This window comes from Anas acuta, chromosome 2 (genome assembly GCF_963932015.1).
Source record: "Anas acuta chromosome 2, bAnaAcu1.1, whole genome shotgun sequence".
NCBI lineage: Eukaryota > Metazoa > Chordata > Aves > Anseriformes > Anatidae > Anas > Anas acuta.
In genome coordinates, this window is record NC_088980.1 from 120,004,990 (window position 1) to 120,259,071 (window position 254,082).

At 39.5% G+C, this 254,082-nt stretch overlaps 2 protein-coding genes and 3 long non-coding RNA genes across 12 annotated transcripts; 3 read left to right on the forward strand and 2 right to left on the reverse strand.

The window, feature by feature from the left end:
* Positions 1-84,963: 84,963 nt before the first annotated feature.
* CA8 (carbonic anhydrase 8) lies at positions 84,964-132,408 on the reverse strand. 2 transcript variants are annotated; one of them, XM_068671939.1, is made up of 9 exons: positions 131,989-132,405; positions 131,658-131,849; positions 127,572-127,696; positions 106,789-106,884; positions 104,319-104,381; positions 102,902-102,950; positions 99,996-100,108; positions 94,652-94,824; positions 84,964-85,600 (listed from the first exon to the last, which is right to left on the reverse strand). In XM_068671939.1, exons 1-8 carry the CDS (start codon positions 132,068-132,070, stop codon positions 94,690-94,692), a joined length of 855 nt encoding a protein of 284 aa, XP_068528040.1. In that variant the 5' UTR covers positions 132,071-132,405; the 3' UTR covers positions 84,964-85,600; positions 94,652-94,689. The 2 variants fall into 2 exon arrangements, with proteins under 2 accessions (XP_068528040.1, XP_068528041.1); XM_068671940.1 differs by lacking the exon at positions 94,652-94,824 and having other exon boundaries at positions 131,989-132,408.
* A 6,639-nt stretch (positions 132,409-139,047) lies between these two features.
* On the reverse strand, positions 139,048-186,369 carry LOC137851126 (uncharacterized). The gene is made up of 9 exons (XR_011093026.1): positions 184,544-186,369; positions 183,085-183,173; positions 178,253-178,313; positions 177,769-177,807; positions 171,503-175,323; positions 168,641-168,765; positions 144,048-144,303; positions 142,485-142,579; positions 139,048-140,376 (listed from the first exon to the last, which is right to left on the reverse strand). It is a non-coding gene; the product is annotated as an uncharacterized lncRNA (long non-coding RNA).
* On the forward strand, positions 140,608-156,938 carry LOC137851125 (uncharacterized). 7 transcript variants are annotated; one of them, XR_011093023.1, is made up of 6 exons: positions 140,788-141,336; positions 148,457-148,610; positions 151,282-151,495; positions 153,509-153,609; positions 153,705-153,931; positions 155,558-156,938. It is a non-coding gene; the product is annotated as an uncharacterized lncRNA (long non-coding RNA). The 7 variants fall into 7 exon arrangements; XR_011093021.1 differs by having other exon boundaries at positions 140,608-141,336; positions 151,282-153,609; XR_011093022.1 differs by having other exon boundaries at positions 140,782-141,336; positions 153,509-153,931.
* Positions 186,370-196,702: 10,333 nt separating the features above from the next.
* On the forward strand, positions 196,703-239,734 carry RAB2A (RAB2A, member RAS oncogene family). The gene is made up of 8 exons (XM_068671942.1): positions 196,703-196,990; positions 206,185-206,256; positions 209,806-209,873; positions 220,128-220,210; positions 221,552-221,644; positions 224,787-224,898; positions 235,804-235,872; positions 238,097-239,734. Exons 1-8 carry the CDS (start codon positions 196,945-196,947, stop codon positions 238,190-238,192), a joined length of 639 nt encoding a protein of 212 aa, XP_068528043.1. The 5' UTR covers positions 196,703-196,944; the 3' UTR covers positions 238,193-239,734.
* Positions 239,735-245,309: 5,575 nt separating this feature from the next.
* On the forward strand, positions 245,310-247,078 carry LOC137851128 (uncharacterized). The gene is made up of 3 exons (XR_011093027.1): positions 245,310-245,426; positions 245,565-245,724; positions 246,753-247,078. It is a non-coding gene; the product is annotated as an uncharacterized lncRNA (long non-coding RNA).
* The last annotated feature ends 7,004 nt before the right edge of the window (positions 247,079-254,082 follow it).

Genomic DNA, 254,082 nt, shown 5'->3' on the forward strand with positions numbered 1-254,082 from the left:
ACAATTAATCACAAAGCTCTCTTTAACTACCTGGGTTAACTGGAAAAAAAAAATAAATCTATATTTCACAGTTCTTAAAACCAAGTCCTTACTGACTGTGGCTCAGTACACTAGAAAAATCTCAATTTCCCTGATTCCTTGACCTTTCAAAGGTATAGTACAGGCTGGAGTTTCTAAGATTAACTCTGAGTCCCTATCAATATTTGCTTTCCAACGTTACAATTTTCCTTTTATTTTCCTTTTTTTTTTTTTTAATAAAGAGAGAAATAATTTTTAAGACCCTATTTCACTTCAAAAAATCTGCCCAAAACACAGACAATATTTAGTTTCTCTGAACAGTGTATGGCTTCTCTGTATCCGCTGAGACAGAAAGAGAGGTCCCACTTGTGCTGCAGCTTGCTTTCAGCCACCTACAACTGGAAATTTGTTTAAAAGAGATGCAAACACTCTAGTCCAACTGAGTGCTATGCTCTCTAATAGCAGGTGCTAACAAAAGAGGCTCCACTTAAACAGTGCTGTGGATTATACTACCCATCTCTTCATGAACAACTGTTGGAAAATATGCCTGAGACCCTAATAATTGTTCATTAAGCTGTCAGCTACTCCTCCTATATAGCTATCAATTTTTTCTCTCTGCAGAAGAATTGAGAAGGGTAAAAAGGAGGTAATGTTAAAGGTAACAACGACAGGAAAAAGTGAAGCTGTATTATTGCTGAGTAAATAATTCACAAGGAATTATTTATCTAACCTGCTTAACCTCAAATTCTGTTTGTGCAGTGTCTGCAAGCAAATAAAAGTTTTCCCTCAGTCAAGTACATTTGTTGTTCAAAATTAACCAACCACATTTTTGGTTACATTTGTTTAACTGCAGATAAAACATAGAAAGTATTCTGCAATTATTCTTTGTTTAATAACCTCAATTTCATCAATGTTAGCTAGTCATTACTTATTAAATGCATTACATGTCTTTGCTTTTTTCCCTAATACATGTAGTTGGTAGAAATATTTGTGTGTGGAATTTTCACATTTGGTTTGTAATTACATTTGTATCATTGTTTTCTCATTAACAGGAATGTTAATCGAAAAATCAATGCAAAAGAGGTGCAAGCATGCCTGGAGTAAGTCCATTTAAAATGTGAAGGAAAACTTCTGGAGCAATGCTAGTCTACTTCCAACTTTGTCATGGTTTTGTCTGGGACAGAGTTAATTTTCTTCATAGATATGCTTTTCTTCATGTAATGCTGTGTTTTGGATTTTTGAGCAATAAAAGCTGGGGTAAAGAGAGGGGGAATATTTGGAGTGACGGTGTTTGTCTTCCCAAGAAACCACTACACCTGATGATCCCTGACCTCCTGGATGTGGTTGAACCCCTGCCTGCGAATGGGAAACAGCGAACCTACAGGGCAACCAGGTGGTCAGGCCCACTCAGCATGGGTTTATGAAAGGCAGGTCCTTGACGAACCTGATCTCCTCCTATGACAAAGTGACGCGCTTAGTGGATGAGGGAAAGGCTGTGGATGTGGTCTACCTTGACTTTAGTAAGGCTTTTGACACTGCTTCCCACAACATTCTCCTGAAGAAACTGGGTGCTCATGGCTTGGACTGGCATACACTTCGCTAGGTTAAAAACCGGCTGGATAGCCGGGCCCAAAGAGTTGTGGTGATTGGAGTCAAATCCAGTTGGACGCCCATCACTAGTGGCATCCCCCAGGGCTCAGTACTGGGAACAGTCCTCTTTAATATCTTTATTTATGTTCTGGATGAGGGCATCAGATGACACCAAGCTAGGTGCGTGTGTCGATCTGCTCGAGGGTAGGAGGGCTCTGCAGGAGGATCTGGATAGGCTGCACCGATGGGCTGAGGTCAACTGCATGAAGTTCAACAAGGCCAAGTGCCAGGTTCTGCACCTGGGGCACAACAACCCCAAGCAGAGCTACAGGCTGGGAGATGAATGATTGGAAAGCTGCCTGGCGGAGAAGGACCTGGAAGTATTGGTTGATAGTCGGCTGAGTATGAGCCAGCAGTGTGCTCAGGTGGCCAAGAAGGCCAACGGCATCCTGGCTTGTGTAAGAAGCAGTGTGTCCAACAGGGCTAGGGAAGTAAGTGATTGTCCCCCTGTACTCAGCTCTGGTGAGGCCGCACCTCGAGTACTATGTTCAGTTTTGGGCCCCTCGCTACAAGAAGGACATCGAGGTGCTCGAGCGAGTCCAGACAAGGGCGACGAAGCTGGTGAGGGGCCTGGAGAACAAGTCCTACGAGGAGCGGCTGAAGGAGCTGGGCTTGTTCAGCCTGGAGAAGAGGAGGCTCAGGGGCGACCTTATCGCTCTCTACAGATACCTTAAAGGAGGCTGTAGAGAGGTGGGGGTTGGCCTGTTCTCCCACGTGCCTGGTGACAGGACGAGGGGGAATGGGCTAAAGTTGCGCCAGGGGAGTTTTAGGTTAGATGTTAGGAAGAGCTTCTTTACTGAAAGGGTTGTGAGGCACTGGAACAGGCTGCCCAGGGAGGTGGTGGAGTCACCATCCCTGGAAGTCTTCAAAAGACGTTTAGATGTAGAGCTTAGGGATATGGTTTAGTGGGGACTGTTAGTGTTAGGTTAGAGGTTGGACTCGATGATCTTGAGGTCTCTTCCAACCTAGAAATTCTGTGATTCTGTGATTCTGTGATTCTGTAACTGTTGCTTTAGACACATAGCAACAAATGCCAGTCTATGCTATGTTTTTAAGCTTTAATGAAGAAAGAGAAAATAATAGACTTCATCTATCCATGGAGAGATACCAAGGAAGTTGAGAAATCTAAGCATAACAGGAGAGGACTCTGCAGAAAGAATGTGGTAGAACGGCAGCACATTTATGCTAAAAGAAGTTGGCCTTAAGCAACATGTTTTGTTTGGAGCGCAATGTGTTGCACTGTGAAACCAATATGCTAACAGAACCAAGCTACAGACTGGAAACAAAGGCTGCATGCAGTAAAAAAAAAGCTCTACCAACACATGCAGAAAGCAGGAAGATCTTAAGAGAAAATAAAACGGGTGCAAAATCAAGGTATAACATGGCAAAAATGCAAACGTTTGCAAGACAGAGCGATCGCAGACTGCCACAAAGCCTTGTTAAGGTAAGCACTGGCAGGCAGATAAGCTGGTGAGGTGCCAGGTGCAGGGACATAGCCAGATGGACTTAAAAAGAAGGAAGAGCCAAAAACAGGAGAATGATGACCCCACATTGCTTTCTAATTCTGGTTGCTTTGGAACAGGAATGTATCTGCCTACACATGCAAACATGTACACTCAAAATTATTATGATCCTGTTAGGGGACTTGTGTACTACATGCTGTACATTATTTATTAGCAATGATTTGTCTTTCTTTAGTAATTATTAAAAACCCAACATTTGTTACCAGAGGCTATAATTAAGTTTTGTTTTATTTATTTATTTTATTTTATTTTATTTTATTTTATTTTATTTTATTTTATTTTATTTTATTTTATTTTATTAATTTATATTTATTCTTGCTTTACAGTGAAAATGACATATCTTACATAGCATTTTAGTATTTTTGGCAATGGTTGTCATATAATCACTGACGTTTCCTAAATATCTAAAAAGGACCCGCATCCTCCTTAAAAATAATAAAAAAATCATTAATGATTTTTTGTACAATATCAAAAGAGCAAACTGTAAGTCTCTCTTGCAAGACTTTTCCTATAAATCAGGTTGTTGGCATGAAGATACCCACGTGAAGAAAAAAAATATCTTTGAAAGAAAACTTGAAAGAATAGTGAAAATTATTATGATAATGATACTATGATATGTATGATACTAAAAATTGGAGATGCTGATTTTAAATCCCAATGTTAGAAAAGAATTATATGGAAAAAAACATTTTGGGTGACATGGAGTGACCTCGTCTCACACAGACACTGCAGTTTTCCTTTTGGTTAAGGACTAATCATCAAACCATGTTAATTGAAATAGTCAAAATATTGGTAGAGCTGAATATCATACCAGTCCTGTTGATATTTTCCATGGGCTAGCGCAAAACAAAGGCAAGTTGAGCAATCATAAGCATTTATTTTAAAATTTCAGCCAAGACACAGATAATTTTCTGTAGACAATTTTCTGTTAAATAGATCTTTTTTATCTCCTTAGAACTTCATCGCACTTGTCACATTTTAACTGACTGTTTTGCACAGAGCATAAATTGACCTTTCTGCAACATGAGAAGAAAACTGAAGGGAAAGAAAAGCTTATGGAAATTTGATGTAACACACTCAATAAAATGTCTGGACTCGCTGAAAGTTGTAAGTTGTGCTGAAGAATATGTGTAGCATAGACATATACCTATATGCTGTCATCAACTCCCTTCACTGAAGTACTACTGCCTCTGTGTTTTGCCCTCTTTCATCTCTTCCACTCAGGGTTTATGCAATGATTACTCAGCATTACATCTCAACCTGTCCGATGGTTAGTAGGAATATGCATACTGTGTGAGTGCTGTGAAGATTAGATTTACAGAGCTTGGTGAGTCAGCTGGTCCTCAGCTGGAGTCGCTGTTGGTTTAGCATTATTTAGATGTATGCTTAGCAGCTTCTCCTAATGTTTCTCATAATGTATGTTTTAACAGTTTCTCATCTGTTTCTCATAATGTGAACTAATGTGTCTGACTAAACTAATAAGGGAATGTGGAGGATGCCGAACACAATCTGCCAGCCTCCACTCTCCTCCTACACATCACCATCCTTTCATTCAGCTTCCTTTTAAGTGGGGAAGAAAAAAAAAATAATAATAATATTTATGAGATTATTAAAAAAAAAAAAAAAAGAAAGAAAGAAAAAAGCGCAATTAAGGAAATAATCAAAGAAATTAAAACATTAGAAACTAATGAGTGTGGCTGTGTTTTCTCCAACAACTTGACATATGTCTGATACCTGGTTATACATTTACCTACACTCACAAGCCTGTAAAATTGCTACATTTAGTGACATCCATGCACTATGTCTTTCATTTACGATTTGTCTTCTTTGTCTCAAATGCTGAAATCAAATGTCTGTGCTCTGTAGGCAGCACAGCTGGCACCAGAAGACTCTGCATGGCTATAGAGATTTCTTCAACCAGCTCTAATCACACAGCTGGCCCACAGATTGAAAATCCTTTGGTTAATGTTGTTTCTCCCCTGTCTGCCTGTTAAACACCATGCACATCTACTTTCCTACATCAGTGAGTCACTACATGGAATGAAAAGGTTAAACAATGAATTATGACACCTTCCTTTGATTCTGTATTTTCCACTCAGATGTGTATCAGTGGAAATATATTTGGAAATATATTTGGAAATAACACTTAATTATTTTTTTTCTTAAAAATATATGGTATGAAAACAATTTGTACAACACTATGCTTAAGCTTAAGCATTCTGTTTTGAGTTCCTCATGTTGCCTGCTCTTCCAGCTTGTAAGATGGTAAGTGCAATGTGATGGGGGGTGGTTCAGTAGTACAACTTTACTCAGTCTTCTGAGACTTCATTCATTGGCTGACCAACAGCAGATATATGCCATATCAACAGATGGAGTGGGCAAGATTGCTTAAGTGGTTGAACACAGTGAATTTGAAACACTTTGTAGAGTTCACATTCCATTTAAGACCTGAAAAAAAAATATTGGGAAGTCAAAATGAGAGAAAAGTACAAAAGACAGAAATAATTTGGAATGGAATAAAATAAAACTTTTATACTGTAAGGAGGAAAAGGGAAAAGAAGAGAAAAGAAAGAAGGAAATTTCTGACAGGAATAAACATACTGATAGCTATACTCAGATCAGCTAAGCCTATAAAAGTTGACCCATACCCAATATATAATAGAAACATCCCTTTAGCTAAAAAAAAAAAAAAAAAAGTGTCAATGTTTTCCTTTTAGAAATTGAATCACCCCTAGGTTACAATTAAAAGGAAAAAAAGAAAAAAAAAAAAAAAGACTAGTGAACCTGCACCACAGAGAAACCTGCCTTAAGCAGCAGCGCAAGCTGCTGACAAAACTGACTGTTGACACAGAGCTCCTCCAGCAGTGATACTATGGGATTCTGGAAAGGCTCCCACTGACTTCATAAGGCTTGAATCAAGCCCTTCCGAAATTTCCAAAAAGACCAATTGCCTTTCTTACGCAAACTCTACAAAACAGCCAAGTGTACATATGCATAACCCTTCTTGCCATATGACAGCTAACAGCTTATTTATGTGGATAAAAGGCTCTTTTAATGTCACACAGTAGTGTGGGATAGGTTTGTACACAAATACAGACTTTGGCTGCTGTAGCCTCAGGAGCATCAACATCAACTTGCTGAGTACTTGCTCAGGGCCCCATACATCCATGGGCCTGTGATAATGTGAGTGCATTCCTGATGACACAATAACTGTATCCAGAATGATTTAGAGGTACCCGAGCTACAGTCTAAAGCTGCAGTCATCTCTCTGGACGGTAGCAAAGGCAAATTCTGAGAAGAGCTGGAAACAAGGAGTGGGATCATTAGGGACTGAGTTTCCTGACTCTCAAACTGTTGCTCTAAACACCAAAACGAACCCTCTTCCCTAAGTGGATGGAGGATTTAGGACTTTCTATATTCATATTTGCTGTTCACAGTTGGGTAAATAAAAGACCAAGAAGTTTTCGCACATTTACTAGTAAACACCAAATAACTATCAAAGTGTTTTGTTGTTGTTGTTTTATGAGTATTTCTTGGTCTCTATATTGTTTTTTGTCAGCTGTGAGCTTTATTGCTCCAAATCTGCTGATTAATTCTGATCAGATTTATAAGACATATGGTTTCTTCCCTGACAGGATGGTAGTAGCTGTTTGGATAGTTAAAATTAGTCACTCATGCAGTGTTCTGAAATATTTCCTTTGTTCTAAGCAGATAAAAGTGCAGAAATTCAGTGCAAGAGGCTGTGCCTGCAGTAATTTCAGCTGGAAAAAAAGTACATTAAATCTCATCATATTGTAAAATTTCCAGCTCAGTTTTGCAGATTTGAGGATTGGATAAACTTTGGATAAGCTTATCTGAATCAAACCAGAACTCTGAACCTTTTGAAAACTGCCCATCATTAATTCAGGACAGGTTTGTTTTTCAATGACCAAAACGTCAAGCAATGCCAACAGCTGTTTTACCAGGCAAAGGTTTTGATATAAACTAGTACTGTCTTTCAATATTTTTTTCATCTATCAGAGGAGGTGCCAGAGGTATGGTTGTAAGCATATATATTAAAAGCACATCAAATCTGACTACTATATAGTAGTGTGATTGTAGTACGGCAGTCTTATATTGTTACTTCTATTCGTTTGGCCTCTTGTATATCTTATATAGAAATATCCACAAAGGTTTTTAGGACAGTTTTATAGAGAAGACCCCTCATTTTGGTATCTGCCTAACTTTGTGCAAGAACACATGAAATGAGGTAAAATATGTGATTTCCTATGTTTAAGAAAGTATCTGGGAATGAATGTTCCCTATCTAAAGAAAAGTTTTAACATTAAAGATGGTATGCAAGCTACAGTGCCAGACAACTGGAATGTCAGTCACAGTCACCACTACCATCATCGTCACCTATTGCAAATACATTTGAAATTCCTGAAGTGTGAAAGGTAATATGGAAAACTAAACTCTATTCCATTTCTATATGATTAGTATTATCATTAAGGAGAGTTTTTGAAATAACCTGCTAAGGAAATGGTATGAATGTACTATAAGGTTAAAAATTATTTTCTAGCAGATAAAATTTGATGCTGGATTAGAATCTGGCAATACAAACACAGAGAAAGATGATTCTCATCTGTTAAAGTAATCAAGTCATAAATATCTACAAAGCCTTACAGACATAATGGTGTCATCAACACAAACTATAAAAACGAGACCTGAAAAGGAGTGGTAGGGGAAGAAAAAAAAAAAAGAAAAAAGAAAGAAAGAAAAAAAAATCTCTTCTCTTCTCTCTGTCTTTAGGTTCACCTCTACTGTTAGCAGCAAAGTTGCCTTAATTTTTGTAGTACAAGCAATACATAGAAAATGACGTATGCTGGCAAAAGTGAGCCTTTTTTGAATCAACATGCTATAGCCCTCACAGTTCACAAATTCATGCAAGAATTTGTACTTGTATTTCTGCTGTGTCAGTGTCCTTGCCTCAGTGCTTGTGGGGCACAGGTGGAGGTCGCACTGATTATTGGGTGTGAGAGATGAGAAAATACAAGGAAGAGAGTCAAGTCAATTGTTCTTTGGAAGATGGTATGTGCTGAAAAAGATGTTTTTCCATTTTACATAAAGCTAAAAAACAAGTTTTCATTGGGTAGATAAAAAAAAAAAAAAAAAAAAAAAAGCATTTCTGTTTGTTGTTTGTTTTTGTTTGCTTGTTTGTTTCACGTTTAATATTTTGTTGTCATTATTGTTGTTGTTCCAAAAGCACTGAATTTTTTCCCTTGGAAGAGACAAGAATGACTTCCTCACTTTATATAGCTCAGGTTTTATAGCTAAGTAATTATCTGATATTATCATCATCTATAGTAGTAATACACTGCAGGCCCAAGAAATATAATTGTGGCATTATCAAAACAAAATTTTACATTGTTAAAGGAAACATTTTGACTTTTCAAAACAGAATTTCTATTTTCAAATGACTTCTACTGAGACATTTTAAATTTCCACCATCCATCATAATTTGAATTTAAACCAAATTGTGAAATTATGATCATCTGGTGGAAGGAAATTCTTTTTTTTTTTTTTTTTTTCTGTGAAAGGGAAAATCCTCAATCACCACAAGCCATCAAGCAGCTGCTGTTGCTCTGCTTTGCTTATCTTAGTTCAGCAGCTCAAGAAACCATCTGCAGTCCCACTTCTGTCTTACACCAAAGACCAAGATCTGAAAGATCATCATAATGATTAATTTCCTAACCTGATACTTATCATGCCTGTCACTGACCCTCATGTGGTACCCCAGCAATTCACCTTACACTTGAAAGGGCTGTAGTCCTCCAGCAAGAAGCCTGTCAAGGGCTGCAGTAGGTGAGAATTGGTACATATGTTGTTTTGGGTACCCTTGTTGTCAAATAGACCTTGTGTGAGCAATTATGTTTGCAGTCGTGCATAATACAGTTTTCCTTGTAATTGTCAGGTTATTAGCACAGTGTTTTAATTTTGCTTTCTCCCAATTATTTGCATGTTTCTTAATTGAAAGTCATTAGCATATGTAAATACTCTCTTTCCATGGTGTTTTGCAGCATGAGCTCATTGTGTAGAATTAATTTGTTAGCTAAGTAACCCTAAATGTTAAAAGAGAACCAATGTGTACATACAGTGTGTGAATATATATCTAAATATAAAGGCAAATGATATATGATATATTTTCTACATTATTTAAAATGAGTTAAATGAAGCCTGTCTACATCCCAATAGTTTCTAAATATATTCGCTTTATTTCATTATTGATTCTAGGAATTACTTTCAGACATGCAAATAATAATATTTACATTGCTTGCTTTTTGACAGAATTAAGCCTTTCCTATAGTCACATACATTACTGTTTGGCAGCTGAAGAAAATACTTAACAAGTTAACATGAGCCAAAGGTTAACACAGTTACAAGACCCCCTCCCATTTGGAATCAAGTGGAAAGCTACTGTAAAAAATATTAATATTTAGTTGAAATTAGACTTTCTAGAAGAAACTACAATGGAAGGCTTTTGCCAATGCCTCTTAGAGCTGATAGGTTAGTTTTGTATCAAAATAATGGGTGATTCACTTTGACGATTCAAAGTAAAGAAAATACAGCTATAATATCCAGGCTTTTTAGTTACACTTGTTGCTCGTTATTAACACTATATGCAGTAGGCTTTCTGCTTACAGGGCACTTTGCACAGACAGGCTGGCATTTAGTGGTCTGTAGACAAAGTTAGGATTCTGATTGCTCTGCTGGTGCATGATCTTGGCATGTGACACCAGAATGCATCACTGAACTGATGTGCAGTATGGGCATGAAAATATTAACTGAGGTGCATGAGAAATTAATCAGTTGATCTTTGCATAAGGAAGTACTTTTAGCTCTGTAGTCAATGACTGTTCTGTAAATGTAAAAGATTAAGACTGTTACCAGAAAAGCATGGCTCCCAGAGGCCTGTCTATACAAATATTCCAGTAGATCAAGGCAAATTTGACAGCATTCTTACTTAAGTAAAACAGTTTTCCATGAGATTCAACAAAAAGAAAATCCACTCTGTTAGCACTTACCAATTTGCCCTTGTGAAAAATAGTGCTTTCAGAGGGGTCTTTCCTCTAATCCTGCCCTTAGAGATTGCTTAGCTGTTAACAATATCAGTGATTTAGAGGTATTCCCTCTGTAATTTGTATACTGTGATGAAAATTAACAGCTCTTGGTTGAGGTTTTCATCCATCTAAATTTGTTTAGCTAGAATAGAAACTGACCACATCATTTTGTTCTTGTAAAATTGTGGTGATATAATTGTGTGTATAGCTCATCCAGCTCTCCACATACATTTTGAAGAGAGCAAGACAAGCTATTGGGTCTTGCCATACATATCTCTAATGGGCTGGGGAACATTACCCAGTAGTTTAATATATGAAAGTTTTTTTTTCATTGTATGCTTGCTGTAGGAAGTATTCCTATGCCATAACTGTTTAAAGAGCAATGATATTTAAAAGGTCTAGCTCATAAAACTTCTGCATATATTTTGCATTAACCTTTAAAGATTTCCCCCTATCCACCTCAGTTATTCATCCTTGCTATATTTGCCGTACAACCCAGCTGTCTGTCAGATCTACTCATTGCACAAATCCTACTAAAAAATTCTAAGAATAAAATAAAACAATGCAAAACAAAAAAAAAAAAAATATTTTGGGATGATTTCCTAACAAAACTATCCAGCATCTGTAGTATGTGCCAGAAAGTTCACAGCAATTGGTTAGTAATAAGCAGAATATGTATTTTGCCATATTGTGACATTTCAATGTACATGAACCTTCCACTGCTTATCTGTCAACTTTCTTACTGGGCATGAAAAAAAATATATATATATTTATTTGTGTATTTGTTTGTTTGTTTTAAACAGGTAAATTGTATTTTGTACTCTTTATTCTTAAGAAAGAGAATGGAGAATGAATCATTTCTAGCTTGTTATGTTTTGTTTTGTTTTCTTTTGCTGCTTCACCAGGCTACTTTCCATTTTTATTATTAACTTATGCGTTTCCCTCTCATACGCTGAATGATCTTAATTTGGATTGGATCAGGTTTTCAAAGCTTCTTCAAACCTTTCTATTCTTGGCCTTTTCTCCTTTTCCTTTTCTGTAGCACCCCTTTCTAACCTATCCAGAAACAAGATGTGACTACCAGTTCTGTATTTCTTTTCAAATGAGTTACTGTCTTACTTCCCTGGGCCCAATCACGTCATTCACTTGAGCCTCTCTGGCTATATCCCTAGGCTTTAAAACTCAATATCCCAACATTATCTCAAATAGACCACATTAAAATGAGATTTCTTGCCTTGGTTCACCACAATCTAGTCTGCCCTATTTCAAATATGTTTGTGATCTTGTTTCATAAATGAATTTTTGCTTGATACTTCTTTCATGCTTACGTTCAAACCTCATTTCTCCTCTTCAGTATCTCAAAAAATCTCTCTTCTCTCTTTGCCTGGATACAGAGAAGGAGTTTTTGTCCAGAATTTACATTAATCTAGATAAGATTTCACTGATCTCTTTCTCTGGCTTGTACTCTGCATTCTCCATAAGAGAGTTCTTTATGTTTTTGTTTGGTTTGGTTTTTGTTGTTTGGTTGTCGTTCTTGTTGTTTTACCATTCTTAGAGTAAGAAAAGGCTTCTTAAGTCATTCTTATTACAACATGATTTCTCCCACTTCCTTCCACTGGATGTCTGGACCCTGCAATTGTGCCTCTGTCTCATCCACCTTTGTCTCTTCTATTTGACCAGTGAAATCTGCACCATCACTCCTTCACATTCTTGCTGTTTCATTTTGTTGTGTCCTGATAGCATCCTTTCATGTGCATGCCATGTAGCCTCATCCTTCCCTCTTCATACCTGTTTTATAAATGCTCCAAACAGGGACACATGCATTCTTATCCCAGCTTGTAGAATGGTCTGTTTTGCACTTTTCAAAACATTTGAAAGTTTTTGGAATGGCTTGATATACTGTATGTGTTTAGAATCATTTAAGGCATTGCTACAGACAAACAAATAATTATTATCTATTGCTTATTTTGGTAGCATATAAATAGCCTAATACTATTTAATCTGATGGATATAGATACAGATATAGATATAGTAGAAATGTTATAAGATTAGAAGAGAAATAAGGCTATTCATAGATATGATCTAGATAAACAATAAAACAGTAAACAATAAAACAGTAATCACACTGTGACATAGATTTTCTATAGAAAGAAAAACAAAGAGTAATTTTTAGTTGTTACCAACATTGGCTTTCACTTTAACAATGTACTTCAAAATCTATAGAACTACCTTCCTTTCTAAGGGTAGTTTTCTTTTTATTCCTGGATATAGTGGCATTTTGAACACAACTTTTCTTGCATCTGCTAGTCGTTTTTCCCTCGATCATTGCAGAAGTGTGACTCTGATCAAAATGTGGACAATTGTTCCAGGAATGTGTAGTTTGAACAGTTAGTATTATATTCTTCTCTGTAAAAATCCAAAATCTTTCACACAAGCAAGGTTGCATAATCCAAGAAATACATAACCTACTGCTACTTTCACTTTTATGATTTTGGAAACCATTAAATAAAAAGAAAAAAAAAAAAAAAAAAAAAAAAAAAACGGTTGAAATGCAGCCAAGTAGTCAAGAAAAGAGGACTCTGTGTCTTTAAGCCAGGGAGAAAAATAAAACCCAATCATTCCAAATGTATTGCTTTAGTCATCTGGTTTCATTCTATTAATGACCTTTAACATCTGCAAAAATATTGTGAGAAGCTAATTTTGTTTGTACTGAGGTGGTGCAGAACAGTTTCTGGCTGTCATTCTAGGATGTGCTATAAAATAAAATTGTCTTTCTGGGAGTCTGACAAAAACCTACTGTACAGATTCAGTTTATTTACAACAGCCTGAAATGAAAAGAAAACAGAATTTTACAACATGCCAGCATTCAAAAAAAAAAAAAAAATAGTACTTACACATTTATATATATATATATTAGTAATAAGTTTTCAAGATAGCCACCAAGATTAAGGGATCTATTATGTATTTTGTGGTATTCCACAAAAATTTTAACCAGTGAAAAATATTTCTCTGCAAATGTTCTTCTCCAGAATTGTAATAACCCATTATGCTGATTTTAAACAGAGCTCTCCTTAAAAAACAGAGTTAGCTACAGCACAATAGGCCTTTAATTAAACAGAAAGCCTTGCAGAGAAAAAAATGTCTGTCTCCTGTCTCTGTATCATGGTCATAAAAAATATGCAGCCTGGTAGAAGAGGAGTGGTGTGAAGCTGTTCCAGCAGATGGAGAACATTTACCTTCTCTACCTCCTTCCAGACCAGATAAGACTCAGGGAGGAGGCAGAGAAGGGGCTGAGACTCAAGGGAAGTGTTAGCACTTTGTCAAGAACAGAAAACAGCATTTTAGCTGGCCTGAAAGTGAAATGCAACTCACCCCAGAGGAAAGATTCCTTCCATTGGGAAAAAAAAAAAAAAAAAAAAAGTGAGGACTTTGGTTGGTGACTCCATTGTGGAAAGCACTGTAGTAGTCTCCAGAACTACCCCATATCAAGCATTTTATCTGAGTTTTATGATAAAAGCACTTCTATTTGTAACTACTTCTATTTGTAAGAGGAAGGAAGTTCATTCAGAAGGACACATAGATGACTACAGAAGTCTCGTTTCTTACAGCTTAAAAACACCTTAAAGTGACATCATGATCTGTGATTTTCTGGAGAGTTGACTACAGTCTGGGGATATCTATGAAAAATATGTATCCACTTTGGCTCTTGACCAACCCAGTCTCATCCATATTTCCTTAAGTTTTGCAGAAGTAAATTTAGCATTTACTTCTGGATTCAGAGATGGACCAGAATATTAAATACTAATAAAGGAAAACTGGTAGAGTAAATCGCATTGCTTGGTAAGTTGTGACGATTTGGAGTATGATACAACCAGAATTGCACTATGCAAGGCCTCTGTTTATCGTCTGAATTATATTCATCATCTGAATTACTTTTATAATATGAAGGCTTGAACAAGTGATATGATTCTACATGCATAATTTGGGGAGTCATGCCTAGGACTGTGGATATGTTTCCTCTACACATTGCTTTGGTGAAACTTATACTGGAATCCTGAGTAGAGCTGTGGTGTGCATAATTTTTAAAGAATGTTGCAAAACTTGGTGAGGAAAGAAAAAATAATTATAAAATGATTTTATGCCTAGAGAAATTTTCTTGTGGTCAGTTTTTCACAGGTCTGATAAAATAATAATAATAAAAATATTAATATTGTGGTGGCCTAATTATATTATGTTAAATTGTTCTCAGGTGAAGAAAGCACTGAGCATGAAATTCTTAATACAGAAACAAAGGATTAGCAAGAACCAATGGCTGGAATTTCCTGGTAAAGAAATCCATATTGCAAATTTTGTAAAAATCTGCTGTGACTGCAACAACACAAATGGTATATTCTCCATTTTTCGATGTCATCTACTCAGTGTCACAGAACCACGACAATACTGATTTTGGTCTATTCTATATCCTGTACACTTCTTCAGCAAAAACACTCATATATGTATTATCTCCTTATCATTATACTCCACAGATTCATATGGCCTGTATGCTTCTTTGAGGGGAAGATAGGTATTGTATCTTGTTTACTTTGTAAAGCATAAAAGACAGATTCTATACAATACTAGTTGAGGCATCTTATTTTCATCCTTCCTAGATCAAAATGTCACCACTCTTCAGTGTAAAAAATACTTTGACACATTAACACTTTAAATAAAAATGGAAGATAAGCCCCTTGTCTACTAATTAGAGAAGCAGATGCTTTCAATATCCTTGTGTTTGCCTGGCATCGTTTTTCTAGGATATTGAAAATAGCGGCTCCTCTAATTAGTACACAGAGCTGATTATGTAAATTGAATGCATCCCATCTTGTTCAAAACAGGCTATATGGACACATATAATCAACAACTTCAGGGAAAATCATACTGCTCCAAAAGGATAAATGGCTAGCACATAGAAACTAACACATACTCTTACTATCCAAAGAAGCATAAGTCCAAAACGCTGTGTTACATAAAAATGTTTACAAAAATCAGCAGCAGATGAAGACAGAAACATGGAGTTAAACAAAACAACCAGGAATGTTCCTGATACAGTCCAAGAGCTATACTGAAACAATGTATGGTAAACAATGGAGCCTAAGATCAGAAATTAATGGACCAAAATTGGTATATCAGGAGTTAAGTATAATTGGTGGGCAAAATAATGAGAATAGCTTATTCAGTTTTGGGGGAGACTGTTTCAATAACAATGCCTAGGGAACAGGTGAAGTCTACCATCTTTATCTTAGATGTTAAATACCACTATAACGTTTTCAGGCCTCCATCATTCTGTTTTACACAATAAGTCAGTCCATAATGAGTAACAGAGAATAATTCAAATCACATTATCACCTCCCTGGTATTTTCAGGCCTGAAGAACCTTTGCAACTGAGGAATTGAGGCCTCAGGTTTTTTTCTTTTGTTTACTGTTTAGTGTAAGTCTTGTGTAGCCAGCAGCTAAAGGTTGATAACATAAGTAAATCTATAAGTAAAAAGACACAGTAATAACCAGATCTTTAAACAGCCTCATGTTGGCACAGATTTTGCCAGGTAGAAGAGCAGTTAACAAGAACCTATGCTATTCCAATTAGATTTTGGGGAGATAAGACTGAAAAGTTAAACCGTGAACCAGAAGTAGATGCTGTCTTTACCTTATTGGTTATTCTTTTCTACCCTTTTCCATCCCCTTTTCCATACTCTTTTCCATACCCTCTTACCCTTTATTGTATCAAAATCAGCACAAGAAAGCACTGTAAGTACAATATAGACATTTCATCTGCTCCCTGTATGTTTCAAAGCTTGGTCTTTATTCTTTCCATCTTGCCTTAGTATAGTAGATGTTCTTCTTTTCATGAAACTTTTAGGGCTGCCATTTTTATTTTTAGAAATTATTTTCCAGTTTAAGGATCATGCTTTTTATTTTATAGCCTTATAATCCATCTTGAATTGCATTATGTTATCTGAGCAATTAGGAAGAAAATGTTCTATAGCTTCTGCCATTCTGCCAAATATGTACTTGCAATGCACCATTTCTCAGTGGTTATCTCCAGTAGCTTCCGTTCTGAAGATTCCTTCATAGACTTCTTGACAGAGCTCCTAGGACTTCAAAAAACATGTTAATGTGTCAGCGTGTAGGCTGGAGGAGACAGCACAACTCTCCGTTCTTCATGTAACTTTGCTAGTGGTTTTGGCAGCTCAGATCCATCCAGTTTCAGACAATCATACTGAAACAGTATATGATGGGAGAGAAATGGCTACAAAAGAAAACCCACAGAGAAAGGTTGGTGGGGTTCTTTTTTAGTCATTTCCTTTAGTGTGGAAGCAACACACCTACAGTAACCTGTTTAATGCAAAGGTGCTCGTTGCATACCTATCAAAAAACAAAGCTGGTGATTGCATTGAACTTTCTGGATTCTCTAAATGCTAAATGAAGATCATTTTTTACTTAAATTATGCATCAGCTACTTCAGTAATATTAGGTATTCAGCCAAAGATAAATAGATTTTAAAAAGGATGAAAGAAATCATTCTAAATAAAAACAATAATGACAACAACAAAAACAGATGGGACCAAGTATTATACCATCTGAATATTCAGAGAGGAAAATATTTCAAAAATACAGTTTCCTGTTCTCAAAATACTGATAAACCCATTCTCATAGCAATTATTGCAACTTCACTGGCTTAGGCAATTATTCATTACATCTTCAGTAGTTTTTATATTTGTGTTGAATGTGATCATATTTTTAATAAAGAAGTAGGCTGAATGATGGGGCAGAAATCTGAAGTATTATTCCTTTGAGAACTGTCATGTCATCTTTCTAGGCATATCTCCAGAGAGACAGCATGAAACACACAAACATCTATTATCAATCAAAAATGTTTGCCATATGGCCTGTAATGTTCCTGTCCTTAACACTGTCACTTAGTAGTAAGCCAGGATGTGTGGTGTTCAACCAGGCTGCTATATAGCTCTGTAGGCTGAGATGCTTCTCGCCTCATACCAGTTCTCTCCACCTATTGATTCTGGAAAGATACCCCCAAGAAGCAGTAGTCATGTAGCTGCTGGCTGCCAGCCTGGCACAGCATGCACTCCATGAACAGGACTGGTCTTTGTCTCTGGTGTTGGTTGTGGAGAATGTGCCCACCACTCATTCTGTCCAAGGTGACACTGCCACCATGAATCATCCCAAAACGCATGCATTTGTTGTGTCAGAGACACACACAACACGAAGAGGAATTCCTCCAGAGTATCCAGAGGATCTTGTGCCTCAGCTTTTATTTAATTGCATTTTTGGGAAAAATATATATATTTAAAAAAAAAAAAATTGCTCTCAGCAAAAATGGTGAATAGTTGGACTGACCAAAAAAAGCAGGTGAAAGAAGACTAAGATGAAGATGAAGACGAAGACGAAGGGGAAGGGGGAGGGGGAGGAGGAGGGGGAGGGGGAGGGGGAGGGGGAGGGGGAGGGGGAGGGGAAGGGAAAGGGGAAGGGGAAGGGGAAGGAGAAGGAGAAGGAGAAGGAGAAGGAGAAGGAGAAGGAGAAGGAGAAGGAGAAGGAGAAGGAGAAGGAGAAGGAGAAGGAGAAGGAGAAGGAGAAGGAGAAGGAGAAGGAGAAGGAGAAGGAGAAGGAGAAGGAGAAAAAGGGAAAGGGAGAGGAAGAGGAAGAGGAAGAGGAAGAGGAAGAGGAAGAGGAAGAGGAAGAGGAAGAGGAAGAGGAAGAGGAAGAGGAAGAGGAAGAGGAAGAGGAAGAGGAAGAGGAAGAAGAGTCTTCTTGTATGAGAAATAAGTCATAAGGTTTCTCAGAGTTTTGTGAAAAGAAAAACAGAGACATGGATTAGGGTTAAACAAATTCATTTGTGATCTGTGCAAGCAATTAAGCTCCCTTGTTTAGAGATACCTTCTTATTACAGCTGCAGTGTGTAACATAGGTAAAGCCACAGTACCTGCTGTATATGGAATGGGGGAAATGGAACATAGAGAGTCCTTGACTACCACTGCAGAAGATTAAAAGGAGACTTACATCATAATTTCTGTATATACTCTTTATTAATCTAGGCATTACACTTTTCATAGAATCATAGAAACACAAGGTTAGAAAGGACCTACAAGATCATCTAGTCTTACTGTCCTCCTATCACCAATACTACCCACTAAGCTACTAAATCATATCTCGAAGCACCTTGTCCAGGTGCCTCTTGAACACCATGAGGGATGGTGACTCCACCACTTCCCTGGGCAGGCCATTCCAGTGCATGACTACTCTTTGAGAGAAAAAGGTTTTCCTGATACCTAATCTAAATCTCCCCAGGCACCACCCATGGCCATTTCCTTGAATCCTATCATTAGTTATCTGAGAGAAGAGGCCAATCCCCTTGTCATCACAACCTCCCTTCAAGAAGTTGTACAGTGCAATGAAGTCTCCACTGAGCCTCCTCTTCTGCAGACTAAACAACCCCAGTTTCTTCAACCCTCTCATAAGACTTATGTTCCAGACCCCTCTCCAGTTTTGCTGCCCTTCTCTGGACACACTCCAGGGCCTCGATGTCTTTCTTGTAGTGAGAGGCCCAAAACTGAACACAGTACTAGAGGTGCAGCCTCACCAAAGGCATGGCCATGAAAAAATATGCATGGCCATTAAAAAAAATAAAACTAAAAATGAATTCTCCTCGTGATGTATCATCTCCACCGGTAGAGTTGAAAAAATGGTTCCTATGGCTCCTTTTGGACTATATATTTACCACGCAATCATATGATAAAGAATCTAAAACCAGCATCTCCCACACTTTCTCACTTTCTCTTAAGTTAACAGATCAAGCAATTTTGATTTCTTGAGAAAGCATGAAAGGGTGATCAGTGTGGTATGATCTTTTTTTTGGGGGGGTGGGGTTGAGGGAGTTGCACTTTGATGTGCAGACATGCAGTCCACGTTGGCATTTTAGACATGTTAATTATTTTATAAGGAAATGTTTTTCTTTCAATATCATGAAACTAACATTTTCAGGAAGATCCAGTAAGAACTGGAGAGTTCATTCTTTTCCTTTCTGGGCAGTCACCCAATTATTCAGGCCAAAAGAAAAGAGCATACTACAATCAAAAGCAAATCTCTCTGGGAAACCTGATGTTTAGACGTCAGTTGCAAAGGGTTTTCCACCTTCCTCCAGAGCAGCTTATAGAGTACACACATTCAAGATAAAAGGAAAAATAAAATGGGCCATCAACACAATGAAAATATTTTCTTTACTAAAAACAAGCAACCAAAACAAAACAAAGTAATTAAAAAAAAAAAAAAAGACACTTAAAACATGATGGAAAAGTTGAGTTTTATCCCCTTTATCAAATAATAAAGGAAAGTGGTTAGAAGATGAAAAATTTTCCTCTGAAACCTGAGAACAGATGAACTTCCCTGCACAACCTCTTTAATCTCTTGTAACCTTTCATAGGGGAGCCCTTTCTTCCAGTCCCACCTGCACCCCACGGAAGATATTGCCATAAATCCACCTAGCTCCCTGCAAGCCTCGTATAATTTCAGCTACCATTCCTTTAAAGCCCCACAGAAGTGCATGTACAGATGTTATTTGTAGCTATTTGATATCCTGTCACTTAATATGATATGTCATAGGAGCAGGATGCTATAGGTGGTGAACAGTGATGTAAGATGATAATTCTGCCCATCTAGGCTAAGAAATTGTGGCCATTGATACAACGATACATTGATACAATAGCCAAATAACTCACCACCTTAATTTATTTACTATTAGAAGAGAACTAGAAACTCACAAAAGCAAACTTATATCAAACGTTGAGGTTTATCTAGGTATTTGTTGATTCAGTTATCTATAAAGTTATACAAAAGGTATGAAAAAAATAGCTTGATCTGTAATCAATGAAGTCAGAACAGCTGTAATGGCAACTGGAGAGGTACACAAAGTGGATGAGTGAAAGCATGAATGGTATTGGGAAAGAAAAATAATGGGTTTTAATAATTAAAGGGATATGTGAAGAGCAGGACAAGATAGGCAGGGAGATTGTTCATGGCCTATTAATAATATATGCCATACGAATGATTTAGATATAGGTTAATTCAAACCCGTATCTACTTTGCTTATCGGGATGGTCCCTAAAGGTCCAAAAGGTAGGTCCAACGGTGAGGGCCATGAAGCAATCCACAGCAACATTTATATGACGATGAAAAAAAAAAAAAAAAAGGTACTCTGGTAATTGGTGGTACTTTGCTCCAAAAGAAAAGCAGAGGCTGAGCCAAGTAATACTTCGAATCTGAGGATCAAGCTCTTGAGAGGTTAGACCCTGCTGTTTCCTAGGAGCTGAGCTCTCTCCTGCTGGAATAGGATGTAACAATGTGATAATCTTTTCGTACAACTTCTTCGCAGTCTTCTTTTCCATACTTGTTAAAATAAAGTTCCTTCCATCTTTTCCTACACCTTAAGTAGTTAAAAAAAAAAAAAGTAGCTTACTGTAATTTTCACTTTACCATGCGTGTATTGTTTCCAACAGGCAACAGGCAACAGAGTGTTCTACATTGTAACTTTTATAGTCTCTAACTCTTTAATTTTCTATTATATTAATTACAATTATAATGCTTTGATTATGAATATTTATTATATACAGAGTAGTGCTGCTTCATTAGGAAGAGGAATGAATGAGGTTTCTTATAACTATCTACCTAGTTGTTAACACACTTTCATAGAAACTGTACTTAATTTCCAGCTGGGCAAATGAGTCACACGAGGAATTTGAGGGACATATATTGGGCATTTCTTCCTTCTGCAAGTTCCTCAAAGGTAAAGACGCCTTCCCTGTCATCACCATGGTAAGTATACCTCTAAGCGACAGAAATGTAATGGAATTTAAAACCAGGTATACTGGTGTCTTGAGGCAGCTCCTAAAGGCTTTTGAGCATGTATGTTTAGACTTACTGGTAGTTAGGTGTTTAAACATCAGGATGGATTTAGCCCTTAATCATCGAGGTAACGTTTACCTGGAACAATGCACTGTCTTACAAGGATATTAACTCCAAGGAAAGTTTAGAACCAGAATCAAAACCGCACCCTTAATCATACATTTATGTTGTATCTCCTCCAGGTAAGACTCTACAAATAGCAGTGTTAGTCTAGCAACTCTAGTAAGCTGTCCAACAAGATTCTATTTAGGATCTTACATATTTTGATTCTGTGAAATTTGTGTGATACAAAAAAGGTATGACTGGTTCAGAATCAATTCTGAACTGCGGTCAAATGGACCTCTGGAAGAAGGATGTGGAAAGTGCCTTTAAGTAACATGAAGAAAAAAAAAAAAACAAAAAAAACCTGTTTGTGTGCAATTTTATTGTCATAAATTGCAGATGTTTATTTTATGGGTTGCATTGTTGGAAATAATAAGGGTGTTTAGATGTCTTCAAAATTCAAATCCACACTAACTATGGAATTAAAGTAAATACATTTGAATACATAGCCCTGATTTATAAAAATTTTATGCCTGTAAATGAAAGCTACCTCCACATCTTGTAAAGAGCCCCCACAACTATATGCTAGGGGTCCTCAGGAAGACATGGCCATAAATATTGGAACTTTCCAGCACAGCCTTTCTTGCACCATATGGCCTTTCTCAGGGGATTACATCTTGGTTTGTTGATGTTCTTCTATCATTTATGTCACAATGAGTTCAATGGTGTTTTTGCAAATTAGAAATTAGTGTATTTCTTCCTTTAATTCAGGAATATACGTTTCTGTACTTTGGTTCTGTATTGAGTCTATGCTGCAAGGTTTTGCTAGCAGGGGTGCTGCAAAGCTGGCTTCTGTGAGCAGAGCCCAGCAGCCGCCCCATGTCAGATCAGAGCCAGCTCCAGCCCCTCCAAAAGGGACCCAGCACTAGCCAGAGCCAATCCAGTGAGAGATGGTGGTTGGGCCTCTGGGAAAGCAGATTGAAGAAAGGGGGAAACAACTGCTGGGCAACAGCAGCTGGAAGAGAGGAGCAAGAAAATGTGAAAGAAGCAGCCCTGCAGACCCCAAGGTCAGTGCAGCAGGAGGGCAGGAGGTGCTTCAGGCAGGCAGCAGCAGTTCCCCTGCAGCCCCGTGGAGAGGCCCATGGTGAAGCAGGCTGTCCCCCTGCAGCCCATGGGTCCCACATGGAGCAGATCTCCACCCTGCAGCCCGTGGAGGAGCCCACCCAGGAGCAAGTGGATGTGGCCTGGAGGAGACTGCGGCCCATGGAGAGCCCCTGCAGGAGCCAGTGGTCTGGGGGGAGCTGCCGCCCACCCGTGGGGGACCTGTGCTGGAGCAGTTTGCTCCTGGGGGATGGACCCCATGGTACAGAGCCATATGGGATCAGTTCCTGAAGAGCTGCTGCCTGTGGGCAGCCCCCACAGGCTCAGTTCAGGAAGGATGTCATCCCGTGGGAGGGACCCCATGTGGAGCAGGGGCAGGGGGGAACTGTGGGGAAGCAGGGGAGATGAAGCATCAGGGACTGACCATGTGCCCCATTCCCCGTTCCCCTGAGCTGCTTGCAGGGAGGAGGTGGAAGACGGCAAATGGGGGGAAGGTGTTTTGAGTTTGCTTTGAGTTTCTCACGGTTATAGTCTACTTGTGACTTGTGATAGGCAATAAATTACAGTAACCTCCCTATGCTGAGTCTGTTTTTCCCATGACGATAACTGGTGGGAGATCTCCCTGTCCTTATCTCAACCCTTGAGCCCTTTCCATAGTATTTTCTATAGTATTTTCCAGTAGTATTATTTATAGTATTTATATTATAGTATTTCCATAGTATTTTCTTCCCCTTTTCCTTTGAGGAGGGAGAGTGAGAGAGCAGTTGTGGTGGAGTTCAGCTGCATAGCACGGTAAAACCACCACAGGTTCCATTGTCCAATCTGTGATTTACATGGTCTATTTAACCACAAAGTTTTCCAGGTAAAAACTAGATAAAGGTGGACTTCCTGTAAGTTTTAGTTATAATGCAGTTCTTTCCTATGTTCTCTAATTTTTCATATTCTGATAATAGTCTGAATCTAGTGCTAAAGAAATTAATAACTTGCACTGCTACTATGCTGCCTCTGAGGCTATCTTAGGACACTTCAGAATCAATATCAAATCAACCCACACAACTTAATTGTGACGGTGTGCTCCAACCCTCTCAACATCCCCTGTCTTCCCCCGCCACTTCCTGCTTTTGTTCTGTACGTTGATTTGCTCAAACAGTGGCCACTGTCTTGCTCAGACAGATAACAACCATGATATCGGCTCAACCTGGGTGCTGGAGAAACTGACAAGACAAACATCTTGCTCAGCAACTGAGGGCCAGTGGAGCATGCACCAAAAATACAGTATGACTATTAGTCCATCATCTTACCCCATAAATAGTGAGCAGGCCATGAGCCCCTGGAGCTCTTCTGCACAGTCTTGGGATGAACAGCCGGCTCTCCCCTTGAGTCAGGCTTCCTCTCAAGGTCACACCTGCTGCAGAAGTCCCATACTCATCAAAAGATCAGCAGATCCTCAGCAGATCCTCAGTAAGTGATTAATAGCTTGCTAAACTCTGTGAGCTTCACTCAGATTATATCTTACATTGATTGTGCACGTACAATCCTTAAACATAAACCAATGACCAAGTCTGGGACTAGGAGTGGATTTAGCTGCACCTAAGCTCCATCTGAGGAGTTCAGAAAGCAAGGGGGTCCACTCTGAACCTTGGGACTCAGCTGGAGGGTCTCCCTGACACATCTGACTTACTTTGTCCTCTATGCAGTTAATAATCAAGTGTACCTTGCCATCTCAAATCTTGTTAAGTCACAGTCTTACTTACAGTTAAGCTTTGTTAGATCAGTACATTATATCAATGAATATATTATTACTTCTCTCTTTTGAATGAAGTATATAATTTCATCTGTGACATTAACAGAAGTGAAATACTGCATTTCTATGAGTTTGGAAGCTCAGAAGTGAAAAGAGAGGTAGGCACAGAGTTTAGTCCTAATTTAGGTCTTACAAATACATAAAACAGGTTACTTAATCTTTTTTGTGTACCCCAAAAGTAATGTTGAAATTGTTATGTAGAAAATAATCAAGTAACTTGTTGAAGAACCATGTCAGGACATGGAATAAATCCCAGTCTACCCAAGTGCTAGTTCTGTAACTTAAATTAGAGCACATATTTCCCTGTGATATAGGCCAGCAGGGAACACAAATAGAAGAGTATTTTGATGTTCAGAGTTATAGTTTTACTCGGATTTGAATTTCCAGTAAATGTATCAGGTCAAGAGATTTCACATCCAGCACTACATTTGACCTGTCTTTGATGGCGGCCAAAAGTGATGGTTGTAAAAGGACTTGCATGACAGAAATTCACAGTGCTATTCAAATTTCCCATGGACAAATATCTTTTTCACAGTTACAACAGGTGGTGTCAGTAGTTTTGACAGATGCATCAAAGATTTAATGATATGGAAGTTACACCATTGTGGTGTTCTGATGTGCTAGCTAATGAGAAATCTCTGTTGGAGCTTGAAACTAAGTGAGTCTTTAACAGGCAAAGCAACAAACAGAGAGCTTGAAAGAGAGTGAAAGAAACATGTCTGCTCTCTTTTTTTGCTAATAAAAGCTCTGACTCACTAGCAAAACTGTTCTAATAAAACACTGTACAGGGGTGACACATCTCCACAGAAAGCTCTAAGAACTGAATCTCCTTACAGTTAATCTTTTCTCCAGAGTGGTAGCATGGCAACTTTTGGGTAGTCCTTGGATATTCTGTACTAGGGAAAAGCTTTGTCCATACATGTTTAAACACCAGTTTAGATCATCTTCATGGAGCTGGTCTGTTACAAATTGCCTAATGATGTAACCATGAAAATTAAGTTTTCTTAGACATATGAAAATGGAAAAACAAAAGCTTAGGGCACCAAAAATATTAGTGCTTTGTAAAAACATTTATATTTATCTTTATAAGCAAATTGGAACAAAATATTAATTTAGTAATTTTCAAAAATACTTAATTTTTTTTTTTTTTTTGTGAAATTAGCTGCAGGATAGTATTAAATAAATTATATGGATTAATGATCAAGCTAGTAACAAGCTGAGTGTACAATCCTGAATTTCTTGTCTCTCTGTGTGTGTGTGAGTGTGTGTGTATTTGACTTATAAATTTTCTGTTTTGGAATAAAACCTGAAAAAGTAGTTCCCTGAAAAGAAGCTGAAACACTCCATCCCATAAACACAGAAATATGAACTTATTGCCTAAAGCCTCTGGTCTCTGTTCATTTCAAGAATGAACTCTTACATGTAGAAGTTGCAAATACATCTGACTAAAATTATCTAAATAATTTCTCAAAAACTTACACTAATTATCAAACAAAATTTTAAAGACAAAACAAAAGTATCAAAGCTTAATATCCATGATGGCAAAGTTTGTTGTTTGTTTCAGATACTTTTTTCCTTATTTATTAAGTAGAAGTGTTTTATGGAAAAAAAATATACATATATTCTCAACAGTTGGTAAACTTTTTATGCCTTCTTTGTGCCTGTAAAATACTACTACTTACAGTCCTCCATCCAGTCCGTTGGCGCTTACCAGCATACAAGAACTGCACCAAAGCAGAGCTCAGCATATGTGCTGGTGTATTAAACATTGATGCAGTATATCAGGCTGTTTGTAGCTTATTACCTAGCCATTTACAGTCATTAGTAAGGATTTCTAGTGTGGACCTTTTTCCACAGTCATCTTGATCCCATATAACAACTCCTGTAGCAGACCTAACTGACACTGGTACTGCAAGACATGAACTGTCTATGGTGACTGGCAAGTCAAGGGGTGTGATGGACTCACCAAAGTATGTGCTTAGGAGTAGTCTCTGTTGCATACTGGATGGTAGTCCGTTTCATCTACAACATGCTCTGGGTCCTGGGCACTGCAGGATTGTCCTGAAGCATTGGGTAGTGAGCATTTAAAGGCTGAGTAGCCCAAATACAAAAGTACAGATCTCTGAGATGACTATGGCGGAAGTTGACTTGCCAATTTTAAACTAATGTGTCACAGGTCTGTAAGCATTTGCGCACTTACCAAAGGGTGAATTACCACCTAGTTCAAGAAGAGAGTGGATGGCTGGACATTGAGCTGCACGCATATATAGTTCATTGGCTACCAAGAACTTGGTCATAACCTTAATGGCTGTGTTAATTATCCCTCCTGCGCTACCTTGTCTTCTGCAACAAAAAGACCAAGTCATATATCCAGGTCACCTTATACTGTCTGTCATGAAAATAGATTAGATAGATAGATAGATAGATAGATAGATAAAGGCTAAGGACAGCCAAAACCAAATGCTGGACTTAAACAAAAATAAGTAAATAAATAAATAGAAAACCAGAAGAAAAAGCTAACAAACCTTTGGAGATGTTTTGATTAAGAATATCAGAGCATTTTAAAGGTAGAGATTTTAAAGCTTAAGGCTTGATATTGAGGAAAGAAAATACATGTAGTTATAGGAAAGAGCAGAAGTTGAAAGAACATTTCAACCCTGCTAGTTAAAACTGACCACAATTTTAGTGTAAAGTTAAGGTTAAAAAAATAAGCTAAATATTAGAAATCATTGGCACAGAGGCTAACTGACAAATCAATTTCATATAGCAGGCGACTTTGTATTAAAAGCACTTCATACTGAGAATTAGATGATGAAGGAAGGATTCTGCACTGAAGATGTATTTGTCTAGCATTGAATTCTGTATCTTCAGGTGTACTGAGACTTCTTTGCAACTTTGCATCTGAGGCTTGGGCAAGAGTTATCCCTAGCAAGTTAATGTAAATTAAAAAGAAAAAAAAATAAAAGAAAAAAAAAAAATCTGTATTGCGATTATATTTCTGGTCATTTTACATGAATTTGGCTTTCCTGTTTAATTCAATAACAATAAAAATGCAAGATTTCCACTCTCTCACACAAATGTTGTCTTTTTCCCACAGGTCTGCCTGTGTCCTGACCTCAAGTTCCACCTTTGTGAAGAAAACATTGCAAATCTTTATTCTGGCTGGAGTTAACAGAATGTTTTTGCCACGATGACTCAACAGAAACTGCCTTATTCATACATATTTTATGCTTTGGATAGGAAGATAGCTCAAAAAAAGCAGCTCAGCTTCTATAAAAAGAGTTTGAGGACCTAATTTTCCTGGTTTATGTCAATAGAATTTCAGTTGCATGCAACACAAATAACACCATGGTGAATCAGTCTTTTAGATAACTATCTAGATAGAACAGCTAGAAGCTCTACAATTTTCAAATCTTTTTATTATCAGCAGACCTAAGACTGTAAGACAGAAGATTTGTATTGTTTCCAATGTCTTACACACACACACAAATTAAATAAAAAAGAGAGAGGAAAAAAAAATAGTAATAAAAAAGCTGCAAAACACAGATGCACTAGTGCACTGCCTTAAAGTTTTGAATATGTGATATGTTTCACGGTGATGTCTTCCACAGGCTTATATACTCTATAAGCAAAGTAAGCAGCCAGTCAAAACAAATGACTAGCTCTCCAAGTAATGAGAATTATCTGTAAGAGGCAAAGTAGATATTTTTCCTCTTTTTTTTTTTTAGCTGAAGGATAGCCTAAGTTTTTAGGGTAAAAAATAATAGGCTGTCTTTCATTCTAATCAGTAATTCTAAATAGTAATGGAACAGAAGAGGGTAAATAACATGCTGAGCTTTGTAAGTAGAAGTAATGTTCCCCTTTCTTTCAAGACATTAATTCCACTCTTTCATTTAAAAATATTTCATAGTAAAAATACTGATAATTATGCAAGCATTAGGAGTATTACTGTACACTGTAATAAAGAATTAATTAGTAAGGTAGGCATCTCTGCCTGCAGGCAGACACCGATAGGAATATGTGTCTGGCTCCCACCTATACCTTTCTGCAGGCACTAATATGGTAAGAGCTAGATTAAATGTTGAATGTTTTTCTCTTGTTTGTTTGCCTTTATGTGGCTCTCTTAGTTTCTTTATTGCATGGTAGTAAATGGGTGTATAAGTGGGATTTTCTTTTTATTTTTAAATGTTTTTACTTTTTGAGTGTCTTTCAGGCACAAGTGACTGAACAAAGCAAAGACTGAGGAACAGTAAACTAAAGAACACTGAGAATCTAAGGGGAATGAGGTTCTGTTTTCTTTCGAAATGCATAAGGAGCACTGAAATTCTGATATCTATCTCATTCTTGATAAAAATTGCAATAGTCACCAGAAATGGTATGTATATGGTAGAGCGATCATGTGAAGCCAAAAAGTGACAGCCTTCTTCCCTGGAGTGAATCAAGGATAACAACTAGAAATTATAACAAGTTTTTGATGCCAGTTGTGGAATTTCCAGACATCACCTGGAAAGAAAACCTGACACAGAAAAGCAGGCAAGAGGACAGAGGAAGGCAAGCATAGTCTAAACCCTTGTTAAACTGAATTGGCTTGTAGAGGGTTGCACTCTATCCATCAGCCAAACACTCAATTGTGAATTTGAATGAGGCAAAATTCTGTAGCCAAACATTTCACTGAAATGCCAAAACCAGCACTTCGCTGAAATGTATATGAAGAGATTTTTGTTTTTCTAGTTGCATTCCATCATTACAGTCCAGCTGTTCTGATGTATACAGTGTGTATTGCCACAGAGAAGTGGTTATAAGGTAACATTTTTGAGGCGGTCAGAAGAATGGTACCTCTATGAAATTTCAAATGTGAAATTTAAGATATAGCAATTTTTAGCTAGCCTGGAAATGACAAGAAGTAGAAATACTTTCATCAATCAGGTTTAAAAGCATGTAAAAATTATTTATGATATGCTTACCAACAGATAAATTACCCAGTGGTGAAATGCAGAATTTGTTTAACAGGTAAACCTTGCCTTAGCATCAGAGTCAAAATACATTTAGGACTGCATCTGGACCTTGAATTGGTTCAATCATGGAAAAAAAAAAATGGTTTTGGAAAAGCAATCAATTATCTGTTCTGTGACAGATAAAATATTGCCACAATATTCAAAATGATCTTGCATTAAGAAGCTTTTAATTGTAACACAGTGAAATAATTGCCATTAAACACAAGAGTTTATGTCACTATCTAAGCAATTCTACCAAAACTTGTAAAAACACATGCATTTGGGAAACACAGGGTCAAAAAAAACCTCTCTGTCTGAATTCTCATTACAGCCCATTGCTCCCCCTTACTGCTATTAGCCTTTCATAATGTAAAACATTTCTTCATTTCCAACAGATAATACTTTCAGTCGAAAGGTAATTTTTGAAGTCTATTACTTGCATTCTTAGTGAAGAGTACAATGTAGCATTTTGTTCTAATATGCCATTGAAATTGTTTGAGTAGACACACCATGGAATCAAATACGAAATGTCAAAATGGTTTCCATTAACTATGCACATTTGCACTGCTTCAGTTAATGGGCATGTTTTTGTTCTTCTCCTTCATCTTTGCATCTATAAGATGAAATGATTCAGTTAATGTAACTGAAAAGTACATTGAAAAGGTAGAGCAAATTACAAAAGCATCAAACCACAATTCCACCCACGTACTTTATTTTATAATGAAGTTTAATAATGACTAAAATTGTCTTTAGATTTAAACATCAGTCATTTCTGCAATTGTGGTTAATGTGAAAATCTCACCCACAGTAATGTTTTAGGAAAACACGGTAGAAATTGTACATTATATTTTATTCTGAGATGTCATAATGAAATCTTAACTAGATATCATTGAAATATATAGTATGTTAAAAGTAATTTGCCACTACAGGCAGGACTGAAACAGGGACTATGTCCCCGTCAGCATGATAACAGGTAGGGAAAGTTCTTTTTATATTATAAAACCTCTATTGTGCTTCACTACCATTATGGTGAGAGAGTCTTTGATATTAGGTATCATATAAAATACTGTTATAATATCTAAATGACTTGTTTTGTACTGATAGTGCCATAAAACACAGAGTGTTTTATGAGAGTGAACATCAATGAGAATATTATTTTCTCTGAAGGACACAAAATGGATTCATCTTCATTTTGAACACAGAAGTCTCTTAAAGTAATAAGATATTTTTGAATGGTTGCCTTTCCTCCCCATGCCTTGCAAGGCTGTGATGTGCACCAAAGCATCTGCCATGAGTTGGCCATGCTGAGGAGCAAAATCCTTGCAGCAAGGAAGGTCACCAGGCTGCCTCAACTCCCAAGATGTGAGCAGAAGCAGAAATTGGCTTCATGATTCCATATGCTCCGGCTGCAAAGAGCAGAATGGGGAGGAGAATCACAGAATTTCTAGGTTGGAAGAGACCTCAAGATCATCGAGTCCAACCTCTGACCTATCAAATGTCCTCAAAGCTGTGTGCCTGGTTTAGAGGGGACTCAACATTGTCCTGCTCTGCCTGAATGAATTTTTTGATGTTGAAATTCAATTTAGGTTAAAGTTGGATTAACTGCCATGGAAACTGTAGTTAAGCCATTCTTAAAAGAAAAAGGGAAAAAAAAAAAAAAAAAAAAAAAAGTCGTATATTCTGCATATTGAGGTTCCCTTAGTGCCTGAACGAATGAACTCTCCCCATAATTAAGGAAGCCCCACCGCTTCTTGGGGCTCACCTGCACTGCCAGGTCCCGCGGCTCTCACTTCTTGGTTTTCTCTCCGGGGCGACATTTTGAGGATGCTGCTGGCAGTGGTCAGCAGATGGCAGTACCATTTCATCCTCCACTTTCCCCCCACAGGTGCCGCAGATTAAAAAATTGGGTTGAGTTTTCCCATGGTGGAGCGTGTGCCAGAGGGCTTGAGAAGAGCATTCTGGTGTGGCCTGCTGTCCTCCTACCAGGAAAGTCTCAAAAGTGATGTTATGTGGCCTAGCTTGCAATACATAACTCAGGACTTTCAACAGCAGATGCCTTTTACACACAGGGAAGGCTCTTTCTTTAGAAAAGGAAAAAAATATATATATTTTTTTAAAGTTTGTATTTTTCTAGATATAAATTCAGATACAGTTAGTCTCATAGCTAAGCTAGAGAATAGTCATTTTTTTCCAAGGCTGAGCAATTGCAGCTTCCACTGAATTTGATGGGCAATGTGCTGCTAAATATCAGAAAGAGACTAAATAATTTATTCGAGCTTGATTTATTTACAGTATATATTACTCCTGCAGAACATAACTTTCTGTAGACCCCTGTACACCTGAATTGTGGATGACCTAAGGAACCACACACTTGATTATCTTGCCAGCCGTCTGTTCAAACTCAGTCTCAAAGCTCTTCAGGTCCAAGCTTCTTATAATGAGCTTTTTCTCTTTTCCAGTAGTCTGTATGGTTAACTTCCTCAATAAATTACAATGTACATGGTTTAGATATCCATAAACACCAGGTGAGTCACACAGTGTCTGGGATGATGCTGAAGTATCCTCTGGGGCCACTTGGCAGCACAAAATATGTGCTCTCCTCTGCTAGACATGGGGCCACAACCTGCAGTTAGTTTGTAACCCCTTCCTTTCTGCTGCTGCTTCAGTGCAGTTGCAGAAGTCTGCAAGCAGAAATAATACCGAGGTTCTTTCTGTATGTGCCAAATTCACATCAGCTTTGAAATCCTCTGTTCATTCACTCACATGTCAGATTTAATGTCTAGGCTGTAAAAGCAAAGTAAAAAGACAAGCAATCAGATGGCTTGTAATCCTCTGTATACGATTACCACAATGCCATCACTATGCAGATACAAGATCACCTGCTGTCAGTGATACTGTGCCATAGCATGGTACTGTCAATACTGACATGGATGCTTCTATTTTGCAGGTTTGCGTCTACACACAATGATCAAAAAATGGCAAGGCCATAATTCCCCACAAAACATACAACACATGCTTCCTAAACATGATGGGCATAAGCTGCAAAGGTGGATAGACATTACCTAAACCACCTACAATACTTTAGCATGAGAATCCTGTTCTCACAGGCAATCCATTAAAATATCATTTTTCCCGCTGCACAGTGGAATGCGATGTGGCAGAAAGCTCCATGCTCTCTAGTTATCTGGATTTGTTCACCAAGTTGGCCTAGTTCTGATAACAGCTATACCTGCAAGTTTTTTTGTGTGCCCACAGGTACAGCAAATAGGACGCTACTAGTTACTGTTTTCACTGTATCCTGGAAAAATATGTTGCCACTGCAATCTATGGGTCACAGCTATTATACTCAGGTCATTGATTTTGTATACTACTCTAATGACTAAAAACACCCTATTCAGAGCTCAACACCACATGATGAAAACTGGCCTGGGTTGCTATCAGCTCCTCCTGCTCCCCAGGGAGTTCAGGTCTGTTAGGAGAGTATCAATCCATAAAATGAAAGGAAGCAATTTGCTTTTCTAAGAAGTTCAAAGGTCAGGATGAAAAGATCAAATGCAAAACCTGGCATCACCCCCTTGTCACTGGATGCAAACTACTGCTAGGTAGTGAGAGAAGAAACAGGGAATGAAGATAGGCCTCTTTTGGGGGGGTTGATAAATCAGGTGCCAGTTACGTAACTACAGGGCAGTCAGATTCAAATATGCCATAGTGTCTTCTACATTAAATAAAAAAATAAAAAAAAATAAAAAAAAAAAAAAAAAAGGTCTCCTTTCTCACAGATATGTTTTGAGCAAAACCTAATGTATCAGATGTTACTAATAAGAGAGGCTCTGCCACTTGCCCATATCTAACTCAGTATCACAGCATAGCAGATACCAACTCATTAAATTGAGGGTAGCATTGATTGCCATTAATGCCCTTGGGTTGAACCATCTATTATTTACTTATTGAGCAGATCTATACAGAACAAGAAACTTGTCTTTGCCCCAAGGAGTTTGGTGTATGTTCTGATGGAAAAGCAAGTAGTAGATCTAGGTATTATTAAAACCTATTCCCTGCTACAACATGAAACGATTAAGAAGAGCTGCATTCAGGTTATAGGTAAGGATGGCTTACTTTTTCAATGTAGTGATGCTAGGAATGAGGCAGAGCTTTTTTGTTGTATTTGTTTGTTTGGGGAGGGGAGGGTTGTTTGTTTTTCCTGGTATTATTGTTGGAATTTTGCCTTCCTGTCTTCAAAATGGAATAAGATAAAGAGAGACACAAGAGTAATGGGATTTCCTTCTTTAATGATGGACAACAGCTGAATCTGAGACAGAGTTAAGCTGGTGCAAGCTTTCATTGAAATTGATTGATTTGTTTTAATGGATGAATAATAGTACTGCCAAATAGTGTAGAAAATAAGTATTTTAAGAGGGATATGAGAAAGGAAAAGGTAATATTTTCATGCATAAGGCTGAGAAGGAACCCCTTTATTAGTGATCATCATTATTAAAAACTCACACACACAAAAAAGAGGGAAGAATAGAAATGTGTAGATAGAGCTAAGTGTGAAGATGGAGACTAAGAAGCAGATTGACTGGTGGCTCAAGGACACAGCTGTAGAAAAGATATTTACACTTTCTGGAAAAATTGAATGGAAGCCAATGGGAAGACTTGAAGAGGAGAGGAGCTTTATGATGGAGGATGGATGAATCTGAAGAGAAAAAATAATAAAAGAAAAAAAAAAAAAAGATCTTGTCTTTTATTAAATCTATTTGGTTAAGTAAGATTTTTGTGCCTCTAGGTGTTGTGCTATCAGACAGTCTGTGGAACCTCTGCAACCCACAGTCTTACAGAAAACCCACAGAGCATTTTTATTTTATTTATTGAAGCTTTTCACTAACGTAAAATTTTGCAGTGGTTTGTAAATGTAAATACAGCTCAATGTAAGTAGCAAGGATCTCTTCTGTATCTAAGAGAAGTACTTTGCAAAGGTGAGTATGAAGTTCTCATCTAGCACACCATGAATGCAAGCACAATCCTCCCTTTGGAGCCCAGAGGGCCTTTCCACTTGTGGGTGCTTCTTAGGCTTCAAAGGCTGAACATGGAAATCAGTTACAGCACAGAATGGGATCTATTTTAAAGATATGTCAATCAATCCCATTTGCTATTTGGAGTCAGTACGTGGATTTTCACGTTAATTCTTGGCTGTTAAAGTTGGTGCCAGGGTGAAGGTATTTGTTTTTCTAACAAAACATTCTATAAGCATGAAAAAGAACTTCAAAAGTGGAACAAAACTCCTGTTGTCAGAACGAAATCATAACTTCACTGAGAACATAGCTGAGGATGACAGACATCTGCTACTACAAGGTACCTTTGTTACTCCTCTATATCAAATGCAAATCAAATTTGAAGAGTTGAAAGCCTTCAGACCATTCATTAAGCTATTTTTAAATGGAAATTAGATGACATCTGAACTAGTAATGGGTATATTCTGGGTTTTTCTCTGTTCCATTGACTAAAAATGAAAAAAAGTCAAAAAAAAAAAAAAAAAAACCAACAAAAAAAAACACCTACAGTTGAGGCATATGACTCTTCATTTTAATTTAGGTGGATAGGTGACATACCGAACACCTGTTGTCATCCAACATGCTAAGCAAACAAACACCTTTTTCTACAGGGTTATGGTGCTGGGTATTGTCAAAATAAGAATAGTGAAAAACATGGCAGTATGTGTAATGTGCCAAATGAATGTTAAAGATTAATCAGCCAGGAAATGGTGCTCCAGCCTTTTTCATGAAACCAAATTTCATTGCCAAAATATACCATTTGGAAGAACTGTAAATCTAGAGGATACTGATACTTTGTTTTTCTTTTTTTTTTTTTATTTTTTTCCCATGCCTGGACTCTGAAACATGTATAATGCTCGCTACAGTGTGCCTTTGCCTCTCATGTTTGTGGAGTAATTCATCTATTAGACTAGTTTTCTTAGTGATTGACAAGATTTTTTTTTTTTCTTAAGACACTTAATATTGCCACTAATTATATGGTAGAGAAAGGTTCTTTTCAGGTGAGAAATACCACTGGACATCTCGTTGTCAAATGGCTGCAGCTGCATTCATATCCATTCCTGTGCAGTCTTAGTAGATGCTTAATGACAGAGAACAGAACAGATCTGCACAGAACACCTCTAAATCAACTTTTAAAGACCACAGAAGATATGTATACATATACACAGAGCAGTACAGATAACTCAGTTTGTAAGCCTCTGTTTAGAGATTTATGTATTATTTTTATACTGTAAATGGCTATTGAAATAGTCAAGTTCCTTAGCCATCCAACTGACTGAATATAATCAAAAAGTGCAGAATAGAGAAAGCCTTGAAGTAAGGGACAGGGGGAAGGGACACACAAAATAAATAAATAAAAAATCGCCTATGTAGTGTGTGTAGTCAGAAAGAAACACAAATGGGCATCCTTCTTACAACACAGATTTTGTGAAATGGTGGAAACACTCCTATCATTTATGATTTCCTGGAGAATGGACACCTATTTATAAATGAATGGCTCTGTAATAACTTGGTGACACCTTCATAAATCTCACCAATGTAGAACAATGTGTGACACATCTGATGAGAAATGTGTTTACTCCTTTTGGATTAAAAATAGAAAAATACAATAGAACAAGTTCATTGGCAGGTTCAGGTGGCCACTTAGTATATAATAGAATCAGGAAATGAAAGTGCCCTGTGGCACAGAGAAAAATACCACTAGCACCCCTATCTAGAAGACACGAGTAAGTATGTTACTGCGGGTTGTGTGGTGGTTCGTTGTTTGTTTTTTGTTCTTTTTTCATTTTCAGCATTTAAATACCAGAAACTGTACCTCTTTACAATCAACTAAATATTTATTCAATTCTTCAGCTTGTTATTTCTTCATTAACAAGGTTTTTCCTGCTGCGCAGTGGAATATGTGAGTAACTTTGCAAATGTCAGAAGCACTCAATTTGGATCAACTGGGGGAAGTGATAACAAGACTTATAATCAAGTGGAAGTACAATAGTGGCACATTTCAAGCTGCGAAATAATAGATCAATTCAGAAGAGTTTCTCACGGGATAATACTTCCATTTGTTCTTATTCTAAGATTTGTTTTTACTCGCTATCTCAATGGGATGTTGTATTTTTATTTCAGCATTCTATTTGTAGGCAGTAATGTAAATTATATTAGACCACTAAATGTTGTTTTATAAAAGAAATGTTGTATATTTAATAAAGTTAAACCCAGTCTAATGAAAGGAAGGCTTAAAAAGCCTTGCAATAGGTTCTGAGGGTCTCACACTTCTTACATTCCCGTGTTCTAGTGGCATGGAGTTTTAACAGCCTAGTGAAAAGTATTGAGCATCCTGTTTGAAAGGAGCAATACTGATTTTTATCCTGACAGCAAAGAAGGATCACACAACCAAGCTAAAAAGGGCTTTTATGAAAATTGGGCTTTTAAATTTGAAATGACACAATTTTTACATTACATATTTGAGAACTATAAAAGTGTTGCAATTGCATAATTTAGTAAGAAAATCTAGAATAGTTTCCTTTTGTCTGCTGAATCTCTGAATTTATATTGTCTGTGGCAACAATAAAATGTCATTAGATTAATTTCAATGATAGTACTTACTGTTCTCTCTAGATCTTTTACAGTGCAATGACAGGTTAATATTAAAGTCTGGTTCCATTATTTTTCAAGGAGATTAACTGTAGAATATTGTCTCAAAATTACAACTCAGAGGTCTTTCTCCATTTCCTGTGTGTTAATCAGTTTGTGGCTTCTGAGTCATTCTTTCATTTCCAAACTGAAATGAATTAGATGTGTTCTATTGTTCTTTCTCAATGGTAAAAAATGTATATCAAATTTATTAAACATGATGGTCTTTATCCAGCAGGGCATTTCATAGGACTCTGTAGGTTTCAGTGTGATTATTCATGTGATTGGGGGCCATAAGATTGGGTCTCTCTTTGGCTGCTGTTTATTTTATCCTGTTTGAACAATGAGATGATCTAATATAATTTCTAGTTGAAAACCTTTCATGTTAGTTAACTCAACCCCTTCAGCTGTATCCCATGTGGATGACCAGCCTCCCTGAGAACCATCAAAGGGATGGGAACATGTTCCTTTGGGCATCAGTTTGGCACAGCAGGATCAGCTTCAGATTCTGAATACCCCTTTGAGAGGGAAGCTTTCCTTTCTCCCAGTTTGATGGGTAATTTAGACACCTAAGTGACTGATGAGGAGGGGAAAAAAAAATCTCATTATATCACTAGATGTATACCCTCAGCTAATGTAAATTGACATTGCTTCCTTGAAAGCATTGATGGTGTGTTAATTTAAACTACTGAAGATCTGGTCTTATAAGTTTCACTGTGCAACTGCATCTCCACCTAGCTGGGCTTTTGAGTCTTCATTTCCTTTTTAGAGTAACAAATACTTGTGGATGTCCTGTCACACAGGGATATCAAGACATAGGAAAATTGATTTACTTGTCTGGAACTGTGCCACCTAGGACAAAATATCTGTCTATCAACATCTTGACAGAGAAGTCGTAGACATCTAACTATGTTTAAATCTCTTCCCCATGCCATGCTGGAATTGGAGCATTCCTAAAACAAATAGAGAGAGAAACTAGCACACTCTAGTCTCAGTACCCTGCTCCCTGAAATCATTCTTTCACTGTCAGGACTCCCTATCCTAATCTACACTGAGCTTCCCCTAGCTCTTCCCATGCCAGGGAAATCACTGAGACCAGTGATTTAGTAGGATTTGAAAAGGATCATGCATATATACAGACAGTAAGAATACTTTAAACTTAGTTAAACAAGATTTGTTTTAACTTAGAAAGGGATATAAACATCACAGTTTTTGAGATCAGCAAATTTGTATCTGTTGGTGTTGGGAAGAGGTGTTTTCCTGTGGACAGGGTCACTGTGTTGCTGCCATGTGGGGAGCTCTCTGCCTTCTGCTGGTTCTGGTACCTGCTGAAGACAATACCAGCAGCTCAGTGAGGACTTCATTCAGATTTTGCCTAAAAGGAGGACAGCTATATGGCAAACAGCACATCACATTAGATTTGGGCAGTAATCAGTGTTTTTTGGAAGAGGAAAGATTCCTGAGACCAAATCTCTGTGCCCATTCTGCACAGCTAAAGTGTTTCACCGTACTAAAATTTCAAGGAAAATTGCACCTATCATTTTCTGACCTGAAAGTACTTCCTTCTGATTGTTTTCTTGAATACACCTACAGATTATTTTGTTAACATTAACCTTGATATATGATCTGCTACATGGATAGGGGATGGAGGTAATATTTCATGCTCTGAACATTTATCTTCTGGATGCTTGGGATACAAAATATCTAGCAACCACATAAAACGTGGCTAGAGAAAGAAAGGATAAATTACAGTTGTTAATTTAATTTAAAGGGGAAAAAATATCTACCCCCAATACATAAAAATTCATGTTCACTGCCCCTCCATCAAGTTCATTACTAGTCTCCTACAGAGATAAGCCAATTTTTTCCAAGACTGTAGTCTGAAGGACAAAAAAACATGGATTTTTTACTAGGCTGCCTCAGGAATGTTAAAGGTGTTAAGAACTGAGGCTCCTTTAGAGCAACATGAAATGAAAGCAGTAAAGGCAGCAAATGAACACTCACTGCATCATGGAGCTGAATAAATTTTGAAATCATTCTGTCCTGATCTCTTCCTCTTGAAACTTTGGACTAGAGTCTTCAAGGATAGGAAGCCAATTTCTTGTTAAGAACTGTGAATTATAAGCAGACTAAAACCAGACTTTGTGGTTTCTGCTCTGGGCTATCATATTGTTTTATTGTTTAGTACCTGTTATTAAAAAAAAAAGAAAGAAAAAGAAAGAAAGAAAAAAAAGATACAAATAATACTATTCAAACTATACCTGTTGAAACAGAGTATATATTCTTGCTGCACAAGAGACTACAAATGGAAGTATAGTCTACAAATATTAAAAATCCCCAGACAATATTATTCTCACCATTTTAGTATAATAGAAACTGAATTATTTTTAAGATAAGTGGCCTGGATGTACAGCCTTGCTTTTATCATTTTTCCTGAATGGTGCAATGGCATGGTCACACTCTACTAAATATAGGCCTTATATGAAGGGGAAAACCAATCTTTCTGTTTTCACTGATCTGCAATAGCCCATCCACCATCAAGCTCTCTATTTCCTTTGAATGTGATGACATTATTATGCGGAAATCTAGCACTACTCTGGACTGGCTAAACCATAAAATGTGAATGTTTTTAAAATTGCCTTAGAATACGTTTATTTTCAATTTGTATAAAAATGTTACAGTAAAAGTGTGGGAAGGGTATATATATATAAAAAAATTCTAACAATCAATGCCAATATAAACTTTGTGGTTTATATTACACACAGAGAAAATGCGTTTGAAAAAACAGGCTTTCTAAACAAGCCCTGGGTAGTTATGAAATGTCAGAAGTAAGGTTGTCATTGTGAGGTTATGTGCACATTTTTCTATTATTGTCTTTACACAATTATAAAATAATTCCTCACATACCATCTACCTCATTCAGTTTCCAAAATGGTCTTAATGATCATCTAATCCACATTCTGTTTTTTCCTTATTGTTCAGCCTGCAACCTCAGGCCATACTTGTTGCTAAAATGTAGACTTAAAGACAGAAAAAAAAATGAATTATTCTTTTCACTCATCGCTTTCACAACTGAGTGATACATAAATATTAATTATTTTCTTTTTCACAACATCTTTGTGAGATGAAGAGTGACATGAATATTATTTTATAGCCAGAGAACCTGAACACATACATGAAAACAAATATTTCCAACAATTAGCAGGCAGAATTTGAGACACGGGAAGATCAGACTTCTCAGAGCATTTAACATCATATAAGAGTTTATACAATTTATTGACTTTCACTGAAATTACAAGTTCCCGGTATTTTTGTAAATTGGATCTCATGGTACTGCAGTAAAAATTAGTGGTGAGCTGTGAAAACTCCAATTTGTTGTGACTTTCTGTCATTTTCTGACTATATGTCCTCTAACTTGGGAGCCTAAACCTGTCCGTAAGATCTGGATTTAAGTCTATCTTTGAGAAAAGGGGTTGAGCATGCAAACAGGGTATGGAAACAGGGTATGGTATGGAAAGTTTGAAACCATGCTGTCATCTAACAACCATAAGTTGGTTGCAGTTATGACACTGATGCCATGCAGTTCAGAGGCAGGCAGAGGTTTGTGGACATCTGCCCACCTAAAGCACAAACATACCAGTCAAGCAACTGTGGGTAAGTGTTCTCCAGGATGTATTCAAAGGATTTTGTCTTATTTGATTCAGTTCTTGCAGTTCCCTGGGTCACTCCACACAACTGCATCTGGTGAAAATGAGTTGTTCTACTGGATCCACCTTTGTATACAGCTTTGTTACCTTCCTAAACTGTTTCTGAACTTGTACTGAAAATGGTAGAGAGATAAAAAGGGCATCACAGTATGTAATAGAGGTCACAATACTTCAACATAAGGTTTTTGTTGTTGTTGTTGTTGTTGTTTTAAGTTTGCACAGCAATCCTTTATTTTCTGGTTTCCTCATTTCTGAATGTTGAATATAAATGTTACCAGAAGAGGTGACACCAAAGGTAAGCCTAGCCTCATTGGGCAGTGTGTGTAGAGAGCAGTTCAACCGCCAGTAATCACTAACTTACTCCTTATTCCAGAGGTCACAGCCTGTCATGTATATTGGCCACCAGTGGATCTGGCCTTCATGAATTTCTCTGATCCCTTTCTAAACTCATTTGGAAAAGTATACCTCTTGTGTAGGAAAAGTATACCTTTTGTGTCTTTCAGTCTACTCTGACAATATCACTTGGTGACATTACTTCTTATACTGCAAGAAGAGTCACTTTCTATTGACCTTTTCCACTCTACAGATTCTCTCATATTCTTTGTCAACTTTTTTTTTTCAAAATTCATATTTATTTATTTATTTACCTATTTTACTTCGCTCTGTAGATGTATGAGAGACAACCCATGTCTCTACTTGTTTTTGTTGTCTTTGTCTGAGTCCTTCGTAATTCTATTATATCTTTTTCTTTCATAATTACAAGGTCATAACAATAAGTTACATTTCTTAAATTTAGAATAATGAAATTTGAAATATTAATAGATGATTAAAATGTACTGGGACATGATTATGCATTCTGTAAGGCTCCTAATTATTTTCCTAATTATTCTTCAGATTCTGGTTGTATTTACAGACACTGCTGAACAGTTTGTAGTGGCTTCAAGATCTCTTCCTGAATGGTGGTTACTAACCTGAAGCCCATCATATGTTAATATGCATAAGTTATTTCTTTTCCTAGGCTTTACATTCCACTTTAAAACATTTAATTTCATCTACCTTTTTATCATCTACTTATAAGTTTGAGTTCCTTGACACCTTCTCACAATCGGCTTTAGATTATTGCAAATAACTATATCATTTTCAGATGTTCTCTCCTTATCATTTGATACCCATTTATGAATATGTTTAATGGCACATTTTTCATATGTAGAATATATTTGAGTTCCTTTCTTTCTGAAAATGAACTACCCACTCCTACCATCTGTTTCTTATCTGTAAATCAGTTCTTAAAGCACCATGGGACATTCTCTTGTATCCCATGACAGCTTAGTGTCTTTCAGAGAGTTTCCAATGAGACCTTCTCAAAAGTTTTTTTTTTTGTTTGTTTTTTTGTTTTTTGTTTTTTTGAAAATGTATGTGTGCTACATCACCTGAACCATATGCTCAGTGGTTTCTCTAAAGATTCCTAAATGATATGTGAGCCATGACTTTCCTATGTAAAGGCCACATTGGGTCTTCCCTAGCATACCATATTTTGCTGTATTATTACTCTGTATTTACAGAGCATAATATTCCTAAAAATTTGCTCTTATATAAATATAATTTTTGGTTTGCAGTTGCATGAGTTAATCTATAAAATATTATAAAATATTGGTGTCATTATTGCCACTTTCCATTCTTCAGGTGACACAACTCATTTAAAAGACATTATTGTTCACAGTTAAGAGTTCAGCAGTTACTTGTTTTGTTGCTTTAGAATTCCTGAGGGAAATATTACTGTGGGCTTATCCTCTGGAAATGAATAGCTCTGGGGTAGGAAGATCTCAAGACTCTCCTGGAATGAATATAAAGAATTAATTTTGACTTTTTTTTTTTTTTTCCCTGTAGCATCACCTTAGTGAATGCTCCTTTTAAAACTTGATTGACTATTGGATCCACAGATTTTCTTGAAAGATTTTTATTCCCATTGGAATTTCTGTCTTGTGACAATAAATGACACCACTGGAGAAAAACTTCAGTTTTTAGCAGAAAACTGTTAGCAGCAACACAGTTCTTGCAGGCCAGCTATGGAGCCTTGTGCCACACAGTTTGCCATTGCATTCTCGTACTTACCAGCAGCAGAATGCTAGCAAGATTCAGCATACATATGCTCACACAGCAGTGTGCATACTGGGCAAAAATTGCTTTTCCCATTCCTGTCTTCTTTGATTTTGACATTTAATTCTCTTGCCATCTCATTTGAACAATTTTGGTTGTCATTTTCCAATAATTTCAACCTGAAGCTAACAATTAGCATTTAAAATATCAAACCAGACCTGTTAGAAAATTTAGAAGTCACTGAAAATAGGGTCTTTATATGGAAACTGTGAAACTGGCATGGAAAGAAAAAATGTTACTAGGTCTGACTAAAATCTCTGTCATTAAAGAAACCCATCTCTAATTATGCTATTTCAGGAAGACTGGTAGAGGCACTGGATCTGTAGGACCACAGGATGTCAGTGGTGTCATGGGGTAGAGAGGCAGCCATCCCAAGCAGTTTTCAACCTTAAACTGAATCTAAGTTATTTCATCCGAATAAAAACATGTCAAAATTAAATATCTTTCTACCATCACTCCCCAGTCTTTTCCTGAAATAGTTACTCTATTACTAAGGGCTCATACAACTTCCTTTGAGGAACTCAGAGGAATAGGATACTAGATATATCCACATCTACTTCTTTCTTTCTCCCTGAACTTTAACTGGAAATCATTCCCAATTACTTATTCATTCCTAGCATTATGCTGTGTGCGATGAACCTTCAGCAGAGACCTCTGTGTAAGGATTGGTGCTTTCAGAGTCCTAACTTTCAGGGAGGTCTTCTGCAAAACCATGAAACTAATCTGAACCTTACACTTAGTTCAGGTTTCATTCTCTGACCTTGTATTGCAGATCCTATGAATAGAACATTGTCCTCTCTGTGCAGTCTCAATAACTGGACATTTTCTGGGTCCATGGATTTGTACAATGAGATATCTACTCCAATCTGTGTGCATAATGCTCCAATGCCTTCCAGGAATGGCTGCAATATTGACGCCTTTCAATGTAGATCACATCATTCATAGAGCAGAGTTCAATAAAATGATACTGTAGTTAACAAGTTTTATAATACGAAGTTACTTTAAAACATGGAACTAATCAGGAGGAAGCCTGCTTATGCATGTCACAGTTACATTGAATTGTCAATAAATAAACGAAGATTTGCTTCATCTATTGTCATGTATATCAAGTAAGTCATTAATCTAAACTAATGAAGCTTAAGATATATGACAGGCAGTTTTTAAGGAGCTCTTTCTTAATGATATGTTTGCTTTTCATTATAACACCAAGAGCCCATTATCTAGAAAGCAGCACATTATAGCCAAAAAGCCTTGAATTCACTGCTTCTCTCTTTGTTCCTAGCTCACAATAAGTAGTGCTTACACTTACATTTTCATAGTGTTCTCCTGGATGAAAAGTGTTACTCAGAAATGGATAAAAATATCCAGATAAGCATTGCAACAGGAAAATAATGTGTCTGTTGCTTGATCTTTAGTCAACTGGTTAGCTAGTTAGGTACAGATTTTTGATCAGACCTGGAAGATAAAAATCAAGGCTAGATTCAAACAGATTCAAATGTATATCCATTTCAAATTTATATGAGTATTGATTCTACAAAGCTTTATGTGATTACTTACTGTTGACATAAGCATACTTTCTCTATGAGGCAGCACAAAATAAACCCATTAAAATATTTTAGAGTCAGCAAACGCAATCATATGTTTTCCTACAAATTTCCAAGAAGAATATTACTGGCTTATCAGTATGAATTTCTGAACTTGATATTACAGAATATAAAAACAAAATGGCAATCTGCTTTTTCATTTCATTCTGAAAGTGGTCAGAAGTAATACAGGAAGACCAACTATTAACAGATCTGCTTCATCTCCTGTTGTACTAGGTGCTCTCCATGAGCCTTGAGTGCCATTTTGGATGCCCAGGAGAGGTAGCTGTGAAACCAGTGGGAAGAGAGACCTGTACTTGCACATCATCTGGAGACCTGATCACATATTTTAGAGCATCTCAGATGGCATTAGACCCCTCAGCTTTGTCTCCTGAATCAAGCATAGGATGCTTTCAACTTCCTTGTGTTTCAATGAAGATGTTTCCAAAGGTTGATGTCACAAGTTGATTTGAAGAGAGCAAAAAATATAGATGCCATGTTTCTCTTGGTAGTCTGCATCAGAAATTAATTACCTCACTATTAAAAATTATTGTCTTGTTTCTAAGTTCATTTCAACTCTTTCAACTCCTAGCCATTATATTTTGCAGTGCTTTGCAAGAATAAAGACCATGACACTCTTTCTGTCCCCCTGAAAGTACTAAAATACTTGAGTATCTAGTACTCAAACAGGGATAAATTAATGACATTTTCCACAAAAGAAAATTGTCAAGTGTTGGAGAATGAAATATAACTTTACATTGATGTTACAACTTCCATTGATCCAGGTTGCACAAAGGTGGTGTGTTGGTGTGACCATTTGGGGAATATATACATGTCAGTGTATATATCCAGTGTATATATCCCATTTTGAGTTCATTCCTAGCCGTAACTTTTCATTCTGAATTTGAGTCTTGATTTTACAGTAAAAACGTGACAACTTCTGGAGTCACTGTTACTGCTGAGCTCTGAAATAGCAATGCTTAGACGCTTAGTTGATGGTTGTTGACTTTGAAGAGGCCTGTACTCAGATGATAACAGAAAACTGAAATGTGAAATTCTTTGATGGAACCAGGTCATTAAAGGAATAAAAAAAAAAAAAAAAAAAAAAAAAAGGCCTTAAAGGAATTCTTTCCATGTCAGTGGAAACCAGTTAATTGTCATATGTAAACTGATCAGACCAAAAAGAGCTAGGGGTTAATTGGCCCATATAACTCAGATCAAAACTAAGTCTTAAGTGGGTGTCAAAATTTTGCATTTGTGAATGTGTTTAGGAGTTTGATGTTTTTCTGTATATATAACAATGTAGTGATGTCTATGTTGCTATTCTTGCATGGTCAAAGCCAGGAAGGAAATAAGTTATATATTCATAGTCAAATTGCAGTACCCAAAGTAAAGTTTCAAACAGACCTGCACTTTTTTTTATATTTTTTTCTTTCTTTTTTTTTTTTTTTTTTTTAATCAGAAGAGTTTTCTGATGAAACATGCAGTTTTTGTAAATGAATATGTTCCACAGGGAAATTTCAATTAGATTTTATGTCTTCCAATCCCAATGAGAATTGTTGCAGATTGCTTTGCCTAGATTGAAATATTTCATTAAATTGAGGAACCCAAAACTTTTTTTTTTTTTTTAATTGGCCTTTAAGATTCCTTGGAACATTGCTTATCAGAGTTCTCTGAAACACTCTTCTTCCTAAGGACTGATATCTCCTAAATAACTAATTTTTCCATGTATCCAGCTGCCAGAGATGGGCAATATCCCTGTGACATAATGTTGAGCACATCATGCAAAATCCAGTCCCTATAGAAAACTTGGGGATTTCTGGCAAGCTTGAAATTTTGACCATCGATGACTTTTATGGGCTTAGGCCACTATGTGGCAAAGACTAAAGTATGTGGTTAACACCAGGTGTGGATGCATTTCATTAGATCCTGCTGCATATAGGTAACACTGATGCGGCAGAATGGGTCTGTATGTTGGGGCTTTAGTGCTTTGAGAAATAGCACTCTTTTAGCAACCTATTTCAGTCTAGCGTAAATATGATGGCAATCAAACACTGAGAATATCATAGTTTTTCAGGCCTGAAGCATGAATTTGAAAGAAGCTATCTTACACACTGAATATATGTTATTATATGAATTAGATGAAATCCAAGGATCATTGTTCAGTACTTATTTTTCAAGAAATATCACTTTCCAGGTACTATGTCCACATAGTCAGTCACCATTGTCAGTAAACGTTCTGTTATAAAATCTCCCTGCCCTTCAAACTGTCCTCTAAAATACTTCATGATATTCTTTATCTATTTTTGACCATAGAGAATTCTTTGCACTGGATCCTTAACTCCTGTGAACAAAAATAAAATTATATTTATCAGAATTCTTTCACTAAGCAGAGCATCCAGTCTTCAGAACTGATGTAGGACTAATTCAAAGTAACTGAGATTTTCTTTTAGTATAAGCCATCTGAACACCACATCCTAGCATAAAATGTTTCTGTGAATCACTATGGCCAATCTGTCTGAGGTTTGTTCTCATTCGTAAGTACTTTGCCACTGATGTAATGTATGCAGTCATCAAATTCCTTTATATGTAAAATATAGATCTTGGTCATTGTTACATCGAGTATGAATGGATACCTAATAGATATTACAGAGAGTATTCTTTGGAAAGAAAATGTTTTTTCAGAGCTCTGCTATAACTTTGCAATATGAGATTTTTTTTACTTTTCTTTATTCTCTGGGATTACAAAAGAATCTGTTCTGTTTACTACATAGCCATTTACATTCTGGCTTTGGATTTTCAAGAAGACGAAAAGTCTGTTTCCATTAGCACTAAAACCAAAGAGAGGCTTTCACCCTAGAAATGTCAGGCACCATTACTTTCTATAGAGTCTGAAAGCACTGCATCTGTTGATGTCAGACATGGGCAATATGTCTATCCGTAGAAGAGCAATGAGGCCTGTGAAAAGAATTTGTAAAAAGCCAGGCAAAATGGTTTTCATAGATGGCAAGTATTTTTCTGGTAAGAAAAATACCAAATTTCCCTTTCGTAAGGAAGAAATTACATGACTAAAAGAATCCATTTGAGCTGAGTTCTTTATTTTGGGAGAAGTAAAAATGAATGATTTGTATGGTTGAGGTGATGTGATTTCCAAAGTTTGGAACACGCTTCGGAGGCAATAGATGAACACAATATTGGTTATGTGATATTCCATTTCAAGCAGCTCTTCAAAAGACCAATATTGGCTTGAACTAAATATTTTTGTTGTTGTTGTTGTATACTCCAAAATCCATTTTTGCAGAAAGATATTAAGCTTAAGAGATAGGTCTTAAGTTAAAAGTTTATTAGAAAGTACTAAATGAATAAAATACCAGAATTGGTACAGTAAATTTTATACTGTGTAAAAAATTCTTATTCACATAACATACTTTCCATAGCTTGGATAGAAGCTCTACAAAAACATTCTATATGCATTATCAACCTGTATTCAACCAAAAATCTGTACATACATCCTTTTGTTATATTTCATCTGGCCTGGATACTCAGGTAGATCTGTTACATAGTTCATTTTTTCACTCGGTAGCCAGATGCTTTTACATGCCCAAGTTTTTACAGTTTCTGTGTCCATAAAATAAAGCAATTTGGATAAATAAGATTAAAAAAAAAAAAAAAAAAAAAAAAAAAAGTGGTCCAGTGACATATACTTTCAGGTCTATCCTGCTATTTAAACATAGTTTTTAAACATAGTCGATATCAACATAACATTTTCTTCTCTGTGGACTGAAAACATAAAAAAGCTGCAGATGCACATGGGAAGGCTGTGATTTTTCACAGCTATTAATTGTTATTATAAGTTCCTTTTATTCAGCAAGCTAAACTAGCAGTGATTTTAGATATATACCCATATCTGTTGCAAGTACATCTGATGACTGTAATTGCCATCATGACCATGAGTCATATCAAAAAAGCATTTTTTCAAAGCAGTGAAATTCATTCTCTTCAGCTGAATTATAGATACTTCATTTTAAATATAGGCTTTGCTTGGAAAATTCTTGTAACACAGCTCTGACCACCCACTCAACGGATATTATTAGTTTTCAGTTTAAAATAAACATAGTGAAGTGGAATTCAGAAATTAGCAAAATGAAAGGGTAATACTGAAGGACAAAGATGCCAATGAGAGTTCAAACAAAGACTTAACCTCATCTTTTTTTTGCAGTCATTCAAGATAGTATGATATGAGACACAAGGCCACAGCCTTGTTGATTAGATTCCTGAGATGAAGAACTAAAATGCCATTTTCGAGGGTGGGAAGGGCTGTCTGGATTGTGCGAGGAACATTCATCAATTATCCCATAGGCCCTTAACATCTCTCTCTATGCTCTATTGACGAGACAGAATCAGAATATGTAACTTGGACCCACTACCTGTATAGTAAAAGTTCCATTTACTTCACAAGGCCCAAGGTCTGCGTTTCACTTGCAGTGTCTTAAACCACCAGTAAAAGCTCTTCAGGACCTTGGGTAAACATTGCTTAGAGTTATGGAACCTCTCAGTAGGGTCATTTAAAAAAAAAAAAAAAAAAGTCAAAAATTCACAAGTGCACTCTGTGTTGAATCTATTATGGTAATTGAAATGTCATCATAGTGTTGTCAGTGTGCATCTGTGTCTAATTGAAAATACATTTCATTGCAGTTTTCACCATAAACAGCATGTGAAAAGCCTTTCTTGGAGGGATGGGGGATGGGTTCTTCAGCTCTTGGTACTTTCTTTTTCTTTCTCTCTCCCTCTCTCCCTCTTTTTTTTTTTTTTTTTTTTTTTTTTTTTGGTGTGAGCACCAGAAATGAGAAAGCAGAATTAAATGAATAAAATTAGCCACATACTTATGAATTTCAAGAAAATTTTGGTCCATTTAAATTGATTTTCCTGTCACTAATACTAGCATTGATCTGAGCAGGAAAAATTTATTAACAATTTTCCATTGTAGATCATTTTAAAAAGAGTTATGTACTTTAGTCCTGAATACCACATGCAATAATTCATAGCAGAGCAATCCATATGCTACACATCTCTGTTAATCTGTCAAGTGAAAATGTTAAACCAGGAGCAGATGAGAATAATAGATTTATTGTGACAACATATTTTGGATTCCTTCTTTGCCTTTCTCACCTAAAACTTCTACTTGTTTGATATTATCCTTAGGTAAATACTTATTCATGACTTTATGTCCTTCCTAGGGAGAATTCATTTTCTCTCAACAAGAGTCAGCAGAGACTGCCCAAATCACCAGTTCAATATTCATTACAGGTCATCTTTTAAGTAACCTAATATTTATAGCTGGCTCTAAAGAAACAGAAATTAAATGAGTGGATGTTAAATATAAATATAAGTCTGCAGGGGAATAAATTGAAAAATACCATGAATATAGCTTTAAATGTTTGTTTTGAATTAGTTACAGAAAGCTGATGCACAACAATAAGAAATTTTTGGCTCACTCAGTCAAAATTACTTAACTTTTCAATTTGAATAAAATAATTACTCTTTAATCAATGGAATCATAAATATTAATGGTTTGGCATCAGTGGCTGTATCCAGAGCCAGAAGGGCACACATACAGGTGAGTATCAGTTCCCCAATCTTCTAACATGGGACCAAATCAGAGCATGTCATGAGCACTCACAGTGTGTGTGCCTTTGTCTCCATCTTTGCTGACTTAGCTGAACTAAGAATCACAGAATCACAGAATTTCTAGGTTGGAAGAGACCTCAAGATCATCGAGTCCAGCCTTTAACCTAACACTAACAGTCCCCACTAAACCATATCCCTAAGCTCTACATCTAAACGCCTTTTAAAGACTTCCAGGGATGGTGACTCCACCACCTCCCTGGGCAGCCTGTTCCAATGTCTAACAACCCTTTCGGTAAAGTAGTTCTTCCTGACATCTAACCTAAAACTCCCCTGGCGCAACTTAAGCCCATTCCCCCTCATCCTGTCACCAGGCATGTGGGAGAACAGGCCAACCCCCACCTCACTACAGCCTCCTTTAAGGTATCTGTAAGGACAGGTATCTCTAAGGTATCTATAAGGACACAGCCTAGGTTCACACATCTGCCCAGGAGCAGCGAACAATACTGGTATCCCCCACTTGGCACAATGTGAATTTCTGAATTTCAGACATGATCATAAGACATAGACAGTGTAATCAGATTTTATTTTATGCAGTCTATTTCTGGTTACAATACATTGGGGAAAACAAAACAAAACAAAACAAAAAACAAACAAATGCCATTATTTTATCATCAGACATCTTCATGTTCTCATGTAAAGTTCATCTTGCTAAAGCTGATGTGAAACAAAAAACTCCTTGCAGCAGTTAGTCAGGAAGACTTCTCTTGACTATCAGAAATCAGTGCAGTCCTGTGCTCCTTCTGTCATGTTGCCAATGCCTGGCTCATTCATTTCTGTTAAAAAAAAAAAAAAAAAAAAAAAAAGAGTAATAATAATAAAAAAAATCATTATTTTTGCTTATTATTTTCAGGATATAAGAACATCCTAACTGAAGAGACAGACAGGGTCATCAGTCTTGGTCTTAATCAATTGCACTTAACTAAACAAAGAAATGCATCAGAAACTTGTTGACCGTTTTGATTAATAACTCAGCTTTTTACTAAACCACCCACTTACCATGTGCTAATATGCCTGTTTAAGACCACTTGCAATTTCTGACTTTTAGACATACATACCTTAACTCTTCCACCCATCCAGAGGGTGAAACTACATTTTTGTAATGACCACTTGGTTCAGACAGTTATGACTGTGGGCTTTATTAAAGCAGAATAATGGTCTCATCCCCTTGTCTCCTGAGATAACTTTCCCCTCTGGTTTAATGGTGGAAGGCAATGAAGGAATAGTGTAGATGTAAAGTGTGCATCAGATCATCATGGGAGCTACCAAACAGCCAGATCATCAAACCCTTCACAGAAAGAAATAGAATTACTGATATGATGAAGTATCAGAAGATGCTTTGTCTGGGAGAATAAAAATGAGCTTTTACAGGTTAAGAAGAAAGGTAGCTGATGAAAATACACACAAGAGAGTATTCATGAGCCTGTTGAGGAGTATAAATAAACAACAAACAAACAAACAAATAATAATAATACTATATATATAAAAAGATTCATAAATAAATTTCAAACGATTCTATGGAGGCCAAAATATGTAATTATACTGGAATATTGCTGTATTTCCATCCCATCATCTATTTCCTTGACATTTTTTTCAGATAGGTAAAAGATATTTTCTAACTCAGCACCAAACACATACTTAAAATTGACTGTTATTAGAGAGCGACATTTCTGGATAAAACATAACAACTGAATACTAGATTCCACACTTAAGCACTCAGAAAACAAAAAATTTTAAAATAAAGACTGCTAGTTAGGTAAAGGTCCTAATGCCTACAAATTACAATTAACCACTTAAGTACATATTTGATTTAAAAGGAATATTTTTATATGTATGTATATATATATATGTATGTACATATACGTATTTATGACACATATGTCATACATATGTATATCATACATATGTATATCATATGATATACATATGTATGACACACATGCACAGTATAACCAAAATATCTGTTTTGCTATCCAAACAAAATTTCAGATTGCTGGTGAGTTTGGTGTATAGATCAACCATATTTTTATGAATACTACAACTTGGATATTTTCACAGATACTGCAGAAATATGAATCTTTGATGAGAATGTTATAATTTGTACTACTTTATTTATGACTTTTATGTCTTTTATGACATGCAGCTTTAAGGACTATAATGGTATGAAGCACAAGGTGCAAAATGGTTCAAAACTATTCTGGTGCAGCCAGGATTTTTACTTAGCATAAAAAATGTAATAGGGTCTACCAGGCAGTTTGTTTTTGTTTGTTTGGTTGGTTGGTTGTTGTTGTTTTTTCTCCATAAGTTCTTTGGAAATTGTTATTGAGGAGATTAAAACATAATGTGTAATGGTTGTTAAAGTTACTGAAGAAAAAAGTTGGTGTCTCCATACCTCTGCAGAAAAGAGTATATAAACAACAACTGTAGAGTCAATACAGGTGAACTGCACACACACTTAAGCTTTGTTTATGGTAAAGACTCAGAATTGCCAAGGTAGCTAGCCTATTCCAAAAAGTCAGACCTATCCTTGTTTCAACTCTCTCTGACATTCATAGCAAAAACGCAATTCAGCAGTTCTTCTGCATGAGGGATTCATGGAAGGTCTGCTACTTTGGTAACTTAGCTATGGGATATATCCTCCAAGGGGGCTGCAAAGCAGTAGCTCTGGAAAAAGCAGTGAGCATTTCTGGAGGAGCCTACAGAAACATGAGGACAGTGTCACCGGTAGACAATTACTGATTATACAGATATCTAAACCAATGTTAAACCACACAGAAAATGGCACGCGAAAGATTTCAGACTGTCTAATCCAGTTCAGAAGCAACACTGAAAACTTAAGAGGAGATGAAATTGAAACTTAAAGAGCGGATGAATAAGACATTGCTAACTGATATTTAGATTCTTAATTCAATGTGAAGCAGCAGTAAAGAAAGATGATGAGTTGCCATCTTGTTCTGAAAAGTGTTAGGTGTTTACAAAACATTAATTAGCCCACACTCTGAGAAGCTGTTTTTGGTGACAGTCTTCAGAGAAATAAGTAGATGAATTGAGAGAAAGGGGATACTAAAACCATAGCTCAGTTTCTTCTGCCTAAGTAGAACGGCAGGAGTCTTCAGAAGAAAATGTGGCATTAGGGAGGTATTTTTCCCACTAGATGTTACTACAAAATAAAACTTGATGAGCTGCTTCACTAAACTAGGGGACTACTATTTAAGTGAAAAGTGAGCATGTAAGAATATATAAACTTACTGTGTAACCTTACAGGTCTGGTGAATTAACAAATCATCTGTTGTGACACCAGTAATTTTTAGTATTGCTATTAATTAAGATAAAAGTGGAACTATATTTTGACATCTATTCACTTAAAGTATAGTTATTAATTAGTTTGTGCTTGGGAATGTTATGTTTTGTTTTTTAGTTTCTTGGGAAGAAATTTTATTCAAACTTTTATACTTACTTTTTGCAATAAGCTTTCCTGACAAAAAAAATCAACAAAGTGCACAAGTGTCTCCTTATTTTCTTTTTCACATTGACTGTCACATATATAAGAAGACAATAAATAGGTAAATAAATAGTCTTGTTACACACCTGAGCACAAATCGGTGACTGTGAAAGAATGACACATTGTCTAGAAATGATCTTGGTGGAAGTAACAAATCTGAAATCTTCTGTAAAGATTGTACAAATGACGGAGAGAAGCTTCAGTAAGTAAAAAACTTACCTCCTGCATTCAGATTGGATCTGTTTTTCCTTCTGAAGAGGTCAACAAACATCCACTGCTTTCAGAGCCTGAGGGAAACTATTTCCTCTAATGAAGAAGTAGAACTTCTTTCCTCAAATGTGTGTACAAGCAGGCATCCAAATGTTTCAATAAGCCAAAGATTTGAGAAAACAGCTTCCTGGCACCCAAGTTCCACACAGCCAAACTGTAGACAGTGATGCTCATCCTCACATGTCACTGCTATGAAGGCAGACTCATAAATAAGGCTTTTAGTTGGTGCAGTGTAGCAGGCCAAAAATACCAGGCTGATATTCCTGATTCCAGCTTTTTTGCCTTATTTGTCACCTGACAAGTAGCAAAAACATCAAATTCAGGTCAGTGGACGCAGCCTACACTGCATCTCTTAGGTGTGGTGAGCGCTCTGGGCTCCTGCAGGGATCACCTGCAAGCACTCATGTTGTCCATCAAGGGTACAGAAGCAGTGCCATCAGCTGCACAGACCCCTTGGCCATACAGGAGCATGTACCAGTCCCTCAGGGAGTCACAAACAGCGGAATCAGTAGGTTGCTGCCCAAAATGAAAGAGCAAGGTTGTCAGTAGAAGATAAACAGGTTGACAGATCTGACTAACACATCACCAATCTTCCTTCTAATTTGGTACATTTCAATAACAGATTTCCTTTATATTTGCCTTTTTCTTTATCACAAAAAGAAATGCAGTTATATTTGTGTGCTCAGAAGAATGAGACCACCTAAGAGATCCCCTCCACCTCCTGCTTGGAGGAAGAGATCTGAATCAGCTCACAGGATCTGGGGCTGTAAAATCAGATAAATGACAGAAGGCTTGATAAACATCTCTTAGCAAAGGCTGCAGTATACCTGGTCCTGTGGAGAAGGTGGACAGATGAACTCTAGGGGTTATTTTCAACACGGTTTTCTAAGATTTTGGGAAAGCTAGTGATAATATCCATTTCTTGGTAACAATGGATATCTGGTCTTTATAACGGCAGCGAACAGTGAAGATATTATCACCAGTGATTGATATTCCAACTGAAAATCCAATCTGTAGTCAGCCTATATCTCCCTAACTCTTCTTAGTAAAGATTTTTATTTAATTTTAGCTATGCTTTATTTAAAAAAAAAACACAATTCACTCATGGTTAAGTAGCTCACATTCTAGGTTTGTAAATAGATTGTCTGGTAAATGGAGAAGAGATGCTGGCAGCAAGCACCCACTTTCAATATTTTGATTAGTTCTGCTTGGTTTGTATCATCAGCTGATTGAATGTAAGATTGTGCATGTTAAATAGAGTAATGTATTTATGGTGACTTGGCAATTATTTAACCACTGCATTGTACCCCAAACTCCATCTTTCCTAGATGAATAAAAAAAATCCATCATTATCCATCCAAAGTGAGAAAGGATTATTAGGACGTACATGTACATATTAACTCATAGAAAGAGGTAATAATGCACTTTTAGTATGCTTTACACTGAATTTGAAAATGACATCCTGCTGTGGAAAGAACTCCATATAGACAGCTTGTGCTGGTGTTCAGGAGGTGTCATTGTTCAAAATCTTTCATAGTCTGATGGATCTGTAGACATGCTGCGTCTCTGAGAATCAGGCCCAAATTACTGTGATATCAGTGGAGGAAAAGAAGATGCAAAGGGTGCAAAGCCACCCAGTAATTTACAAAATGCTGGCTGGGGGGTGTTCAAGCGGTGGTCAGACTAATTCCTCAAGATTACATGGGGAAGGGAGGTCTTGTATGTCACCAAAACCAGAACATGACTTTTAGTAATACTTTGTGATGAAATAGTGCACACACACATACACACACACACACACACACACAAAATAAAGGTAACCTAGATAATTATGTGATTCTGTGATTTTTATGATGTGTCTATCTCTGAAGTATCTTTACAATTTTTCTGAACTTATTCACGTGTAAGTCCTCAGCTTGAGCCTTATAGGCATGCCAGTCCTATGAAAACAGATGCACAGGGACAGTGACACTGTGTTACTTGAGGCACCTAATTTGTTCCTGGGCTGCAGTGCTCATCTCTGAGTTCTCTGCTTGCTAAGTGAAGAGGGGAAGAAAACTTCTCCAAAAACAGATAAGGTATAAGGGGACACAGTCATCTTAAATTTGATGAAAATAGTAAAGTAGTGTGTTTGGTCCAATCTGTCTCTTGATTTTCTTCATGTTTGCTTGCATTCTCAGGCCATAATTAAAGCATTAGTTGAAGTAACTTGGGGCTTCATAAAGCAAATGGTCCTAATGCAGAAACTTTTCCGTGAGCTGTGTTGACTGCTACTCAAAAGAACTGAACACTGAAAGGGCTATTCATTCACCATGTACTGTTAGACGTATCAGGTCCATCTTTCATTTGCCTATTGAGTGTATTAGGATTTCATAAAAACTGGGAGTTTATTAAATTAATTTGATTAGAATTGGCAATAAAGTGTTAAATAAAACTTTCTTCACCCCCCTTTCTAACCAGTAAGTCAAAAAAAATAAAATAAAAATAGAAATATCAGCAATACAAATATGTATCTGTAATTTTAATAATAATCTTTTAAAATACCATTCTTCAAAAAATCTTTGAAGCAGCTGCAGCAGATATTGCTACCCAGTAACTTTGTGTAGGTGGACTCCCAAACTATACACAGGCCTGTTGAGGACAGCAGACAGTATCTGTGCTTTGCAACTCTTCTTGTGTGTATTGGTCTGCAGGACTGGGGCTGCATCTCACATCTTGGAGAAATGCAACTGTTCCTGGAAAAAAAAAATGTATTTTTCCACTTTATCACTATTGCTTTAAAACTTCAGAATCTGGCAGCAATATCAAATATATATATACATTTCACTTTTTGTCAGAGTTCGTTTTAATGCTTTTCTGGTAATGTGGCAGCTATTTGCAAGAAACAGCTCAGTGCAGTTGGAAACATTTAATTTCCAGAAAGTAGAAGTTTGGGGCTCCTGTCGAGTCCTAAAGACTGAAGTTAATATATAGGCCCCAACCTTGCTTTCATGTATGTCATTGGCAAAATTCCCATTGACTTCAAGTAAAGCAGGATTGGCCCTATTTCAAAGAAAACGTATTATTAAGTTTAACATTTTAAACCCACAAACATAAGGAGTAGACTTAACATTATCGAGATTGAGCATTTTATTTTCAAATACATTTGACAGTGTGTTCAAACAAAGAAATGTGGCTTATCTTTTAAACTTTCATATTGCTGGGTTGAGCAAAATGGAAGCTGCTTTCAATTAAATAATGCAATGAAATGTATTGGGACAGAATTGCATTTGGCAGGAGAAAATACTGTATTTATCTCATTGTAATCCATTCATTGGTTTATGACTCCAGAGTCCTCAAGCAAATATCATAAATCCACATGATGTCTTTGCATGTTCTAGCAGATTTCTCATTTAGGATTCAGAGTTAGCTGAAAGATGTGTTAAAACTCATGTAACTGGGCAGCTTCCTGTCAACCACCCTTTCTGAGAAGCCTCAGAAGTGGCAGTGATTACAGTGAGGTTTTGGATGAAGTTGCACACTAGAAATTGGCTCCAGATATGTCCACTGCAGAGGAGAATACCATCTGAAGGAAGTATAACTGAAATCTCCTGCAGCAAACCAGCCAAAATGCCTTGGGTGTTTCTGACATCACAGCTGTAAAAGAATGTCAGTTTTAGGGGCAGATGGGTAAAACTCCTAAACTAAAAGTATTGCCAGGATGTAAGGCTACCCTAACCAGTGATGGATGCCACTGTTTACCTGGATGGAGTTTCTCATGCATTGCCCTATTTTACTCAATTGGGGTTTGCCTGCCTTTTAGTTGCACAAGTGACAATACCTTGTTGTAGATACTCTGCTAATGAAAGTGCAAAAGAGATGTGCTCCAGGTGCTCCTGAGTACAGTGAGTTGTATTCTGGTTTGGGTGTGGGTACAGGGAGCAGGAAGAGGAGGGGACTGAAGGCTTCCTCAGCCCTGCTCAAAGGCTGCAATGGAGATTGTGCCGCTCTGGGTGCAGGAATCTGTCTCAGGCAGTTAATAGAGGATACCTCCTACCTCCACTTGTGTGATGAGACCTCTGTGAACTGGGTTCTGGGAGGACAGATGGTCAGGTTTGAACACAAAAAATAATAATAATAATATTCGAACAGTGTTCTTCCTCCATGCCTTAGATGTTGATTGGACCTTGCTTGCTCAGTTAAGTATAAATATGTATATGTTCTATGATGTGTTTGATTTCTTTTTGTATTATTCAAATAGAGGACATAGAGAAGATTCAAAGGCAGTCAAGAGTAGGGTTGTTATATCCTAACTTCTCAGAGCTAAGGGATTTTCTGGAATGTCTCATGAGAAGCTTCTGATACCAGCTTTGAACTGCATGAGCTAAGGTAGGGCCAGTTCTCTCTAATGTTTTTATAAATTACCTGGATGCAGGACTTGGATGCATACTAAGTAACTATGTTTGCAAACCACACTAAATTAGGAGCCACTCCTGATTCCCTCAAGAGCGGAAGGTCTTGCAGAGAAATCTTGACAAACTGGAGGGCTGCTTCATGAAGTTTAGCAAGAGCAAGTGCCGGATTCTACACCTGAGATGGGGCAACGCCAGCTATATGTACAGAAAGGGGGACAAGAGGCTGGAGAGCAGCCCCCCAGAAAAGGACCAGGGGGTTCTGGTCAATACCAAGTTTAACATGAGCCAGCAGTATGCCCTGGCAGCCAAAGGGGCCAACCATACCTTGGGGTGCATCAGGCACAGCACTGCTAGCCTGTCGAGGGAAGGGATTGTCCCACTCTGCTCTCTGGTGGAGCCTCACCTTGAGTACTGTGTGCAGTTTGGGGCACCACAGCATATGAAAGGACATAAAACTGTTGGAGAATGTCTAAAGGAGAGCTACAAAGATGGTGAAGGGTCTAGAGGGGAAGATGTATGAGGAGCAGCTGAGGTCCCTTGGTTTGTTCAGCCCAGAGCAGAGCAGGCTGAGGGGAGGCCTCACGGCAGCCCGCAGCTCCCTCACGAGGGGAGCTGAGGGGCAGGCACTGAGCTCTGCTCTCTGGGGACAGCGACAGGACCTGAGGGAATGGCATGGAGCTGGGACAGGGGAGGGTCAGGCTGGGGGTTAGGGAAAGGGTCTGCACCCAGAGGGTGGTCGGGCACTGGGACAGGCTCCCCAGGGCAGTGGTCACAGCATCAAGCCTACTGGAGTTCAAGAAGAATTTGGACAACGTTCTCAGACACATGATCTGATTTTTGGGTGAAGCCAGGAGCTGGACTCTGTGATTAATGTCCCTTCCAACTTGGGATATTCTGTGTTTCCCAGGTATATGCAGGGACTTGAGCTGCCAAGGCCTCCAGATTCCCTCTGTCTGCTCTTGCAGAGGCAGGGGGTGAAACATGACTTCCCACTTTCAGGGAAAGTGATGAAGGTGCCTGGTGTGTTACAGGTCTGCTAGGGCTCCAACAGTCATGGAGAAAACATAAAAAGCTGACCATGAGAAAACAAAAAGTACTCAGATAAAGTACTCAGATAGGATTTTATTTGCCATTTGAAAGAAGTAACAAAAATACTTTTATCATTGTCTGCTTAGTAAACAAATTTACTGCAACATTCAACCTTCCTAACACTTGCATACTGAGTTAAAAGTAACAGGATTAGGCCACTAATGATATTACCAGTAACTGGAAAAATGCATGCTTGTTTACAAAAATGAACCTTAGTATGCTGTCAGTTGAAAGAACCTGACTGTATTTACAATATGGAAGATGAATCTTTTCATCCACTGCTTTTTACTACAGCAATTACAGATGCTGTGAGCACTGTAATTGGGGGAAAATGATTCTGATAATTTTTATACTGACAAACCCATTCAAATAAATGATAACCGCAATTTCCCCTATATCCAGAATAACTCCTCTGCAGACTTCAACATAGACCAATGAGTATTTCATTAATCTGTCTAATTTCATGTTTATCATAATACAGAGAGAACATGTACTGAGTAAACAGGTTGTTTCAGAAAGTTAATAACTCCTTCTAGATGAGACTTTGTGACTAAACAAACACTGAGACATAAACATGAGCTAACTAGTCACAGTCAGCTCTAGGAAGCAAGCACAACCACACAACTCAGTTTAGGCACAGAAGATAAAATGACTCAAAAGAGTCATTTTCATTTCAGTATGCTAAGACAAATAATTCATTTAAAAATACATTTTTAAAGATTTGATCCTGTTCCACTGAAGGGAGTGGTTTGCCACTGAACAAGACACCGAATTGTCAGAGCCAGTCCGTTGATGAAGTCTGAAAACAGAATTAATGCAGAATGCGTATTTCAGAATATTTCACTGTATTATACACTTTAGAATGTATATTTTGAAATATACTTGTGGCTTCCTAGAAATATTCAGTTTCTGTAATAAGGAGAAAAAAAGCTGTGAGAAAATCTGTTCCTTTTTTTTTTCTGTAAAAAATGTATACTTTCTTGTTGATACAGGATGTAACCATTAAGTAGTCTTTGACATTTCTCTTTGAGAAGATTACAGATCTTTCTCTAAAACACCAATTTTAAATGCTGTCTTGTTATCTACAGTTGATGCTCTTACCATTCCTTTTTATAGCAACCATTTTTCAAATGCCTTTTGAGTCAGTCCTTCAGTCTAGTAACCATTGTCTCTTTAAACACTTTTTATTCTGCCCCATGACTAAACTGCTGACTATCCCAGATCTAAAAGATGAATTACTGCAACAAAAAATATTCAGCCATCAAAATGGCTGCTGTCTTTGCAAGAGACTGCATTATATACTGGAAGTGGCCTAGCATAGATATTCCCAGTATTAATGATGTATTAACAAAATCGGAAACGCATTTACCATTTAATGTGTTAATGAGTCAAGAGCTAGTGGGATAAGCATATCAGAAAAAAACAGTGCATAACTTCCTTGTCTCTCTCTGTGTATTATCTTTTTTTCATGAATTGTTGTTTACACTGAAATTTCCTGTGTCTCTACAGAAGTTATGCTACCTCTGCTGGTAAATCTGGCTGTTTGGATCTGTTTATATGTTGATCCAGCAAAAAATGTGCTTGGTACATCCTCTGCTGGCAACATTTGGAAACATCAGTTTGGTTTGTAGAGAACTGATTCTTTGTTTTCTACCTTGGTGTATCAGAACTGCCTCTCTACCATTTAGGTACCTCTGACTTTGCTGGAGGGGGTCCCAGGAACCAGACAAGAGGGACAGGGTCGCCCCCACCATTTGGCTGCTGGGGCAGGGGACGCCAACCCGGGGCTGTTTGCTATATGGCTTCAGAACAGCTGATGGCACTGTCACACCACGGCTCTGAGGCTTGCATGTTGCTGGGCTGTCCAGCTGTCTGAAATTGAGGAGTGCAACTCTCATCGTTTTTATGGAAAGAAGTAAAGTTGCGTAGGTCTCTCTGCTGGTTCCTTTTACATTTTTCTCTTGGGGAAACTGTTGTAGTGCTCTGTGAAGAGCTGTTACTCATGGAGGTGAAGTAGGCAAAACCCCACTCCAGAGTGGGAGTTAATGTAGACAAGAACATACTCCTGACTCTCCATATTTAATGCAAACAGGGCAATGTAAAAATTATTGAAGTCGTTTTCTACTAGAATGTACAAGTTTGATTTAGCAGAAAGTGACAGCCCGGCTGTTTAGAAAACAGCAAGGTGAGATCCCTTCACCTCTCCCTGCTTTTCTGTGCACACCAGCCCAGTAGTGCTAGCAGCAGGGCTGGGAGCTGGAGAAGGACAATGTCAGTTACAGATTAATTATGTGTATGAGGAATGAAGAAAGAGCTATGAAATCAGTGTGAAATTCTATTAATTTAAAATTGGCTAGAGCGTGATCATCTGAAGAGCATGTTGAAATTGTTCTTTTTCTAATCAGAAGGTTTCCTATTCTACCCAAAAAATAGTTTGCTTTTTTTTTTTTTTTTTTTTCCTTCTTCATTCTCTAACTTTGGGAGATAGACAGGTAATGTACAAAATGTTCCACTGTATTACATTTCACTCTAATAGCAGAGGGAGATTAGTTACTACTTAATCAGATGCTGTCTTCCCAAGGCACATTGATGAGGCCATGAAATTAAGCTGTGCAAATTTCTCAGTCCCAGAGCCTTGATTGTGCTGGGGATGAATTTGTCCTCCAGGGTGAGCTACATGATGAAAGCAGAGAGGCAAGGAAAGAAGAGCATCAGGGATCAATGGGAGGTTGGCTGAACCACCAGAGGTGCCCAATGCCTGGGGCTGGGGCTTCCCTGATGCCCCTGACTGCCCAGTTCCTGGCTGGGCAGTGGGATGGGATGTGCTTCCAGGTCCTGCCCTGCTATCCCAGGGAGCCACCAGTCTTCATGATGCAACTGTCATACTATGTCCACATCCAAGAGGACCCAAGAGGGATTGGGGGGATGACAGGAGGAGACAGTGAGCACATTTAGTCCAGAGGAAAGGCTTTCTAAGAAGACAGGGAAGGCTCACACATGAATCTCTCTAAAGCAATTTGGACCAATATCCATCAGTCACCCTTACTTCAGTGCTGGTATAGGAACAGAGAGTGCAGTTCACCATCCCCATAACTTTATAGCAACAACAGGTAGAAGAAGCTCATGCATGGCTAGGGTAAACCTCTTCTGGGAACAAATGCTCCAGACAAGCCTGCTTGAAGGTATTCCCATTGGATTCTCCCAGGCAGGGAGAATGAATCGTTATTTTGCCTACCCTTTTACGACCTTCCTCAGTGATTCAGGAAGGATCAAACTTTTTCATTAAGTCCTTCCAGCTCAAGAGCTGAGTGCCATGGATTCAACAGTGAGATTTCAGACCTCCACGAGGCCTGTTAGGTCTACTGGGGTGGCTCTACCTTTTTCTCCCAAAACAGAGGTGATCTTACTGCAAGTACCATGAAGTCCATCCATTTCCAGCCATACGAACAATCCCTCTTTCAAAGGACTGACTACAAGGTTAGGCAGAACTGATGTAATTTCATAGTAACTTGCTGTGAACAATCAATATGTACAGTCTGCAACCCTAACGTTACATTAGTATTTGAACATTTAAGTATTTGGACAAATATTTATTCAAATTGCCTTATTAGGAAAGGCAATGTATGAGACATAGCTTCCTGGGTACTAGAATGGCTTACTATGGCTCTGGCAAGAGGAGAATATGTGCAAGTATAACATAAACCTGATAAGCAGAAAATAAATAGCTTCCAGGCCATCTCCTATTGCTCATAGAAGGTTTGCCTGAGGTGTTATGTAAGAAACAGGTCCCAAGCAGGAGTAGACTCAGAAGGTGACAGTCAGTTTTGGAGAAAAGTGCTATGCTTTGGCCAAATCCAATCCACATACCATCAGATCAAGGGCTTTAAAAGTGGATAGAATGGGATAAACATTTATCCCAAGAAGTGCATGAACACTTACATGACTTTCATACATAATTAAACTCTGATTTGATCGCTTTGTTAAAAAAAATAAAAAAATAAAAAATAAAAATACATTTCTGACACCTGGCACACCCACAGAAAGAAAACTGTGTCCCTATCTAAAGCAGTCAGCAGCCTTTTTTGACTCTTCACCTAACATCCATCACCTGATTTCACAGACAGGGAAGATTTTAAAAAGATCATAAAGTTCAGAGTTCAGCGTAACTTGTGTTTTTCTCTGGTAAGGCCTGAGAGGATTTTCCACATCTTGCTTCATTTTCCAGTCTCTCATGTGGGCAGTGCTCTCTTACACTGCATCTCATAGAATCATCGAGACTGGAAAAGACCTTCAATATAATCAAATACAAACATCAAATAACCTACCAAGTCTCATCACTAAAGCATGTCTCTTAGTGCCACATCCACACATCTCTTAAACCCCTCCAGGAATGCGGACTCTACCCCTTCCCTGGGCAGCCCTTTCCAATGCTTGGCCACCTTCTACATGAATAAATTCTTCCTGATGTCCAATCAAAACCTCCTCTGGTGCAACTTGAGACCATACCCCGGCACAACTTCAGATCTCCACACTGGGCCTGACTGAGACTTGAGCATGTACATGCTGAGCCTGCTAACTCCCTGCAAGAGTGGTCTACATCCTATGGCCAAATGCAGATCTCAGCTGGGAGGCAGCAGGCAATGGAGTAACCCAGTGTGGTAATCACTGGCCACAGCTGTCTCCTCTCCACAACTGATGCCTTACCTTGAGCTACAAACACCAGCCAAATGCAGGATGCCTGCCTCTCCCTGATAAGACTAGTGCTTGTCTAAACTCCTCTTTCTATTCTGCTGGTGGCTATTTGGCTGCTGGCATCAAGGGCTACTGAGACAAGCCAAGCAGTGAGCTCTCTCTCTGCCTGGTCTCTGCTGGCAGAAGGAAACCAGTATGTTGGGCTAAATAACCTCCAAAAAAGAGGGAGCTCAGGGAGTGATGGGACTCAGGCTGAGGAGTCCTGTGTCTAACCTAAGAGGTTTCCTAGGGCCCAGAGTGAAAGAGTGACTCAAGGTGCAAATCCCAGACACTTGCAGCCTAAATGATGTGTTGATCAAACATAATATTGCTGGATGCTTCACTTATTTTATATCTCAGGTCCTTGGTATTAGAGAATGATGGGAGGTTGTTGAACACAATGTGGATCACTGAAGGAAACTCTACTGACCAGGTGGTTCGCGACTCAGGTGAAATTACCCAAAGGATTCTTTCTGGTCTTAACATCAGGAAGGGTATTACTTTGCTAAAACTGAGGCTATTCTTAGACAAGATGGTAAGCCAGTTTTAAGATGCTTATTACAAGATCAAAAGCCCCATGGCCATATGACACAAAACACTAAAACAACTTCAGTCTGTCAGTTCAAATTTGTTCCAAATATTTTGAATTCTTAGTACAACTTCAATCTGTCTTGACAGATCAGTTTTTAGCTCGTCCTGCCCACTCTAATTTTGTGCTGAGTACACATCATCTGTTTATCCATAGTTGGGATAAAGTCTGGCATATATCCATACCCAGTTCTCTGGCTAATTCATCAGAAATATGCCCATGTCTCACTCAGATCAGATTGGTAGCATGGCATGTGTAGTGGGTTTACGTGGCAAGGTTTGGTAGCAGGGGGCCATAGGGGTGGTTTCTGTGAGAAAGATCTAGAAGCCGCCCCATGTTTGGGAAGGGCCCCGTTGTTTTCCAGATCTGAGCCAATAAGCGATGTTGTTTTGCGCCTCTGTGAGAGCATATTTAAGACAGGGAAAAAAAACGCTGCGCCACACAGCAGCCGGGAGAGTCAAGGGAGTGAGAAACAGCCTTGCAGGTGCCAAGGTCAGTGTAGAAGGAGGGGGAGAGGTGCTCCAGGCGCCGGAGCAGAAGTCCCCTGCGGCCTGTGGTGAGGACCATGGTGAAGCAGGATGTCCCCCTGCAGCCCATGGAGTACCACGGTGCAGCAGGTTTCCACGCTGCAGCCCGTGGAGGAGACCACGGTGGAGCAGGTGGCCCTGCACCGACGGAGGCTGCCGCCTGTGGAAGACCCCTGCCGGAGCAGATTCCGGGCCGGACCTGTAGCCCGTGGAGAGGAGACCACGCAGGAGCAGGTGATCTGGCAGGAGCTGCTGCCCGTAGGGGAGCCAGGTTGGAGCAGTTTTCTCCTGAGGGATGGACCCCGTGGTACGGACCCATATCTGGAGCAGTTCTGGAGGAGCTGCTGCCTGTGGGAAGCCCACGCCGGATCAGTTCATCAAGGACTGCATCCCGTGGGTGGGACCCCACAGCACAGGGGACGAGAGTGACCGAGAAGGAGCGGCAGAGAAGAAGTGCTATAGACTGACCATAACCCCCATTTCCCCGTTCCCCTGCGCCGCTCGGGGGGAGGAGGTGGAAGAGGGTGGATGGGGGGGAGGTGCTTTTGGTTTCTTTCCTTTGTTTCTCACTTCTCTAGCTTGTTAGTAATGAGCAATAAATCTTACTATCTGTCTTCTTATGCTGAGTCTGGTTTGCCCGTTACACTAATTATTGCGTGATTTTCTCGTCCTTATCTCAATCCTTGAGCCCCTTTCACATATTTTCTCCCCATTCCTCTTTGAGGAGGGGGAGTGAGAGAGCGGCTGTGGTGGAGCTCGGCTGCCCACTCGAGCAGAACCACGACAGCATGATCCAGGAGAAGAGAGATCTTATGCTGTTCAAGGTGAGCTTGCATGCACCCTGTTTTCAGAAACGGTATATGACAGGAAAAAAAAAATCAAGGAAGAAAACACAAAGTATGGAATTCTTAAGAAAGCTGATGAGGAAAAAATAATTATATTGGATTTAAAAGGAAAAAAGAAAAAAAAAAAGCAAAAAAAAAAAGCATGTGAAACAGAAGATATGAAAACCATGCAAAAACTGCATGTAATGCACATATGGTTACACATACTACTACAAGTAAAGCATTTGAGAATACAGATTAAACATAATTCAAGACTAGGCAGAAGGTCAATGAAATCTTCTGCAACTGATGAAGGAATTACTGGATGAAGTTCTGTGGTCTGTGCTATGAAGACCAGGCTAAGTAGACAGAGTTAACCTTTGTGCTTTAATGTTGGTTGACTTGTTGGTTGTAAGTAATTGAAAATCACTTTGGTAAAGTAGTCTGGATTTTGCATATTTTTACTATAGCTCTGAATGTAAGGCTGTACAACTGGAACCAAATGGGATGAATGTATCAGTAAATGGGATGACTCTATATGGCGGAGAAGAAGAAATATCGTTAAAATCTAATGAAAGACAATTTAAGAGATCAAGAACATGAAAAAAAAAAAAAAGCCACATGATCATATTAATAGCAACTGAAGAACTCTTGAGAGCAGGTTTAGACTTGACAGATTTCTAACTCCTTTCCTTCCTTTTCCAAATGTCCTCCACTTACAGGTGTGACTGCTCCATTTTTAGGTGACATGGGTCTGCAACGGGATGTAGATGTAGATGTCCATCACAGCTAAACTGTCATCTGGAATTCTTTGGTGCAATGGAGACCATATTCTGATGGACTCATGCTTTCCAAGCTACAGCAGAGCAAGGTATCTGAACAAATGCAGTTTCCTCTCCCTCAGACAACACTTGGTGCCTGCTCATCAAGAAGTGGACAGGGAACTTGGCTGATTCTAATGTGTAAATTCATCATAACACTTTTTTTTTTTTTTTCTTGAAATACTTTATTTTCAGTTACTTGATGTATTCTAAATATATATATATATATATATTCTGCTGCAACACTCTTGAATTATGTTACCTGTGAAGTCAGTGGGAAAATAATGATTTTATCAGCAACTTTCAAGAACAAGTCAGGTATGTAGTATCCATCTTGGAATGAACTTTGAACATTTAGAAACACGACTTCTTCTCAGGTATAAACATAGACCAGTTCTGGTGAAACATCTTTACAGTTGAGCTGCTTGCTTTTTTTCTAAAAGGTGCTAGGTATAACTATAAAAATTATTTTTTTTTTTGTAAAACTTCTAGAAGAAGGACAATCTTTGTTTGTTTGCTTGTTTGTTTGTTTTGTTTTTCATGAGCTGTAGGCTGACTTTGAATGTTTCTTTTCCAAAACAAAAATCAAAAGTTATAGAATTGCCTCTCCTAAAAAAATACATATTGCTTATGCTCATGAAAAGAACACATATGAAAGTCAAAGAGGTCTATAAAACATCCGGAACCTGACAGTGCATGCACATTTCCAAATTCATCTCTACATCTCGGGTACTTTTTTTGGCTGCTTGCTTACAAATGCCATATAAACATCAATATTACCTTTCCCCACTTTGAACAGAGGAGGGGGATACATTTTCTTGTGTTACCTACAAGTGATGTAAGCAAACATTATGGAGTCTGACTTCCCAAGCTCTGTCATTAGTAGCAAGAATTTTACATTCCATTTCATATTTTAATGACTGAATGCTTTCTTACACAAAACAAATAGAGAGAAGGAAAAGCAAGGTTTCCATCCCACCCTGTGCCAAAGCTCTTAAGCTGACTTTTGTGAAACCAAGTTTAGGCACACTGTACGCTTTTCTCTCAAGGCAACTAATTCGCTGAAAACAATTCAAGGATTTTTGCAAATGAAGGGGAGGTGTTACAGAGCAAAAGTGCAATGAAACACAGAGTTTAGCATTCACATAAATGACAACAGGATTCTCCTCTAATTCAAAAAAGAAGCAACAACAGCAACCTGTCAGTTGCACCTCCACTTCTTAAAAAAAAAAAAAAAAAAAAAAAAAGATAAATATCCTCAGTGCTCTACCCCTCAGCTTCATGTAGGCTACAAAGACAGAACTTGACACTGACTTAAGGACAGTGGAAGAAAATTTCTGCACCTGATAACCACAAGACATCAAAAGGATCTTCCTTCTCTGCATTTACCAAATAAAGTCAGTGTGAAATGAGCTTTAGAGAGCTTGTTAGCCTTTTAGTGATTAAAAACACAGTTAATTGTGATGGAACACTAACCACAATTACAGTAATCAACTCTAAAATGAGAATGAATGCTTAATATTAGATTCAATTTTGTTAATGAGAAATGGGTTTAGGAACTGTTACTTGATTAACTAACCAAGAGCTGTAAAGAAACAAGGAAAGCCTGAACACAATGCAGAGCTCAAATCCTTCTGAGAAATGATAAATATTATAATATCAGGTAGCACACAAAAAGCAGCTGTGCTCTGCAGTTGCCCACTACTAAATGCATTTGGAAAAAGAAACTACACCAGCAAGGGAAGGTATCAGAGGAGGAGGAGCAAGAGGAGGTTGTATCTTGGAGCATGGGCATAAAACCAACATGAACAAGTGGCAACAGGCTGTGGAGGGAGGAGAGAGAGCTCAAATGTAAGCATTATAGGACACTGCAAATGACCCCTCAACATCCCACTGTGCAGAGGCAAGGGTCCTGAAAGTTGCGAGGTGTTTTTTCCATCCACATCTTGGAACCTCAACACAGTAAGTACCTAGGAAGGGGCAGAAGATCCTTGCGCCCTGGGGAAATCCTGTGAGAAATGTGTTTATATGTACTGGGTTTACATAACAAGGTTTTGGTAGCAGAGGGGCATTCACTGGGGACCAGCTTTTTGCGCCAGGAACATGATTCCACAGAGCTGTCAACCATTTTTTTAGCTAGGGGTACAGTAGGAGCTGGGAGGGGACTGACCCAAGACAGCTGACCCGAACTGGCCAAAGGGTTATTCCATACCCTCCGACTTCATGCTAAACAATATATAGGTGTGGCTAGCTGGGATGGGGGGGAGAGAGAAGAGATCTCAGAAAAGCAAATTTAAATGTCATTAATGTCAAGAAAAGTCATTCTGATTCCTATATTCTTTACCTGTCGTGACTAGACAGACGAAAATCAATGACAGTAAATATGACTTTAAGGTCATTTTCTTTTTTCTTTTTTTATGTTTATTTATCTTATTTTAACAGGCTCTGCACTAATTTTCCTCACAGAATGACTAACAGAAATATGACCCTTACGCACCCTTTGTAGTTAATTCATTAGGTCAACTCTAACCACTAAGCCCCTTGTCAGGTTATTTCTCTTAGCAATAAGGAGCAATTGACCTTAAAACATTGAAGCCAGGTAGATGAGCCTATTCCACAAGGTCTCTTGGCTCCACCTTTGTTAAGTGAAATCTGCCAGGTGCGGATCATTTGACCTTTGCTATATAGGAAGCATGAGGAGTTATAGGAGGAATGGTTTCTTCAGGGGAGTTTGAGGCTCAGGTTACCTAGGGTGCTTTTCTATTGTCATGGTGGAATGGACTCAGTGTTCCCCAGCAGGCTGCTTTTTCTTCATGTTTTCTATCGTCTCTGTGAAATAGTTTTAGAGATTCTATGAGCTAGTTATGTTGGTGGTGCCTTCTCAGTACAGTAAAACCCTGGTGGTGCTACTTCAATGGGAAGTAGTTTGGCAGTGACTCAAGTTCAGCAGCTGGCAGGTAAGTGTTCTACAGTTGTTTCATGTTGGGGGGATTGAGTACTTCCTTCACTTTTTCTGTTTTCAGTGAAGTTACATGGATTCTAAGCTTCCTTCCCAGCCATAAATAATAATAATATAACATCAGAAGCTCAAGTGCGTGCAGGTAAGGCTGACATTAAAGAATTTTTTTAAGTATTAGTTTGATCAACAGTCTGTATGAAAAAGGTGCCTTATTGTGAGTTCAGACCTCACATTGTGGTAAGAAGAAAGATTTGGGTAGATACTGGTGGTGTTATCATTACTTTTGGGAAGTGTCAGTTGTGAGAATGTGCTGTTCATAAAAGAAATGCTGTTTCCACAATACACAAGTCAAAAGCCTTTCAACTACCAGAAGTTACAGTTTCAAGGAGATAACTTGAAAGAAACAAATTATTGTTGGCCATATATCCCTGACCCCTCCATAGATTGGCACACTGAAGAAGTGTGAAAGGGGTCATTGTTAATGGTTTCTGAGGTAGGGTCAAGGGAAGATATGTTTCCCACTTGTTCATTCTCCCTTGCTCTCCTCCAGGCGAGTTATGGTAGCTTTGCAAAGCTTCAACTATCCTTGGGATGTTCAGAGGAGCACGTTCCTCTCAGTATAACTCCAGAATGCGCTTCAGGTTTTCTTTAAGGTTAAACAAATCCTTAAGAGTGTCATCCAGAGATGTGTTGAGAGGCAGGATGGCTACGTGTGGCTGTGTCACAGTAGGAGAATCAGTCCTGGTTGCCAATCCCTGAGTTTCTTTTCTGTTACATGAACAGCCAGAGAGACTCTGTCTTTCTTCTCTGAGTTCAGTGCTGCCTAGTCTTATGTCTTCAGTACTCAGTAGCGTACCCCAGACTTATGTATTTTGAGAGGGATTGCACTCCCCTTACGGCATATAGGAATCCCATTTTTCTGTCTCAAGGGTGAATGGTGTAAGTACTTGGAAATCATTGCAGGTTGTCTGTGTTGTCAATTGCCACATAAATTAAGGCCATGCAAGTACCTTCTACTTTCCTCTTCCCTTTCATTTGTTGTCTGGCTACTACTGAATATTATGTATTTGGTGAAATGCCTTAAAACAATATTACTTTTTAATTAACAACTTTTTTTTCTCTCTAGGTCTGCCAGCAGCTGACCAAGTAGAAAGGTGTGCTTTTCTCTTCCATTCTTCTATAGAGTTAGAGGCAATGCCAATTGAATCCATGACTGAGGCTCTGCAATGATGCAAGTCTATCCTACTACTTCAAATTCAGTGATGCAACCTGAGTTTACGCTAATTAACTTCCAGGGATTGAACCAGTTTAAAGCTTTTGGATTATGACAATTCTTGGAAAACATTCCCACAGGTTTATTTTCTTCTTTTACATTTGTTTGCTATCTCCATCTCATTCAAAGCAGTCAGGACTGGTTTGCTTCTCTCTTCTCTGGAAAAGTTCTCTACTAGGAATCATTGTTAGAATCAGAATCCTGATCTAAAAGTATAATGAAAAGTGTTGCACTCCAAGTTGGGAACTGGAGAGGAAAATGTTCCTGTATACATAAGAATTGTACTCAAGCAGCTGATTACACCTCTTCTTACACCTTAACAGATGCTTACACCTTTTAAGGGAGAACTTTAAACCTGAGAAGCAACAGGCAGTTTTCTACGTTTCCCTTGGGGATAATGTACACTTCTGTATTTTGCTTCTATACAAACAGTTCAATCTTTTAAAGTCCCATTGTCAGTCATACAACCAGACAACCTTGCATGGCATTTCATGTTCCCCTCAAGACAGATCAAGCCCTGAATGCAAGATCAGACAAGTAAATAATGCCAACATGTAAAACTAATTTTACAAATTGTAAATTTGTAAATACATTACTTTGGGGCTTCTTTTTTTTTTTTTGGGGGGGGGGACAGTTTGTGAGGCTTAACTGTACTGCAGAATGTCTTCTGCTGTGAACTGAAATTATACCTCTATGCCACAATGTCCTTTTTCTTTTTTTTTTTTGGTGGTGCTGGGGGAGGAGGTGTAAAGTTCTTTGTGGACACCTGAAGGAGGTAAAGGAAAAGTTCCTTCTCTGTTGTTGTCTTTGTTTTCTTTTCCATACTGTCTTAAAATGAAGGTCCCATTTCCTGGCCTTTGGCAGATTGTAAGCATGCCAGAACACTTCACATTATGTAGATCATAGTTGTCTGAAATGTTATCATACCTACAGTCTGCTGCAGGCTGAAAAGTAGCCTATGCCTCAGGTACTGTTTTATGCCTTTGCTTTTGTTACTATGTCCTGGTAAGTCTTCCAAAGGGAAATGAAATGATCCTACCCGGAAGAAACACCGTCCAGAAGATACTTGAGTTTCTTCTGGACACCTTGAGTTGTTAGGGCCTGAGTTCTCACTGAATTCTCACCTAAAGAAAGAGGCTTTAATCTATCCTGTCTTGTTTACTCCCAAAGGAGCGTGAAAGAGATGCCTGTCCTTGTATCTGAAGAGGAGGTGAAGGAACAGCTAGTGCAAGGAACACGAAAATACATTGCGCCGGACTAATAGGTGGTAAGCTCTGAGCTGGGAGACTGCAACAGAATAACAGGATCATCTAGGTGGGAAGAGACCTCTAAGATCATCAAGTCCAACCTCTGACCTAACACTAACAAGTCCTCCACTAAACCATATTACTGAGCTCTGCATCTAAACGTCTTTTAAAGACCTCCAGGGATGGTGACTCAACCACTTCCCTGGGCAGCCTATTCCAATGCCTAACATCCCTTTCAGTAAAGAAGTTCTTCATAATATCCAAGCTAAACTTCCTGTGAAATGTGTTCATCTGATTTGTGTCCATATGGAACAATGCTAGGGCTGCATGATGTGATGAAATGTGACCTTCTGTCTTACATACCCTTGTAGTTATACAAGTCTAAGAAAAACAGAGTGGTTAATGTATATAGTTCTTGTATCTTTCAAAGGAATTGTCCAGCAATTTGTGTCAATAGGGAACAAGAGAACAAAGGGGTTTCAGAATAACTGCTAACTACTAAGACTATTGTATGGGACACTATGCAAGTCTCTGATATGTGGCCAAGAGATTAAGGAGAAGGGGAAAAAGCAGAAGGATGACTAAAAGACAAAGCTTGCGTGGGATGCTGCGCAGGTCTCTGACATCCAGCCAAGATGGACAAAGGAGAAGGACAAGGAAAAAGCCTCAGATGAAAACTATGAGCCTTCAGCACAAGAGATTCCCAGAAAGACCATCAGAGACTGATACGCATGTGCCAGCGGGAGGGTTTGGATTCCAGGAACTAATTATAATAACACTGCCTTTTCTAGAAGTAGTAATGAATATGTATTAGCCTAGGAGCATAAAAACTAGCCATCTGATGTTACTTGTGTGCGTCTTGGAGGAGCAGAGACTCCTGGCACACCCAGTGCTGTTTGCTTAACTCTATTCATTTGATAATTGTAAACTATAATTGAAATCCTATTTGGGACTCAGTCATTTATTAAACTCCTCTGGCACAACTTCAGCCCATTTTCCCTCATCCTATCACTAAGCACCTGGGAGAGTAGAACAACGCCCACCTCGCTACAGCCTCCTTTAAGGTACCTGTAGAGTGTGATAAGGTCGCCCCTGAGCCTTCTCTTCTCCAGGCTGAACAATCCCAGCTCCCTCAGCCACTTCTTGTAAGACTTGTTCTCCAGACCCCTCACCAGCTTCATTTCCCTTCTCTGGACTTGCTTGAGCACCTCCATGTCCTCCTTGTAGCGAGGGGCCCAAAGCTGAACACAGTACTCGAGGTGCGGCCTCACCAGAGCCCAGTAAAGGGGGACAATCACTTCCCTAGCCCTGCTGGCCACACTGTTTCTTATGCAAGCCAGGATGCCATTGGCCTTCTTGGCCACCTGAGCACACTGCTGGCTCATTTTCTGCCCACTATCAACCAATACTCCCAGGTCCTTTTCTGCCAGGCAGCTATAAAACCACTCAACTATCTTCAGACTTCCTGAGCTAGAGGAACACTTTGGCTGCAGCCTAAAAGCCACGTGTACAGAAGTTCCCCAAGCCAGCCAATCTTCTTGTCACGACCTGCCAGAAAACAGCTGCCCTGGTTTCACCTAGGATAGAGTTAATTTTCCTCCTAGGAGCTGGTAGGATGCTATGTTGTGGATTAGGATGAAAAGAGTGCTGATAACACTCTGATGTTTTAATTGTTGCAGACCACTATTTACACTAAGCCAAGGACTTTTCAGCTTCTCGCTCTGTCCTGCCAGCGGGCAGGCTGGGGGTGCAGCAGAAACTGGGAGGGGACAGACCCAAGACAGCTGACCTAAACTGGCCAAAGGGTTATTCCATACCCTCCAACATCATGCTAAATAGATAGGGGTGGCTAGCTGGGATGTGGGGCAGGGGGGTCTACTCGGGGAAAGGCTGGACATCATTCAGCGGGTGGTGAGCAATTGCATTGTGCATCACTTATTCCGTACGCATTAGTAGTAGCAGTACTATTATTGCTATTTTTATTATTTTTTTCCTGTCTTAATAAACTGTCTCTGTCTTGACCCACAGGCTTCATTTTTCTATTTCTCTCCCCCATCCCAGAAAGGGAGGGGGGAGGGTGAGCGAACGGCTATGTGGTGCTTAGCTGCTGGCCAGGCAATGTAGTCATGTAACCAAATTAAAGCCAAACTTTCTCATCACTAAGCATATCCCTTAGTGCCACGTCCACACATCTCTTAAACCCCTCCAGGAATGGGGACTCCACCCCTTCCCTGGGCAGCCCTTTCCAATGCTTGGCCATCTTCTACATGAATAAATTCTTCCTGATGTCCAATCAAAACCTCCTCTGGTGCAAATTGAGACCATACCCCGGCACAACTTCAGATCTCCACACTGGGCCTGACTGAGACTTGAGCATGTACATGCTGAGCCTGCTAACTCCCTGCAAGAGTGGTCTACATCCTATGGCCAAATGCAGATCTCAGCTGGGAGGCAGCAGGCAATGGAGTAACCCAGTGTGGTAATCACTGGCCACAGCTGTCTCCTCTCCACAACTGATGCCTTACCTTGAGCTACAAACACCAGCCAAATGCAGGATGCCTGCCTTTCCCTGATAAGACTAGTGCTTGTCTAAACTCCTCTTTCTATTCTGCTGGTGGCTATTTGGCTGTTGGCATCAAGGGCTACTGAGACGAGCCAAGCAGTGAGCTCTCTCTCTGCCTGGTCTCTGCTGGCAGAAGGAAACCAGTGTGTTGGGCTAAATAACCTCCAAAAAAGAGGGAGCTCAGGGAGTGATGGGACTCAGGTTGAGGAGTCCTGTGTCTAACCTAAGAGGTTTCCTAGGGCCCAGAGTGAAAGAGTGACTCAAGGTGCAAATCCCAGACACTTGCAGCCTAAATGATGTGTTGATCAAACATAGTATTGCTGGATGCTTCACTTATTTTATATCTCAGGTCCTTGCTATTAGAGAATGATGGGAGGTTGTTGAACACAATGTGGATCACTGAAGGAAACTCTACTGACCAGGTGGTTTGCGACTCAGGTGAAATTACCCAAAGGATTCTTTCTGGTCTTAACATCAGGAAGGGTATTACTTTGCTAAAACTGAAGTTATACTTAGACAAGATGGTAAGCCAGTTTTAAGATGCTTATTACAAGATCAAAAGCCCCATGGCCATATGACACAAAACACTAAAACAACTTCAGTCTGTCAGTTCAAATTTGTTCCAAATATTTTGAATTCTTAGTACAACTTCAATCTGTCTTGACAGATCAGTTTTTAGCTCGTCCTGCCCACTCTAATTTTGTGCTGAGTACACATCATCTGTTTATCCATAGTTGGGATAAAGTCTGGCATATATCCATACCCAGTTCTCTGGCTAATTCATCAGAAATATGCCCATGTCTCACTCAGATCAGATTGGTAGCATGGCATGATCCAGGAGAAGAGAGATCTTATGCTGTTCAAGGTGAGCTTGCATGCACCCTGTTTTCAGAAACGGTATATGACAGGAAAAAAAAAATCAAGGAAGAAAACACAAAGTATGGAATTCTTAAGAAAGCTGATGAGGAAAAAATAATTATATTGGATTTAAAAGGAAAAAAGAAAAAAAAAAAGCAAAAAAAAAAAGCATGTGAAACAGAAGATATGAAAACCATGCAAAAACTGCATGTAATGCACATATGGTTACACATACTACTACAAGTAAAGCATTTGAGAATACAGATTAAACATAATTCAAGACTAGGCAGAAGGTCAATGAAATCTTCTGCAACTGATGAAGGAATTACTGGATGAAGTTCTGTGGTCTGTGCTATGAAGACCAGGCTAAGTAGACAGAGTTAACCTTTGTGCTTTAATGTTGGTTGACTTGTTGGTTGTAAGTAATTGAAAATCACTTTGGTAAAGTAGTCTGGATTTTGCATATTTTTACTATAGCTCTGAATGTAAGGCTGTACAACTGGAACCAAATGGGATGAATGTATCAGTAAATGGGATGACTCTATATGGCGGAGAAGAAGAAATATCGTTAAAATCTAATGAAAGACAATTTAAGAGATCAAGAACATGAAAAAAAAAAAAAAGCCACATGATCATATTAATAGCAACTGAAGAACTCTTGAGAGCAGGTTTAGACTTGACAGATTTCTAACTCCTTTCCTTCCTTTTCCAAATGTCCTCCACTTACAGGTGTGACTGCTCCATTTTTAGGTGACATGGGTCTGCAACGGGATGTAGATGTAGATGTCCATCACAGCTAAACTGTCATCTGGAATTCTTTGGTGCAATGGAGACCATATTCTGATGGACTCATGCTTTCCAAGCTACAGCAGAGCAAGGTATCTGAACAAATGCAGTTTCCTCTCCCTCAGACAACACTTGGTGCCTGCTCATCAAGAAGTGGACAGGGAACTTGGCTGATTCTAATGTGTAAATTCATCATAACACTTTTTTTTTTTTTTTCTTGAAATACTTTATTTTCAGTTACTTGATGTATTCTAAATATATATATATATATATATTCTGCTGCAACACTCTTGAATTATGTTACCTGTGAAGTCAGTGGGAAAATAATGATTTTATCAGCAACTTTCAAGAACAAGTCAGGTATGTAGTATCCATCTTGGAATGAACTTTGAACATTTAGAAACACGACTTCTTCTCAGGTATAAACATAGACCAGTTCTGGTGAAACATCTTTACAGTTGAGCTGCTTGCTTTTTTTCTAAAAGGTGCTAGGTATAACTATAAAAATTATTTTTTTTTTTGTAAAACTTCTAGAAGAAGGACAATCTTTGTTTGTTTGCTTGTTTGTTTGTTTTGTTTTTCATGAGCTGTAGGCTGACTTTGAATGTTTCTTTTCCAAAACAAAAATCAAAAGTTATAGAATTGCCTCTCCTAAAAAAATACATATTGCTTATGCTCATGAAAAGAACACATATGAAAGTCAAAGAGGTCTATAAAACATCCGGAACCTGACAGTGCATGCACATTTCCAAATTCATCTCTACATCTCGGGTACTTTTTTTGGCTGCTTGCTTACAAATGCCATATAAACATCAATATTACCTTTCCCCACTTTGAACAGAGGAGGGGGATACATTTTCTTGTGTTACCTACAAGTGATGTAAGCAAACATTATGGAGTCTGACTTCCCAAGCTCTGTCATTAGTAGCAAGAATTTTACATTCCATTTCATATTTTAATGACTGAATGCTTTCTTACACAAAACAAATAGAGAGAAGGAAAAGCAAGGTTTCCATCCCACCCTGTGCCAAAGCTCTTAAGCTGACTTTTGTGAAACCAAGTTTAGGCACACTGTACGCTTTTCTCTCAAGGCAACTAATTCGCTGAAAACAATTCAAGGATTTTTGCAAATGAAGGGGAGGTGTTACAGAGCAAAAGTGCAATGAAACACAGAGTTTAGCATTCACATAAATGACAACAGGATTCTCCTCTAATTCAAAAAAGAAGCAACAACAGCAACCTGTCAGTTGCACCTCCACTTCTTAAAAAAAAAAAAAAAAAAAAAAAAAAGATAAATATCCTCAGTGCTCTACCCCTCAGCTTCATGTAGGCTACAAAGACAGAACTTGACACTGACTTAAGGACAGTGGAAGAAAATTTCTGCACCTGATAACCACAAGACATCAAAAGGATCTTCCTTCTCTGCATTTACCAAATAAAGTCAGTGTGAAATGAGCTTTAGAGTGCTTGTTAGCTTTTTAGTGATTAAAAGCACAGTTAATTGTGATGGAACACTAACCACAATTACAGTAATCAACTCTAAAATGAGAATGAATGCTTAATATTAGATTCAATTTTGTTAATGAGAAATGGGTTTAGGAACTGTTACTTGATTAACTAACCAAGAGCTGTAAAGAAACAAGGAAAACCTGAACACAATACAGAGCTCAAATCCTTCTGAGAAATGATAAATATTATAATATCAGGTAGCACACAAAAAGCAGCTGTGCTCTGCAGTCGCCCACTACTAAATGCATTTGGAAAAGAAACTACACCAGCAAGGGAAGGTACCAGAGGAGGAGCAAGAGGAGGTTGTATCTTGGAGCATGGGCATAAAACCAACATGAACAAGTGGCAACAGACTGTGGAGGGAGGAGACAGAGCTCAAATGTAAGCATTATAGGACACTGCAAATGACCCTTCAACATCCCACTGTGCAGAGGCAAGGGTCCTGAAAGTTGCAAGGCGTTTTTTCCATCCACATCTTGGAACCTCAATACAGTAAGCACCCAGGAAGGGGCAGAAGATCCTTGCGCCCTGGGGAAATCCTGTGAGAAACATCTTTATATGTACTGGGTTTACATACATGTAACAAGGTTTTGGTAGCAGGGGGTTGTATGAGCACCCTTTGTGAGCAGAGGCCAGCAGCTGCTCCATGTCAGATCAGAGTCAGCTCCAGCCCCTCCAAAAGGAACACACTGCTGGCCAGAGCCGAGCTAGTGAGAAATGCTGGTTGGTCCTCTGGGAGAGCAGACTGAAGAAAAGAAAAAAAAAATACTGCTGCTTAGCAAAAGCTGGGAGAGAGGTGTGAGAAATGAGAGAGAAGCAGCCCTGCAGCCCCCCAGGTCAATGCAGCAGGAGGGCAGGAGGTGCTCCAGGCAGGCAGCAGCAGTTCCCCTGCAGCCTGTGGAGAGGCCCCTGGTGAAGCAGGCTGTTCCCCTGCAGCCCATGGGTCCCACATGGAGCAGATCTCCACGCTGCAGCCCATGGAGGAGCCCCCAGTGGAGCAGGTGGAGGTGGCCTGGAGGAGGCTGCGGCCCATGGAGAGCCCCCGCAGGAGCAGGCCCTGGGCTGGAGCTGCAGCCAATGTGTAGATGTGTAGACTGGGGTTTCCTGATGTTCAGGAGAGGGACTCCCCAAAATATGTGTAGGTCACCTTGAAGTAATAAATGGTTACGTTATTTTTAGTATTACTAAGCCCCTGGGGATTCTGCCGGAGGAGGGGGGGGGGGGGGGGGGGGGGGCTGGGAGGGGTGAGCTTGCCCCTTTCCCATGCTGGGTGTCATGCTTTCCACCACGGACCCTCATGTTAACACTGAGGTGGCACCCACCTTCACATCACTGCCACAGCCAGACTTAACGCTGTCTCTGCTACAGGTTGCTGCTGCTCCTGGAGCCAAGCAACCTGCTTAACTGGAATTTGTGCCAACTCAGGTACATTAATTTTTATTTGATTTCCAGAGTTTATTTGTGAATTTTATCCTAGTAGATGTGATCTCAACAAATGGCTTAATCTACAGTTTCCTTTCAAATAGAAACGAGCCTCACTATTTATTTATTTATTTATTTATTTATTTATTTATTTATTTATTTTCTTGTAGAGTATCTCTTTGCCTACGGATCTCTCCTTGAATAAGGGGCATAGGTAAAGGGGAAAAAAAATGCCTGTCTGATACTAAGAGAGATATCCACAGATGCTGAATTATTTTCTTTGTCTGCCTTTTATGGTGGGAACCAAACTCTGCCTGAAGCTCTATAGTATGCAGACATCTAGTGGCTGTATAACATAGTGCAATTAAACATATTTACTGGACACCTGTAAAAATTTGCAGTCACATCATCCGAAGGCCAGATACCATGACTTCTGTTGAAAACAAGTTATTTGGATCTACAAGTCCATTTGCCGTTCATTATGACCCTAATCACAGGTATTTTGACATGCTCTGGCCTTGTGTTTTTCTAGGATTTTGTACTAGGAGTGGTCAATACATACAACGCCAAGAAATCAGAAAGGTTCAAAATGCTGTGGCACATCTGCTAAATTGCAGCCTACAATTTCACACTGAGAATCATGCACTTGATAATCATTACCAGCTTCCCTGCCAAGAGCACAAAGCTCTCAGGGTTTTTGTGTTTGTTTTTGATTTCTCTTGAGTAAACACCTCCTTATCTTTGTGAATTACTGCATGTTTCTAAGCCATGAATAAATCTTTCTGCTACTTTTGGTTTGCATTTTTTCTTTTTACTCAGTCACACATATATGATAACACAACTAAAGAGATCAAGTGTTTTTCTAATTATGACTCAAGATAATGCCATTCAATTCCAGCTGACCTGTAGTGCATAAAAATAAATAAATAAATAAATAAAAAATAAATAAAAAATATAAAAAAAAAAAAAAGGAAAAGGTATCTTCACAATATGAAGTAAAACAAAACAAAAATGTTTTCCAGAATTGCTTTATACCTGCTATTTAAAATACCTCTGACATGGTGTATCATATGCAGTTGTATGTTTCACTGCTTTATCGTAGCTTTCATCTGTTTCAAGCTCACCACTGTCAGATGTTTACATAGGGGGCACTTCAGAAAGCACTGTTTGTAGTGTATATTTATATTAAAGCCTAAGGGATGCAAGGAGTTTATGTCTATATAAGATCAAGATGTTTTCATCTCCATCTCAGACACTAACATTGTCTTAAATAATGTGCAGAAGAGTTGCTTACGTGCTTGAAACTCCAGCCTTCTCCAGTGCTTCACTTTTCAGAATAATGGAGCATGTGTATGTCTTTCTTGTCTTCCTGGGAGAACAAAAAGAAAACCACAGGGAATGTGGTGAACAGTTGGGGTTTGTGACAAGGATTGTGCTGTGTGCTGCCCAAGGAGGAGCAGCCACTTCCCTGGGGCTGGTGTGAGAGGGACAGAACAGCAGGCTCAGGGAGCAAGGCTTCCTAGATGTGTTTTCTAACCACTGTTTTGGGGGCTGGCTGTGACTTATCAGAATAGGCCATTTTCAACCCAGAATGGGCCACTTCCAACACAGTCAAGTTGAAATGGAATTAGAGAAGGAATATTTCCGGCCACATCTCTGCTAGAGGAAAGGACACTTACAGAAATTTCTCTATGCTGTCTTTGCTCTCTTCTGTCTTTGCACTTTCTTTTCTTCTTTGTTGTTCAAGGCTTAAATAACTCATTGTGTACTTTATTGGGCAAATTCTTTTCAAGTTTACCTAATATTTCCCATTCTCAGAACCCATCTTCTGTTGTTTGCCTGATATTTGGGGAGGAGAAGGGTCTCTTTGAATCAAGATGGGGTCAGGCTCTGGGGAAGACAAGCAGAAATGAAAAGCTGATATTGCCTCTGTACACAGTATGGCAAGAACATTGGTGAGAAGGATGTGAAGATACTGGACAGAAGGGACACAAAAATGACCCAGCACGGAAAAACAAACCTTGCAGTTGAAGTCATCAGCTCAGTGAATTTATCAGGGAGAAAGCTGGAGGTAACCTAACTACTGAGTCAATGCTGAGCATTTAACTTTGCAGATAAAGTCATAATATGTTCTTCTGGACAAGGACCGCTTGTTACAGGGCAATATGAAGAGTGTCTCTCTAAACTAGCTGACTGCCCTGCTTCTTATGCCTGGTACTGCATGGATAGCAGCTCTGTGATCAGAGAAATGTCCCTCAGGTGATACAGGGGAGAAGGCATTTTCAAAGTGCGTGTAAAGATAAGTTCATTAATACATATGAAGCATTCAAACAAATGCTATAAGAAAGGATGCCCCATGAGAAAATGAATGATTATTTCTTTAGAGCAAGTCTTGAACACCATCCAGTACAAAGGACCTGGGACTGAATAATGAATATTGGGGAAAATAGAAGGAAACAGGACTTAGATATTAGGCAAAGGGAAGAATAAGCAAATCATACAAACACCAACTGAATATGTACAGTGACAGTGAATTGATGTCAGGTGCACAGTCCTCATACTAGAATTTCTTAGCTTTAAGTAGCAATTTTAAACTTCTTTTTAAACTGTTCTTGGTTTAAAAACAGTATTTCTATGTATAGCATTCTAAGGATACAAATACACACAGTGATGTGTGCTTATGATGACAGATGGTTATGGTTTCATAAATAAAGGTGTATATAAACACTTCCAAACACATTCTGCGTGGTCCAATCTCAGGAGATGTGGTGAATGGTTCTCCAGCCACCTCGCATTTCAGCAGACAGTGCTGGTGTATGAAGGAAGAACACATTGCAAAGCTAGTTCAAAATTATTTTTACATGCCCAGGACCACAGCCCAGAGTGCAAAGCATTCTGAAAATGAGTCTGAACACAGGTGGAGATCTTTATGCCTCCGAGTTTTCCTTGGGAGCTCCAGAAAACTACAGAGAAACCCCAAGAGCACATCACCTGCAGAAGGAAATCAGCCACAGCAGACATCCTGCCATCTCCCAAAAGTTGGGTTTCTTCTTATTCCCTGTGCTATCCTAAAATTGACATGAAGGCTGCAAAGCCAGCCTTTGCCTCATGAGGCATATAGCTGCTTGTATAATGTCATAAATTTCAAGATCTACAGGTGTGTAACTGCTACCTGTAAATTTCTTCTGGCCTCAACACATACTGGAAACCTCTAATTCACATTTGTAATAAGTCCTTAAAATTATATGGTGCATCATAGACATATATAATTATCTTTAAAAATACTTCCAATGCAGATAGCAATCTAATTCAGAAGAACTTTTGTGGCTACAGGCTTGAAGAGGAAATTATTAACCTTACACTACCCTTATAACACCTTTATCAATTCTTATGATTTCTTAAAAACATTAATACAAAGGCAGGCATGTGGAACTCTAATTGAAGAGTAGCAGAGCCTTGCCACACTCAATAAAACCTCTCATGGGTGCAGTGTAACCGGAGTAATACACAGAGAGCCCTTTCTGCAAATTCCTCCCTGTGGATTCCTACTGAAACCAGAAAGACTAATTTAACTTTTCCCAGCACACCACAAACGTGGGTTGACCAATATGTAATTAGAATGGGTGTGTTTGGGGAGTGAATTTGTTGTTATAATTAGATCTGGGTCTAAAGACAAAACACAGTACTAAGTATTTTTACTAGTGTTTTGTTTTGTTTTTTTTTCAAAGCCAAGCCTTCAAAAAAAATTTCACAAATGTTGAGACAAGTTTTCTAACCTCAGTTTCTCTGCAGTAGGATTTATACAGCTCAGACTTCACTGTCCAAGGCAATGCAGGAAAGAACTGCAAACACAGGAAGAGAGCACAGGAAAAGGAAGCAATGGACGTCAATTTTTCAGTGGAGACATTACATCATTTGCTTTGCAATGTATCTGTATTTCAAAGCCAGAATAATATCAACCAGCTCCAAGATAAGGAACGTGTTTATTCAGAGAATAAACTACTTCAGATTTCATCATAATGTCAATATTTGCTGTATTAATATTACAGTTCCCCTCAGTTAATACCCAGTAGTTATTAATATGTTTTGTACAAAGGGAGAAGATCTTACGAATGAGCTGTTCACAGAACCTGTGAATTGCCAGGTTCAGAGTCTGGTTCACTCCACTTTTGGACGGTTCTTTCATTACTGCATGCAAGGAGATAGCAAGAGGTCTTCAGCTAGCAGAAACCCGTTGACTTCCACCTCCTAGGTTTTTTATTTATTTTAATTTTATTTTATTTTAGAGCGAAACCTGACAACTGCAATAAATTACTGGGCTACTGTCAAAAACCGCAGACAATCCAGCCAAGCTATTGCAGAGCAGACACTTTGTACAGCAGACCTTATGCAGACTTCTCCCTGTGCTGTGACAAGATATAGACCCAGAGGAAGCCAGGTTCTGCTGTTGGGGTTGAGTTACAGCTGCAGCTGCTTGAGGAGTCATTGCTGAAGGAAGAGGAGCAGCAGCCAGTGAGTGAAGCTGCTCCTTTGACATTCTGAAGTGCTGGGACATTGCAGATGGAAAACCTATTTTTGGCCAGTACTGAAATCTCGATCCCCTTGACTAGAGAATGTGCTTCTATTTCATTAAATTTGGGCAGAAGGTAGAGGAACGTTCTTAAGCAAAACCATAAGAAATATGATTTTCCATAGGCCCAAGAAGCAATTTGCCAATTACAACTCTGCTAAGCTTCTTAAGCAGATGACTTCATGATGGGCTGCTTGCTGCATATTTTATATGCATTTATTGCAATACTTACTACAAGGGCAGCTGTGTCTCTCCAAAGGTTGCAAATGTTTCTCCAGTACACACAGTCACGAGAACACGAAGTAGTGAGCAGTATCCACTCCAGTTCAAGTGCAGTGTGTGAGTTTGTTGTACTTTTTTTCTGTTGACCCTAACATACACACAAATGACTGAGAATTTATAATTCATTATTCAGCAGCAGCCCTCCCTATCGCCCTTGAAGAGGTGGATTAAGCACGCCTTGTGACACTGCATTTGCCACTGCATAGTGATGACTTTGTGATTGATGACTCACCAATCTGCTCCGAGGGAGTAAACTCTGCTTTGTGAACCTCTGTTTGCATCCCCATTGTGCCCTGCCTGCAGCTTGCCATCTGTGCTCAGGCGTTCTTCCACTCACATAAGCCTGCCCTCATCGTGCTAGCAAAATGGACCACGCTGATAGCCATGGTGATCAAAGCTACCTTCCACCACTTTCTTACCTCTGTCCTTCGGCTACCTGTTTTGCAGGAATCAGAAGCTATGAGCTTGATTAACCAGCTTAGGCTGAGTTTACCTCCTGGGCTCTGTCAGAGCTCCGTCTGTACCATGTGTGGCCCAGCGTGGTGACCCCCATGCTGTGCAGCAAGCTCAAGACATGCAGAGCAGGTCCCCAGACCACCATCCTCAGCAATGTGCAGAAACAAATGGAACTGTCATAACTCATGGGAGAACAAAGGCTTATAATTTTCTGCCCAAATTGAACATTTCTTTGTAAAATTCCATGACTCACCAAACAGAAAATAATCCAGACGATTCTGTTTTGTTACATCGGTTATTTTCCTTATTTTAAATTTGTTCTTTATTTGAATAATGTTCCTAGTATTGCAAATGTCATTCAGCTTTATTCAGATAAACCATGTTAAGTGCATAGGTTTGGCAGAGAAGTGTTCATTTCTGCCCAAAAATTAATTCAGAATGTGTATAACACTCTCTGTGAACAACCAATGTTTTTTTTAACTTTACAGAATGCACCTCCCCTCTACAGAAAAGATGGTTACTGACAGCACAAGAAATGCTACAAAATAAAATTAAATGTAACATTCAAAACAATAATGAGCACTTCTACATATATTAACATTCATACCAAGCTTAAATTTAGTTCTATTTGGATCACAGACCACTATTGAATGCTATGGCAAAGAAACTATATAAGCAATGAGAATTACCATTTTAAAATAGTTAACAGTGTGAATTGGAAGATTTAATGTGGTTTCTTCTTTTAATGTACTGCCCCATTCCCAGAATTTCACTGGACCGTGTGGACAGACCAACTGTCACAGCTGTCTATCAAGGCTGAATTAGATGAAGACAAACAATACAGGCTTTGTGGTTCAACTCAAGCAGCAGCCTCAAAAGTTTCCATTTCTCATCCAAGGGCACTGTGGGAGCATTGTCTTCCCCCTCTCTGAAAAGAGAATGGAACAATTATGTTACTGAAATTCCTCCACAGTGGGTCTGAAAGACTGTTTATGTCCAGCCAGGGAGACACGGAAAACTAAAAGCAGGGGTTTCATGACAGCAGGTGGGGGCAGTTTCAGAGTATATACTTCATGGACATAATGGTCCTGATTCTTCTCTTTCAGGGTAAAGCCAGTGGTGGAAGATTTAATAGCAATGGAGGAAATGGCAATAAAAATGCAAAGTGAAATGCTGCAGTAAACTTGAAACAAAGCTTTACAATTGGCTTTCTGAATCAATCAGGTAATTGATTCTAACGTGGAGAGCACAGCTGTAAAGTAGAAAGGAAAACAAACTATCACCCAGAATTTGTTACCATCTATGGGAACCTACCAAGTAAAGTGCTGAGTACACAGCCCTCATGGGAGTCAGATGGGCTCAAGAGATAGAAAGCAAAGGCCCAATTTAACCCTCCTAATAGCAGTAATATTCTGACTTATTATCAGTAGAGATAAATTAAGACTTGGTTTCATGCAAACACATATTCATGTGCTGCAGCATAACCTTAGGAAATCAGCTACTCAGGTAGCCCCCGTTCAGAATTGGTAGCTATGAGAGTGACAAATCATTTCATTCTGTTGTACTAACAATCTCATTTTTCCTGAGGTTATTTTAGGGCTCAGTACACATGAAATCCACAAATGTTTGGATACAATCACCTGGGGCTACAACTGCTTGCAGGAACATTCAATACTTCTCTAGCGAGTTCCCACTCCTTTCCTTAAGGAGAAAGGGAGTGTAGAGGCCGTTAGTCTCCTACGGTACTGTCAAGGATTCGGTGCCTACACACAGGAGAAACTGTGCAATGATGTCTGTACGCTCCCTAGTTACACAACGCACCCCAAAATCATGCAGTTTGGCAACAGGATCATTTGATGGTCAACCTGAAGAACTTTCTGATGGCTGCTTTCTAAGGGAGTCTGTAAGCCCTTCTCAGAGCAGCTGGTTTTAGACATAGTTATGTACCTCATGCAGTAGCACAGAGGATTCCCACTTCTTCCTGAGGCTTGGTATAAAAGTACAACACAGGAAAAAAATATGTATACTACTATAGCAAGTTATTTGCAGTCTCTGGAAAAACTCTTGGCATGTTTTCCAGTGGGCTACTGATATGATGGTGCAGGGACCAACCCCCTTCCTGAAAAGAAAGGTTTCTCTTGTGGGGACAGAAGATGCTGGATCAAGGCATTAGACTGAAAAACCCAAGTAAGCTCGTAAGTTCAATGAGCTCAGAAGAAACCAAAAACTTTTCAGCTTCCGTATAGGCAAACTAATGCTTTGACAAAGTGATGTTTTCTCAATCTCAATTAGTGCTAAACTAATTAACAAAACTGTTTTATACACTGCACTGAGTAGTATATCTCTTCTTTCTTGGAGAATCCCTAGTGTGATGTAAGGGTGATTGAGTATCTAATTACTCCTTAATTGAATGCACACTTCGTACATTTTTCACTAGTTCAAGCTTAATGCTTTTGGTCCAAAAATCAAAGTCAGTGAAATTAAGTTGAACTGGGATTTGGGCAGCTATTGTATTAATGGATTACTTTTGGAAAGGAGCCTAATTATGAGCCAGCTTGAAGATTTCAGTTGTGGTTGTACAGAAATACTTTGTATTGTCTGACAAAAGACTAATTGTATATATTGGTGGTGGTGTTATTCATGTTTACCCATTATTCGCATTTAAGACTAATTTTTCTACCATGCTAAATTAATAGCACTGTTCCACAATACTTATAGTCAAGTAACATACTGTTCAGGCTAATATTTTATGCATATATTAAGGTACTTGTTTCTCTTACTCTTCTGAAGAGTTTTTCGTAATGTAATAATTAAGCTAAAATTGTACCAATGTACTTGTATATTATAATCAAAAAAATGCCTAGATGACCTGCTTGTTTATATTTATATTTCTGTCTCTTAAATCTCCTTTGCTTGGGTTGAGTCCTACATATAGGGTCCCACTGCTTCTGGAGGAGTCCTTTACAGGTCAGATAACCATCTTCAAAGAAAAGCTTTTTTAAGGATCAGTGCCATCAAGTGTAAATTTCTGAGAAATTAAATAGGATGGCCACAATCCTTTCCATCGGATACGGAGGAAGCAAGACACCCCACTACAGCCGCCTTAGGCTTATAGTTAATCACTATGCAAGATCAAAACCATCTTTCTGCTACTTAAAATTAGTCAATCTCCTTTCTAGAGAACTTTTCTACCTCTTTTGTCTTAGCATATTCCTTACCATTACTGTTGCACACAGTGTCTGTCTTTATTATTATTATTTTCTTGTAGAAGCATCTTGCCTCCTCAATACCAAGTTAAACTAAAAAGTTTGTTGAGTTAAAAAAGATTCAGAGTGTCCCACTACCTTATGAATCCTCATTTATTGCAACTCTTTGTAATTCTTTCCATGAAAAGGTCACAGTTTATAGAATGCACCATCTAGTTCTGTGGGCATTTAACAGTATCAAGCTAACTAAAGTTTACCTTTGTTTCTCTTGAGCTCTGAGCCTGCATAAAAAGGTATTAAAATTACAAAAAGTTCTGCTTTGTAGGATTGCTGTCACAAAATCTGGTCTTAGTCATAAAATACAGCTAACAACAATCACTTCTGGTATTCTCTTCCTTGATTGAGAATTATCAGTTGCAGAAATATTGTCAGTAACCCAAATAACTGGATCACTTTTCTTTGATATTTATTTTCAAAACATTGCTGTCTGCTTTGCAAGAGTTTGTATGCATACTCATTGTATTGTTTTCATCCATATGAAAGAATTAGAATCACAATTTCCAATAAGCATAAAGATCTGTCAATCCCTGGATTCTCGGTTCCAATGGAGTAATAATTTTCTTGCTAAAACTCCCTGTGTTATTTCATTGAGGCAAAACAGAACATGCTGCCATTTCCTAACATGCTGTACAACCATGTAGAAGAAGGAATACATCTTGTGGGCTTTCTTCTCTGTTTCTGTAGCCAGATGCATGTACTTATATGTCCTTCTAATACCCTTAACATTTGAGAGCTGTTACATTACTAAATATTACACATACTAATCTAGAGTCTCTATACTTTAAAAATCAGGTGTAGTTCAATTAGAGATGATTAAGCTTCAGACCATTTTGCCTCAATGCTGATCTGCGGCATTTTCCCCATAAGTGAATAAAACATGTCACAGTTCCACCTAGCTTTCATGCTGAAATTGCCAACAAACATGCTGTGAGAAAAATTTTTTATGACAGGTTCTCCTCGGTAAGTTTTCAGTTTCCAAGCAGTAGTGTACAAACCATACATGAGTTATGGTAAGCAGCTGGGAATTGTACTCTTTCTTTTTTTTTTCATAAAAAGGCTGATGAAGGCAGTGCATTGGGGAACGTGTGGTGTTGAGTGTGTAGTGTTGATAGAGAGGCACAGGCCAAGAAATTTGTGAGCTTTTGTCAACATGAAGTATCTTATCTGAAGCACATAGCAGGGGGTTGATTCCTAGGCTACCCTATGATTTTGTTTAGCTTTAGATGGACCTTACAGGGTTAATCTGCATACCCCTTTTCCTTCTGTTGCAATGAAGTAGTGGGAAGCAACCTGAAAAGATTGCTTTCAGCCATTCCTGAAGCTCTCTGTCCCCTAAACTCTCCAAAGTTTTTGGCAGTATGCTTCCAGTAGCTCTTCAATTATGGTGTGTGGCTCACAAGCCAAAGGTATTTGGCTCTCTGTCCTATAGTCACTCAAACGTAAGCACACTCTCAAGTACTCTGAAGTGGCAGCAGTGTGCTGGGCACCATACGTAAGCTCTCAAAAACAGAAGAACAGTAGTTGGTTGTGTGGATAGCGTGATGCTGTGTGTCTCAAAGATTGAAACTTAACAATTAAACAGTTCTCTTTCAAGAGAAAAACTTGAGCTCATGGAGACAAATAATGACTGATGAAAAATCACTTGATGAAAAGCAGCATAATTATTCACATTTCATCGTATCCAGGAAATCATTGTATTTCTAAAGAGCTAGTGTTGATAACCTCTGTTTTTTGTTTTTGTTTTATTTTTAATACCAGGAAAGAGAGAAGAATGGCCATAGTAGCATAATGATGCATGGCTGCTGAAAGCTCACTCCAGATCTGGATCAACACAACAGGAAACCATAAAACTCCTCGGTGTTGGAACTTTCTCAGAGTAACTTGTTTGTGAACTTTAGGAACCACAAAAGCTATTAGTAACTGAGAGCAATGACATAGTCATTGGTAATGTGAACCCCTTCCAAATGTGAAGTTCACTGAGATCTACTTAGGCAAAGAAATACAGACTATAGCATCATGCCACTCAACCCTGTTTCTCAAAGGCAAGGCACTGCTTCACAGCTCACTCTGTAAATACTCTAAATATCCTTTCATATACTGTATTCTACTGCTACCATACAATGCAAAATGCCACAAAGAGGGGAATGTACCACTACCTATTTAGTGATAGCTCATTCCAACCAGCACTGCTGATCCCTTGTTCAGTTTCATGTGGAAAGGGCAGCATAGTTTTGCTGCCACAAGAACAGCTCAGTAGCTTCAAAAGTGAGCAGTTTGTGCTATGCACTCACAAAATGCACGAGATACGGTCACCATGTTGTCCTCCCTCCTTAGCTTACACTGTGAACCTAATGCTGTGCCAATTTCTGCTTGTTTGGCTGTACCTCACAACATCATCCAGACAGTCTCTGTGGTATGAGGCATGCAGTCACTTTTATTCCCTCATGAAATCATGCAATCCCAGCAGTAACAAGCATGCAGCCACTGTTCCTCCCACCCTAAATTACCCCTTCCTGTTCTACAGGCCTAGCACAAACTTGGTGTTTTAATGACAACCTTTATGTCTTTTTCCTCTTCTATTCCTCCTCTCTTTCCTTTCAGAAAAGGATATAGGGGTCCTGCTAGACAAGAAGTTGAACATGAGCCAACAATGCACCCATGCAACAGCCTCCTGGGCTGCACTAGAAAGTACATTGGCAGCAGGTCAAGGGAGATGATCCTTCATGACTACTCCTCGTTGGTGAGATGTCTGGAGTGCTGGATTTAGTTCTGGGTTCCCCAGTTCAAGAGAAACATGGACATACTGGAAAGAGTCCAGCAACAGACCACAAAAAATAATTAAAAGAAATACAGAAAATCTCATGTAAGCTTCTCTTACTCTAAGGGCACTCAAACAAAGAAATAGCTTGCCCAAAGGTGTTGTGGAGTCTTCAGCTTTAGAATTATTCAAAACCCAATTGGATATTACCCTGAACAACCCATTATAGTTGACCCTGCTTTGAGCCAGCAATTGGACTAACACATATCCAGAGGCCCCTTCCAAACACAACTATTCTGTGATTCTACTGTTCTTAAATCTAAAATTAAATTCATTTCTTTTTACCTTCTATATCTGAAAGCAAATCTGCACTGAGCTTTCCATCCAAACTCCTTGTCACCTGACTAGCTCTATCACTATTCTATTGGATATGACTAAAATAGGTTATAAACAAGGGAAAAAAAAGTTTTATTTCTATGGAAACGTGAAAACTTCAGCAATTGCAGAAAAGAAAGGATGTAAAGGTTGTTCTGTAAACAATATATTTCAAAAAAATCCAATGAACAGATCTAAGAGGTTCGCTAACCGCAGGCTATAGGATAGAGATGCATTTTTAGTGGAAAAGCAGAGCCAAAAGAGGTCAACTAAACAGCAAAAACTTATCCTAAAACCTAACAGGTTAAAAAGAGCAGTGGAGTTACAAAGTTCTACCTGCTGTGTCCTCCTTAATATCTCTATTTCATCTTAGGCAAACTTTGCTCCAGAATTGCAGGCAGCTATTTTGAGATCTGTTCTCTCTTACGATAAAGGAACAATTAAAAAAATAATAATATTTTCTTTACCTGAGATTACACAATATATGTTTGTATCATCTGTACCTTCAATTCAACAAGCTACTGCAAATTGCATCAAAGATCAACATATGCCATTTGATCATAAGCCACAAAAGGCTCAATTCTGTCAAGGTTTCAATCAAGGCTGAAAAGCAGATGCTCAAAAGATTTATGAGCGTGGCATGCAGAAAGCCTGCATTCTGATTCAGTCAAAAGTAATTAGACCTTTTACACAACCTCTCCCTATGCTTGTGTATACACCACTTATAAAGGAACATTTGTCTCCTTTTCTTGACAGAGTGATGTGGCCAAAGGAAAATAATGTTTCTCAAGGTTCTTTGAGTGCTTGCATTACACTGGCTTGAAATGAAAGAGAAAATATTGAAAGCTCTACAGACAGGAGTTCCAGCAGTCTTGGCAGAGGGGCATCATGTCAGAAAAGAAGTGTTTGTAACTGTAATACTCAAGACATACCAGACCTTTAAAATAAAAGGCAGTCTCCTTTTTGAAAGCAAGCAATACTTTCTCTTGTAAGTAATCATTATGTAGATCCAACTCTGCAAACTATTACTTCCCCGTCCGCTACTGGGTCTTCATAACCCGTGTTAGAAGCCCCAGCTGAAAGACCATTACTCATTCCTAGGAAGGAGGGGAGTTATCTTTTCTGAGGATGTCTGAGGTACGTGTGGGGAGCTACTGTTCCTCAACACCTTCCACCTGGAAAGAACAGTCTGAGAAAAACCACAACAAAATAGGTAAGACTGTTTATTTTCTTTTCCGAGGAGAAAGTGCAGAAGAGAGGCGATCAAGAGATTTTTCTGTGGGCTACACAATGCTCAGAGTCACAGTTCTTTCTCAGTGTTTAAGAGTCTATAATTAACACAACCCAACAGTGAACACTGGCATTTCACATTAAAAATTCCATCATTTGGGAATCAAAACTGCAGATTATTTTGTGAAGCATAGCCTAGATAAATCTTGTTATTTATATCAATTCATCAAAAGTATCGACAAATGTAATAAAATTTCAAACATGAAAGCAAAAGGAAAATTTTCACATTTCAGTTCCAGCATTGTAAAGGGAAGCTCTTTGATGCTTAAAATTCAAAGTCAGAGTGTCAAGTAATTTCACTGTTAGAGACCTGAATTACCTGCACTGGCCTGAGGGCATTATTCATTCTCTGGGAAAAATTGTACTTTAATATTGCTATGATTTTCCCACGTAATTTTAATGCAGAAGCCTGGATGAATTTGAATCATCTATTTCAAGATTAAAGTGACGACATTCTGTGACTGCAGAGAACTATGTAATTGAGAATTGGGCTTCAGGATGTGCCCAAATTTAAATATGGGAATGAGAAAGCAATATTAATAAAAGGACTAGTATTTTGCTTTCTTTACTTAACTTCTGGGATGCTAATATTAAATAGAGTTATAAAATACAAATAAACACATTAAAATATTTAGATGCATATGTTATATTGAATGCTTACACTATATCAAAAGAACATTAAATTGTTGGCCACTGTCCCAGACCACTTAATACTTTGTCAAGTGCAGAGGGAAAGATAATCTTCCCACTAGTTTTTAACAGATCCGTTTTTGGAAGCACTTAATTATTTATCTCTTTTAGGTGCTATCTACTGCCTGATCATTTGTTAACTTTATATGAAGTTGGGTATGGGATCCAGAGCATATTCTGAAGTTTAACCCCACAACAGAGCCTGAAGTGAAACAGGCAGTTTCATCACTGACCTAGATAGTGCATGAGTTTAATGTACAAATAAATGTCTGTACCCTACAGTGTATATCAAAAACCTTTCAGCAGCATGCTTCCAGGTGAAACTCTGGAAGAATTGCTTCTATTATAAGCATATGGCTTTGAAGAAATGTGCAGATAGAAAAAATGATGCCTTTATATAATAGATTCTACCAGTAAAACAGAGTACCCTATGTTTTTTATTTTTTTTAAGTTTATTTTAGAGTAGGAGATGAACATTTCTATTATGCTAAAAAGTAGCAGGACTTACTAAAGAAAGTAAGTGAACAGATTCATTCTTTTTAAAAATATTTTCCAGGTTAGCTTTCATACTATTGGTATCAAAATGGAACCACTTTATTACAAAAACAACCATAAATGTTGGTGTCTGACTGATCAAGGTAACTAGCTGTCTTGATAGCAAATTTTCTTTAACTCTAAGAATCTCATTACCAGGGTTTTCATTATAGTAAAGCATTGATTACCTAAGTGTAATGAGCTTTAGGAGTAACAGTTGAGTACTAAGGGAATTTATGTTTTAATTGATAGAAGCTAGGGGAATACTACAGGGGTGGTTTTAATAACTCATGTGTGGATAATACAAGTTCACGTGTGTATTAGCTCTTCTGTACTGAATCCAAAGTCATCCTTGCTCTGAGAGCCAATGAAAGAAAAAAGCATCACTGAGGATAAGAAGCAGCAACTACTTTGAGGAATGATGTAACATGAAAAATCAGCCATGACTGAAGTTGTTTAACTATCTCCTCTTGTATCTGCACTGGCTTTGCCCAAGATTCATTGTTTGGTTGGGAAAGTACAGCATTCTAAAACAGGAAAAAGGGATTAAAAAAAAAAAAAAAAAAAAGGGCCTCCAAAGGGCCTCCAGAACTAGTAACTAGTACTTCGTTTAATAGAACACTAGATCACAAGATTCACCAGTGACTGGTCTTAAAACAGTAAGAAATCAGTGTCCTTTAGAAGTAGGGAAATCTATCACATAACCCTAAGCATAATGTGCTCCTGCTCATTGCAGTAGGAGAAATTTAAAGCTACAAGAAGTAACTGTGAACTAACTTTGCCTACAACTGCCTACTGAAGCCAATAGATTTTAATTCACTAAATCACATACTAGATTCCAGCCAGTAAAGAACCCTATTATTCCAATTATTGGCATTTCAGAAAGGTAAACCAATGTGTTATGCCACAGGATAAAATAAAACAGTAGTGTCAAACTTTATAGTTGTGAAAATATGTCATAATATTAGCTGAAATTGACTCATTTTGACTCATTTTTTCCTTTGGCAATATCTCCCCTATGAAAATTATTTCAAAGTTTTGATATTTCTGCTAAGCTTTTACTTACCTAAATAAAAATTGATTTTTGTTGGTTTTCCTTTTCTGCTACTGAAATGCAGCCCTGATGACTCTGTCGCTAAGTGGCTGAGTTGGTCTGAAGTTATCTCCTAGGATTCCATCACAGCCCTCTAAAAGTTCTGCACCTTTAACATGTGTCCTCAGTCTACGAAATTCCTCTATCTGAAAGGCAGAAAAACAGACATGAAGAAGCTGAGATACATTCTTTGTTATGGGACTAATGATTGAAATCAACTTTTCCTGTCACTTCTGCAGCTTTGAAACCTGGAGCGCTCAGATACCATATGCTAACATCATTATATCTATATATCAGCACTGTCAAAATAGAGAAAAATAAGAACTTCTATGCATGTGGTTTAGCAAACATATCCTTTGTGCTTTCATAATTTCTTTTGGGATCCATCATCTTTTACCCACTGTAGATTACATCCCCATGAAATCAACCTCACAGTTGTGACATTAAAGTAATCATTATGGTCTTCCTCAAAGAAGTACAGGAATAGCTCAGTCAACAGGAAACTTTTGTATTTCTTCCAGTGATTTATTTATTGTGTGAAATTGTTGCTTCATTTAAATTAAAATTATTTGCTAAACCAGGAGAATTTTAAACAGGCTTTAAACTGTAGAGGAAGTCTGTGACATCTTATACATAACAATATGTTATTTCTTGAAATCAAAAGGAAATATCACTTCAAAAGTTATGTAGGTATAGGTGCTAAATATATATACATATAAATCAAATATAATCAAAAATCAATATAAAACATTTCAAATGGTCCAAAATAATGTATTTTTGGTGTGCAGACTCTTTTTAGATTTCACTCTAACCTGATGTAGTGGACAGTGTCAGAGCTTCCATCTTCATCCCTCGTATAAGCATCAAGCTCTATGTGACATAAGGCTAAGAAAACCAATGCATCTCTCAGCAACATTATACCTTACTGTTCAACAGTGCTGTGTCTAGTCTTTTGAATATGTAATTAGAATTACTCCAAAAACTGCGTTTGCTTTTGCTTTGGCATATTGTCAAGCTACCTTAGCTGGATACAGCAAATGTAGTTGAAGGCTGACTCCTCTAGGCAGAGGCTCTGTAGCAGCACCCACCCTGTCGTGTCTCACTATTAGCTCAGCTGGAACTTGAAACTGAAACTATACAGAAAGCAAAATGGACCCTGAAGTATTTAATCATTTTATCATCTAAGAGGTTGCAGAGAATGAATTTCTCCATGAAAAACACCCTATGAAGGGTTAAAGGGAGAATGCAAGTGTGATTCCAGAATTAAAGGAAATGAGGTACTAAACTAAGTAATGACATTTTTATTCTTATATTGCTTGCAGAGAATACTTTTTTTCTGCAATGGATGACAATCACCTTCATTGTTGTTTTCCACTCTAAAGCAGAAATGATACAGACTTATTTTGATTTATATTTTATATATTTTATATTTGATTTAGAGGCTAGTTTTGCTCTGCTGCTTTTTCCTTAAAAGCCAGCGTGCTTAGAAATGAATGTTGCTCTGCTTCTTGCAGCTGAGATATAAAGCAATAGTTTAGACTGAAAAGATTAAAAACAGAAAGAACCATAGAAGGTCCTTGAAAATGCTTTCAGAAGCAGATTCCTATTTTGGAAGTTTTGTGTTTGTTTGTTTGTTTGTTGTGTGTTTTTTGTTTGGTTGTTGTTTTGTTTGTTGTTTTTGTGTGTGTGTGTGTGTGTGTTTTGTTTTTTTTTAAAATGTTTATCAAAAGCAAACTGAAAACAAACCCACTACAGGCTTCAGAACTGAAAAAGTCTTCAGGAGTCAAATGCTGTTAAATCACTTAAATAAGTATTGTACCGTCTTTCACCATCACTAAACTAAATCAACTCTGGGAAGTCTGAAATAATTGTAGTTTTAGAAGAGGCAGTGGCATTTTACAGGAATGTGTCTTTTGTTTGATCTTTTGAAAATGAAATACTTCAAACAAACACAGATGAAGGATAGGGAAGAGCAGACTCTGCAAACCTGGCATTTGTGAGTTATCTACTACTGCAACTACAAATGCTCTGCCCCAGTCCCTATAGTGAAATCTTTCTCCAGGAGGTATTCCCCACAAAGCAGTTTCCAGTTTCTTCAGTCAGAAAAGACTGATTGGATCCCCACGTCCGTTCTTCAGGGAAGTCAGGAATTGCAGCCCCACTCTGGAGGGGTAATTGCTTCTGAGCCCACCAGTCTCCTTGCTCAATCTTTCATATCATGGTTCAGACCCCACTGTCAGAGACTTGGTGACATACTTGGTGGCATTCTTCAGTTTTTAGAAGTGGTTTTGTCAGGAAAGGACATTAGCTGTGCTGATGGTACTTTTCATATTAAATTTCCATGTGAAAAGACAATATGTGTGCCCTATTCATACTGCTTCATCTAATACGGAACCATTTACTATTTCCTCTTCACCATCTTATGCCAACCCCTCACATGACAATGCTGTAAAGTACACCCTGTAGAGGATATAGATACTCTAGAGACACACAGATAAACATCCTTGAATATTAACACATTTTTTAACAGGAATAGCCATCTACACCCAATAGTCCCTAAGTATGACTCTACTTTTCACACTGAAATTCAGAAGCAAAGTGAAAGAGTAATTCCACAATGTTAACAATCACTTTTCTACTGAGTGAAAATAAAGTTAGCTTATATTTTGGAGAACTTTGCAAGAATGTTTTTGCCACTTTCCAATAGTCAGATTCTGAACATTGCTTTATTCTGTTTTACTTAAATATTTGCTGAAGAGTAAAACGCACAAAACAAACAATATCTGCAAGTTTTCTATATGAACATTTATTTTACGTGAGAAACAGAAGTATTACCTTCTACTTGAGAATTTCACATGCCTTCATCACACCTTCCAAGAAAACAGACCTGTCTCTCAGTGAATAAAATACCATGAACTTCACAGATTGTTTTATTTCACAGACTACTACACTAATTGTGCACAACTCCCACTCCAGTTTCAAATGCTAGTTACTATTTCTGCCCTTTAGGACTCAACTTTGAATGAAGTAGACAAAAGGACCAGAGATCTCGCCATTCAATACAAAAACAGTTAACTCTGACAATGAGTACAGCAGAACAACAGCTCCTCACTTCACCATTGTGTAAAACCCCTATTCTGACTGGCTTAGACAATGTATTTGTTCTGGGCTTCAGTGAATAAAAAGCACATTATTCACAAATGTCCTATTAAAAGTATATATATATAGTGGAGAGAAGCACAAGCAAGTCTTTTTCAATTTTCCTCCTGCTCTTTGCTGGCCTAATGGGAGAGAGTTTTCTATTTTCTTGCATTGTATTCCAGCAGTGTACCTCATGGGTAAGGGGTCTTACAAAAGTAGTCAAAGCAGTTCTTTCTGTGCTGTATATTTTAATGTAAGATAAGTGAGGATGATAAAAACACAAAAGCAGGGCAGGAACGTGCAAAAAGAATACTTCAGGATGCAGCTTTTCAGACAAGGTTTGATCTCCTTCCCACACAAGTCAGTAATAAAACTCCAGGAATCAGGTTCGCCAAATCTCTTCATGTATTGTGAATCATCTTGGCATGTCTACTCCAATCTCTCTCTGTTCCAGAGACACATCTTTGCTGCGCACTATGTCAGTGGCAGGGTGGTCTTGTCACCTAAGCCCTTCCATGACTTGTGAGCCCTTCATCACTGCAATGCTCTCGTTGGACTGAGTTTATACCAACCAAGGTAATGCAACAGTAAAGACCATTTACCCTTCAGCCACAGCAGGTCATACTAATGCATCCCTCTCTTTTCCCCAGACACTTTATATAATGGAGGCTCTCTGTTAAAGAAAGGTAAGCAAGATGTGCTCAATAATCAAAGCCTGAATCACAGGTTGTTACACCACTGCACAGTATTTCTTTTCTGGAGATTTATCCCCTTCATACCACATTCCAACATTTTGTTTTCTTGCGGTAAATGAACATAAACATTAATTAAAGTTTCATTTTTCTGCATAATTCCTCCCTCATTCAGCCCCAACATCATCTCCCAGAAAATGAATGGCTTGAACTATACCCTCCTCTGTCCACTGACTGGATTATAAAAGAATAAAGAATACAAAAGATGTAACTAACATGAACTAAAATGTTATACAATGTGTCGGTCTAACAGCTATAATTGTTACACCTTTGATTAAGTCCTCTTATTTATCCATACCTTGTCTGACCAATTAGCTGACACGTTACAAAATGCACTGTTTTTAAAAGTTATTCTGAATTTAATAGTGCCAACAGAGTTCTGTTTCCATTTACTCAGTAGTAAGCAGCCATAAGACTTATCCTTTCATAAATAAATAAATAACAGATTAGTGATTGATAAAATACATCTAATTGGCAGGCAACATACAATTAAGCTTATTGGGAACTATCACTTTTATCCTATGATTAGAACCAGAATCCACTCTCCAAGTGGGAAAAAAAAAAAAAAAAAAAACACTGCTGATTTAAAATGGTATGTTGTTAAAATATTCTGCTGGGGTTACTAGCAAAATTTTAGATTATTAAAGCTGAAATAATACAATTTTTTCACCTTTATGCTTTTTTCCCTTCTGTTTGCACATCCTTCAGTGGAGAAAATAAAAATTAATGCACTCAGCTTCAAGGATTTTAGATAGTTTCACTTAAATATACCCACATTTCTCCAGGTGGGTCTCATAGACTGCAGGAGAATAATCATTGGAAGTTTTTGTTGCTTTATTGGGATTATTTGTTGACAAGCTTGAAATTTCTTATATAGAAATACTTATGTGACTGTTAGATATTACAAAAAATATACTTAAAAATACGTATATGTGAAATCAACTTTAAACAGGTAGTTTCCACTTGACATTTATTATAAAATAGAACTAAAAAACAGCAAGGCAAGTTAAATATAGTTGAACACAATATAGCTAGCTTGTACAATGTTAACATTTTTCATTCTCTGGGACACAGTACACAGTATCTCCCTGAGCTTTTTTGTTCCTTTAACATCAAAAAGCAATGATATATGAAAGCTTACAATTACAAAGAACTGAATTTCTTTTGCCCGTTGACTTCTTTCTTTTTCTTTCACTTAAATACAGAATTATTTTAAATGCAGATTATAAATGATAACGTTTTTCATCTCTGACCTTTGCGTTGCCTTCAGTGACTCAAAAGGCTTAACCTTTACTTGAAAAGCCATGTACTGATCTAATGGGATCTTCATGGAGAACAAATATAATGCCCTGATATATATATTTGCACGCTATAACCTTTAGCTCATAACCATATTACAAGGTCACTTTAAGCACAGCTGTTACCTGCACTTGGGACACAGTCAAAGGGTAGCGAAATAATATCCAGGTGACACCTTCACTGCAGGGTGGAATGGTGAGGGAGCCCTCATACACCCAGTAGTCACGCAGGAGAGGATCTGAAATTAAAAGAAACATAGAATTTTAATGACACTAAGGAAAAGGATTGTGTCGTTTAATTATGACGACTTATGATAGCCATGGGCTTGATCCTATGATGAAGTAAGTATGGAGTAAGGTAAGGTGTGAATTTAGGACCTGCCAAGCACTGTCCAATGCTTTCTCATATGACTGCACATGAGCACACAGCTATTACTTAACAGTAACTTCTCCCTGTAGATGAATGTTTTAAAGATGAAAATGCCACTTCATAAACATGGCAAATAACATGAGCACAACTCCTTAAACTAACAGAGCAAATAAACCATATCTTGGGAAAGAGCCTCCAGTTTTCACAACTCCACATTCTCTACTGCAATAACTGATGTTTGACCTGCTCTCCTTTGGGCCTAGCTCCACGTTTGAAAAACAAATGGAGGAATTGGATTTCTTCTCAACACTCTGGTCATGCAGAATCTCAAACCCACTATTGCATGGAGCTTGAAGTTCACTGCTGGATTAAAATATCAATCCCTTATCCTTAGAACAAGCAGAAAACATTAGGGTTAAGAGGCATCCCATTTTGAAGGTAGAGGGGATATGTAAAATTGTGACTTAATTCTACATTTAGGATATGTCTTGAAGATGAATTTACTTAACTTTTTAGAAAAACAAAAACAGTGAAAACAGCCCAAACCAAACTTTTCAGTTCATAATTCTGGTGACATATTTTTTGAGATGCACTAGTGCCTGCTAGCTTTGGAAAGTGAGCTGGACTCCACAGGAAAAAACTCAGTATTTATTTAAGAGATTACTCTGTTGTCTCTACGAAAACATACAACAGTTTATCTCAGCAGAGTTTTAATTTTACATACAACATATTTTAATTATTTCAGTTTTTATTGCCCAGACATTCCAGTCACACTGCACTTAACTGAAACTACACAGGGTTGTCCTTTGCTGCTGTAGGCCATAGTCATAAATGACTTCCTGACTCAGCTAAAGAAGCAGAATAAACTGCTTGGTTGTAAAAGAGGGGAAAAGAAACAAACCTAGAGAGCAATTGGAGACAAAGAGTAGTTAATTGTGACATGGAGAGCCAGGGGAAGGTTGTGACTAGCTTGACAAGGACAGGATGGGGGGATGGGAACTGGAATAAACTTGCTTGGTTGACCTAACCTGTTACTGCCATTTCACTACTAGCTAAGAGGACTGTCCTTAGATTTAAATCTTGCTAAAGAAGCCTCTGATCGTCAGTGAATAGATTTTGGTTTGCTGATATCATTTTCATTCTCAGTTATGGAATTACATAGCAAATCCATTGCAAGAAAGTTGCATTGTCAAGCACTCAAAGTTAAGAACTGCAAGAATTAATTCAGCCCATCCTGTGCACGCATTATGACACTGTCTCATTACATGATCACATATGAATTTTCTAGAGAAGCTTTCATCATTTTTTTGCAAAGATGGATGATTCTATCTTGAAAAGCCACAGCTAATATTTGGCTTTCTCAGCATAATATATGGTCCTAGGTCTTCTTTTTCGCATGCTATTCAAACCCTGCTTCCTATAAAGACTAATTTTCTTGATTTTTCATTTCTAGTGCACTCATTTCTTCAGTGTCTGAGTGCTTCATGTATGTAAGTTTATCCTTTCAGCACCCCAGTGTGGTGAGAAAGGACAGACTACTCCCAATTTTTAAAGCTGGGGAACTGAGGCAAAGAGAGTTTAAGATCAAATGCATCTATTCATTTGAAGTGTTCAACATGAGATGCTTAGAACCTGATTTCTCAGAGTAGTTAACTTTCTAGCACTTAATGCAGTCAGAGCACTGCTCCCATTGACTTCAGTTGCAGGTGTAAGCACTCAGCACTTCTGCAAATCAGACCCCATGATCTCAAGTCGGCCACCTAGAAAATGAGGAACACATAATTAGAGATCACTTATGAAAATTTTGGCTTATGTGACTTGATCAGCATCGGGAACTGTGAGGCAGGGGTCCTGTAAAAATAAATTCTGGTAAAGTATGTATTATCATGCATGTATATGAATGGACACAGGCAGCCAACCTTAATTCCTGCAATTCCTAAATGCTGAGCACTTGACTTTGCAACATAAACCACATTCTTTTTATATAATTAAAAGTTTAATATAGACCGCGGTTATTTGGAAAATTAGTTTAAATATCTTGCTACTATGGCATGAAATTTAGCTCAAAAGATTCCTTGCAGAAATATTTGTTTTGTAGAAATGCATTTTTTTAAAGTCACTTTTTTTTCAAAACAAGGTGAAGTGTTTTTTCTTATTGTTACCCTTGGCTATATGAATTTGAATTTGCCTCCCACTGACACTATCCCCCGTATCCTATACAACTGCCATTGCATTAAGGCATTGTCTTTTGTTGCTTACAAAACACTAACTTGGTAAGGGGCAACCTTACATTTTCTGAAGTTATAACAAGCCTCTATTTAAGGAAATCATCTTCATATTTCATGCAGAAGTAGAGAAAGGATTACACATCACTCTCCCCCTAGGAGGGATAACAAATCATCAAGAAATCTAGCCACAATGTTGCCAGCAGGGCACTGACTAGAATATCATATTCCACTCGCATGATGGAAGTGTGAATTTATCCCAAGTTCAAAAGGGACTTCTTCCCTACTCCTATTAGCACCATTAGGTGGAAAATGTATTATCACCTGATGGGATACACTCTCAGGTTTGCAGTTAGACTATTCTTTAGATTGAGATTGTTTCAGCCTCTGCAATTAGCTAGTAATCCACCCATACAGAAATAAGTAAAGGCACCTACCTGGCAATAAAGAGTTGGGATTAAAACAGGGTATAGTTTTGGACTTTCCCTGAAAAAATGAATACAAATCAATCTCATCTCTAGTTTCTTATTAAAATGATGATGAATGGTAATGCAAAACACTGTGTGTTTGCTAACGTTAAACCTTGAATTCCTGTGCAAAGCAACCTCATTAACATTCCCCATTTAATCATCACTGTGTTTGTCCTTGCAAGTACACAAACAGTTGTGGATTTCATTGTTTGTTTGTTTGTTTGTTTTAATACATGTTTTACTTCTAAGATTATCTCAGCAATTAGTTAACTTTCTGCCTCTAGTACTTGTGCTCCCTCCAGGCCCCAGCCTTAAAATTCTTTCTCCACATGGAATTCAGGGGTTCCATACAAAATGAGTTGAAAAAACAAGGGACAAAGCGAGCTTTTCCTTGACTGATCTAGAAAACACTAAATACTGGATTCACCTATTTAAGGCAAGAAAATGTTATGTATGCAGAAAGTCAGTTTGATGCTGGCCCTGCAAAAGCCACTAGTAGAAAAAAATGCTCAAATGATGAAGCTTCCCACCACCTTCATCTATTTGGCTGTCTTCAGTAATGAAACTGCACAGTTCTGTACACTAATGTTTTCAAAGTCACCTTCATAAACAATGAGTCTGTAATATTAAACATCATGACTGAAGCTTACCATATATTATTTGCCTAAAAATTCTCATAACAGCTTCTCATTTTTCTACATTTCAGCACCCACTGAAGTGAATGGCTAGTCTCTCCAGAACAATACAGAACTTTTCATTAATATATCTCAAATTGCTTTAAAATCAAGGTAAGTATGATTATTCCCATTTTGCAGAGAGAGATGGAAGTAGCTTGCCCAAGATAGTATAAGATAGTGTTAGATAGCATCCTGGAGAGCACTCAGATCTCCTCAATCTAGATATGTTTTTAATCTGTTCTTCAGCATCCCAACACATAATCCATCTGACAAGGCAGCACTGTGTTTTTGCTGATTTCCCACTGCAACTTAATACAGGTGTTTATCTATTTTTTCCCTCTATGAATTAAAACCAGAAAAGCTTGGAGATGCTGTTACTAGTGTTCACTAAGCATGTTGCAGTGCTTACAGTCACACTGACTCCATAATCACTAGAAAGGCAGTACTTGAAATCAGTTGCTAGTGTAGGAGATCAAACATTCTGGACATCAGACAAAGGAGGTTAACCACACAGATTGTACATTATCTGAAAATACTGTAAAATACTGAGCTTTTGATACAGGCCACTGAACTATGGCTTTCACATGTGGTTTTACTACAAATAAGTCTGAAAACATTCTCTTGGCCTCGGGGTTTCATATCCATCCTTCACTCACTTACTTCATCTCTGGCCTGTGAAGGAAACATTTCTTCAGCTGATGCCTTACCTTGTACTGGATGTCCTGAAGAATTTCAGTTACAGCCTTTAGGCCTACATGTTCTTTTCCTATCTGAAATACAACAGCAAAGATGAATTTCAGTGTTTTGCTATTTCTGAAATTGTGAAACACAGAAGTCAACCAGAACAGTAAGTTCTGTACTTGTTTTTACTTAAGCTACCCAACCTTGTATTAACCAAATACACTGATACATGGCAACTCCAAACAATGAAATTACTATAAAGGCATCAGCCAAAATTTCACAAGGTCTGAATAACTTTAAAGCAGAGACAAAAACTGACAGAGCAAGAAACAGAGTCACAGTTAAGACTGGTAAATTTTGACTAGGCCTGTTTTGCAGCATATACTGCATGTAAATTCAAAATAATGCAGCTCTGTGACATATAAATGCCAAGGATACAGTTTGTCCTTACCAGTTTTTGTCAGAAAAGTACACAGAAAGGAACAGAGTGAACAAACACGACAGACACTTTTTGAATTTGTTCCCACAGTGCAGCAAATCTGGCTCAACATGTCTCTAAGGCTCAGGGGAGTTTTTTTCCTGCCTGCAGAGTGCAGAATGGCAGATCCCCTCCCTCACAGCATCCCTGGGATTTTGCAGGCAAAAGCATGGCTCTCTGCAGCACTGTCTTTACAGAATGTTTTTTAAAGCTTTCAAAAGAAACCAGTTTCCATAAACACTGTTCACTCTGCACACTGATTTCAGTTGCTTCTGATCTAAATCACCCACCTAAAGACCCTAGCTTTTACTTTCTAAGTAGCATTGGCAAAGTAGAAAGACTCAGAATGGCCTTCCACTTGATTTCTTTGCCAACATGTTCACATATGACGTGAAGAATTAAGTGCGAATGAGAGAGAGCAGAACAGCTGGATGCTGAAAAAATTGTTGGCTTTTGGATTTTTATTTAAAAAAAAAAAAAAGGAAAAGTAGATACTAGAAGAAAATAATTGAACATCAACAAAAGGTAGGTTTTATTTCTAGTAATTTAAAAGGGTTTTCTTTTGTTTCAGAATGGGTTTTCAATTTAAAACCTTTGAAGTGTGTCGAAGATATCAAAATCACTTCAAAAATGTAGGTTCTAAATTGCATCAAGGTCTGTCACTTAAGACGGTGAAAATATTCTCATTAACCTTTAAATGATGCATTTGAGAACTGTGGTGCAAAACTATTATATTTCCATGCCATCAGTGGGAAATGGTCACTGAATTTCCTCTCCTCATTCCTTTAATAAACAGCATAACTACTCTTCTTCCTTAGTCAATTTTAATTATATGAAGCCTTTCCTGGCTGATGAAAATGCACTTTGGAATGCTTCAGACTACGGAGACAGAGAGAGACCAGAAAGGGAAAATGTATCATTTAAGTTTCACATTTGTTTAAGAACTTATATATAACTTTCTAACTAACTCAAAGGTTACCTCTGCTAGAATTAGAAGGTGAGTTACATAAGCAATTATGACACAGCCCTCCAGGATACAAAACTGAGAGAATGAAAACAGTCTAGCTTCCATTTTTAGTAGTTCTATCTCCGTGTTGGAGCTGTAACCAATGTACCTTTAAATTCAAACAGAGGTAAAGCTCAAAGGCATTCATAAACTTGTTATGAAATATGACAAATTAAAATCACTGTGGAAGAAAAACCATTTGATCCAGGCATGAATTCTAAGTCTTTTCCTATAAACCTATTTAAATAAAACAGTTTGCCACTTTTCATGAGGAGGATGAGAAACTGGTGCTTGAGGAGTAAAACTGATGGTCTTCTTTATACGATGCAGTCCTTGAAAAACCTTCAGCAGCAATTAGATTGTGGGCCTAGCTTCCCAGCTTGCATTATGCCTTCTCCCAGCAAGCTTTAAGCCTCCATGTCATAGGCTTCTCTGAAGAAAGACTCAGAAAGACTCAGTACAGTCTCGGTCTGATGTCTCTGAAGAAGTAATGGGATCCTGCCTCACATTTCTGCTGTGTGTAAAAACACACTTGCACCTGTGTTTAAAAAAGCACAATTCTGCTACTGGGTTTTGGGTCAGTGGGTTCTTAGACTCTTTTTTTTTTCCTCTTGCCTCCTCTCCTCTATTTCCCCCATCCCTGCACTGCAGGCCAGGAAAGGAGAAGAACATATCAGAGACAGTGAAGCACCTCCACCTCCTGACAGTCCTCATTCTGTCTTCACAGACATGGTGAGTGGATGTCTACTTACAGCCAGACGCAGAGAGAAAAGATGGTTTGACTACACATCACCCCTTCTTGAACTAATATACATTAAATATGCTATTTAAACAAGAGGTATTTATCAACATGTGCACAGGAGACATGACAAAGTGTCTTTTTTATAGACTACCAGCAGTCACACATTGTTTTATTTTATGAAATCATTAAAAATAAAAGAAAATGTAAAGGAACTATTTTTCCTCACACAAATGACAGTGCACGGTAACGACTGCAGCACAGAAAACCTACCTGTACAAACAAAGCAATAATAGCTATGCCGTGCTTCTTCCCCACTGCCTCATCGATGCTGCTGTACAGTGTGGAGTTCCAGTGCATTAGATGAAGCTAAAACAAAGCAGTGAAAATAGACAAATAGAGAAATATGTTTTGTAATTGAAATTAAAACAAACGGACAAAAACACCAGAAATTAACTTCAGCTAACAAAGCCTCCATGTTTGAGTGCTTGTATGCATGTGCATGCCTGTGGTTATGCACGTCTATCTAAATGGATTCCCATTATAAACATCAGGAATCCCAAGAAAAAGAAAAAAAAAGTCAGCTGCAGAAAAAGCAATCTATAGTCAGTTACCAAATATCTGCTACAAAGGTGTGAATAACCACGCTAATGATGAGTTACGTACTCCCTCACTTTGAACACTGAAGTAACACCAGCTCATACAACCTGCCAGCATTGCCTCTCATCCTGTCAGCTCTCTCCGGAGGTATGACTATGGACACAGGCTGTCCAGACATACATTGGACCGGCCGACTGTAATATCTTAATGTCACTTGTCTCACATGTCACCTTCCAAGATGAGTCACTCAAATCTCAGCAGTAAGAGCAGGTGAAGTGATTTCAGGAGAGATTAAACAGAGAGAAAGCTGAGCAGAGAAGAATGGCTGGAGGATTAGCTTTGGGGCAGCAGTGAAAGGGATGCTAAAGAGCAAAATGAGAGCCCTCAACTGCCTTCCACAGGGGAGCAGGGCCTATAGGATTTGATGCATGAACAAGTCAGGCAGCAGATACTGGACGGAAAACATCAAGTCTGTCCTGGTGAAGTGTCACAGCTGTCCATCTTGATTTGAGAAAAGACCTGGAAAAAGAAGGGAAGGGAAAGGAAGGGAAGGCAAGGCAAGGCAAGGCAAGGGACACCACTATCTGCTGAGATGTAATATGCATTTCAAACATGAGTTCCTCCACCACTGATGTAATCTAAATTACAGATTATTAAAATGTAATCTCTGTGGCTGAGTGATAACATTGCAGAGCTTCAACACAGTGATGCTTTCAAGTTTATCTGCCAAAAACTTTTGCACATTCCAAACAGATAAAACAGCTAAAAAAAAAAAAAAAATCCTACAAACTCTTAAATTTAATTCCTGTTGTAAAATCAAGTGATTGAAATTTTGCTCAGATACGTCTAAAGTTAAAATATCTCTTCCTTAACTTGTTTCCACCTTCAGACAAATTGGTCTGTAAAACAGATAACATTTTCTGGTTTTGTGCTTCAATTTGTCCCAGTAACAAGCCCTATGAAATGCTTCTGACAAGCAGGAGTTTACCAAGGGACCTCCGCACTTGAGAAAATCCATTCCACTCCCCTTATTTCATCTCTGAGGATAATTTTAGGTGCTGCTCCTGATGACTGAGATTTTATAAGCCTTTGTCAATGTAAAATTTTAAATGAACGTACTGTAAATCAAATTACATTTCAAGTTATCATTGCAAATAATTCTGGTCATATTGATCACAGGCATTTGTTGTACTAAAAAAAAAAAAAAAAAGTAACCTTTAAAAAATTTATTCACACATGAAAACACGGATACAAGTGTACTAGACCACTGCTATAAAACTTATAGACTTAAAAATGCTCCCTGTTAGAACTATTCCATCTCATCATTTCCCATGAATGTACTTGGTGTCATGTGCTTTAGCAGACATAAAAAGCTGTTCTATACATCCGATTTACCTTTGGCCTTTAAAAGAATAAAAACAAAGGATCAGCTACTGACAGTCCATTCCCTGACACTCCCTTTAGGAAACAGACCACCAGCCTCAAAGTCAGAGCCCTGCCTTCTCCAGAGCCTGGAGCCTGCATTAGGCATCCACTAGAGGGGGCTCAGGGAGTCCCACGATGCTAACCAAAACTACCTGCAGAAGGAAAGGGGAGCCGGCTGCAGGCAGGCAGGAGCGCACAGGCTCAGGAAAAAAGGTTGCAGTGACTGCAGTCCCGACGGCGATGTCCTTGGTGCTGCGGAGAACAATGGCACATGGCACGGCCACTCATTTTGTTTGAAATGTCACAGCAAGCTTTTCCTTTGGCGGCTGGAACAATAGCGCTGAGGGTGATAGCCAAATGGAACAAGCCCATTACTTCAGCTGTGTCAACAGGCGGGGCTTGGCTAAGGCTGCCACGACATTCAGCAGCTCTGGAGGTGAAGTCTGTAATCTGATGTTTCTCCGTGTTCTGACAACAGCAGTCTTTTTTGTGAGGATTTGAAAGGAAAACGCTTAGCCTCAGAGAGGGGAAAATGAGCAAGCACTGCAGACCGTACCAGCAATGACCCCAGGGTATCTAGAAAGAGGTTGCGGATTTGTCTTAGGCAGCAAGCTCTTCAGGGCAGAGACTGTTTCCTATGCTAATGTTGTATATTGGCCAGGAAAATGATATCCAAACCTTTGTGTCAAATATTAAGACATCTAGAATTCGTCTGTGAGGCAGCATAAACAGCCTGCCAGGAGGATGTGCTGTAAAATACACAGAGCTGCTGCGTGAAAGGGGGAGCACGGTGCCAAACACCCCACAGATGGAACTGCTTTCCAAAGCACATACCCACTGGCCAGCACCTCTTTCCACATCTCCCAGCGACATGGGAAGAGTAAGTTAAATATTAGCTACCCATTTCAAGCATATCTCTAGGCCTTGCTATTTAGTCGGGGAAAGAAGATTCTCCACATACTCTTAGAGCCTCCTTCCTTTCCACCAACTTAATGGAGGTCAGGATGGTCCACGACAAAAAGAAGATAACACAAAGACAAAAGATGTTTTCGCATAATGTTGATGTACCCTTGACAAGGTTCAGGTTTAGGAATCAATATTACTAAAGATACTGAAATGGACACTCATCACCTTCTGGCCCAAAGGTTCCTGTAATTTGGAGGTTCCACTCAAGAAGGTGAAATACTAAAAATATTAAATGCTCAATATTTAAATAAATATTTGACTCCATGAAACAAGAATCAATATTTTGTACCATGTTTCTGTAGCCCAATGTAGAGCAAACTTCTGGTCTGTGTTAAAAATGCAACCGCGTTATTGCCTTTGAGGTAGTGATTATTACAGTAAATGTCATCTATTTTTTACACAGTAGGTTGTAATCTTGTTGCCATAAACACTTGTGGAGCCATAGTGTACCAGCAGGTTCATACATGGGTTAGACAAGTTACAGCCAAGACTTCTAAAAACAGATACTAAAGAGAACAGGTAGAGATGTAGCCTCTAGCACTCCTAGCCCAACCACCACGGATGACTGAGGAGTACAACACAGAAAGAGGTCAGGCTTGTGTGCTCTCCTCAGGCAGTGTCTCTTATTGCCACTGCTAGAGACAGAATACGGGATGGATCACTTGTTTGACCCAGCAGGGTTTCCATTAGGTTCCCATCTTCGGAATCTGGGTGATATCTGGAACAGCTCTTCACAGAAAAGGTTCTGTCATTAGGGATTTACAAGCTGAAATTAGGTAGGTGATCTAATGAAAGATAATAATACCATAACATCTCCCAACAACAGGCCAAAAGGCCTCACATCTTTTGTCCTCTGATAAGTACCATGCATGCACATTTAAATAAATAGATGTCAACATCTGTCTAAATACTTGGAAGCCAAGTCAAATGAATTCTTCTGCAGAAGAGGAAAAATGTAGCTCATATGGGGTCTGGATAAGTGAATGAACAAAGGATTCAGAAAGGGAAATATTACCAAGGAATCAGTAAGACCTAAGTGTGCTTAGCAAAGTGTTCCTTTCAAATTGTGGTTTATCCTATGCATTCATGAGGTTTTCTGAACTCTTCAGCCTTCTGTTCACTTTTGTTTTTTTTAATTTGCCATTAGATGAAAATCTCAGATAACAGAAAAAAAATGGCTAAAAATGTATGAACATTACAAAAATTTGAACTCTAAAAGGGACAGTCCACAGCCAGCATGACCTGTAACTCCTGTTATTACTGGAAATCAGATGTGCACAGGGGAAATACCTCAGTGCTTTTACAAGTCTTGAAACTACCAGTGTAACACCTGTGTACACTGACAACTTCACAGCAGTGCACCTGTATCTTACCAGTAGCTAACAGCCAGGCAGACTTGCTAGATCAATGGTCTGTACTTTGGTAGCCTTCAATTTTACATTGATTTGAGAAGGCCATATTGATTTGGGACATTGGTTTGCGAGTGCATACTCACAAGGGGTGCCAGCCTCTGATGAAAACACAACCATAAGGTTTTTTAAATTGGCAGCTCACTTTAGTGTGGTTCATTCCGAGTGCGCACAGGCTGCATCAGGAAAGATGCTGTTCAAGTTGTTAGCTAATGTGTTGATGCTCAGCAGTTATGATGTTTCTGTACAACCAGAATGAGTCATCTATGCTGCTGATTGTCAGGGCTGGCTTGGAGTGCCAGACAGTGCATATTTTTACAGAAACATTATAAGATTGCGAGAAACTCTTTAGCATAATAATAATAATAATAATAATAATAATAATAATAATAATAATAATAATAATAATAATAATAATAATAGGAAGGAAGGAAAAAAAGTACTTTGGAGCCTTTTAACGTTCCAGCTATGTATCAAAGAATTGTAGTGGTGACTTACTTGGAATAGGATGAACTGAAAACTCACAAAGGCAAACGATAAAGTACTGATAAAGTTGATTTATTCTGTCAACAGATGGAGAGACTGTCCTTCATGGGAAGTATTATGAAATTATTCCAGGCAGCAGAGTGAACCCCACAGAATAACCACTCTGTATGGAACTATTCTGTATGGAACTATTCTGTATGGAACAAATCCTGAGAATCTTCTCAATTTTTACCCATTCTTCACTCAGCTAAAAGATTTCTGATTCTAGTCCTGATATCCTTGCTCAAGAAAAACATACACTGACATTAACTAGAGGCCTGTCTCAAACCAAGACTACTTCAAAAATTAATAAGGACCTGAGATTCTGGCTTTAAATCAATAAACAAATGAAAAACCTACCCTTTAATCGGTTCCTTTCTGTACCACATAAACAACTTTTATATCAAGCTGAAAAGAAAAGGCCTGTGATGGTAGAGTTTTACACAGCATCAGTCACTAGGATGACAGATTCTGGCAAGAATTAGGGTCACTCTGTATGACCTAGCATTAGTTCTGGAAGCTAGTTTCTCTCAATAAAAAAGGTGTTACAAGAACATGTACATTTTTCCTCCGTTTATGGCATTGGCTGCTCTGCAGATCTTTGCAGGGTGCTACACTCACTGGGAACAAAAATGATCTTCTAAGCTTTGTTGCTGGCCTTACTCTATTTCTAATTAAGAAACTTAAAACCATAGACTCACAGGATAATTTAGATAGGAAGGGACCTCTGAAGGCCAGCCAATGCAACCCTCCTTTCCCCATGCAAAGCAGCTCCAACTTCAAAGTCATCCACTAATTCAAAGTTGGATCACATTGCCTAAGTTTTGCATATCTCCAGGGATGGAGATCCCCTAGCCTCTCTGGGTAGCCTGTTCTGTACTTCATCTCCCTCATGGTGAAGAACTTTTTCTCCGTACTTAATCAGCATCTCTCTTGCTGCAACCTAACCCCTCTTGCCCTTTCACACATCTCAGAAGAGCCTGACCCATCTTCTCTCTGGTCAGGAAGCCAGGCATGAAGTGCCCACAACTGCCAGAACAATGACTCTTGATTAACTCTCAAATGATGACTCTTTCTCAGACCCTGTCAGTGAACATCACCTAGTGAATGCCTAAGTTTCACCTAAGTTTACTTTCACCTGGGCTTACTTAACTCTTGCAATGTCAGAAAGTCACTATTGTGACTATCCCCCACTGCAACATGCTAGTGGGTCTCTGTTATACAAGTGGCAGACCAGGGCTATGTGAGACAGGCTAGTGCATTATAGGAAAATACTCTCTGAAATACACTACAGCTAATCTTTTGTTATGACATATCTGATTAACAGTTGAGGAAGAAGAAGGACTCTGTGCTCAAATGTTTCTGCTCTCTTATATAATCTTAATGCTACAAATTTGCTATAAATCTGCAAAATGTCTTGCTACCATAAGAAGTAGTTCATATAATATTGCTGCTTTCTTTATGAATATTTCTTGCTAAACTCCTGGAGCCCCAATTTGTTACTGTGATCCCTTTTAAACACTGTTCAATGTGGAATGTTTTTATCGACTAAGCTAGGCAGTTTGGACCAAAATAACAAACCCACGCTTCCTTGGAATCAAGGTACAGGTGCCAATACCAAAGTCCTCAATGGCATCAGAAGCAGGTCATGCAGCAGACTTACACCTGTTAAAACCACTGGTAGCTGGGGCAGCAGGAGGCAAGATGAAACATCTACATAACCTGGGTGTAGGTCCTGCCTCAGCAATCACAGACAATTTTGTAAGGAGCTGTGATATGGGGAATCACTCTGTTCAACAGACTCCTGTTTGTGCTCTATACATAAGAGAAGACCATCATTTTTAAATAATCCTGCTTCAGATCTGCATGTTAAACTATTAAAACATCAAACTATGACACTATCATCACTAGGCTTACTTGAATGCATGCTGCTTTTGCAATCACCCACTGTACTTTTTTTCTAATCCATATACTCTTGCTCTTCACTAAGGAGCTAGGTATTCCAAAAGATTCTCTCTGCAGTGCATGCTGCATCAAGAGTAAATGAATCTGTTGGAAAGCTTTGTTCTCTGGTCAGAACTAGGTTACACAGGTATTTCTGGTTAGCTGTGCTACTAGCAACTACAAGCTCCCAAAAAGTCTGCTTAGTCCAGTAATGCTACAGGCCAAGAATGCATCTGAAGGTTAGAGATATATTATTGCTCTCCTATCTTCTTGATCCTTATTTCAATTCATAGGGGGTGTTCTTTAAAAGACCAATAGGTGCATCACCACGTTTTAAGTAGGGTTGCATCTGAAACATGTTAGTCTGGAAACATAATCATATCTCTTTTTGTCATATTTCTGTCACTGCTGAGAAAGACAGTGGCATTGAAACATTGTTTTGAATCCATGTATATGACACCTCAGTGATTACCTCTTAAGGTAAGTTAAAGCAGCTTTAGAGCTCATAGAATCATAGACTATCCCTAGTTGGAAGGGATCCATAAAGATCACAAAATCATAGAGTGGTTTGGGTTGGAAATGCCCTTAAAGATGCTGTGGGCATCTTTAAAGATGCCATAGGCAGGGACACCTTCCACCAGACCAGGTTCCCCAAAGCCCCATCCAACCTGGCCTTGAACACCTCCAGGGATGGGGCACCCACAGCTTCTCTGGGCAACCTGTGCCAGTGCCTCACCACCCTCTGAGTGAAGAATTTCTTCCTAACATCTAATCTAAATCTACCCTCTTTTAGTTTAAAGCCTCTTTGTTCTATATCATTGAGCCCAACTCCTGGCTCCACAAAGAACTACCTGAAAATCAAACTGTATGTCTGAGAGCATTGTCCAAACAGGCTGACAGGCTCAGTGCTCTGACCACTGCCCTGGGGAGCCTGTCCCAGTGCCCGACCACCCTATGGGTGCAGACCCTTCCCCTAACCCCCACCCTGACTCTCCCCTGTCCCAGCTCCATGCTGTCCCCTTGGGTCCTGTCGCTGTCCCCAGAGAGCAGAGCTCAGTGCCTGCCCCTCCACTTCCCTCATGAGGGAGCTGCAGGCCGCCATGAGGTCTCCCCTCAGCCTGCTCTGCTCGGGGCTGAACAAACCAAGGGACCTCAGCTGCTCCTCATACATCTTCCCCTCTAGACCTTTCACCATCTTCATAGCTCTCCTTAAGACATTCTCCAATAGTTTTATGTCCTTTCTTATGCTGTGGTGCCCCAAACTGCACACAGTCCTTGAGATGAGGCCTCACCAGAGCAGAGCAGAGCAGGACAACCCCTTCCCTCAACAGGCTAGCAGTGCTGTGCAGTTGGCCCTTTGAGCTGCCAGGGCACACTGCTGGCTCATGTTCAACTTGACATTGACCAGAACCCCTCAGGTCCCTTTCTGCAGGGCTGCTCTCCAGCCTCTCATCCCCCAGTCTGCACATATAGCTGGGGTGGCCCCATCTCAGGCACAGAATCTGGAACTTGTTCCTGTTAAATTTCATGCAGTTGGTAAGAAAGCAGCTGCTCTGATATCTACTGTAGAGCTTAACAATCATTCTCCTGGACTCACCCAGGTTTATTAAAGATCAGTACACTCCCGCTCCACTCACAACATGCCATAAAAACTGAGGAGGGAACAGTACAAATGGGAAACTCTGGATTCCTAGCCAGGGCCAATATGAAGTCCTTTCCCTGGTCTGAGAAGGATGAAATGAAGCTGAGGATTTCAGCTAGTAATAATGGATAGCAACACAGCCTAGACATATTTTGATTATGCATATTTAAAAAAAAATGCATAAACTACATCACATAAAGACAAAATATGGAAAAACTGTGTCTTTCTATTATACATGTGCATAAGAATTTATGAGTTGATACTTGGCTTGGCACTGAATTGTTTCAGGAAGCAATTGACTAAGCTGCTGGCAGTGACCATAACACATAGTAATTAAGTTCCAAATCCTCACAAGGGGACCGAACCAAGGATATGACCAGGGCACACAGCTTCAAGAAAAGTGATTAAAAAAAGTAGAAAGTTAGTTATTAACAGCCTGAAGGAGAGGTTTCGGAAATTAAAGTTAATGGAAATGATACAGAAGCTGTTTGAAAATATCAGAAAAAGCAGGAGTACATTTATATACTCTGTACCACGAAAAAAGACGCAAAACCCCATGAAATATAAAGCCTGCATGGTTAAACATTACAGTTCAGTCAAGGTAAATACATTCCTTTAAAAAAGCAAATGCAAGTAAAAACAAATGACTGTATAATGAACTCTGGGCAAAAGCAAGAAGAAGAGGAGAAGGAGAAAGTAGACAAGGGAGCTAGGATATTAGTCAGTGTACTTGGTTTATGCTTGTAGACTTGAATTTTTCAAGGCTTCTGTCATGGATAGGTGCCAAAATGCCACTGAATTTCAGTAGGAATTAAATCATCTTTATCATTTCATACATAGATTATTGTCATAACAAAGACATAAAGGGAACTCTGTGCCTATCTTTGAAAGCAATGCTGAGGTCAGTGCTAAGGAAGAAAGACAGGCTGGAAGCAGTGCCAAGAAACACAGATGACAACACTGTTAAGTAAAAACCCTCCTGAATAATATAATGTAGGAGAAGGAAAAGCTAAACTTCTGTTCAACTTCTGCTTGTTGTAATTTATTGAAAATCTAAAAACCTAGGTCTAGTCTGTGACTTAACTGTAAGGTTCTGGGTATGTACAGAACAAGATAACATTCCCTGAAAAAAAGAAGTCTGCAATCTAAAATCAGACAAATTAGGTGGAAGCAACAAATCGGCATAGAGCCGAGTACAAGGTATGCTGGAGACTGTGTTTAGACAACCCTGCAGTCACAGTGTGAGATACAAAGTGTCTCAGGCCAAAAGCAAAATTCATGGCTAAAACATTCAGAATAAATGCTCGGCTGGGACGTAAGCTAGTCCAGAAGAACCCTTGCTGACTGTGCTCTTCTCTCCATGGACACCTTTGAAAGAGGATTGAACCATAATGTCACTGTAAAGAAAATTATTTTAGTTAGCTTGTATAAGGAAGGGTTGCAAAGACCTTCCAAAATCTGTTCTCTTTCCAAAAAGCCAGCCCAGCAACAATTACCTAGACAACAAAAATAGATTGCAAAAGTTGTCCAGGCAATTGTGCAGCATACCTTCAGGCATGCCACTGGAAAGACAAAGCATAATGGGACTGTAGGATTGTTTACAGCATCTCAGGAAATGCCCTAGCAGTCACTGTGGCAAATCCCTTGTGCTACAGAAGAATCTACCACATTAGTGAACCATACTGAAAAAGAACAATACAAACATTGCAACATCTAACATTAACCTGGCTTCTGTGTTCCCTTTGAAGAGTCTGATAACATGCAGTAGCCTCATTTCATGTGAGGAAAACAACTGCTGGACAACTGAAACAACAAAATTAACAGCAGGAAGTACACATGTATATGGAGAGATTCAAAAGACCACAGCTATGAAAAGTAATCTAAAAAGAAAAGTAATGGCAACAAAAATCCACCTGAGTGCTCTTCTTTCTGTTCTGTCAAAAGAAGCTAAAAGGCTAAGAGAAAAAAAACATTTAACCTTATTAAAAACGCAAAAAATGGGTCAAATCTTGTGTCCCTCTTCAAACTAAGGATGTGCCAACTTGTCACAGAAAGACTTCATTTCCAAGGTTAGGAAAAAGGAAGCAGCACAAGGAAGACACAAATCCCCAGAAAGTTTTGCAAACCTCACCTAGGCCCCTTTTGTCTAGGCCTTGAACAGAAGGCAAAGTATCTCCTCAACAGCTCACAGAGGCTACTGAAATGTGGCATTAGCTTGTCTGGTTTTTAGGAAAACCATTGGCAAAGCATCAAAGGGTATAGGGGAAACTGAGGGTACTATAATTTGTATTTACTTTTTCTTTCTGCTTGAAAGCACAAGCACTGCTTATTTCTATTGGCATGCAGAGGAAATTAAAAGAAAACAGGAATTAATCAAAAATGAACATTTTTCCAACCTCAGAAAAAATTATACAGGCTAAGAAAAGGAATAAAAAAGGCAGAACACCCTTCTATATTGCTGACTTTCAGTATGAACCCAACCAGTACGTAAATGAAAAGCTATATAGTCCTCACAGACAGATTCATGGGTCAAGTTCTTCACTGTGCCAAGTTTCTGCTCGGTGTGTGAAGCAAGGAGCACCACAGAAGGTCATTGTTCCCTGACACCACATCTGGCCCCAGCAAACACGTAGGCTGAGGTGCCCCAGCTCTGCCCTTACCTGTGCTTACAGGAGCAAATACACATTCAAGCCTTTCTTCTTCCTTCCCCTGAAGGCCAGGAAGGAAAAAACAAGGATTTTAGCACAAGACCCTCCATCCTGCTGTTAGACTGGATTGCTGCCAACCTGCGTGGGTGTACATGTGTGTCTGCATGTGCTTTTACCTCTCCATAGCTGGAAAGTGCGAAGCTTGGTAGAAAGGAACTGGACCTTGATGAATAGTTGATGATATTACAGGCAAGCAATGCCAACAACACAGAAAACACAAAGTGGTGGAGGTTAAGTGGTTAATTCTGGAAGTGTTATTCGTATGACTAGGCATTTAATATAGGCATGCCCAATTCCACAAAGTGTTGGCTGCAATCTGTTGTCCTGGATTTAAAACCAGACTGTTTGTATGTGGAAGGATTTAAATCACTGATTTAATTTTCAACAATAGATTCTCTAATGAAGGCAGAATAAATTAAAAAATAATACTCTTTCCCTCCTAATTATTAAGTTGTATTAATAACTGATTTGAATCCTGTGGTTCTGCATGTTTCAAAGCTAAGGGTCTCTCTTAAAAGATGAGAATCTGTGGCTGCATATTATCATTTCAAATTATAAGCCTGGCTGTTTTCCAGTGAGCAGTTGCTCATCCATACTACACTCCTCTTGGAAACTGAGTTGGTTGTGTGTTTTTTTCCATAGCATCAGCTATGCTTTTATTAGAATAATAACCCTTGTAATGCATATCCAAGTTTTCTCCTGAACTGTACATTTGCACATTGCATAATGGTATTATACTTCTCTTCAGTCCCCTAGCTGCACTAACTCCCAAAATTTTGTCGAGCTTTTATTGTGCCTCACTCCAGTTCCTTACATGGCTTAGTGCTGCCACCTTAGAAGGTGAGCAGTGAGGCTGTCTCATTGGCAACAGTGTGGTCCACATAGCAAGGCATCAGATAGCCCTGTGGTTTAATTTAATTGTTGAACTGGGATTTACAACCTAAATTAGCTATTTTGGTACTGTAGTGTCTAAAAGTCTCTCTAGAATTTGATGATCTAGGAATTATGAGTCAGTTCTCTGTCAGTCCTGAAAAAGACATGTGTGACCAAGGCCAAATAATTTAATCCCTCTGAACTTGTTTTCTACCAGTTCATTGGCAAGAGCGGAACTTGCCTCCCTCATGCTGATGTTTCAAGTATTACATTATTTGTGCTTGTGAAGCACTCAGGCATGACAGTAAATACTTGTGGAAGCCTTCAAAGGTCTTCAGCTCTTAGATGAGCTTCAAGTTTTATCCATTACCTCTTGAGAGCCATATGTGTACCATTAACACACATAACAAAAAAAAAGGGGGGGGGGAAGGGGGGGGGAGGAACTAAGCTCATGTCAGAAAGCTATTGTCTCTCTCACAGAGTATTTACTCATACGGGGGCCAACCTAGGAACTGGTCCTGATATCAGCATGCAGCATGGAAACGGGGGAAATGAGGAATCTCCTTTCCCAGCTTCTTCCACAAGTGACAGATCTTAGACAGAAAAACAGTTAGGCATAGGAGTTAGGGCAAAGTGCCAAGGCACCAAGAAATTGAGGCAAGACATAAAGCAGAGTGTCAGCAATGATCATGGTAGAAACTTTAAAATTACATAGAACCAAATCAAAACAAGTCAAGGGCAGACAGCCAAGGAAGCCAGCAGAGAAAAGATGTGTGTGCTCAAACCTGGGCTTAAATCCTTTTCAGAAGTCCCACCTTCTAAGTGACTACACAAGCTCTTCTCCCACAGCAGAGTGAAAACATCAGTAACTATCTTTTAATGTTGGGAATGGGGTTTCCAGTAAGGGATGTCACAGCAGCAGTCTTTATATGAGTAGAAGCACTGTGACCAAGACAGTTCTGTGAGAAAGTAAAATAATGAGAAGGCAAAGCAGTATTTCAGCTCAAGGAGTGGAAAAGTTTCACATATTTTAACAAAGTCTCAGAGGATGTACTGCCTCCACCCCAGACAGGGATTGCTGAGAGCTATTTTGCCTTCAAAGCTCCTTGCCTCCCTTAGTGAGGATGCAGTGACACCAAGCTTAATTCACTTCTCACTTTCTTCTCATTCTCATTTCCTTCACTAAATTCCATCCACCTGCAACATGTCTCCTTAGAAGAGTTCTTCCTATTTTGCTCAGTCATTTGTAGTTTGGGCCATTTAGTTCTTGAAATTCTCCATCCTTGTACAAGTTAGAAATCACAGCCTATTGCACCTGCCCCTTCAAAAGTTTTAGATGTGTGTGAGCAGTGAAGCCACAACACACAACTGACTGCAAGTAAGACAACTCCTGAAAGAGAAACAAAAGAATAAAGCTTCATTATAGACTGTTAATGCCACTCTTCTTTGACCCGGTGTCTGGCAGTTTATATGTCTTTCGCAACCAATGAATAAATTGCAGATTTCACACAGAAGGAAAAATGACATGTACTACATCTGATCTTCCTGATCATTAAGATCTTCCACAGAGCTTAACGGAGCGTTTCTCAGATGCTAGCCAAGCTAAAAGCATTTGTGGCAGCACATCAGTCCATTTTTGCACCTGTTATTTCCATGAATTCACAATTCAAAGTGCGTAGATGTATTCCCTGGTAAATTCCAACTACATGTGACTGAGCAAAACAAGGGCCAACCCAAGCTCATATTGACAAATTACCTAGAAACAAAGTATACTTCAGAGACCGCATGTGCCTATTTAGGTCAAATTAACCCTCAACCATAATAAAAATATAATACTGGAAGAGCCTAGCAACTAGCAATCTCAAGAGTCATAAGATGCCCATGTGTGCTTTTACAACGATAGTAAACTTGTTTTTATCTTCTTGTCAGTTTTCATTTAGCATACTGGGAGGGAACAGAGACCTCCCAGCTTTGTACGACTACAAAAAAAAAGCAAGCAATAGTCACATCAACTAGGGTACCATGGAGAGTATGGGATATACAAAAACACAAAAAATACTTAAACACCTGCACGTATGGGGCTAGGGTCACACAATACAATTCAGTGACAGCCCTGGAATTGGTCCTAGGACCAATTTTGCCCATGGAGTGCTGTGTAATGCTAGGTATTATTATTATGCTTCTAAAAAGCACCTTCATAATGGGTAAAAAATTCTGCTTCTCTGTAAATCAGTGCAGATTTGGAAATCAAAACCGAATACATCTGCTTATATTTGATATCTGTGTGATTTTCCTGTGGTTTTACACAATTTTGTCCTCAAAAAAATAAATAACATTCAATGGGCATGTCTAATTTGAACTATAATTAATCTGTTATTCATAACCTGTCAGGGATATAGCTCTACAGCTCTCTACAACTTCCTCAGGAGAGGAAGCCCAGGGAGGTGATGGTCTCTTCTCTCGTAGGCAATCACAGGATACACAGGAACAGCACAAAGATGTGCAGGTGAAGGTTCAGACAGGGCCTTACGGACTATTTCTTTACCATGAAGGTTGTCACACACTGAAACAAGCATCCCAGCAAGGTGCTTGATGCCTGTCGGTGTTCAAGAGACATTTGGAGAATGCCCTCAATAACATGCTTTAACTTTTGGGTAGCTCTGTCGTGGTCAGGCAGCTGGACTTGGTGATGTTGGAAGGTCCATCCCAACTGAACTGAACTGCACTGAACTGTTCTATCACCAGAATAGTTTTGTTAGGTTTTAGTCATATATTGCCACTTTTCACAAAGCCTTTGCAAGATTGCTGCTTTTATTTTATTTTTTAAACAATAAAATATTATGTTTTACATAACGTTGTTTGGCACAGTTATAGCCATCACATTCACTGTCATTAACTATAACATGAAAGTCATCATTTTCTTATAAGAAGCACATGGCTCACAGTATTCATCTGCAATAATTTCAAAGTTTAGATTTTTTTCCAAGCTATTGAGTAACAAGCTAATTTTCCACTAGAAAACTTGGAAAACTTCTAAGCAGAGTTCCAAACCTCAGCATGAAGCTACGTAAACCACTCTGAAATCTGTTCTTTTGTCCTTGTCATGACTGCCTAAGCAGGATATTCTTCATTCATAGGTCTTGTGCTGCTCAGGGAAGGGGATTTATTCCTTGGTTTAAAACATTTTGTTTTAGGGTTTATGACTAGGATCATAGTCCCACTACAACTATCAGCAAAAGAGTTCATAGGTTTCAAGACTGAGCTCACATATTAGAAAATGCTGACATTATGGATTAAATTCTGCTTGTCATTCAAGCCTACCCAATCCCACTGCAGTTTGTAAGTTTTCATGTAAAGAGGGAAAGAAAGAGATGCATATGCCTCCTATTACAATTACAAATATAGCTCTATCCTTTTAACCAAAATAATTTGCTATGCAAGCTAATAAGTAACTGAATAAAACAGACGTCAAGATTAAATAAATTTGCAAAAAATATCTTAGGTTGGCAAAGAATAAACTTCCACGTTGAAAGTACACCACTTCCTCTCAAGAAATGCCAGGAAGGAGATGCATGGTGTGCATGCATTTGATTTCTGAACTTTGACACAGAGAAATCCTCATGCCAAAGACTGTAAAGACTTGAGAGTAAAGAAGTGTAATGTTAGCAGTCTAAGCCCTAAAACTGTAACTCTGATGAGATCCACAGCCAGGCACCATTTCACATGAACAAAGGAAAACTTAATGGCTTACATCGGACAGAGGGTATGATATGTTTTTGAATTATATATAACCACATTGCAGCAGGTATTTCAGTAACTCTGAAAGAGACTACAGAATGAATTAGTCTGCTCTTCATTACACAACAGAAAGGAGCATCTTTTTTCCTGTACAAAACTGATTCTGGTCCTTCAGGCAACTGAATTTTCTTCCATTCTACTCAAAAACTGTAAGACAGACAATAATACAGTTTTTAATCTTCCTGCAGATCTTGGAAACATTTTTTAAATGATTTTCTGCCAATCCTCTTCCACTGAGAGCTTTCACATGGCTCACAGCTAATATAATCCTACATTTTAAAGGGGATGGATTACAGAGAATTATGATCCTTGTCATATACAAGCACTGAAAGGAGCCTTTTTATTTTCTCAGTTCAAGATCTGTTTCAGAGCAGCAGCCTGAAAACAACTGTTTCCTTATGTTCAGATTATGCTTTTGGTCACGCCACCACTTGAATAAATAAGAGAAGGAGACACCTTGAAGGCATAATTTTCCTTGTTTCCCTTCACATCAGAAGCCATAAAAACTTTTTTTTTTTCATATTTTTTTTTCATTGATGTCATCTGATGGTTCTCTTTGTCCTCCTGTCCTTCCTTTCTGTCTTTTTTGGACTGTAAACTGATTAGACCTGGCACTACATTATGCTATGTCTATAAACAGATCAGATACAGTGGGACTCCATTTTTAGGTGCCCCTATACTAACCTTGTTAATAAGGACGTATGCATTGATGGCTAGGATGAGTAGTAATTTGCTATTCTTGTCTCTCTTTGCCTCCCTTCTGTACAGCAAAGGTAAGGAAGGGAGTCAGAGCTTCATTAGTTCATTTGTTCCTCCTCCTTCTCTAATCCATACTCTTGGCCTGAAGGAAATAAAGACATGGAATACTTCCTCTCTTTTTTATACCTAAATAATGTTCAGGTAACTCATATGAAGGTACAAGCGTGGGTTTTACTGCTTCATGGAAATGTGTACTGCAAAGCACGATTTAACCTTTGGTACCTTGTTCCATTTGCTAGCAAGAAACAGTCTCTCAATGTTAAGACCATTATTAAAAACTTAACCGGTGGCCAAAGGGCAAATAACATTGTTTATGTGCAGTAAAAGTACTTGGTAAGAATGATTTCTGGAGAAGGTTGCACAATGTCTCCTTCCAATTTTTGTCCAAAGGGTTAAGTGTTCTTGTGTTCTTGTTTTCATGAAACAAAGAGAGGAATATTGTATCAATACATAGAGCACTCTGCTTCTCCTTTGTTTAAAAAAGATGTGTTACAGTGTTTCCTTTTGACAACTATTTATTTTTTTGTCCTGCTTTCCTCACTGATCACGAGCACGGATGTTTCAGTGAAAATGATAACACTTGTGTATTATCGTCAACATTCTGATTTCTTCAGTCAAGAAAGGTGGAAAACATATATTTGCTGAACTTCAGACAGTAATAACATCATTATTTGTATAACTCAGCTTCCAAGTCACATAAACAACATTTTTCTACAGTGTAAATTATTTCAAGAAGCTGTTTGAGAGGTTACATAAGTTTAGTAGTCAAACCTATTTCACAAGGAACCTGTATATCCTAACCATGTGCAAAGGTCCCAGCTGTCTGGTAAGAAATGATAGGTTGTTGCACTAAGAGACACAGGGTATTACCTAACTAATATAGGGTATTGCTTAATTTCCATAAAAGCTGTTGTGGTATCAAAGGTGAAGACACTAAGGAAGTAACTGAAGAGTTTTCTTCCAAACTTTGAAAAATAATACTTTTTTAACAGCGTCTTTTACAAAGATCATTACATTGATAATCTGAAGCTGTTCCACAACTATCCAGTCCAATAAATAAGAAAGTAATAAAACAATAAAATAAAGCCTTACAGTCTTCAGCTCTAAAAACAAGACAGCTGCTCCAGTCAATAAATAGTCCTAGATAGTTACTTCAAATAGATCTCTTTAAACTGAAAGTTGCTACACTGATTTCTGCCCCGGTTTTATAATAGTGTAATGGAGTATATAATCTGGACCTAGTTTCTTGTGTTAATGTGCTCACTTAAACCAAGCACGTAGGTTTTCATATTACTGCTCATCTACTTGGCTTGTCTTCCTCCCACAAAGGGAGGATGGTTTAAAATACTTAACATTTGCTTTGTAAATTCATTTCTAGTTTGTTAGGAAAAATGTCCTGCTAGATTTGTTCCACTGGCAAAAGAGCCAAACTTACATGCTTGGTGCTCAATATATTTATAGCCATGCATTTGTGCACAAACAACTTATTATAAAACCTATAAATCAAGCTTATTTTGCATTTAGAATATGAAGAATAAACTCCCCCTGAGTGTTTGTATATATCCAAAATAAGCACCTATCACCATCTACGTTCAGTAACTAAAATCAAGTCCAATATGTGTTGAGAATATGCTGACTTCCAACAACCACATAAACTAATGCTAATATAAAAAGTTAAGAAATAGATTTCCTGGTCTCCTGACAAAAACAATTGTTCTCCACAAAAGCAACTAGGTGGGGCAACCCTTAGAACACAAAGAGAAGATAACTCATTCTGGAGTCTCAGATACATTACTTCATCAGGGGTCATAAACACCTGTTTTACTATTGCTCAAGTCTAGTATTTGATTTGGACAATCTCAGCTGGATTTAATACAGCAGCTCTTCATGGACAAAGCTAAAGTGCAATTCATCTGTCAACGAGACCACGCTGTGCTGTTTTACAACATGGGACAGAAGATGATGAACTTGCTCAAACAATATACCTGTGTGTGCCATTGGATATGATGGTAGCAGCTATTTTCTGCCGGAAGAATTAATATGCATAAGGATGTTTGCAAAGTTAAACATTCATACTACATTTAAAGTGTATTATGAGTCCATTTTTTCTACTACAAGCTTCTTGGTTTTTTAATTCTTTCTTGGGGATCAGAGCCTAGCTGAAAGTTGTTTAGATGCAAGAGACAGGCTAACACCAGCTTGCTCATCTCTAGATGATGTTCTTCAATACTGCCAGAATTCTGTTTGTGCAGCTGCCATGCTGCTTTCTCAGTAGATGAAGAATGAAACCCCTTTATGACTGATTAAGTTTGTTAGTTTGCATCTCTGGGTCAAGTGTATTTTCCTTGGGATTGAGATGCTGCAGTTTCTGCAGATATTATTAATCTGTTCCTATATACCACCAAGACTGTTCGCTATCCTTTATAGAGAAGGAGATGGAAGGCTTGTCCAAGTACAGTTTTTGACACAATTCATAGAAACATTTCTTGACCACCACATGCTGAATCAGTCCTGAGGAACAGCACAGGGCAGAGCTGTTTCATAATGAGCAAGATACTTCCTACTTCATGGAAACACTGCAGTAGCCCAGAGGTCACACAGAATCACACAGAATTTCTAGGTTGGAAGAGACCTCAAGATCATCGAGTCCAACCTCTAACCTAACACTAACAGTACCCACTAAACCATATCCCTAAGCTCTACATCTAAACGTCTTTTGAAGACTTCCAGGGATGGTGACTCCACCACCTCCCTGGGCAGCCCGTTCCAGTGCCTAACAACCCTTTCAGTAAAGAAATTCTTCCTAACATCCAACCTAAAACTCCCCTGGCGTAACTTTAGCCCATTCCCCCTCGTCCTGTCACCAGGCACATGGGAGAACAGGCCAACCCCCACCTCGCTACAGCCTCCTTTAATGTACTTATACAGAGCAATAAGGTCACCCCTGAGCCTCCTCTTCTCTAGGCTGAACAAGCCCAGCTCCTTCAGCCGCTCCTCATAGGACTTGCTCTCCAGGCCCCTCACCAGCTTCTTCGCCCTTCTTTGGACCCGCTCAAGCACCTCGATGTCCTTCTTGTAGCGAGGGGCCCAGTCTTGCCCGTACAAACTTTATTGTATATATTATGCCAGGTAACCAGGATGCAGAGGTGAGTTCTCTGCTTTCCTTTTGGTTGATGAGCCTTTGCTGTTGGATTAACTCTCCTGAATTGCTGGAATCTGCCTGAAATCAAACTGCAAAGCCTGTATGAGTGACTTTATATCTGGGCTTTTGTGACGGACCAGTGCAAAATAGCAAACATCAGAGACCAAAATCTGACCCACGACTCTTAAAGAAAGCACCTGAACAACCCTAAAAATTACATTGATGGCATAAGCCCACATGCTTTTTACACTTAGGTCTGCCATAGATACTCTAATACTTTTTATAACCTTTTCGATAAAGCAATTCTATTCCAACAGTCTGGCACTCACAAATAACACTGCAATAAATTTCATAACACTGAACAACACAGAAAAAAAAAAGGAAATATTGTTTCAGTCTCCTGTGGGATTACAATAGATATATAATGTACAAATAACTCAGAGAACTCCGAAAAAAAAAAAAAATCATTCTTTAAAACTGACACAGCGTACAGCAAATGAAATAAAAGATGCAAAGCTGAAGTCACCAAGCATTAGGGTTGGTATCTGTTAAAGCTGGTGTTGTAACCCATGGTCTAAGGGGTACTCCAAGATATTCCTTGGAAGTGTAAGCAATGGGACAGTTGAAAGTGAAGCAGTCTGATGGATGGCTGCTGGAGGGCAGAAGGTATTGGCCCCAAGAGCTGGGTTGCCTAGGAACCCAAACTGACAACCTATGAACAGCTGAATTTTTTCAGACCACTTTGCTTGCATTTCAAAAGTTTGTGATTGAGATATTACAGAGCATGCCTAAGACTATCACATAACCTTCAGCTTTCAGGTAAGTAAAGCTAGTTTGTTAGCAAATTACTATACGCTTCCTCCAAATGTTCCTAAATTGTTACTGTTTGCTATGGAAACATTTCCAGTGGCCATCTATAGCTATTAGTCTCCATTTATAGCTATTAGTCAAGGTGACACAGGAAGTGTTGAAACAGCAGATCTTGTTAGAACACTAATATTATTAAGACAGAAGTTAATTATTCTGCAAGTTAACTTTATGACCAATTAATCACACAATGGAATAAGTGCTGGAGGCATTCTATCCCAGATGCATATGCTAGTTTACCTGCACTACTGCACACCTCAGGAAGACAGCTTTTTGAAATATAAAGCAATAAAATGCTGAGCTAGAAGAAAATCTCTTTTGAACTATCACAAATTCAGGCTGTGAATGTAAATCTTCTGCATTTAAGGAAGGTTAACACAATGCAGGATCACTCTTACCTCCATGGGAAAGGCTTTAAAATTAACTGTGTGCTCAGAACCACGCTGGTTTTCTCTCCCCCAGTGAAATCGAACATCGTGTAGTTCAAACTCATGTCCTCGAGGTAACGGCCCACCTATTAACACTGGGAAAGAACACAAATGGTAACAAACTTGGCTTTCCAAGCAGACAATCCACTGAATATATTCTCCAAATACAATGGGGAGATGGCTGCAGGCTTCTTTATTATCAACTGCTTGAGAGAGGAAAGTAAAGTTGACAGACATGGCATCATGAGTGATAGTGGTGGTAGGGGGATGGTTGGACCAGATGACCTTGGATGTCTTTTCCAACCTTAATGATTCTAGGATCTTTACTTTTGAACTTCTGTGCAGGCACAGAATGCGAATCCAGGCAGCTACAAACAACAGTGAAAACACTGTCATGCTGCTGTCTCAGTTTTATGAGGCAGAACAGCTGGTTCATAACATTAAATAAAAACATTATACCTTTATCAGAAGAGCGAATACGGTTATTGCTGTTATCGAGACAGCAGATATGTACTCTAAACAGATGGTGGGGGTTCTGAATTGAACTGGTCACTACCTCCAACTAGTCCAAATGCTTAATTTTCATCACCTATATTTGCTGTGTCACAGAAACTGATAGAAAACTTTTGATTGCCAGTATCTTCCAAGGTGAAGGTGTTAAGACATATACCACCTGTCAGGCTTATGAGATACAGAATGCCCCCATATACAAATATAATCAAACTTAGACACAGGAGCTTATTTACTTTAAAACAGCTCGTGGGCAGCCATGACTTTTTTCCTAAGGCAGTTTTTTAAAACATTCAGAATTCTTAAAAACGTCTATCCATAATTGCAGCTCAAAGCAATCACTTTATATAACACCTTGATTCTTTTGCATTAATAGAGTGCTTCACCATAAGAATAAGTAGTATAAGCAAGCGATTTTGCTTGGACCTTTTTAACATCCAATCTACTTTTAAATTAACCAGTGGAAACCCTTTGCCCAGGGATTTGTGAATCTGCTTTGGCCCAAATATCTACACATGTTGTAAGTAACTTTCTGCTGAAATCATTGAGTACTGGTTTCTACATAGGGCTGAATTTTACTTAAGGATGTTCACAGTCTTTCTCACTCTAGCTTACAGTTCATTGACTTTGAATCCTTTACAGTCTCTGACAACTGGTAGTGATTATGTAATTGCATAACATATATCTTTATGGAAGGACTTTTCCATAACATAAAGTTATTTTGATGCACAAATTAAGTAGCCTTAGTTATATTAAAGCAATTTAGCAATTGTGTCATATTGCAACCATACAAACACAAAAACAAAAATACAGAACTATCAAAAAAAAAAAAAAAAGAAAAATGATTAGTTACGGTTTTCATAATCAGTTGCACTGGAGAAAAAAAAGTAAAACATTCTGATTAATCCTCCTTTAATGATTCTTCATAATCATTACTAATTCAACTAATCTAATAGTCATTAGCATTTCTAAAATGAAATGTCCTTAATGGAGTTATGGATCCAAATTTGCTTCTTAAACTTCCTTTATCCATATTGAACCCATACCTGTATCTATAGGGGAAATCTACAAAACTGGTGAACATTTGAGAAAACAACCAAGTATTTAGGGAAACCTGGAAGAATAAAAGAACTTGAAACTTAATTAGGTCTACTTTTTGGAAAAGCAGAGCATTTCTCTGTTTTAAAATATTGCTCCTAGAAAAGTATAACTAGAAAAAAAATGTTCTCTATATGATGCAGTTTTGTATCTGCAGGAGCTTCAAAGAGTTTATTTTTTAACCTAATTTATACATTGATCCCATGATAAAAGAATTTCAATGCATGAAGCATGTTTATCTTCCTTTGCCTTTCATCAAATTTTGATCCTTGTCAATAGATGCAACATGTTTAATTTTGCTTCTCATCAACTTTTGATCCTTACTAGAAAACAACTCCGAAACCACCATCTGCTATGCAATCCACCGAGAGAAGTCTCTCTGTTAGTAGGATATCCTCCACAGCACTTTTCAATATACAGTTCCATTATACAGTTAGTCATGCTTCTTCCACCTAATGTATAACATATGTATGATGATCAAATTGGAAGCAGCCTGTAAAAATGTTTACAATTAAGTAATAAGAAAGACTGGGGAATTCCAGATGGACTGTGTCCTGAATTAAAGGATAAAATCAATCTCCAGGAATGACAAATTGACTTTTAATATGTACTTAATCAGTTTAATTTTTTTCCACAAATAAGTTTTTCTTTGACTGTCAACATAACAGTAGATGTGACTCTCTTCCACATTAATTGGACAAAGTTTCAAAAGCACTTAGTATTCAACAGTTCCCATTAAAATTATCTGGCTAAATGGACTTGTCATCAGAGATCCCTTGTGAGGAAGAGAAGCTGCAGGAGTTTCCGCAATCCCTGAAAATTGGCCAAAGTAGTAGGTCAAACAGAGCTTATTAACTCTTCTTCTCATTGTAGAGATAGCAAATGCTGTCCTCTCCCTCCCAAAAGTGGAAGAATTATTCCCAGCTTAGAAATGGAAAACTATGTAATATGAAATCTAAATAGAAGATGAAAGTAAGCCAAGATCTCCTAAATCCTAATCCCATACCTCAGTCAAAAACTTTTATTCTGTTTCACATTACTCCTTATACTTCAATGCTCATCTGCCTGGCATCACACTGCATTCAAGTTTTAAAAGCAGCATTTTTCTTTTCCTAAATCTCTAATGGTTTTGCACATGCACATAAGTGTGTTTGTCCCATCTTAATAATCATTGTTACCAAGTTACAACCTGCCCTTGGTTGGTAGGTTTTAATGAGTTGCATTCTGGCACATAAGTGGTGAGATGTGGTTTGTGGTCACTCTTACCCACTCTGCAGGAGAATCAATAACCTTCCTGATCTTGCAGGGAGAACCATGCTCCCTGAGAAAAGAGCTCTGCTACTGATGAAGGCAGTAAAACTGTCTGGAAGTACAAAACTTCTGTTCTATTGGAAATTTGCAAAAATCTGTGGAAACAAATGTTCTGTTTTGCAATAAGACATGGAACTTATCATGAAAGGGAAATTATAAAGGAAAACAACATTATTAAATAAAACAAACCCTTGTGTTTTAAAAAAAAAAATAGTGCAAAACTGAACTGATTCCCTCACTCCCTGCACAGCTGCAGCTTACGGGACTATTGGGATCTCAGAAGGAAACAAAAGTTGGACTGTCTCATGGTTTGACAATCTTCAGCTGTTTAAATGCCCCCAAAAGACTGTTGCTAGCTAAGATTCGTTAGACTAACTTGGATACTCTTCAAAACACATGGTAAGCACTACCACAGTGTTGGGAAGCACAAAGGATTTTCTTCTGCCAACTTACTTGACAGTTGTCTCCTTTGTACAGAATAGTTTGTCCACATAAAAGGTCTGAATGAGATACCACAATTTCACTAAACTTCAACGTGGCTTCTAGTGCTTTTCTTTTTATTGGCTTCTAGTTCTTGTTTGTTGAATGACCCCCCCCCCCCAAAAAAAAAAACACTTTAAGAAATGATTGCTACCTGCAATGCTACCTGCTCTGTATCAGTATTGTAAGTATGTGTAACTGGTGCATCTTTCTTAAGTTGTCCAGTTGTGCAGTTAGCATTGGCAGCCTACTCGTATGCACAGAAAAACTTTACCTTAACTTACACGGTCTTTGGACCACAGATGAATTTTGCCAGCTGTACAAAGCAGTTTGAGCATCACACTGTCTGTGCAGCAGACTGCACTGCTTCTGGCAACAGCCAGCTGTTAATGCCACTGAAACAGACGACACCACCACCTCAGGGAACCCCAAACTCGCTCTGAAGAAATCCCAATGACCATCCATTCATTTTGGCATCAAAACCTGCAGCTCCTGCTGCAAAGCCAGCTCCTGCTCCCATTTAAGTTAGAAGCAGCACAGCAGCTGGGGCTGGCAGCAGCTCCCTCCTATGCTCCAGGACACACTTTTAAGGCAATATATGAGCTTTTAGCGATTGGGGAAGGCCACTGGAAAAGTGTACGCGGCGTCTCGCTATACCTGACTTGGACTTGAGGGCGATCTGAATGGAGTGCCCGTCGTTGATCACCTCGCAGTCGCGACAGACGACGTAGTTGGGCGACAGGCGCACGTCGAGGAGCGAGGGGTCGTACTTGGCTTCCCTGGAGTTGAGGTTGATGGGCGACTGGTACTCGCCGTTCGCCTCGGGGAAGAGCAGCCCCCACTCCACCCCTGCAGCGCCGGGAGAAGCCGTTATGTCGCGACCGGAGCCACCGGGCGGACAGACAGACGGACAGACAGACAGACAGACAGCGGAGCCCCCCCCGGCCACCCAAACTTTGTCCCCTCCGCAGCCCGCCCGGCCCCTCACCTTCCTCGTAGCCCCACTCGGGAGCCTCCTCCCGGCGCGGGCAGGGCTCGGCGCCCCCGAGCAGGCTCCTGTCAGCGGCCATGGGCGGCCCCGGCTCCTCCCGGAGGGGCACGGCGGGGGCTGCGCGAGGGGCGAGGCCGCCTCACGGCGCTGCGACAGCGGTGGGGACCGGGGCAGGGGCCGGGGCAGGGGCTGGGGGCGGAGGAACGGTGGCAGCCGGCGGAGCGGGGCGCGGGCAGCCAGCGCTGCCTCATGCCGCGGGGGGAGCCGAGCGAGTACGACCGCCCCGCGGCGGCCCGCCCCCGGCGGAGGGTGTGAAGGCGGCCCCCGGGGGACGCCGCTCGCCCCGGCTTCCCCCTGCCCTGCCCCGGCTTCTCCCTGCCCCGGGGCTGTACCCCCGCCTGTGGCAAGGGCAGGCGGGGAGAGCGCAGGGGAAGGGCAAAGTCCTGCTGCGCCTGCAGGGGGACGGCCCCGGGGGCTGGGGACTGCTGGAGGAAAGGATTTTGGAGGTGCCGGGGGACGCCGAGCTGGCAGGGAGTCAGCGGAGTGGCCTTGCTGGTGGTGGTATTCCTGGCTGCACCTGGGGAGCGACTCCCCCCGTGGTCCTTCCCTTCAGTTCTGAGGCTGCACAGGGAGCCCTGGGTCCACCTCGCGGCTCCCCAGTAAAAGGGAAGCCTGGGTGTACTGGAGAGAGTCCAGCGAAGGACACCAGGTCGATGAAGGGACTGGAGTACCTCTCCTGTGAGGAGAGGATGAGAGAGCTGGGACTGCTCAGGCTGGAGGAGAGAAAGCTTGGGGGGGGATCTCAGAATTATCTAGGTTGGAAGAGACCTCCAAGATCACCTAATCCAAACTCTGACCCATCACTAACAAGTCCTCCACTAAACCATATCACTAAGCTCGACATCTAAACATCTTTTAAAGACCTCCAGGGATGGTGACTGAACCACTTCCCTGGGGAAAAACAAAAATAAATACACTTTCTTCTGATCATCGTTGATCACTGTTGCTTTGAAATCACCAATGTCTACAAACACCTGAAGGAAGGGTGCAAAAAGGACGAAGCCAGGCTCTGTTCAGTGATGCCCAGTGCCAGGACAAGAGGCCATGGGCACAAACTAGCACTCAGGAGGTGCCATACAAGCATCAGGAAGCACTTCTGTGCTGTGCTGCAACTAAGCACAGGTTGCCCAGAGAGGCTGAGGTGTCTCCCTCCTTGGAGATCTTCAAAAGCCACCTGGGCATGGTCCTGGGCATGGTCCTGGGCAACCTGTTCTGGGTGGCCCTGCTTGAGCAGGGGTTGGACCAGATGGCCTCCAGAGGTTCCTTCCCACCCCAAACATTTTGTGATGCTGTGGTTCCTCTTCTTGCATTGCTGTGCCCATCCTGGGAGGGGATGGAAGCACTTGTTGAGGTTAAGAGTGCCACTGAAAAAGCAAGAGATCCCAGCTCTGTCTTATACATTCTGAAGGAGGGTTGAGGCCTCCGTGCTCTACAGTGACTCCTTCATTTAGACCCCATCCAGGAGTCTGACTTCAACCCCTCCTGCAGAATATACAGTGTACTAGGGTATGAGAGGGTGCCCCAACTCAAGGGCATCAGAAGAGTCTCCCATATCCTTTGCCAACAGCCATGCATGGACCTGGAGAACATTTGTTTTGTCAAGGGAAAAAAAGGTTGGAAGGGACCTCTTTAGTCAGGCACTACTGTATGGCAGTGACCCAAAAACTTTGTCAGTGTTGTCACTTTGTATCAGTGACAGGAAGGGGAAAGAAACAGCACTGACAGTCACAGTCCCTGAAAGGCAACAGAAATAAAGTTGCTACAATGGTAACATCCAGACTACAGTACTAGTAGGTACCATAGCATCCAGACCTCCTTGAGTAGATAATACCCTGATCCTGCACTGTTGATCCACAGGCTTTTATCTAGGTGTGGACCTCAGTGTTCCCCAGTTCAGCAGTAGCATTTACGATTCCTGTGCAGGCTGACATGAGAGCAGAAATCATCACCAGTGTTAAATTGAGATGGAAGGAGAGGAAGAAGTAAGCTAGAAATTCATTAATGAAGCAAGAGAGTACTGGTTCATGAGCTGTGTGCAAGGTGAAAAGAAAACAGGAAAAAGAAAAAGTAGAATATATTGGGTTTTCTTTTGCTGTTTTTTGTTTGTTTGTTTGTTTTAAGATCAGAATGGAAATACAAGTTTCTTTCTGCAGGATCATTAGTTACTTGTTATTCTTCACTACTGATGGTTGAAAGGAATATATTCTACCCCAACAAAATACAATGGTGGTGCAGCAACTCATGATAAAAAATAAAAAATAAAAGCAAATATATGTTTTTTCTCTTGTAGTGAATACCTAACATCAGTACAAACAGAACATACAGGTTTTCTAGCATGAATTTTAATCACATGGTAATATTATGTTGCATATGCATATATCAAAATTAGCTTTATTGTTTGATAAATTTTATCCCATAATTGCTTCTTAAACACACATTAATTATTCCTATTAACACCAGTCCCTTTGCATCGTTGATTCTGGTCCATCTGACTGGAAATCACTTTTCCTCTTCAAGCAAAGTCTCTCGTTTTGAAGAAAAAACAGGCTTAGGAGGCTGGGTTCATTCCATTGCTCCTTGAGGCACAGTGCTTCATTCATGGCCTGTATTAAGTCCTTTCCTGCAGTAGCTTTCCTGTGGGACGTCTGTTCTAGAATTTAACACTCAAGAGTGGCACCATAATCAGGCCTATGATTTCCTGTTTTATAATAAATACTTTTCATGGATTTACAGAGTTTTCATGGCTTCCATTCATAACTGAAATTAAGAACTAAGCTACTTATATTCTTTGCCCTTCCTTTTAACCTTTCCATTCTTTCCATATCTTTCTGCAAAATTAGGCATAGCAGGTAAAGCCTTACCAAAGAGTTGGTATGTATTTAATCCCACGTCTCCTCAGTTGTTCTCTGTGCAAATATCATTTCTTCCTTAGCTGCTGTCCGGCATAGGATGATCTAATCAGCAGATTAGATTCTTCTGAAGATTCTTATGACTTGGTAAAGTGTGTGAGTAACAAGGGAGTTCAAGGTAATGTCTCTAAAATGAAATGGAGCGTGGGACAGAGATCTCACATTTAGCTCCAACCAGGATCTATCTGAACAATCTCTGCACAAACCAACTAATTTGCTTATGGACTTAGCTTCAAGTAAAGGGACTGAATCACAGAATCGGATGAAGATAGTGGCATGATCTAAGTCTTTCTCTAGATCAGTGAGATTTGGAGTCCTTTAGGCACTCTTGAAATCGTTGCACTCTTTGTTAGTCCATTTTTGTATGTATGTATAGTATATTTATGATGCCCCAGGCACTGCCTTTTGCCAAATGTTGATGTACTGTGCAATCATCTAGATAAACTCACCTTGTAGTGTAATGTTACCTGATGTACTTGTCCCAAGGCATCCACTTCCACTTAGAGATCTTCCGTCTTTAATTAAGTGCAATCTGCATGGCAAGCATATGGTTTACATCAGCAGCCTGTTCCATACATCTATTAAACTGACCTTAAATTGATCTTTAGAAACTTTATTATCACTAGGCATCTAAAATTCAAGTTTGTGCATAAGATCCCAGTAGTTGACTTTACTATAAAAACATGATAAATATATGTTACATATAAATACAGTATTTGTTCTGTAAAAATGCATTGCTCATGGTGTTATTCATCAGACTAATATTTGCTACATTGGCTTAGCATACTGTAAAATAGATAGGCATAATTATGGCCCTCAAGCTAATACCAAACGGATGGGTAAAGAGCAGGAAAAGCACGGTCAAAGTGGACTTCATGAGTGACACAGCAACTCAGCAGCAGAAGCAGGAGTAGGGCGCATCTCCCTGCATCCCAGGCCATCCACTGATCCTGTGGAGCATGCTGACTTCTTGCTTAACTGTAATTAATCATCTGACTCTTTGATGGTAATGGGGGTAGGAGAGGGGAACTGAAGCAGAGGGATCCAAGGTTTTACAGTTTCTCTTTGAACTCATAGGACAGTGGTGGCTGAGTCTCTGACATTCCCTTTTGTAAAATGACACTTTGAAATGTTCCAAATTTGTATCCATGAACCATCATTAATGACTAGTAATGTTTTTTAAAGAAGTTCAATTTCAACAACTTTGAAAACTTACTGCTTGCCACATGCCAACGGGGGGAGTTCAATGCACATAACTGTGCAGGTTACTATCTGAAATCTGTAGAAAAAAATAAACAGAGAATTTCATACATGTTATTTTGAACTGTACAGTCCTACCTGAAGGATTCTCTGCAGGCCACAGAGGTGACAGTTGTTTCTGTGATTGGGGGTTAAGTAATTCAGATTGTAAGAGGACCATTAGTCACTTTTTTTTCTTTATTACCTTGCTGCCTGTGAAGAGTATTAGAGGGACTCAGTATTATAATAGAATTGTTCTATGAGACATTAGAGTATTACATTTGAGGTAATTTAGAGTAGAGTTTACATTTCTCTAAGAGTTTAGAGTTTACATTTCTCTAAGCCATCTCTCAATTCTTGCCAAGGTATCCTGAAAGAAAAGACAATATCCATACAGAAACACAGGCAACTAAAGGACCAGGAGCATCTAGCTTTTTCAGTAAATAAGGCTTTCTATTTTGCTTCCTGTGCTTGACTGTGAGGTTGGCCGAAAATCTTCACTCACATGATACTGTTTCTGCCTTTATTCTTGCCAGGTTACTCTCTCAAATAAGTTTGCCTCTTTTCCATACATAGGACTGTAAGCAGAAAGCTCCTGCATTTGTTCAGTAAAGTACAAGATTCCGTAACATAAAATTTAAAAATGCTTTGCATATTTTGAAAGGAGCTGCAAGGAAGAATATTTCAGCTTTCCGGGAATAATACTATTTATACTATTTGCCTATCTTTTTTTTTTTTTTTTTTTTTCCTGTGTTACAGAAAGGAAAAGGATGGCCAGGCGGTATAAATAGTCCAAGATGACAAGGTAAAGAGAGACCATTTTCAATAAAGAGCCCATTTAGAGCAAAGAGAAACAATTTACAGTGAAAGGCTCCATGTGTTTGCAAGTCAGGTTTACATTGGCAAATGCTGTTCTGCAAACATTGCAAAATATAGCAGCTACACTCCAACTTCCCTTTAAATCCACACCAAATGTAGTTTCAGTGGGCACGTACATTTTGTGGTCTGTAAGCATAAATTCGTGCTTCTTGACGTTACCAGCTAATAGGATAGCAGGCTGGTCCTGCACATACTTCCCACATTTAACTTTACAGTATATATGGCTTCTTTGGAATTAAAATATCAACAAATTGAGCTGAAAATGTGTACACAAATACACACAGGCATAAAATCCCTAAGTACAAAATTGCATCTGTAGGAGTAAACAAGAGGTGAAAGGAATACGTGAAGAAGCTCATATATCTAAACTAATGGGCATAATTGGCATATATTGTCCCAGTATTCAAATGTGTAAAACAAGGCTATTGTGGCTGCCAATGAGAGAACACATATACATCTTGAAGGCAATAAATCTACAATAGGATAGTCTCCAGTTCCTTAAGGAAAATCCAAGGAATAAGAATGCACTTCTAAGGACTTAAAAATACCTCAGTTAAAGGGAATGGAAGAAATAACAAGAAATACAGTGTAATTAAGGTGCCTATTAAAAATAATAATAATAGAGAATAACCTAGTGTAGTCTCTTGGAAGTTTTCATTTCCCTATCAGAATCTAACTCTGGAAAAAAAATGTAAAGAATTTGGAGAAGATAACAAGAATTGCTGGTGAAGTAAAATAAGTACAAAAATAAAGTCTAGTCTTCAGACAATAGAAGAGTAGAAGGGAAGTGAGATTTTTTTCCCCTGGTAGGCTGAGGAAAAGAGAGATAAAGGATGAAATAGGATATCTCTGAAACACAGTAAAAGAAATCATAATTAAGGGCCCTGACATGGCAAAACTCCTATGTAAATAATTCTTTATTTCTTTAGGAAGGAAGCAGAACTAAAGATATACCCAGGCGAAATTAAAGGAAGACGATTGAATGCTCAGGGGGAAAATCTGCAATAAGAAGATGCTGAATATTTATTTACCTAACTGTAATCATTTCAGATCTTTAACATTAGATGAGATTCCTAAAGGATTATGAGTTTCATCTAATGCCCATTGAAATGGAGTGGTGCTTTGTCAGTGAAACTGGTAGATGTTAAATGTGCTACCTGCAAATTAAATGTTTGAAAAAGAAGCACTGATACGAATCAGGAAAGATGCAATACTGTCTACTCTTAAAAATAAAAGGAGAAAATGAGCTAAATAATGAGCCTGAGCAGTTTTTTCACTGGAGGAGCAGAGGCAGATGTTGGCTTAAAAGTGTTGGCTTTTCATCTGGGAAGCACATGAACACATGGAAGCACTGAACAGGATCAAGTGGCAGGAGAATAACAACGTATTTGATTCTGTAAAATGATAGCAAAAGGAGAGTCAGTTCTTCATTCATTCTACTGGCTTTTGCTTATCAATGTGTAAACATCTGTAACTGGCAAAGTGCTCATGCGCCCAGTTCTGGTAAAGCTATGAAATCATACATTGGGAGTGTAATCTGCCTTCCTATATCACGGGCTATTGCATTTCACAATTACTCGTGTACCATGTTAATTATTTGGTTATAAATAAATAATAACTAGTGTTTTGCTAAAGCACACTTTCCAGAAATGCACAACCTCGAGACCTCAAGAACTGAAGAACTCATTACTTTCCTTTGACAGTTTGTTCCAGCGGTTAGTCCCTTTCACTGTTAACTCGTGGGTACCCAGTTCTAATTTGAATTTATCTGGCTTTAACATCCAGCTACTGGTTCATGTTATGCTTGTTTGCCTTGATAAAGAGCCTTTATTGCTTTGTGTTTTCTCCATGATGTACACACCCACTTGGTCACCGCTTTGTGGTCTAAACAAGAGGAGCTCATTAACACTTACTGGAAGAATAAGACCAAGATATCTTTTTCTAAGCTTTTTTTTTTTTTTCCTGCACATTTTCCTGTTTTCTGCATTAAGAATACAGACACCCGAATCCTCCTGTGTAGCTCTTGTTTTTACCTCAGTGTTCTCATTCATTTCTTTTTTATGTGCACAGTGACCAGTCACATTAATCTTTTTTTTTTTTTCCTTTTGAATCAGACATTGGAGCTCTTGTTCTGCCTCTGTTTAGTATAAACATTAAGTCCTCTTTTCAAGTCTGTGTATTCAGAAGCCAGTCTACAGAATGTGAACACAGCTTGTGTTATCATTTTACATTTAGTTAACATAAAACGCCATTCATTTCAATCAGTACTAGTGTTCATTTATTTTTAATCAAAATCTTGTACTGTACCAAACCTTATGCCTCATAAAAATCTGTAATCTCATTATATCATCATATATGTTCATTTGACAAAATGTGCTTTCTGCAAAGCTATTGTCACTAGCATTAATTATATTGCTCTTCATCAAATTTCTGTGGCTGCAGTCCCATATCAATATTTTCAGTATTTTTCCTGAAATTGTTGTCAGATAACCAGACAGTAACTACCAAGATTATCTCATTTCTCTGTTGTTTTTTTTTTCTTTAATGTTTGCATGAAGTTGAAATTCTTTAAGTCTTGCAACTTTTTCCTGCAGTTGTTAAAAATCAACAGAAAAGATGAAAGATCTGTTCAGACAGTTCTAGCAGAACTCTAGGATGCAAGCACATAAATTTAAATCAGATTTTAAAATTCCAAGTTTTATGATATTGTACCACCTATTAATAAACTGCAAAATTTTTTCCCACACATGATGTAAGCAGACCAGACTCCTCTCCAGATAACGTCCACAATTTCTACTCCATATCAATATTTGTTTAATCCTTTTTCCACTCATTATAGTATTTGTTTCTAATTATTTTTTCATTTCAGGGTCATATTTTTTTAATTTCAACACTAGATTCACTGCACTAGATTTTCAGTACAACAGGTCCAACAGCTCCTTTCTTTTCTGTTGCAGAGTTGAGATACTTTGCCATGCTTTATAGCAATTAAAGAGCTCCCCATTTTCTTTCAGTTTTGTCTGCCCTTTTCCTCTTGTCATGTCACTTGTAATCTTAGCAATGGAAAATAAGCCATATGATTTCAAAGGAAAAATAACAGGAAGCAAAAAGATATGGAAAGCACTTTACAGTTCCGAAGTCCAGTGGTCAACTGCAGATAATAATTCTGAAGGAGCAAGTATTTAAAAGGAGACCAGGCAGCAAAAGATGGATGACGGCATGAGACAAGGTAATGTTGCTAGAAATCCTCTTTAGCCCACATCCTTGGTTCATCAGTTCAAAACAGTTCAGCTGGAACCTAGGGGCAGGAGACATTTCCATTCAGTTTTAGCTCCTATTGTTCATTAATCATGTTTCAATGCAGATAATATAGGAGAAGCAACTGATTTTGCTCTGTTTTGTTTTAAATTAAAATGGTTGGGGTGGAAACATCAGGTATCCTGTACACTGATTTCTTGAAGTAGTATTCTTTCAGGGTGATAATACAATAATGGGGTTTATCTTATTGTCCCAAACCACATAAGGAAAGGAAAGGAAAGGAAAGGAAAGGAAAGGAAAGGAAAGGAAAGGAAAGGAAAGGAAAGGAAAGGAAAGGAAAGGAAAGGAAAGGAAAGGAAAGGAAAGGAAAGGAAAGGAAAGGAAAGGAAAGGAAAGGAAAGGAAAGGAAAGGAAAGGAAAGGAAAGGAAAGGAAAGGAAAGGAAAGGAAAGGAAAGGAAAGGAAAGGAAAGGAAAGGAAAGGAAAGGAAAGGAAAGGAAAGGAAAAAGGAAACATCTCAAACAGAAAAGTTCGCATTCAGAAGTATAAAGATACTACTAGTTTCCAAGCCAGTGAAAAACTCCAATCAAATCAATTCTTCTCACAGACTAAATATAATAAATCAGCAGTTTTATATTAAAAAAAAAAAAGAGGCATCAGAGAATGCTTCTTCACTAAGAATTTGTTAGAAGCTTTTTTGATATTTTCTTCTAAGATTTCATTTTTCAGTCTCCACCCTCCTGTTTAAGAATCCGAAAACAGGCATTTTCTGCTTTACACTGAAACACAGGACTCTTAAATATCTCCTCAGCTGCTTCCTAATATTTTTTTCCACAGGAAGGGAGTTAGTTCACAGAACAGTGTGCTTTGTTATATCTGCATCAGCAAAGCAAATAAGCTCGCCTCTCTTCATCTGGAAAAGGGGCAGAGGAAGAGCACCAGGAGACAAAGCAGTAGTTAAGGATCATTGTGAAGGTTTCAGGGAACAAGACAACAGTCTGGTAAGCAGAAAAAGTCCTCTATTATTTATGTTCCTGTCGTGCTTTGTGCTTGACAAGTTGCTTGACTGTGTGTAAGCACTATCTCTCAAATAGGTCGGTTTTGGCTTCTAGCTATGGGACAATATTTCTCATAGAGAACTGAAATTCTCTTAAATTTTATTATTATTCTTGCTTGGCACTTAGCATCTCATTTTGGCACTGAAAGGCTTTGTCTTGGGTATGTTAACATGTACTTGAGCAGCCGACATTCCCTTCGCACAGAAGGGATGGCCCATCCCTGACACACTTGGGCTGGTGTCATATTGGAGAAGTCAGTGGGGCTTTTTGCTGAAAAACTGATGCTCTTTGAGGTTTGGCTACCCATCCACTTTGATTAAATGACAGTTTGATCAAGAGGGACCTTATTGTACAAGAAGGCGTGCTCCTCATGATCGGTCTGAGTCCCCATGCATTTTTGGCTTTGGCAGCTCCCACCTCAGAGTTCAGAGACACAGAAGATACTCCCCAGGTTGAAAGATGTCATTTAGAGTTTCTTGGGACTCTTCCTGGACTGTTCTACATTAGCAATAAATAGAATGCCTGTAGCAGTAAAACCGATGGCACCAGATCAAAGCATCTGTAAAGCTTCTTCTGTCAGCTTCCCATGAGTGCTTTCTCCTCTACACTCACACTTCTTTTAGCGGCTTTGTTCAGGGGTGAGCTTTTGGCATAGTCATTGACACACAGCTTTGTCAAGTTGCAAATTATCAACTGAAAGTGTTGCAATACAAAATTAAAAGCTTGTTTATCACAGAGCCTCTTTGCTAGCGTATGGTGTTGAAGCAAGTTGTTCTGTGACAGGAGTGCTGGTGCTTTTTCGCCGTGCCAAGCAATGCCGTGCATCAAGCCCAGGAAGCTACAGGAATTTACAAGAATAACTTCTTTCATAGTTAAGATCCCAGAGACTTACAAAATCCCTGCAGCACGGTGTTTAAATGAGGTACTGCAAGAGTGCCAAATAAAAGTGGGTATACTCCACTAATGAGGGCATGTTGTGCCAGCACTTTACAAAGAATAGTGTGTTTCCACCCACATCGAACCAGCTTTACTGATAGATGTGGAAAGAGAGGGCAGAGAGGCATTGACACAGTTTATTCCTCTGTACTCACCTTTGTATGGAGTCTTGTAGAGACCAGGGATCGTATTCTGTCTAATCTTGTCCTTATTGAAAAATGGAAATGTTTCATGTGAGAATTAGATTGCCCTAGGGAGAAAACATCACAGTCAAATTCTATCCACAGAACCAAATATATCAAGATCTCAGATTACATTGCTGTTCACTTTAACAGAAGTAATATTATTGACAGGAAGATTGTGACCTTCATTAGGTTCAGGAGCTAAAAAACTGTTTGTCATGAATGATTATATTTTAGATCTACTACTTCAAGGTATTTCTATGCAGATTCAGACAGTGCTGCAGTCTATGGAGACCATCCATTTTGGGGTTCCCTGCTTATGAGATAGGAAATTTTAAACCTCTAATAGTATTCTATTAATGCAGGCATTTTTTCTATTATTAGTCTTAAATATATATATATATATATATATATAAGTACTTTATCTGGTTATTTAATATATTATTCCTTATATCTCTGTGTTTGAATTATATACCCATAGAACCAACATCCATCAGAGTTGATGAGAATACAACAGTGCATGCTGTAACATATGAAGAACTGTCTCTCACACTCTCATTAGCAGCAATGTTCCTAGAAATAGTAAGCGCTTTTCTAAAGATACATACAACGCATCTCCATATGACTTATTCGCTTCCTGGTTTTCTTCAAAAGGAGCCTAAAGAGCCACTATGTACCTGATTTTTCTTGATACTAACATCAGTTTCTACACGAGAAAGGAGGCCATAAATGTTAAGTTGAAGGGACTTATTATATTTACAATTGTAAAGATTCTTGGCTTGAAAAATCAGTTAAGTTCCAGTGCCTTTCATCTTCCATGCTAAGTGGAGAGACAAAGAAATCATTCATAGACACAGCACATGTGACATTGGGCAGTCTAATGGCATTAGAACAGTTCAGTGAAGCATTAATGAATTTACCGTGATGACAGCACAACAGTGCTAGGGTCTAATCTGCTCTGTGCTAAGTGGTTTTCATAAGTAACCTTAAACAAAAATAACCAGTCAGAACTCTAACTTAAACCTTTTTTCTTTTTAACAAAACTTAATATACATTTTTTCTTTTGAAATCAGTAGTCAACTTCTTTCTTACTGTGTCCCTGATGTTTCCTCAGCCCATGTCATACCGAAGACTGCTCTCACCGAGTTCAGATGAGACTTTAGTTATTCTGACCATATATTTCAAAAACATTTTATTTCCAGTAATCTACTGTTTATGCCATTAGACTCAGTGGCTGCTTAGAACTAAGATCCCCCCCCAAAAAGCCTTGCACAGGAAAAATATGTGGTATGATCTTGTCCATAATGCCATATTTTCATTCCAACTTTGTATTCACATGTCTTTTTCTTCACTATTATACCTCCTTTCTGTCATATATCTGTGCCTACTCACATATTTGGGTGCGGTGTGCATATAAGGTGTTAAAACAGATAGCAGCAAAGTTCATGAGACAAGGGCAAGATATGACTACTGGCTGTTTACACAAGATCTTATCCTACCTCACTGACATCTAAAAGGTTATTGCCATCGACTTACATGGGCATGATGTCCATTTCCAGAATCCAAGAAAGGAATGTGCTGGGCTTGAGGACAGAAATATGTGTAGAAGCTTCTCTTCACATTCCACCAAAATGTTGATCATACATTAGTGTCCACAACACTATCTCCAAATTAGTAATTTCATTGTAGATGTTCTCTCATAAGGAGAACTGTGAACTCTGTACTTGAAGCAAAGCAAAGTACTTCCAGTATTCCTTAAATGTCTCTCTTTGAGATATCCCACGACATTTCTCTGAAAAAATAGGTGTTCATCCAGATGTTATAAATATAAATACTCTAAATCACATACTCCCTTCTGAGAAAATCAAGTAATGAAACTACATTGGAAACAGGCAAGGCACATAATGGAGAGAAAAAGAGTCTGTGAGTTTTCTGAGGTCTGCCAAATTTCACTGCAGCTGGATTTCAGTTACTGAGATGAAGACATGCTGGAGTGGAAAAGATGACAGTCAGAAGTGGAGATACACTGCAGTCTGTGGTATTCTTATAGCATGGGTAGACACAATCAAGCTAGCCTTGCTTTGGTTTACTCCAGTACTAATACCAGAGAAACCAAGCACTATGGGGTGCAGTGCAGCCTAGCTAAATGCGTAAATACCCAGGGATCTGGGAAGATTGGAACAGCACAGCTTTGTGATCAGTACCCAAGTCGGCAAGATCAAAGGTAACTGTCAGAGCAACAAGAGTTTGCTGGTATATCAGTAAGATCTATAATTGCACTTCAAGTGTGCTGTAGCAGCCTTCTTACTCAAAGAAAATGTGGCTCTAAGGACATTGTCACCAGAGAGGAACCACAGAAGCAAAGCAGAACAGAAGTGCATCCAGAGTTTTATGTACTCCCTGGACTGCTCATCAATTGATTTCAGTGGGACTTCTCTTGTCAGCAGAGCTTGCTGGGAGGAGAAGACAAATCTGTCGTTTTTCTATCAGAAATGCTTTGAGAATCAGATTTACAACGAAAAAAAGGTAATATAGGATTGATTGCCTTTATTAGCCTCATTTCCTCATTTCAGTAATATTATTAGCTATAAATCACAGAAGGACAGTTTCATATGGAATTACATTCTTATTAATATCACAACATCCTCATCCCCTCACTGCTCATCTGATTCATTCATCGTGTGCTGGAAATCCCAATAAAATTATCCAACTGGAGACTAATAGCATGGCTGTATCTTTCACTCTTCCATACCTTCTGTTAACTTGTTTTTATCTTACTTTTTTTTTTCTGTTCTTTTGTTGTCAAAGTGTATTGCAGAGCACAGAATGTTTTTCTGCTCCTCGCCATGTCTCATACATTAAAAATGCATTAAGAAAGATATCAGCTACCTCGTTTTGCTTTAAAATGTTGTCTTTCCCTCATAGCCAGTGAAAATAAGCCTCATGAATTCATTAATCCTAAAACAGAGTAGGTAGTGGTTCTTCATTTAATAAAAATGAAGACCAAAATTTACTATTAAAAGTATGATGTAAAAAATAAATAAATAAATACTTTTCTCTGTATGCTTGATGTTCAAAATAATTCATTGATGATAATCATCAACACAATAATAGAAAGCTGAAGAAAAAAATGAAATGACCTTGTTTAATTCAAACCTGGGAAGAAAATTAGTTTTCCTGAACAACCAAAAACTGCTTTCAGAAGCAGTTTTATCTCAGTGGAACTGGTGCAAATACCATGCTGTTACATATTCCTTCTGTTCAGTACCTAAAAAGGCTGGGGGAGATAATTTTTTCACACATATTCCCAGCCCTGCTCTATTCCCTTTGAGCTTTGCAGGATCAGCACAAAAGGTCTAGAAAGTAGGCTGGAGAAATCAGCTGCAGGTTCTCCTTGAAAGAAGGGCTCCTGAGCTGCCTCAGTGCCAGCAGAGCCAGCTGCCCAGCACCAGCATCCCGCTCCTCCTCACCAGTGCTCTGGATGGACCAAGGTCATCATCCTCCCTGTGCTCCTTGCCTGGGGACAGCCCAGCCCCTAAGGACTGTGGCTAGTGAGGAGAGGCAAAGCACCCACCATCTGCCCCAGCATCAGGTGAGAAAAGATCCCTGCTGTCTTTCTGTTTGGATGTCAGGATTCTGTGTGCACTTACAACCAGAAGGCTTATGTGGGAATTCTTCCTAATAGAACCTATTAACAGTAGAGAAGTGTGATTATGTCTGTTCCTATTATATGGGCCTTTATTCAGACAAACATTTTAGAAATTAAATCAGCAAATATTTCACAGAATGGTTGAGACTAGAAAGGACCTCTGGAAGCCAGCTGTTCCAACCTTCTCCTCATGCAGGGTCCACCCAGAGTTCCCCAACAAGGCCCCTCTTCTCCAGACACAGTAGTCCCAGCTCTCTCAGCCTCTCCTCACAGGAGAGGTGCTCCAGTCCCTTCATCGACTTGGTGGCCCTTTGCTGAACTCTCTCCAGTATGTCCATGTTTCTCTTGTACTGGGAAGCTCTGAAGTGGACACAGCACTCCAGGTACAGCCTCCTCAGCACCAAGGCGGAGAGATCACCATTCTTGCTCTGCATTCTGCTTATTGCAGCCCAGGAAACTGATGGCCTTCATTGCTTCATGGCTGTGTTTCTGGCTCATGTTCAGCTTGCTGGCCATTAGGACCCCCAGTTCCTTTTTGTTAAAGCTGCTTTCCAGCTGGTTGACCCCACAGCCTATAGTGGTGCCTGGAGCTGTCCTTCTTCAGGGTCAGGACTTTGTACTTTCCCTCACTGAACCTCATGAGGTTCCTGTCAGCCCATTTCTCCAGCCTGTCACAGTCACCCTGGATCGCAGCACAAACTTTGGTATAGTAGTCACTTCTCCCCATTTTGTATTACTTGCAAACTTGCTGAGGGTGCACTCTGTCCCACTGTCCAGGTAACTAATGAATATTATGAATACTGTGTACAGTATTTTATTATTATACAGAATATTATGAATGTGTGTACAGTACCCACCCTGGTGCACACCTACAATGAGTGGCCTCCGGATGGACTTTGTGTTGCTGATAAGAATCCTTTCAGTCCAGCAATTCAGCTAGTTTTTGGCTCAGGTCACTGTCCTCTTACCTAGTCTGTACTTAATGAATTTCCCTGTGAGGGTGTTAAGGTAGACAATGTCAAAAACCTTGGTTAACACCAAGCAACATCCACTGCTTTCTCCTCATGCACCAGGCTAGTTCTTTTGTCATAGAAGGCTACCAATTCAGTGAATGATCAGAATGATTTTCCCAACTTCCATGACCTTTCAAGAATTATTGAGAGTGGCCTCATGGTAACATCAGCCAGCTCGCTCAGTACTTGCGGTTGCATCCCATCAGGTTCCATAGCCTGGTGTGTCTAAGTTTTTTAAGTCTTCCCTAACCTGATCCTCATCAGGATCAACAATGCTAATTCTTCCTCATTCCAGATGTTCCTGTGGGTCTTAGAGGCCTGGGATTCCTGAATTTTGGTCATACCAGCAAATACCAAAGAGAAATGGGCATTGAGTACATTGGCCTTGCCTTTGTTCTCTGCCACAAGGTCCCTTGCCCCATTCATCTGCAGGCTAACATTTTCACTAGCCTCCCTTCTGAAGCTGCCATACCTGTAGAAACTTCTCTTGTTGCCCTTCACAGCCGTCTCCAGATTCAAATCCAGGTGGGCTTTGACTTTCCTAGTCTGATCACTGCACGACTGGGCAGTGTCTCTAATTCCTCCCATACCACGTGACTGTACCTCCACTTCCTCAATATTTCTTTTTTACCTTTGAGTTTTGTCAGTAGCATGCATGTCATCCATGCAGGCCTCCTGTAGGCCTACATACAAGGACGGTACACTCGAGTTTGAAGGAGGTAATCCTTGAAAATCAACCAGCTCTCCTGGTCTCCTCCTCTCTACAATATGGTCTCCAATGAGATTGTTCTGAGCAGGTCCCTGAATAGGCTAGCAGTTGCTCTCCTAATGTCCAGGGCTGTTAATCTGCTATGCGCCTTCCCTCAGCATCCTGAGCTCCACCAGTCACAGTGACCAGGGCTGCCCCTGACATTCACATCCAGTGAATCCAGTTATTTATTTGTAGAAATATGGTCCTGCACAGTCTCCACGCTTCATCTCCTCATCAATCACTCATGTCAGGAAACTGTCATCATTGCCCTGCAGAAACCTGCATTGCTTTTCCCTGCTGTGTTGCCCCCTCCAGGAGATATCAGCATTGCTAAAGGCTCCCAAGAGGACCAGGGCCAGTGAAGAAGGGATTTCTTCGGTTTGTCTGGAAAAGGCCTGATGATCTGCTGCTTCTTTCTTATCAGGAAGTCTGGAGCAGACACCCACTCAATGTTACCCATGGTCTGCCAGCCAGTCCAGTCCCACCAGCTCTCAGCTGGCTCCTTGCATTCCTGCTTCTTTCTCAAATACAGGGCAACTGCCTTTCCTCATCCTCCCATCCTGTCCTCCCCAAAGAGCCTGTACCCAGCCACTGAAGCACCCCAGTCATGGGAGAGCGATTTGCCCATTACTTGGAGACTTGGAAACTACTAAAAATCCAGGCTTCATCTACTGAAGAATTCAAAGGTGAGTGTTTTCCTTTTTTTTTTTTTTTTTTTTTTTTTTTTCCCCATTTCTCTTTCAAACTGAACAGGCAACAAACACAAAATCCATTTCTTACCACAGCAACGTTCATGTGTCACGATCAGATATGTCCTATGCTGCCGTTAGTTTTGCAACAAAGAAATGTTTCTATCAGATGGTTCTTATCAACGAAATTAAACAGAAATGATAAATGGCTTGCTAATATTTTTCTGTGAGCCAGTTTTAAAATGGGTCACATTGTTCTTCTCTTTGCTAGCAACCTAGAATAGAAGTTATTATATCAACAGTGGTTTTCACATAATAGAACATTATCTGAAATTGAGTTTAGGTAATGTTTTTCCTTGAAAATTAAGGCTATCGTAGTATAGTTATTGAAAATTATCATAGTTTACTTTTTATTTTTCTATTTAAAAGCAATATTCTTGATAGTAAGAATTGCAGTTAGAGTTCTTTCTAAAGAAAATGATCCCTTGGTACAGACAATAAGGAAAATGAATGCTGATGTTGACAGCATAGCATTATAGAGGCTTCTTTTCCCTTCATGGGACAAATTGTCTGCTAGCATATTTGATGTAATTCCAGAGCCTTCAGTAGGACTGCACCAATTTACATTATGGAGAACACAGGACATATTTTTTAATTTAAAATTGGACAAAGTTGTAAAAATAATGATGGAATTTAAGTAAAGCCTGGCCAGCATTTTCTTCCACAAATCTTATATTTGTGAGTCTATTTCTGAAAATCAAACTGAGATTGATTTCTCCCTGGAGTCTCCTGCAGATGTGCAGCTGCAGCTCTTCAACGGCAAGGAAAATCTGATCTACCCATGGCCACCAGAAGAGCCAGGCAGCCCACCCAAGGCATGCGGGGCCATCCAGGAGCCACCGGTACCTCAGAGGGAACATAATGCTCAGGAAAACTGGAAATTCAGTTGTGTACAGGGTGAAAGTTGTTTGGCCCAGCTTGGATTCATGCATCATCCCGGTGCTGGTGAAGACTGTGCTCAGGCAATGCTGCAGGCAGCTGCGGAGGATTCCTCTGAGAACAGATTTCCTCAGTCTCGTGTAACCAGGCTCTGCTCCCATTCTGCTCTCTGCTCAGGATGAAAGAGCATCTCAGGGCTCCACTTCGGTGGCCTGCATTAACAGAGGGCTAGGATGGTCAAAATCATTTGCAATCCTTAAAAACACAGTAAGAGAAAATAAAGAGGTCTTCCCACCACCTGCTGAACAGAAACTAAGTGCAGGAGAGAACAGACTTGAGTGACTTGAGTACAAGGTCCAATATACACCTCGCACAGTGCATTGAACTCTTTGGGGATTTCTTCAGAGAGGTGAACTTGCACAGAGATCAATGAAAGCCTGCACATTCAATCTGTTTCCTATTTTATAAAAAAAAAAAAAAAAAAGTCTCTCCAGTGTGCAAGTCAGAACTGTCTGAAAGTCACAGGGAGATGAAGTGCTAAAAGGCTAAGAATCTCATGTTTCTTTTTCTTTTTATATACTCTTTATTCCCACGGATCCTATGGGAAGCATAGGACTTCAGCACAGGGACAGCAGGAAAGATTCAGGGCTGTTAAATTAGTAGCTTGTTTAAATCCCAAGGTAAACTAGTTGTGCTAAATTAATCTGTGAAGCCTCACGTGAAATCTAGAGCCCCTGAGCAGTGCAGATATTTTGAGATGATCTAATTGTGGTTGGAGAAAAGGGAGAGCATGGGCACAAGAAATTCTGTGCTCTGTGCTACAGTGGGCTCAGCGCGCAGCTCAGTGCAAAAATTTTGACATCGGCAACATGACCAGAGCACCGAGGAGCAAAGATAACCAGGCATTTCTAGAAATTAGTTTCTGGACTATCCACAGATTTGAAATGCTTGCTAGGAACCCGAGGAAGGTGTGCACAATAAACATGGAAGCTCCTAGAAGTAGTGGAGGGATGGGAAAGAGCTGGGAAGGCTGCAATTAATAGCTCATGTTGCACAGCAGCCGTGCCTCATGGAATTTTCTTTATTTTTAAAAAGGGAATCAGAAGAACCCCAGATTTTTTTTATTATTTTTTTTTTTTAATGAAGCTCAGGCAGGGTCAGTTCACCATTGTGCCTCTCACCAGAATAACACAGCGGGTGCAGGTACTGCTATTTGGCACAGCATTGGGAAGCAGGGGAGCTGCCCTTGCCAATCACAGGATAAGGTTGGGCCTCAATGAGCAGGAGCATCACTGGGGTAACTGCTTCAGACAATGCTGCCTTGTGAGTCCAAAGCCCGAGCAAGATGTGGGGTGGAAGCACTGTGTCCTTATGCCCCACCAGCCTTACGCCAGCACTATGAGTGAATATAACGTGAATTCCCATGGTGTGGTCAATTTAATGACTATAGACAAGCAAGAAAGGAATAGAGGAGACTTCTAATGTGCTGCTGGCAAACGTGGAAATTGCAGTATGTTAGTATATCCACCCTCATCGGGTGGATGGCATTGATGTACTGGGATGGACTATCTCATGCAATTTCTAAGACTACGCTTCTGTTTTTGTCTCTCTGTATGAAAGAAGGAAAACATTTTTAAACACCATACTAATGACAGCAAATAAAATGAATACTCATTTTGCAGTTTGTGACTCCTTCAAGATGTAATCGATCATTGTCCCACTGCCACAGGTCAACCTCTGCCATAGAAAACTCCAGATAATCTTCAGCTGCGTTTCCTCAATAATTAACAGGATGGACAAGGATAAGATAACAATACGCAATCTATTTTCCCAAAGCAGCTGACAGAAGGAAATGGATACCAAATGAATTAACTCATTAGAACAGGACAGCACATTTGGAAATTCAAAACAGACTGCCTGGAATGATTTAAGTCTAGCACGAGGTTAGTGCCCACCCCTTGCTGAGGCATGTTAGTGTTGTGATCTAGCATTTCAGAAAGGTTGGTGGGTGTATATCCTGGGGTTGTGTGTTAGGAGGAGCCTGGACTTAATTAATTGCATGGCTAAAATACCACCTGTAGTGGCCACAGTTTGCATATTAATTACAAGGGCTACGTTCACACATGTGGACACACTCACAAACACCACACACTGATATACCAAACACTTCATAGTACAAACAAAAGTAGCTATTACCTCCTGGTGGAGAGGAATTAGTAACAGTGGAAGGCATGTCATATGCTACAAATGCATTCTGTCTTCAAAAGGCTGCATCTGTATCCAATATAAAAACTTGGCAGTCATCTGAAGGGAGCAAGGTTTCTCTCATGCCTGACTTATAACCAACAGAGAATTTCACAGAAATTGGGTTTCACCATTTTGTCAGCCATGAGCTGTCAGCAAAGCCTATTTCCTTCTGATAAACTTCCACCTGTCTCTCCTTCAAAGTTACAGGAGTGTATTTTTTTGGAAAATTGTGGATCTTTATACAGCACACCAGATTCTATTACAGCACTGCTGAAGTAATATGGACATTTCTAGCTGTCATTAAAAGGGTATACTTAAGAGTTTTAGCTCATTTTTATTCTTCATGGGGTAATAAGCCATAATTGAGGGACTTGGGGGCTGAATTAGAGAACCACTCACCACCACCATGTGTAGCACAACACATACTATTTAAAGAGACAACTGGCAGCCAACACAGTTGGGGTATTTCTTCATATTTACACAGCAAGGACATGATAGCAATTTTCATTAAAAAATAGTAACTCAAGTCCTTCTTAAGTCACTGTATTTGTCAATGGTTCAAACTTGATTAATGTGATCAAATAATGGGGACAAAGGTCCTGCTGACTGGTACCTGAGGACCCCCCCCATATGCCTACAACCAGCAGCTCTAAAAAGCTTGTTGGCATTCCCTCTGCTGCAGGAATCACTTGGGACAGGGGTCATCCCCAGACATAAGCAATTCAAACAGCACAAGTTAACACGTGCCTGTCTGAGAAGGAACATAAGGAAGGAGGAAGGCTTAATTCATCCTCTGCACTGCCAATCATTTTTAGGGCATAGCAGGGATTGGGAAGCGTGCACACACTGAGAAAGGGCAGTCTTCATTAGCCCCACTGCTGATCACTGTGTGCTCTTAGATGTCTGAGGTGGAAAGGTTGCAGCCACAGATTTCAGAGCATCTCCACCATGAGTCAGTCTACAACCACCCTCGATTATCCAGGGTTAGGAGGAGAAGAGGTTCAATGCTTTTCTGTGAAGTCTGTGTTTTTCCTGCTAACATTACAAAAAGACTCCAGTTTAAATCAAATTGCAAAAAGTAAGAACAGAATTACTTTAATTCAAGGGATGATATCGTATGGTCTCAGCCCTTCTTTTCCTTGAATATTTGGGCTTATCATGATATGCCAGTTGATCTTAAGAAGCGTTGAAAATCACTCTTTTAAACAGTATTGGTCACTCTCCTTTAATAGGATTCCCCACATCCACACACATGCACACACACACACACCTAACTTTTTTGTTATGCACCAAAAGGCTGTAATGGAGCCCCAAGTCACAGCATTGCTGAAATCAAATACATTGGCATTTTGTGGAAGCTATCCTGCAAATTCTGGCAGAACAGATGTGCAATCCCAATTCAAGGCAAGCTCCTTGCAACCTGCCAGCTCTGCATACAAATTGATAGTCTGAATCATACACAGTCCTCCTCCTTTATTTTGTTCTGGCCTAAAACGGCTCTCTGAGATCAACCTCATCCATGCAAACGTCCCAAAGAGAAATGCTAGATTTAGCTGACAGATGCATAAAGTCTCCTGTTGTCACAGAATTCCCCAGTGTCTGCTCAGCACCAGATGTCAAAGAATGCAAATCTACAGCTGGCTCTGGTGTTCATTTGTACTCCAAATTCCCTCCTTCACAGCTGTTGTTTTCTACTTCCATGTACACAGAGCCAAATTTTCAGAAGTAGGAGACAGACCATGGATCTGTATATTGATGTGAATATACGTGTTTGTTTACTTGCCTGGAAAATGCCTGTTTGAGCTGAACAGTAAGTGTATTGGTGAGGGTGTATTTGAGCATGCTCAGCCGCCAGTGTTGGAAGTGACCCTTGCTCATCCTTCAAACGTAATCTCTTTTCAACAGGTGCTCTGGAACCGGTGTTGTCTCTCTGACTCTCTCTTTGCAGTTAAACAACAGGACTCCCAGCCTGGCTTGGCCCTCCCAGGCACTGTGGAAATAATAATCATAACCTCAGCCAGACAAAACAAAAGACGTGTAATCGTGAGGAAGCGGAGAGCAGTGTTTCTTCACTTATCTGTGGGAGCCTTTGCTGGCCACCCTACAAGCCCCTCAGGAAATGGCTTGGCAATGTAATTATAGTTTTAAACTTTTGTTCTCCCTTGTGTAGATATTACCAGCCTGCACAGCTTTTTAAATATAGTCAGTGAGTGCCACTAAAATAATATGTCTGCAAGATATGAACTTTTTCTTATTTTGTATTTACACGGGGGAAAAAATCTGAAATAGCAGGTAAGGATGATTACAACAGGACACATTTGTTTTCCTGGGCTTCCTCTAAATGAGTTCAGGTTTGCAATGTTCACTTCTAGTGGCCTCAAGTATAGTTTAGATTTCCTTAAATGAAGACAGCATACATATGAAGACATTTCCTTCCTCTCACCTATGTAACAATCTTCAAATCACAGAGTTCTCAGTTGTATAGACAGTAATCATAATCTTACCAAATATTTGTTTAAATTAACCTCTGATTTTCAGCCAAATCACTAATTTATATTGTTAAAAGTTCATTTGACCTAATGTTGAGACACCTGACTGTGAGTTTAAAAGGGGTGAGTCCTCACAGGATGGCTGAGGCTGGAAGGGACCTCTGGAGCCATCTGTTCCAACCCCCTACCCAAGCAAGTCCACCTTCAGGTGGATTTTTGAAGATCTCCAAGGAGGAGACTCCACAACCACTCTGGGCAACCTGTGCCAGTGCTCCATCACCCACATAGGACAGAAGTGCTGCCTGATGTTCAGAGGGAGCTTCCTGTGTGCCAGTTTGTGCCCATGGCCTCTTGTCCTGGCACTGGGCACTACTGAACAGAGCCTGGCTCCGTCCTCTTTGCACCTTCTCATCTTAAATGAGGGGAGGGGAAGTACTCAAAACACAGGTTTGAATTTGAATATAAAGTCCAGATTGGACAACCACATAAAGATACATGATTTCTAAGGATTTCTATAGCTTGCACTGTACCGATGCAGCATGACCTGTAACAGATTCAGAACATTTATCTTTTCCCAAACTCTTTCTGTTGCCTCCAGCTAGATGGGGATATTTTTGTTTTGGCTTTATGCCCCTGAATATTTCAATGCCTGCACCAAATGCTGCTCACCAATTCACCAATTCACCAATTCATCTATTCACAACAGCACTGTCTCCCCAGCTTCACTGAGTCCTCAGATGGTAAACCCACGCTGCAAACAGCAGTATTGTACATATATCTCATCCAGTACCTGTAACCAATACACACCAGCCTCATGAGGATTACCACACACTTTTTCAAGTCTGGGCTGGGCTTGCAAGCAGCTCCCCCATCTCCATCTAAAACTGCTACCCAACACTTCCAGCGCAGGCCTTAGGGGAAGCAGAGCACAGTTGAGTATCTGCATTTGATATATGAATACATTTTTAAATCTTCGCATTGCCAATAAGATTGAATCAGATAAATTAATCTGATATAAAATACTGAAAAGAGACTCCTTGTAATGTTGGATAAGCCAACACCAGAATCCTATTTTGTCATATTTTAACATAACTTTAATGCCAGCTATCAAATACAGAAGTTAAGCAGAACAGAGGTGTAATGAGAAGCCCCAGATATTTCTGCATGTGGCCATGAGACAGAGCAATGGCTATGAAAATGTTAAGTATTAAATGCACTTTGGGGCTGTCTGGCAGTGTTTATTTACTAATGCTATTATACATATTACAGGTAGCCATTGTATCCAGTTCTCAACACAGACAATTGTATCAACTTCGGAAAGCAGTGATTTAAGATGAAAGAACAAGAGACATTTGCTGGTTTTACAATATGCAATAGCAAAGATATCCACCTATCAGATAAGAAGAAAGGAGGGAGAAGAGTTTAAAATATTTTGTTTGAAGTGATATGACCTGGAACAAATAGCCTTAGTGACATTTTAAGATCAAATAGCCCCAGTATCAAGTACCTGTATTTCATATCATCAAGGGAAGCTATGACAAGTTCATCCTGATCTGCCCAAGCAAATGAGCTAGTGCCTGCAATAACAAAGGCTTGCGTTTCATTCTGAGCTCCTGAAGTTAATCCTGTTTTGTTGTTGGTTTGTTGTTGTTGTTTTTTGTTGAGTTCAAGTTACTTTCTTATGATAATATCCTAATGAAGTGTTTTATGATAATATCCTAATGAAGTGTTTTATACAGTAATTAGAAATGCTTCTACCTCTTTACACTTTCAGGTTGGTGACTCTTTTCCTGAAAGAATGGAAGGGAATTACTACTAAGGCAAAATTAAATATTTCTGAAATTGCTGATGAAATACAAGTTCAGGGGGTTAAAAAGCTCTCGAGAGATGACATTTAAAAATGAGATTTTTTTTAAAGGAATATTGAAAATGTTGAACAAATATTGAAGAAAGCAAGTGTGAGAAAGGTAGGGAAGCCAGGAAGATTTTCAAATTGTTTGTGCCATCAAAATTATGTTGAATCTGAGTCTGCAGGATGTTGAGACACAAGGTGTGAGAAATCAGCAGGAAAACAAAGTGTTAATTTGGCCCAGAGTAAAGCACGAGAGGTGCATGAGGAGGGAATTTATAAACTCCTTGCGGTTATGTTTGGAAATTTGGGGGGAACAAGTATAGGCAGCTATTGCATCAAAACTAACTGGAGGGAAAAGCAATATAAGGATCACTGGAAAGCAGGATTAGAAGTTTCTCCCACTGCAAAGCCTTTATTGTGTAGGAAACAAATAAAGGACGTTTGTGCAGAAAGAGCGGTCTATCAACACCTGCCCCTTACCAAACTCCACTTCTGTTAAAAAGGGAAGCTATATTTTCTAACAGTGTCGCTCTCAGAGAGTAAATACATAGCTGGAGACTGCTGCCTCTGCTGACCATGGAAAGCCCTGCTGCAAATGGGGGACCCAAGCCCCACGGTGATGCTTTGGAGTCAGGCCACTACTGTCACTGCTCATTCAATACACACTGTGCACAATTGGGTTCCTTTGGGTTAATTATATTGTATGTCTGCTTTATGTTCATTATCGTAGAGATTTATCTCAGAAGCAATGCCTTCTGCTTGGAAAAATAAATGTTTCTACTTTGCTTCATTGCCTAATAGCTGGAGGAGTCCATTATCCTGGGAAAACATTTTTTCCACTTAGACCGACTCTTAAATACTTTATGAACGTTTTCCTTTCTAGCTTTCACAGTAAATAAAACAAATACATGACAGACACAAGATGTTAAATAGTCACCAATATGTATAATTTAGCATATACAATGAATTCTCACATATTTTCATTTTCATTTTCTGTATGTTGCACTGTACTATATTGTTTCCTTTGGTTATTTTCATTTACTTTACCCTTTCAGTGCTTAGTCTGACTACCATTCACTCTGTATATTACATGGACTTCACAGTGGCCTTTGGGAGGCACAGCTTTTAAATGATGCAGCTCCTGGATTCAGATCCTAGAGTGTGAAAAAGCATTCGGTTATTACTTCTTTTCTGTGAGGATTGCTGCTGTTGACATTTCAACTCGGTACCTCTGCTGCAAATGGTAGAAGATGGTAGAAGACTTTTAATTATTAAATGTCATACATTTTATAGCTCTGCACATAGAGCCAAAACAGCTCACACAGTCCAGCTACATTGGTCGAAAGCAAAGAGAAAGGGAGGACTCAAAGCCATCTTAGCAACACGCTGATTGAACCTGTCACTGAAAACTCACTCCTAGGTTCTGTTTCATTTTGCCTCCTCTCTGTTTCAGGAGCACTGATGGAGGAATGATGGCAGTAAAATCACCTGCTTTCATTTGCATGCATTGGCTGTGTAGAAACACTCAGGTGTGTACAGGGGAATTAAGCCAAGACCTTTGCATGTAAGATCTAACACAGGAACAGGTTCTGCACCCTGTCCTGAACCCCTTCAAAACGCATTATTAGTAACAGGCATACACAAAGCACAGTGTGTGTGCCTGGCACCACACAAGTAAAGGGATGGTCATTGCAATAAGCATAAATGCTATGTGTTCTATTAAATAATGCCAACATTTTGTAACATTGTAGGAAATACATGTCTAGGCTTATTGTGGTCTGTTAAATCTGGTTGCAAAATCTGGCTTGGTTTTATTGAGTCTCAAATTGGAGACACTTTGAAGAGACATACTTCTCACTTTCTCAAATGGAAAAAAAAGGTAGGTCCCTTCTGTATATTATATCTTCTCTACCAGGGACATAAAAATAATTAATCTCTCTGGAAAAACTCAGCTTTATCTGTAAAATCTCTCTTTTTGTTTTACTGGTCTGAAACACATATTGATATTGAATATAATGTTTCAGGTAATCCTCCAACCTTTTTGAAACAGTTAAATCTACCATGTGCAGAATATAAATGACATCAATTTTCAGAGGTCAGGATATGAAATATTATGTTATTACAACATGCTAACCGTACTGACCATCACCATCTGTACACCACAGGCTGGGCATCACAGCATTAGCACTTCTTCTCTGGAAAAAGACAGAGAGAGAAATAGAGAGAGAAAGAGAGAGAGAGACAGTATTTCAGCAAGCTACTTTCTCTGACTCTCACAAGCTTTAGCAATTTGGTCTCTTTCCAAGGCCCTGCTACAAAAAAGGTGAGATTTAAGGCTGGCATCAGAGCTGGGCAAATAAGCTTTTGTGTAAAGTAAATGAACTCTGGGGGGACTGGAACTGGGAAACTTGGGATAACATGAGCACATAAATTCATCCAGAAACAGGGAGTGGGGCAAATAAAAAGGTCACAACATTTAAGTTTCACATTTTCCTTTTTAATTAAATTCCTTAATTTGAAAGCACTGGCCATTTTCTTATGATATCTTTTAAATAAAATATTCAATATCATGTTTTTAAACACCACACTTAACTACCGATTTTTAATTTCAGTAAATTAATCAAGAAGTCGTAGCCTGTAATCTTAAAAAAGCTTCAAATTATGTAGTTTTTTCCAATTGTTTAGTTTCTCCTCTAAATAAAAATGCTTGCTCTTCAGATGACTTTCTCATGGTGAAGCATAGGGCAGGCAATCTGCTGAGCTGTAGCTTGCATTGCAATTGGATTTACTTTTTAGAGCATTTTCTGAAATATGCTTTAAAGATCATTCATTTGACCTAAATTTTACCTAAATCCCTGGGACTGTTGTCTCCTATTGGCCAGCCCAAGGCCTTCAGAGACATCTTGTTAATAGAGAGCACTGCTGCTCACAAATTTACCTGGAGGTTAATCTGTTTGAAGGTGGTCCTAGATTTACTGCAATTCCTTACACTGACCTTTCCAAAATATATATAGTACCTAATACAATACTTGATGTATGGGTGGGTGGTGTTTTTTTTGGCTGTTTGTTTATGTTTTCACTAAGTGAAGAGGAATATTTACAGGAATATTTTCTGCCTCTTATTGATGGTGGTTTATTGAACCACCATACTGTACATCATAAGCACACACTTTTTAAGTCACACTGAGAGACATGACAGTGATGCTATTATAAAGAGGAATAAAACATATCCAAAGTTTATATTCAGCAAATATGACAGAATACTTATTTATTTATTTATTTATTTATTTATTTTTGCAAGCTTGGACAGACAACTAACTGTTTATAATGCTAGAACTTAAGGTGTATAGGGACATGGTTTAGTGGGTGATATTGGCAGTAGGCTGATGGTCGGACCAGATGATCTTGGAGGTCTTTTCCAACCTTAATGATTCTGTGATTCTAGCAAAGAGTGACAACTTGCTTTATGACCTACCACGTTTGCATGCCAGCTAAATGACTGTAAAGTGCAGCCCCTGTGTGCCAGTTGCACCACTTATCTACCACATCATCCAGAGATAACACACCTGCATTACCACAAGTTTTAGCTGCTGTAGCTTCTGTGGCTAATGTATATCAAAGGTTCACACAATATAACAGGCAAACTCTACCTTGCTAAGGCAGAGAAAAATCAATGGTTTCTGTGTCATGGTGGAAAGATCTGGGAAGAGACATTCTTTTTGCTGTTAAGCTACTAAATGGAAACCATTGCCACACTAATTCAGAGTGAGGCAGTGGAATTTGCCATAAACTCAATGAAAAATCAGTCAAAGAAATAACCTCAAAGTGTTATAATTTCCTTCCAGGTATTTCTTTCAGTATATATCACTTGTTCTTATTTATAGGAATTAATATGAGCCCTGTCTATCAATTTAGACATCCAAAACTGCTTTTATTATTCCTTTCATCCCATACTCAGTAATCCTGACACAAAGACCAACCCATACTTCATTCTTGCTTTCCATCACTTTCCATCATGGTCCTCTCAGCCTGAACTGCTCCATCTTTGCTACATGCCCTCAGAACCCAGATGACAAACAGTGCTGTTACAAACAGAAGAAAACTATCTTGGCATAGTACAAAAGTCCTCTGACAGAGGACTCATCGAGACCTCTCTGCAGAAAGCATTATTCTCACTCTTATTGCCTACAAAATTTTTCCAGAATCAGACTGGTGTCTGTTCTCACAGAGCACTTGAGACAGAGATGTGCAAATGGCTCCAACCAGAATCACTTGAGGCAGGTGGAACAAGATGAATATCACCAGCCCATTTCCCTTTCTCTTTACATTAGTTTTCCCAAGTCTCATAGCTGGAACCTGCTTCATTAGATAGATACAGTTGTCAGGGATTTACAGAAAATGTGTAAGCACTGCATGGCATCACGTAATCTATACCAATTCTCTTGACATTTTTCAAACGGGGCAGAAACTTAGCTCTACCTCAGCACTAAAAGTGGCCTTCAGCTTTTGCAAGACATGCTTTGAGTGCCTGTGTCATACCAGAGTCCCCAGAGAGCATTTTAACTCCTTTCATCCTGTGATTTCCAGCTGGTATTCACTGCAGTTTAGCTTGCAGGAATCCCACCTGTCCGAATGCAACGACTACACTCTGAGAGCTTCAACTTACTTGTTTTTCTGCCTACTTAACACAGCTGTCAGACCTCTGTGTTTTATGCAAACACAAATGCATAAAGCAAAGTGTGTGTTCAGCATTGGCTTTGTTTGTTTTCTGTCACTGTTTCACTGTAAATTTAGGATCTGAACACTCCACTTGAATCCAGGCAGACAGATGCATGCACTTACACATTTTTATTACTAAAAAAAAGTATTTTCCAACACTTAGATCCACTTACTAATCTTACAAAACCTTCCTATGTAAAAGGTGTTTATTTTTAAGCTAAATTGCATCCACTTAACATAGAATGATATATCATAAACATTAAGGATAAATCTTATGTATCTTTAGATAACTGGAAAACAAAAATATGTCAGCCCTCCTCTCAAAAACATAGGAACGTATCAGCAGTATATGTTGGCTTGCATTAAGATACATTCACTTGCATCATTCCTTGCTGCCTGGTCCCCATTCCCAGACAGGATTTTTACCCTAGTTTTGCTGCCTTCTAGCAGTTCTGTTACCTCTCAGCTGTAACCTACCCTTAACAACATTTGTTCTTTCTTTACTCCTTTACTGTACTCCTTTACTCTTACTGTACTCCTTTAGCTCTATTCACAACTGTCTTTACCCTTATTTACCTTATTTACTTCATGATGAACATTAAGAGTAGAGGTTGCACAAGTTTCTACCAGTTTCCCCCTTCATTTGTTTGAACTGTTTTTTGTTTGTTTGTTTGTTTGTTTGTTTTGTGTGTGTGTGTGTGTGTGTGTGTGTGTGTTGTGTTTTGTTGTTAGCTTGCTTGCTTTTTAATAGAGGAAATTGAATCCAAAAGAAGATCAGTTTCTAGGAATACTTCCAATTGGTAAAACATCCCAAATGTCCATATATCTCAAATTCTTGATATAACTGGTAGTCTGCACTGTTATTTCTTTGCCATTATTCAATAAATAAATAAATGAAAATCTACTTCTGGCTAAGAAAAAACCTCTTCTTCCTTGAGCATCTCTCCAAGTATGGCACCATTCCTCATCTGATCCACTGGAAACATGACAATGTCATTTATCAAAATGTGTAGCATGGCTGGGAATGCCTTTCAGTGCTATTAGCGATTCTTTTATCCCAAGATTCCCATCTCATTATTTTGTTCCACTCCTGTTTTTAGTATCCATTTTGTGAAAACCACCTTGCCAAGAAATCCCAAGGCCATGGATTTGTCTCACCCTTATTCATGTGTGGTCTTTTCTTTCAAAATGCGGATAAGAGAAACTTCTGAGAGAATGAACAGGAAATTTGTACCAACAGAAGTGTCTGAACAGTCTAACTCTCCTGGTGAAGCTCAGACAGGGTTCATTATGCAGACAGTATAAGCTATTAAAGCAGAAAAACAAAATTAGCTCTTATATCATTCAACAGTGCCTGTGCCAAAACAAGAAGTAAATCACTGAAACTGTGTATTATGCATGAGATATACAGCATTGCTGAAAATTGATTATTTTTTTTTAGTGATAAAAGGGAACTTGCACCAGAATGAGATGTGATTTTAAATTCTTAGCCTAATATCATTGCTAATTTTAATTGCTATTAGAAGAACCTTGTTTTCCTCTAAGGCATTATGTAAAGAATCATTCTAGCCCAAATAGGCATGGGAAATGTTTAAGGGCCATTACAGAGCAAACAATGAACATGAAAGCAACAGCAGCAAACTAGCAAATATCCCTGGCTGTGATGCCAGGATTTGGCTGTTTAGCTGTCAAGCAGACATTAACAGATGACAGATAAGTAATTATCCGACAAAGTTGGATGAAAAATGCTTAAATGCATCCAAAAAATAATGCAAAATAAAATCTGAAATTTGATGAATAGGAAAAATTATACATAACATAACAGCATAATTTCTGTGTAATATTCTTAATTATGAAATATTAACATTTCAGCATGTGAGGCTTTAATGGGAGTCTGGAATCCTATTTCCAACACCGAGTGCTGCACAGCTACATACAACGGGATCTGTACAAAAGACTCCAGCCTGTGCTGAGACCAGATTTTGACACCCTGTACCTTGGGGGACAGCAGCACAAAGGCAGTCACATGCCACACCTTGCCCAGGAACTTCTCTGCAGAGTTGTCCAGTGCAACAATAGCAGCAGTGGAAGGCCCTTATCACCTTGCAGGAGGTGACTGTGGCAGGAAGGCAGAAAGGGGCTTCAATGGCACACCCTTTTCCTCCCCTGACCTCAGGAAAACTCTGCTCATTCCTGAAGGGAGAGAAATGACACTGGTCAAGGACATTACAAAGGATCCCAAAAACAGTGCCTGGAAGAGGCAGTGGCACATGGATGAAATGGAGCATTTGGCAATGGATGGGGATTTTAACATATCTAACTAAAACATCTCAAACTTTAGACAAAAAGGAAATCTTTTAAGTAGCATGGGAGTAGGTGTGATTCGCTGATGAAAAATATATTACATGACCAAACTAGGACAGGCTGAACATGCAGCTAAAACCTGGGGAGGGAAGCAACCAGAAAGATGTATGTAACTTTCTCATAAGGATGGAAACTGAAATAAACCCATGCAGGTGAATAAATCCATCATCAAAATCTTGATTATGGTGATGGCACAGACTGGAATGCCTTCTTCATAAGTATCTACTGTGATGTGTCTTATTAAATGAGGGAACAAGGAAGCAAAAAAAAAAAAAGAGCACAACACAGAGTACAGCCCGATAGCCAAAGCACTTCATGTGCCATGTGCCATGTTTGTGCTATCCTCTAATATAAACTCACAGAGAACCATCCAAGTAGACAGATTTTAGGACAATTTGCAGATCAATTACTTTCTTTTTAACAGGGTTGTGAAGAACACTTTGGACATTACACAAACATTTGCCCCAAACAAAAACCCGTTTGGGTTCAATAGCTGAGAAGTGCCTGTAGCCAAACAAACAGGCTGGCCATATGTAGAACAATTTCACAAAACAAATAACAGCACCAAGTCAATTTATAATCAGTTAATATGAAGTAAAACTGTAGCTTAAAATATCCCAGGAGACAGGAAGGTGCTAGAAGAGCTGCTGTTGCTCTGTGTTCTAACTGGCAGGAACAATTTGGTTATAACAATTACATTTTAATTAGTAACAAAACAAGATGTTGTAAAAACTTGTGCAAAAGACATAACGACAAATAAGAATGACAAATCCTGGCACCACAGTCTGAAAATAAATAAGTGAAAACCAGAAAGTATTAGTCATAGTTGTTACAAGTTAATTTGAAATATTTGAAGGAATGAAAACAAAGCTGAATATTGGGACAAATGTTTTTTTTCCAGTTGGACAACAAAAATCTTTTTGTGAACAATAGGATGGAAAATGTTTAGACTGGAATGCAATATTCTTAGGTCACCAAGAAGTCTAATTTACATTTTTTGTCATAAAACATTATCTGTATATAAATAAGGATTGAGATTGGCCATGGATGGAAAAGTAGCCTATATGCTAACTCACTCATTAACTGCGTATCAAGTATTCAGTCAGAACTGTAGCTAAGTATTTCAGAACGGTGCTAATGAAAAGTTATTTCCATTGTTTGCTGTGGACAGGCATATTTTCTGCCATCCTTCATTGCTTAGTGCTTTGCATTTTTCATAGGAATATAAGATTGCCCCCCTCCCCCTTTAATCACTAAATACTTTCCCTGCTGACAAAGACAACCATGCGAACAGTTTGCTGCCATTCAGTTATTATTAGATACATTAGACAGCTTCCTTTTACTTTTTTTTTTTTTTTTTTTAATAATAATATTGTCCAAGGAAGCTCTGTAAGTCTCATTATGTTGGGTTCATTGCCAAGGCTCATCAACAAAGGGAAAAGACATACAATAAAAACAAAACTAGCTATCTTTTAACCACATGTGAATTCCTGGCATGAGTGAAGTTGATGGGTGCCTTGCCATTTGTTTGGGATTTCACCCTGCAATTGTAGAAAGGGGGTGTTCCCGCTCTTTAAGGTTTTTCTCATAGAGCCATCAGAAGCACAGGAACACAGGATGTTGATATAAACCTGGATTCATACAAAGGGTTTACATATCAAATCTGAAACTCACCTGCCTGAAGCCCTCACTCAGCAGCTCCTTGTTCCAGAAAGGCATGAAAAATTCAGATACCTAATTTTTGCTTATAAAATGGTTGGGGCACACACAGAATTTCTTATGCCCTCAAAGGGAATTCACAAGTGATGGAAGTACCATTGTCTTTTCTTCCTTGTGAGGCCTTGTGAGACTGGTTTTCTTGGACAAAGGAAAAAAAAATATGTTTCTTCTGCAAAATTAAGAAACAAAATAATATATATTTTGTCCTTACCTTCTGATGTCCTTATCATTTATTCAAAATTTAGAGTTTAAATCTACATATATGAGATTCAAGGTTAAATCTGAACATGACTTGAACAACCTTGCCCACTACCCAAGGGAATTTATTACTATGTCTCAAGTAAGTTAGAGATAAATTCTCTCAACTAGTCCTCTTAAATTGCCTCCACTTTGCCTATAGTAATTCAAGAGGAGTTCAAAGCCTGGAGCGATCTGAACAGTCCAAAGTCCATTCAACTAGTTCATACAGCATGCAAAAATGCAGTAGAAGAAACTACAAAATCCACACTCAACTCCCCCTGCTCCGCCACCTCTGAAGATGGAAGAAACAGGTTTGAATACAGCAGCGAATGCTTCAAAACACTGAATAAGTTGTATTGGTCTGCCTTTTGCCTGCTTTTGGGATTTCTGAGAAAGGGATTCCGATTTCAGAAGACAGCTACTGAAGGTGGAGCTTTTTTTTATAGCTTTTTTTTAATGAACGAGGTTTATGCTTACATGGGATTTCTTATTATCATTGCATATTGACAAGTAGCTCCATAGACTTGACTCTAGCACACCTAACTCTACATATACCTTGCATGATTGCCTAACTATTGATGTCTCCAGACTGAAAAGATGATCCCTGAAAAGCCTTCAACTGATGGAGGATACAGGCACAGAGAAAAATAGAAAATAGAATTTCTTCCTGTGGCTCCTGAGCTCCAGAATTATAATCTTACTGATCTAACGGGATGTAATAATGCCAGTGTGAAACTGGGCTGTTCAAATATTTTCCTGGGAAAGTCATACTTCTGGGACTTGCACAAATGTTCTTGCATTCTCAAGAACATAGATTTGATGAAGTACTTTTGGACTGAAAACCAGTATTTCCCTTACACAGAATAAGTCATGCGGAGTGCATGACTTGCAATTGCAAAATAAGCAAAAAATGTCAGCTTGGAAACATGTTTGAATTGACAAGTTAAGGTTAGAGATGCTTGAATTTGCTGTCTTCTGGACACAAAATAAGGCTTACAGTTTCACCTGAGCAGATACTGAATTTTCTTATGTCTCTGTGTTGTGCATTGGCATTGCTGAGATCACTTTGACACAGCTGCCTTATGGCAAGAGGAAGGAGCTCACAATCTTCCTCCTTGTGGATTTTCACTTGTTCTACAGATAAAACACTTTAAAACAAAAATCTCCTTCATTACACCTGTACTTTGTGTCCCATGACTCTATCTCTGACTGCGGACATATTGGCTCTTGATCTTTTGTTTCTACCTTAATTAAATGGAAAACAATTATTCAGAGGATCCAGTTACCTGGAAGTTTTCCATACAGAGATCTGAAAGCAGGAGGCTTTTTCTCAGTCTGGCTCTCACTTGTGTTGCTTCAAAGCACAACTGAGATAAATTATTTTCTGTTCCCTGTCCATCACATCATACTTGAAAGTATGACAGCCTCCCGTGGCATCACCTGCACTGGCACATGCAGACTGTTACAATGGTTACAAGAGCTGGCAGAGCAAAATGTGTGGTGAAAAATTGTCAAAAATGGAGAACAAAGTGCTAGGAACCAAGCAATTCTCAACATAGCAAAAAAGTTTTGTTTTTTTTTTTTAAGAAAAAAAAAAGCTTAACACTCTTGGAATTAGAAGATCTTTTGCTTTCCTGATCAAGTAATCCTTCTCAATGCTGTACATTAAAAAAAAAAAAAAAAAAGTTACAGTTATGGATTTATTAAATGATAAGTCTTGATAGACTATTCCTTCAAAAAAACAGATACTGTGATTGAGGTGACTCGTAAGATATAAATACAATAGCATTCCTTAAGCCTGTCACGATAATTGGTACACTGACCTATGCCTCATTTAAACAATTCTGAACACTTTTAAGCACTTATGAAAAGAAACAAGATGTTTTCTGAAAAAGAAAAAAAAAAAAAAGAAAGTTGAAAGATTACATTTCATTATTGCCAAACCAGAAGGTACAAAACTGGTACAGTGCAGCAGCCAGAAAAGTTGCTGTGATCTCGCCGTCTGAGAAGGAGTCTGTGCATACCAGACCCTGAGATGGGTTGGCCTGGACCTTTTTCCTGTAGTACTGACCCCCCTTCTCTCCCCTCCCCCCCAAAAAACAACACTTTTAAACTCAAAGTCATGTTTCCTTAAAAAACTGAATCCTGCACTTTTTATACCCAGGAAACTCAAAGTGATTCAAGCATGTACAACAGAGATGTTAAAAAGTTTATAGACAACTCTCCATTTGCCTTATACACTGCACATAGAGACCTCCTTGTATGCAGGTTTAGTGACAGCCAGCTTTCTGGACTGAAGAAAACTGCTGTTTCTCATGGATCCTGGGAAATGTCTCATTTCTTACCTGCAGATGTTCCCTACCCCTCTTAAAAGTCTCTGCCTGAGACTCCTTGCTCTTCTCCCCCATGCTCCAGTTTCTGGAACTGTTGCGCTCCAGCTGTGCCCAGATGTTTCCCCAGGAAGGATCCATCTTCCTCCTCCTCCAGGAAGTCTCTCCGGTTCTGTCGCCCTTTTACCTTTTACCCAACATGCAAGCAGAGAACAAACAAAGCAGGCAGGCCCCGTGCATAGCGGTCCACTGCCCTCTGTCAATATTTTCCAACTTGTACCGGAAAAAGAGAGAAAAGCACTACAGGAAATAAATCATTAAAGGATGTTACAAGCTAAAAAGATAGCTGAGTATTAAATGGCCACGGATGCCTATTCATTTATCTGGCAGAGGACAGAGATGTCAGCCCTCGACAGTTTTTGCAGTACCTCCTATTCTGTGAGCGTTGCAGGTCAAGTGAAACAAAGGTTGTCCTGTCACTGTACAGTATACACATTCATCTCTACAGTAGCACCGGTCCTGTCAATCCACACAGTTTTGATTTGTCTGTTTCTTGGAAAAACTGTGAGGCCTTTAAGTCGGCAACCTCTGGTATGTCTGCACCACCTTTGTGGATCCACCAGCAGCAGAAGTTTGGCCACCAACACAATCTGAGCAGACTTCTTATCCTCTTCTCCTTATTTTTTCCCTTTAGCACTGTTTGGCCTGCACCTCCTTTGGCACAGATATTCGACCAACAAACATAAAACATAAATCCTTTCTTTTTTTTTTTTTTCAGTTCAAAGTGTCCAGAGCAATGAGATGGATTTACTCACCAGTACAATACCAGTGTCATGATGTGTGTCCTAGAGAATGCAAATCTGGGAACACAAATGGGTGGTGGATACATGTTCTGGCAGACAAAGCCAAATTCAGTGCAGTCCTCTGCCAAACTCTCTGGAAGCTACCCTAAAGCAAATTATCAACTGTGCTTGGATTTACATTTGGGTAAAATAATTGCCAGCTTCAGAAGGGAGGTGAATGAGATGGCTGATCAATCTCAATCCCACTTCAACCGTGGCCAGGGAATAAATCCATACTTCAGAAGTGAATACAAAACACCACTACCAAAGGCAAAGTTTAACTCACCAGCAGCTTTTTCTTAACATTGCAGCACTCCAGACTTCATCAATAACCAGAGATTTGGATGCCCTGATTCCAAAATCCCAGCCCCAAACCAAGTCCTAGTTTTAATATTGGGCAGCTGATGAATTCTGAAAACAAACAAACAAAATTGGGAATGGCCAATACTGACATGAGCACCCTCCCTAAATCTGAAGCATTAGAGAAGACCAGCTGTAACTTGAGGCTTTTAAATCAGGGTTTTAAACACTCAGACACTAACCCTAGCCATATCCCTGCTCATAATCTTAATTACACCTTTGGGACTGACAATAACAGAAAAAAATAAACTGGCCTCTATCCCTTCCAATGCTTCTTCTAACTCTCTGGTCAACATAAAGATCAGCAATAAACTGAGCTTTTAAGGCCAACAAACCCTCACCCTGACTCCGGCTTTAATTACTGGCAGGAGTTCCCTTTCATCACTGAAAGAAAGACAACATGTTGCCCCCCAGTGATAAATTCCCCATTTCTACCTCAAAGTGCTCTATAAGGTGCCATACCAAACTGGGCTCCTGAAATACTTGTACTGGGTCTGGCTGGGATATAACCACCACAATACTGGGTTTCCAAATTAAAACCCCAGCCCTAAATTCAATTTCAATTATGCTTAGTTGGATATGGCCTCTAATTCCAGTAATATCTTGTTTTATATACGGAGGTTCCCTTAAATATTAAACCTCAAACTTTAACCGTAGCTCCAACACTAATATTGATATCAACACCAGCAGTGGATACAGCAATTTAGTTTTAAAGGAAAGCAAATTATCACGGAGAAATACGTCATCCCTGTATTTCCCTCGTTTCTGGAGAATCCAACAGTAAACTGGAGGGAGTGAACTTCAGATCCCTGATTCCTAACACTAACCCTAGCCAGTACACCTGTAAAAATCTAGCTTCTGCAAAACAACATAGAACCTTTATCCTATCCAAAAACTGCCCATTTCCAAATTGTTAGGAATAATAACGTGCAGCAATGATCTGGGCTGTTAGGTAGGACTGACAATAGGAGAGCATGCCTCATAACCTGAAACCTAATCTCAGACCTAAATTCAAAGCAAGGCAGAGCCTTAACCTCATGCACAGGCCACTACTAGCCCTAATCTTAATTATGACACTATGCATCCCAACAATAAAACACACAGCATTTGCCTTTACCAACTCTGGTTGTCTTGTTTTCTGAGTTCAGCAAGCCACAGAGAATATATTAAAAGATGAAATCTTGGAAATCCATTTCCAAACCCTATCTCTGACCTTAATTATTCGCAGGGTTAACCACATAACAGGAGTACATCCCACTTCTACCCTGTCATCACTAGCCGTCTTCCTAATTTTGCCAGGCCAACAGAATAAATAAATTACAAATGTCTTGAAGACTTGAATTCATGAAACCCAGCTCTAACACTTGCACTAATTTAGCATATGTAAAGAGTAAAGGAGGACATAGAGCATTCACCCCTTTCAGATGCTGCCCTCTTCCTGATTCAGAAAACAATCACTTTTTTCTTACATTTCCAAATCCTAGCTCCAAATCCACACTGAAGCTTAATGTTAGTTAGTACACCCCAACAAGCACTGGTCCTATACGAATTGTCCCCTTCTGGAGCTGTAGGTCCTGGAAACTTCACATTCTGACTCTTAAATAAACATTATACCCCTTTTCAATTATTTCTAACAGACAAGCATGCAGGTTGCAAATTCCTAGCAGATTGTTTCCACAGATTAATGCCACTAGATTAAGAAAAATTGGCCCCACTAATCTTCATTCTCCTCCCACCTATATGGAACCTACAGAATATTGCAATACCTGTAGCTCCTGAATCTGTAGAAACACCAGAATTAAACCAAGTCATGATTATACTCAGATTTATATCAAATACAAAAAGACACCTTAAAATATTCTCTTTTGTCAGCATTTGTCCTCTTCCTCCTTCTGAGGAACTTGATAACTTAATATTGGCCATGTTTACAAAATCAGGGAAAAAAATAAAGTAATCCTTTTCTGAAGTTACTGGGATCAAGTTAAATATGATTTTTTTTTTTTTTCAAATATTTTTCATAGATTATTCCTTTGGAGAGCCCATGCAGTAAATACCTCATTAGAATGATCTGGATGGTGAAGAAAAAATTTTTTTAAACAAGTCAATTTCACAGAAAAGTTGATAACCTTTCTTTACCTAAAATATCGAGAAATATATGATAATACGCATCTTATTTTTTAAACATAATTTAATATAATGTTCTAGAACCTCACCTAATTTCTATGCCAAAAATTTAAAAATGCTCTTCATCAGAACTGGTAGAAGGAAAATATACAAAAACTACACAGTTGTTAGAAATTTAGTTTTTGCAGCAGCAGCTATGATTTCAGTGCTAACAATTTAGTTACATACTTGATGCAAGTTCCCCACCTAGTGGAGTAATTTTTAACGCTCTAAAAGATCGCAGTTCCTAATGTAATTTTTATTTCTGATTCATTTAAGGAGTATTAGTAATAGTCTCCATATATAATATTTTATAAATATTTAAGCTATACAGTTAGTTCTTTGAAAATTAAAATTCATTTCACACAGTGACTGAAATATTTATAATAGCTTCAGGAAACAAAGGGCCAAGAGAACTACAGAAGAAAACTCAGTCACAGTAATCACTGTATCAACAACATAATTTGAAAAAAGCAGCCCCAGCTATTTTTTCACCTTGGTCTTGATAGCTGGGCAAGGTTTATTTTTAGGAAATCCTATCTGCTTTACAAATGTTAACAATGATCACATATTAAAGAGCATTTTAGAGCAGGCAAAATACTTGCCCATATTTCTGACCACATACCTATGTACATCACACAGAGATTCCAGTGGAAGGGAAGGATCATTGCCATGCTGAAAGTCAAACCAGATGATCATAGGCATGCACACTATTTAAATGTATGTATCATCATCATATTCCTCCCTGTGCCTGCAAAAATGCACAGGTCACATCCCGGACCTATTAAAGGTTAAGCTGGCCCCCAGCTCCTGCACTTGTAATCACACGTGTAGCACATGGCATGGAGAAATAAATGTCCCTGCAGGTCAGCTGGCCCTGAGCCACCCAGGGAAGCAAAGGTCAAGGCAGAGGACATGAATTTCCCGTCCGCTCTCACTGGTGACCGGCATGCCCCCAAGGCAATGGGTGTAATGCACGGCGGTCCCGGCGTGACAAGTCACTTCATCACTGCATGGCCGCCTTTCAGGGCACCTGAAATTCACAGCAGTGTTCAGTTGTGACTCAACAGCAAGAGTGGGGTTACAGTGGTCCTGCACTTGAGATAATGAAGGTATAGATTATAGCAGTGCCCACATCAGACAAAGGAGGTCACACGTCCTGACTCGATACAGATCAACATTATAAATGTGGTCTCATATAACACAAGCTTCAGCAAGGTGCCTTGACTCGTTTGGTGCACTTACCAGAACTCATTTCGCCTGTATCGGAGATCAGACTCCCCCCAGATGATGAAAGCTGCAGTTTAACCTCCCGTGCCATGCCACCAAGCACGAGGCCCTGCAGATAGCAGTGGGCTGACCTGGGAGATGGAGCTCCCCACCAGAGCATGGTCGCAGAATCACAGGACGGCTGAGGTTGGAAGGGACCTCAGGAGGTCATCTCACCTTGCTCCTTCTTGGAGGACAAACTAAAATACAGAGCCACACAGCCTGTAGTTGTACAGCTCCTTTTTTTCAAAGTACTGAAAAACAACCTCAGCAACTCCAGTACACTTTTTACATGATTCTAAACAGAAAAGGATTACATTACAGACCTCCTCCAGCAACCCCAAACTGCAACCTGTAAGGAATCCAAATTCATATCGAAGGCTCAGTGTGGAGCTAGCAGGCCCTAAATGACCCTGCTGAGTAAAGGCCTCACTTCTTCAAAGAACCTTTGCTGCAAACCCGTCACTGTCACTTTGTTTTCACCACTCACAGGGTGAGCGTTGCAAACCCTCATACCCAGAGGGCTGTTCAGATGGCCAGGGTGTACCTCGCTCCACAACTGAGCCAGCTGCTGCAGGTGGCCTCAGCCAACCTTCCAGCCCTTGGCACAGGCCTGTAAGCATTTCATGGCTCAACAAGGGCTGCCAAATACCGGAGTGCAAAAACCCCAAGCACAATGACAAGGAAGGATCAGCCTTAATTATTAAGTTAGACCATGCAAGCAATCTGGTCCTGGCCATCCAGTCAGAAACAGGAGGGCAAAATTCATAAGCCCTCTTCACCATTCTCCTGCTTGGAAAGGTACCTTACACTCTTCAGCTGGAGCTACACAGGCCTTTTGCTGACACGCTGCTTTTCATGTTTTTCTTTTTCAGTGTCAATAGTCTACTGATTTCATCTGCTGCTCTGCTTATAAGATCCCTTTATTTCTTCCTGAGAATCAATAAATATTACTGTCCTTCAGAGGCAGGAAGATAGACTGGGTAATGATGTTCCCTGCTTGCTAGGTTCCATCCACTGAGATTGCAACAGCAAGGCTTCTGGTAATGAGCTAGAAAAACTCTGCAATATTCTTCCATCCTGCTGGCCACAAAGGAGGCAGCTCATGTGCTCTCAGTATATATTCAATTAGGTGCTAAATTTTTGTAGTCTGACTGAAATTAGTTTGTTACCTGAATGAAAACTGACCTTCTCTTCCTTGACAAAATGCCAATAACCAGAAAGGGAAAAAAATATAGAATGCTCTTAATAGAGGAGTATGCCTTGATTTTTATACTTGTTCACACAAGGATTACTGAGAAATCCCTTGATACTGAGAAGCTAGCCTTTTATAAGGATGTAGCTATAAGGCACTGCTTCAAGAGTAAGAACTAATGTAAGTTCACAGCTCTGACTCTTTTTTTAATTTCCCTTATGGAATTGCATGAAGCTCTCAGTACTCCGGCAACGCAAACTGAAGAAATCAAAATGAATTTTGGAAGCACGCTTCAGAATTCCCACCCAGCCAAATGTCACCTTATTTGCCACCTACTTCATTGGTGTTAGGATTGTAACAAATTTTAAAATAAATTATTATGGGAAAAAACATTTTTCACTTGGCATGATGAGACAGAGAGTGAGGGAGAGAGAGAGAAAGCTGAACTCTTCCTTGAAATTTGTGGAAAAAGAAAAAAAAAAAGAAAAAGAAAAAAAAAAACTGTGTTTGAATTAGAAAATATAACAGTGGTAAATGGAAGTTTCTAGAAGTGATGAGCACATGGAAATACTGACTAACAAAGAAGATATTCACACATTGCTAGTCAGAGTTGCAACTGTGGCACTGGAGTATGCAAGCTTGCTATGTACCTTAATTTGGAATAAGGTCACAACCATCTATAATCCACACTACTGGCAGTGCTAGTGCCCTTTTGGGCTTTGTGGTAGGGTTGTTGGTTTTGTGTTTTGCTTTGTTTTTTGATTATTTTTTTTTTTGAGTTATATTAAATTAAGCTGGCATCTGGTTGTTACTTTGGGCTGCCTGGTGCTTTCTAACAGCATGAGAGATTCTCCTTTCTTAATCACAGTTCATGAAAGGATCCCTTAAAAAAACTTGTGCTGTTGTGAGAACACAGCTCACTGTTCGGAAACTTATATTCATATATCTACAGCTGAAGGCAATTTTCTGCAGATTGCCACTGTGCAGCTACAGGAAGAGAGGGAACATTTCTTCATTATATTATCATTATAATTAGGGTCACACTGGACACAGAGTAAGTATCCCATGGGATTGGGTAGTGATTCCAAATTCTTTTTTTTTTTTTTCCTAAAGATGATAAATGCAAAACATTTTAAGTAGCTGTTGTCCCTTTTTTATGTAGGGTACATGGGCAAAATCTGTCACATTGTTCTTTTATGAATTGACCATTTACTAAGTGCTTCAGAAATTCTAAAATGCCATTCACAGTCAAACATTGTTTGTTGGGAAGGATGATATTCAGAGTTATGATTGTGAATACTATGGGAGACATGTACTCTATGTGTATATGCCTTGTTTTGTCTTCCTCTGATCTGTACCACAATTCTTAACAGTGGGTTTACAAGAGAGGTTTTAGAGAACTGGAACTTTCAGCTTTTAGTATATAGCACCACAGATTCATCACTTATTACCTACTAAAACAAAGCTCAGAACATAAAGAGGATGAGTTCATACTGCCCAAGCTAAAAATCATGGCTCTATATATAGTTCATGCAGCAAGACAGGTCAAATTGCTGTCTGAAGGAGCTCTCTGAATTGCTTTCAGGTGATGTCTGTCTTTCTCCATTGACTGAAGAGGGAACGTAGAATGACGTATGATGACTAAACCTAGACAGGAAAAGTCTTAGGTGTTTTGGGGGAAGATTTTGATGATTTTGAATTAGGATGACCTCAAGGACGTAACTACATTAAACTCTGAGTTTGTTATTGGCTCAACAGCAGATAAACATTTCTGATTGTGAGGTTGAGATCATCTTTCTTATGAAAACACCAATGGAAAGCTTCATTGGGCAAGGATGTGGTTGCTGCTGTCATCACATAAAGGTTGCGATATGCAGATCTTTGAGACCTTTTTCCATTCACAGCTTCTGTCTTACAGTTAAGCAAAGTAGATTGCCACCCTGTTCTTTGAATTGGCCCTTCAAATCCTTGTGTTTTCCTGCCTGCCAAAGATAGGAAGAGATTAAGGGTGACTGACAGCAGAAAAAAATTATGCAGCCACATATACGTTAATCTTGCCATCTTTTCTACAGGATTTGGAAGGAGAAGGATATTTTTAACTGCTCCTTTGTCTTGCTTTTGGACTAGCCACTGATTTCCCAGCACCCTAGAAAACAATTCTAAAGATCTGTCACAGAAAAAATAATTCTTTCAAGACAACTAATCTCTCCATTCAAGGCATTCATATGAAAGCAATTCTACATTCTTCATATTGGCCAGCATATTTGGTCCTGAGTCTCAGGCCAGGAAAAGACAGAGAGACTGATAAACATTTCCTTTATCACAGTCTTAACTAACCCAATATAACATAACATTTGAAATTAAATCAGTATACTTTCACATGTTAGCAAACTAGAGCTATCAGCCTGTTTCTGGCCACAGGCTGCAAAGGGGTTTTTTTTGACCTCATACATAACCAAAATCTTATCCAAAGGTCTCCTTAAGGGCAGGGGCTCAGAATCTTGACTTATATGATCTGGCTACATAACTTATATTAATTCAAAAATGTTAACCCAGTTAATATATAGAAGCTGAGATCCAAACTATTTTTAATAAGATCTATTAATTTCTCAAACAAGCAAACAAACAATGAAAAAAATACTCTAATATTCGTTCTACTCTCTGTATTTTCAGCATCATTAGGTCATGCTTTTCCAGAGCTTACCCTCTGAACATTGTTACCACTGCACCTCAAACAGGTCCTTGTCTTTGACTATTCAAGGCATCATTAGGTATCAAACCAGAAAAGTAATCTGCTACATTTCCCTAACCACCATCATTTGTTATTACTATTTTTTTGGCCATATTGGATACCATGACAACATATTCTGGACAGTGAATGTCTGAATGACGATACTTATAAGGAACATAAATGAATGTACTTTGTTCACTTACAACTAAGTATGATCACTTCAATTTTTCATTTTATTAATATTTTACATACATAAAGATCCTTTTGTCCTAATGGATTCCAAAGCAAACCATTAAAAAAAAAGGAATTGGGGTGATTTAGATATTACTTCCCATAATTGGATTATATGTTCCTTGCTTCTGTGTTAAATTACTGTAGCAGTTCAGCCTACAGATGACCAAAGTCTCTGATTTCTCAGTTGAGAAACAGCCTTCTCTTTGAGCAACAGACTTGTAATTGTAGAACAGAATTTGTCAAAAGATCCATTCTATCCTCAGCTGAATTAAACTCATAAAAGATGCAAGAACACATTTGTGCTGCTGATAGTGACAGTACCAGCTCTGCAGATGTCACTGTTGCTGTCAGTTTGCCCTACATAACTCGGGCAATCTTGGGTATCTTTCCAGAAATTAGCACAAAGCCTGATTCAGTCCTTTGCTTTTATGCTTGGCCTTTATAGTACAGGGAATTATAGCAAGCAGGAAAAGGAGGATGCCATGTGGATATCAATTTCTAATTAATTTATATTTTCAGTGTCTGAACTACAGTTTCAGCAAGCTATTGGTCACTAATTTGGCCCTCTGGGGTTAAGTCCCTGCAGGTCTCTGGCTTTTGGAACACCAGAGCTGAATATGAAGGTCTAACTGGTGCAGAACAAGATCTTTTGAAGGACCAATATTCAATTATATTTTCGAAGTTGTGCATTGTAAGAGGTAATCCACAGGCTATCTAATGTTAAGCTAAATTACACTTATAAAAGATCTATTTATTTTAGGATATGAATTCCAAAAAAAAAAAAAAAAAAAAGTAAAAGAGACGAATCACCGGATTGTAACAGTCATGTTTTGTTTGTTTTCAAGAAACTCAACAGATAAGACAGGTACCCATGCAAGTTATGGTTTGGAATTTTTACATTCCTAAATTTAAAAGATCCTTAGCGTTAAAATTACCTCATGTGACATCTAACTGGCCTGGAAAAAGAAGTTAAACTGTTAAGAGTCTCGCTTACCTGATGTAGATTACTGTAGGAAAAGTTGCCACAGAAGGTTTATTACTCACGAGTATTATTAAAGAATGGTTAAAAGATTTTTGTATTTATCTAGGAGGGCTTTTACACCAGCTAAAGAAGGAATACCTACGAGAAGTCTGTGAGCATTATTTGGGGGGAAATAGCATAGAGTAACAGCCAAAATCCATGAAGAGAATGAAATATTAAATTACTTAAAGAAGAAGAGCTAGAAAAATTAAAATGAACTACAACAGAGAGAGAGAGAGAGAGAAGGAAGAAATCAGAAACAGTATAAAGAAAAACTAAAAATGACAAACTGTTCTAAGAAAGGATGAAGGAAATTACGTGCCTGTAGAAAATCTGTCAACTGTTAGTGACTAAAACCAGCACAACTAAAATAAAACAGTTTAAAATCATATCTCCCTGTGAGCAATGATAGACAAGTCAGCTTTAACCATTTTCGTTTACCTTAATATAAGAGAGATTTGATCACAATATCCTGGATAACTGAAAAAAAAAAAAAAAAGTGTTAATTCTGTGAATGGTAGTAATTGGTACTAGTAACTGAGATACAGGATTAGAGAGTACTATCACCCAGAGGGCCATGCAGAATAATAACAAGGGAAGAGACACAAAGAAGAAAATACTGGCACCTAAAATACTGCAAATAAATTAGAATTACTAATTTCATTGGAAAGAGATTAGGAGGTTTTGTGGGATGATTTTCTAAGGATGTGCCTTAGAGTGTTTGAACAGTAAGATGACTGTGCCTGACTGTCAGTGGACATAAATTTATTAGAAAGGATGGGGGGAAATCTTATTTTAATTAAGCAAAAAGACTACTGAGTTAGTCATTGATTGTCTCCAACTGGACTGATCAGTGGCAACAATGTTCCTCAAATTATAGCGCAGTAGGTAAATATGGCTGCAATTCACTGGTGTGGCATCTTACCTTGCTAAGAGTGTAGAGTACTTTCTTCATCAGGCTGGTACTTGTGGACATTATTATATCCCTATAATGTAGGCAAAGGAAAGAGAATTAATCCTGAAAAGGAAAGAGAATTAATCTTCTCCACAGAGAAAGGCCCTAACGTATCTTGTTGCACTCATGTGGACCTGGCTATTGAAAAATTAACAGCAGTATTTTGGAGAAATGCTACTTCTCAGTAACTCAAGAAGAGAAAATAAAAGACACTAACCTAAGTATTATAAAAGATCATACTGGCATTGTTTTAAAAAGGCAAGATGGGTGGTAAGTTTACAGATATAAAACTACAGTGGACACTCAGCGTGTATAGGTGGAATCTATCTGGTAAAAGAAAGGGTTTATGTCTTATGTGTTTATGTCCTAGCCAACACAGAGAACAGCTGCTATGAATCAGCAGGAAGCCACTTATCAGACATGTACAGGAAAATACCCTACAAAATACTCAAAGAGTATTCATACCTCTTTATTCATACCTCTTTGAAAGTTTAGACTGGATCCCTAGTCTGCATGCATAAATTAAGGAATATAACCAGTACCCTATAGACGAGTCTCACCCCTGTCTTGTCTAATACACAGAATGATTCAGGAATAGAAAAAGAAAGACAAAATTTAGAGAATATCAGGCTCTGAGAAGCTGGAGAAAAACATGCTAGTATACAACAGATCTGTGAAACTCAAGCCATTCAGCTGGTAAATCTCACTGTTCACTTTTAGAGCAAGAAAAAGCCTACCATTAAGGTCAAACAAAGTTGAACAAAGCACAGTCTCCTGCAGGCACAAAAATCCTATTTGGTTGACCAAATATACATGAAGCTTATAACACTGAAGAAACATATCATGTATAACTTCAAGGTGAGTTATATATTCCGAATGTGGAATAGCCTTATTGCTGTCATATCCCTACTGAGGTGTAAGAAAAATGTTGCAGCTATCACAAGAACATAGAATTCATCTGGAAGTTGATGAGCCTTCAAAGAAACTTCGTTGCTTGATTAAAACTGTGCTGAAATTCATCCTCCTGGAAGGGATTTAATGTTCATTGGGATACTATTGATGCAAGTTGCTAAATTTTCTCATCTGCTTCAGGAAGCATAGCTGAAACCCTTTTCAAGTACTAATGCATACAAAAATGCAAAAGGAAGGAAGGGAGAGCAAGGCTATATACTATAAAAATAGTCACCTGTGCTGAAAAACTTCACCGAATTTTAAGCCAACATTACTGCATGCTGCAGCTAATCCGTCTTTTTTTTTTTTTTTTTTTTAACTCTTTTGACTTGTCAGTAAAGGAATTAAGTGATGACTTGTACCAAATTTTAGGAAGTAAGCTCAGTAAATGATAATGGACCACTTACTACAGCTAAAAGCAATAATTACTTCTTTTCATGAAAGTTGGACTCTCTGAATGAGGCTGTAATTGGCAAGTGTTGTAACCGTCCACAACACAAATTCCTTCATGAGCTACAGCGATGGCAGCTCTTTAACATGTGCCTTCAGTTCTACAAGGCTGAAATTCAGCATGCAGTCAGCCAGCTTAGAGGTTAAAAGGGGATATATATCTGTCTACCAACGAGACAAGTGCTTTCTCCAGATTGTCTCTGATTATGAGAAAATGACAAGAAGCTAAAAAAATTGCAAGAAGTGATGGCTCTGTTTTGCAGTAAGTAGACAAGCAAAGAGATGGGAAGGTATTTTGGTTAGATGTTATTAATCTCTTGACAGAAGAAAACTTTTGCCTGATTTAAAATCTGATGCATGCGAAAAAATTTCACCACTTAGAAGACAATAACTTTTTCATTATAAGACATATGGTCAAAAATACTGTGAGTTTAAAACATACATGTAGTATGGGAAAAAATTAATATGGTGGTTGGGTTGCTTGTGGCTCAGTAAGCTTTTAAAAATTTTAATTATATACAAGCATAATTAAGTGCTTGTTTTTCTGAGGTATCTAAATCATTTTATTTACACATTATTTTATTACAATGCATTAATGAGAACATACGATTTGGAAGCAAACAATTCTTGATTTCCTTTCTTTCTTGATGAAAGCTGTTAATTTTAGCCAGTAATGAAATAATTCTTTTTTCCAATTATGGAAAAAGAACAAGTACTTCTCCAGGAACTACAGGCCAGTCAGACTCACCTTTGTGCTGGTCAAGATCATGGAGCAGATCCTCCTGGAAACAATGCTAAGGCACATGGAGAACAGAGAGGTGGATGATGGCAGCTAACATGGCTTCACTAAGGGCAGATCGTGCCTGACAAATCTGATGGCCTTCTACAAAGGGATTACAGGATTGGTGGACAGGGGAAGAGCAAATGACATCATCTACCTGGACTTGTGCAAAGCATTTGACACTGTCCCACATTATATACTTGTCTCTAAATTGGAGAGACATGGATTTGATGGATGGACCACTCGGTGGGTAAGGAATTGGCTGGATGGTCACACTCAAAGTGTTGCAGTCAACAGCTCAATGTCCAGGTGGAGACCAGTGACAAGTGGTGTTCCTCAGAGGTCAGTACTGGGAACAGCGCTGTATAAAATCTTTGTTGGTGACATGAAGAGTGGGATTGAGTGCACCCTCAGCAAGTTTGACAATGACTGCAAGCTGTGTGGTGCAGTCGATGTGCTGGAGGGAAGGGATGCCATCCAGAGGAACCTGGATAAGATGTGCCTGTGGGAGCATCATGAGGTTCAACAAGGCCAAGTGCAAGGTCCTATACCTGGGCTGGGGCAAACACAAGCATGAATACAGGCTGGGATTGTGAGTAGCTCTGAGAAGGACTTGTAGGTACCAGTGTATGAGAACCTCGACATGAGGCAGCAATGTGTACTTGCAGCCCAGAAAGCTAACCATATTAAGGGCTGTATCAAAAGAAGTGTAGCTAGCAGGTTGAGGGAGGTCATTCTCCCCTTCTACTCCACTCTCACGAGACCCCACCAGGAGTACCGCATTCAGCTTTTGGGCCCACAATATAAGAAAGCCATGGACCTGTTGGAGTAGGCCCATAGGAGGGCCATGAAGGGGTGGAGCTCCTCTCCTATGAAGAAAAGCTGAGAAAGTTGAAAGTTGAAAGAGAAAGTATTATTTCGCCTAGAATAAAGAAGGCTCTAGGAAGATTTAATAGTGGCCTTCCAATATTTAAAGGGGGCCTACAGAAATGATGGGGAGACATTCTTTATCAGGGAGTGTAGTGACAAGAAAAGGGATAACAGCATTATATTAAAGGAGAGTATGTTTAGATTAGGTACAAAAAAGAAATTCTTCACCATGAGGGGGTGAGACACTGGAAAAAGTTGCCCAGAGAAGCTGTGGTTGCCCCATCCTTAGAAGTGTTCAAGGCCAGGTTGGACGGGGCTTTGAGCAACCTGATCTAGTGGAAGGTGTCCTTGCCATGTCAGAGGGTTGGATCTTTAAGGTCCGTTCCAACCCAAACCATTCTTTGACTCTATTATTCCTTAAAACTAATTCCTTTTTTAAATTACTCTCAGCAGTTTTTCAGCTCAAGAATTATTTTGCACAGAGGTTCTTTCTGGATAAAAGGCTGGTGTGGTGTCCTAAATTACTTGAGGAAGATACATTTAAACATTAACTCAAAATAATTAGTAATTACTTCTAAGTTGTTAGGTATTCATTACTTATCACAAGAGTGATAAAGTTTTAGAGAGGATTAGCTTAATCACTGTTTTAAGTGAAAGACAGAATTCAGTTCTGTTAAAGAGTTTCTGGCTACATTTCATAGTAAATTCAGAAAAATTGCTAATGTAGCTGTATCCCATATGTAGAGGGTATTTATACAGACCATCCCAATGTCTGAGAACATTTATATAAATAAGTAACATAACATCAGTCTCTGGGATAATATTCTACAACAGTATAGTAAGACGTCTTCCTGAAGACTTAAATGATCTTAAGTCATCCAACCATGATCAAAACACCATCTCTAACCTGGCCCAAATATAAACAGACACTTGGTCATTTCAGCTAGGGAATCATAGTAGATAAGGATGGCTTAATCCTTCTGTATACACAGTTGGTATACACAGTTATGGAAGTAAATGCTTTCTAATGCGTTATATATTTTCAGTTGGCTACATATCTAACATGCTTGCATTACTTCCATTATTGTCATATGTGAGCTCTTCGGTTATTCTTGATCTTCACAGGACTTGTGCAGTGTAAGAAAACATTAACCACGATTTTTACCAAGGCAACAGCAAATCAGTGGTAGACCAGTAAATTCAGGTCACAAGGTGATGTCCCAGTTCTTAAGCCAACCTTACATAATATTGCCAAAGTAAATATAAACTTTGCATCCTAAAAATATCCTGTGTCCTCTTTGAACTGAGGTTTTGGTGAGCAAAAAGCTGACAGTAATAACACTCTTGGCTATTTCTACATTATCTAACCAGAAAGATGTGACTGGGGGAATGGTAAAAGTAACCTTGAAACTTATTTGCAAAAGTAAATTTTGTAACATAGCCTTCTCAATTAACATAGAATATTGCAAAAGAAACACTGACTTCAATAACCTATGCTAGTCTAAATTATTTATTTTGACAGTCACTCAAGAAAGTGATGTTTCAGCTATGACTGCTGACCTTCCTCAAGGTTTCTTCCAAATGAGTCAAAGCAAACTCTCCAAATATCTAGAGGAAATGCAATGTCAAAACACTGATCTTCAGAATAACTGTCAACATGTATGACTAAATTAAATTAACCTGAACTGAAGATTAAATGTTATTGTTCTGAAATGCGTATCAATCTTTATATTCATTGAGGGAACTGTACCAAGATAACCTTGATAATTTCTGTGGATTTGGGAAGGAGGATACAAACACTTGGCTCCTTAAATTGAGTCATCAGCAGTCAGCGTTGACCTGTGGAAACAATGAAAAGCCAATATTGTAGTACATGAAACGCCAACAGTTTCATTTCTAATATTTCATATCTGAGGTATTGACAATGTTGGATGCAATAAATCATGCTTTGGGAAGAAGAAGTTTTATGTTCTCACATATCAAATCACAATAGTTATTTAACAGCAGTAGTGTTATAGGGGTTTTTAATGGTTATGTCAGAGTTTCTGCAGTCAGTGAGAGTATCCAAAGACGGCTTGTATGAAACAACTGCAGTGCATATAGATTTTAAAAGCCAATTATGCTATTCATATCACTTTCACTGGTAAGAAAATAATTACAGTAAAGCAAGGAATAAGCTCCACCAAAGACTAAACTACAAGGGTTACTATGGCTGCTATTTACAGAAGCAAAGCTTGGAAAGATTTTATGTAGCTATTAGTCATACATACGATCATCTCAAACATGTAGGCTTCCTTAAGGGAGCTGGCGTTGCACTGCTTAGCCCTCAGTTAGTTAGTTAAATCTAAACTGTCTACTTCTCATCTCTTTGAATTTAAATTCCTGGCAGGGTAACTGTGAGAGTATATGTGTGCAATTTTTTTTAATTTATTTAACTGAAAATAGAAGCCATTGCAAATTGGGAAAAAAAAAAAAAAAAAAAAAAAAAAAAACACCTGGACCGGGGCTGTTAGTTGTGAGACAGTCGTCACTGCTTAGCACATGCCAAGTCAAGACTGTTTTGTTTTTTTTCCCCTTGATATTCACAGATAGGCTTCTTGTTATTTGAAAGCTCAGCAATTCTTCATTTAAAGCTCCTGTATCTCTTAACACGCCAGGAAAAGTACATGAGCCAAAATGTGCCTTTGGGGAGGTTTTACACTGCTCTGCACGGTTGGCTGTTCCTACACGGAGAGTCTACAGTTATATCATTTGATTCTAGCTGACATTTAAACCTTCTGGATCTGTGAGGTTTTGAGGGTAAATTCAGTCCAGTTAAGAAAGACATTATTCAAAAATTTTAAATGGTTTCTTTCCTTTGTTTCACGGTAGAGGCTGCTATCATATAAACTACTCCTCAGCCTGTTCTTAACCTTTCTGTAGTAACTGCAGCTCTAGGAAATATTTGTATGCATAATCCATGCAGTTGAAGGAGCTAAATTATTCAGTGAAGAATCTTTTCCATCCTTCAAATCTTGGCAAAGCCTGCTACTGGACTATCACACTCTGATTCCAGTAGCTTCTCCTTCCTACAGTTACTAGCAATTTGCTAAAAAAAAAAAAAAAAAAAAAAAAAAACTGCTTAAGTTTGCAATTTCTTATGAGCATATATGATTTCTAACATCTCTTTCCTTTCTTGTTCAAAAGAGGACTGAGAAACTCCTGCTGACCTTGTTCCACCATTGGAAGAGTGCCCTGTACTGTCCTTTTCCACCTCCCTCCATCGCTTCCCTCCCGAAGGCAGCCTTCTCTGCTGAGGGTCTCTGTTTGCCCTTCTGCTGCCTGCCTCTCAGCAGTGGCTCCCTAGTCATGGTCAGATGCAAAGACCATATTGTTTTAACCTGTTCATTTCAAACAAAGTCAAAGAGCTTGTCTTGTTCTCACACCTGGGGAAATGAGCCAGGGATTACCTAATTTACTTTAATTGATTCAGATTCTTAGTTAGTGTTCCAAATTGAAGGCTTGCTTACTACACTGTGAGCCAAGTTCATCAGCTGTAACTGCAATTTAAGTCCTTGGGCTGGTGCTCCTTGGCTACTTTATAAGGCTCTTCATTCAGAATGCGCTTGTTTTCTGTAAGATATTTTCTCTGATGTTCCTTTTATCTTAGATGCATTGTTCACTATCTATTCCATGAAGAGGCAACAGTTTGTAAGATGTGTTAGGGTAATATTGAAAATGCTTGTTCTTGAATAGTATTGAAAGATAAAAACAGGATAAAAAGAAATATCAGATACAGTTAACTGAGTAACTTCCAAAGAGCACAATAAAGAATGTGTTTTGTTTTGTTTTAAGAAAAAAATACAAACATTTTTTTTCAGAAATAAAGGATATAATGAACATGACAAAATGACAAAATTATGTTAAGGATCCTTTACTGAAGACAGCTGTGTTTATTTCCTGAAAACCATGAACGTGTTTTTAACAATATTTCCTTGTGCTTCACACATATAATTTGAAGTAGGTTTGGGGAATGATTAATGTATTTCTCTTTGTATCAATTTTAAGCGTACCAAACTTGTGAAATGATGTTGCCTATTTCCATTTATTCCCAATACATAACGTGCATTTCCAAAGTGTTTTAGTGCCAGATACCTTTTCTATCTCTTCCAATATTTTTCATAATCATATACTCCCATAATATCATGAGTTGAAAGGGACCCACAAGGATAATCAAGTCCAACCCCAGATCTGCACAGGACCACCCAAAAAACAAGCCATGTGTCTGTGAGCATTGTTCAAACACTTCTTGAACTCCAACAGGCTCAGTGTTGTAACCACTGCCCTGGGGAGCCTGTCCCAGTGCCCAACTCTGATCAAGATAATTACTTTAAAACAAGACTGAGCAAAGCAATATTCCTTCCTGGTCAGTTTCAGTTCAAGCCTGCATTTCTCAAGCTCAGCTGAGATCACATGCATTACTGAGCATCAGTTAGACCTCTAATTCTCCTGTGTGAAAAAGCCAGGGACTAAGCTATATATACAAAAATGCATGGAATTTACTCACCTCAGGACATAAGGTCAAACATCTGCTTACTTTAAGCACGGTATTTGAATCTACTTGATCTTTATCTGAGGTGTAGGATAAAATGTTTGCATGGGATAAGTATGTTTTTGTCTTTTAAGAGACAATCGTTAAGTTTAGGACTCATGAAGATGAACCACTGAACTACTACAACCCATGGGATAATTCTGTGTTCCAAAGTCATTTATGTAAAGTCAAACAAAGAGGCCTGTTGTCATTACAACAAAATTCTTTTGTAAAAAGAAAAAAAAAAAAAAGTACAATGAAATCATCACTATTTTTTTCATAATTCAAATGCTGGTAACTGGCAAAAAAATCAACTTGTTATGATGAAATCTAAATGAATGAGCCACCGGATGGATGGAATGTGCCACAGTCCCATTCAGGCCCCACAAGGTCCCAATTACATGTTTTTTCATTTCTGTAGAAGTAAAAGAAAAAAGAAAAAAAAAAAAAAAAAAAAAAAGAAAGAAAGAAAAAAAAAAAACAGGCTTAATTCAAACAGATAAAGGATGAATTAACCTGGAAATAGTAATAAACCTCTGTATAGCACCCTTGTTTTAGATATCAGTCCACTTGCAATTTGTCTCTATCTATCCTGTTTTGTTTTGTTTTGTTTTTCTTTCAGTGTTTCCTGTGATCAATATGCTTTTCCAAAATTGGTTGTTTTTATACAAAGTGTACTACTTACACTAGATATGGCACTATTGCCTTCATTTTGATTGGACATAAACATTATAATTGTCATAAGGTATCCTCAATCCTCTGTCTTTGTCTCAACTGACACTAAAACCAGATGAACTAGAAATTTTCATTCTTCTTACTTGAGGGAACAGCTTTAATATCGTTCTTTGAGTCATTAAGATACAAATATTTGTTCTCTACTTATTCTAACATAAATTCATTTAGTGCTGCCACAGCTTTCTGGGAAGGTTGGCTGTTTAGTTTCTTTCTGTACCAGGACAAGTCGCATTCCCAATACACTACAGAATTGTATCATGTACCTTCAGCATAGTAAGTTGAATGCAGCATGCGAGCACCCTGTTTACTGAGTAACTATAGCCTGGTTAGCTCTATGATACACAGAGTATAAACAACTGAGAGGATGGCTGTGGCAGGACTGCTAATACAGAAAGAATTTACACACTGTTTTTGTCTGGGACAGCTCTGATGTTCCCCATCACGTGGCTGGTTCATGTGCATGGCAAGAAGATCTACAGATAATTTCCACATTTCTATTGCTCCCGGAAAAAAAAATGCATTCAGTCTCCTCTCCATACACTCCTGCATTGCTGCTGTCAAAGAAAACTACTAGAAGTAAAGTCCTAGCTTTTACAGGGCATCAGTTAACCCACTTGTCTCTTGTCGGCCTTGGCCAGTTTTTATATGGCCAATGATCTCCTAGAAGGAGCAAGCTGTTATATGCTTGATGATTTCCTAAAAGGAGAAAGTTCAGGTTTTATTTGTGAAATACAAAATTATTTTTCATGGTTTGTGGACCATTCTAGGCTCATACTGGGGAGTGCAATGTGTTGACTTTTTTTCCCTACAGTACCAAGGATTTCTGCAAAGAGACTGGTTGCCTTACCATTTAAAAACATTGGAACAAAATATCATGACTGAAGTTGTTTGTTACTTGAAAAGCCATTTTTCAATGTTGTTCTTTTGTTTTTTTTTGTTTTGTTTTGTTTTGTTTTTCCCTCATAGAAGAAAGGAAGGCCATTCTGAAGAAAATACAAACAAGAGTGAGAAATCTAGTAGGAAAACAAATGCTAAGTATTAGAACACTTAGGGGAAGAGAACTGTTAACATACCACAGAGAAAGCCTTATGGTGATGAGAGTTCTGCACTGCCACGAATTGCAAGTATTGTCTATGCAAAATAATTATGATGAGGTGAAGGTTGCAACAGCTAAAAAGGTTCACAGTTAAAAAGATATGATTACAGCGGCTAGTGAAATCCTCTGAGCTTAAGTTTTATCAGATGAGTTTCATTAAGTCAAGATGTGATATAACCCTTCTTCACATCTTTGGACAAGAAAAAAAGAATTGAAAAATCCCTTTTTAAAGCAGCATGAAGGTAAATTATAGAACTATAATGGAAGAGACTCTCCATTAAAGAGAAGCCTCATGAAAAATAAACTGGATGTTGGAGCCAGAAGAATTAATTTCCTTCTGTAGTTATTGCCATGAAACATGTCTAGGGTTCCAAGGCAGAACCCTAGACATCCAAAATGTTGTCCTACTTGGTATCTCATGATAACAAGATAAACATGTAGAAATTTGTTATAGAGCGATGTCGTGCTCATGAATCAAAAATATCATATGTTGAACATCTAATAATTTGCCACCTGAAATGAATGCAAGCTGACTTTTTTTTTTTTTTTTTTTTCTTTCTAGGCTATACTGTTTACCTTTCTCAGCCGGTGTATGAATGGTTGACAGACAGTCATACAAGAACCTTAATGAAGAGAAAAAATTTGACTCTTGCCCACCTTCTCATCTATGGAATTAGACTCCCTAGCTTACTTTGTGAGGCTACTGCAGGGCTCATGTGAGCAATAAAAGCTTCTGTGCGACCTTCACAGTCTAAGACAAGTGAGGGATGCTATGCTGAAATGACCTTAAAACAGTTTGAATTCTGAAAGATAGACTCAATCAAATGAAGGAAAATACATGCAGAAGCACGTGCTGTCCTCTACATCAACAATGGCTGAATACAAAAGGAGCCTACATACGTATTTGTTAAAGGAAAACATCTAGCTTAAAGTACTGAAGATGAATTCTGCATTCAGCGCAGCAAATATGTCCTTAAAGCACAAACAAACCTATCTGCTATTCACACTATTTTGGCTCATTAAGTTTTAAATTATTTCAGCAGGACTTAAAAGAATTTTAACATCATCATAACTATGGTTTGGCTACAAGTGTTTTAGATAAAATTACCAGACATTTTAATTACATACCTCAGAGTAGGGTGGGTTATCTGCTAATATCTTGGTAGAAAACAATCATTTCTGTGACTCTGACCCCAGCATTTCCTCACCTCAAATTCTTCAGCAAGTGTGCTGACTTCCAGAATCTTAGACAGTTCTTTATTTTCCACAGACACCAAAGGATGTCAGTAGAGGTATCTGAAAAAGAAAATCAGTACTATTTTGAGAGAAAAAGGAAAAAAAAAAATCTTTATATGGCTTTCAGACCAAAATGCTTACAATTTGAAAATCAAAAATGTGACCAGACTTGCTCACTCCTATTCCTTTTTAACGAAACTAATTCTCTTAGAGTTGTCTTACTTTTTGATATGAGTAAACAGGAAGTTTTTTTGTTTTTCACTTCCTTTGAGCCTGTGCTCTCTTTATCACCTTCCACTTTCTCTTTATTTAACCATTGCCAAAACAATTTTAAAAAGAGATCAAAAAAAAAATAAAAAATGCCTCTAAAGTCATACGATCTTGAAAATTTGCCTTGATGTCAGTTCAAGTAGACTTCTGCATCAATCTGATATTGCCTGTGTAGCACTAATACTCCATGCCCTTGTGATTTTTGTTATGTGCACACATTTTCTAAAGCTTCTGAGAATAGAATAGAAAAAAAAAAAATCAGCATATCTTTTCAGTTTGTTTGTTAGCCATTCCAAGGTTATTTCAAGGATCCTTTTGTTTTCCTTGTTTTTATGGGAAAAGAGTTGTTTTATCAAACTGTTTATATCAAGGCAATAAAACACAAGGTTATTTGCAAGGAAAAACAGGGTGCAATGATAACAGTGGCAAAGGCCATTGGTAAATAAACAGGGATTAAGCAGAGTTCATGCAAATATTTCCATGGGTGCAAAAACCTAGATTTTGAATACAGCTGGGAAATTTAAGACCTATACATCTTATTGCACTAGCTAGAAAACGCAGGCTCAATATTATATTTTGAAGACAGAAAATGCTATTAAATGCCAGATAGAAAATGCTATTAAAATTATTTTTTTCATTCTGAAATACTTTTTTATCCATGTAGTTGATACAGAATAAAACATTCAATAGCTGAAGTCATTGGGGATGTATGGTGTCTTTCAGAATGAACTACCTTTATTTAATATGTTTAGCTAACAGCATTATCTAATTTAAATACCAAACTATTCTAAATAAAGGTTTGAAAATTTAAACCAATTTCCAAACATTTTTTCACCAGATCAAAAGCAACAACTTAGCTTGTGGAGTTTTTGTTTGTTTGGCTTGGTTTTGGTTTTGTTGTTTGTTTTTGTTTGTTTGTTTGTTTTAAACGATACAAATTGGCCTCCACTAGGATTGCTGTTATCTCTGAAAGCAAAACAGTGGCTACAGGCGAGGATGGGGAAACCTCTGTGCAGATGTTCCAGCCATTAACTGTAATCCTAGCAAGTGTAGTCTGGACTCTCAGAGCCCAACCTGTGCCTGTATCCCTCAAAGGCACATTTTTCCATGTGCTCTACTCAAAAAGCCAGTCTGCACTTCCCCACTTCTCCACTCCAAAGTTTGCTATGTCCTGAGTTACATACCTAGCAGAACAGTCAGTGTAAATATCTGCATCATACAAATGTTAAGCCATGCTCGCTTCCTCAGAAGCAAAAATCAGAGAAGCGGTGGAAGATAAGTCCATATTCCAGCTGCACAAGTGAGGATCCTATTGTGAAACTCAAGGTATGGAGGACTGGGAATTAAGAGACTAATTTGTTTCATTCTTTCTCAGCAAACAAGGAGGTTGCACGATGTTGCATATTCAAGATTTACAACAACGTGTCAGATTGACTTAATTAGAGGATCACAGATTTCTGTCTGCAGAAGCTGAAGAGACACATCTCAGCCCTTGCTGAAGCTTCTGCAAGAGCCTGTCATAAAATGAGACCAAATGGAAACAACAAATGAGAAACTCTCACTACCAAAATCCAGTATTCCAAGCCTTGTGTCTTAAAGGAAAAATGGAGTTCTGGACTCAGCTACAAAGTCAAGGATGTGAGTTGATTTCTATGTGACTTGTGACTTCTATGGAGTGATCCATGTGAAGAATCAGCAATGAGTGGACCAGAAACCAAGGCCATTTCAGAAAGGTAACACCTTTCACCAAAAGCTTTTAATCTTAAAGGTTAAAATAAAATAAAATAAAATAAAATAAAATAAAATAAAATAAAATAAAATAAAATAAAATAAAATAAAATAAAATAAAATAAAATAAAATAAAATAAAATAAAATAAAATAAAATAAAATACAACAAGTAAATACAGCAGCTCTCTGGCTACAAATGAGAACTGTGCCCACATCTAATGGACACACCTGAGCAAAGAAGATGCTTGTATCACCAGACATAGCAAATTTTGCATGAGAGCTTCAAAATAAATAAATATGTAAATAAATATGGAATAGTGTTTCATCTAATTCATATTAAGGACGAAATAATTTTAAAATCTAGCCTCAGTGGTTGTTGTGATAATCCACTATGAAACTAAGATGTCTATGATTTCACAACAGACAAGAAAAAAAGTCAGCAAATACCACTGCTTGATGCTGCACATCAGAGCCATTGCATTGGCTTTTACCGTGCCTTCAGTTTACAAACTGGGGACAGAGCAAAGTGTTATGAACCTAAAATACAGTACTAGACTCTTGAAATCCTAGATTGGAAGGAATAAATACTACACTGATCATCTGACAGATCTTTCTCCATGTCATTAATGCAATGATAATTTTAATTTTATCATTTGTTCCAAAGTATTTATCATAAGGCCAAATAACCTCTATAATCTCTAATCTTAATAATATCTGAAAGGGATTCTATGATACAACTTAAAGGACCTGAAAATATCCTAGATCATCTACAAATAAAGGGAAAAATATGATGTCTTACAAGCTGTTGTTCACTTTTAATGCTTAACGGGTTGAAAATGTTTCAAAGGCAAATCTTTGTTGAAATTTGTACACATTTAACTTTCTTCCTGCAGGATCTGCTCTATATATTTCTGCCGGAGGTGTTGTCCTATTCTCAACATTTATAACAAAATATGCTATATATTGCCATGTTACATATTTAAAATACAAACTTAATCTTCTAAAAATTGATAAATAAAAATCACAGATAAGGTGAAAAGTAGTATGAGATTAAAGTTCAAAAAAGGTATACACAGACAAATGCTAGACACTAGAAAATAACATTTTCTACTCAGCATCTGCATAGCACAAAGGAATGATTAACAACAACAACAAAAAACCTAAATTGAATAGCAGGTAGAAAATGACTTCTAAAAATTACACGGCAGTACAATGCAAATTATAATTAAAGTGTGGTTCTATTGAAATGTTATGCTAGTGTTCTGCTTTTATGTTTTAGTTTCCAAAAAAAAATTCTTTTCTGATGCTTTGCTCTGCAGATTGTCTAGAGCTTTGGATGCCTCCATGGCTCTTCCTAAATGGTACCACTAGCAGTAAAGATCCTTCAAACCCTAAGGCTTTGGTACAAACCCCAGGTGAGTTTGCGCAGTGATAAATGTCAAAGGTTTAGTAGAAAATTGACAGAAAAAAAGGAGCAAATTCTAGGTTTCTCAGGTGTATTAAAATTGCCAGAACATAATTCTGATGCTGTCATATTAGTAAAATATTTCATCAGATTTCTAAAGAGCACGTTGTATAAAATCAATAACAGATAATATGTATTATTCAAGAGAGCATTAAAAAAATAACAAAAGCAAAGTAACTCTCTGCAAGCCCTATGCTTCAATAGGGAATAAGTACTGCTTCTATAGTATCTCTTGGCTAATATTTTTGTAGTTAGTGAGAACGAGTCCATGGTGGCCTTCTATTAAAATATTCATGCTTAATAAAATATCCGTTTATATTGTAAACAGAAATTTAGACAGGAGAAAGGTAAAAACTAATAAAAAACGATACTTATTTACTTACATGCCTCTTAATAGTATTCAAACAAGTGTATGGTAAACATAACTTGGAGGAAAATCAATTTTGCATTAATCTCTAGTTGAAGGCATCTGATATTTGTAGTACAGCTGATAAAACCCAGTAATTTAGGCATATGGTCTTCTTGTCCAGCAGCAAAGCAGCCTGTATTTATCATGGGATAGCATAAGTAACAAAGTCTTGTTTGTTATCCTTACAAGCCTCTCCAAACTGTGGTTCCATCAATACCCCAACAGCAATTTAATTTCATGACTAGATCTAATTCAGCCACTTCAGGCCAGTTTTGCTTGCGCCAAAGTCTAGAAGATTGCAGAAACAGGGAATTGAGCCATCCCATCAGTGAGGTACACCTGAAAATTACTACTCTGGGATGCTGAGGAGAGATTGCTCAGGCTTGACCAGCCCTCTACGTAACACTCTTTGTGGTTCAGCCATGTAGGAGTCTGTCATGCTACCAAAAGAGACTTGGAGCATATCATGAGTGGCTCTGGAGGAGAGGGTGAAGGTCACACAAACCCGCGCAGGTCCCCTTAATCCTGACAGCTAATGGAGAGGCTCCTGTACAAGAGGACTCATGCTAAGAGTCAAAACCGGCCTGCATGGCTGATGTCCAGAAGGAGTTTTAGCCTTCCAACCAGAGGACACTCCACGAGGGAGGTGTGAGGACTGCTGGGTGGAGGTGGGCTCCACCTGACAATTCTGCCAACACCTTACTGTTTGTGCGCCTGTGGGACCAAGTATGGAACTGCCCAAAAGCTAACACAGAAAAATTAAAGTTTATCCACTCCAGTTCCATGATTGAGCAGATGGCTTGAGTAGTGCCAGATCAGGACCCATCCAAGGGTGGGACAGTGGGTGGCACAGGTTAGTGGGTTAGCGGGTTAGTCGATGGCACAGCTGCACCATCTCCATCAGCAGCAACCTTTATTTACACCGGATGAAGTCTTATCTGCTGGTTTCCTGCAGCTTTGTTTCCTGTGGTTGATGGTCACAAACCAGCAAGAAGAGCATGAAGAGCAGCTGATGTTCTCACTTAGAGGTAGAGGTAGCACTGGTAAGGATTTGTTTCAGTGTGAATTATGTATCGGATGCAACAGCTGGCCCCGGCTGCAACTTTTCTTTCAGCCAAGGCACTCGCCTCCATCCAGATGCCAGTTTTCACAGCAATTATTAGGAAAGAGAATATAGATGCAGACCTCCTACGTGCATGGATATGTGAAAACAGAAGCCTAATTTTCACACAGAATGAGGCAAAACTGTTTTTCTGAGAAAATTCATTCTGGATAGGAATTGTAGATGAAAAGTTTTATCAGAACTTTGCTTCCTATACATAAAATAATGGAGAAGTGGCTTTCTGGGGAGTCCTCCAAAAGAAATGGGAGTTTTTTCATGGTGTTTTGTTCATTTCGTGTCCTCAGGTGAAAGCAGAGTGCCTGGATATCCAAGATGGCAAATGCTTTAGATTTGCTCAAAAGTGACTTGCTGGCTGAGGAAAGATGAGTTATGTGGTATGATTAGCTTCATTAAAAAGAATAAAAGTTTAATGTATTAAGTTCAACAAGTTGTACAAAGTGGTAAATAGACAAGGTGGATTTCCCAAGAATAAACACTGATCAAAGCAACACTACTGCCTCCTCTGACAAGCTACATGGCTTGAAAGAAGAAGTCAGTGTGACACAGAGTCACTTCAGGAAGCCTTTTGATACTATTCTCTATAATATTCTTCAAAAATGAATTAAGAAAAATACAACAAATGGAATCACTATGACATACACATATGGCTAAAACAATAATTGTAAAGGGTTTTTGAAGTTTCACATGTGGCTCTCCAGCACTCTATCCAGTCCAGACAAGACCTATTCAATATTTTCACAAACAGTCTGTGTAACAAAATGGCTGGGACAGAATAAAAAAGTCAGATATATTTGACAAACTGAGTAGCCGTGATCAAAACTATTGAAATTTACCAAATGGAAAAAGAGTACATAATAAGGAGATAGCAAATGTACATGTATAGCTGCATTTGGGTAGTAACTGGCTATAATAGGGATCTAGGTTGAAAAATAAATTTAAATGCTGCTGCAATGGAAACAAACCAACCACATTGAGAGAGGAGCAAGACAGGAAGTACTCATATGACTTTGGTTTGAGGTGATGAGGGTGATGTTACAGACATGATGCACTGCTATTTCAGGCTCCAAACTTTACCAGCAATGTTGAGAAACAGGGAGAAGTACAGAGGAAAAACAAACAAACAAGGAGAAAAACAACTGACAAAGGGGCACAGAACACCTGAATTTTTCATGTGGAGAAGGTAGATATAACTTTTATTGTATATGAAGGAGCTTTTTTCCCTTTACAGCAATCATTTCTTTTGTACAGCCCCATGGAAGAAGAGAACAAAAATTATATATACATACATACATATATATATATATATATAAAAAAATACCTAATTTGGAGATAAATCTTTATTAGGAAAGTCATAAAATATGGAGACAGGGTTTGGTATATTGTGCAATTGGCTTTATTTATGTTTTTTGAAGAGTAAGTTAGAAGCACGCCTCTCAAAACTGGCCTAAGTCACTGCTGTCTGACTTCCTGACCTGCCGCACCACAAACAAAAATCTTTATAAGGTTAAGAGCTACCAGACTGGTACAGCCGGAAAAGTTGACCTGTGAGGCCGTGTGAAGAAAATGACAGTGGCTCTTCAACAACCCACAGCCAACAACACGAATTGTCATCAGCCTTAGCACCTGAAGGTGTCGCACCCCTACACAGTGCTCCTTCCCACAGCATCTGAGGCAGCCTCGCTGTGAGGCTGGCCCGGGAGCCAAATGATCTGTGTAGGCTCAAGGGTCAAAGGTCTGGGTGCAAAGGTGCCTCCGTGGACTTGGGAATACCTTGAAGTTCATTCCAAGTCATCAGTCCCTCGTGAACTCTGGCTCTTACACTGCAGCTGTGAGCTTGGGACACTGTGCGGGCTTGTAGCTTCAAGACTGATGAGGAAAGACAGAAAAGGAGGGGAAAAACTATGTTTACTAAGCCAGAACTGAGACTAGAGGGAGGCAAAAGGAAGGTGTAGGGAGCTGGGGGGCAGCCTCTTCTCACAGGGAAGAAGTGATAGGACCGGAGGGAATGGCCCCAAGTTGTGTCGGGGGAGGTTCAGGGTGGGAATGAGGAGACATTTCTGCTCAGAAGGAGCAGTCAGGCATCGGGACGGGTTGCCCAGGGAGGTGGTGGCGGCACTGTCCCTGGGGGTGTTCAAGGAGAGGCTGGACGTGGTGCTTGGGGACATGGTTTGTGGGTGACAGTGGTGGTAGGGGATGGTTGGACCAGGTGATCTTGGGGGGCTTTTCCAACCATGATGATTCTGTGAGATAAAGCAACCCTGTGCGAGGCTGATTAAGTGTTTGCGTTTAGGAGCTCCCCCAGCTCAGAGCAGCCTTACACCGGGCTATTTTTATTTTACATCATTCCATTTTTATTGTTTAAATAACCAAACAGCGAGGCGCTTCCACCCCGCTCCCTCCCTGAGGGGCGACACCGCGGAACCGCCTCAGGGCCAGCCCCAACGGCCTCCGAGAGGGGGGGTCTTCCATCAGAAGGGGGCGGGGCGATGGCAGAGGGGGCGTGGCCACACGGATAAGGGGCGTGGTTTCAGTAGAGGGGGCGTGGTTAAATGTGAAGTGGGCGTGGTTAACCATGTAGTGGGCGTGGTTTCCGTGAAGTGGGCGTGGTTACAGACAAAGTGGGCGTGGTTAATCGCAAAAGTGGGCGTGTCCCCGCGGCTCGCCCCGCCCCTCCCCGCCCCAGCGGCGGGGCGGAGCCGGGCGGCGCCTCCCGCAGCCCTTCCGGGTCGGCGCGGGGGGGCGGGGCGCTGCGTGACGCTGCCGGAGGCTGCGGGCCGCGGGCCGCCTGTCATTGTTCTCGCGCTGCCCGGCGCCGCGGGGCCGTTGCGGCCGTTGCCTTTCCAACCGCTCCCAGGCGGCGGTTGAGGGAGGGAGGAAGGGAGAGAGGGAGGGAGGCGAGGCGAGGCGAGGTGAGGGAGGGGCGGGCGGGCGGGGGGGGCAGCGAGCGAGAAGAGGGCGAGGCGGCAGCTGGGCGGCCATGGCCTACGCGTACCTCTTCAAGTACATCATCATCGGGGACACGGGTGAGTGCGTGCGGCGGGGGGGATGCGGGAGGGACCGGGAGGGGACCGGGAGGGGACGGGGGGGGGGAAGGCAGCGGCGCTGAGGGCCGGGCCCCGCGGCCGTTTCCGCAGTGCTGGCGGCGTCGACGTGGTGGCGGCTGCGCGCCAGGGAGGCGGCTCCTCGGCCTCCGCCCCCGCTCGGCCCCGCGCTGCTGCCGCTCCTCCTCCTCCTCCTGCTCGCCCCCTTGCTCGCCCCGGGACCCGCAGCCCAACCGGGAGGGGGTTTGGGGGGTAACGGAGGGGTTGGGGGGTGTGGGGGGGGAGCAGGGCAGGGCGGGCTGCGGCAGCGCGACATGGCGGCGGGGCGGGGGGAGGCGCCGGCACTGCGGGGCCCGCAGCCGGCAGCGCCCCGCCTCGGCCTCCCCGCCGCTGCCGGCCCGAGGAGGAGGAGGCGGCCCCGCTTCGGGGGGGGAGGTGTTAAAACGGGGTGGTTGAAAGCCTCGGGTGCTCCCCGGTTTAATTAAGCGTCGTTCGGCGTTTCTGCCGGAGGAGCCTGCGGTCTCTCCCCCTCCCTCACCCGTTTGCTCACCCCTTGTATGCCTCCCCCCCCCCCACCCCCACCCCCGTTTGCACCACATAGCGATGCTCGCAGCCACCAAGCGCCTGGCACGCTGGCAGAAATCCCCGCTGGAAGCCCCTCTGCTAAAATATTCAGTGTCCACCCCCCCAGCACGCTGGGGTTGCAGGTAACGTGCTGTGGTTCGCAGCCTTGTCAGGGCCAGGTGACTGCCCCAGTGACCTGCGTTGCTCAGGGGTGCTGCATCCTTCGCGTTGTTTTCCTCCTAGCTGGACGAATGCCTTCCTCAGGAGGGTTGATGACAGCCGTCGTTTCACGTGCTGCTGTTCCAGGGGTAGCTCCGTAATTGCACTTCATACCTGTGAACCAAATCATGCTGGGGTGTAATTATACGCTGCAGCTGCATTGCACATGAGGTCATTAAATACAGTGAGTGCAGCTACTGTTGTGTTTTTAAATTTTTTTTAAACCTACGTTTAAACTCTGAGAGCTTTTTTAGGCTGCTGCAGTAGAAGCTGTAGTACAAATAACTATTAAGAGGTATCACAGTCTTAATGACCCCCTTGGAAACATTAGGCTTTAGATAACAACTGAAAATCCTGTTTGTTTGTTTGTGTTGTTTTTTTTTTCCTGAGTTTTTAGGCGGGTGGCAGCTCACCAAACCGCAGGACAGGGGATTCTACCTGAGCAGTCAGAAGTGCGTCTGCCCAGGGTGATGCAAAATGGTAGTGCAGAACTCAGAGCGATGGTGCTCTGGAACACGTGGCCGGTTCTGGTGCATCTCCAAAAACTCTGATTGTTAAAGAGGTAGAGAGGGCAGCAAACGATCGCTTTGGTACATTGATCGTGTACTGATTAAATTTTTACAATGAAACATCCTCAGTGTAATGGTCCGTGGTGCACTTCCAGCATTTCAGTTGCTCGAAATGTGAAATGCAGAAGGGATGTGTGTCACTGCTGAAGTTGATTCAGCTGCTTAAGAGCCAAATAGGGGAATAGTAAGGTAGAGAAGGGAAGCACAGAGGGAAAACAGTTCACAAATTTGCTATTTTAGTTTATTTATTTATAGTTCCCGTAGTTTTTGCTCAGTGTTGCTGCAAGAAGCTAATTAAAACCAGTGCGATGATCGTTCTTGAAGCAAACTAAACCTGCCAACAGTGGAAAGTTGATTTTGCTTTCATTTTAATTTCCTGTAAGCCCTTAAGTATTCTAACACAGCTAGCACCGAAGAGCCAGCTTACGTTGTGCACCGCTGTTTGCTGCCAGAAAGCCTGTGCTGGTTTCGGTGTTACTGCTGCTCCTCAGCCTCAGAGCGTTGAACTCACAACACCAGTGGTGGAAATCAAGAATGGATGGGGGCTGTCCCCATCTGCTCCGGTGGTGTTTTGCCACACCATTGCAACCAGTAAGGATGTGCCAGTGGCCTTGCATGCCATGTAGTTTTTGTAGCAATGAAGACATCTCTATCTCTGGAGCTTGATTGAGAGCCTTTGGAAGTGGATCAACTGCTTGGTGACTCAGCACTTAGTTGTAAACAAACTGGAGGAGAAAAGTAAGGCGGCAGCAACCGAGGGCAGATGTTAGCATTTAGCTCCTCTTCTTTCCCAGCACTACAAAGCAAAGTGGGTTATGCAAGCCAAAAACAAAACAAGAAAACTTGCAGTTATACAAGGCACCTGCACGTGTCTTCTCTGTACTGTGATTCCGAATGCTTCCACCTGCTTAAACACGGGAACTCAGTATGGTCTCAGTTTCTTAAAAGGACAGCCCCAGAAACTGACTGTGCAACGTTGCCTCTTGCCCAGGAGATCTTGTCCCCACGCCTACATCATTGCTCATCAACATTCAGTGGCTTTTTCTTTTGCTGGTACTTCAGGCACTGTGGCTTTACCAACATGGGACTGATCCTATTGTGGTTGTTATATTTTTATATATATATCTGTAAGAGATGTAAATATTTTTCCCCTGTAGTTGGAGAAGTTTCCTTTGGTTATGGAAGAGACCTGAAATACTGTGACTGTCTTTCAGGTCCTCAAACAACCCGGTTATCAATCTGTATGGTTTTTGCATTGTGTCAGTGGGACAGCAGCTCTTGGTATCTTTAAGAGAAATATCCAAGTACTAAGGAACACTGACTGCTGTTAATCCAGAACAGTCTTCTGGTCTGGATATTTCCAAAACATTATGAGTTTGCAAATGCATTCAGGAGCACACATGGGGTGTTCTGCTGAGGGGTTTTCTCATGAGACCTTTGCCTGGGTGGCTGATAACATCATTTTCAGTTTGGGTGCCTGTAGGAGTCGTGCAGCAAAGAGCTGATGAGCACGCCATCTACGCTTGGCCACCGATTGAAGTCGAGGTGGACTTTGATCTGAGCCAGGGCAAACAGAGCACACGAATATTGCCAAGTTTTGCAGTTAGTGGCTGGAAGTTTTAGTTTTCTTACAAGTTTTTCTATACGGTGGTGAAATCTCCTTTACATTTCTATTACTGGTGATGGGAATAAATACCATATGGGAATAAACTCATACATAAGACCTCTCTAATGCTAGGGATGGATTTTCTTCCCCAGAGTATTTAATATACGTTAAATAGGGTTTTCCATTAGTAGAGTATGTTTAGTTCTTCCCATCAGAGACTCTTACAAAACTTCAGCATGCCTGAAAGACCAGTTTCGCAATGGTTAGGCTTCTTGTCACCATCATAACTTGCCAGTTGTACTCCATCTACATGTCTGCGTGTGATCAGTGTTACTGCATCTCCCACGAACGGGTCTGTCTTCCTCTCTTCTTCGATGTGTTAGTTCAGCAATCCTCAGAGTTTCTTGGGTAATGAGCTTTTACTTGCCTTCTGATTACAGCAAATAGCTGCTGCCTATAAACCAAGGATATCTCCAAGTGCTTTCCAGGGGAAGATGAGAGAAAGTAGGATTGCTGGATGACCTCACTCTCCTGACAGCTTACTTTGCTCAAGAAAGTCAGCTGTTTAACTTGCCTAGGATATTCTCAAATGAAGTAATAGAATTGGCCTTGGTTTCTGTCCTCCTTGTGAAATGTTTCCAGTGCCACTGCACTTTGTCCTGGGACAGCTGTTACTAGCTGGCAACGTGCATGGCAAGAGCCTGTTGCCCTTCTTTTCTACAAGAGTATAATAATAGTTGTTAACTAAACAAGTTTTCATCCCGCTGGAGCTGGAATTAATGATTCATGATAGTTTTGAGAACTTTTTTTTTACAGGATCATGACCTGTGCTACTTACCTCTTGCCTTGAGAAGCCATGGATGATGCTTTGATCCCTAAAAGTGCAGGTATTAGGTGCTGTATCTTAGTTTCACTGTAGTTTGCTGTGATCATCCAGAGCACTAATAGATTTTCTACAGCCTTGTGTAGTTTAATTTTGTTTGGAAAGAAATTTTATTTGTTTTTAAAGCCTGTAGAGTTAGCAGTTGGGTACTGTTACACTAAATGCAGAGTGGTAAAGCTGCAAGCTCCTTCCAGTTAGCAAATCTTCTGAGTTTCTCACAGAAATGAGAAGTTGCATTATTGCCTTAAGATGCATTGTTGTCAATCATTTACAGCAGTGTTTGTTTATTTAAGCATTGAAGCTGAATCATCTTCAAAAGAGTTAAAAAGCCATTTTTAAAATATTGCTGTTCCCAAAGGCAAGTAGCCAGTTTGAACACTTTCAAAGGTTATTTTACTTTCTTGTCCCTGCTCATATTGATATGTGAAATCCCTTTGCTCTCTAAATAGCAGTTTGGAGCTTTGTAGTCTCTCCTTCCTATTGATTTTAATAATTTTTTGTTTGTTTGATGTCAGGGTTGTGTCTGACGGACACAACTCAATATGCAGCTCAACTTTGCAGAGTTGCGCAGAAACGAGGTGTTTGGAAAGGAAGGAGAGGAGAAAGGAGCTGTGGCCTGTGCTACGACAGGGGCTCACCAAACATCTGGAAGCTATCTAGGACAGTGCAGGCCACCATAAAGAGCTAGAAGTAGCTCATAAGCCAGGTTAGAGATCTGTATCTTGTGACTGTTTTACTATTTAATTATCTGCTTTAAATCTGATTGAGTTTTAAAGTCTGTTATTTGAGACTTGCCTGTTGTTTGAGACAGTCTTTAGCCTATTTGAAGGTCTGTTTTTGTTTTCTTAAGGGAGGTAAGAGAAGCCAGAAGCTTGTTTCATCTCAGCTGCTATTGGGGCCTTGGTTACATGGGCATCTGAACCAATAGAGGCGATTATGGGTGAGAGGAGGAGGTCTGGCTCTCCTTATCTTGTAGGTAATTTTCATACTCTACCATGAGCTGATTCAACTCACTCATGCAGTAGAAAAGTCCCTGCTTTTAGGATTAACACTCCACTGGGTGGATGAATCAGCTGGGTTGGCACAAGGAAGTGCCTACTGAAGTCTGGAGTACTCTCAAGGGAGAAAAATGGCTCTAGGAGGCTGGGTGAGATGCCAAAGGGGGAGTAGGACTTCATCTCTGTGCATGGTGAGCTCATTTGTCACCCTCTCTTGTGAAGCAACAAGGGAAAAATAGTTGTGTGAGGTGCCTGAGCTAATCCAGTGTTCAGCTGCTGCCAAAGTGGGCGGACCTGGTTGCCACTCCTTGTCCTGCCTACGGGCTGCTGCTGCTTCCGAGCTGTCAGCATCGGTACTTCTCCAGTCCTTCAGAGAGACAAATCGTCTTTGTGAGCTGAACCAAAACCACCCAAACGAAGCAAGTAGCAGGTACGATCAGAGAAGTGTAAGAGCCATCCTGAGCGAAGAGGTGGAACTGCGTGGGAAGGAGTGAGCCTGCCCGTCAGAGGCAGCTGGCGGTTTCACTGAAGAGGTTTGCCTTCACAGTTCAGTTTTAGTACCCAAGCTGGGATGAGTGCTGCTGCACTTCTTTTCCTCTGCCACCTTTCTTGGCATACAGCAGTGCTTACGTGAACGACTAAGGAAGTGACCTTAGCCCTTCCCTTCCCTGCTTTTTTTTGGCATTGTTAGTTTTGAGACAGATTAGCTTTCCAAGGCACTCAGCCAAACACCAGTGCTGCAGAACTGGATCACAGCACTTGGTTAGCTTGGTTTCAGTTGTTGAGAATCAGTCCCTTCTGGCTGTAAAATGAGTAAATGAGTTTAGTGGTAAGAAAAGCCTGGAAATGTCCCTTGTGTGACAGCAGCGCACCTCTGACTGCAGCTGAAAGATGATCAAGGAAAAAGAAAAGTTTATTCCCTCTCTTTTCCATGTGTTACTCAAAACAGAGGGGATCACAGGAGCTGGAAGGGGAGAAAGAACCACGTCTGCTTCCTTGGCAAAAGCCATTTAACTGGCTTAGTTGCATCATCACCTGTGCTGTGGTTCTGGGGCTGCTTTTTGAGTTGCCACAAGCTCAGGATGCTTCTTCGAGAAGCAACCCTTCTCTTTGCTGTTTATTTTCTAGCCCTAGACTCATGCACATACTAGTATTTTGGGTGGCTGTGGCTTTCTGCTGGATCAGCTTCTTGATACAGCTCACTGCATAACCTTCTGATTGAGGAGGGAGAGGTTAGCCCTGCCACTTGGCTGCTCTGGCTGCTCTACCCAGGCTGATGGTTTCAAATGATGGAGAGAGGTAAACAGTACTGCAGCACACCTTAGGACCTAGATGGTGGCGTAGAACAAGTGCTGGAGTGACCCTGGAACAGGTACCCACAAAGAAGCGTGCTGCGCCCTTCTGAGCACATAATCTATTGGTTTCATTTGCTCCTAAGCAAAAGCTTTTGTTCGTTGTGTGTGTTGGTGAAGCGTATCCAAGATCTGCTTGTTTCTTGTTTTAAGATGCTATGGTTTGTTTTTTTTCCTCCTGGGGAAGGTTTGTCTGAACCAACTGCTGGAATAAAATGGAGAATGAGTTTAAAGGGACAGATTCAGTTATTTATTGTGTTCTACAAGTATCCTGAGACATGCTCAACTTCTCTTCCTAGGGTGTCTGCTTCATTCCAGGCCTAAGACTCACAATGCTGAGTGAGTGAGGTACCTGGTAAACAGCTCAAGGGTCAACCAGTGTAGTTAGTGTAAAGCATTTGTACGCAGTTTAATTAGCTGCCACACAACTGTGAATTGATCTTTGCAGCATCTTAATGTCACACAAGACAAGTAAACTGCTCAGGAGCTCCTGTACTGTTCCTGTTGCTGGCTGGCTGTGATAGCACAGCCTGCTCGAGCTCCAGGAGTGTGCGGGTCACAAGCTATTCTCATCAGAAACGCCCTGTAACAAATGAGCAGTGTGTTAAGACTGAAATGAATACAAATGTTACTATTAAATGTAGGCAATAAAATATTTATGAACGTTATCTAAAAATGGATTAAAGCATAAATTTAAGAGGCGCTGCAGCTCTATTTGCAACTCTTTGAAACTTTTTCAGCCATCAAGAGCACGACACTCACTGACTGCCAGGGATTTTTTTTGCTGGAAGGTTCAGAAATACCAGGAATGGCACTGAACAGAAGCTGGTGCATTTCTTTGGTTTCTGTTGTGTGAACCCATGGGTCTGCTCCTAAAAGCTGTGCTGTGAGAAACTACAGGTGCAGGCATCGTGGCCACGTTGTGCCAGCTTGAGGCAGTGCGTGTGTCAAAGAGCTGTGCTTGTCTGTCATCCGGGCTGGGCTGTCCCTGGTTCATCTGAACCAAGGAGCTGGTTGCCAGCCTTACAAGAAGCAGAAATAGCAGATTGCCACATGAGAGCTGGGGCTGGGAAACCTAATCAAGTGTCATTTCGATTGAATTTTGAAATCTTTCCTGATGTTCATAAGATTTTTTTCATAGGTAATATTTAATAGTGTTGAGGTTCGGTTTTATCCACTGATGCTGAAATGGTTTTTTCAGGTTAATGGCAAAAGCTGCTCTGCATTCCGTTTCTGCATTGATTTATAGGTGGTTGTTTTTTTGTAAGTGGGGTGGTGATTAAGTTCTGTGGCAGCTGTAATTCAGTGGTGGTGGCGTAGAAGTTATCTCGGTATGTAAACAGCGCTGTGTGAGCACAATAACTGCTGTTATTGGAAGGTTCCTTGGAGATTTGTGTTCTCTGCCCTTCCAGGCCTGCTATTCTGCTTGGCTTTCTCCCTGTTATTTTCTTACCTCCAACGCTCTTTCCTATTCTTCCACTTTCATGTCCACTGATTTTGGGGGGAGGCTGGATGCAGCATAACCTACATGTATACAGGTTTTCCAGCCGCTTTTGTTGTAACAGCTTGCTCTCATAAGCCAGAGAGCTCCAGAAAAGTCTGATAAGGCCAATGCTGTAAACTTTGCCTTGGGCTGTAGTTCCGTGCCACTCTAAGCTGTTGATCTGCTGTCTGCTGCATTTCTCTTCCCTTATTTGACCCAACTCCCATGCTTGTCTGCCCTGCATTATGCCCGTTCTGTTTTGTCACTTTGTCCCTCTCCTGGTCAGGTGATGCTGTAGGGACTAGAGGAGGGGCAGCACCACTGGCTTGGGCTGATGGAATTGCTGCCTCGCTTGGGTTATTAATGTCAGGGTGAGATCTGACAGCCGTGAGAGACTTACATTTGATTGCATTGAGACTGGCCACTGTTCTTCACTTTCAAGTGCTGCCCACCTGTCAGGTTGGTCTCAGGAGTGTGTAGGCTTTGTTTCCTTCTGAAACCATACTGCAAAAAACTTTGGGAATGTTGAAGTTAGTAGAGGCAAGATCAATGTCACCGTATGCATACCTTGTGTCTTACAGTATGGGTCTTCTTTTTCTTGTCCCTTTTTTTTTTTTTTTTGCTGTTTTATTACTAGATACATCGCTCCTGATCAACTGTTGCTGACCTTTAATATGTGGCTGCAACAGCCTTATCTTGCTGTGCAGATAAAGCACTGCAGGAATGTGGATGCTACAGTATTGTATGGTTTGTGATATAGTTTGGAGTTTAAACGTATGTAAGACAAGTGTATGCCTGCTGTGCTGTAAAAGGCTAAAAATAGGAAATTGGATTGAGCAGGCCTGGAAGACGTTCTTTGTTCTTGGAAAAACTTGTCTGAGTCTGAAATCAGGATGTCTAAGGGGTCAGTGTGTGTGTGTTACCTGTCTGGTCGTACGTGAACCAAGTTGGTGCCAATTCTCCCTGAACTATTTGTTGGCCTATTGGGCACCAGTGGGCAGCAGCACATAGTGGTCATAAGCAGTTAAGCAATGTCTGATGTTACCTCTCCTGATAAATTAGTGAGTGAGATGTTATGGAGGATCTGATTAGCTTAGCAGAAAGTTGAAACCTCTGAATTGTTGAAACCTTTGAATTGGACATAGAGTTGTGAGGAGTAGGGAGCTATGCAGTTACAGTGGTGAGGTGATGTGGAATGACGCTTCAAATGTCTGTTAGGACACTTTATCCACATAACTTTAAAGGCAGAACTACTTTGAACAATTTTTTTTTTTTTTTTTTGTAAATGTTTAAATAAAACTGCTTCAGCTTTAATACTTCTGGAACTTTTAAAGCTGTTGTATTGTGGAAGTTGCATATACTTGGGTGAGTGAAATTTGCTGTTTCAGCTTCTAGTAATGAATTTTAAACAATATATGACATTGACTGAAATTAATCTATATCAGTTCTTGACAGATTTTTTAATGCACTTGCCTAAAACTTTTTCCTTTCTTTTTTTTTAGGTGTTGGGAAATCATGTTTATTGTTACAGTTCACAGACAAGCGGTTTCAGCCAGTCCATGATCTCACTATTGGTAGGTCTCTTTGGTCCCCCACAATGATAATGTGCTGTTCTAAAACATATTTAAGGTTGATTTGTTTTGCCTTTTTTTTTTTTTTAATGGTGTTAAGCAGCTAGGGTATCTCAGCATGCTTTTATGAGTTTATGCTGAGTTAATGTTGGATTTTCTGCATTAATGCAGTAGCAAATCTTTAGATGATTAGTATTTGTTTGCAAAGAAAGCCAAACAGAGGCCTGCTTCTTACTAGGAAAATAATAGAGAATCTGAAACAGTTTTTAAAAATTCATAACTATCTCAATCGTCTCTTCAGAAAAGCCCAGAAAAACTGTGTATGGAAACAGAATTGGTCAAGCCTGAAATGCAGTGAAGGTGATGCGAACAGCAGGCTTTTCACTAGGGACCAGACTGTTAGCCTAGCCACAGAACCTTGAACACAAGTAGTAGATAAAGCCAAAGGAAAGTTAATCTTAAAGATGAATAAACACATCTGCTATTTGGAAAGAATAACTTCTGGATAGAGAAGGATTGATGTGCATTCCTTCTGCTGTTTGGAAGGGAAAAGTATTGTTTTTTTGTTTTTTGTTTTTTTTCACAATTTCTCAATTGAATCAGGACTGTTTGTGTTAGGTAAGATTTGATATTCATTCCACGGGAAATGGAGAAATGCTGTCCGAATGCATTGCCTCTGATCTGACTACAGTAAATTATATGAACTTTTATATTTCCACATAAAATATGAGGAATGGTGTGGGACTGTGGGCAAGCTTAGCCTTCAGATCAGTTTCAGTGTTAAGCATAACAGACTCTAGCCTCCAGTAAGTTTGCAGAACCTTTGAACTTCTTGATGTTATTTCAAGGAACCTATTAAATTGTCCCTCTAATCATGCTGAGCCTTGCACAAAATGTATCCCTAGTCTCTGCTTAGCTTGTGTGCTGGAATAGGTAGGCTTCCTGTGTTCAGGAGTACTAAAATAGACACTTCAGATGTAAATATTCTTCATGTAACAGAACATATCAGGTTGTCTGGTTATGGCTTCCTTTTCTCACTTGGCAATTGTCCCACACCTTGTGTGTGGCTATCTGATACAATTCAAATTATAAGTTTAACATTGGTTTTCAAGTATTTCTGAGGTCTTGACAGCGGGTAGGCTGGCTGGATAAAGAGCCTGAATTCTTATAAGGAGGTATGACTTATTATCATCTCTTCTTCTTTAGGCCTGCCAAATATATGACACCTTATATATCACTTATGCCTTTGGCAGTCTGTCACATATTCCTGCTCCTCAGCAACTTGATATGCTGTGGGAAACAGCTTCACCTCAGCAGGAGGGTTGTAGCGTGAGTTCTTTGGCTGGCATCTAGCTAGCTAAAATCTGGGAGCAGATACTGAAGGTAGTGGGATGAGGAGGTGAACCTAGATAGCAGTGCAGCGAGTGGTGTAGGAACAAAGCAGGGAAGTTGCTGGGAAGGGAGAAGAAAAGGTCTTGCCTGGGAGCTTCCTTTCGCTTTACTGATAGGGCACGTGTGTGTTTTGGCTAGAATACTTCTCTCACTTACCCCAACGGTTTTAGGAGGACAGAGATAAAGAAAGAACATTATTTCAAAGTGATAGGAATGCCCATGAAGGGTGAGGTAGGATGGGTTAAGGTTAACTAATGTGCTTCCAGCTGATGATGTTAAAACTTCTGAGAACCTGTAGATTAAAAAAAAAAAAAAAAGTGTTACATAGACTAACTTTTATTGATACAGTAGAATGATTTTAACACGTGGGAGTGCAGTTTCAATTCTCTTTTTTCTGAGTTGCTTGCTGGCAGCAGGAATGGAAACTTAAATTTGACACAGAAAAGATACTTCAAGTGTGCAAAATTCAACCTAAAAGTTTAGTATAGCTAGCCTAAAATTTTATTTGTTAACTTCAAGGAGAGAACTTACATTTAATGAAAGCAAAAATAAAAAGCATCTATTCTATGTTTCCTGTCTTTTAGCCCCATTCAGAATTGTGTGTAATTAATAGGAGGCTTTAACTTAAGAACTTCCAACACAACAGCTATCTCTGTATAGTTGTGGAATGGAAGTAGCTGTTGTTAAAAGTGTTGGAGGAGAGAGAAGATGCTTGGTGCAGCAAACAGACAAACAAAACAAAGCTAAACTGTGATATTTGTGGACAGATAGAGGTCGCAAGAACACCTGTAAGCTTCTGCTTTCTGTGACCATTGTGCTCAGGACATACCCTTAACTGCAAAGCTCAACAGCTTCTGTTCCTTCTTAAAGAGAACAAATGTTCTTTTAATTTTTCTGTGAGGTTGTATGTAGAAATTAAATATTTAGGAAGATTGTTGGATTTAAATCAGCAGCTCTGTATCTGCGTTTTGGGACTGAATAATACCTGTGATGGTGGCACTTGTGGAAGGGCCTTGGGCTGTCTCAGGTGTTGCAGTCAACACCAGAGCACTGCCATCCCCTTTCTCCCTCCGTTCTATGCCTGCCCTTCCCTGCCTTTATTTTGCACATAATTTGGATGCTAAAGGGAGCAGTGTTCTTTGGCCCACAGCTTTTACTTGACTGCAGTATCCTGGGGGGGGAGCTATTTGAGGTTTCTCCCTGCCTCTCTCTTCCCCACTTCCAGAAGTCATTACTTCTGCAGAAAGCAACACTGCCCTCACAATCTCCTCAACAAGCTTTTGAAGAGATGCATGGAATACTTCAAAATCAGGGCTAACTAATTTGAAGAATTCGGTCTAGGCAGTTACTGGTTTTAAACAAAACTTAAGCTACCAGATCTTTTTTTGCTGAAATAATGGATATGTGAAGCGTAGCTTAATGGAATCTATGTTAAGCCTTATAAATATGTCCACTACCTCTAGGCCTTTGCCAGATTTTAACTACTGTAGTAATAGCCTGGAAATTATGCTTAATTTACTGTTATTGCTCATAAAATCGCTTTATAAAACAGATAAAAAAAAAAAAAGGCTGATTTTTCCACTGAAGAAATTCATTTTTTTTGTTAGGAAGTTCTTTCAGTTATTAAATTTGATCTTTAGCGAGATTATTGGAAGCACTTATTTTTTTCATAAGGGCAGATGAATTCTAATTAATACAGTCATAGAATTTATCTTGTAGGTGACATTTGTATGATCACTTAATATGCTACTGATAAAGAATTGTAGGTTTAATTTCTTCTAAACGGCCTTCAGCAAACTAACACTGGTGGAGTGTTAAAAATGATGGTGCCTCTGTTCAATTTCCTATTAGTATCCAAGCAAAGGTTTTTTTTCCTCTAAGCTAGAACTGCTAAATCGTTTGGAAAGCTCTGTAGGAAATACCTCCTTTGCACTTTTTCTAATTAGCTTGTTTGTAAAGCAGTTGAAAAGTTACGATCTTCTTTCTAGAAAACTTTTTAGCTCTTTAAAGCAGCTAGAAAATTAAAAGCAAATGGTAAAAGACTGTCGACTACCATGAAAGCAAGAACATGAGTTTAAGCTAGTTCAGTATTGTGCTTGTAGGAAACATTCTTCTTTCTGATACATGCTGATAACGTATCCTTTTGTAAAATCTATTTAGGTGTAGAATTTGGGGCTCGAATGATAACTATCGATGGAAAACAGATAAAGCTTCAGATATGGGATACGGTAAGTAATAAAACAAATTGTTTAAGCAACATGGCTCCACTAACTTTCTCTTCTGATGTTTTGGTTAAGCTCTCCGTGATCTGCACCCATGTGAGAATATGTATTTTTATTTTGTCTTGCAGCTTTCTTTAGTTTCACTGAAGATCAAAAACTTGCTTAAAATTTTCCTTTTTTGATGCAATATACTCATCTAGCAGTGCAAATTTATGTTGCTTACATGGTAACTCAACTTCCTGAAGTAATTCTCTGTCAGATTTATGATTGGAATTAATGCTACTTTACTTTGGAGGAAAAAAAAAAAAAGTTGTTACATTATTAAGAACTTAGATTTTTCTGTGTAGCCTATCTCTGTGTTCATGCAAGGCCTGGTTAATATAACTTCCTGTTGGGGAACTGTGGTATGTCTACTAGTTTTAGTCAAGAGCTCTCTTGAGGAGGTGTTTGTGTTTTTGGTGTAGGATCTCTTTTCATAAAAGACTTGAAGAACTCAAGTTCATTCAGATCATGAGTATAGTCAATACTTGGACAATTAAAGGATTGGGAAAGGAATAAAGTTTCAGAAAGCCTACCAAAAAAGCCCAAAGAGTTTTACTTTTTGAGGGGTGCAGATTTAAGAATGCAAAGTCAGGTGATTTCTTCTTGTAGGTTGCTCTTACCACAGAGCAGTCAGCCTGTGTCTGTGCTTGTTGTGGTGCAGCACCTCTACAGTGCCCGTGCCAATAGCTTTGTCTTCCTAATATGCTTGACTATTTCATAAGGCACAGTCCTGTTTCCTTTCCTTTTCCTAAAGCATTTTAGGATACTTTTAGAAACCAACAGATAGAGAAACAGCTGTAGCCTCATGCTTGTGCTCTTTGTGGTGTAGCAAGTCAATGAAGGGAGATACATTTGTACATACATGTATGTATAAAAATGTAAACAAATGCAGTATTTCAGCTAACTTCATAGTCTAATGTGCCTTATTTATTTAACAAGTTCATAATTTGAAATGGCATCTAACGTCTGTGCCTCCTTGGAAGTTGTCCAAGGTATAAATGAGCATGGTCAGATTGTGCTTGCTTCAGGCTTTCTCTAAGCCCAGGCATTTTTACTAATACAGTTGCAGATTGCTAGCTACCAAGGTAGCTGATAATTTATAAGTTCAAAAGACAAGCAAATCTCAAAAAAAAAAACAAACAGAAGTTTCAGGAGCAGAATTTTATTATGTTGCACAACCATGTGAGGGCAAATCTGTATTGATCCTTGTTTCCTAAAATTGACAGATTCTCTGCAGAAAAAGTTACTAATTTGACTGCCAATGCAGCTGCTGTATTTCCCTGTCTTTCAGACTGTTTTTGTTAATGTGCTATTATCTGTTCCCTGAATGTGAGTGAACTTCAGATGTTTATGAGTAGACTGTGTTTTCCTTTGTGCTCTGATTCAGTAGCTCTTCACAGTTTGGCTCCTTGTGTGCATGCAAAGAGTCCAGTAGCTAAAACTTCAATGGAGTTGGTCTTTATTATAAATTATAAATTATTTTGGGCCTGGATTTTATCTGGCTAGATTCTTAACTAATATCATACATACATTAAAAATACTCATTGAAAGCTTTCATATGCTCTTAGTAGATTATGCACTTGTTGTTAATAATTTATAAGTTGTAAGCAGAGTGACTTAAAATTTTAACTACAGCCAATATGCTAACTGTATGCAATCTGATTTCAAAAACACAGGGTAAATATATTCTAATCCAGTCTTGGATTGTAAGAACAGAATTGAGCCAGTGAAATTTAGATATGCGTAGGTGCAAAGGAGTTGATGAAATAGTAAGATCATGAAATACACCTTATTATATTTCTTAACATATTTTATATACAAGTACTGAGGTGCATGATGACCAAGGTTGCTGTGTCTATGTTGTTTATCCAGGTTGAGCATTTACTGGATTTTTTTGTTAGCAAAAGCTACCAGCTGTTGCTGGTGCTATCTCCATATTTATTAAGATAAGACAATTTGTTTGATAAAATTCATTTTACACATACAGCCTGGCAAACGCTTGAAGCATTTATGTTTCTAGTTGGTACTTCTTGAGACGCAGCAACAGCAGCACATCTCTGATTTAGTCCTAATCTTATATACCTTCTTTTAAACCACTGCTGAATGGGAAGCACCTTGAGCAGAGGCATAAGAAATCGAGAGTTAGATTCAGTTTGTTTCCAGTGGTTAACAATGAATATGGACTTGCTTTCATTAGAAAATCAAACATTTAAATTTTGATATTTTTTTGCCAGAGGTGTCGGTGCCAGGGTGATTGGTTTTTTGTCCTCAGCAAATCCAGCACAAGATAAGGGGTTTATCTCAGTCATGGGAGTGCATGGAAGCTGCAGCATACTTCACTGAAGGTTAACTTAGAGAGGGACAGCTGAAGTTAATGCTGTTGTGTGTCAGTGACGTGTTCTTGTGTTCTTTTCATGCCATAACTCCAGAATATTTGACTCTTTCATTAGCATCTTAGTTTGAATCAGGAGTCGGGCTACAGAAAGCAAGCAGCTCTGCTTACTGCGCTCTGGATTTCACGTGGGAGTACACAAACTGAATTCCTTTTGGATGAGGCCAAACTGTAAGATATGCTCCAGGAATGCATGCGTGCCCATTAACAATTGTAGTCCAGTGTTTGTTCCTGTGGGCTGATAGTCTAGTAAAACTAGTCTGAAGTAAAATAAAAAATAATGAAAAAAAAAAACTTCCATGAAAGATAATCAGCATGGACATTGTGTACTTAGCGATAGCTGTTGTGGTACCTCAGTACTACTCCTGTTCATATGTCTGCACCAGCAGAAGAGTGCATCCCCTTATTGTCTCCAGGCTGTAGGCTGCTCTTGGACAGGCTCTCCCTACTGCCAGGTCCTGCAAGCTTGCTGCTCTGTGTGCTGTGCTTAGGTCTGCGACTCCTTGGATTTCACTTCGCTTCCGGATGCTTTTAGGTCAGGCCAAAGGTAGTGCAGGTATTGGACCAAATGATTCATTTGTCTTGTCTGTTGTAGCCTCTGGATTATGTTTGCTGTGATTTTTATCTTAGTAATGATTTTCTTTGCTTGTGTAGACAGAGAAATACTTTTTTTCAGAAGTGGTTAATTGATAATTTCCTAGTAAAAGTAGCTTAGCTTCTCTTTTGTCTGATATTTGAGCTGCTGTCAGTTGCCATCATGCCCTCCTAGGGAACTAGAAGTCTTCTGTAGAAGCTGGTAAGGATCAAAATAACCATTCTGGGAGCTATTAAGCTTTCTGGGTTTAAAGAAGCTGTGTAGATAAAGGTTGTTTGTCTTGTGGCAGTATAACACTGAGAAATATAAAAAAAAAAAATAAAAAATCACTTCTCCCCAAAAGAAACTTCTTTGTTGAAGAGTACTGGGCTTGTTACCAGGCTGAGTCAGTATCCTTCATTTAGTTGTTGAGGGGGCTGTTCTGTCTTGTATTTATTGTTACTAAAAAGTCATTGTTGACAAGCAAAAATAAACAGCAGTTGAAAGAGGGAATTGAAGTTCTCTGAGATGCTGCAGGGGAAGAGATCAGTGATGATACTGAGCAATACTATTTGTTTTCTAGACTAAATTGTCGTCAATGAGATTTTTTTTTTTCCTGTGTGTTTGTACTGAAATGTATCCTGTGATACATTTCAATATTTCTGCTTCATTTCATGGAAATCTGTCATCAGAAGTTTATTTTATTCACTCTTATGCTTTACTCTTGCATTTATATGGTGTATTAAAAATAAACTTTGTTCTTACAGTTTTCTTCTTGAGTTTTTACAGATGTGGGGGATAGCAGTTTTAGATAGTAAGTCAATGTTTAAATAAACAACAAGAACAACCTTGCCTTTATCATTTGTTAAAGAAATATCTGAAACTTTATATTTTATAGGCTAATTTCAAATACTTTATTTGTTTCCATACAAGTGATATCTCCAACTAAATTGACTTTTTTTTTTTTTTAAGTAAGTGATAGCTTGCACAAGTGTGCTTATGCAAGATGGAAAGCATAATTGTTGAAGGCTTACTGACACTATGGTATGACACCTCTATCTGCTTTCAGATATTCAGACCGTACCAATCCTTTTTGGAAAGTCAGTTATCCTTAATGTGTTTGTGAATACCTTGGGTCTAGTAGAACCAAGTAAAGTTCTCTTAATGCACTAAATGAATATTCATTTCATCTTAGTGAGATTGAAAATCGTCAGGGTTGAGCGCCTTTCTCCCCTGCTCCCACCCAACCTGTCTTGTTAATGGTCTACCTTATGACATTTTCTACTCACTTTGGTAGTTAGAGCATGGGGGGAATTTGTCCATTTGGATGTCATTGCAGTTTGTGTAATTAGGGCCATCATCTGAACCTCAGTGCCAGTTGCTAAGTTATTGTTCAAATCCATGATAGCAATTCAGGAAACCAGGGTAATCTGATCTACCTTCTAGCTTAGTGATCCTAAACCTTTGTCTGTAATGCACTTAAATGTATATGGTTATTGAAATACTATATTGGTATTTTATTTTCTCACTTTTTCTTTCTGACTCCTCTGCAGCTTTCCAAAATAAGAGAAAGATCTTGCTTAGAATAATGCCTGAGATGGGAGAAGAGCTAATCCTTCCTTTTGTCTGCAATGAAACTTGAGTTCTAGTGAGGATAGTTACTTAAAGGTTTCAAATATGTTTATAAACTGAAATAATTCATGAGGGTACTTCTAATAATGGAGGGCTGAAGCTTTCTGTTTCTGTTGGTGTGTTGGGAATTGCTTTAGATGTCTAAATTGCATGCATTCAACAGCATCAGAAAGGAAAGGCGTATGTACAGACGATCTGCATTTGTGTGTATGTACACTTGCACCCTTGGGCATCTTTATTCCCCTTGAAATTTCAGTTCTTAATAGGTAGCTGACAGGGTTGTTCTGAAGCAACATGTAACTTGGCTGAATTCTCCACGTAAACTCTGACACTTTTAAAAGTTGTTCTGAATTCAGCTTCATAAGTGTCTTTTAGTTCTGTCTCTTCTACAGGAGGATCTTCCTATGAAACACTTGCTGGAAGGCAGCAGGGTGGTTTTCTTGTTTTTATACTACCTTTGTGCCTATTCCTTGTACTAATGCTAGTAAGTGACTTGAAAATTCTTGTTCCAGAGTGAGACACATGACTTCAAGACATTATTGCATTTATATCAACAAGTTGCCATGTGACTATAAGGCTATTAACTTATTTATAACTTTCAAAACTATACTCGAGAGTGTGTATTGCACTTCTCTCTTTCTGGAACATTTTGTTCCAGGGATCAACTTCTTGTAGCTGTTCCCAACTGGCAGTTGTCATAAGTAGTCTGATGCTTGTGTGAACTGCTTGTTTCTTAGATGTCCGTTTCCTGTACAGCTTAGGAAACCATAAACTAGTTTAAATGAGCAGTAATTCTCAAAGTGAAAGAGATGTTCTGTCACTGCTTTTGAACACACCATACAAACGAGCCACTCATAAAAGAAAAGGTATCTGCAGCTACTAGCTATATGGTACATGGTAGTTTTTCATTTTTCATGCAGGCGTGTACTATAAGGTATACAATAAAAACTATTAGTCTTCTCATACATTGAAGACGTTCTGGGATGTACTCAAAAATTTTGTTCTTAAAGAAACTTTCCAAATACTTCACCATTGGAAATGGCAAGTTCAGTAAATAAAATTGATGGCCTGTTTTCCAGGGAGACATGCTGGTGAGGATTCTGTTGCATTATCTACACACTTCTTCTACTGCATCATAGCTCTTTTTAATGTTTTCTCAGTTTATAGATTCAAAGATGTGCAATTCAGGATCTTTTAAGGAATGCTTTCTGGTAGCAAAGGCATGTCTGTACATTTTGCAACTGAACCCTACCTGATTACATTGCACCCTTGGAAATGCTATTGAAATGTCCTATAGAAAAAGTAACACTCGGAGTCTTTTCTCTGATGTGCTACAGGTATGTCAACTGCAACATGGTTACATGGCTTAAAAGTTCACGAAAGCTTTAGCACAGGCCCTGAATCTTTGTACCTTATGACGGAAGGTGATGGATAATGCTTCTGTGTTCTGTTTACGTCATTGTTTAGGAGTTGCATTTTGATCTATACACAGAAGTGTATTTTGAGAAGAGCACGGAATATATCCACAGAGTTGTGCAGTTCATGCAAGGATGAAGATTTTTAGTACTATTTTGAAGACTTTTAACTCCAACTATGACTATTTAAGTCTCCTTCAGGAAGTTTTTATTCATTAGCCAATATGATGTGAATTCTAAAAGCTTATATGATGTGAATTCTAAAAGCTTATGGTCCAGAAGACAAATGGAGTGGTTTTTTTTAATGCTTAAAGCCCCACTTGTTTATCAGAGGCCCACCTTTTCTCGTTTTTGGTGAACTACTCATGTCAGAACTAGCACCTGCCCCTGAAGAGAAAGGAGGCGTGTTCAGGCCTCTTCAGTATCTGAACATTGGTCCCTGTAGGCTGCACCATCTGAGCTGAGGTGTTTACACGTGAAATAGTTGCTGTCTTCTAGCTGTTACCAAAAAGAATCTCCATCTTCCCACTTCCTCTGAAATTCTGTGTAACTCCAAAAGTGGGTATAACCTGACATGGCCTGAGACCAAAGGCTTGTGTTATCTCTATTAGATGTAATATGGCCTTGAGAAATAGCTTGTTTAGCATTTATTTTGTGGCTACCGTCACTACTACTTTTCCCCTATAGTCCCCCTGCCCCCAATCACTCCCTCGTTCAAGTCTCTGGCATATGTTGCTGAATTTATTCCTGACACAGCTATTAAATTACTTAATTAGTGTAGCCAGCAGGTTGAAGGAGGTGATTCCTCCCCGCAGCACTGAAGAGGTCCCACCTGGAGTGCTCTGTCCTGTTCTGGGCCCCCATTGCAGGAGAGACCTGAGCATAGGGAAGAGATTCCAGTGAAGGGCCACAAGATGGTGAAGAGGGGCTGGAGCACCTCTCCTGTGAGGTGAGGCTGAGAGCTGGGACTGCTCAGCCTGCAGGAGAGAAGAGAAGGTACCAGGGGATCTCACCAGTGTCTCTAGATACCTGAAGGAAGGTGCAAAGAGGACAGAGCCAGGCTCTGCTCAGTGGTGCAACTGTGTGGCAACTTGCCACAAGTGGTTGTGGGCAACTTACTCTAAGTGTCCCTGCTTGAGCTGGGCGGGGGGGGGGGGGGGCAGAGCAGATCAGTGCCAGTGGTCCCTTCCCACTTCAAACATTGTGTGGGGGAAAAAGAAGGAGAAATCTGGAATTTCCTTTTAATGTGGAAGTGAAAAAAATGCTATATTTTAGGGGAGAATGGAGAAGATGCTGAACATACTGTTAATACCACTTCACAGCATATAGGGCTTTTCTCTAATATCAAACCTGGTTTTGGTTTTATATTGAGCTTCCTCACTGCTAGTTGTATCCATTGCTGCTTGAGCAAGTAGCTAAACTTTATCTGGTCTCTGTTTCCAAGACCGATGAAATACAACTGTAACATACTTGTACTGAAAAACAGTTACTAAAGAAATAATAATTACTGTACTTTGAAGTAATAGTCTACACTTAGAATCATAGAATCACAGAATGGCTTGGGTTGGAAGGGACCTCAAAGATTATCTAGTTCCAGCCCCTCTGCCTTGGGCAGGGATGCCACCCACTGGATCAGGTTGGTGAAGGCCAAGGCCCCATCCTGCCTGGCCTGCAAAACACGTCTGTGTTTTGTATTTGCCTGCCTTGAAATAAGGGGAGTAGTAGGAAAAAGAGCAAGCAGGTGAAAAGTTCAAGTAATAATGACGTTAAAAAGAAAAAAGCGGGGAATCTCTTCTACAAGCCTAACCCAGCTATTCTGACCTTATAGTTCTCTCATTTAGATTGATATGTAACTTACTGTCTGTTTCAAAAATAAATGTTCTTATTGTTTTATAAGTTACATCATAGAGTTTCTCTACTGAAACTGTTTTCTTCTGCTTAGAATGAAAGGGGCTTCAGTTTCTGTTGTCTTCACATACTAAACACAAATTCATTCTTGCTAAATGGAAAATTGTATCTTTTTGGGGGAAGACAGAGTAACGTTTTCCAACCTTTTCTCAGCCTTTCCTTCAGGAAGCAGTGATACTTAGGAAACTTCATCGTAGGCAAGTAAAAAACATTAAATAATATTATGGTATTTTCACGTTATAGGTACCAAACTTTTGTAAGGAAGTGATTCTTCTAAGAGCTCAATTCTTATGTTCTTCTAAGAACCGGTAGAACCTCTGGTGATTATGGTTGACTTGGAATTATTTGCTGTGGAGAACAAACAATGTGATGTGACACAGTGTAATTTAAGAAGGTGAAATAGGCAATCTTAATGTGGTGGGCTATGTCCAAATAACACATGATTTTTGGCAATATGTAGAACACATTGGTGATAGGAACTTATTTTCCTCTTAACTGGGTAATAAATGTCTTAGGCATCTACCATGCACTTGAGCTAGTCACCATGTCAAGACTAAAAGGTAGACCTTTTTGGAGCTTCTGGCTAGGAAACCCGGTATTGAGCTAAACACTAGGGGGTTTGTATGTTTTTGTTTGGTTATTCCTTGGTGTGCTTTAGTGGACTCTCTGTATTTTGTTAGTTTAGTTTCTGTAAAAATGGGCTGGGACTTATGGTCAAGTGCATATGCGAGTGTGTTCTGATTGTCTTAGTCACTCCACTGAGAAAAGTTACAAATGACAGAAAATACATTCAGCAGTTTCAATACAAAGTGCTTTCTTAAACTGGAGTAACAGGATGATTTCTGAAGACTGAGCACATAGAAATGTGTTGTGCCAGTGTTACTCTTCAGTAGCAGAATCTAGATCAAGTTCTTGAATTCAAGAGGACCTTATACTAAGAAAAGTACAGTGACTATGGGAAGAGAAAGTTCTCTGTATGCGAATTCTGTAGGTCTGGCTGAAACATAGCTTGTGTTTGATAAATATTTCATTCTTGTTTTTCATGGTTTTAAATTAGAGTAATTTCCTGTAGCTGTGCAGATAACTATCTTACTGCATACGCTCTTTTTTTCAGCATTATTTCTTAATCATGTACTGTTCTATCTTTGAATTCAGCTAAAGCTTCTGTTAGCACTAAAGTACGCATTTATTCTAACAACTTTCAGGTGCTAGGTAGCACTTCTGAAAAACATGAGCATGAGGAACTCAAGATCTATAACTATTAATATATTTTTTTCAGGGCTGTACTTTTTTTTTTTTTTTTAATATGGGAAGAAAGGGTTATACCTCTGCCCTTTAAGTGGTCTTTATCCACATAAACTGTGTTCTAACTGCTCTCCCAAAAAGCATTTTTATAAATGCAAAAGTTGTTTTGTTTTGATTGTTGCATGTTAGTGAGAGATCTCTCTTCTGAGTTAAAGGCTCAAAACAGCTGTGGGTTGTTTGAAGGTGATTAAAGTGTAAGTTGATGAGCATGTTCTTTTAAGTGCTGAGATTTTTATGGAATATTTTCCTCTAAGAACTGTCTAATTTATCTAATATCTGAAGTTTTTCACCAGTGAATATGAAGATGACTCTTGCATCCTGTAGCTGTTTGACACACGTTATTTATCAAGTACAGGGGAAATTGATTAACTGTGGAGCAGAATTGTGTAAAATTGAATTCAGAACAGTTTTCTGTTTTTTCATAATAAAATGATTACTGAAAGAATTCCATCTGAAGACTGTTGAAAGCTGGCTGCAGTTTATGATATAACGGATAAAATCTGCATCCTTGGCCTTCCAACAACCTTTACACCAGCAGATGGTGGGCGTAAAGATGTCATTCATCATTTATTTACAATGGGCTTTATTTATTCTAGTGTCAACAGCTGCCCCAGGGAGCGGGTTATTGAATTCAAATGTGAAGCTCTGGGTTATTTGCTTCCTTTCAAATTTGTCTTCAGAGCTTAGTTGCTAGGAGTCCATTCTGTGCTCTAATAATGATTCATGTATTGTGAAGCCATTCAGTAAATTGGGTTGTCAGGGATTGCCAAAAAAGGTTTAGAGGTCTTGTTCCGATTTTTTTTAACAGCGCTGTGCTGTAGTTGGTGTCTTCTCATTATGTGCCTTCTTTTGCCCGTGTAAGAGACTTTGTCCCCAGTTGTCCCTGCTCTGATTTCCCCTCCGTACACCTTCTTGCCCTCTCAAAAGTAGTAAATTTTTAGCAACAAAACATAAATGTGAGACATGAAATAATGCAACTTTGTCTTCTACAGGCAGGACAGGAGTCCTTCCGTTCCATTACAAGGTCATACTACAGAGGGGCAGCAGGGGCTTTACTAGTGTATGACATAACAAGGTGAGAATGTGGAGGAAGTTATAACTGGTTTAAAATTGTCTTTTCTGTATATCACAGTACAGTTCTACAGTGTAAAAATGTCTAATTTAGCATTTTTATAAATAGGTACAATCTAATGTTTTACCATGTTCATTATGTGCTCAAAATCAAGATACAGCCTATGTTTAGTATATAAATACTTCAAATTTTCTCAGTATAATGGTTGAGAAAAAGTATGTGTAAACTCTTTGGAAGAATGAGTCAAAATATTTTTGTAAACTCTTTGGCCATGAACCTCTGAATTACCTTTATTGAGAAAGACCTTAAAGTATTTCATGAATTCTTTTCTTGTTTTATTACCACGAACTGTATTTTTTCTTTCACTGTAGCAAACTTTTTACTGAAGTACCAATCTGGAGAGGGAAAATAAATAAATAAATATAAAACCATCAGTCTGATTATGTAAAAATACCTGGAAACCTCTACTTATAAAATTAGGAGAATACTCTTCTACTGCCTTGAATAAAGTGTCTATATAACTTGTATCTGCAAAACTGTGGGGTAGTTTTTAACTAGAGAACAATTGATTTGTACCAATTCATGCTCCCAAGATAACTATTAGGTTGTGTGGTTCCCCTTGTGAATCTTGGATCTCATTGCTGAATTACGCAAAAACTTTTAAATGGAGACTCCCTAGGCATTTTTCCTTTTGTTCCATATTTATTTATTTATTTTTTTTAATCAGAGAGCAATGTGTTCTTTCATTTGCTGGAAGCCAACTAGAATATTTAATTCATAAGTATATGTTTTTATGCTTGTGAAAAATACACAAGTATGTGATTTAATTTAATTTAGCATACCTATTCTATAAGATCTGTAACGTTATCTTCTTATACTCTAATTTAAAAGACTTTAATGTCTTTAATGAATTTTGCAGTCTTTTATTGAATTTACAAATTCACAGAAAATGTCTTTTTTTTTTGCCAGCAATAGAGCAAATGTATGAACTCATGACTACTTGTGTTGTTACTTGAATTGGTTTGAGCATGTTACAGACTTCTGATGCACCATTCAGTGGACTAATATACTTGTGGAATGGCAGATTTTTTTGGCTATAAGAATCCTCTTTACTCTTTGTAGGAAATCTTTTCATGTACTCTTTAGGCAGAGTCCATTAAAGCTCCTTGTTTTACTAATTTTTTGTTTGCTTGTTTTCACTCTCAGGAAGGCAATACTAGCTTTTATCCCTGAAACCTGTGTAATAATACATGAATTCGTTGCACAGATTGAGAATCTAGCTAAGGGAAGGGAAAAGAATTTCTTGTAATACTGCTTTTAATTTTCATTCTCTTCCATACTCAGGAGGGACACTTTCAACCACTTGACAACCTGGTTAGAAGATGCTCGTCAACATTCCAATTCCAACATGGTTATAATGCTTATTGGAAATAAAAGGTAAAATTCAATCAGTCATGATTTTGTAGATACTAGAGATTTAAAGCTTGTTTTTCTCATTACCTTTTTTCTTTCTAAATGGCGATTCCATAAGTTAGCACTTAGATCTGTCCCTTATAAAGGGAGTATGGCTCCTAATTTAGGTGTTCTAAAGTGGTTTGCATTTTTGGTTAAGAATGACGGCAGAGAAAATGTCATTAAACAAAGTGAAGCCCATACTACTGGATTCACTTCAAAATGTTTACGAAATATAAAACTTGCATACCTCAATAATTGCATGAGATGCTTCTGAACTTCAAGCCTACTTTATGTTCTATCTGTTTCAGCTAGGAGTGTGGTCAGAGAATGTTTTTTTAACTATTTCCTTGTGAGTTCAGGCAGTTCTTAGACACTAAGTTATACAAGTTCAAAAGGTTTGGAAGTTTGTTACCAAATTTGGAAACGATTATCTACTTGGCCTTTTCATCAGCTAGAGTGTCCAGAGTTCTAAAATAGTTCCATGTTGATGCTGAGACTTGTTTTTTTGTTGTTTTTTTTTTTTAATATCAAAAGCATCATCTCAGAACTTATAGTTCAACCCATTAGTTGTGAGCCTTTACCTGAATGGCATTAGCTTGTCTCCATGAAATTCTTGAAGGTAAAGATGCCAGTTGAAGTAACAGTATGCTTGTCCCCTGAATTTTAAAGAACAGCTGGATCATTTTTAGATGCTGCTGAGAAACAGCCTTGTAGTAAATACAGTCTAGTTTGGCCTGTTCACCTCTTGTTTCATTCTTTTTTTTTCCCCTTCCTTCCACTTCTTTTCCCTGTATTTGCCATCATCCTTCCTCCAAAAAATCCCATTAAGCAATAAATGATTATGAAGCTTACCCGTATTTTTATATAAAATGTGGAAAATGACTAGCAGAGTTCTTTTTAGTAGAAGAATGTGATAAGTATAGTCTTCACAAATTGTTACAAAAGGTAATCTAACTTATTAAATGAAGATTTGGTAAGCCCATGAAAGCAATGACCAACATTTTTTTATGCTTATGTGAGTAAAAAAGTGGCACAGAAATAACATGCACTTTTTTTCAGAAAATACTGTGTAAATTTGTATACTTAGTTAAGACATTTGTAATTATTCCTGATTATTCTTAGCTGTTAAAGCAAAGTAAATTTTGATGTCTTGCAGACTATATACCATGTGGTTGTATGTTATATAATATGCTACTTGCAGCAAGTTCAGTAATTATCCCAGTTAAACTAGGGTTTATTCACACAGTAAATTTACTTAGATTATGTATTCTAAGTTGCAGATTGTGGTGCCACAGGAAGCAAAAGTTCTTTAAGAAGCTTTTTAAAGGGTATTATTTTCAAGCCTCAAAGAGGAGAATGGGAAGGAAACTCCTTCGTTTGCACTGCATTATACCAAAAGAATGTTACTGAAGCTCTTACAGTAGAGCGTACTGCTCTAAAGACTTATGGAAGGAAGAACACATATACTAGCATAAGATTTTTTTAAAGAATAAATTGTATAGGTCCCAAAAGTGCACTTACAATACAATTAATTGTGCTACTAACTTAATACTAGATTTGAAGGGTATTGAGAAATTAAGCTGAAATATAATAGCTGCTTTTTGAAAACATTACGTATACTGGAATTGAAACATGACAAACACTATACTTGATCTCCTTTCCAGAACAAAGCATAGCTATATTGATCTAGTAAGACCAAATGCTTCGAATTATTGGAATGGGATGTATGGAGAGAGGAAGACAACTGTGGTTAGTAGAAGCAGTTAAAGCTCTTATATGGATAAGTTTAGATATCAGTAGTGAGTACTGAGTGGGTTATCATTGCAGTTTCCAATGCAGCTGCACTATTTCAAATAAAAAAGATGTTTATTTCTATTTTATCATGGAGATAACACTGTAGTGAATCAAGCTTTAGATAAGATATTTTGGAGTGTAGCGTGGTAGTAGCAATGAAGTTCAAGTTCAAAAATACAACGTCAAACAGCTACCTCGGGGACATGAGAAAGAGCACCTTGTTTATGTTATCTTAAGCTTGAGACTGAGATACTGGGAATGCTTACATATAATTAACATCAACTTATTTTTTTCTATGAGAAGACATTTTTTGTATCCTTATCTCAAATGCTCTATGTTCAAATGATGTGCTGAATTATCTTGACTCTATTACTTATCTGAGTTAGCATATAGTTGTAAAAACAACAAAAACCTACTTTGCTGCAAAATAGATGCCAAGTGAGTATGATTTCTGTTTCATATGTGTGTAATTGCAAGAGTGGCAGCCCAGTATTAAATGTCTTACTAGCACTCTGGCTATAAATTAAACCTCTGTATTTACATGCTGTTTAATTTGAATTTGTATACATGAAAGTGTGTTTACTTGTGTAATTTAAAGACAAATTATATATATAAAATTATATAAAAAAATACAGCATTATATTGTTCAGAATGTAATATAATTAGAAAGAAGGACAGAAACTGTGTATCACTGTATTTTTAACAACTAAAGAAGTTCTAAAAAGTAGGAGTGAAATACTTACGAGTCCATATGACTTAGAACTGATTTTGTCTTTCGTTGTCCAGTCCAAGAAGGTTTTCTATGTTCTATTTTTGTAACATTTAACTTTCTTACAGACTGGAAAGCAGGAAGCAAGAAAATGTGTTACAGTCACTTTAAGTTCTGCTGCTGTTAAAAGGCTAGATCCTGCATGGAGTTTCAAAACCTAAATGCTAGGTCATCAGGAGGGAGCAGCTAATATAGTTGAAAATAACACTTTGGTTCATAGATAATATGATACTAGAAAAATAATATTTATCTAAAATGAGAATGTCTAAAGCTAGCATTTGAGGAGTAGCTAGCTAAGTATATACCTATTCTGTTGAAAGGCATTTCATGAACTCTTTAAGATCTGTGTCAGCTAGAACTGATAACTCAGGTGTGATGACTGTGGCTACTCCATATGTTGCAAGTGCAAAGCTTAGAGTAATTCTACTTTATGTAAAGGTTTGAATAGATCTTTGTATGTACATAAGTAATAATGGGGACTGTTGGCTTATAAGTATGTCTCTGAAGAATATTTACCTGGACAGGTTAGACCACAGGAATAACTTTTTTTTTCCATCTTAGTGATTTAGAATCTAGACGAGAAGTCAAGAAAGAGGAAGGTGAAGCATTTGCACGAGAGCATGGACTTATCTTTATGGAGACGTCTGCCAAAACTGCTTCCAACGTAGAGGAGGTAACTTTGCTTAACATTGTCACTTCAGTAAAAACAGTTGTTTTCAAATGCATTCTGTAGTTTGTACAGATGTTATTCCTCTAGATTTTGTCTTTCTCCACTTGAATCAGCTACTCTTTAATTTGTAGTATGAGAAAGATGTTGTCTAAATTTAATCTGATTGCACAGCACCAAAGATATTGTTGAGATTCCATTAACTACTAAGCTTATTTTTAAAAATGCATAATCAGTGAAATGGGTACACCTGTTTTGTAATCTGAAATTTGAAACTGGAATAGATTTGCTAGTGCAAAGCAAGAAAAACAATCAGTGTCTTTGACAAATGTCAATCTAACCAGTTCTTAAAGACCTCTTATCTTTCACGTGCTCTTCAGAGCAAGCTATTGCAATACTTTGGTATCCCAACTGTAAACAGTTTTCATCTTTCTCCACCACCACCTAGCAGGAATCTTCTTTGCTGCAGTTCGCACACACAATTTCTGTCCTCCAGAGAGCTGTCAAAGAGGTCATTATCTTGGTTACTGTAGTCTGTTATGTATTCAAATGTTATGCTTTTCAGTCTTTGCTATTTTAGAGTAAAGAACTTCATTCCCTTGAAATTTGCATATAGTTCCTGTTCCTGGGTATATGTGAGTTCTTACCTATGTCACCTTGGTCTGCTACACATCTGTCTTGAAGGATGGTTGTGGTGGGTTGATCTGAGTCAGCAATTCAAAACCTACCCAGTTGCACACTTTACACCACTCATCCAGTGGCATGGGGTAGAGAATCAGAAGAGTCAAAGCGAGAAGGACTTGCGGATCAACATAAAGAAAGCTTAGTAAGTGAAGGGAAGGAGGGGGAGAGTAATGGTAAGGTGGTCACTCCCAACTTCCCATAAACAGATCGATTCCCAGACAGTCTCTGAGCAGCAGCTGTTCAGAAAGGCTACCTCTTGTTTTTTATTGCTGAGCATTATAATTGTATAATATGAAATATCCCTCTGGCCAAGTCAGGTCATCCGTCTGGTTGTGTCTCCTGCAACTTCTTGCCTACCCCAAGCCTAATTGCTGAGGGAGTAGAAGCAGGAAAAAAAAAGAAGAAAACTTTGACATTGTGCACGCAATCTTTAGAAGCAGCTAAAACATTGTGTTATCAATGCGGTTTTAGTCACAGATCCAAAACACAGCACCATATATGCTGTTATAAAGAAAATTAACTCCATCCCTGCCAGACCCAATACAGTCAGTGGTGGACAAAGAGCTCCTGATGACATGTTAGTGCTGTGTAAAACAGAAAGATCGCTTCATTTGAATTTCACTGAAATTCTTCTCTCAGAGGGCAGTGAGGCACTGGTACAGGTTGCCCGGAGAAGTTGTGGATGCCCCATCCCTGGATGTGTTCAAGGCCAGGTTGGGTGGGGCGCTGGGCAACCTGATCTAGTAGGAGGTGTCTCTGCCCATACCCATGGTTGGAACTAGGTGATCTTTATGGTCCTTTCCAACCCAAACCATTCTGTGACTTGTATTTCAGACCTGTACTTAGTTCCTGCATCCCAGCTTATTAGCTTTTTTAAGTAGCATGCCATAGTTCAGTTTCTCATACTACATAATCTGTTCTTAATCTTTTCTAAAATAGTCCTAAATTCAACATGGTGGGCAACCAGTTAGATATTGCTTTAGTAGTAATGCTCTCTAGTTTTGAAATTTTGAGAAGTTATAGTAGGAATAGCATACAGCCTTCAGTTACTTCATTCTGTTTTATTACTGTGTGGTTTTAACATTGTCACCTATTTCTGTGACAAAAATTGATTTCTAGTGGATGATTTGTCTGGTGCCTAATGCACCTATGGCTATCAGAAGGATTATCAGCAGAGAGTTCGTTCTTAAGTAAGTTCAAATAGAATCCCCTCTTCCTGGTTCTCTGAGTGAGTGATTGTACTAACTTCAACTCCGATGGAGAAGCTTGAGGATTTAATTCTTTGTAGTGACAGTCAAATGCATTCCTTAAGCGGTACTCTCAATCAATACTAAAAGAGGTAGCACGATCTACTCTAGTTACAGCAGAAAGAGCAAAATCTTAACTTTTGAGTTAATAAGTGAGGAAAAGTAGGCACAGGAAATGAAAGTTTATCATTTCATGGACAATCAAAGAGGCCACTTACATTTTTGTCATTCTGCTGATTCTGGATTGTTCAGTATCAAAATAAATCGGGGGGGAGCAAGGGAAGAAATTGTGTGACAGCATTAGAAGAAAGATCAAGAGGTATGCAGAACTGAGGCAGACGAAGAAAGCCTTCAGCACATGGCTTCAGGCCTGGAAAGAAATTACAGCGTTTTGACTGGCTGAGGATGTAAAAACTAAACAAAGAACAGCATTTGAGGTAATTCAGTGAAACTTAGGTGAAATTTTAAGCAGAAGAAGTCCGTGGCCATGTGTTCATAAAACTTATGTGGTAGCAATACAAAACATTTTTTTGGGGGGAGGGGGGGGGAGACTAAGGAATTGAAGTTTTTGACTAGGAAGTGTATGTGTTTATACTATTGAATTTTTCATTTAACAAATCAAAAATGGATTGGAAAAAGAAATAGATTGGAAATATACCTAAAAGGCTGGGCTTCTGTTCCTTTTACCCCTCAGTAGAAGATATCCTTCAAAAAGAGTGATTTGGAGAAAAGACGTTATTACTGTAAGACTCGTGTACATATGGAAGTGCATAGATAGAGCAGGCCAGAGCATTCATACATAACAACCAGTGTCTTGTTTCCTCTTTCCGTTCTCAGAAGAGGGATTTTGCCTTGCTGAGACTTTATAATTGACTAATAAAGCCTTGGCCTACTGCATTTGTCCCAGTGCTATATTTGCTTTAGTGGCTGCTATATAAAACAAAGTAGTAATGGAAGTGTAAAGTGATGACAAAGAAGCTGCACAGTATCCAATAATAAGGCTTTAACTATTCTTCCACCCATTTGAGAAAAATAGATCGAATTTTGAGGTGTCTGTGTGAAGTAGAACTGGGAAGGAAATCCGTTTTTCCTGGCCAGATATGCTTTGTAGCTACAGAGCTGATGCTCTAACCGGTTTCTGAATCTGAGGCTTGTTGTACTGATGGCAAAAGAAGACTGTCAAGGGTTTAGAAATAATCATCACGGATTGTTCATACGTGCCCTTCTGCAAACCATCTTAAAAACATGTAATGATTGCTGTAATTCTCTAGAGCCTTATCCTCAATATATGGAAGCTGTCTGTATCATTATGAACATGTACAGCTTTCATTCCACTAGTGTAAAGAAAGTATAACAAGTAGTTTTTATCCATTTTAGTTATTCTTGAGACACTATTTGCTCTACAGGTACTTGTATTCTCCGCCCTTTTGGTATCTCACCACATTCCACATTTTATGAACCTCTACTTCAGCAGGGCATGCCATTATACACTGATCAGTTCTGTCCTATTAGACGGAAGGGGACAGAAGCTTAGATTGGTTGCCACATGAGCATTTCTGCACATCTAATTTGAGACCTGGCATACTTTTTTTAACTTTATCTCTGGTCCAGACTAATACCTGGCCCTGCGACAACAGGGCTAATAACAGCGTGGCCCTTCTGTGCTGAACACTAAGTTCTTGTCACTGGGGGATTAAGGTGGAGCAGAGTGGCAGTACGGGCTGGTGATGCTACATGTGTTAGCAGATCTTCATCATGAAGCATAAGCATACAGCTGTTCAAGTCCTGTGGTCCTAGTCAGTGCCATTCAGTGTACAGACTACCCACGTTTCATGAGGATGTATTACTGAAACGCAGCAGTACATGGATGTGTCTGCTGTCCTGTACCAGAAGCAGTTAAATGGCCAGAGGAAACTTATCGCTAACAGATTCCTTTTATCACTCTGGTTGAAAATACATTGTTCTTACAGAGTGATGAGGCAAGCCACCAGATAACGTGATCAGTTCAACATTGTTTTTGACCCAACGTCATCTTAACATGCCTCATAAACAACTACAATAGAGATTTGTAAGATAATGGTAGTCTTTGGCTGTTTCTTTAAATGAACAAACCAGCTCCTGTTATTAGTGTTATTTTTGTTTCCTTTCTGAAAACCCAGATTCTGCCACTGTGTAGTGCCTTAGTCAGTTCCTAGCTGTAGCTGTGCATTGTCCTGCTCAGATCTTAAGACAGTTTTAAAACATTCATTCTGTTCTTCAGTATGATCTGTTAACCTACATCTTGGATGGCAACCTTTGGCAGCAGAGAATATCCTGTTAGCTGTTCATGTAGTGCAAGGCTGTTAATGGGATGTTTATATCCTGTTTGCACAATAGGCAATTAATAGCTGGGAGCAGGAAGTAGACGTAGGCTCTTCCTTCAGAGCTTCCATGGAGGCGTGTAAGAATTCAGTGTGGCCACAGAATTAAATCATCACGTGTAATGTGGAATGTGATGAGGATGGGAGAGTTTCTGAATCACTGGGAGAGGGTAAAAGGACTGGGCGGGGGGTTATTTGACTGGCTATCATTTGGCTGCTGTCGCAAGACCAGTTATACTGCCTCTTCAGCCATATCATACTTGTAGAAAGAGTTTTTTGTTGTTATCAACTTCCCTTTAGCTTCTGTCTAAAGCCATCAGAATAGACAGCCTACTATCAACAGCCAACTGACTTTTTTAGCATTTTTCTTCAGTGCTTTCCGAGCTGTGTCAACATCAGTTGCTTTTCCACCTTGTATTAAAACTACGTGTAATACTTAAGACTTTTTTCTCTCATTTGCAAGAGACATTAACAACTGTATCACACTTTCCATTGGTGGTTCAACAACAGCACATGACTGTTGTAGTCTTACCTGAAATGTGAAGTTCAGAGCTTGCTGTGTGGTTTCTGCTGGGGCAGTGTCTAACACGTGCACGGGTAGAATAGGGTCATCTGCATGAACCGTAAGGTCTTCTACAGCACTAGGTAGTTATCTTTGTATCCCTGGAATATCATTTGTTTAAATCCACTTACAGGCACTGATTGTAAAGAAGTAAAGATGCCTAGCTGTATTTGGAAAGCTGGAGTAACTTCGTGCCTTCCTCTTGTGCTCCATACTGCTAGTTCAATAATGACTAACACGATCAACCTTAAGCAAAAGAGTTTTCTGGATCTGGTCAGACCAGCACCAGACACCACTGCTGTTCAGAAGCTGATCTCACTGAGCTCTACTAGCATGTCACTGACTCCTGGTGTGGCAGTTGGTTTCAGTAAGTTGTTTCCCAAACTGATGGGATTATATAGCCCTATGCCCAGCTTTCGTTTTAGACTACTGTCTTTGTTGTTCCAAGTCGTCTGCACATAAATAGAATGCATTAATGCATTCATTGTTCAGGATTAAATCTGAATGGACTAACCGCTTCAACCCAGCGTTTGAACATACAGCTGGATGGTCAATCGACAGTTTTGTTTCACTTGTAACTTAATTTTCTCTTCAGGCAGTTTCTTTCATACTTCTGTTTAAACAGAAAGTGGAGACTCAAAACCCCGGTAGTTTCAACAGGGCTCAGCCACAGTTAATGGAAGGATGATAGCCTTTGTAATATCCTAAAGGGCAAAAATGAAAATCCCACAGAAAGATGAGATACTTACCAGTTCCAAATTAGAACTGATGTTTTCTATAATTTGTTTTTTCCCTTCCTTTTACCCTCTTTAAACATGACTAACTGCTGGTACACAAACAGCTACTTGACCTGGTGATCTATTTAGCAAGGATTTAGTTGATACAACTTGAAACTTCAAGGTGTTAGTAGCTTTAATAGTGAAGTGACATAAAATGTAATCTGACTAGAACTTCCAGAAGAGTAGGATTACTTGTATGTGAAAGGTGTGGTTTTTAAATTTTATTTGGTTTGCCTTAAGTTGTATCAAAACCAGGATTCCTTCAAGTTCATTGAAATTTCTGTGACCCTTCAGCTGTGTGAGGCTGAACAATTTTCTCCCATGAGGAAATAGGTGTAGGAAATCTGTAGGGGAGAGAAGGGGCAAGACACCTGACTTCAATGAAGATTCCCAGCTTTTATCTCCTTGTGGGAAATCCTTGGACATTGCCCCAGCTCTGCTGCAAGGAATAGTGACTCTGCCATGGTTCTTGGGGCTTCTGAGCATCCTGAGGTGTAATCATAATAAAATTCTCAGTTAAGGGTTCCAGGCTTTAAATGACAGCATGAAAAGTATCATATGGCTGTCTGCCTGAGCCATAGATTTTGCTTTGTAAGTAGTTCATGAGTTATGTGTTTATCTTTTCCTCAGGTGCACCATCTCTTGTAACTGTTCAGCAGCAGCTGCAGCACTTCTTGAGAAGCGTCAAGCTAGTAATGTGCTTCTTCCCAATAAGTTTGGCAAAGACAGCACAAGCCAATTACTTTCAAGTTCTGTTTTGGGCCTGTGCACCTTGCCTTCATATTTAAAGCCACAAATGTGTAAGGGCACTTCTTGGGGTGTGGGTTCATTATACAGCACTTCCCTGCTGCTTGATAACTAACCCCTCTGTAAGCCCTTTAGTGACCTGGGCTTCTTTCTGAAGGATCATTTAATTGTAAAAAACATTGTATTTCTGTGCATAAAACAGCTGCTCAGAGCTTTGGGATCCCCCTCTGTAAGTGACTATGCAGCACTACTTACACTCTGGGATGTTGAATGCCCTACTATCCATTTGTGGTCTGTATCATTACTGTTTCCAAATGTGTCCTTGAGTACTAGAGTAATGAACTAATCTTGCTGCTGGAGCATCGCAAACTGGGAGGAAGACAAACTCCTAGGTGTTGGCTGACCACAGAGGTGAAGGCCATGCTTCAAAATTTGAGATATGTTACAGTTAAGTGTTCTTGAGTTAAGAGTAGGAAAGCATTCAGAAATAATGAACTCGAACCAATTTGTGTTTCAAAGCACTAAATTTAATATAGCCACCAGAGGGCAGCATGTTACACGAACTGGAAATGCAGAACATGATATATTTTGATTTTGAGCAAAGATGGACTTGTAAAATCTGAGTTTTGAAAAGTAACAGTGATCCATTTACAAGTTCGTTATGCTCAGCTTGGAGCTAAGTCATCAAATACTCATCACGGCAATAGCTTTAGTGTCTGCAAGACCTGATTTGCACATTTTGTCACATCTGCCAAATCTAAATATAATTCTATAGCTTGTGTTCTGGTGCCTTCAGCTTATTATTACTCTTACATACAACTTGCATATGACAGAGGTAACAGGAGCTTACTCCTTTACTTCCTGCATTTTTTTTTTTCTAGTAACAGAATTCATTCTTCCTGGTTTTGTCTCTAGGGCAGTAAACCTGTTATTTGTTTACTTTGATAAAATAGATGTCAAATTGCTTTTGGTTTATAGTCAGTGGTTTTAGGATTAATTTATCTTGAGTGCAGCATCTGTGCTTTTCGGTTGTTGTTCTTTTGGGTTTGCTTGTTTGTTTTCTGAGGTGGACATTTTGAGACTTTGTGATTTCTATAAAGCAGTGTGACCTAGGAAACCCCTTATGTAAATATCCCAAGTGATATTTTACTCAGATATCGTGACTCAAAACCCTCCTTCATTTGCTTTCCACTAGGTGCAGGTGTGACACAGCAGACAGATCGCATCTTACAAGACTCAGTTTCCCTGTTTGCACAGTAATGTCATTTTCCTCAACAGGGTGTTACCATTATCAGTGTTGGCAAACCTAGTTATAAGGTGAACACAATAGAAAAATGTTATATTGAAAGAAATCATTAAATCAATGCACAACTTCTGTAGATTTTTTTTTTTTTAAGTGCTGTGGTGATAGATGCATTCAGTAGTCTCTTAGGCGTAAAAGCATCAGTAACTTGTGATTTAGGAAGATAAAAACCAGGAGTTAAACACGAAGCGTAGACATTCCTAAAGATGCAGTGATTTCTTTAATTTTCCTCAAATGTAGCCTAGAATTTGTGTATTTGGAAGTCTACTCATAAAAGGAAGAGAGTTTTTTGCAGACTTACGTTAACGTAGGAGCTGTGTAGCAGGGGCTTGCCATCTTTCAGGTGACTGTGTGTAGAGCCAGGCAGAACCCAGTGCTGCCTGTCTGGAGTTGGTGAGAGTAAACTGGGCTGGACTTGAGTCTGTTGGGGGTGGAGAGGCATCAGTGTCTTTGTATTGTGGTTTAATAACAGCTGCGTTACCAGGATCCACAGGGCAACTGCAGCAGGCTTGGTAGGCAGCCAGCCTGGGTCCGCGTGGGCTTACTGGTTGAAGTCTTGTGTTGTGTGGAAGTGGCTGAGCTGCACCTGGATCCAAGTTGGCATGTGAAGTGCTACAGCTGTGTTCTTGCAGTCCCCTGCACGTGGGCTAATAAATGCAAACTGGATTTGAGGGGAAACAGCTCTGTCTCTTTGCATCCGTGGCTCGGTTAATCTGCAAACAGGATAAACTGCCCATAAATAATTGAGAGTTTATAGTATACTGCATGTTCCAGATAAGAGTTAGAACATGCAGTATAAAAAGAAATTTGTAGAAGAAGCCAATTACACAGAGTTCACCTTCTTGTCCTTGCTATAATTGGGGCACTAGCATACAATGCCAAAATCTGATATGATATTCTTAAAGTGACTAAAGTGCTGTTTTTAGTAAGGTTCTCAGGTGGGTATTTTAGGTCCACTTACACTTTGAGGCATAAGCTAACTTAAAATACATGGATGGAGGTCTTTAAACAAATGGAGGTCTTTAGGGATGCAAGTCTCTTTCCATGGCTGAACAGTAGTAATTTTTCAGAATCTGTGCTAACTGAAGAAAGCAAGGCATAGTTTTTTTTAGATGATGTATTCTTGTGAAACCGGTGTTTTCAAACAGGAATTATTTATATGTGACCCAGTATAGCCTGGCACTTTGCCATGCAGAATACCTGTACGTGCTGTCCTAACACTGATATTTGGTGTACCAGAATCACAGCAGAAATTTGGTAATCAGATTATATCTTCAGACAAGTGAAATGATAGAACTGAGATGAGTTGGAATATTTTGATTTTTTCAGATCAAGAATTTCGCAGGAAATGTATTTAGTGTTAAAATACACCATTTGTACTGAAGGCAGCATGCTTTTATGCGTTGTACAGTACATATGTAATAACCCTGTTGAATAGGGGGGTGCATTTTATCATTATTGTGAGTATAGATACATTCTCACAGTGATCTCTTCCTGAACATAGCATCCAGAAGATAATTTGTTAGTTTGGAGTTGGTAGTCTGGCAAAATTTTAGGTGGTTGGTCTAAAGTAATTTTTATAGATGTAATTTAATTCTCATGAAATTAATTCCAAGAGCCTAAGCGTACTTAGCCAGCTCTAGTTCCAGAATTGTTGGAAGTGCCAATTGTTAAGTGCTTGTTTACATGAAGTTATCATAACACGTTTTTAAGACTTCAAGTTCTGCTTAGTGTCCTACTTAAATGGGAACGAGCAAGCATCCTCACAGATCCCAGCTGTGACTCTGCAAAGTTTTTTGGCTTTTACCTTTCAACAGTCCCACATACGAGCCTGTTACAATAATTATGTGTTATCAGAAACCAAGATAAGTACGAATGCTTTTTCTTGTATTGAAAACTTCAATTTCTGAGGAATTTGAATCAATTCATAGTTGGCTGAAAGCCAATTTTTCTCCTCAACTCCAGCGCATGTTTGAAAAACGAACTCACTTCCTAAGTGCCTTGTGAATCTGCAATGATTAATTCTTCTCATTATTTTGCTGCAAATTCTCATGACCCTCTGTGATGATTCGATCACCCACTTAGAGTTTATGCATATTCATATCTTTCTGCTCCTGCTGCAGTCGTTCAAGTCTCCTTCACTGGCTGTGGTGTGTGCTTGGTGCAGTAATTGAGCTGCAGTAGATTGATTACTCTGGGGAGCTGTAAGGCCTTTAAAGGTGAAAACATATCAGTCCTGTTAATTAGGAAACAAAGCTCTGGTGGCAAGTTCAGCAGTCAAATGCTTCCAGTGTAGAAATGAGGAAAGGTATGATTTGTTCCTCTCCATGAACCCTGTTTACTTTTTTATATTTGAATTAGATCTGTATTTGCTGTAACGGGCTTGAGCAGAAGATAGCATATCTTGTATGATCGTGTGCTGATGGTGTTTTAAAATAAAAAGAGCCACGTATTTGATTATTGCTTGTAATTATTAGCTGCTGTTAATCACCTCTTAAATTATACATTGTCTTAGGCATTGTTTGACCTATGAAGTTAAATGAGAGATGAAAAATGGAACCAGTGATTGTGAACTTTAACCAAAAATATTTATATCATTCACTCTTTCAGACCTAGCATCAAAAAGTCTTTTCTCAGAATTAACACAACACAATTTGAGAAATCATAATAAAATCTGGAGTATTTCTTTTCTACCATTAAGATGTCTATTGCTCATCATGTGCAAGATTAATTAAAGAGAATACATTCTTAAAATTAGGTGAATATTAAATGATAGCATAAGGTTTCATCCAGCAGACAGCATCCTTACATCATCATTGTAAGTACCCTGTGGTTTTATGTTGCTAAGCACTCTAATCTAGAGTGGCCTATTACAAAGATATTAAGGGTAGGGGAAACCATCTGCCACACAATCTATCCATAAGGGTCAGAAATAAATAATTTAAAAGTAATTTATATATCTTAAAAACCACTTTTTTCCCCCTGTAATTACTGGACAGCAGATTGTAGAATATATTTATTAGGAAAATGCCTCTCTTTTTTTGTAAATAGCGTGTGATCCATTGCTGCTTGAGGGTAGGTTGTAGGATGCTGTTGGCATACCTGTTCCTCCTGGGGTAGGAAAGTCTTGCTGGAAAATATACACCAACTGGAGTCCAACCTCATGTATATCTTACACCAACCGATACCACGTCCACTTATTTACTGTTGTTTTCCTCCCTTGTTTTAGGCATTTATTAACACTGCAAAGGAGATCTACGAGAAAATCCAGGAAGGAGTTTTTGACATTAATAATGAGGTAAGTTTTAGTACTCAAAACGCTTTCTTCTTTTTTGCCTCACTTTTTTATGTGCCAAATCAACCCTCCCTAGAAAGCTGGACAGTAAAATATTTGTCTGTTACGTTTCGATATAGAATTGTCTGCCATTGTGGTAAAAATGGATTAAAATAAGTGACCCTATCCATCCATGAAGCATCACAAAATAATATAAATCCCCAAAAGAGAAGAAAATCCACTTTCATCCACTTCTCCATATGGTGTCATCTGTTTTCAAAGATAATTTTCCACTATGTAAATGGAGGACCATGTTGATATGCCAGATGCACTCCATGAGCTGTCCAGTGTAGGGGAGGGATTGCTTTGAGAGTTACATAAAAGACTTTTGAAATGTTCCTGGGTTAGGTGGCTGGATTCTGCAGGGAATAAAAGATTAGCCATTTTGTCTGTGCACATTACTGAAATTACAGATTATCAGGGCCAGTCTCTTTGGCTTGTTTTTGTGAGGTCTGGGGTGTGGAGCAGGGAGCACTTCTGTAAAAGAAGAGTCTAGAAAGACAGACCTGTAATCTCTTAAATTTTGGAAGGACTGTGCTGTTGAAAAACCTGAGCAGCTAGGAGGTAGGTTCATGGCTGTAGAAAAAGCAAATTCACATTCAGTGGTAGTAGATAGAAATATGTTAGGATCATACAAGTTCTCAGTTATTACTTACATTAGAGGTAACAGCCCATAGAACAGTTCGGCTGTGACAGTGCAAAGCAGTCAGTCGTCTCTGGTTCACAAGCTTTGTACCCCGCATCCCTAAATATTGCTGCTGAGGTCCTTAGTAAAGCCACGTGGAAATGAGTATTGCCATAACTCTGGCCAGGACTGTGAGCTTGATGCTCCTCTGAAGCGCTATAGCCCTTGAGAACTGTTCGAAGAGCAGGGAGGAAACTGGCAGGACTCAGACTCACCTCCTTCCCCGTAACACGTCTCAACATAAGAAAATGTTGACTAATAAAAATATTGCTGTTCTGACTCTGCAGCGGAAGTAATGAGAAACTTCAGTAGTACGAGGAGTATTTGCATTAGGAGACTTGCAGCTAAGTAAGAGTGCAGTAGTAATCATTCAGACATTGATTCTGACTGGAAAAACGTGTGTGCATAGGTGGTGTTTTGGTGAAGCACCTTTTCTGCTCTGTTTGGTGACAAAAGTTAAAATTTTCTTTAGCATATTTTCTAAAGAAACGCACGCAGTGCAGTATAAATTGGACGGTAATCGGCGTCTGGAAAAGCGTGCTCATTGTATCTGTCGGGTTTCATATAGTAGCTGACTGCTTTACTGTGCCTTACGGAGCTTTGATTGCAATATGCTGTCAAGAGCCAACAGTCCGTGCTATTTATTTGGCTTTGGGCCAAGTCTGGCTCCTTGATTCCTCAAGAAGTTGCTACCAGCCCAGAGGGGGCAAAACCAATGAGCCATAGGGCATGCTTTTTATTAAAGAGGAGTCAAAGAGCGAAAAGAAACCACATCAGCTGCTGTCAATACTGAGCTAGTGCCAGAAACCCCAAGGCTACTACTGTTGCAGAACAACTGCCAAGCACTATAAATCTGAGATTTACTGTGACGCAAAGTTTCCTTAAGAGCTTAATTTCTGAAGCTACTGTATTACTTTTCTCAAAGTGCTGTATTTTTAGGTAAAATCCACTTGAGGGAGTGAGGGTTAAGATATAAGTGTGATTTTGATGAATGAAAGAGCTACGCTGTGTGTGGGTTCTTGGCAAGTAGCCACGTCTTTCGGGATCATAGAAATTATTGATGACACAGAACACTCGTATGCCCTTAGCCTGTACAGCTGATTCAACACAGAAAGAAACGCTGTCTGGAGAGGAAAAGTTTTATACTAAACTATTAAACCAGTGGAGGCTTTGGTGAGAGGGGGAGGTTTTACATTCCTAGCAAATGCTTAAAGCCTTGTGCCAAGCAGTACTCCTCAAATGCAATTCTCGCTCGGTGTTTTCAGGTTAGGAGTTTAAGGTACAGGATTTAACATGCACGTAACATTTAAATGAGAAGGAAAGCATCTTTCTTTAAATTATATTTAATTGCCAAGGATATTTGCTGTTGGTTTTTTTTTTGTTGTGTTTTTTTTTTAAAGCGTATGTTAGGAGAACTTACAATATGATTGTCTTTTTAAATTAGCTTTTTGAGTGTATTTAGTTTTCTACAATAATCATACTGTGTATTGAACTTCATTTCAGGCAAACGGCATAAAAATTGGCCCTCAACATGCTGCTACTAATGCAACACTTGCAGGCAATCAGGGAGGACAACAAGCTGGTGGAGGCTGCTGTTGAGCCTGTTTTTACTTTCTAGCTGCCTGGATGGGGCCTACTAACTTGTTTGTTCACCCTTCCCTCCCTCCCCCTGCCCCGCTCGCCTCCACTGCAATTCAACTGAGACATGAAACTTGTAAGTTGGTTTCCTGTTGCAGAAGAAGACTTTATCCTTCAAATTCTTGTATAACTTTGAATAAATGGTTAATGTTCACTTAAAGACAGATTTTGGAGATTGTATTCATATCTATTTACATTTGATTTCTAGGTCAATTGATGTGATTATTTTTGTTAAATGTTGTCTTGTGCCCTTGACTACGAACTGAATTGTATTAAACACTACAAAGTCATCTGAGTATTTTAATCAGTTTGTGTAGTTAGGTTTCCCAGTTCCTGCGGTTACCTAATGTTTAATATTGTAGAGCTGTCCTCAAGTTTTTTGTCAATTTTCAAGGCTATAAAGAGCAGCAGAAGGACTCTTTTAATTCTGTATTTATCACTTTCTGTATATATAGTTTAATAACCTGCTTGGGTGTACTTGCCAAGCTAGAATTCTTTAATGCATTTGCATAAATTCTATACTACTTAGAGCTTGAAAACTACAGGAGCATTAATAGAAATTGCTTGGACGCTAAATTTTAAGCCTTTTTGACATTGTTAGCATGTTCATCCTCCCCTGTCATTATCCTGAAGTCCAAGAAGAAATGCTTAATGTATATTACTAGAGGCTACATACGTGCTATCTATTTTAATGCCAAATGTTTGCTGTTTGTCCACAATTTCCACAGCACCTCTTCAGAAATGGATTAGCTGTTTGCCTTAACGAGTACTATAGGTGAAAACAAAGTATGAATTAAAAGCAGAGGAGGAGTTGAAAACATTAAAATGGCACATTATAAACGCGTTAATCTTTTCTTAATGTTTTTTCTTGTTTACCACTTGATTTCTAGGTATATTTTTCATGCAAGGACAGTTTTTCAACCTAAATGTACAGTGGTTGTGTAAAGCTTTCTTTTAGTGACAACTTGTAATCCTAAATATATGGTAAGCATCTTGTCTATTGTGAAGAGGGTGTGAAAATAAAATCTGCCAGTTTGGAAATCTTGATGAAAATCAAATCTAGAAATGCTTTGGTACTTTTTATGGTGGGGAGGTGTGGGGGGGGAAGTTTTGCCTCAAATGAAAGGGATGCAACAGTACAAAACAAAATCCTGTGTTTAAGTGTTTATTATTAAGTACAGAATGTCATGTCACTTTTCCTACAAATGAGGGAACAACAGAGTTTCCACCTCATCCTGTTTATATAACTTGCAGATAAAAGGGTGACATTAATGCTAGGCCATGCTTCACATATCTTAAAAGAAAAAAGAAAAAAAAAAGACTGCAGAACTTTTTGTCTTACTGGACCAATACTGACTGCACCACACCACGGGGGGACGTGGATCCTTGTATCATCCATTCTTATTGTCAAAACTTTAACATCGGAACTTAATAAACTTCAGTCTGACAGGTGTAACGTAGCAGTGGTTCTGAGATTAAATAAAGTTTTGAAAATGTGTGGAACTCCTTGTTTGTGTATTGGGGGAAGGGACAACTGATCAGGATAGCTGTTGGTTGCCGACTTCACATCTTTCTTGCACGTTCAGGAGCACAATAAGCAATGTGTTCAACTACTTACATTTTTAAGAGGGCTCTCTATTTACGTGTTGTTAACTGTTTATTATGTATTTGCATTTATAAAACACCAACACTGCTTCAACTGAAGTCTGAAACTTGTGTTGCATGATGGTAAAGCCATAGGGCTGCTTTGCATGGATGCTGGGAGAAAAGTGGCTTGTATTGAGGAGGTGCTCACAAGAAAGAACAAATGAATGAGAGTACTTGCTTGAGTTAACTGCTTGAGGATGTTTTGGAACTGGTACCATTACAGAACTCAACTGCTTGACAGGAGCTGGGAGAAGAGTATGCCTTTCTATAGCAGCCTCAGCTGTTTTATAAATGGCAATAAATTTATCTTAGACATAAAAAAAAAAAAATGCCACAATTAAGAAAGCAAAGTAGGGGAATTTGTACCCTAATTCTGACAAGAACAAAAAATGCATGGTTTAAGTGATGATGACTTAAAGCTAGGATATTTCATTAAAGCTTCTGGCATTCATTCATTTCCTGAAAGCATGGAAGGCAAAGAACTGACCAGGAACCTACAACAGTGATTTTTTTATTATTTTTTTTGGGGGGGGGAGGGGAGAGGATGAGGTAGGGGACAGGGACAATGTGGTGTGACTTATAGTCACAGGTGGATAGTGGTTGTGATCCTGCTGGTTGGTCCTGCCTTACATGCTAGTCATACACAGTGCGTTATCTCAAGAATCTGGTACTTCCAAAGAGGAACTAGAATAGAACAAGTTTCCTCACACTCTGGCTGGCGCTTTGTCACGAGCTTTATGCGCACACAGTCCTTTTGTTGCCTGTCAGAAATCTGCATATTTTTGTGGGTTTTGAGAAACCACTGATCCTATTTCATCCTACTAGAATTTGAAAATTATATAGTACAGAACCCAGCAGGATTTACTTGCACAGCATGTGCTTTACAAGGTTATTGTGTTACAGGTTTCAGTTTTACTTTTACACGAGTGACTGATAACTAGCTTTCATGCCGCATTCCAGTTGCTTTTATTGATTGCGTTTTCATAACCAAAGAATTAAAATATTTCATTATTCCCCAGCAACTTGTAAAGCTGTAATTTAAGACTACTATCAATAGTGAAAAATCATACCCCAGTGACAGTTTCCCTATAGTCCCAATTTACCAAATGGTATAAACCACACTTAACTCATAAAAGAGTAAATTTGGAGTGACAAATCCTCTAAGCATGACTTAAGACTTGTCGCTCCTATTTCTGCTGAGGATGAGAAGCTCCAAGTATTTTGGCAGTCATTTAAAACAGACTAAACTCCCTCTTGATCTCCTACCTGTGTGTTTCTGTAGACTTCAATCATTCTGATTTATTCTTGTGCAAGATCAGATTCAGCATTGACTTAGGGTAAATGACTGCCAAAACGCTCGCTGATAAGTTAAAATAATGAGAGGCTGCCTGCGGCCCAGAGCCAGCACCGCTCCAGAGATGTCTCCTTTCTGTTACGTTACGCTTTTTGTAATACTTGGTTCATTGTTTTGCTGACTAGTTGGAGAGCCTTCAGCCACAGCATTTGTATAGTGTGGGATTTTTTTTTAGAAGGCTGGAGATTAGGCTAACGGGCATGTGCTTAACTTGGGAAAAATATTTCTGCCTTAAGAGTCTAATGCTGTGTGTTATGGCACTAAAACTGTTTTTGGGATGGGGTAAAATGTGAACTTACCAGGCTCTAAGTTACAATTAATACATTTTTTTTCATTCAAAGTTAGCTTAAAATTGTCTTCTGATTTCTCTTTTTTTGTGTTAAAGGTCTTAATACTTCTAAGTGACGGCACCACGATGTGCCTGTGCTTCCCTTGGGTGTTACGAGAGGGCATTGCTTTTGCAAATGTTTGAACCGGCAGTGGCAGTTCCCATCGAGGGGCTGTTCTTTTGGCATGGTTGATGGTCCTACAGCTTTCTCAGTCTTCTCCTCAGTCCGGTTTCTCTCGTGTATTATCTCCTTTTTGTCTTGTCTCTTCTGGCATTCTTTCATCCAAGTTGAAATCCAGTGAGAAAGGTGCTGCTCCCTCCCCATGCTTACTGCTCCACGTCCCTTACACCTACGCTTATGGGAATTTGCTCTGGGGGAAGGGGCGGGGGTGAGGCGGGTGTGTTGTGTCCCTGCACGACTTAAAATCACAAGGAAAGTGTTGCATGGGTTCAGTTACACGCTGCACATGTTACATGTCGACTGTTTGGGGGGGGCTTATAATTTGCCTATTCCTCTACTGAGTGGGAGGAGGAAGGGGAGAAAGGAAGACTGACTGGTTTTATTTGGGTATCTTCAATTTGTTTGCTGATACCGTGCTTCTCATTTGTAAACTCTTAACGCTCCTTCCCCTAGTGCAGCCTGTTCTTTTTCTGCCCTGTTACTGCATTGTAACTTTAACAGCGTACAGTGGTGATTTATTTTAATATGGTACTGAAATCTCCATTTGTAAATAATCTGGGCTGCTGCTGTGTAAGTAGCTGATGAAATGTCTTTACTGGGTCTGCTGCGTATGAAAGAAACCACAACATTAGGCAATAAAAACTACTAACAGAATGTTACAAAACCAAGACCATGACAAAAAAGCAGCATGTTGTGGATCTATCATTTTTATTCTTGGGACAGATTTTATTATTTTTGGAACTATTACAAGACCTATGTTAAATATTGTGGATGATAAGAGGAAACAGACTCTTGGCAAACATGGAAAACCAATTACAGCGTATTACCCTATTCCCCTTCCAATAAAGGAGGGGCTAAACCAAAAGTTTATTCTTCACTTAGCAGCTGGAGAGAACCAAAAAAAAAGTGCTCCAGCATTAGGGTTGGCTCGAGGAGGGAGGCTGTTAGTGTAGCAGGCTCACTGCAGGCAATCGGAGCTGGGCAAAGCAGAACCAGCACGCTCCTGGGCAGTTCTTTATCCCAGTCTAAAGAAGCACACTTGTCGTGGGAGCTCTGATTAAGGAAATCACCATTTATACTGTCAGGTGGGCTGCTCACTTCAAAAAAAAAAAAAATTTAAAAGTTTTGGTTTTGGTTGCAACTTTCAATGCTGCGAACCTCCCCTATCATAGCGGTGAGTATTTCTGAAGATTTGTGTCGAGAAATCAGCTGGAGCATGTTCCTGGCGCTCAGGTTTAACTGCTGCATGACATACGGGTGAAATAAGGGGCAGTGGAAATCCACTCGGTGGTTTATTCAGAGGCCAGCCCATGACAGCGTATGTGCATCCACGTGAGCTCCCGTCCCAAATTACAGCTCTTGTAGAACTGTCCGCAACAGAGAGAATGTAAATGAGCCGGTGCGTCAGCACGCGCTGCTCTGTGCTTTCCCTCCGAGAGGTGTTTTCCCTATAATTTTTAAAATTCATAAATAGAAGCTTTTATATTGGGCACAATCTTGATGACTGGTGAGAGAGCAGATTTGGTGTAAAGTGTAGCATGATCTAATTAGCCTTTCCTAAGTGAAGCTCAATACCACGTATCAAATTAAGTGGAAAGTGATTATTTACTTTTCCTAGGCTTGGACACATGATACGGGAAGAAAAATAAATCTTCAAGTGAGAGGATGGTTCAGAAGAGACCAACACACCTGTAACGAGGGTTAATGTGGGGGTAATGCTGTCCCAGTTGACGCAGTTATGAAAACAATGCATTTTCAGATCATGACTTGGGAGAATATTTTTAGATGCAGGAAATAGTTGAAATACTGTGACTTACAGGACAGTGAAGTGCCAAAGCTCCTCAGAAGGACAAAACGTGTGGAGTTGCTCACCACTTCCCAATACCATAGCACGGGGAGAGACTTCAGGGCCTGGCAGGTGTTACCCAGCAGCTGAGCACTGCCTCCTGTGTCTCAGAAGTGGTGCTGCTGCTGCTGCTGAATCACAGTATCACCATGGTTGGAAAAGACCAAGATTATCTGGTCCAACCATCCCCCTACCACCACTGTCACCCACTAAACCGTGTCCCCAAGCACCATTTTCAGCCTCTCCTTCAACACCCCCAGGGATGGTGACACCACCAACTCCTTGGGCAACCTGTCCCGATGCCTGACTGCTCCTTCTGAGAAGAAATGTCTCCTCATTTCCAACCTGAAAGCAAAGCACCAGGCTGACTGTGGCAATGCAACTCTGGCATGGACACGCAGGTGTGAGCTGTGCACAGGTAGAGACACTGAAACCAGAGGGGAGACAGCCCCCAGGATGTGAAGGTGGGTAAGTACAGCTTAAGGAGAAGAGATGGGAGCAGAAGTGGTGGCAGAGGACTTGGGGCAAGTTAACCTGTAAAGAGGCTGGGATTGGTGCAGATAAACACAGCACAGCTTTGTCTTGAACGTGTCTGGAAGCAGAAGCATTTTCCCCTGGCTTTTCTATTGGTTTTGTAAGGATGGGCTGACCTGACTTGGCGGTTAGGTTCATGTCAAAAGTGCTTGAAAGTGAATACTGGCAAAAAAAAAAAAAAAGACTCCAGGTTTCTGGTGTCCTTGAGAGCCAAGTGAGACAAACAATGACTTAAAAAACACCTCGCCCAAAAATCCAGTGTACAGTTTGTGCAGTTTCTCCTTGTCTCACGTTGCTCACTCACAAGGAAAATGTGCCTGCACAGAAATTGAAATGCTTCTGGTGTCTCCCGTGGCATCGCTATGAAGCAGAAATTATGTTTGTGAAGTAACTTCAGAGGAAATGGCACCCTCACCTATGAACAAAATCTCGTGTGGACAGCCATGTCATGATATGGCCTGCAGAACTGGCCACCGTGCATCGTAAAACACTTCGGGATTTTCGCTGAGATCCTACTTGGGACTGATTGGATTTTCTTTCCAGTTAGCAAAGCTCCACGTGTTGTTTCTTGTGAGTTTTGTCACATCTTTGGTACCGCACTTTTCTTCTTGTTACTTCTCCCACCCTGTCCTTTCCCTGCTTTTTGTGGGTGGGTGCCTAGGGGGGTGATCCAAGAAAAGGAGCTTCCAGTTCAATATACTTCGGGCAGACCTTTAATAGCTATCACTGGACGAAAAAAAAAACAACCAAGCAGAAAAGTTTATTTGGTTTGCTTTGTGGACAGGACCTCGTTTTTCTGCCCCTGGCGAAGAGGCGGGATGACTTGGGGAGGGAGGGCAGGGGGGCGGCACATGTCACCGGCCTGCACGGAGGCCACTCTCCTCGGGGCGAGGTGTCAATGTGTGTGTGTGGTATAAAATGGGGGTTAGTAATCTAAAAAAGGGAGAAAAATGGAAAAAAAGGGGGAAAAAAGGGGGAAAAAAAAGGACGGGGGGGGAAGCCCCCTGCCCGCTCAATCCCCGTGAGGTGTCGGCGCTCCCCATTGGCCGCCGGCCGCTGTCAATCATCGCCGGGGTAAAACCCGCCCTCGGGGTGACGTCACGAGCGGAGTGGCCGTTGGGGGGGGGGGAGGGGCGGTGCTTGCCCGGGGCGGGGGGAGGGGGCGGGCAAGGTTTTGGGGTGAAAAGGGGCCAAAAATGGTGGGGTGGGGGGAGAGGAGCTGAGGGGGGAGCCCCGCCGTGCCCCTGGGCCCGGCCCAGCCCGGCTCGGCGCTGCCGTCGCCATGGCAACGGGGGGAGGGCGCAGGTAGCCCGGGGCAGCCGCGATTGGGGGGGGTGTCCCTGAGGCAGCCGTCCTGACAGGGCTCCCGCCGGCACCAGCAGCAATTCAGCTGCTTGGGGTGTTTCGGGCATCTCCCATAGCCGTAATTTGCTTTTCGGACAGGTACCGCGCACCGCAGGCACGGCTGGTGGCAGGTAGCCCGGCTGGAAGAAGGGTGAAGCCGCTTAAGCCACGCAGACACACGCCTCTTCGCTGTTTTCAACCTCCCCTGGCTCATGTGGGCATAAATAAGTGGAGAAATGCATGAAATGCACGCTTCTAGGTACTCACCAATAGCACATACATGTCAAAAAAACCCCTATTTAATAGCAGGACAAGCAGCAGCATCTGAAAAGCACATAAGCTTAATTGATTCCAGGCGCAGCCAGCCTGGATTTTGTTTCCTCTTATTCCAACTTTCTGACCTTGTAAAAATTATCTTGATTGTGTTACGCTAAAACAAGGCCGTGATCTTGCAAAAACTACCACGCGTGTTGCTGCTGAGCGGCGTTGGGTAAAGCGCGGTGGATGGGACAAATGTTGACAGCGTCAGGCCCCGAGTCCGTCTGTTTGCTCACCTTTGCTTACATCTAATCACGGTGAAGCAATAGTCCGACTTCTGCTCAAAGCTGGATCTGGGTTTTTGGTTTTAAAGAGGCAAAAAATGTGCAGCAAAACTTGATGATCTGAGGTGAAGGATAGGTTTAATGTTCTTGCAGTCATTTAAGCTACAGGAATTCTTTGACATTTAGACTTGGAGATATAAAAAGGATTTAAAAAAATACTTATTGCCTATCATTTTTCCAGAACTTTTTCTTTTTTCCTTGTGTAGTTGAGATCTATGTTTTTCAAAGATTATTTCTAGGGATTGGTATGAAAGTTTAAGGACTCGCTGTCTTTGATGATAACTCTTTCGATGACATTGTGCCTTTGTATAAATACATACATAAAAAAAAAAAAAAAAAAAAAAAGCCCAGGACAGTATAAAGTGTTTGATGTGCTGCTGTCTTTGGCACTGGAGAACTTCTGAGTATAATTGTATTTTCTGCCTGACAAAAATTCGAGGCCCACCTACACTGATCCTTTTATTGCGATACCTGCTGCTGCTCCCGGTATTAGGGAATCTGCAGCTTGCTAGCCTTAAATCTCTGTGAAGACTTGCAACAAAACAAACAGAAAACAAAACAAAAGATTAACTACTAAATAAATAAATAAATAAATAAATAAATAAATAAATAAATCCAGTATTTGGACCAAGCATGTGATTCCTGTCTTTATTTCTCTGAAGGTTCTCCTCTTATTCTTTTTCAGGATCAAGAATAAACTGTGTATTTTTGTCTTTGTCAGAAAGGCTCCCATGGGGCAATCCTCCTAAGCACTGGGATTGCCTGTTTGGCAGCAAGGAGGCTTATAAAAAGCAACTCCAGGTGGAAGTGGGCCTTTTCCTGCTCCTCCCTCCACACTGTTGCAATTCCCTGTCGTCGAGGCCCTGAGAACAGCCTGCTTTTGAGACTGAGCTGCAAGTATAAGAAAGTGGTGGCCGCTCCAGGCAGATGCAATGCCTACTTTATTTACATTGAATCAGGGACATTTAAATGTTGTGGGGAAGTTTCTTGTACACAATGTAGCACATCTGCTGATGGTGACCATTCAGCAACAAATGTAACTTTATGAATTAAGCCTATCTCTAAAGAAAACAAGTAGCTTTTATGCATCCTTATACTTGGTTTCTAGGAAGTCAGCAAGAGTAAGGATGCCATTGTGTTTGAGCTTTTTAGCTCCCTTATAAACATTTCTTACTGTCCTACAGACCGAAGGATGGAAGTGGTAGATCATTTATTAAATAGAAAAAGACCTGACAGCACGTGCAGCCTTCTGACTGAAAAGTCACGTGGGCAACCTACTACACCAAAGATTAAACAGTGAACTTTAGTGCTAATGCTGTATATTAGTGCTAATGCTGTACCTCTTGCCTTCCAGTCACTGCTTTACATTTTTTTTTTTTCTGTTAAGTTGTATAAGAGCAAGTGAAATCCTGCCTTCTGAGAAGCGGTGGAATAATCTGTGTGCTCAGTGCTGAAAATACGGCATGTTCTGGCTTGCATTTTTTTCAGAGAGAAAACAATTGGTCCATTGCTTAAAAGTTGTGCCACTCGGCACAGCGATGCTTACTGTGCGGCCTACTAAGTGTGACCTGTGGCATTACGGATGCAACGCACATCTCCTCCCTCTTCTGCAACCACAGGATGAAGACACGAGGGCTTATTGCCTTAACTGAAATAAGCAATTTCTGTTCATCTGCTGAGAATGTACGAGTAATATAATGATTGTGCAAGGTGCCGGCAATACACAAAGTATAAACAAACTTATGCACAGAGCAGATGAATTTCTGGCGGGTTTCCAGGGGAGTTCTCTCAGGGCTGCAGAGCTGAGGTATTTCTCTCTAAGCGTAGGACAAATTTTAGATGCAAGACAGCAACATTAAAGACGCAGGGTGGAGGGATACAAAATGAGGCGTTAGATGGTGGTGGTGCTTTTAACAGCGACCTGTGACTCTGGATTTATCTCTCTGTGATTGGCACTTACCGCTGTTGAACACCTCTACTTTCAAATAATGTCAGCAAGAATGACAAGCGCACAGCATCTCGTGGCATCAGATACAACATTTCTCCTATGAAGTGTGCAGCTGGAGTGAGGCGTTCCTTTATCTGTGAGCCGGTATCATCAGAGTGTACTTTATTAAGTTCAATTTTAAATGTAATGTTTGTAAAATGCAATTTAACAGCGTATTGTTTTAAGCACCTTGATGATCAAACTCTACTTAGCCAGGTGGTTGTTTCTTTACTTCCAATGAAGTGCTGAGCAAGGAATATGCATTTGGCTGGATTGTAAGAAACTATGAAGATTGTACAAGTAAATTAAAGTCCTTATATGTTTGCTGAATTTATCTCACACTCTTTGAGCATCCCTGTACCCACCGTACCCGATGCGGGCTGCAGTGTGTGCATGTTATCCTTGTCCTCCCCGTGATGCTGTTTCCATACAGTACTGATTCATACTCGGAGCTTGTGCCCTTCTCCTCAAGCACTCTTTGTCAATGAAATGAAGATCACAGCTGACAACATTGCTACTCTGTTGCCACAGAAGTCTATGATAAACATTAAATGTAACTGTATATGAAACAGTTTTCTCAGGAATGGGTCCGAAGTGGAAGGAACAATGTCTTTTGTCTCCTCTACACAAATGTGTGGTGGTTTTATGTATGTCCCGATATCCTGAAGCCAAACTCTCCATGCACACCCTTCTTGCGAGGGAGAGGGACAGAAGAGATGTCACCGATTGCTCTGCGGTAATGCACTGAGATACTACTGTGATAAAAGCAGTGTAAGAAAACACAAAGGATGGTATGGATTGCTGTAATGCAGAGCATGTTTATGAAATGTATAAATTACACCAAACCCGGGCGGACGGTGACTGCTGCGGATGATCAGTTCAGAAATCGAAATGAACTGAACAAACGGAAAAGTGAAATTCAATTAAAACAATCACCAGTTTCTTGGAGAAAACAAGTTAGAGGGTTGTACGGGGTGTGTAGGGAATCGCTAGCAAAATAGCAAGAAGCAACGCAACGCTTTTGCAAAATACAATGCTCTCTTAGGATTTATCAATAGGTGGCATATGTAAGTCATAGAGTAAGAGGTAAAGATGACTCCACTAAGTGCTGGTGAGGCCTCAGCTGTCCTATTGCATTCTGTTTCATGCTCTCTGCTGAGAAATAAAGTTCAGAATAGGGCAAGGAAAAAAAAAAAAAAGAGATGTAGAATATAAAAGGATGTGTTGAAAGAACTAAGTATACTGAGTCTGAAAAAGAGGTTTGAGAGGGGTTTGGATAAGTTTCCACTATGTGCAAAAGGCAAGAAGAGGTTTTTGAGTGCTGAGGGAGAGGTGGGTAAGAGGGAGACGTTTCAAACTGGCTGTGAGGAGGGTGGAAGATGCTTTAGGTTGACAAGAGTCACTTGTAGATTGTGGTAGTGAAACACCAGAACAACCCCTGAGAAAGTTAGGGGATCTGCTTCCTCGAGGGTGTCTAAGAACAGGTTGGACAAACATCCGATGGGGGTTGCCCAGGACTCCTTCACCCCGTCTCTCTGCGGCCAGGAGGCACCAAATGCTCTCTTCAGAGCCCTCTCAGTTCTCGCCAGAGGTTTACCGAGCAGCGAGGGGACTGGACCCGAGTTTAACCAGAAAGCAGTATCATCATATTAGGGAATCCTCTTTTGGGGTAGAAAAAGAATAAGAGAAAAACACGTCTAGCTGAGTTGGATGAGCAAATGAATATTTTTTCATTGTTTCCAAAAACTAGATGGGAAAGTTATAAAACTACACATTCCTCTCTGCGTTTTTAGTGTAATAATTTCAAGAAGCTATTTAAAACACACCTTTTTTGGGTGAACCTCAGTAGCAAAAATAACCAGTTTATTTTTCAAGGATATGGTAAATGCCTGTTTGGCTATGTTTTTTCAGATTGCTTCCCATTTAAAATAAGTGACCACTGCTCGTGTAAGTATTTCTGACCGTGCCCTAGAATTTGGCACCTGGGTGCTTCTTGAATGTTTAAAGACGGGAAAATAATAGTGACAAATCGCTCCTGCTCTCCAACCCGTAGAAAGCACGAGTCATTCAGTACCTTGTCTGAAAAAAAATCGTTCTGGAAGGAAAGCTGACGGGAAACGTGAAAGTCAACCTCTCACTTCCTTGGCAGGTGAACTCTGCGACTGCCGCGGCGTTTCCCACACTCACCAGCTCCCTCCCTCCCCCGGGCTGGGCGTGAGGAAGTTCCAACGAAACGTAGCTGCGGCGGAAAGTCCTGCTCACAGAGAGGAGACGTGATCTCTCGGCTCGTCAGATCCAATTTTACAGGCGGCTCTGAGTCAGGGTGGAGCCCTCGAGCTGAACTTTGCGTCGGAGAAGGAAGTGATGTTGGTGGCAGCTTGTGTGGCTCAGCAGAGGAGTTGCCGTATTTTTATGTCAGCTGATGCTTGCGCCGGGGTGTGTGTGACTTCATTCGGAGATATGATGTGTCCCGTTTATTAAGGACAAAGGTCAGAAGCCGGCGGCACCGTGACAGCCTTCATATATGATGAGGGATGGGGACGGGAGCCCTCAGCGCTGCTTCTGCGCGCTGCAAGCGGGGCTGGCGGCGAAACTGCCAGCTCACGTCACGGCCCGAGAGCACATGTCCTCGCAGGTGTTGTGGGGCAGGTCAGCTCCCCACAGTTGTTCCTGTAAGAACTCTCTGTCCTTGCCCCTCTAACCGAGTGTCTCCTCTCCAGGGGTGCTCGGAACCGGAGGGCTGCGGTGGGCGGTGGGGCACCAACTCACTGAACCTCATAATTCAGAGGAAAAGGTGAGAAATCTCGCTTCTTACCGAGCCAAGCGGGGAGCTTATTTGAGGAGGAGAGTGAGGTTTTTATTGCCCTTGCGGCCCAGCCCTTGTGTCCTCTTGCTGTCCTCAGCAAGTGGCAGCGCTCGGGAGGCTCGCAGAGACACGCGGGCTCAGGGCATGTCCGCGACTCCTCCTTCACGGCCCTGAGTTGCCTGCTTCAGCCAGCCACAAGAAAGCCACCTCTTGTCCCTGTTCCCATGCCATTAGGACATCCGCAAGCTTCCCCAGCACAGACAGAGCATTACTCCCTGTTGCTGGACCTCCCCCGGGGGGCTTTGTCCCCGCGGGGCCAAGTGCCAGAGCTTGCTGCCCCCCTGCCCCTCTGCCCCGCAGCCCAGGCGTTCCCTGCCATGACTGTGGCTGCTTGGGCTGGTTCCAGCCTGCGTGGCTCCTGCTGGCGTGACTTTTGAAAAGGAAAAAAAAAATAAACCCCGTCTACCCTGACTTGCCCTCTGCTCCCTTAGCTTGCTGGTGCCACAGGGTGGCTCCTTGTAGCACTTGTATTTCTGACGCGCTCGGCTTTGTAGCCGAAATGGTTAGCGCTGCTCGTTCTGCTGCTGCCTGATACTAACCCAAGCCCGCGTGCTTTCAGTATTTCAGCGTGCGGTAAGGTGGTGAGCAATTTCCTCTAAAGAAAGGGATATTGTTTTCCTCCAGCGTACGGCACATCATTATCATCTGTGCCCTTTGGGCCACTTAGCCCTCTCAGTCTCGTGTGCTTCCATCGCTGCCTGATTTCTGAGAAGCTTTGAGTAAAACTTTCAGTTGTGAAAGAAAAAGAAACCATTTGTCTTTCTTACTTCTTCCCCATTTGGCTGAAATAATGTCCAGAGAGGAATAAAACGTGAGTGTGTTTTGGGGTCGTGCGATTTAGGAGCCACTTCCCGCCAGTCACGGGACAAAACATAAAGCCTCAGATTGTCTGTGGCAGGGGAATGGCATCCCAAATGCCGCCCCTCAAGTGCCTGAAGGGCAGCGACTCCGCCGCACGGGTCTTTTGGATCAGGAGCTTTGGCTCCTGGTGCGGTTTCACGTCTCTCCTGGCACAACCAGAAGAAAAAAAAAGAAAAAAAAAAAAAAAAGATGAGAAGTTGCTGAGGTTTGTACTCATCTGTATGGAATTTCTTTGGGAACTACAAGTTCCTCCACCAACACCAAGCAGAAGTCACCTGGAGGCTGTGGAACAAGCACAAGCACTTTCTGTGGGACCTGACGAGGTCTGGACCACCGCAGTGCTGAGCGGCAAGGAGGCAGGAGTACTTGGCTGAGCTTTTCCACAGGCAGGGTCGCTCTGAGCTCGCTGTCTGCAGTCCTCAAAGAGGTGAAACCCCCAGACTGTGTTGCCAGCGATGAGGCATACGCTGCTGGGGCCCTGGGGGACTAACTGTGCGCAGCTTGGCAGGGGACTCAGCGCCGTAGGATGTCATTCGGCCTTCTCCCGAAGTGACAGCGTCTAGATCTCGAGATCACATTTCCCCATACCTCCCTTTTAAAAGAGGTGCTGGTTCTTCGAAGTCTACCAAACAAATAACCCCCCTTTGTGTTTTCATGTGATGCTAAATCATTTGCATTTCGTAATAGTGATGTTTTAAACCAGATGTAAATCCTGCCCCCTAATCTCCGTGCCTTACTTCTTACAGTGTACATTAACCTGTCTCTGCATAATTATGCCCGCCTTACAGGGTGACTGGCTCAGCTCTGTACACACCATCCCCACCTTGAAACTTTACCTAGTCAGGTAAAGTGTAGCAATGCATTTGGGTTTTGTTGGTACACATGCCCTTGCTCTGCAACTGCTGTTGAAATTCTCAGCCATTCATGCAAATTCTTCCTAATCTGCTAGCCAAATGGCTGCCTGCATCACATGGATTGCTCGGCTCCGGCAGCGTACGGAGGGTTGGGCGACTACAAGGGAATTTTCCTCCCTGTCATCTCTTGGATATTTTAATAAGCTGTTACCAATAAGGGTAATCACGAAGACTTCCACCTCGCTGTTTCTTCACTCTCCTATGGAGCTGCCTGTCGATAACTCGGGGCGTTACGACTTTCTCTTTGGGGACTGGCAGGCGAACGAGTTAAAGTTTCAAAACACCTGTGCAATGATGTATTTCTCTAGGTCGTGTACTACTGTGGAGTACTCGTGTACGTTAACACAGGCCCCGTAAGGACCACGTCCCGCCTGTGAGCATTGAAACCCGTGCGGTATTTTCCTAGCTCCCTATTTCCCGCTGTTGATGCGGAGCTGGAGAGCTGCCGTAATTCACCCCCGTTTTGTGAAAGCGCCACGCAGGGATTCCGTCTCTCCTAGCACTGGAAAGTGTTTGGGAAATCCCTTTGACTCCATCACCTCAGCAGTAAGCCAGCTGGTTTCACAGGCCACGGCTGACGGAGGTATGGTTTATGGGACCCGAGCTTCTGTGCCTGCGGAGAGAGGCACGCAGGAGGGACTCGGGCACTCTCTTTTTTCTTGAAATGCAATCTTTAACTCAGTCCCTATGTGTGTCCCCCTCGTTGCTGGCGATGTTACACGCTTTTCAGAGAGATGCTGCGTTTCTTTGCTTGCCTGGTCCCGTCACTGCGGTGTTCTTGGAGCAATTTTTATGCTCGGAAGCTTTGCAATCTGATTTCTGCTCAACAAGAAACTGAAACAAGTTTCTAGGGGGAGCAGCGAGGCTGCTGGCAGTTGGTCTCAGAATGAGTTTCTCCTGCTCCTAAATCTTGGAGAACTTAAATCTTTGAAAGCAAGGGGCGCTCCAGGTGAGTTTGTGCTGCGCCGAGGTGCTGGGGTGCCGGAGTAGGGATGCGGCCGGGCGATACCTGCAGAAAACCAGACTTCCAGGTAAGTCAGTATTTCTGGGCTGTTTACTCCCTGGTCTGTCAACAACTGCAAGAGAAAACTGAAACTGATGACACTTGGTAAGCTGGGAGGATACCTCGGCGTGCTTGTTTTCACATGGTGGAGAAACGCGCGTTAAAAATAGCATGATCGTAAACCCAGCAACTTTGGTGAAGGCATACTCGGGGCATATGCTGCTTTAAAGTTGGCGGTTTTTTTTTTAGATGCTATTTCCACTTGCTATTTTTAACTTTATGGAAGACCACTGCGAAGAAGAGGGAACGTGCTGTGCTCTCGGCTCCTGGGAGAGTCTTTTGGTCGGAGGTGTGGGACAGCCCCCGGGAGGCCACAGCACCCGC

What these genes read in the sequence shown, in the direction of transcription:
- CA8 (XM_068671939.1), bottom strand. Translation starts at nt 132,070, where the DNA reads ATGGCCGCTGACAGGAGCCTGCTCGGGGGCGCCGAGCCCTGCCCGCGC. An exon ending in CGAGTGGGGCTACGAGGAAG is followed by an intron (nt 131,850 to 131,988) that starts GTGAGGGGCCGG and finishes CCGGCGCTGCAG; the next exon opens with GGGTGGAGTGGGGGCTGCTC. An exon ending in TGACTGTGTCCCAAGTGCAG is followed by an intron (nt 94,825 to 99,995) that starts GTAACAGCTGTG and finishes TCTGCCTTTCAG; the next exon opens with ATAGAGGAATTTCGTAGACT.
- RAB2A (XM_068671942.1), top strand. Translation starts at nt 196,945, where the DNA reads ATGGCCTACGCGTACCTCTTCAAGTACATCATCATCGGGGACACGG. An exon ending in CATCATCATCGGGGACACGG is followed by an intron (nt 196,991 to 206,184) that starts GTGAGTGCGTGC and finishes CTTTTTTTTTAG; the next exon opens with GTGTTGGGAAATCATGTTTA. An exon ending in AGCTTCAGATATGGGATACG is followed by an intron (nt 209,874 to 220,127) that starts GTAAGTAATAAA and finishes TGTCTTCTACAG; the next exon opens with GCAGGACAGGAGTCCTTCCG.